The sequence below is a fragment of the Haliotis asinina genome, chromosome 9 (genome assembly GCF_037392515.1).
Source record: "Haliotis asinina isolate JCU_RB_2024 chromosome 9, JCU_Hal_asi_v2, whole genome shotgun sequence".
NCBI lineage: Eukaryota > Metazoa > Mollusca > Gastropoda > Lepetellida > Haliotidae > Haliotis > Haliotis asinina.
The window spans coordinates 61,954,025-62,242,382 of NC_090288.1; the positions used below are offsets into that span (position 1 = coordinate 61,954,025).

Consider the following 288,358-nt stretch of genomic DNA (forward strand, 5'->3'; position numbering starts at 1 on the left):
ACTAAGTTGATGATTGTGCATCTCAAAATGATTCCACATAACAGGGATAATCTACAACATATATATAGTCTCCCTGCATATAGTAATCCTAAGTAATTTTCATGTATGCTTAATGCTCACATCACATTGTTATTTTCAACGTACTTACGCACCTTTACATTGTCTGTCTTCGACAAAAAACTGTTTTGAAATAACCCCGTTGCACTGTTCCTTTGGCATTATGACATTACCACGCGCTGATAAATGGGATCTTAAGTAACAAGATGACACTAAGGCATCCTGCTGGTTCTTATTTTAGTTGCAGAAATTAAACTAATTTAGCATTCGATGGCTCTCGGTGTTATATGAGGTGGGCTATATAACTATATATATGTTGTAGATAATCCATGGTTATAGGTACTCTTGATTCGAAATGGCAGAAGGATTATATTCATATAGAAGCATTGCTTTACATTCATTGTTTATCAGGAGGAGAGTCACTTTGCTTTCAACTATCATGATTTGTGGATAGTTGTGTCGAGATTAGTCTCAACAAATGTCCGGGTCCGAAAAATGCTGCTTGATCACGTGACGCAGCGCTATTACAGCAATCCCGTCAGACAACGTGAAACATGGCGGACGCGGCAACATTTCAACCTGGTAGTGGTGCTGCACCAGCTACCCTAGTGGAATTATCAGTGTCATGTCGGTAAGTGTGTTCTGTTTCACATCCAATCTATAAAACCGAGATACTAATGCAAGACATTCACCTGCTCTTCACATGTGGCAGGCAAGTTTGAAAATTCGTCTGCTTGAGAACTTGTTTACAAAATTTTCGACACGGGACTTTGAAGGTTGATATCTTGTTTAATATCCAGATATGAGCCTTTGAAATCTCAGGATTTGTCAGCTACATCTAGTTTTAATTATTTTTCTTTGAACTCGTAGTTTCAGACGTTTCAGTCTTCGCTGTTGATGTCAGACATCCAAGAATATTTCCATTTGACATTTCCATTGAGCACGTCACCTAATTTCGCAATGCACTTCCGTGTTATTGTTTCGAAACACACTTGAAGCTGATTTTTTCGTCGTTGAGATGCAAAAGCTGATAGTGTATACCAACGAGTAACTATTACCAACCACAGAAATGAACCAACAACTATAAACTACACACAAAAAGGAACGACAATGCACCTGTTTCACTTTATTTTAGTCCAGCATATAACTAGACGACTTCGCACTATACCAAGGTGTGCTCGATGTCTAGCCGGCGAGTGAATTTTCTTTGACGCACAGTGCGCTGTACAGATATGTACAGCGGTTTAAGGCAAAAATCCAGCCTATCGACTAGAACAGGTGCACGGATTGCTAAAACAAACACTCATTTTCAAAACGGCATACTTACATCCACTAACATCCATTCACTTTATTTTATATAAGCCCTGATACAGAACCACCCCCCGTTTTTCACCACTTGACGGACATTTTGATTGGTTAAGCAAAAAGTGGAATCGCACTAAAACGGTTAGCGATAAATTGACTGTGGTTGCGGGGAAACGAACTTAAGGCAAATCCCAAATATGACATATGTTGAACTTAAGGCATTTCTTCATCGTTTGTAGACATTTCAGGATCCCACATATCATCGCACCATTCACTGAACTCTTAAAATTACATTGATTACTCTAAAACGAAATGAATCACTGTAAGTAATTATAATTCTACACCATTATCATAATGGCAGTGTGCGTGTAGTATACATAGTGGGTCTTACGAGATGACAGTTTTCACTTTCATGCACTTTGTAAAGTTGACATATTTCCAAATTAGGATTTATTCACTGATTCATTCAAATGTTTCATTTCCTCTACGTTCTACATGTCTACACCATACAATATCCTATCCTTCAGTAATAGAGTGGCGCCATTACGCAAGTTACATGACGCCGAAAGAAGACATATTCAACAAATCGGTGCATGTATTTCCAAGATAAGAAAAACTGTATGACACACGCTCTTGGGATTGTATTTCATCAAGAATAATTTGATAGTGTTTCATATGCGGGCACATTCACTTCAAATCCCTCTCCCAGAAGGTTAACAGGGGAGGCCCAACAATTGACTTAACAAAACTAACACAACGAAAAACGTTTTTAATTACGCTTCAGTAAATACAAGTCGGAGGTGGTTAAGCGGGGACATGGTACATGCAAGATGTCTCCTAAATACCACAGCTACAGTTTCACGAAACGACGTAAACATCATACGTTCACTTCCACACATATATAGCTCTATAAAACATAACATCAAGTACCGAGAATTATTTGAGCACTAATTACGCATAACATTCTTAGATTCATATCCATACATACAATTATATAAACATAATAACTAACTATACGCATCACTGTTTAATGGAGGAAGGGTCGTATATTTACACTTAACTTGGGGCTAGGTTATCGCTAGAGGGGAGGGACATTATAGACGATAGGGCAGGACGTCCACCAAATATTTAATAAAGTCAACTGAAATAATACGGCTCTTCCCCATACAGAAGTCTTCCTAAAATGTCGCATATTAGAAAGCTTGGCAGATGGTGAATAACTCTCCGAAAATATGTGTCAAACATGTGTAAATGGCACATATTCTAATACGTTACCAATAACACGCGTGTGTACCTTACGTATTCGAAGTGAGTGAGTGATGGAGGTCCGTTTCACTCCCCGGTGTTCAGCGATATTCCAGGACTATCTAGACGGCCGACACCAGAAATGGACTTCACAAATTGGAATTTGAACCCTGATTTTCACCACTGACTTATTCCCTAGGCTTCCAACGTTATAGGAACTTCAGTCTTAATCCAAGTAGTAGCATGAGACATGTGACACCATGGTAATGTCATGTCTGAAAAAAAAAACCTTTCCCATTTGGATAATAAGAACACTATGCACACCTATCCAACACAAAAACATCTAGAAATGACATTGTAGGTCTCAAGACATCTCGGAACCTGAAATGTACCATCCACAAAATGATATAAACCACTAACGGTTCGTTTCCCCTCCCGCCTACTGCAGAGCGTCATGGTCCGTTTTCATGGATTCCGTTTTTTATGCAACCTCTCATTTACATATCCACAATGGCCGGCAGTCAAGGGGGGTATATATGTTTCAAGACTTGTCAGAAATAAAATGAGTGTGTTTTGTTGGAGGCAAGTGTCCCGCTTTTACGATGAATGTTTGTTTTAACAAAACCTGCAAAAATATCAGTCGATAGGTTGGGTTTTCAGTCTTGATTTTGCCTTAAACCGTTCCGCTCAAATTTCTTGCGGAAAGGTGCGTCAAAGAAAATGCACTCGCCGTATAAACTCGATGTAGGCCTTGGCTGGAATACGAGTTTATTCATATGAACTAACTTTATTTATAATTTCAGAATTCGAGGTCAGCGTGTGGTTATATCAGACTTCAACATGTTCGTTTCTGTTGGGGAGCTAAAATCAATAGTTTTGTTTGAAGTCTGTGTATGTACTGTCCTGTACCCATCCCTAAATGGATCAGTTGTTACTTTACTTTATACAAATGTGCTTGTTTTTGGACTTCAACGGGTTTTGTGTTCAGCATTTGTGTTCAAACTGTTTTTTATAGAGGATATTATATTCGTTCCCATGTTATGCTGTGTTTACGACATGAGTGCCTAAACGTTGGTATTTCCAGAACAAGAGTGAGGGAGATACCAGTATTTAGGCACGAGTGTTGTAAACATAGTATGTCATGGACACAAATTTAATATTCTGTTTATTACCTGTCCTTAAATTCAGGAAAATAACCCCAATCTACTTTCAAACATGAGCTGGCTACCCACCTTCACTGCATGTAGAACGCAGTTTCACAGAAGAACTGTGTCATCATGGCATTGTTCATGACATCACGTCACCATGACAAAGTGACATTTTTCTAAAAAATATGAGCCCGGATATGTTCGCCCTCGTAGGTACTAAAAATAGAAATCCATCAATAGCATGCAGTTATTCCAAAGTATACGCATATATTCCTTATCATCTCTCTGTGTATAAGACTATGCCTACCATAACTGCAAAAACACATGCATTTTATTGACCTAGGAAGTTTATTACTTGTTCATTTTCCTGAAATCTCTGAAGGGATACTGTGCAGTTTATTTCTGTGCTTAATATTGAGGTTCACTGATATCTTCATGCTATAAGTCTTCTATTCATTTATCCAAAACAAAAACATTTGACAGTTTGGCTCTACCTCCTTATTGTAATCTTTTGTTTGAGACAGATCCTCATTCTTTTATCTTCTGATTGTTGTCACTTTGCAAGCAATACGAGAATAGCCCTGAACACAAAGCTCCAGATAACAGCTATGTCAGTGTATATATGACTAGGAAATATGCATGATGTGGTAGGAAATATTAGGAAGCGTTGCAGATAAGCACCACAGCAATGGTGATTTTATGGATGAATTAAACAAAATGCAGATTCATTTGAATTGATAAAATGTAATGAACAACATTATTTAGGAAATATGAGTTTGGGACATGAGAATGATAGAGGTGAGGTCTTTTTTAAATCCTCTGAAATGGTAATCTCTGAAACAACAGCCTAAAAGTTAATACTGAAATAACCTTATCATGTTTCCACTAAATAGCGTTTTTTTCACTTGCAGCTAATACTGTAGTATTGAAATCTACATACACAGAAGTATTTATCATTGGAGGTGTGTGTGTGTGTGTGCATGTGAAGAAGATTTCTTCAAACAATATTTTATCAGGAAAATCTATACCTGTGAAGGTGCAGGGTAGAGTGGGTCTATAGCAACGAAATGGTTTCCATGAAAGGCTTGTCGTAAGAGGCCACTAATGGATCAGATGGTCAGGTTCACTGACATGGTTGATACATGTCATTGGTACCCAGTTGCACAGATCGATGTTCATGCTGTTGATCACTGGATTGTCTTATCCAGACTCATTTACTTACAAACCGCCAACATATAACTGGAATACTGCTGAGTGCAGCGTAAAACCAAATTTACTCGCTCAAGAAAATCTAACTGATCTGATTGGGATCAAGCAATTAAATCTACTTTGTGATAATGGTGTTGTAAGGTCAACAACATTGCCATCCTGTCCCAAAAACTAACAGGTTTTTTCCCAGTGACCCTCAAAAGTTTTCCTGTTATACCATATTACTTCGAATGATAAGTCACAAACTGCTTGTGCTGTGTAGTGACTGTGAGCACTGAATACTGTGCACACACTGAGGTGTTCCCTAGTTGGCCAGACTGAGTGACATTGTACCATCATTGTGTACAAAAGTACAGTTTAGTTGTCTTCAAGTTCAGTGAGTGTACTGTCAACACTTTCCTTACTGAAATCAAACACTCTCATTTCACTCATTGTCTGTTTTCATTCATTCTTAAAAACAAGGTCAAGTACCCAAAAATGCAGTTAAAAAGAAGAAATATCGTCACCCATCTATTTCATAAACAGGTGATAAAACATTAGAGTATGAGAAATGTTTGGAAGAGATACATATGCAAAGAAAATAAAGGTGGTGTGAAAAGAATGAAGAAGAGGAAAAGAAGATTTATGGAAAGAAGATGTATAACAGATGAAGCCATAACAAGAAATGAAGGGAGAAATAGAGAGATTGTAAATGAATGACAGTGATACATTGATACTGATGAAAGGGTCGTGTGTTCTGTGGACAGCAATTCAGTACGGTCTATAGTAATGACCCTATGAAAGAGCATCAGATTAGTATCCCTTTGAGTTTCACAAAACTTGTATTCATGAAACTTAGGATGATCTGTTGATGCCAGGACCATTTTCTTGACAACGACATTAGTATCTATGTCGAAATGTTGCACTCACTGAATAAAAGAAGTTGTATATCCATAAATCATAGTCCACATTCAACATTTAGAACTTAAGAAATGATGATGATGATGATGATGATGATGATGATGATGGTGATGCACAATTTTCAGATGTGTCTATCAAACTGTTCCAGCTAGCTACAAGTCCCTTACCACAAACAATTCCCTGATATTCCTTCTGTTTACTCACAGCCTTTTTACTTGTTATGACATCAAACTAGACATGATCAACTTTATTATCATGAACGTGAATCTGTGAAGTTGTTACTAACACAATATAAATGACAGGGAAAATTTTTATGAGCTACAGAGCCTCATGGCTCTTTTTGCATGTCTGTGGACAATTTGAGAATGTGTATCGTGCTTATTTGAATCCATTTTTTTTCTGAACAAATATCTAATCATGCCTCATTTTCTTTTCAGGAAACTCATAGATGCTGATGTATTTTCAAAGTCAGATCCAAGTAAGTTCAACAGATAACTGACATAATTAAATTTGTAATTTTGAGTTCAGATGGAATTATTATGTCTTATACCTATTCCCTACTGTGTGACCATCTCCTTCAAATCATGTGATTGTTTGTCATTATTATTCAGAGGCAATTTGGTAGCCATTGTCAACACTCACAATTTACCCCCTTTCTGAGTTACAAGGAGATTAAGGAAGTTTGGGGGTTAGTACTGTAATCACAAATAAGCAGAACAGTGAACAGTAGGGCTGTAGGAATTGGTGAATTGAACCATATTTGTTTATGAGTTCATTTTGTGATACATAACATGAACTTGTTTATAAATTATACAGGAGGTTTTTTAACTTGATTTGGAGTGTTACTTATCAAAATGAAGTATTTAAAATGGAATATCTGCAGGCCAGGAAGGAATATACCAACACTTCTATATATAAGTTGTTTCAAAGGTATTTAGAAGTTGGTGGAATCAAACTAAATACACTTTATGGTTCAACTTCTTTATTATACAAGGTCACAACGTTTCGAGACAGTTCCTAATCTCTTCTTCAGGTGAAGTTGTTGTTGTCTTCAGGTGAAGAAGAGACTAGGAACTGTCTTGAAACTGTCTCGAACAGTGACCTTGTATAATAAAGAAGTTGAACCAATAAAGCATATTTAGTTTGACTTCTATATATAATTTGACAGTAATGTTGTCAGTGGACATCATCATGATAAATTAATGTTGTGAACATGGACAAAACATGTCAAATACATTTTCTGTAAGTATTTCAGTGAATATGATGAATAATACGTTAACTGCTGGCTTGTTAATATTTCTGTTTCTGAATATACATGCTTTTTAACAAATATTTGTGCTTTGTATCATGTCTTCCTCATATATAGTGAGACCCGTGAAGGTCCGGGTTAGAATAGGCCTTCAACAACCCATGCTTGCCACAAAAGGCGACTATGCTTGTCGTAAGAGGCGACTAACGAGATCGGGTGGTCAGGCTCGCTGACTTGGTTGACATGTCATCGGTTCCCAATTGTGCAGATCGATGCTCATGTTGTTGATCACTGGATTGTCTGGTCTAGACTCGATTATTTACAGACTGCCGCCATGTAGCTGGAATATTGCTGAGTGTAGCGTAAAACTAAACTCACTCACTCACTCATATATAGTGAATTTGTCGCAGCTGTAGTAAATCATTGCATTTGGCTACTCAATAACCAAACAGTACAGTGATCTATAACAAATAAATCACCCTTCTTGTTTTTGTGTCATCTAAAACTGACATTAACTGTCAACCCCGACCAGAACTGTTGATACACATTATGGAGATGTTGGTAGAAAAGTGTGTATTTTGTTTTGTTTGAAAAATGTCATGTCTGAACTTTGTGGCAACAACAGAAAATTACAGTGAGTAATCTACAGTCAGTAGTGTGGTTATACAGAATTATTTTCATCTAAACCATGTGGAGTTTTAGACTGTATAGTAATAATTACATTTTCTTCCTTCAAATGAAAACAACCTTGCATGATCTTGTTTGATGACCAGTGACAGCCAGGGTGTATGCAAAAAGCCAAGGCACCAGTTGATATTAGTGCTTTTATGTTGTGAGTTAGTAGTTCATTTGTAAGTGATCATGCCCCATGCTCATAGAAAAGTGCTCATGCCCTCAACCACTGATTTGCACATAGTCAGACAGAAGTATTCCAGCCATACCATGCCTGCAGACACCAGGCTTCACGTCACACACTATGACTCAAAAGCATTGAAGTCATATCATGCCTGCAGACACATTGGACCCTTGTACAAAATCGAAATACGGCTGTCACCATTAGTCTGATGGATAAAGCGTCTGTTTGAAGAAAGAATGGTGCAATGCCAAAGCACATCATACTTGAGGGTGTTAAAACATGTTGTTACCCTGCCTGGTTCTTGGAGTAAAACCTTGTTGACTGAGGATCCCAGTACTTAGTCTGGGTTGTGTATGCAAGTTGTGCTTTGTCATTGTATATCAGCAGCCAAGCACTACTAACTGACTCATACACATGCAGCAACAATTCACCCAGACCTTGATTCGATTCAGTTTTTGATATTGGACCCTCAATTTGATCATATTTGATTCAATTGTTCAAAAACTTTTCAAAGATATGACTAGGAAATCAGGAATGTAAATGATGTAACTGTGATTTTAAACACAGAAAAACACTCATTTATCAAAAGAAATAGTGATAATGGTTAGCGTAATTGAAACTTAGGTGTCAGATTTGATTTTCAATGAATCGAACTGAATTGTTACAGCCCTTGCATGCATGCACATGTTAACATGCACAGATGATTTCACATGCACGCACAGTCAGGTGCAACAATCTTGAACATGACATCAAACGCTGTCTCCTTTCAGCTCACCATGAGTGTGACAAGCAAAAGCAGGACTACTAAGATGCTCACCCACACCACTAAAATGTTTTGTTATTTGAGTCCTTGTGCCGGGTCACTATGACCCAACTCCTGTCATCTCGGCTGCAGTGCCTGTAGACTGTGTCCTTCACTTGGCAAGCCAGCCTGTATTGCTCATGTTAAATGTTCTGACCTGTTTGTGGATTATAGAGCATGTAATGACTACATTCTGTTTATCAGTAAGCTTATGCAACTGCTTTTGTGTTTGGTGGAAGGAACATTGACACATTTTGGGCCATTCTGTCTGTGACAGGAAATGAATTACTTGAATGGAGAAATGTTAACTGATCCTGTCCATTTTGAGATGGCCACACTGAAAGTCATGAGAGCATATGTTGTGACACCGAGTCCATCAGTTCATGTATTTGTTCATCTGTGGTTGATCATTGCATTTTCACATCTCTGTACATCTGTGACTGTAGCAGCCATATTGAAAATATCATTTCTGACTATGAGTCTGACTCAGCCATGATTATCATTAGAGTGTGACATACAGATTTTTAAAGTTTTTATGGCATATTGTGATATTTATACGGTTGTACTCTAACTTTGCATGACAAAGTGACCCGTGAAGGTCCGGGTTAGAATAGGCCTTCAGCAACCCATGCTTGCCATAAAAGGCGACTATGTTTGTCGTAAGAGGCGACTAATGAGATTGGGTGGTCAGGCTTGCTGACTTGGTTGACACATGTCATCGGTTCCCAATTGCACAGGTCAATGCTCATGTTGTTGATCAGTAGATTGTCTGGTCCAGACTTGATTATTCACAGACCGCCGCCATATAGTTGGAACATTGCTGAGTGCGGCGTAAAACTAAACTCACTCTCTCACGCACTATAAAGTACTCTTGAGTGTGACAGTTACACTCTTGGCAGATACAGTGGTTCAAGGCATTGTGAGTCTTCACACACTGCTGTCAACTCCACTGACAAGAGCTGTAGCCACATCAAAAACATACATAGTTTCACGTAGGGCTGCAATGATTCGCCCAGACCTCAATTCGATTTTTCAATTTTAAACCTTGATTTGGTCATTTTTGAGTTGATTCTTCATGCAAGTAAAAACATCACATTTCTTTTAATTCTCAGAGTTTAGTAAATAATACTTTTTTCAAGATTTGACTAGGAAATCAGGAATGCAAATGATGGAATCTTTTTCAAGCCAATAAAAATATGATGTTTAAACACAGAACAACACTCAAATGTTGAATCGAAATGGAAATAAAAGTCATTGAAAGTCAAAACTTAGGTGTCAGATGAATTGAACCGAAGCACTGTAGCCATAGTTCCAATAACTGTAAAATCTTTCATTGTCTGAAAATGTGTATTTCAATCCAGCACATTTTACTGATTTGAAATTATTAACTTTTCAACATACATTTTCAAATATCATTTATATCAAACTTGTCAAAAAGCAATATTATGATGTTTAAAGCAAATAAAATAAATGTTTGTGTCTAAAAATTGTCAAACTGCCTTCTATAAGAATGTTAAGGGTAAGATTTCCATCTTTTCTTGAAATGCTCTTCAGTATTTGCCACATCAGTTTTAGGCTTGGACACAATATTTAATGCTATTGTCATGGCTTGTAACTTCAGAATTACAATATGATGTTAATGAACAATGTTATGTTTTTTCAAGCAAATTAAAAAAATGTACGTTTCTAGATGAACATAGTGAAACAAATCATACCCAGAGGACAGTGTCTTTTGCTGTAATTTGATTCGCTGCCTCATATCACATGGTTGACAGAATTACTGCATTAGATTACAGTAAAAATAACTCTTAGGAGTGACACACATCACTCAAAGATGATGAGTATTAGGTTCTTTATTTATAAAACACATCTTTTTAGAGCTATTCTTACTCATTCTTCAGGTGAATGATACATTGTGGATTTGAGCATACACTCTTTAGGCAATATTCATCACAACTTAACAGTGGATAATGACTTAAAGGCCACATGCTATGTTAAACACAACTGTGCAGATACTAATACCTTTTGGTATGCACTTACCAAAACAAATCATCAAAAATGCCAATTCAACCTGTAAAGTTGAAAAAAAAAAACATGATGAAAAAAAGCCTATGAACAAATTCACTATTCACAATTCACTATTTTTCCCCCAAGCGCTGGGGGAAAAAACTGGTTTCATGCCCATAACGCATGCACAGTGAATGAGTTCGAGCTTTAAACAGTATGCCAGACCTGAGTATGAGGTCATGAGCTGTAGTATAAACCTGGTTGTGTACACAAATAAGTAAATAATCTACGTGCTACATAAAAAACCCATGTTGATTGTGATAAGCAGACTCTGTCACGGAGAAAACTCACTGTCTGGTTTATTGACACTTATATGTCAGCCAGTCTGTCTGCTGAGGACAATATGCAATGCACAACTTCAGTCATTGACCACATGCAATTAACACCTATCGGGCTTATAAGCCATAAACAAAGAGCCGGCTAAGCGTATGGGCAATGAATGAGTAGCCAATGAAAAAGCTTTATTACAGCTTCATTAGCTGGCGTTGATGATAATGATAGGGGACAATCAAGGGATGTGAGACGACATAAGAAAATAAAAACCAGTGAGTCCAAAGCATTTAACAAATGGGTCATGGTTCTTGGCTGGCTCATGTTCCTTATTTCTGTGGGTTCTTGGTGCTAGTTATAGTTGCAGGTTAGGATTATTGAGGAATCCTACATTTGTATTTGTATATATACTGCATTGTGTATATATACATGATACTGTTCTTCCTACCCATGAAGATATGGGATAGACTGGTCTACAACAACCCATGCATTTCATAAGAGGCATGTAACTGTATCAGATGGTCAGACGTGGTAGCCACATGTCATCGGATCCCAATTGTGTAGATTAATGCTCCTGATGTTGATCACTGGATTGTCTGGTCCATACTCAATTATTTGCAGACTGCTGCCATATAACTGGATTAATGCTGAGTGCAGTGCTAAGCAAGCAAGCAACCAAACAACCAAGCTACCATGAATCTACATTCTGTACATTTCACCCATTTCACATTTATCAATATGCGAAGAATAAATTTGGTAGTTCATGTTTACCTCAATATCAGCAACTAGCATTGTAGCAATAGAAGGTGGGGCAACAAATATCCCTCCTTTGCTGATGAATTATGTTGATGTGACACAAGACATTGATATGGGTAGCTTATCCGTTGACCATAAAGGCAAAGACATGCCATTGATCTGCCTGTCATTACATGACTGAGTTCTGTGTAGAAGAAACCTTTGCTCATCGTGCAAGAGGTTCTAGTTTTCACGAAGTATGTGGGTATTTACTGAGGGTTTGCGAATGATCACTTTTTAAACATTGCTGTTTGCACAGCTAAATCTGTTTGCAGCCAGTAACGAATCCTGCACACTTGCACCATGAAAGGGCTGTATTAGAACACAGTTTATGTTGGAAGATGTGACTTAAGTAACTAGGGAAGGGAATGCATTTTTCCATGAAACCTAAATTGAAATGAAAGGACACACCAACCATCTCAACACAGAAGTTGCTACAAGTGCCTGGTAACAGTCTGTATCATTGTGTTTCAGTGTGTGTATTGTTCGTGCAGGATGCAAGGAAGGCCTGGAAAGAGGTGAGTGTAATCCTTCTCCCACCTTGTCTTTGTACAGCTGCATATCTGTTTGTGGGCCAGCTGCTTAATCGTAGAGTTTCCCAGTCATACACTATGTATGCCATTACAGGATGCTATGACTGCTGTTTTTGGATGCTGTGAATGATTGCCATTTTGTATGTTTGGCAATCGTTCTCAGTGTTTTTGTTTCCATTTCAAATGATAAGGTTTCCATTACAGAGCATTTGTTTGGGTTTTAGAGGAAATTATTGCAGGTCTGGAAGTTTATTTTCCTATGTTGGTGATTTTTGCTCTGTTTTAGTGTAAATGTGAAGTTGCACATATCTCTATGTTGTGGTGTTTACAACATCTCTCTCACACTAACAGCTGATCATTAGCAAACATCACAATTGAGTCACTTCCGGGTCCATATGGAATGAACTGATACACTCCATCAATGCGTGAATTACAACTTTAGAATAACTGAGTAAGAGTGTAGTGTTAGATACTACATAATAACCAGGTGAGCTTAATACAATAAATAAATAAGTTATTATTTTGTTTATGCATAAAAAGAGCTATATTCAAAGGAACACAAGTAGTGATGAGGTCACAACACAAAATGACGCAAACGAGTAACACAGGCAATGGAGACAACAGAATGAAATGCTGATGATATAAGGTAATTGAGGGTAATGTAACTACAGTGAACACAATGCAGGAATTGAAATTATTAATGCCATTTGACCGATGACACAGCTAAACCTGAAATGGCACGGTTATGGTTATATTCTTACCAGCATGCCCTCCTGGCACACATGACTTGTTTGCCAAAGTGCATTATAGTATGTTTTCACCATTATTATCTTTCATGACTCCAAGTGGCGTTATGAACAATGACTAATGATAAAGTGTACAGGTCAGACAGCCAGCTAGTCATCAATGTCTTTTCAAAGTTTGAGGACAGTAAATAAAAAAAATATATGCCTAACATTGTTTTATTACTCATGATCTAATTTTAAATGTTACAGCATCATATCCGCTTATCATTAATAGTCGTGTAATGTTTTGAAGTTTAGGTTAGCAGACCATGAATTTATGGCACACCTGAAATTGAAATGGCACACTTGAATTATCATGACAGTGCCCATGAGGCACACTTGAAAAAATATTAACTTCAATCCCTGCAATGAAACAACTCATTCATGGTAGTCCTCTGACTCCGAAACAAAATGGTGCAATCTACCAAGAAAGAAGAGTGACTATAAACTGAATGATAGAGATTGATTGAAAATAGGACAAGAGTGTAGATGTTGGCCATAACAGTCATCAGTGTTCAGTTCTAGGGAATTGAGAATTCAGCAAAGGAAAAGTTATAGTTTGGTTCAGCGAATATGCAAGTGAATTTTAACATCCCGAATGTAAAGTGATATCAGTGGTATTGTCAGTCAATACACAATATGGTGTACATTGTATCACTCAGCTCTCTGATTCAGAGGGACAAACTAACATTAAGCCAGCGTCTGGAGTAATGCTGCTTAGGGTATTAAATGGCAAACATGTATGAAGTCTTATTTGTCATTTTAGATCTGACCAGTAAGCTCTGTGAAGGTACACTTCTTCACATGATGTGGTTAGAAGATTGGCTTAACGCTCTTGGTTAATGATTACAGAACTCACAAAGCAGGTCCATTACGAATATGCCAATAGTGTATCATCATCATCTGTTTGTCATAAGCATGATTATGTTTCAGTTTGGACGAACAGAAATTGTTTGGAATAACCTGAACCCAGACTTCGTCCACAAGTTTGTTATGCAGTATTACTTTGAGCAGGCCCAAAAACTCAAGTTTGAAATGTGAGTACCGTAACCTCTTGAAAATTTGTGTCTACCTGAGACAGGTTTACCAATGGGAAAGATGTTGTTTTTCTTACACAAAATCCATACTTAATGAAGATTTGTATTTTGAATTTTGTAAATTGAATAATGAAACAGAGAAATCAAATGTGAACCATGTAATAATAAGACTTGAAAAAATATCGCAGCAAGTTTTTCTTTAAGATGAATGGCATCTTGTCAGACTTTTTGGATGTTCACCACATTTGAACATGTTATCTATATTTATTGAAAAAAATGCTTTTCTATCTTACTAATTTTTTTGTCATGTCATTGAAATCTCATTTAACACACTGGAGCTCTAATGGTGATTAGTTACAGTGAGTGAGTGAGTTGGGTTTTGCACCGCTTTAAGCAGTATTCCAGACAACCGGAAAGGGCTTCACACAATATGCCCTTGTGGGGAATCAAACCCAGGTCTTCAACATATCGAGCAAATGCCTTAACCACTAAGCCATACCACTGCCCCATAAAGTTACTGGTCGGTTATATCATGTTTATGTTTTCTTCAGATATGATGTGGACTCCGCCAGTGCAGACCTCAAGAAGCATGTATGTAGACCTTCTATTCCTATCACAGTGTAAATTTCTTGGTTATCATATTCTCCACATCACATGTTTGATGAAGGGTGGCAGGCTCAGTCACTGGTATGCCATGCCAGGATCTGCTGTTTGGTTCTTCAGTACGCTGCCAATAAGTTGTAACAGCAGGCGGCATACAGTTTTGAGGCTTGTGTTTAACTTAATGAGAGGAAATTAAATCATTTGGCTCACTAGGTTCAGTTTAATCCATTGTTTTTGACAGGACTTTCTGGGCAGATTTGAGTGTAGTCTTGGGGAGATTGTTTCTGCAAACCGTCTGGTGAAGAATCTAATGTAAGTATCCAGAAATGACAGAAACTGATATTTGACTGGGCACAGTGTCACAAACCAAAAGTAGACCTTGTGGATAATCAGCTCATATTGACACAAATGAAAACCAAACCTTTTAGGCTACATACATTTATTATCATACAGCCTCCTTTTGGATTGTTTTTAAAGGGGAGGAACTCTTCACAAGAGAATGATAACAATCAATGTAACAATAACTAGGCAAAAGTTTCCACATAGCAAGGCTAACAATTATAATGAGTCCACACAAAGTTCCATAACCACAGGAAAAGTGTTCACAAAGTCACTGGGTTTCCATAAGCACAAGGACAGAAACTGGTCCATAAACACAGAAACAGTTCACAGGCGTGTAGATGCACAAATGACAAGTCTTGTCACCTTCCAGAATCACGGAAGCTACTACTTGAGTTATAAAATCAGATGTAGGAGCAATTCCCCTTAAGCCTGAAATAAATAACAAAATACCTACTTGCTAGTCATGTGATAACCCAACAATATGCCATATCAATACATCTAAGATAATAAACGTCTGAAAATAATGTCCATGACGCAACTCAAAACTTGTACAAGATAAAACATTACAACAAAACAGTTATTCTTATACCTTCACCATCAATTGACAAATTACTCATTTAACTTCCTTTAAAGAAACAAAAGCATACTCACAAAAAGGCCTTCTCCTAAGGATTCCCCTTGACAGTGAAATTCAACTGTGATTAACTTAAACTATTCTGACCTTAAATAGCAGTTGGAAAGCTAAATGCATGCTTTCCACAGGGATGAAAAGATGTGTTTGGGAGATATGTTCCCACCTTAAGGATGATAACTGCCCCTACCAAAATACATCCCAAATAACTTTTGTAAAAGGGCATGAAATGTGACATTAGGCCCTCAATAGAAAACATAGTATGCTGAAGTATACTATTTTACACATCTTGCTCTTTTATAGAAAGTTATGTCCGTAGATCATATGACTATGCAATCATGCAACTCTGCTTAGAAAATCTGCCCCATGGTTCTCACTTCCCTTTATACATGTGACGGTAAATCTGTATGGTTGTAAGCTCAAAGCCCACCTCATGACTCTTGCATTCTGCAACTTCACCTTTGACAAGAAAGCTAGTGGCTGATGATCCGTTTCAACAACGAATGATTGACCAAATAGGTATGTCCCAAATTTCTTAACTGACCAGACAAGAGCCAAACATTCCCGTTCTATGACCGCATAATTCCTCTCTCGCAGCACAACTTCCTACTGGCATACGCAACCGGAAACAATTGTTCTCCATGTTTCTGAAGTAGAATAGAACCAATTCCAACATCTGAAGCATCAATTCGCAGGAAAAATGTCTTTGTAAAGTCTGGTAGTTTCAGAATAGGATCAGTGGAGAGCTTGCTCTTTAACGTATCAAATGCATTCTGTTGTGCTGCTTCCCATCGCAGATGATTAGAACTACTTTTCTTAGTGAGGTCTGTCAAAGGTACAGCAACTGCAGCAAAATCAGGGATGAACTTGCGGTAGTAACTTGCTAAACCAATGAAGGAACGAAGTTCCTTCTTTGTTCTTGGTTCCGGTGCTTCTCTAATTTTCTGGATTTTTGCAGGAACAGGCTTCAGAGAACCATTTCCAATGACATGTCCAAGAAATTCTAATTCCCCAAGTCCTACCTGACATTTTGTAGGTCTAAGTGTTAGCTTGGCATCTCATACACTAGTGAGTACCTGTCGGAGGACTTTCAAGTGTTCCTCCCAGGTTTCCGTGTAGATCAAAATATCGTCTATCAAATTTACCAAGCTAGGTATTTCTGCTAACAGTATTCTCATCATTCTGGTAAATGTTGCTGCAGCATTCACCATACCGAACGGCATAACTCTGAACTGATAGTGTCCTTCAGTGGTTACAAAAGCTGTTTTCTCACATGCTTCTTCCTCCAGGGGTATCTGCCAATACCCTTTGGCTAAGTCCAGCTTACTGAAATATTTTCCAGTACTCAATCTCGTAAACAGCTCTTCAGGAATAGGTTGAGGTTCCGCATCAAAGACTGTAATGGCATTCAATTTACGGAAGTCAATACAAAATCTAAGTGAGCCATCGGATTTACGCACCAGGACAACTGGAGAAGCATAAGGAGATGTAGAAGGTTCTATAACCCCAAGCTTGATCATCTTCTGTATCTCCAAATCAATATGTTCTTTGCTAACATGAGGCACTGGATATGGTTTTGACCGCACTGGAGCATCAGAGGTAAGCTTGACTTGATGGTATACCAAGTCGGTCCTTCCTGGTATATCCGTTAAGGTTGACTGAAATTCCTCTAACAAGTCTTGTAGATCCTTCTTCTGCTCATCATTTAGCAGAGGGCCTATTTGAACGTCAGTATATTTCTCAGAACTTTGTGATGTAGGTAGTTCTAAAGTGGTGATTTCATGATCTTCATCTTCCATCTCCACCACAGCAGTGGCAACATGTTCAAGTGTTGGCATTCTAGTAATGTTATTCACATTGTCATCCAGTGCATCTGTGCATGCTGTACCCTCATTCCCCTCCACACGTTTCACATATCTTTTGAGCAAATTGGCATGAAGAATTCTTTCCTTATCTTCCATCTGTACCTGATAGTCTGCTTGACCACGAACAGCAGAGACCTTGTAGGGACCCTTCCACTGAAGCAACAGTTTATTGTGATCTGTAGGTAAGAGAACTAATACCTCATCTCCAACAGTGAATCGCCTGTCCTTTGACCGAGCATCATAGTACTTTTTGTATTTCTTTGCCGCCTTTCCTAAAGCAGCCTTGGCTAACTTACAGGTGTCCTCTAGCCTCTCTCTCAATTCCACCACATATTGATAAGTACTCTTGACATCTGGTTCAGTCTTCTCATTTGTCCAGAGTTCATAGAGAATACTCATTGGGCCACGCACCGTCCTGCCATAAAGAAGCTGAAAAGGAGAAAATCCTGTGCTCTCTTGTGGAACCTCTCTATATGCAAATAATAGTGCTGGAATATAACGATCCCAATCTTTTGGTTTTTCTGCACACATCCTTCTTAGCATAGCCTTCAATGTGCCATTGAACCTCTCCACAGCCCCATTGCACATAGGATGGTAGGGCGTTGTTGTGCTCTGTTTGATTGACAATAGCCTGCTTGCTTCTTTCATGATGTTAGAAGTGAACTGACTTCCCATGTCTGATAGCACCTCTAATGGAACTCCTACCCTCGTAAAGATTTCTAGCATGGCTTCAGCAACACGTTCAGTCTCAATACTAGGTAATGGGACAGCTTCAGGGTATCTGGTGGCAAAATCTATCATGGTAAGTATGTACCTATTGCCTTTGTTAGTTACTGGCGAGATGGGACCTACTATGTCTACAGCTACTCTTCGAAACGGTGTCTCAATCAGTGGCATAACTCCAAGTGGAACTTTTGAAATTCTACCTTTTTGAATTGTTCTTTGACATACATCACAAGAGGCTACATATCGTTGCACATCTCCCTGCATCCCTGGCCAAAAGAACTTAGAGCGAATTCGATCCAGGCTTTTCTTCACTCCTAAGTGACCAGATAGTGTTGAGTCATGTGCTAGCTTAAGCACCTTGTTTCTAAACAACTTTGGAACAACTAACTGTGTAAACAAATGACCTTTCTCCACTTTAGGTGAACTAAACTGTCTATACAAGAGCTGAGCTCGTTGCACAAATTCAATCTTGCTCCCACTACGGTCAGTGTAACAGCCTTGACCACATTTCTTCCTGATATATGACAGAGATGAGTCTAGGTTTTGTTGCTCCGCAATGGTTCCTGGAGTAATGTCATCAAGATCTAAGTCAGCAATTTTCAATGGTGAAATAGGTTTCTCTTTCTTAGTCTTTTGACCTCTTGTTTCCACTGCTGCTAGCTGTATGGAACTTTTATGTCCCGGCAAATTCCATGATTCATTTGGATCATTTGGCTGTCGTACTCCTGGAATGTTACCCAAGACTAAATCATATAGAGGACTGTCCATAACCAAGGCTTCAATTGAACCCACGTAATATGGTGTGTCTACATTTATCCTTGCAGTTGGGACTTCTCGAACTGTACCATCTAACATAATGCACTTCCTTCTGATCTGTCTAAATGATGATGGGTTGACAACAGATTTCCTTACAACTGCAGTACTGCAACCAGTATCTCTTAACACTGATACAATACAATCTTCAACTAAGCCAGTCTTAACTGGCATGTTTCCAGCTATACAGACTGAACTCACAACTGGTAGGCTATTCATCTTAGCCTCCTTCCCCTCTGCAACTGTATTCACCTTTTCTGCAGGTGGCAGATCCTTTCCTTGGATCACCTCACATTCAGATGCAACTTCATGACCTGACCTACATCTTGTCCGCATATCCATACAGGACCCAACTGAACTTGATTCAGTTACTTCCTTGATTGCTCCCAATTTCTGATTCCCTACGAAGGTTTCCTTTTTATACTGTTTTCTTACAGGACAATCACGAAATAAGTGATTAGGTTTACCACATAAGTAGCAGCTACGCCTGACAGATGCCCCTGAATGCACATTTGAACTTGAATCCTTCTGAACACCTCTACCATTATAGGTTCTATCTCTAGACTCACTGGATCCGAGACCTCCATGTGCTTCTGCATACTGATCAGCCACATTAGCCATTTCCACTGAATTCTTTAATTTCCTCTCTTTTAGGAAAACTGACAGTGGTCTACTACATGTCATAAGGAACTGTTCTCTCAACAACAAGTCGCATAGGCCATCATATGTTTTGACAGTATCACTTAATTCAACCCACCTACTCAAGTAGTTCCGTAACCTGGCTATAAACTGTATACATGATTCATCAGCTTCAATCTTTGCATTTCTAAACTTCATTCTAAAACCTTCATCATTTAGACGAAATCTTCTCAGAAGAGCTTGCTTTAAGGACTGATAATCATTTGCTGCATCAAAATCCAATCTGGAATACACTTCTAAAGCTTTTCCTGTCAACAAAGCACTAAGGATATTGGCCCACTCTTCCTCCAACCACTGATTACAGGTGGCATATCTCTCAAATCTATTCAAATAGGAGTCCATATTATCCCTTCTCTCATCAAATGGAGTTAATTTTGGTTTAGATTTATTTTCTACTGGTAATGGAATATGATCAGGCCTGCCTTGACTTATATCCAACTCTTTCATTTCTTTCTCATGAGCCCTACTCATAGCTCTCTCGTCTCGCTGTAACTTCTCCCTTTCGAGTAGCAATTGCTCTTTTTCTAATTGCAAGACTAATTCACGCTCATGCTCATGCTGGATCCTCTCTTTCCCAGCTGTTATAACCTGACGTTCCTTCTCCACAAAGGCAGACAAATCCTCCCCTGTAAAACCCATCTTTTCCCCCATTTTGACAAGTGTTTCCAAGTCTTTTGTTGACATGTCTATTGCTAAGTCGATTTTATTTTCAAATGCAACAATATGGCTGAAACTATTCCTCCTTTGGAATTTTGGTTTATGGTATTATTTAAGATGATAAAATCATCATCTCCCAGACGAGCCCCCAAATGTCACAAACCAAAAGTAGACCTTGTGGATAATCAGCTCATATTGACACAAATGAAAACCAAACCTTTTAGGCTACATACATTTATTATCATACAGCCTCCTTTTGGATTGTTTTTAAAGGGGAGGAACTCTTCACAAGAGAATGATAACAATCAATGTAACAATAACTAGGCAAAAGTTTCCACATAGCAAGGCTAACAATTATAATGAGTCCACACAAAGTTCCATAACCACAGGAAAAGTGTTCACAAAGTCACTGGGTTTCCATAAGCACAAGGACAGAAACTGGTCCATAAACACAGAAACAGTTCACAGGCGTGTAGATGCACAAATGACAAGTCTTGTCACCTTCCAGAATCACGGAAGCTACTACTTGAGTTATAAAATCAGATGTAGGAGCAATTCCCCTTAAGCCTGAAATAAATAACAAAATACCTACTTGCTAGTCATGTGATAACCCAACAATATGCCATATCAATACATCTAAGATAATAAACGTCTGAAAATAATGTCCATGACGCAACTCAAAACTTGTACAAGATAAAACATTACAACAAAACAGTTATTCTTATACCTTCACCATCAATTGACAAATTACTCATTTAACTTCCTTTAAAGAAACAAAAGCATACTCACAAAAAGGCCTTCTCCTAAGGATTCCCCTTGACAGTGAAATTCAACTGTGATTAACTTAAACTATTCTGACCTTAAATAGCAGTTGGAAAGCTAAATGCATGCTTTCCACAGGGATGAAAAGATGTGTTTGGGAGATATGTTCCCACCTTAAGGATGATAACTGCCCCTACCAAAATACATCCCAAATAACTTTTGTAAAAGGGCATGAAATGTGACATTAGGCCCTCAATAGAAAACATAGTATGCTGAAGTATACTATTTTACACATCTTGCTCTTTTATAGAAAGTTATGTCCGTAGATCATATGACTATGCAATCATGCAACTCTGCTTAGAAAATCTGCCCCATGGTTCTCACTTCCCTTTATACATGTGACGGTAAATCTGTATGGTTGTAAGCTCAAAGCCCACCTCATGACTCTTGCATTCTGCAACTTCACCTTTGACAAGAAAGCTAGTGGCTGATGATCCGTTTCAACAACGAATGATTGACCAAATAGGTATGTCCCAAATTTCTTAACTGACCAGACAAGAGCCAAACATTCCCGTTCTATGACCGCATAATTCCTCTCTCGCAGCACAACTTCCTACTGGCATACGCAACCGGAAACAATTGTTCTCCATGTTTCTGAAGTAGAATAGAACCAATTCCAACATCTGAAGCATCAATTCGCAGGAAAAATGTCTTTGTAAAGTCTGGTAGTTTCAGAATAGGATCAGTGGAGAGCTTGCTCTTTAACGTATCAAATGCATTCTGTTGTGCTGCTTCCCATCGCAGATGATTAGAACTACTTTTCTTAGTGAGGTCTGTCAAAGGTACAGCAACTGCAGCAAAATCAGGGATGAACTTGCGGTAGTAACTTGCTAAACCAATGAAGGAACGAAGTTCCTTCTTTGTTCTTGGTTCCGGTGCTTCTCTAATTTTCTGGATTTTTGCAGGAACAGGCTTCAGAGAACCATTTCCAATGACATGTCCAAGAAATTCTAATTCCCCAAGTCCTACCTGACATTTTGTAGGTCTAAGTGTTAGCTTGGCATCTCATACACTAGTGAGTACCTGTCGGAGGACTTTCAAGTGTTCCTCCCAGGTTTCCGTGTAGATCAAAATATCGTCTATCAAATTTACCAAGCTAGGTATTTCTGCTAACAGTATTCTCATCATTCTGGTAAATGTTGCTGCAGCATTCACCATACCGAACGGCATAACTCTGAACTGATAGTGTCCTTCAGTGGTTACAAAAGCTGTTTTCTCACATGCTTCTTCCTCCAGGGGTATCTGCCAATACCCTTTGGCTAAGTCCAGCTTACTGAAATATTTTCCAGTACTCAATCTCGTAAACAGCTCTTCAGGAATAGGTTGAGGTTCCGCATCAAAGACTGTAATGGCATTCAATTTACGGAAGTCAATACAAAATCTAAGTGAGCCATCGGATTTACGCACCAGGACAACTGGAGAAGCATAAGGAGATGTAGAAGGTTCTATAACCCCAAGCTTGATCATCTTCTGTATCTCCAAATCAATATGTTCTTTGCTAACATGAGGCACTGGATATGGTTTTGACCGCACTGGAGCATCAGAGGTAAGCTTGACTTGATGGTATACCAAGTCGGTCCTTCCTGGTATATCCGTTAAGGTTGACTGAAATTCCTCTAACAAGTCTTGTAGATCCTTCTTCTGCTCATCATTTAGCAGAGGGCCTATTTGAACGTCAGTATATTTCTCAGAACTTTGTGATGTAGGTAGTTCTAAAGTGGTGATTTCATGATCTTCATCTTCCATCTCCACCACAGCAGTGGCAACATGTTCAAGTGTTGGCATTCTAGTAATGTTATTCACATTGTCATCCAGTGCATCTGTGCATGCTGTACCCTCATTCCCCTCCACACGTTTCACATATCTTTTGAGCAAATTGGCATGAAGAATTCTTTCCTTATCTTCCATCTGTACCTGATAGTCTGCTTGACCACGAACAGCAGAGACCTTGTAGGGACCCTTCCACTGAAGCAACAGTTTATTGTGATCTGTAGGTAAGAGAACTAATACCTCATCTCCAACAGTGAATCGCCTGTCCTTTGACCGAGCATCATAGTACTTTTTGTATTTCTTTGCCGCCTTTCCTAAAGCAGCCTTGGCTAACTTACAGGTGTCCTCTAGCCTCTCTCTCAATTCCACCACATATTGATAAGTACTCTTGACATCTGGTTCAGTCTTCTCATTTGTCCAGAGTTCATAGAGAATACTCATTGGGCCACGCACCGTCCTGCCATAAAGAAGCTGAAAAGGAGAAAATCCTGTGCTCTCTTGTGGAACCTCTCTATATGCAAATAATAGTGCTGGAATATAACGATCCCAATCTTTTGGTTTTTCTGCACACATCCTTCTTAGCATAGCCTTCAATGTGCCATTGAACCTCTCCACAGCCCCATTGCACATAGGATGGTAGGGCGTTGTTGTGCTCTGTTTGATTGACAATAGCCTGCTTGCTTCTTTCATGATGTTAGAAGTGAACTGACTTCCCATGTCTGATAGCACCTCTAATGGAACTCCTACCCTCGTAAAGATTTCTAGCATGGCTTCAGCAACACGTTCAGTCTCAATACTAGGTAATGGGACAGCTTCAGGGTATCTGGTGGCAAAATCTATCATGGTAAGTATGTACCTATTGCCTTTGTTAGTTACTGGCGAGATGGGACCTACTATGTCTACAGCTACTCTTCGAAACGGTGTCTCAATCAGTGGCATAACTCCAAGTGGAACTTTTGAAATTCTACCTTTTTGAATTGTTCTTTGACATACATCACAAGAGGCTACATATCGTTGCACATCTCCCTGCATCCCTGGCCAAAAGAACTTAGAGCGAATTCGATCCAGGCTTTTCTTCACTCCTAAGTGACCAGATAGTGTTGAGTCATGTGCTAGCTTAAGCACCTTGTTTCTAAACAACTTTGGAACAACTAACTGTGTAAACAAATGACCTTTCTCCACTTTAGGTGAACTAAACTGTCTATACAAGAGCTGAGCTCGTTGCACAAATTCAATCTTGCTCCCACTACGGTCAGTGTAACAGCCTTGACCACATTTCTTCCTGATATATGACAGAGATGAGTCTAGGTTTTGTTGCTCCGCAATGGTTCCTGGAGTAATGTCATCAAGATCTAAGTCAGCAATTTTCAATGGTGAAATAGGTTTCTCTTTCTTAGTCTTTTGACCTCTTGTTTCCACTGCTGCTAGCTGTATGGAACTTTTATGTCCCGGCAAATTCCATGATTCATTTGGATCATTTGGCTGTCGTACTCCTGGAATGTTACCCAAGACTAAATCATATAGAGGACTGTCCATAACCAAGGCTTCAATTGAACCCACGTAATATGGTGTGTCTACATTTATCCTTGCAGTTGGGACTTCTCGAACTGTACCATCTAACATAATGCACTTCCTTCTGATCTGTCTAAATGATGATGGGTTGACAACAGATTTCCTTACAACTGCAGTACTGCAACCAGTATCTCTTAACACTGATACAATACAATCTTCAACTAAGCCAGTCTTAACTGGCATGTTTCCAGCTATACAGACTGAACTCACAACTGGTAGGCTATTCATCTTAGCCTCCTTCCCCTCTGCAACTGTATTCACCTTTTCTGCAGGTGGCAGATCCTTTCCTTGGATCACCTCACATTCAGATGCAACTTCATGACCTGACCTACATCTTGTCCGCATATCCATACAGGACCCAACTGAACTTGATTCAGTTACTTCCTTGATTGCTCCCAATTTCTGATTCCCTACGAAGGTTTCCTTTTTATACTGTTTTCTTACAGGACAATCACGAAATAAGTGATTAGGTTTACCACATAAGTAGCAGCTACGCCTGACAGATGCCCCTGAATGCACATTTGAACTTGAATCCTTCTGAACACCTCTACCATTATAGGTTCTATCTCTAGACTCACTGGATCCGAGACCTCCATGTGCTTCTGCATACTGATCAGCCACATTAGCCATTTCCACTGAATTCTTTAATTTCCTCTCTTTTAGGAAAACTGACAGTGGTCTACTACATGTCATAAGGAACTGTTCTCTCAACAACAAGTCGCATAGGCCATCATATGTTTTGACAGTATCACTTAATTCAACCCACCTACTCAAGTAGTTCCGTAACCTGGCTATAAACTGTATACATGATTCATCAGCTTCAATCTTTGCATTTCTAAACTTCATTCTAAAACCTTCATCATTTAGACGAAATCTTCTCAGAAGAGCTTGCTTTAAGGACTGATAATCATTTGCTGCATCAAAATCCAATCTGGAATACACTTCTAAAGCTTTTCCTGTCAACAAAGCACTAAGGATATTGGCCCACTCTTCCTCCAACCACTGATTACAGGTGGCATATCTCTCAAATCTATTCAAATAGGAGTCCATATTATCCCTTCTCTCATCAAATGGAGTTAATTTTGGTTTAGATTTATTTTCTACTGGTAATGGAATATGATCAGGCCTGCCTTGACTTATATCCAACTCTTTCATTTCTTTCTCATGAGCCCTACTCATAGCTCTCTCGTCTCGCTGTAACTTCTCCCTTTCGAGTAGCAATTGCTCTTTTTCTAATTGCAAGACTAATTCACGCTCATGCTCATGCTGGATCCTCTCTTTCCCAGCTGTTATAACCTGACGTTCCTTCTCCACAAAGGCAGACAAATCCTCCCCTGTAAAACCCATCTTTTCCCCCATTTTGACAAGTGTTTCCAAGTCTTTTGTTGACATGTCTATTGCTAAGTCGATTTTATTTTCAAATGCAACAATATGGCTGAAACTATTCCTCCTTTGGAATTTTGGTTTATGGTATTATTTAAGATGATAAAATCATCATCTCCCAGACGAGCCCCCAAATGTCACAAACCAAAAGTAGACCTTGTGGATAATCAGCTCATATTGACACAAATGAAAACCAAACCTTTTAGGCTACATACATTTATTATCATACAGCCTCCTTTTGGATTGTTTTTAAAGGGGAGGAACTCTTCACAAGAGAATGATAACAATCAATGTAACAATAACTAGGCAAAAGTTTCCACATAGCAAGGCTAACAATTATAATGAGTCCACACAAAGTTCCATAACCACAGGAAAAGTGTTCACAAAGTCACTGGGTTTCCATAAGCACAAGGACAGAAACTGGTCCATAAACACAGAAACAGTTCACAGGCGTGTAGATGCACAAATGACAAGTCTTGTCACCTTCCAGAATCACGGAAGCTACTACTTGAGTTATAAAATCAGATGTAGGAGCAATTCCCCTTAAGCCTGAAATAAATAACAAAATACCTACTTGCTAGTCATGTGATAACCCAACAATATGCCATATCAATACATCTAAGATAATAAACGTCTGAAAATAATGTCCATGACGCAACTCAAAACTTGTACAAGATAAAACATTACAACAAAACAGTTATTCTTATACCTTCACCATCAATTGACAAATTACTCATTTAACTTCCTTTAAAGAAACAAAAGCATACTCACAAAAAGGCCTTCTCCTAAGGATTCCCCTTGACAGTGAAATTCAACTGTGATTAACTTAAACTATTCTGACCTTAAATAGCAGTTGGAAAGCTAAATGCATGCTTTCCACAGGGATGAAAAGATGTGTTTGGGAGATATGTTCCCACCTTAAGGATGATAACTGCCCCTACCAAAATACATCCCAAATAACTTTTGTAAAAGGGCATGAAATGTGACACACAGGAACAAACATCACTTCTACAAGTCCAAGAAATATGATACTACCTTGTCTTATTCCACATTACGCATAACACAGTGGTCAGCCATTAGCTCCAAACACTAGTTTTGGTGAGGGATGGCTGTACTGCTTCATAAAGAGCTACCTGTCTGGTATGGTGAATGGAGAGTGTTCACAGAACAGAGGGACAGGGGGTTCATGGCTGGCTGCATCATAACAAAACATGTTTAAACATGGTACTGTTTGCCTGATGCTTGCATTGAAGAAGGTTGAATGAAGATGGACTTCTTGGGGTCATTTTTCTGTGTCTGGGTGAAGTGTCAGTAACTGCATCATGGTGTCTCAGTCAGCCAGCACAATAAGAGTGGGTTAAGGTCTGAGTGGTAGGAGCAGCCACACACACATGTATGTGCATGCCATTATGTGAGTGTGATAATTTACTAAACATTGAACATTGTGTCATCTCATCTCAGTAAAGATCTAGTAATATGTCAGTAGTTCTATCAAAAATAGCAATATGTCAAGTGTGTACCAATACAGAGTCTATAATGAACCGTAGTAAATTTACATTTCACCACAAAAGTAGGCCATATTTATATCATTTCCTAGTAAGAGCAGGAACAATGACTCCCTCAAATTTTTGTTAGATTCATTCACAATTGCTAAAACTAACATTTTAGGTTCCAACCTTTCTTAATACATTGCTAACTCCAGCTGAATATATTGCAGTATCATTACTGCTTACTGCTGGCACTAATCTTGCTTCATTGATTCACCTGTCACAGCCTGTAGATGTCTACATGTTCTGCCTGGTAACAAGTGGGACTGTCACTAGTGTCTTTGACTGGCATTCTGGAAGTTGAGTAGATGAAGAATAAGGGCAGTGTTTATTGATTTACAACTTCTTTATTCTGTACAGGAAACGTTTCGACATACATTCTAATGTTCTTGTCCTCTTGTCTTAAAACTACATAAGAATCTATGTAGAAACGTCACCAGTGCCTAATATAGATTTCGTGTATGTATAGCATTGTCCTCATTCTTCTTCATCTCAGTAAAGTATCATGACCAGATTTCTCGATCCTATAATAATTCATTTCTGAAATGTGAACTAAAGATTACTTTTTTGCATTTGTACTTTATAGAGCCCCCCATGCAGAAGGGTGAGTGTGCTTGTCCACCTAGCATAATGTCTTACTTTACAGAGTGGTACATGGAATAGTTAATGGATGATCTCTGCTTGGGCCTTCACCACTTTGTAACTTAGATTGACAAATCTCATGTTAAAGTCATTTTAAGATACAATAGTTTAGATATGCTAATGGTTTGTTTGTTGTTTAAAACAGACATGCTAATGCTGTACTTGTTTTTTTGTCCTCCATGTACACATGAATATTTGCCTGGTCTAGGTAATCAGAATTTTGTGTTAAAACTATATTAGTTTGATCCCGAGACACTAATGGACAGAATCTGCATTTGATACCTACAGTCGTACCATTTCTTCTCTTGTTTTTTTACCTATTAGTGTGGATATAGGATATATACTGCCTCTTGTCATTCTTGGCAGTCCTGGTTGTTGATTTCTGAGCACTGTGGGGTGTGTGTTGGAGGGAAGGTGGATGTGGAGTTGGGGGAGGGGGGTTTGTGTGGCTAGGGAATAAATAAATCTACAGTTACAATTGCCCTTATCCTTACCAGAAATAATGCTAAATAATGCTGAATGCTCAATGAGGTCTTGTTTACGTATTCTCTTGTCAATTCTTGTCTCAATTTCACATTGAGGTAGTTCCACCCCAGTCCTTTGTTTTGATGATTGTCATATACCTTTCAGATTTTGCATTCCAAGAATTAATTAGTGAATCATTATAGGATCATTGTCCATTTGACTGTACAATTTCTTTTGAAAGAAATGTAACAGTAGCTCCATTGAGGGAAGTTCTTTCTCAAATTTAAGGAGTCGTATGTGTGCCATATCAGGAAACTTTTTACCATGCTGTTTTCAATACAGTATAAATCAAGGAATATTTATCCCTTCTCTCACTCCCTCACTCACCCACCCAGCTGTTATAACACTGCACACACTATCATTTTGTGTGAACACTAACGCAGCAATGATAATGTGCAGTATAACTTCTTAATCATGTGTTGACAGCAACTACTCTAGAAAGCATCACTAGCTACAGGAATATCAGCTGACTTGATCAAGATGTTGTTGACATTCATTCATCAACTACATTGAACAAATGTCAAATAAATTCGAATAGTACTTCTTTATTAAATGTAATCTCCAAAGAAAGGGTTTTTTGTCATTAATGTTGTTGATATGTGACATTTACTAATTCTTATTCCTGTGTGGTTATATATTGATGTATATTTGTTTTATTGACTACTATTGACTGAGGTAACACCCAAAATGAATGTTTGAATTTTGCACAGGCACAAGGCTAATGAAGTGCATTTAGCGCATGAAAAACCCAATGTAGCTTCAAAACCCCACCCCCAAACGCCTTCTTACCTTCCCTTTTCCCCCTCCTCCTCCCCCAATACATTCTCTATGTCGTTATGTCCAGTATTGGGCATTAAGAAAATATTGTATTTCATATTATGCTGCTACCAGCTGTGTAGTATTTGAACTGAGCAATATTTGGTTGCCAGGCTATTGCTATCGCATGTGTTCCTTTTGGCCCAACGGCTAGTGTTCACACCAGTGTCATGTTTCCATTTTGCCCCTATCATTCACAACAGTGTAGATTTTCCATTGTGACACTATCATTCACAATGGTGTCATGTTTCCATTGTGCCCCTATCATTCACAACACTGTAGACTTTCCATTGTGCCACTGTCATTCACAACACTGTAGACTTTCCATTGTGCCACTGTCATTCACAACAGTGTAGACGTTTCATTGTGCCACTATCATTCACAACACTGTAGACTTTCCATTGTGCCACTGTCATTCACAACAGTGTAGACGTTTCATTGTGTCACTATCATTCACAACACTGTAGACTTTCCATTGTGTCACTATCATTCACAACAGTGTAGACTTTCCATTGTGACACTATCATTCACAACACTGTAGACGTTCCATTGTGCCACTGTCATTCACAACAGTGTAGACTTTCCATTGTGACACTATCATTCACAATGGTGTCATGTTTCCATTGTGCCCCTATCATTCACAACAGTGTAGACTTTCCATTGTGCCACTGTCATTCACAACACTGTAGACTTTCCATTGTGCCACTGTCATTCACAACAGTGTAGACGTTTCATTGTGCCACTATCATTCACAACACTGTAGACTTTCCATTGTGCCACTGTCATTCACAACAGTGTAGACGTTTCATTGTGTCACTATCATTCACAACACTGTAGACTTTCCATTGTGCCACTGTCATTCACAACAGTGTAGACGTTTCATTGTGCCACTATCATTCACAACAGTGTAGACTTTACATTGTGCCACTGTCATTCACAACAGTGTAGACGTTTCATTGTGTCACTATCATTCACAACACTGTAGACTTTCCATTGTGTCACTATCATTCACAACACTGTAGACTTTTCATTGTGCCACTGTCATTCACAACACTGTAGACTTTCCATTGTGCCCTTATCATTCACAACAGTGTAGACTTTCCATTTTGCCCCTATCGTTCACTACAGTGTAGACGTTTCATTGTGTCACTATCATTTACAACACTGTAGACTTTCCATTGTGTCCCTATCATTCACAACACTGTAGACTTTCCATTGTGCCACTGTCATTCACAACACTGTAGACTTTCCATTGTGCCACTATCATTCACAACAGTGTAGACGTTTCATTGTGTCATTATCATTCACAACAGTGTAGACTTTCCATTGTGCCACTATCATTCACAACACTGTAGACTTTCCATTGTGCCCCTATCATTCACAACAGTGTAGACGTTCCATTGTGCCACTGTCATTCACAACAGTGTAGACGTTTCATTGTGTCACTATCATTCACAATACTGTAGACTTTACATTGTGCCCCTATCATTCACAACAGTGTAGACGTTTCATTGTGTCACTATCATTCACAACACTGTAGACTTTCCATTGTGTCACTATCATTCACAACACTGTAGACTTTCCATTGTGACACTGTCATCCACAACAGTGTCATCTTTTCATTGTAAACCAAAAGTCTCTTTGTTCTGTAATCTGATTGGTTGAAAAATATGATCAAATGGTATTAGATTCCCGGAAACTGCAAGACTATTCACTGCGTATTGACCTCGCAAACAATTGTTTTGTTCAGTTATCAACAGTGGTGACGTCATTCAAATCATATTGTGACGTAATGTCAGAATGACGTCACAAATGAGCAACTCCAGACGCTACCATGGGAACCAGCTGAAACGGACAGCTAATCACACTTCACTGCTGTACCCGTACTCGATGTAAACGAGTGCAGACAGTAAAACCCTTTACTTTACTTTTGTGTTTACAGTGTCGATAAACATCATCTGTTGGCCAATTTCCGGGTGTTATTGAGTATTTGAAGCACGGGAATGTTTCATTTGAAACCTCCGGCTCCAAATGCATTCCTGTGCTTCAAATACTCAATAACACCCGGAAATTGGCCAACAGATGATGTTTATCTCCTAATTGCTTTCCATTGTGCCCCTGTCATTCACAACACTGTAGACTTTACATTGTGCCATTATCCTTCACAACAAAGTAGACTTTCCATTGTGCTACTATCACTCACATCAGTGTAGACTTTTCATTGTGCCACTATCATTCACAACAGTGTAGACTTTCCATTGTGACACTATCATTCACAACATTGTAGACTTTCCATTGTGCTACTATCATTCACAACACTGTAGACTTTTCATTGTGCCCCTGTCATTCACAACACTGTAGACTTTCCATTGTGCCATTATCCTTCACAACAAAGTAGACTTTCCATTGTGCTGCTATCACTCACAACAGTGTAGACTTTTCATTGTGCCCCTATCATTCACAACAGTGTAGACTTTCCATTGTGCCACTATCATTCACAACAGTGTAGACTTTTCATTGTGCCACTATCATTCACAACAGTGTAGACGTTTCATTGTGTCACTATCATTCACAACAGTGTAGACGTTTCATTGTGTCACTATCATTCACAACAGTGTAGACTTTCCATTGTGCCACTGTCATTCACAACACTGTAGACTTTCCATTTTGCCCCTATCATTCACAACAGTGTAGACTTTCCATTGTGCCCCTATCATTCACAACAGTGTAGACGTTCCATTGTGCCCCTATCATTCACAACAGTGTAGACGTTCCATTGTGCCACTATCATTCACAACACTGTAGACTTTCCATTGTGCCACTGTCATTCACAACAGTGTAGACGTTTCATTGTGCCCCTATCATTCACAACACTGTAGACTTTTCATTGTGACACTATCATTCACAACAGTGTAGACGTTTCATTGTACCACTATCATTCACAACACTGTAGACTTTTCATTGTGCCCCTATCATTCACAACAGTGTAGACGTTTCATTGTGTCACTATCATTCACAACACTGTAGACTTTCCATTGTGACACTATCATTCACAACAGTGTAGACGTTTCATTGTGCCCCTATCATTCACAACAGTGTAGACGTTTCATTGTGCCACTATCATTCACAACACTGTAGACTTTTCATTGTGCCCCTGTCATTCACAACACTGTAGACTTTTCATTGTGCCACTGTCATTCACAACACTGTAGACGTTTCATTGTGCCACTATCATTCACAACAGTGTAGACTTTTCATTGTGCCCCTATCATTCACAACACTGTAGACTTTTCATTGTGCCACTATCATTCACAACACTGTAGACGTTTCATTGTGCCACTATCATTCACAACAGTGTAGACGTTTCATTGTGCCACTATCATTCACAACACTGTAGACTTTTCATTGTGCCCCTATCATTCACAACAGTGTAGACTTTCCATTGTGTCACTGTCATTCACAACACTGTAGACTTTTCATTGTGCCACTGTCATTCACAACAGTGTAGACGTTTCATTGTGCCACTGTCATTCACAACAGTGTAGACGTTCCATTGTGCCACTGTCATTCACAACAGTGTAGACGTTTCATTGTGTCACTATCATTCACAACACTGTAGACTTTCCATTGTGTCACTATCATTCACAACAGTGTAGACTTTCCATTGTGACACTATCATTCACAACACTGTAGACGTTCCATTGTGCCACTGTCATTCACAACACTGTAGACTTTCCATTGTGTCACTATCATTCACAACAGTGTAGACTTTCCATTGTGACACTATCATTCACAACACTGTAGACGTTCCATTGTGCCACTGTCATTCACAACAGTGTAGACGTTTCATTGTGCCACTGTCATTCACAACAGTGTAGACGTTCCATTGTGCCACTGTCATTCACAACAGTGTAGACGATTCATTGTGTCACTATCATTCACAACAGTGTAGACTTTCCATTGTGTCACTATCATTCACAACAGTGTAGACTTTCCATTGTGTCACTATCATTCACAACAGTGTAGACGTTTCATTGTGCCACTGTCATTCACAACAGTGTAGACGTTCCATTGTGCCACTGTCATTCACAACAGTGTAGACGATTCATTGTGTCACTATCATTCACAACACTGTAGACTTTCCATTGTGTCACTATCATTCACAACAGTGTAGACTTTCCATTGTGACACTATCATTCACAACACTGTAGACGTTCCATTGTGCCACTGTCATTCACAACAGTATATAACAAAAGATACATTAAACAAATAGAAAAATTCAAAGACTTAGAGCTGTTGATTCTTTTCCGCCTCCAGCATTAACAGTATTTAAGTTCTTGTTGGTTTGATTGGGTAATGGTAGATTGTCACAGCATGCTGCTACTGAGTACAGTATCTAACCATTTACTACATGTGTAGCTATATTAGCAATTTAGACTCTCTGATATGGTCTGTTTTATGGGAAAGTTCAATAATATTAGAAAGTGACAACTTGAACTTGAATAGCGATGACCAGACATAAACTACATTCACACTTTCATACATAATATCATTTTCATCTCTGTCATTAAAATTTCATATATTTTTTTAATTGCATCAAGGGAACCTTGTAACTACGCCAACATATCTGGAGCTTCGAGTGTCCTTTGATTGATGCATATCAGAATCGAATCTAAACTAAACCTACAAAGGCCATTATTTGCCTGCACTGTTTTCATGCTCTTATTCTTTCCACAGTGGACCTAAGAAGAAGAGTGGCTCAATTGCTAGTGAGTACTTTAGTAATAATTGAATGGAAGAAAAGAATACATTTACTTCTGTTAGCCTAATCACACAGTGATCTGTGGCCCAACTGTGAATGTGCTGTTTGGAGTTACCTCTCCTCATAGTGTAAGGATCCTATCATAAAACAGAGCTTGATTTAGTACTTTGTTACTTGAACAGTAATTAAGGTTAAAAATTGCAACCGAGTTGTTTTGTGTAACTTGCACTAGGTGCAAGTCAGTTTTTGAGTGGGTAAACCTTTGAATAAAACATCTAAATAATTCAAAAGCATGTTTCTTTCATTACACATGTGCAATATAACATGTGGATCTGGAATTTGTCTAGTGCAACTAGATTTTTATCTTAGACTGCTCCTGCTGCTGCAAGTAGGTTAGGATCTCTTAAATTGAACCCTATAAAATTATAGATTTACACTGATGTTACATAGTCTCCAGGATGTGATTTCAGCATGCAACACTGTGCAGAATGGATGCTGAAAGTACCGAAGGATACACAATACTGCAGATTGTAGCTCAGGTGCATCAAGAGCAGATGGGGGGCCTCTGCCCATTTCACCAGTAGTCATGACCATTGTCCATACATGTAGTCAGAGAGTGTTGTCAAGGTTGATTAGACTTACAAAAATAGTACTAAGATACGTGAGGTTTGATACAACTAATGTTAAGAATAAGAAATGCTTATGTAGGCACCAAACCTTTACTTTGAGACAACCTAAATTTAGATGCTTGTGATTATGACTCAGTGGTTTTTCATTATATATTATCTCTTTTATTCCATTTGTAAGCCTGACAAGAACCTTGATGACTTATTGGGACGATGGGGGTAGCTGAGTGGTCAAGGCTTTCGCTCGTCATGCCTAACATCGTGTGAAGCCCATGTCTGGTGTCACCCCTTTGTGATATTGCTGGAGTATTGCTAAGAAGCGTCGTAAAACCATAGTCACTCACTCATAGTCACTCACCTTTCACCATATCAAGGTGCTGTGAATTAGCTGAAAAATTGTAAGCTGTGCAACACAACATTATGTCATATTCCCATATTCAATGTCACTATGCTTAAAAATGATATACTTGATTGTAGTTACTGCTGAGGAGCTAAGCAGCTGTAAGGTAGGTTTGAGACAGTTTCTTGTCTTCTAATGTCTTTGCTACAAAAGTGATCAGTTCTTGCATTCCATCATCAATCTGGTTGATTGTCTGTGGTAGAACCAGTGTAATGGTGACCTGGTGAACTTGGTTGCTGTTGTCCACTTTACATCGATGATTAACATATACTGGTCATTTCTAAATGTTAATGAGTGGTTCCATTTTAAACTTATGAATCCCTTTAAAAGAGAAGACAATACTTTCCCCAAAGTGGGGTCATCTTCCTTTTGTCGGGTGCCATGGTCACGAAATCAGACAGCCCTGCTGGATGATGTAAAGCAAGCCATACAAATATATAGTGTAGGTGTCAGATAATGTTTGAGAATGTTGACTTAAAAGGCTTGGACTGTAAACTCTGAACTCGATCTGAACTGTATGTTAACGAAGAACAGAAATTTTGTGATACAATGCTAAACATTGTATCTTGTGCACTGTACATGATGTTAGTTGGTTGACGTTAGAAGTCATTAATTGGTAGATCCCGTACACTTTGATAAGAGGTCACCTGGTAATTATGTACTGAAACATACTAGCTGTTTTTAACCAAGGGGAGGCAACTCTACTTTGGATTACACATGCCCCTCTCTCTCTTTCCAGGAGCAAGCAACCCTGCAGTTCTGTGCTCACAAACTTGACAAGAAAGACTTCTTTGGCAAATCCGATCCATTCCTGACACTAAGCAGATGCAACGAGGATGGCAGGTAAGAATGGCCAGAACCTTTAAAGTGGATAAGTCGTTGGTTGGTTTGTTGTGTAACACCACACTCATCAATATTCCAGCTGTATGGCAGTGGTCTCTAAAAAATTTAGTCTGGACTAGACAATTAAGTGGTCAACAGCATAATCATTGGTCTATGCAATTGGGATATGATATTTGTCAACTAAGTCTGCAAGCCCAACCACCCTGTCCTTTTAGTTGCCTCTTATTACTGTTACTGAGAACAGATTGTGGATCATGGAAGAGAAAAAGATTGGGTAGTCAAAATTTTGGGAAGTGAGAGGTCATAATACACTCCATGACTCATTTAGCCACTTGCTTGATTTATATGTAGGTTGATTTATTTGTCGTTACCTGTGTTGTAGTTTCACCATCGTACACCGAACAGAAGTGATCAAGAAGACACTGAACCCCACATGGAAGCCATTTGTTATCCCTGTTCGGTCTTTATGTAATGGGGACCATGACAGGTACGTTTCTCAAAGACCATCATAGAAACACCTGGTAGGTCATTGCAATAACCTCACACAGCACCCTACAGGCAGGCTCCTCAAACTCATGCATAGAAAACACTTGACAGGTAAGCTCCTCAAGGACAATCATAGAGACACCTGACATGTAGGTTCCTCAAAGACATCACAGATATACCTGGTAGGTCATCTCGGTGACCCCAGACAGCACCTGACAGGTAGGTCCTCAAAGACCATCACAGAAACACCTGGTAGGTCATCTCATTGACACGTCACCATGAAAGCTTCTATGTGATCTCTCACACAAGTTTGCCAGTGTTGTAGACCTTCGTTTCATTACCCTAGCCCCCATCAATATCAGGTTCTTTGGTGGGTTGCATCCATTCATCCGTATCTCTTTTGACTGAGAAAACTGTTAGGTTGGCCCAAACTACCAGTTCTACTGTAAAGTATACTTTAGGGTAATAAGTGATGTTACATTTATCAGGGCATGTGCAAGAAACATTGTCCCAACATAACAAATAGTGACTATCATTTATTGACTATAGTTACCTGTGTCTGTCCCCAGGTCCATCAAAATCGAGTGCTATGACTGGGATGCAGATGGAGGGTAAGTGTTGCTGGTCCAGTAATAATTATCATCAGGAGTTCCTTTCACAAAGCAACCTTTACTAAGGTTAACTTTAACTCCCATTCTTTAACATTGCTCGAAGGTTACCTTAGTGACTTTTATTTACCTTGGTGCTTTGGGAAAGGATGTTCAGGCCACTAAAACTGTACTGATCTCCATGCCACACAGGCATGCTTTAACATACAGCATTAATAAAGATTATTACACAAGGAATTGTGTCATATGACTTACATGAAACAAGTGTGAAATTAACTTAATATTGCACACGGTTCATATAAGTTTCGTATGACACGCACGCTTTGGTTATTATCCCTTTTGTTAATGTACATTTGTGCAGCAACGTGTGGTAAGCAAGTGTGACAGCCATGTTCATTGATGTCACATTCCATTGTTTAATGGCATCATAAATGATGAAATACAGGCAATGGTTACTAGTCAAAAGTGATATGTCCACATGTGCACATATGATATATATGACGCTGGTTATGTTTCACCATAATACCGTTTAACAAAAATGGTATTTCACGGAAACGAGTTTAGTATTCTGATTATTACTTGCCAACATAAATTGACAGAAGCTGCAGCGAAAGCTGAGGACTCTCAACTTTCCGTGAGTCAAGCAAGGTTCTAGTAAAATTGCCACAGCGACATTAACATTGTGACGTCACAACTTTGAACCATTTTTACGTCATATGCAAGCGGTATTACACTAGTGTAATACTGCCGTAAAAATATTACACTGCAGCATCTTGAACGGTCGAGTAATAATGGGCGTTATTACCCTGGATGACCCAATGTGTGTGGTGCTTGTTATCCCATGGGTAACCTCATGCAAGTGAATATCAGTGGCTACGATTATTGACGAGATGACATAAACATAAGCTTTATTGACAGTGGTGTCCTCACTTGTTCTTCTGTGTTGGCAGACATGATTTTATTGGGGAATTCACCACCTCACTGCGGGAGCTGTCTAGGGGCAGAATAGAACAAAATAAATATGAGGTGAGTAGAAGTTGGGTGTTTACATTACATTCTTATACCCTGTTCTGTTGGCTCATTTATCAAGTATTTTATGCTTGGGTATTTCATTCTGAACAATGCCAGTTACTAAGCGTAATGTTTTTATCATCCCGTGCCGCGCATTTAGAGTGAAGCAGGGGGTATCATATTAGACTCTCTCTGTCGTCGGTACATTTGCCCATTATAAGTTGTTCACATGGGTTGAGGTACCCTCAGTATTTGTTTATGTTCCTGAAGGACGAGGGGAACGTACTCAAATGACAAGGGTACCTCGACCCATGGTCCCTGAGGGACCAGTGAACAGCATTTTTATCTTACTGAACACCTCAGTCTTAATTATCCCCCTTTGCACATTTAGCACAAAGCGGGGGATAAAATATTAGACTCCATCCGTATATGTAAGAAATGGAATAAGGAAAGAATGGTAACCTACAATCTTCTCTTATTTGGTACCTAGGTTCATCACAGTATGAAAAAGGTGCTGGTCAGGTTTAGTGACCTTGACCTTCATTTCAAGGTCACAAGGTGAAGTTTATACCTTTGATGTTTCTCATATTTGACACCAAGCTTTATTCAGGGATGGCATAGGGTCCAGTTGATTTTGGCGACCTTTACATCATTTTCAAGGTCACAACAACACTTTGAAGGTTTCAGCATGTTGACGTACATGTTTAGCTTGTCAGCGAGATATCTCAAGAACCGGTAACTGAATTTTCTCTATATTTGACACCAAGCTTTATCCAGGGGTTCAAAAATATTAAAATAATTTGAAAAGCCACTTGCCACAGGACAAGTGACTTCAAGAAAGTAACTTGTCCTGACTAATTTTCCACTTGCCCTGATTTTATGACACAATGAGTGATGTTAATAGTTACTCGACTATTTATCGGAGAGTGATAATTTCACTCTACTAGCTCTACTTTATTACTATTGCGAACTTTAATAGCTTCATTGTGAGCAAATATGAAATGAAATCTAAGATTATTTGTTATTTGAAACCTTAAGTGGAAATTATCAAGTAGCCCACAGACAAGTAAGATACCATTATTTGATTGCCTGAAATGAAAACAGACTTGTCCCAGGCATCTGGCGATGGGACTATTAAACCCCTTTTCATGTACAGGTGGTGTGGGGTCCAATCGAATTTGGTGACCTTCTCATCATGTTCAAGTTCACTACGACAGTCTGAAGGTTTCAGCACAAAGTTTGATTTGATAATTTGAGGTGGGGGATTATGTTACCTTAGTGACAATGCTTGTTTTGAACTGTTTGAAGCATGGGTATCAGATCATACACTTCAGCCAACCTGTGTGAATCAAACGATGCGAATCTTGTATCTTGCTGTTCTTTCCCCATTGGTGCGATGTAATTCCCCTTCTTAATATTGACAGTGACTAAATTTGAATGTTCTGTCAATATTTATTTATTGGAAAGAGATTCAAATGTTTTCATAGCCATTGCTAGATTTTGCGGACAGCACAAGAAAAACAGATTTAGAGTTATCTCCCTTCCATCAATTTCCATTCGCAAGAAACATTGGTAGTTTCAGTGCATCATGTGTCATTTAATGTTACTCGAGATTAAAAAGTAACCACCATGAAGTACCGAATGAGTTGCAATTGGCAGCAGGGTATATTGCAGTGTATCACGCTTGTAAGTAGGGTATGTTGAAAATAACAGAAAATGACATTTATGAGTGAGGTAAGATATATGTCCATATGTACAAATTGAAATACCTTAAGAACTATTGACCAGGTTCTCTCCTTATTTGTTACTGCTAGACACATTTTAGATGATCCTGCGCACTAAACGCATTTGTGACAAGAGAGGCGGTACAACGAATTGGGCGAGTACACTTGGCGGCTACAGGTAGCTTGACGATTATGCATGTGCAATACATGCTAACCGTGACATGAAATCAACACCGCTAACCCTGACGAAAATCAGCCCGTACAGAGAAATAGGAACAAAATTATGGGATAAAAATATTTCCCCTTTGCTACTCTGATTTAGCAACCATCATTCAGTAACAGGTAACTTTGAACATATTAAATAGTTAAATGAAACACAATTAGCTATATGTAGTTATTATCTATTTAATATTTAGCAGACGAAAAGTCAACTTTACCCTTTAAAACAACACCGCATATTCCTTCGAATGATAAGACTGAAATTTCAGGCATAAGATACTGATATTCCATGCTAACCTTTAGTTAAGACGAAGACAAATAGATGATTGGGGCATTGACAAGCATTTTAGATATTCAACAATTTTGTTAAAAAAAACCCAGGAAAATGTCATTTGCTTCGTGAAATGAATCAGTGGTCCTAAACATATTTGCTCAATATATTGTGTTGATTCAATTCGTTGGGATTGTACCTGTTCCCAAATCAAGTGTGCTATAACAATTCATGCGTCAAACACACGGGGAAAATGAACTTCTCGATATTTATCAGACAAACTGTCTCCCTCTTGTTTCAACTCGATCGTTCTGTGGGGCGTTCCCAAGTATGCAAATTGGGGTCATTTGTCAGGTCGTGGATCATCTTATATGTGTTTACCAGTCGATGGTTTCATTAGAGGATGAGGAAGGTCAAAGTCATTTCAAGGTCACAAGGGGACTTAATCTATTTTTTAACATTGTACCCTTAATCTCAAGAATATTTCCCTGGATTTTCTGCATAGCTGACACCAAGCTTTATTTATGTAAGGCACAAGGTCCAGTTGATTTTGATGACCTTCACTTGGTTTTCAAGGGCACAGTGACCTTTTAAAGATTTCTGCATGTTAAGCTTGTCAGCAAGATACCTCAAGAACCATTTACTTGATTTTGTTCATATGCGACATCAAGCTGCACATAGGGAAGGCACAGGGTCCAGTTTGTTTCGGTGACCTTCATGTATTCTTCAAGGTCACAATGACATCAAATGTTTCAGTTTAACCTTCATGTTGACTGGAGGGTGACTAATCATGCTTTTGTAGACATTTAACTTCCTCTTAAACTACAACCTTCATTTTTATTACTTTTAAAGTTGGATTTGATAATTAGCAGCGGGGAATTATGTCACCTTAGTGACAAAGCTTGTTAACATTATGAAAGAGGAGTTTCACAATATTTCACTCTTTGATTGTAATTAATTCAGTTTTCGTGTGTCATACCTCTTTCCTTGAATGTGTCATGACTGGCATTAGCCTCTAAAGTGATAAAGTTTCTACAGTCTTCAGTTTTGGTGCACAATGCATGACAGAAAGCGTGTCACACCCAACAGTGCATGAATGACGTGTGCTCCACTATACAATACATGGTGTTGAAGTCTGCAGTGTAGGAGTTGCATTGTTCCAGTGTACTAAACATTATGACATTGTCTTTCAGTGTATTAATCCAAAGAAGAAGGCCAAGAAAGGGAACAAATATACGAACTCGGGTGTGGTAAGTGTGGTGTCATACAGACACACTATGTCATTCTTACTGTTGTGGAGGGGCTTGGGTGAGGACACTAAGATCCCCAATACCCAGTGTTAAGAAGACAGACTACATTAAAGAGTAGCAAGGTGCATGACTGTCAGAGAAACCACGTATACCCCACTTACTCTATTTCCAATTTCCACATTGTACGGAAGATGAACAGTGGTTGTTGGTGTGGCTTATGTATGGGACATACCATTTTGTTACTGATTTTTAAGGGTCAGTTTAGGATCTCAACTTATCTGCAGTAATATGCAGTAATTATTTACCAGGTCAAGGATCAGATTCTACCTGTCAGAGAATGTAACAGTATGAGAGATATGATTGGTGTCTTGGCAGTAAGAAAGCTTTGTAGAACATGTTTGAGATTTGGTAGGAGTTGCAGTGTAACATTGCTAGGACCACATTCACCCTCTGCCAATATTTCTTGCTGTTTTCAGTTCTACCTCATTGACAAGACTGATCTGAAACATTTGTCAGTGTGTATGTATACTGTCTGAGATAGAAGACCTTTAATTATGAAACCGTTATATGCTGTTGGCTTGGTTTATAAAATAGTTCGTCTTCTGCAGGTTGAGCTGATGTCCTGTCAGATAGCAAAGGTGTACACTTTCCTGGATTACATCAGGGGAGGGTAAGTTATCCCTTGACAACTACAGTGTGTAATGTCATCCTGTCATGATGGGGTTTGCTCATGTCATCATGTCTACAGCCCATCTCTGGTGTCTCCAGTCGTGATATTGCTGGACTGTTGCTATAAGTGGTGTGAAACTGAACTCAGTCAGTCACTCACTCATGTCATCAACCACTGGTTTACTAGAGGTAACAGCAGGGATGTGATCAGGTATGTACCTGAACTTCGTAAGATCTGGTTAACTGTTGTCTCATGTCATGTTGTCAGAGAAATAGTTGGGAGTGCTTCCAGAGTCAGTTATAATGTCATGTTTGACAAGGTGACCAGCAGACTTGTTTGGGTGATTACTAAATGGCAACTGGTCTGTTAGCTAGCTTCCTGAATGAGTACTGATTGAGTGTTCTGTATTTATTAAAACATTTCAGGACTCGACTTCACTGCACATTTGCTGTTGATTTTACTGCCTCTAATGGTGACCCAAAAACCCCTACCTCTCTGCACTACATGAACCCCTACAGACCTAACCCATACGCCACTGCTGTCCGTGCTGTCGGAGATATCATCCAGGATTACGATACGTGAGTGTTGCTGTGTGAACAGTGTTTTACAGAGTTATCTCCTCTGTCTTCCAGTTCCAGTAGTGTGTGGCTCTAGCAACTGTTATGTTTTTCCAAGTGACTGGTGCTTCACTTTTTCATATATTAAGGGTTCACATTTTAGCAAGAGAGAAATGCTGTTAAACATCCATTCCCTGAGAGGAGGTACCCAGCTTAGAATTGGTGTTAAGTAACCCAAGCTTGCATGCTAAGAGGCAACTGAAGTGATAAGGTGACTTGGTAATGTGTGACATTGGTAAATTGGTAAATTGACACTCATGATGTTAATCACTAAATTGTCTGACTCAGCCTGAATTATTTACAGGCTATCACATAACTGGAATATTGCTCAGGCTGGTGTAAAACAACAAGCAGTGTTAGGAATTCTTCAGTAGTATGTTGGTACTCTGAATTTCGACTCCTGAAGAGTCATGTTCAGACATTTAAATAGAAATAGCTATTGCCAGTAATGAGCATCCAGAAGGAACAGAACAAACTCAAGGAAGATTATTCATAGTCCTAGAAACAAATTAACTTGAAAGTATGGTTATATTGTTAATAGTCACTATAATCAGACCAGGATTATGTTCATGTGATGCTTCCTTCTTCAGTGACAAACTGTTTCCGGCTCTTGGATTCGGCGCCCGACTACCTCCTGATGGTATTGTGTCTCATGAGTTTGCATTGGTAAGTACCAGGAATTTGTTAGTCCTTGATGTTTTGAGATGTGGCTGAATGGGTAAAACTACACACAATGAAAAATCGTATGGCTAAAGCATTTCAAACCTTGATTGGCTCAAGCAAGCCTACCTATGTTAATGCTTAATAATTCTATGGATTCTGCTGCTCCTATTGCTGCTGCTTTCTGGAAACATTTGACTGATTTTCAGCGGGGATCATGATATGAAATGGCCATGGATTCAGTGATGTTAGTGAAGGGCTGTGATTGTTTTAATGTCAGGACTTGTGTCCTTCATGCTCATCTTACATCTTACATATATCTCTAGGGTTTAGTCGACAGAAATGTCCGTACTCTATGATGTGTACCTGTATGTTTCAGAATGGTAACCCCAACAACCCATATTGCCATGGCGTGCAGGGCGTGCTGGATGCATACCACAAGACTCTACACTCTGTCCAATTGTACGGACCCACAAACTTTGCTCCAGTTGTCAACCATGTGGCAAGGTAATCTCGTCTCCTGTAGCTTTATGTGACCACTGTGTCACTGTATGTAGTTTCAAGTTATCTGCATCATGATTTCATAAACTGTCACAAAATAAGGATAGGTCTTTTATTGATACATCATGGTATATCAAAGTAGTCATCAGTTGTTCAAGTCAGTGGGTCAGTTACATTGTTGCAGATGCCTTGATCGAGTTTGCTTTCCTTTCAGCTTTGCACAAACTTCACAACATGGGGCGGACTACTTCATCCTTCTCATCATAACTGATGGAATCATCACCGACATGCCCCAGACCACCGAGGCCATCGTTAAGGTGAGTAGTGTGAGAATCATCACAGATATGCCACAGACCACCGAGGCCATCCTTAAGGTGAGTAGTGTGTGAATCATCACCAACATGCCCCAGACAGACAAGGCCATCGTTAATGTAGCGAGTAGCGTGTGATTCATCACCAACATGCCCCAGACCACTGATACCATCATTAAGGTGAGTAGTGTGGGAATAACCACTGACATGCCCCAGACCACCAAGGCCATCGTTAATGTACTGATTAGTGTCAAAATCATCACCTTCAACTCCAGGCCCAAGTGTCCCATTCTTCTTATATTGCCTGAATGACTCATACAAACTCTTAGTACTGTCCCTTTAACATACCATGTGCTCTAGAATCATTTTCATATGCTGAGCCCGTTTTCTCTGATATTTGGATCAGGACAAAGTTGCTCATTATTCCATAACTAACAACATTTGATCACACCTCGATTGTTTAAACTGTACTTATTCCAAGATGGTGTTTTTCCAGGCTGCCAGTTTACCGATGTCAATCATCATCATTGGTGTGGGGGATGCAGACTTTGATGGTAAAGTAACATCTATCAGTAACTGTCTCAACCATGTGATTTTATAGAGGCATTTTATGGGGCATCAGAACTTGACATTTCCAGATGAAACTCCATTTTAAATGTTTTTTGGTAGTGTTCAGATGATAACTTTAGATACATCATCTTCAAAGTATGAGCAAATGAGATACACAATTATACCAGATGTTAATACCGATGAAATAACCTTGAGGATTATTTTCTGTCATATGATTGGATGGAAATTAGGGTGAAGGTCACACTGTGTAAAATGTGTAAGATACACAATCTCTAAGGCTTCTGTGATCGTCGTATAATATTGAGACCATGAACTGCCAAATTATGTAACATGAATCAATCTTTCAAGAATTATAAGTAAATTTCCATACCACAGCATCATATTTTCGTAATTTGTCATATGCGTACATTTGGTTAACAGTTCTCTAGATGATATATACTTACATTTTACTTATAGCCATGGAGGTGCTTGATGGTGATGATGTACGGCTGTCATCACGTGGACGGTATGCTGAGAGAGACATAGTACAGGTAAATGGTACAGATTTGGGGCAAGCAGAATAAATTCTGCTATCATCTTTTCCTATGTCCCTTTCAGTAATGCAATATAAAAATGAGAATGAATGGGGTTTTTTTTAAGTTAAAATATCTCAATTTCCTTTTGTTTCTTTGTATTTGTTTCAGTTTGTCCCACTGCGAGACTTCCTTGGTCGTAATGGTGAGGATCCACAGTCTGTCCAGGCAAGACTGGCTAAGGAAGTGTTGGAGGAGATACCTGACCAGTTCCTGTCATACATGCAGCGCCACAACGTTAAGCCCAAGCCCCCTCTGGAGAGACGCTTGACCATCACCTCTGTAAGCTCTCTACCTGTCTCCCAGCAGTGAGACAGACTCCCAGACAGAAGTTGGAGACCTGACGAATGTGAATTGGCACACAAGGCTGGTTAGAGCCCCTTTCTCTTGAAAACTGCTCTTATAGCACAGGATTTATATATTTGGGGAGCCTGTAAAACCAGATTCTAGCAGTCTCTTGCAGTTATAGAATGCCTGTGTAGAGTGTGCAAAGTGACTTAGCAGTTTAAGAGTTGTGTCATTCTTAGTTTTTATGGGCTCCTTCAGCAAGAAGTTTTGTTACAGGGTACAGTGGTCTTGTAGCAGGTGGAAGTGTGCTTGTTTACTGGTGTAGTGCAATATATCGGTATTCCCCCCAGTAGTTGCTTGGAATCACTGACTGAGACAGACTGAACTATGCAGATACCATTTTCTTGTGTATCACTGGAGGAAAGGAACAGTCAAAATGGACAAATGCAACTAAGCATTTACTTTTTGAAAGGTGTATCCATTTCTTCCACTATAGCAGAGATCTAGGATAAAATCATTGACTGAAATGACAGGATTGACAGGTAATTAGAAAGTAGAATTTCAACATATTTTATACTTTCAGTGATGACCCTGGTATAGTTGTGAGCACTGTTTTCATGCAAGTAGAATTGCTGGATAAGGCAATCAGAAGCACATGTAGGACCAGCTGTACTTACTGTATTGGCAGAAAATTAGAAGCTGAAACTCCTGAGTCACTGATGCTAAATGTTATCCTATCCAAGATGCCGCTACCATATATATACTGTACTGGTATCAGTTATCACTTTGCCATCAAGAAGCTGCCTTCATGACATAAACTCTGATATCTCTGACACAGTATATGCCCAGCTCACATACTTAGGGCAGGAATTTAGGTAGATCAGTATGTTCAAATATCTATCAGACTCGTCTTCCAGTAGGACTTTGAGAGCAATGTCAAAACTACTATTTTTTACATTGTACTCTGTAGTCTGTTCATGTTGCCATGGTTTTAGGAGGTGGGTTGGGGAGGTTAATGTGATCTCTTCAATAATGAGGAATTTGCCAGTAACCAATCGGAAACATCGATTTATAGGGCGGGCTAAAAAGATTGATAAGAGGAAATATTGCTGATAGGAAGAATTATTAATCATTGTCGGTATTAAATAATTGATAATATGTTGCATACACTATTGTGATGCTTCTGTTTATGGACTGCTGCTGAATGGGTTTTTTTTCTGATTTTTTTAGTAATCAATAATAAATATGTCACCACTCACCTGTGATTTCAGACTGTTTTGTCATGTAGTTGCCTCTGATATTTATTGGTAACTGATAGATATTATCTATCTGTATTGATAGCAATCCAGATCAAGTAATCAGTTTACAAATATAATTCCACACTGCCAAGGATCTTAAACCATGTATATGTCCACTGGTTGAAACCAGTTGTTTCATATTTTGGTGAGTATGTGCTTGAGCATCCTTTGTGAGCATCATTTTAGGTTTGTTTCTGTCGCAAAAGAAGGATTAAGAGGACCATATTTTACATCAACCTTTAATATCTAAATAATTTTGTGAATTTGTATTTTTGGGACTGATGATTTTATATTTGTGAATGGACTGGAACTTGGTAAATGATTTCGAGATATTTTTTCAGACTAGCTGCAAAATGTGTTTTTGTTTCATAACAAACTATGTGTTAAAGTACATTTTGTTAGGAAACAATCCATCTAGCTACAGGGATGAGAATGGGTATGAGTAAAAAAGAGGAAAATGGGCTAGGCCTCTTTGAAGTCATATTAATTGAAACAATGTAACATATATCATAAACAACACCAGTGCCATCAAATACACGGAATTCCGCAGATTTGGGGAAAATTCTTATCCCTGCTTGTGGCAGACAATTTCTCTTATTTCCAACTGTCTGAAACATTTGTTTTTCAAGCATTCACATGGACGATTTTTTGTGTGAATGAACTCTGTCTTGACTTTTCCCTCAACACCATGTGAGATTGTCAGTCATATACTAAAATGCCAGTTTTGTATGTCATTTAGGATAGAGAAACCCCTTAATGTTAGTTCATCCCCACATTCATTATGTTACTCTGTCAATACGCTTCTGTGCAGCTGCTTTTGGAAGAGTGGAGTAGAATAAGCTTGAACATGTTGCATGTGTCACAACATACAAGTCACAGTCCAGGGCTGTTATGGTTATTTACAAGACTACATTGTCAGGGGTCACAGCAATGAATGCAATGTTGTGTTTCACGCTCAGTGCTGTCAACTTCTGTGATAACCTTGACCTTGTTGTCCCAAGTTCAAACGATGTGTTTTGTGCATCAATGTTTAATGTTGCAGCTAATTTTGTACACCACTGTGTTGGCCTTGACCTCATAGATAGCTTGACCCTGTTGAACTGGGTCAGGTCATAAAGGTTTTGTTAAGTATGCGTGTCACTGTAAATTGGAATCTATTTGAATGTTTTTTTAAATCTTTGCATCACTTTACTCATTTTTATGTACTTTTGATAACAGTATATTGGCAAAGATCTGCCTCTTTGAAAAATAAATGGTCATGTTTGCTGACCAGCCATTTACTGTACACTGATTCATATTCAGGTAATTTGTATTCATAGATAGAAAAATATATGTCTCTGTCATTCTGTTATCTAATATTCCAGAGATTTTACCCATGTATGAAATCTATTTTATATTTGACATTTTTAAGATGTGTTCATTTACATATGCACTGCACTTCTAGGCGCACTGTACAGTGAGACTTATAGGGTAAGGCTACTGGGTCAGACACAGGTTGTTAGTTGCAAGAGAGATTTTCTAGTGGCCAGTATTATTTCCAGGGGAAAACTGTTTAAACTTAGGGTGAAGGGAGGTGCTGTGTTGCCTCATCCCTTTCCATGGAGCTGTGGATTGAATCAGTGTATCAAAAAAGGTCCGTCCGACTACCTGAGATGGGCTAGATTTCTGGACAGTCTACATTTACAACTGGTCCGCCCGATGGTCTGGTAATATTTGTATGTGATATGTTCCATATATCTGAGTAATTTTACTGTGATTGTCAGGTCTGGTTAAATTCGATTTGGGCTGGTAACAATTTGAGTTTACCTGGCAGGGATATTAGCTTATTTCATACACTGATTGAATGTTCCAAAAACAGTATATGCAGCATCTATCACCATGTTAGTTTTAAGCTAGTAACCGTGCCATCCTGTGCTTCCTTCATGATACAAGTTGTACTGATCTCACCAGTCATGACATTACCTCAGTTGTCTTTGTTACGTCCAGAGTGAGAGGGGGTGAACCTGGATTTATTACTGATAAGTAATGTAGCTTGTCTTGGGTAGTATGACTTGATACAGCCCCCTGTCAGACCTGCATTATTTAATACTTATTAAGCATGGTGATTGCTTGGTCATAGTGAGAATCAGCTGATGAAGTTGGTCATGGGCTCAGTCCTCATGTTTTGTTAATATCTACAGACTGCTGCAATGCAGATGAAGTATTGTGCTGTGGTATTAATAAACGACCATCACTCACTCATCCCATTGTCAATGCTGGTGTTATTGTGATGGCTAGCTCTCACTGATATTACTGGTAATACATGTAATCCAGCTCTTGTTACCATGATGATACGCTGCAACTGGGTACAAAACAGACAGCCTTCACATCCTGTTCCTACAAAAAGTACAGAAAACATCAAACTCTGATTTAATGCTAATTATGAATTTGCTTCTTTTCTATTGTTGTGAAAACTGTACATGCCTTTTAATATGTTTTGGAACTTGTCTGTTTTTGTAGTAATTTTGTACCCTAGCGTATGTAGTTTGGCCATAAGAAGTACAGTTGTTTTCAAAGGTAACCATGGATCATTTGCAACCCCATTGCTGACAATTTTTCAAACTTGAGTTTTGTGTATGTCTCTTGTGATTGGTGACCCGAGGCAGCTAACGGGATCGGGTGGTCAGGCTCACTGACTTGGGTGACACATGGCATTGGTTCCCTATTGCGCAGATTGATGCTCATGCTGTTGATCACTGGATTATCTGGTCCATACTCAATTTTTTTACAGACCGCCGTCATATATATTGCTGGAATTGGAATATTGCCGATCGTAGAACTAAATTCACTCACTCACTCACCCACTCTTGTGATTGATTAATATTTCAAAATTGGTAAATGGCAAGTCTCTGTCTAAAAATGTTTTTTTTAAGGACCTTTGGTGTCAACCCTGGGTCTTACTGTGTGCTGTACCTGTTTACCTGCCCTTGTTTTTATCCAAGTGAAGTATATATTGTAGACAGCTTTGTTGTGTATCTTTATAAAAGATTTCATTCAGTGATGTAAGTCATATTAAAGGGCTATGGCTGTGCTGCTAACATGACAACTTACTCAACTTGACACCCTTTTGATCCACCGATGTAAGCCTCCTGATGTACGTTCTGTATGCAGTATCTATATATGTGGCATGTTAATGGCAGTGTTTCTGTACATCATTATGTGTATAATACAGAATATGCTGACTACCTATATCTGTAGTCACAGGATACATGAATAACTGTGAAATTGTTATGAGATCTTGTTACTCAACCGTGATATCTTGTGGTTTTGCATGATTGTTTTATGATTATTAAAGGTATGTTTTTCACAATAAACTGTTCCAACTTTACTTTAATGAATTTTTCTGTTGCCTTAGAACTAGACTCACTCACTCACCAATGTGTCTTCAGTGTAATAAGGGCCAATATCAATGTAGACCACAAATGTGGACCACTGTGATGAAACAGGCACAGAGCTAAAGTGGCACCAACTTGGACAGTCAAACACAGGATCTAAACCATCCATTTGGTTCTCGCAGGGATGAGGGAATTTCCAGGTATAGGTAGGAGGTCTGCACATTGGTAGCAGGATGAGTGTGACATGAATCAAGTCGGCAAGCAAGACCATGCAATTGTCGCCTCTTAGGATAGGCATGGATTCCTGGAGGCCATTTCCAAACAATGTATGTATAGGGTAATCAGCCTTACAAGGTAGTTATTTAAATAAACTTCAAGCTTTTAGCCAGAACAGGTATTGGAATAACTAGAGTAGTGAGAGTGAGTAAACTGCTTACAGCACAAGGGCATACTTAATTAAAACGTGTGTGTTGTGATGTATTAGGCATGATGGAAATTAGCAAAATAAGAACAAATTCTTTTTTTCAAAAGTTGTTAAAAAGCCTTCGTCACCAAAGACATGCCGAATTGTTGTGTTGCCGTCAATTGCTCCTTGGGGTCGGGTGATGGTGTCACTATGCACAGATTTCCACCGGACCCCGTAGTTGCTGTGTGCGAAGCGAGCGTTGTGGAAGCCTGTGGTATATACTAAATGGGATGGTTCGCCCCATACCACCCTTCCAGCATAGGAAATGGGGTTCATGTTTCATCGAGTTTATAAAATCAAGAGATCTTACCGCACATTGCTGACCAAAGCGGATTTTGCATGAATATAACGCTTTCTTCCTCGGAAGCGAGGTTGTGGTCGAAGTGACAATGTTATCGTAAGTAATATTATATTGACCTCCACCTCGCTTCCAAGAGTGAAATTGTTATGTTATAAGCAATGTCATGCAAATCCTATTGTCCATCAATTAAATACATAGTTTACTACCAGTAGAAAATAATTTTGATTTTGTAAGTAACTTAAATAACATTCATCCTCAGACAGGGCGTCGCCATTTTTAAAAATCGTGAAGTCACGTGAAGTCCATTTGAATTAATGAGATTATGGGCTTTTTTCATCAAGTTAGAAAATCAAAACTACTTTCTACTAGTTAAATATGTATTTGAATTATGACCAAAAGGAGTTTGCATGACACTACCTGTAACATAATATAAGCGAGGTCGGGGTTGAAGAAATACTGCGCGATAAATTTCTTCACTTGCTAAATTTACTTGGTTTGTAAAAGTTCACTCACCAGTATGTAGACACTCGTCAATATATACGTCTTTATACTTGGTCTCATAATCCCAATTACTTTATAACCATACTTGTATGCATTTTGAAACTTAATGAAAAGAAGCGATCTGGGAATGTATAACAGGAATGTAATATCTAGACATTTTATAGTTTGCTTATATGAATCATAATTCGCATGCACGCCCTAGTGTATGTCATCTGTATCATTACACTTCACGACAAAAACAATGATTCTGTTGAAAGGTACGAAATAATTAATAGTGTAAACGATAATTTCTAAAAACGATAAATATTCCTCTGACAGTCCTGCTTATCTGTACATGTCTCTTTGAAGGATAGAATTAGTGATGTATGTACATATATGGGCTTCTCATTCAGTACATCCTTGTACTCTCCCCGTGTATAGACTGGCTTCTTTAAAGGGTAGAATTACTATACACACATGGTTCAGGATTCAGTACATCCTTGTACTCTCCCCGTGTATAGACTGGCTTCTTAAAGGGTAGAATTACTATACATACATGGTTCAGGATTCAGTACACCCTTGTACTCTCCCCGTGTATAGACTGGCTTCTTAAAGGGTAGAATTACTATACACACATGGTTCAGGATTCAGTACATCCATGTACTCTCCCCGTGTATAGACTGGCTTCTTAAAGGGTAGAATTACTATACACACATGGTTCAGGATTCAGTACATCCTTGTATTGATGTACTATACATACATGCCCATACCCTCATGTACTATACATACATGGGCTTCGCATTCAGTACATCCTTGGAGCAAGCTAGCCGAGAGGTTAAAACATAACATGAACATATTATAAAAAACAACAACTTTATTGTGCAAACGTTGAGGCGTTTCATGCATAATGTGGTTTTCCAAATGTTTTCCGTGAAAATCTTCACCTCATTTCAAGTTGTCAAGGTCCAGATACAGACTGTTTAGCTGGCATCCATGGTGTAGCAACATTGGCCTTATTAGCAGAGTAATCCCAGACTTGCTGACTGTCACATCTTCAATAGGGAATGTTTGTTTCGGGCACAGAGTCTGTAAGCTTTCACCTTCGTACATTGCCGTGAACAGTCTGGTGGGTTTTGTGGGCAGCACATGTTGGCAGAACGGAGGTTGGTGTTCCAGACACTTGCTATTTCCCTGCATAACGTCTAGCTAAACATAAAGGGGATAGAACTAGTTGGTCCCATTATCATGACACCTCCATGGGCCCAATAGCTGGATTATCGTAATCTCTTCAGAACGATGTTATCGATTACGGATTAACATAGCCGAATGATTAAATGAACACATATTCAATGACTAAATCACTGATGGATCTGATTGGAATGACGTGTCCTCAACTCCCACTGTGGACACAAAATGTTTTCAAAAAGACCACGTGCTGGTATGTGATTATATATAAGTTTGTTGTTTCCGGCATAGTATATGCATGTTTTCATCGTTGTACGTTGTCCTGCCGTGACATTCTGGAGGGTTAGTAGGTAGAGCATAGACAGCGTTTAAACTTCCCTCCTGCCCGACAGTCCGGAACGGTCTGGTGGTTGTTTACCCCTAACAACTCTGGAGGATGTTATTGTTTTCAAGCTGAACTGCAGATGGTGACGCCCTTGTTCCTGGTGCTGAGAAAAATGACAAAGGCCATTCTGACCCAGGCTATGATTTTTCTCTGATCTTGACTCTCAGGCAAAAAGTGCAACAGATTTTAAGTTTCAAAACCATAATGTGTAGCTTGCCTTGACGTTACAATACTTGTATTAAGTATGCAGAAATCTGATTTCTTTGTTGTTTATTTTTGAAACCCGGACGGGCACGTTTGTGTTCTCACTGGTAATGATTTAAGTTACCAGTCCGGCTGTCTGGTTTAAAATTAAAGGAGTTTTAAAAACTGGCATAGATCTGGCATAGAGGGCGGCATCTCCATGGGGAAGAGAACTTAACTGGCTGCCTGGATCCTAATCGGATTAACATGATCCTTTCAGAATGACGTTGGCGAGTACAGACAAATGTAGCCCAAACATTAAACAACAAATATCATAACGCTAGTGTATATGTTTTGTTATCCGACAGCCCTGAACTTTACATCACTGCTTAAATGTTTTTCATAATTACTGTAAGCAATGGAAATTGACAGTAAATATTTTAAAAACAAAAGTTATTATTTTTGGAACTGTACCAGCCAAAAAGGTCAAACATTTTTTACACTAGATGACAAGCAGCTTGATATTGTGGATGACTATGTATACTTAGGTGTTAAATTCCATAGAAACGGCAAATTTAACTCTGCTGTTGAAACATTACTTGACCAAGCTTTAAAAGCAATGTTCGCTTTATCATCAAAGTCAAGAAATCTTCATTTACCCACAGATTGAATGTTTAGATGCTTCGGTAGCATTGCTTTACCGGTTATGTTGTACAGTTGTGAAGTATGGGGTTACACAAATGCCGATATTTTGGAAAATGTACATCGATTGTTTCTAAAAATTATCCTGAAACTACGGAGAAGCACCCCATGTTACATGCTCTATGGTGAAACAGGACGATTGCCTATTTCTGCATATATTAAAAAACCGCATGGTATCATATTGATTCAAAGTTGCCACAAACACAAATAAGTTGACAGCTATTATCTACGATATCATTATCTATACGTTTTCCCACGATATGTTTTTATCGCCATGGATTTTATTTATCAAATCTATTCTAGATTATTGTGGTTTGCCTTATGTGTGGTTTAATCCCTACAAGTTTGAACATCAATGGTTAACTTCCACAGTTTTCAAAAGATTGTCTGATCCGTTTATACAGAAATGGCAGGCTGACCGGTCAACTTCGCAGGAAGGTTACCTGTACTGTTGTATAAAACCCACGTTCGGTTTGGAGGAATACTTATTTCTTTCATCAAAATTGTCCCGCCCTCTTATTAATCTCCGTACATGTAATCATCATTTGCCTGTGGAAACTGGTAGATGGTCAAACATTCCTTTTGAAAACAGATTGTGTGAACTGTGTGATACGCCACACGTCCACGATGAATTTCATGACCCTTTCCAATACTAATATTTTAAGAAAGAAAGAGAGTTGTATATGCAACGTTTCTATTATGTTAATCCCAGCTTTCAGAAGCTTGAATTGCTACTTGGGCAACTGTCACACCGCCGCCTGTCATATATCCGCAAATTAGCCAAGTTTATAAAATGTCCCTGTGGTCTTTATAGCTTTCAGGAATAGTGTGTTAGATATATTATTTAAAGTGACTTCATGTTCCTTGGTTGTTACATAAGTTATATATGTTTAGGCTAATTGCCCAAGCAGCTGGGCTGTTATCAAGGGGTGGACACAACATTCTGCTTTTTCAATGCAACAGTCCTCGGCTGCTTGTTTGATTACAAGTACAGGTGTCTTCCATAGCATGTGCAGTCACGCTGCATACAACCCCGTACTACATTGACAAGACGGTAAACCTAGTTATAACCCTTCTCAGGAACGCTATAATCCCGAACTTCGTGTGGGTTTCTGAACATACCCCGTTGTCGCCCATATGGGTGACTGACCTGTCGATACTATGGAATTAATGTCACCCCAAAACACATTTGGCATGACACGCCCCGTGCAACAACTACGTTTAGTGATAAAATCACAAATTTCCCTTCGAAAAATATCACCGTTGTACTTTCCATACTGACAAATATGGAGGCGTTTCTTCTTTATCTTAGTCTTGCGTCATTATTTCAGCGTGGTGATTCATCGCGTGTTGCACAACTTCGCGGAAATAGGAAAACTATATCAGGTAACTTATCATGGCTGCGTTTCGACGACTTGCTTTTATCCGTGAACTGTTCCACCGCAACCAAAACGAAACCCTGCGTAAAACGATTCTCGATCATTGCTACGTGCAGTAACAGTAACAACTGAATTTGATGAGGATTTATTTAGACCTACTGGCACATTCGTTGTCGTTAGTAAATAGTTTGAATGTTGACATGTTAAATAGTACCAAACACTTACAGCGTTTTAACAGAATATCAGTTAACGTATAATCTCTGAAATGAACTCATTTACAACAAAAAAGCCTTAAATTACATTAATAAACTGTAATAAAAAGGGTGTCCTCAGAGACTTATTTTCAGAAAATAGGGACTGTGCTAATTTGCATGGGTTCCTACCGTACCCCTCTCTTTTTACGTATAATATGTCCACCTTCCCCGGCGTAATATTCCAATACTGACATACATTCATTGATTGTTTATTTACACCTGTTCATGTTTATCGAATGTATATTTAGTGTCAGGTATGCATGTCAGTTTGTAATTTTGACTGTTGATTGGGATGGGGGTATGGGCGGAACTCTCACCCCCAAAATACGTTGCTTCTGCTTCCTTCAGTTTGATCACCTTGAACATAGTTACCAAGAACCTTAACGTGTCTCGCCCGAACGCATAATGAGCTGTTGCCCCTCGATACCGTTCACGTGACTTAGTTCTGCTGAATAAGCAAAAGGATGCACTGTATATAAACTGAGCGATCCCCGTCGGTGTCACAGTCACTTTGAACCAGGAAGGCGCAGAAGCTCGGAGGTGACTCAATCCTTGCTGTTGGCGAGGTGGGACGCCATTAATGAGCTGATGTTGTCGTCGTGGGGAGGGTGACAGGGAGCCGCTTACTTCGAAGTATCAACATGGCTAACACAGCCTTAACCTAACATTATGGGCCCGGGGTGCGTTCGTGTGCCCCGGGCCCAGGGGCTGAACCAAGTTCCCACCGGCCGGAGGGCGGATCAGTAACCCTGCAACCAATGCAGACATATCAAGTGACTTCAGCTCGGTCCTTGGGGTGAGGTGCCCGATAAAGCGGCGTCGCAATCACACCACAGGGTGTGCTATGACCGTCGGGTACTGATCCCTGGGGACCCCCAGGGGGACAGAGCCTGTGGGTGTTGTCAGATGGTGTTGGCACCCCAGCGCTGTGTTCCTGGGGGACAGATTTCGACTTTGGGGCGTGATGATCCGACTGCCAAGCAGCATGTTGGGTAGTGACCGTGTCTGCCCCAACACGGAGGATAGTTGAGAAGGTATACTGACTGAACACAGGTTTAGCTTATAGTTGTGTAGAGATAACATTGTTGTTATTGCATGTAGGGTTGACCTATGTGTTTGTGTAGAATGAATGTCGACTGGAATCAGAGGCAGTGATAACATGTAGTATGTGCCCAGTAGTCTACAAGGCGTGAAGTACATGTATATTGTGTACCACACGGGTAGTATTTCAGCATAAAAAACAAAACTCTCTAATATGAGAGAGTTCGTCAGCCGTAAAAAAAGCTGCCAGTTATCACGTGGTTCAGTGTTATAGTGCCCGTTGGGAATTGGAAAATTGGGGGAAAAAAGGGGGGTGGGGAGCTTTTGGGTTATATTACAGCCCACATTGCCTAAGACGCCGAACATTGCCTGTGTTTACGTGTTGGGGGCCTGTTGAGAAATATTAAAGACCACATTGCCGAAGACGCCTGATGGCGAATATTACGGTCACAGGGCTTGCATGTGCGACCGGTTGGGAAATGATATAGTCCACTTGGGTGGTGTTAAGAGTTACGGTGGAATTCTTCTTTCTTCATTTGTTCAATGACGTTCCACTGAGCATCAATTTGACGAATCGTGGTATCACAAAACAACATTTGTTGATGATTTTTCAAAATATTTTCAAGAACACGTTTCCCACTCCACACAAGCACACACTCATTCACATCCCGAAGACGGATATAACATTTCACGACAATTGCTTTCTTGTTACATTACTGATTCGGGTTAAGTAACCTCGAGGTTTAACCAAAACCTCAAGGGTACCATGACTTTTAACCTTCGTTCGCCGAGTGTGAACAACGACTGTACACTTCTGCTGAGGCAATCCCAGCATCTCGCTTGGATTCAGTGCAACAATTAATATTTGTACAACGGCATAGATTCAAGGGAAGCAAATACTGTGGAAAAGGGGATTATGTGCACAAATTAAAAACAACAACAAACATACTAAAATCCCAAAGATACAAAATTAACCACAAGTTGAATTTACCGATTTCTGAAACTGAATAGCTGACTAATTTCACACAATGTTCTAAGTACAGACCATATGTCAGTGTGTCGTCTCTAAATTCCCAAAAGGGATAACAAAAGAGATGTTTTTTTTATTCATAAATAATAAAAATGAGTATCCCTATTATCCCTATACATAGATCACTGACAGAAAAGAAAAGAATAAGAAACACAACATTACACGCGATCGAATGACTGATGCGAAGAACCTCTTACAACACTGAAAATATTGTACTTTGCTGTTTGCAAACGAACGGGTCATCAAAAATTTCTACATTTATTCTCACGACTCAGCTGTTGATTTCGGAAACACACCGTGCATTAAGTAGAAACATCTAGCAATATATTACTGATATCTAAGACCTATTCATGTTCAGTCAGTCTGTGTAATCAGTCAATAACTGGAATCTTCAGTCATTACATGTATTTCCTCACTGGCACTTCACGAAATGACTGATTGCACAGATTGACTCAGTCTGTGTAACTTATATATAGTGCGTCTTTGGCTGATGTATCTGTTGTCTGTGGTAAAACGCCATAGAGTAGATTACGACACGTACATGGGCGATATTCCGCCACTAATTCGCTGGTCTCTGCTGGAATTCATTGACAACTGCGTGTAATACAACAGTAACGTCACACGCAGTTACATTTTGATCAGTGGGACGTTCTAAGAACATGTGTCACCACTCGTATTTGCCCGTAACTTGCAGCAAAGACGTATATTCACGAATATTCACGAACATACTTGCACATGCTTGCAAGAAAAGTATTAATTCGGTATGCTCCGATTTACTGCACGTTGCTTTGAGTTAACTCCCTTAGATACTCTTGCATATCGAGAAGAGAAGAAAATTCAAGTTTCCGTTTGTTAATGTTTTCGTAGACGCACATTTTTAAAGTTTTTGCAAAGCACATAACGATGCCTCTTGGAAACAGTTGGCTGTTTCCAAGTAAACCCAATTTTACTTGGAATATGTCCAGCAGATTTACAGTCGCGATGGTTGGAACTTTCAGCAAATTTTGGTTGGGTACGACTTTATCAAGTTTCGTTACTTGCTGCAAACACGTGTGGACTTTGAACCTCTTCTGCTTGTCAAGACAACTCGGCATTTCCAGCGCATTAAACCTGGGACCATATAATAGATACAGACTTTATATGGTCTCTGAGTAAACGTGGTCCTTCACCTGTGCTACTCAACAATACTGAAGTAAACACGGCAAACAAAATAATGTACTGGCGTTTCCTATTCTCGCGCTACTTACCGATATTGGCTGAAAACATAATAAAAACAGCTCTTATCGTATGAATGCTTCTTAATTCTAAATGAAGAGACTCATCCTCTAACATCTGCATCTATCAACCGCTTGATTCATCAGGTGTATTACCACTCTTGAGCTCAGTGAAAACACAAGGTTGTAAGCCACTGAGGCATCTCCTATTCTCATTGCACAACAAGGAAGGAACATTATGAAGTGTAAGGAAGACGAATCCAGTGGGAAAGGGCAGAAAAAAGTTATGATTCGTCCAAATTGGTGAAAACTCCCCTACATTCATTACATTACAAAATTTTGATCATTTGTAGACTTGGGTGACTCCCTACTTACCTGTCAGTGATGTAAATAACTGCTAAGTATCATTGGCGACCTAGGCAGAAAACATGTTTACCACGAGAATGGGAAACCTGTGACAATAGGAGACGGACCTGTACATACAGAAAAATAAATACAGAAAAAGACAAACTATTTACGTGATATTATCGAATTTGTTCATGACATATAGTAGTTCCATTCATTCTTGTATGTTGGCATGCTTTCGCACCAATTGCATAAATGTAAATTTATTGCCAAAAAAAGACATATTTCATCACTATCATTCATTTCACAGTGCAGTGAGGTTAATGGCCAACTAAGAGTTGGTTATTGGGACTAAGCTTCTTGACAAAGAGGTTTCTAATTAGACAGTTACATTTACTTGTTGTGTTTGTTCTTACTTTTTCTCATTGTGTTATTACAGAATGGTTAAATACACTCAAAGTGCACAACAAGGCACAACTTTATGATGCGATAGAGAAGCGTCCAAAGGACCAAGGCCTAGTCACAGTTACTAACCACCACAGCTGTCTGGATGACCCTATTCTTTGGGGTGAGTTTCACAATAGGCTCCACATACAGTTATCCTTTGCCAAAATGTGGGTGAGACACGAGTTATACATAACTCAGAATAATGGCCAAATCCAAATCATATTAGCCTTGTGCATACCGTAGCTGCAATTTCATGTATTGTGCCCAGTCAAATCTTTGTTGCAACAAAAATGGAGGTGAACCGACAAACTTTGTAAATGAAAACAGAAAACTTGGAACTTGTATCAGTAGACATTACCATTCAGTTGTAGTTCCAGTCATGCAAAGCATTGTCATTTTTGTGGAGTTAAAAACTAAAGCATGCAGTTTGTATTGTCAGTTGGAAATTGCAATTAGCTGTGTTTTGCAATCTACTATTGACTTTCTGCGGTACTTATACCTCTTTAATCCCAGAAGCCCAATATTGGCACTTAATTGTCAAAAATTGAGTCAATAACACAGGTCTTGAGGTCCATGGATGACAAAAAGGTAATTGGATTGTGATTGGTGAGAATAATGTGAAACTGATGCTATCATGGCGTGAATGAAAAGCAGACCCTCATGAATGTAGTTAGCAGAAGTTTTCCATTTCATTCACATTTTGGCAAGTTTTACTGCAAACAGTTTTTAATGGATGAAAATGGTAAATGGAACTGAATTTACTCAAGATTGCTGGGAAACTTTTTCATAAGGAAGTCACAAGTAAACTGGTGGTATCAAAAAGGATGTTATTGCAAAAGTTGACTGTATCATCTGTCCCACTGTGGATACTTTCACTGAGAGCAATGTGACCACTTATCATCCATATCACAGGTGTGCATTTAAGGTCCATTATTCTGTGTCCACTTAACACCTACTGCACCATGTCCAGTTAAGAACTATTCAACTGTATCCTCTGAACAAATATTCCACTGTGTCCGCTTAACAGCTACTCCACCATGTCCACTCCACAGCTATCCCACCATGTCCACTCCACAACCATCCCACCATGTCCACTTAACAGCTATTACACCACGCCCATTGAACAGCTATTCCACCATGTCCACTCCACAACCATCCCACCATGTCCACTTAACAGCTGTGACACCATGCCCATTGAACAGCTATTCCACCATGTCCACTCCACAACCATCCCACCATGTCCACTTAACAGCTGTTACACCATGCCCATTGAACAGCTATTCCACCATGTCCACTCCAGAACCATCCCACCATGTCCTCTTAACAACTATTCCACCGTATCCTCTGAACAGCTGTTACACCATGTCCACTTAACTATTCCACCGTGTCCACTTAACAACTCTTCCACTACGTTCACTTTTAGCATACCATCCCTATGATAAGCCATATTTTCCGTTTTAGGAATGCTGAAAATTCGGTATGTGATGTGCCAAAATTCATTGCGGTGGACATTAGCAGCAGAAGATGTGTGCTTCACAAAGTACTGGCATGCATTGTTCTTCAGTCTGGGAAAGACTGTGCCAGTAGTTAGGGGTGCTGGAGTGTATCAACGCAGTGTCGACTTCATGCTGGAAAAGTTGTGTCTTGGAGAGTGGGTGCACATGTTCCCTGAAGGTGGGTGACAGTCAGTCAGTGCCTTGTCTCAGGATGTAATGGATTGTTTATTCTATGTAGATCGATGTCATCCTCATCGTGTTCAAGGACACCATCTGTATACCTGTCATAAATTTAATGCCAGTTGGGGGTTTAAAGTGTATCCCCTGGACTAACGTTTAGTGTCTGAATATGTATATTTATAAAAGGAACAAAATAATTTGTGACAAGAAAGAAATATATTTGTTATCAGTGACCAGGAAATTTAATTTTAGGGGGAGCTCCAGTGAGATGAGGGATTCAGAATCCAAGGAAATCTACACTTGCTTTATTCAGTGCTTTACAGGGAGGGCAAGGCAGTTGGCAAAATAGTGTGGTTCAGGGACTGTGATGCAGACAGTGTATAGCCTGGTTCATATGCAAGTTAATTTGATCACTGGTTGTATGGTCAAGAATGGCTTGTCTGGCTCAGACTTGATCCACTGCCATTCTGTTTTGGATGAAGTGTAGCTGTTAGGCATTACACATTGCCTTTATCATTACTGGTGATATTGCCATGAAGGTGATGACACCATACAGAAGCTCTCCCAGTTAGATAGAACTGTTCAGCAGCTCACCACACTCCATTAATATGGTCAGTTTTAATCTAACTTAATCTAACAGTGTACACCTGTATGAATTGTTCCTGAGGTGGTTTATCATCGTCATAGAGCAGATGCATGTCTCCCAAGTCATACCTATAACAAGATATGTTATTGTATATTGTATTGATACAACTTTTAAATACTTGCCTGGACTTCATTCTTTTCTTTTCTTTCTTTCTTCTTCCAGTTTTGCATTGTTGACTGTAAAAGTAGTGAGTGAGTGAATTTTAGCACTCAGCAATATTACAGCTATATGGCAACAGTCTGTAAATAACCTAGTCTGGTCCAGACAATTAAGTGATCCACAGCGTGAGCTTCGATCTGCATAATTGGGATATGATGACTACCAAGTCAGTTAGCTGGACCACATGATCCTGTTAGTCTCCTCTTATAACAAGCTTAGGTTACTGAAGATCAGTTCAAATCTGGATTTTCACGAGTGACAGTAGAAGTACCATGAATGTTGGCATATGGCAGGTACTTGTCAGTCGTAACTTTTGTTTCAGCAGAGCAGAAACTACAGTTTTCATGATGCACTTTAGTTTTTACAAAAACTGAATGCAGAAATCAGTTTCTAGTACGGGTATGCTTATTAAGTTGTATTGTTTTATTTTTGACAGGTAAAGTTAATGAAACCCACCAACATATGAGACTGAAGTGGGGTGAGTATCTTTTTCCATGACTTGAGCAAAGTGTTACATTTGGCCAGCATAAGTATTTGCCATGAAATGAACCATGAACAGTACACTGGAGCATAAAACCAAATAGTGTTTGTTCAATATATTCTATGATCCTTTTACTGCTGTTCTACAAAATTCCTTCTTTTGAAACAATTTCTATATTTTGCTGCTGTTTTCTTCATGCAGTGTAAAATTGAACTCAAATACATGATCACCGGTATTAATACTGTAATATTCATTTATATCGTAATCATCATTTTATCCTGAACATGTTTTAATCTATGGAGGTATTTGTCAGTTAAGTTGTTCCATTGTTATCTGCATGAGGACATACATTGTTTCTAATGTTGTGAAAAATGTATTGAGAAAGTCATTGAATATAGAAATGTGATGATAAAATTGAATAGCTCCATGGTAAAGTGGGAGGACATCTTGCTATCTTGTCTTGTGAAGGAAGAGTATCCTTTAGGTGTATTAGGTCACTGTGCTGTGTCTGTTTAGGTGTTGGACGTCTCATCAGCGAGAGTAACATCACACCAATAGTCCTACCCATGTTCCATTTTGGTGAGTTGCCACTGGTACAATTGTGTTTTACTCATTGTCCCTGTCCCTGCTTGGGAAGAATAGGCCTCAGCACCCTATGCTTGTAAGAATGAGCATGAAGGATCAGCTGGTTGGTTCACTGAAATTAAGCATCCTTGTCATATTCATTTTTCATGAGCAGCATCTTCTCTCTTTAAGTAACACTTCCCAGAGTTAAATCATTTAGCATTGCTCCAAAGATGAACAGTGGTGATACTGCTGAAATATTGCTGACTACCCAGAAATAGCTGGAATATTAGTGTCTTCAGTAAAAACAATTTCGAGTCATTTCATCTCCTGTGGAGACAAATCTACAGTTCAGTGTGTTTTAGGTATGGATGATGTGCTGCCCAACAAGAAGCCTTATATCCCGCTCATCAAGAAGGTAAGCATATGCCTTTAAGGGGCCTTTAAGTGGTGGTCTAGGTTACTATCTTATTCCACACTAGGTCATTCTCCAGGGCAGACCAGGGATCATTTAATGCATGATGTTTGGTTTGAATCAGGCCTGCCCTTAACATCGGTTTATTTTTTGCCCATGGGCTCTAGCAAGCAGGGTAGTCACTTAACACTTTCCTCACACATAAAGCCGACATGCCATTACATGCAGTTCAAGGCCACATTCAGCCAACATGCATTTCAAGGTCACATTCAGCCGACATGCCACGATATGCTGTTCATGGCCACTTTCAGCTGGCATGCCATGACATGATTTTAAAGGCAAGATTCAGCCAACATGACGTTAAAGGTCACATTCAGCCGACATGCCATGTCATGCTGTTCAAGACTGCATTAAACCCATCTCACTTAATCACTTAATCTTTTGATGGTTTTTGTTTCCCACAGGTAACAGCAATGATGTGATGATATACCTAGTTAGATGTTACATGGCTCGAAAGAGATAATCTCGTGGACAAACATGCATATTGCATATTGGTCAAGGGAAGATAACTCCGTTCCTCTCGACTGACAGTTGACATCTATAAGGTAGTTGATTTTCACCGTTATTCAGGATCATTTTCAGTCACCAGACTTCTTGGATTTGCTTTTCAGAAAGTCACAGTTCTTATTGGTAAACCCATTGACTTTAAAGAAGAGTTAGACAGACTCCGTGAACTAAGAAAAACACCAGTAAGTATTGCTTTGAAGGTAAAGGTTGCCTTCAGTTTTTAATGTGAGTTTCCTTTATCTTCCATACCTTGTTTATGATCATGTCTAAACTTAGTCTTAAGATAGTGTGTAAGTTGGCATCAAATGCCAGGGAAGTTTCATCAGTAACTTTACGTGAGAGTTCTAATTACCTCAACATGGTAGTTGTTCAGTGGTGAAATTTACCATGGCAAGTGTGCGTTTGTTAGGACAGAAAACATTTGGCAGTTACTAATTGAGGAAAGAGAGAGGAAACACCAAAGTTTGCAATCCTTCCAGTGCCTCGGTTGTATCAAAGGTAGCTAACCTTGATGATCAGCTGGCCCAAGGATGAGTTTGTTTCAGTATACCAAGACATATTCTTATGCCAACACTGGACTGGTTACAGGATATAAATATGATAACACCGGGTGATGTCAACCGGTGACAATGTCTCGAAAGTTATTGGTGCCAGTCCATCTTGTTCGTGGAACTAAGACGGCTAAGTGCAATGAGCGTTACTCCTCTGAAAAAGATGAGGAAGAGAAGTTCTCTTTGGTCGATACCAGAGTTGGACAGCTACAAGCCGTACATGGCCAAACAAAAAACAGAAATGTTGAGGTTAAGGTCTAATTTTTTTACTTACCTTACCATAGGTCCATAGCATATTACCTCAAGCTTAGTAGGAGATCTGACAGAGTTGAATTGCTATTCAATCTTGAATGGCTACCTCGAATTCGACGCTCTGGATCTCCCCACTGCTCATGGGCGCAGACTCCATGAGAACTTCACTTTTACTTCAAGTGTCGTCTTGTCTAGACGTGTTTGAGTTGCTACCTTTTTTCAGCTAATAAAGTTTGATTTACTACGCTTTTACATTGATTCCTTTTGTAGGTTCTTGGTGTTGGGGTAGGTAATATTTTTCAATCTTCGTGTTGGTTATAGTGTATAAATTCATTCTCATACACTTGTCAGCTACCTCGGACGAGACACAATCGTGTGTCTCCTATTTTCGATGTTGCCTCCGTAATTTTACACGGATCGGTTTTGTTTGACGGTGGATTGGTTTCTGTTGATAATTCTTCTGTGTCTAAGCTTTTGTGTTTTGTGTTTTTGTCACATGTTGCTGTATCTAGTGTAATTTTGCTGTCCTTATCGGAGGGGCAGGCATTTCTGCTTGTCATTTGCAAAGCAGCTGCTGCATGTGCGAGTCGAGCAGTCCATTACGTGGTAAGGGTGTTCTTCATTTATCCTTATTGTCACGTTTATGTTTCATTTTGTTACAGTAGTTGTGTATGACACAACACTTGTGCATGGTGTGTAAAGGGTTGGGTGGACTTGTGAGGGCCAGTCACCCTAGCGCTCCCAGAGGTACAACGGATTCTTCGATCGTTGCTAGTACCTACCCCTTTGATTGGCTTCATGAGATCGGCGCCAAGGTTGGGCGCATCGGCGTATGGAGCACCTAGAGGCACCACTACTGTCCCCAGCGCTAGAGATTAAGATGCACAGAGGCAGCTGGTTGAGGAGTTTTTCGGGCCAGATCTCTTCATTGTAGGAGAAGGAGCAGGCGGTCAGTCAGTCAGCCGGCGCATAGGAAACAGGCGCCGTAGTGCAAGTCGGGCGTATTTTGGGATGTGGTTGAGGAGCAGTGTTTTTTCCCTGATTATGAGGAAGATCCTGCTCACGTGGAGGATGAAGAAGGCTCGTTATACCTGCCACTTTCTGCAATATATGATTGGATCGCTGACAGACTCCCAGATTGCCCTTCCCCGTTGTCAGGTGTGGACAGCACCAAGGCTGTCAGAGTTGATCAGGAGTTGATGATTGCGCCACATCCTATGGTGGCCGATGCCATATCTGACTTGAACGAGGACTTTGCCAAGTTGTCGTTAAGTTCCACGATTAGGACACCCAGGTCGAAGAAACAGGACTATAAAGTTCATGGTCTTGATTTTGCGGACTCTGGGGCGACATTAGATGAGGCCATTAAGAGACTATCCTCCAACTCCACATATAAAGTACATGATTCACATGCAAGTGATTGAGACAGAGCTGCGACGTATATTGAAGACAGTCTTGGCGTTAGTGTAAGCAACATCTGCGGCATCTTTTTAGACACATGCTTCGTTGCAGGAGGAGTTCAAGCGGCGTCTCATAAGAACTTCCTTTTCCTCAGAGGTCCTCATTGGAAATGCTATCCCAGAGGTTTATAAGGAACACGCAGAGCTAACTAACACCGACATGTCGTTGTCAGCATTTGAGGCCCTATCTTCTGCCTTTTGTGACAGAGCTCGAACATGCCATGTCCCGAGGAGGGAATCTGTCAGGTCCGCCTTTGCCAGAGGTCGCAGGCCGGGGCAACGTGCCGCTGATCGTCGCAAGCCTACAGACTCAACCAGGGATGCCCCCCGGCAGAGGGAAGGGGAAACGCCCCTATTCAAGACGTTGAGGGTTTTACCTACACTGGTAGGCGGGAGACTGGGCATCTTTTTTTGGAAATGGTCCATCCTCGAAGATCCTTACATTACCAGAATCGGTCATACAACCTACACCGTTGACATCTCAGCCATTGGCTTGGGTGTATCCAGAGTCACAGCGCCAGTTGCTGGGAGACAGCATCGAGCACCACTCGCCAGGGTTGTATTCCAATGTTCCTCATTCCCAAGAAGGACTCTGACAAGTTACGCATGATCCACAACGTGACAGCATTTGACGATCTCTACTTGATGGAGTCTCCTCACTTCAAGATGGTGTCTCTGGAACAGCTGCACCTCAAGTTGGTTCTGGGAATGTGGCTGTGCATTCTCGATTTATAGGATGCATATATGCACGTCCCTGTCTACCCGGCTCACAGGAAGTTTCTGAGATTCATGTTCGATGGTCAACATTACCAGTGGCGGGTCTTCATCTCAGGCAGATAGAGTTCGACCCGTGTCGCAGACAGCTAGACTTTGCCATCCGTCTCCTGGAGCCTACTGACATCGGCGCAGGACTTAACATGCAGAGGGCGCCTGATGCTACAACCGTTACAGAGGTACCTCCTCCCATACATACAGGCAGACGATGTTACGACGCCACTGTTGCTTCTGGTACATCTACACCAATACCTGCAGTGGTGGACGATCAAGTTGAAGGTCTGCGATAGAGTTTGCTTGACTGAGTTTGTGCAGGACCATGAACTATTTGTCAATGCGTCATTCCAGGGCTGGGGTGTGCATCTCAACGATCAGACAACCTCGGGGCTCTGGTCCTACGTAGAGGCAGGGTGGCACATCAACAATCTCGAGCTGGAGGCAGTGGTTCTAACTGTAGACCACTGGGCGCCGCTACCACGCCACTCCAACCCGTTGATTGTTTCAGACAACGCGACTGTCGTATGGCTGATTTTGAGACTGGGGACAACCAGATCCAAGTCCCTGCTGGATCAGATGTTCCACTTAGCAAGTGTTCTAGACGCAAACGGCATCGAAGGTTGCAGGAGCGTCCTTTTTGATGCGCTCCCTTGACCAGGGAAGCCGTCCCCGACAGAGTGGATGCTTCACCTGGAGATATTTCAGCTCATATGTCAAGATCACGGGTGCCCTATTTGCCATGAGGTTCAACTCTCAGCTTCCAGTGTATGTGTCTCTGATACCAGACTTGGCAGCTTGGACGGTCAACACTCTGTCAATGTCATGGGAGGGACTGGACACGTATGCCTTCCCTCTGCCAGTGCTAGACCAGCGGTAGTGGCAAAACTCAAGCTCATGGTGAGGATCCGTCTGTTTTTGGTTGTGCCTTGGTGGCCAGCGAGGACGTGGTTCCCAGAACTGTGCCCCCTCGCAGGAAAAGATCCATTCCGGCTTCCAGAGTGGGACCAGCTGCTACGCCATCCCCACAGTCAGACACTGCACCCAGATCTGGCGTGGTTTCATCAATGTGCCTGGACCATCTGTAAAGGACTTTGAGGGCCAAGGGGTACTCATCTCAAGTGGCGAAGATCATTGCCTGGGTGCACAGAGCTTCCACTCAGTCACTCTATGATGAAAAGTGGGCCACATTTGAGAGGTTCTGTGCCCAGAAGTCGCAGGACCCATTGCTAGCGCCACCCCAGTTCCTGGCGGAGTTTTTACGTTATTTACCGTGCTTGAGGAAACTCAAGGGCAGTACCATTGGGACTTACCTGTCAGCATTAAACTCAGTGTTAGCTGTCAGAGGAAATAGGAAGGTCTCAAAGTTCCTGGAACTGGTTGCCATGTTGAAGGCATTCAAGCTGGAGGACCAAAAGGTTAAGTTCCAGCCGCCTGCATGGGACCTGAACGTCGTGGTACAGCACTTGAGAGGTCTCCCTTACGAGCTGCTGGACATGGCATTGTTTTATAACTTAACGAGGAAGACGGTGTTTCTGTTGGCTCTAGCTATAGCGGCAAGAGTTAGTGAAATTCACTTGCTGGATGTGACAAGGGTCTGGTTTGAACAGACCAGACATGGTGCTGTACACTTGGGCATTCTCTGTGATTTCCTGGTGAAGAACCAGCTGCCAGGTCAACCAGACCGGTTATTCACCATCATCCCTCTTACTGCCATCATTGGCATGAGATTCGAGCGCTAACATCAACGATGGCTCTGCACAGAAACAGTACAGTACTGACATCATGGCTGGATGTTTCTGGCGGTCCTCTACAGTGCTAGCCATTACTTGCGGGACTTGGCATTGGAAGATGTGGAGGGGCGGCAGTCTTTCGGACCATTGGTGGTTGCACAGCAACTCACACGTCCTTCCGTCCTATAAGGTGATATCTTACTTACCTTGGTCTGTGAGGGTCTTGTACTTATGTGAGATAATGTACAGTGCCCCTCCGGTGGTTAGTGACTTACTACTCTGATTCTGGTTCCTGTTGACCTTCCCAAGAGATTGTTGCGGCAGACTGGTGAACAGTGTTTGTGAATCAGTAGTGGTCCTGCTGCCCAGAGGCATATGTGGGTTGATAGACGTTTGATGGTCCTCTGGAGTCCTGCACCACCGTCCTGTCTGTTGCATCCATATGCTATAGACCTATGGTAAGGTAAATAAAAAATTTGTTAAAATCTAAATATTTTAGATATTTAAATACTTACCTTACCATAGGGTGGTTAGTCCCTCCCAATGGTGCATGCTCCTCCCCACTACGGACTCTTCGGACCGGGAAGTAAAAGTGAAGTTCTCGTTGTGTCTGTGCACATGCGCAGTGGGGAGATCCAGGTACTTCCATATCATTACAGTCGTCAAATTTGTGTTAGCCATTCAAGATTGAATAGCAATTCAACTCTGTCAGATCTCCTACTAAGCGAAGCTTTTAGGTAATATGCTATAGACCTATGGTAAGGTAAGTATTTAAATATCTAAAGTATTTAGATTTTAACAATTTTCTGTTGCTCCATGTCACATAGTCAGGGCCTGTGAGGATTCAGGGTTAGAAGTGATCCCTAGCAACTTATGCTGGTCATTAAAGGGGTGGCCAGGCTTGGTGACCTGGTTGACATCATACACCAAGGGTGTGGATTGTTGCTCGCAGTATCAGTCACTGGAGTGTCTGGTCAATTTATTTACTGGCTGCAGTATGATTAGTGGAAGCCAGGGTGTCTGAGTGGGTTTGACGGCTGACTATGGCGATTAGGTGCCTGACTCTGAGGATGTAGGTTTGAATCCTGAATGGGACTCAACCTAACTAAAATTACATCCCAAATCAGACCCGTGAAGGTCCCGGGATAGGAGAGGCCTTCAGCAACTCATGCTTGCCATAAAAGGTGACTATGCTTGTTGTAAAAGGCGACTAACAGGATCGGGTGGTCAGGCTCGCTGACTTGGTTGACACATGTCATCAGTTCCCAATTGCCCAGATGCTCATGTTGTTGGTCACTGTATTGTCTGGTTGATTATTTACAGACTGCCGCCATATAGCTGGAATATTGCTGAGTGCCGCGTAAAACTAGACTCACTCATTCACTATCCCAAATCATTGCTGAGTTCATTGCTGAGTGAGGCATTGATATTTGACAAACACATCTTACTGTCAGGGTCTTGTCTTGTTATACGCTGATTGAAGTCATCATCCAGAAAATGGACTCCAGGTATTAACTATCAATACAGAACCTGAACATCAGGTTTGCTTCTTTTCAGCGAGAGATACGCAAACGAGTGACAGACCTAATACAAGAGGAGCTGTCAATTTTGAAGGACAAGGCACAAGTACTTCATGACCAGCATATACAACGGGAAAGATAGATTAGTGTATGTCTATGTTTGTGTGTGTGTGTGTGTGTGTGTGTGTGTTTGAGAAATGAAAAGTCACATGATCACCTCATCTTTAACATTGTTGAACTTACCACAGGTTTGCTGAACAGAGTGTCCAGAGCTCCTTGTCTCAAGGCAATCACATTGCTCTGACTATCAGGTATGTGTATCGAGGACTTTGACAGTCACACAGGGATGGTTGTTTTGTTAACCAGGGACCTAGTTTGGGTTTATTTAGAAAGCCATTTATGTTGTTATTATTGTTTTTGTTATCAAAGTGAACAAAGTATGAAAGTGAAACTACTTTTCATCATGGTGACCATGGCAACATATAAACATTTCTCAAGTGAATTGCCTTGAATCCCACATAATTCATACTACTTTTGGTTACACTTGTGTTCATTGTTAAAATGTGATTGCCTTATTTTCAACATGGGAAAAACACATGCCAAGTAAAGTACGGGTAATGCATGTATGTTGTTGTGAAACAGAAAATGTGCCATATCTGACAGCACTTGTGGTGGGCTGTTGTGTCAATTGTAGGAAATAAGTACCACTAAAACAGTCTATGGTAAAAAAGTGCTGATTTAGTTATTTAACGAGATCTAGATTGAAAAAAATAAGAAATCACATGTAATGACAGAATAATTGTTATATTGATGTTTGATATCTAAAAAACATGATGTGCTCACAGATTAAATATCTAAACTGATCTGTTGTAAAAAACTGATTTTGTTATTTATTTGACAAGATTTACATCAAATAGTTAAAAAGAAACCATGAAGAAATCACATAGACTGCCATGTCATCAAGTGGTCATTATGTAGCTTACATCTAATACCTTATAATGTTAATTGTATGATTTTTACATCAACATGTCATTATGTCATAAGACCTTTACATTTGTTGTATATGTGATAATGACAAACTAAAACTAAAAAAACCCAATATATATATATATATATGATACATAATGATGTGCCTGCTACTTATCAAAAGCTCACTCACTCAATAAATTAAATCTCCTGTTTTCCTGTTAACTGTTGCAGTGGCAAGCTGTCACTTATATTTCAGCGAGTGTTATATTTTAGAAGGTGTGCATCAGTTTGTAATTTTGGCCCCTCCTTTTGTATCTTTTGTCTTCAGTGTCAGCATTGACTGACAACTGTCAACACATCTTCCAGGGAAGGTGATACATTGCTTGGATAATGAGGGTCTTCCATATTGTTGAGATATGTTTGTCTTGTATTTAATCATGTTTGGGTGTTCGAAGTTGTGAACTACTTTCTATGATACTTCTAAATTTGAATGTGAGGCCTATTTTCTGGTGTCCCCTGCCGTAATATCTCTGGAATATTGCTAAAAGCAGCAGTATTCCCTGACCATATGCTGACTTGTAGTGACATGCCCCTCTTGTCAGTATTCCCTGACCATGTGCTGACATGTAGTGACATGCCCCTCTTGTCAGTATTCCCTGACCATGTGCTGACATGTAGTGACATGCCCCTCTTGTCAGTATTCCCTGACCATGTGCTGATTTGTTGTGACATGTCCCTCTTGTCAGTATTCCCTGACCATGTGCTGACTTGCAGTGACATGCACCCCTGGTCAGTATTCTCTCACCACGTGCTGACTTGCAGTGACATTTGCCCATCAAGGACATCACTATTGTTGTGGGATTTGAAATATATTTTTATTCAACTACAGTTGGTAATAAACAAAGTGAAGAAAACCAAGATGCTTGTTTTGAGCTTATGTCCATTTGAAAACATGACGAAATGACTGTCCACACATAATGGACAAGAGAGAATCAACGCCAGATCATAGGCATGGTAAGCAAGTGAGTGTCATGTCTCCTCTCCAGAAAATTAATTTGACTGAACTGTTCACAAAAATGGTCACCAAATCTGTAGGAAGGGGACACAAGAACTGATTTTGCTTATCCACCTATCGGTCCTCTTGTCAATAAGTGCCGCGGATTAGCCTATTGGTTAAAGTGTTTACTTGTTACACCTAAGGCCTGTGTCCTATTCCCACATGGGTAAATGAAGTCAGTCTATTTCTTGTTCCCTGATATTGATAGAAACAGAGGAACTCTGGACTTTCTCCCAGACTCACTGTCAGTGGGAGCAAGTTTTCTGAAAACAGTGGAGAACTGAAATTGTAGAGACTGTTACCAGTCATGGTCTAGGATCAGTTGGACAGTTGGTGCTCCATGTATGAAACTGCAAGCTACTTTCTGGGTTCCAAAATTGGTCTGTCCTTTTATTTTCATTGTGGCATGTTAGTGGTAAATAACCATCCATTTATGGTGTCAGATCAACAAGATGGCCATACTAGGTTGCTATGGAGTCAACATCAGACTAGCACATTCCCCGAGTCGAGAAGTGGTAGAACTGAATGCTTGTGGAGGGTACATGCTACAGAGTAGCCACATAAAGATCCTGTTTCACCTTAATAGTTTACTTTGTGTCTTTATTAACTAATGAATTATTTTACCAAACAAATAATCCAGGCAAAACATGGATTTACTTAATGTTGGAAAGTCGGACACCCTGTACATGTCTGGTTATAAGGGTACAAGAACTAAATGTGCACACAGCAAGCACATGGTCCTCATCTTCACAACTGACACCATGTACATGTCTGGTTATAGAGGTACAAGAACTGAATGTACAGACAAATACACAGTCCTTGATCTTCACAACTGCAGATTTCCACAGTAACAAAACTATATGTACAGATATTGTCAACACATGGTCCTTGATCTTCACAATGATACCCCGCTGGTGTCTGGTTTTCACAGTAACAAGTAGATGTACAGACAATGTAAGCACATGGTTAGCAACCATCAAAAGGAAACACAACGATACAGGAAGTATTTTAGAGTTTTTATTTTGCCGGCTGGTGGGGACATAGCAGCAAATAAGACTGCTATACATACAGCACTGTGTGGACACTGAGGAGGTGGAACATTTACGATACAAACTAGTTGTAATAACAAACAACATGCAGACACAGTAGCCATAAGTAGATACACCTGGCCATGCACTGAACAGAAGCACATGGGTTAGTATAATAATATTCATATCAAAATAGTTTTGTAAATTCCATCAAAAGGGCTGTTCATATTCACCATAATATATTTTCAAAATACCCTCTGAAGTGAGGACTTAGAATATCCTTTCTGTCTAAGGCAAACTGGGTTCTGTCTGAAGTCGGTAAGGCAGATTTTGTTCTGTCTCAAATAGGTGAACTTGTTATACCCCCAGGACAACAACATGCTGAAGACAACATCCATAATAAATGTACACAGCACACAATCTGTAAAAAAAGAAGATTCCTCTCCAAAAATCCCACAAGCACAAATATTTCTAAATTTCAAGAATTAAAAGCACTTTCAGTTTTCTATGTAATCAAAAATGTACAAACAAATTAATAAATAATCTGCTGCTAAGCTGTACACATACACAACAAATGAACAGCTAATATATACACACATATCATATCAGACCCAGTTTAAAATCTGGCCCTCACTGAGGCCTCTCTATATAAGAACTAGCGACTAGTCAAGGCTAAAACAATCCGGAGGAGCCACTACGCTCCTACGAGATGCTACCATTAGTCATAAACGTCAACTCCTGACTGTCAGGTTCATTTAATGGTCTTTGAATGTTATTTTAGTTAAAGCATGATGTTTACATCAGTTAAACCACTGGTCTTATATTTTCCATTTCACTGAAACTCGAGTATGGTGCCAGTGAACCAAGAACAAAACCAAGAGAATCAAGTTTCTATCACACCTAAGGTAAGGAACTCTTCACAGCAAACTATAGTTTGCTGAGACGATTAGGCTAGATGTGCCTTTTCAGTTCTAATTTGTGTCAATACACAGTTTGCAAATGTCTGGTTACTTGATCAGCAAACTGTTGTTTGTCCAGACATTTTAGGGCAGCTTCCTGCCCCTTAATCAGCTGAATGACCAGAGAAGATCTGCATTTGAACTGGTCTTCAGCAACCCATCCTTGACATAGGTGATGTTGATCACTGGATTGTCTGGTTCAGACATGATTTGTTATCAGACTGCTATGAATATTGCTAGGCTTGGCATTAAACAAACAATAAACAAACAGCAGGTGAAGTGGCAGGAAGCAGTACTAAAGCATGGATAGGTACAACATAGAGTTACTGTCATATAATTAACAAAACTTGCATGTGCAACTTGATAAGCATAACCCACACCTTTCTTATTCCGAGGTGTATTTTAGATATGGAAGCACACAAACATATAAATCCTTTATCATGTAACATTAATCTAAAAATAAAGACTCATTACAGTTGTTTACTAGAAATGTGACTATAGAAACCGTAGAAATTCAACATGAATACATCGCCCTATTTCTGATAAAGCTTCCAGTGAATGGCTGCCATTTTTGTTTTCCTAAACACTCCCATATATGGCAAGCTGTCTCATGTTTTAGGGTCTGTATGGGCACCAACTTGATATACAGACCTTCACATGTAAGTAGTTCCTGCTCAGTTACCTCATTTGCATACTTATCACATATATACTAATATCAGGGTTATCACATTGCTAACAGTAGTCATTATATGTTATCTTCAGTTGGATGTCATGTCAAACATGAATAAATACTTAACAGATATATTATCCAACTGGTTCCTGTCTCATTTTGGACAGGAGGTTCTCAAAGCCAGACTCTGCATTAAACGTGAAGTTATATCATTTATACCAGATTTTGGGGGAAGTTCTTAAAATTCTTAAGATCTGTGTTGTATTGAGTGGCATAATTACATGGTACAACAAACCCGACTGGGTTTAATTAAGGTCTGTACAGACCACACCTCAGAAAGCCTGTGAAAATGTTAGCGTGAATAAGATAGCAATGTACTTCAAGTCATGCACAGCACGCAGAAGGGAGAAGAAACTGACGGTATATAACTTGTCAGTTTCACAAAGGTCAAGTATGCTTAGCATAAACAGATGAACTAATTTCTCACACTTTTCAGCTACAAAATCGCCTCACTATCAACGTTGCACCAGCCCATCCAGGTCAAAAATTAAGAAATAAAAAGTAATTCCAGCATCGATGTTTTGCTGCATTCAACACAGTTCTACATGACAAGAAAACCATGCAACTGAAGTTCAAATATATACGGTACACTATTACTTTTTTTCATCCTTCACAAATTTGTGACAAATATAATCATTAACATGCTATAGGTATTGGGCTTTGAGGGACACCATGATGTAAGTACAAGCATTAGACCTCATGGCTCGGGACGTATACCGACAAAACACTAGCTATCACACTAGGGATATATCCAGCACTACAAAGTTAACAAAGTTATCAACTTTATGCATGGTATACCTGTACCAACTTTTAACAGTTGTAAACTCTGTGCTTGGTGTACCTGTACCAATATGAAATACTTGTCAACCCTATGCATGGTATGCATGTACCAATATGAAACAGTTGTCAACCCTGTGCATAGTATACCTGTATCAACATGAAACAGTTGTCAACACTATGCATGGTGTAACTCGACACAAAAACATTTGTCAACCCTACGGCTGGGTCCCTGTATAGATACAAAGTAGATGGTATCCCCTCGATGATACATTGCTGTATCCATACTAAACAGATGTCCTCACAACACAAGTCAATAAATACCCGTTAAAATCACACTTATCACAGACAACATCCAGCAAACATGACTGAAAGACAATCCTCGTCAAACACTGTTTCTTACAACATTGTACACATCAAGCCTGGCCATCACCAGTCTATTATAAAAACATGTCCTTCAACCAGCAACAATAACAGTAGACTCACTTGGGCTATGGGGGTTATATGTATATCTTACCAGAACACCATTACAGGCTGATATCCCAGGTCATATGGTCATATGAAACGGTGGAATGGAGCTGAAATAGAACATTGAAGCTGTTGCTCTGAGTTGGGTTGGAGTCATTTCTGTGGTCAGCTTAATTCCTGGAAAATAGTCTACAAAAAGCTGTACGTAACTTTTCCTTCGCATGTCAACAAAACATGAAATTAATGTCACAGCTCTTGATGACAGATTCCATTTCAATAACCAATTATATACATTCAGGATGATTTTGCCCCGGAATTATACTGGTTAAAACTATAGAGGAGGTTTGAGTGAAGAATGTGATATTTGATGGTTGCAGTCTACCTTTTCAGCAAAATCAGAAATTCCTTTTGAGAAATATTCACAAATTATTGTCAAATTCAAGTGACATGTAGCATTTGCCAATGCTTTTAAGCATATATGGTTGATGTTAACAGATACACAACATACCTATTCTAAACTGTCAATCATCTTTCAACTGCACAGTTAACCAACACCTTCATGGTACCTGTCCGCAGATCAAAGGGGGACAACTCTGTTACATAACAATATCCTACATTACCTTACCACCTGACGAACATGTATATATCACGCATATTTCGAGCCATATACAGATTATTATCATTAATTTGTTTAAATGTAACATACAGTGAATTGAATATGTCTATGTTGTCAATACATAACATGCACAGTGACTAATAATTGACTATTGTTTCACGCAAGTTAGCAGAAATTGAATGCAGTGTCACCGTTTCTAGATTCTAGGAATTTAACAACGCCCTGCCAAATATATCTTTCCTTTTTTGCGAATATGTTTTGCCTAGTATACCAAACCTAGAAAGCAAAACTAGAAAGTGTTCTCTTTTTGCAAATGTCTGTGCAACCCCTTTTATGACAGCAAAACATACTTGGTCAATTATCATTAAGGAAGGGTTCTCTTAATTATGTCAAATATGTAATTCAAATTTTTTTCTTCTTACAATAACCTCTGACAACTATGCCCCTTGCATAACCTTCCCTGTGTCTGTGTCTAACATTATTTGGTGATCGGGATTGCCATTTTTACTAGCGTGACTTACAAAAACAAGCTGTATGTAAATGTACAATACACACAAATACAATTAAATAGAACACTGTGTAGGTCAGTTAGCTGCTTACAACGTATCTTTAAGTATGTTTCAAAGTGGACCAACAAACATACAATAATAATTGTAGTAATACTCTGCTATGCATTTAAAAACAAAGGCAATATTCCAAAATTTGCAAAAAATTAATTAAGGTATATAATCAAACAAGAAATGCTGCAGAAAAGTCAAACATTTTTTCTCTCAAGAGTTTGCCTATCAAAAGCAAAAGTATTCATAAGCGATGTTTAGCTGATCATCTTCTTCTCTTGCGTATTACAACTTTACACTCCGACTGGGGCTCAACTTCGTAAGCGCCAACCTCAGTGCCGCTCCCTCCTAGCCATGAACTTGGGATTTCAGCATCTTCCTCAAGGTAGGGGTTGCCCTGGGCACAACCGGTGACACCTGAGGTGGGGCTGGCAATCCCCATCCCATCACTGGACACCCCCAAGGTGGGACTAGGACCTGTATCACTGCTTGGTTTCGACAGAGCTTTAGACAACTGTGGGTACTGATCGGACTTACGATGCGGCCCCCTAGATGCTGCGGTCTCCATTGCCTTCTCCAACGAAAGTCTAAAATTGGCACGGGCTTGTTGCAGTTTCTGGCGGGAAACGCAAGGAGCACTGTTTTCTTTGGTTTTCCGGATTTGTTTTGGATTTGTACAAGACTTTGAGTCCAATCTAATACGCTTTTGTGCTGAGGGGCCACCTATGTTTGTCAGCGGAATGCCAACGTATGTGTTGCTCGGTTTATTTTCTGAAGCTGACAGAACTCCTGCCCCTAGAACATTTGTAGTCATTGTGTCCGCTGGCATGACCTTTGACATGACCTGATGCTGACCTCCATGAGGTCCTGACTGGGCCAAGGCTACCCCATCAAACTGTCTCTGTGTATGGTCAAACCCATGTCTGTTACTGTCCAGTGACACAACCCTTTTCTGTGGTACATCACTCATCTTACGAGGACTTGGAATAAAATGACACTTGTAAGGACTCCTTGAAACTGCTGTTTTGTATGGACTGGTGCTGGCGGCCAGACCTCTCTTGCCTGGACTCAGTATCCTTAGTGGACTCTTTAAGGGACTCTTGAAAAGTCCTTCAAGCAAACCGACATCAACATCAGTATCTATACTGAAAAGATTTTCCTCAAAGTTTTCGATGAAGTTCTTGTCCCAGTCATCCAGCAGTGGCAGGTCATGACTGTTGGGTCTGGGAGAAGTGAGGTCATCGATCACAGATGCCATCATTGCGATCTTTGATGGACTTGGCTGCACATGGTTGGATGTGTACATTGGTGGTTGCAGTTGTGGTTGCGTCTGTGGGTGTGGTAGTGGTTGCATTAAGTGGGCGTAACTGGAAGGTCCGGTGGCCGGGGGAGAGAAGTAACCACTGTCAAAGGATGTCTCACTCTCCAGACTCTGGCGTTTCGGCGTGTTGTCTGTGCAGTAGACATGTTGTGGTGGTGTGATGGAGGATGTGGAATCGGTCCCAAAGTCTGTGATGCTATCCACGCTGTCAGGGACATACAGCATTGTTCTACACCCGCGCTCTGTAACAAAAAAAGGTCACCATTTAACATGTCATCTGCAACAACTCCAGCACTTATCAAGGATCTTTGACTATGTGCCCTTGGCGGCATATTGGTAAAGAATTAATAATCTAGTATCTTGCTCACAATTTCATCTTTTTGAAAGTTCATATTTTCCTGGATGAATTTGCACACTGCACTTGGTACAACAATGTCAAATTTACCATTAAATCCACTTCTTCTTTCTTGGGCCTATTATCACTGACACATAAGTCACATCTAGAAAGCCTCAACAGTATAATATTTTACTGGTACACCACTTTGGGGAAATGCAGAAATTGACATATTATTTTGTCTCAGACTATCACTGCAGCATTGTTTGGACTAGGCAAGATGTTGTAATGGCAAAGTTGTGTGTCATGTAATGACTACCAGCTACTGTATGTTCTGTTAACTACCTCGGGGAGGCTATTCTGTGTGTGACTGGACACGATCTGTGTGGTTATTAAGTGAGAGAGTTTAGTTTTACGACTCACTCAGCAATATGGCGGCGGTCTGGAAATAATAGAGTCTGGACCAGGCAATCCAGTGGTCAACAACATGAGCATCGATCTGCGCAATTGAGAACCAATGACATGTGTCAACCAAGTCAGCGAGTCTGACCACCCGATCCTGCTAGTTGCCTGTTACGACAAGCATAGTCATCTTTTATGGCAAGCATGGGTTGCTGAAGGCCTATTCTACCCCGGGACCTTCACGGGTTGGTTTTCAAAAGTACTATTAGTAAAAAAGTAAACTTTTGAGGTAAGAAGTTATCAGAAAGCATCAAATAATCATAACGTTTGGTTTGATGGGGAATCATGTCAATAGGAGTTTCAAGAAATGAAATAAAAAATGTTGAAAGACTCATGAAAACTGATCCTTTACAAGGAATGGAAGGGTCCCCTAAACTTTAAACATTGTAATCACTGAATACACCATGCTTAAGTTGTCAAATGTAACACATATCACATTTAAGATTGCACTTTCTCAGTTAAGTACAGATTCCTGTATTTTTTGGGCTGTCCTGTCCAGGATTTGAACCCACGCTATCATAGCCAGACACTTAATTGCCAGTATACACAGCTTTTGGAGCAGTGCAATTCTCTCTTATCAGAGAGGGACACAAGTACGTGATCTTGACTACAAGTGGTCTAACTTCCATTTCAGTGGAAGTCGTGGAGGCTGAGTGGGGTAGATTTTGGAGTCTGCATAATCAAAGTGAATGAGTGGAACCATTTCATTTCATTTGAATGGTTGGCTGGAGAACAATGTTATCCTGGATCTTCAGCTTTTTAACGCATGCCATCAGATAAACCAATACTTCACAAACATTATCTAATGATGTTTTCAATGGGAGGCAGGGTCAAAATACCCCACGTAACATGTGCCATGGAGAGGGAAATACTGAAATGGCACAGTTGAAAATTGTCCTCAGTGCCCTTATGGCATGCCCACTTTTTTGTTTGGAATCAAGTTACCTTTGAGCATTTAATCCCCTAAACAATAATTTATTTTCAAGATTGAATAATACCATACGTATCTAAATGTTCGTAAACCCCTCTCTTTATTCAACAATAAATTCAAAATGATCATCACCATTGTCATTTATTCAAAATACCTGTTGGTACACTTGATTTCTGAAAGGCATAGGTAAGATATTTACCTCAGGCTCCCTTACAAGAAAAAACCCAATATGATTTCTATCCCTGGTGGCGGTTTTCTGAACAGATGCAGATTGACATCTAACTATCAATCATTTATTGATAAATATCACAGTAGTAATACACAATTGGTGAGTGTTAACACATTAATGCAAGGGTTACTGAAAAAACAGCTTCCAGAACATCATTGACAAAAACCTAACTTTGAATTGTGTTTGAGTAAAATTCAAAATCAATTCTATCACTAAAGTTTATGGTTTATGTATGATATTGGCAATGACACTATTTTAATATTGATAATCTTTCATGTCTTTTCCTATTGCTGATATTTTGGATCATTAACCAACCATTAAAAAACCAACAAAAGTAGTGATAGATATCCAAAAGCAGCATGTATGATGTGGCAGCTCGTTTTATGGATGAATTTAGTAATACTGTACAATATGAAAGATTTCTGACAAAACATATTTTGAACAAGTCTCAAGTCATTTTGTTTGATGACATTAGACAGGTACAATACATAGTGGTCCTGTATAAGTAACAAGGTGTAAGACGTTTTACAAGCAGAATACACATGAACTCTACTCAAGACATGGGTTGAGGGTGTGCATGAACATGAAGCTTGTAAAGCTAATCTGTCGTGCAGTGATAGGTTACGAATAGTTCCATGTGTGACAGAACAATCTTTCATGTGACTACATGTCACACCTTGAGCCAGCCCATCTGTTGGGCATGTCCTGATTCATTCAGGCAACACAGATACACACAATGATACCAGACAACATATGGATTATTACAATAATTCAGTCATTATTTACATCAACTAAATTGCAAAAAACTGATGGCTGCCTGGTCTAATGTTTCTGTGATGCATATCAGACTCAACACCCAACCAAAAAGACTTATTCCATGAAACAATATTTCTGGACTAATAAAGCAAACCAAACGTCCTCGTCCTCATTGTAATTGGTATGCTGTAGATGGTGGTAGTGAGATTGAGTAACTGGAAAAAGGAGTCATCCTGCAGGCCCAAGACTACACTAGTCGCACTCTGATGCTAAAAACAGGAAAGAATGATGCCCATCAGACACAGCCGAGCAGCGCTGTCATCCACAAGAGTTGACTTACACTGTGTTGGCTTAGGCCTTTGATATCAAACTTAACATCTGACCTAGATGAAAGGAGTTATTCCTCATGCTGAAGTCCTGGGTTTGAATCTCAATATGTATGTAATGTGTTTAGCCCATTTTTGGTATTTCCAGCTGTGATATTGCTGGAATATGAAAGATGGTTCTTCACAGGGAACTTCTTTCACAAGTTTTAGGAAGCAGAAACTTGATGCTCATTCCATGCAGCAATGGAGGATGCTGCATGGAGAGAACTCCTTCCAAGAAGGACTTCTGAAGACCAGACACAGGAAACTCACAGTTTAAGATGCCCATGCACCTGACGCACGCAACTCCTGCCAAGAAGGATACACGTGGTGGAAACATGGATCTCATTCTGTGTGGTGGTAGAAGATGCCCATACACCTGACGCAGGTAACTCAAGCCAAGAAGGATACACGAGGTGGAAACATGGATCTCATTCTGTGTGGTGGTAGAAGATGCCCATACACCTGACGCAGGTAACTCAAGCCAAGAAGGATACACGAGGTGGAAACATGGATCTCATTCTGTGTGGTGGTAGAAGATGCCCATACACCTAACGCAGGTAACTCAAGCCAAGAAGGATACACGAGGTGGAAACATGCATCTCATTCTGTGTGGTGGTAGAAGATGCCCATACACCTGACGCAGGTAACTCAAGCCAAGACGGATACACGAGGTGGAAACATGGATCTCATTCTGTATGGTGGTAGAAGATGCCCATACACCTGACGCAGGTAACTCAAGCCAAGAAGGATACACGTGGTGGAAACATGGATCTCATTCTGTGTGGTGGTAGAAGATGCCCATACACCTGACGCAGGTAACTCAAGCCAAGAAGGATACACGAGGTGGAAACATGGATCTCATTCTGTGTGGTGGTAGAAGATGCCCATACACCTGACGCAGGTAACTCAAGCCAAGAAGGATACACGAGGTGGAAACATGGATCTCATTCTGTATGGTGGTAGAAGATGCCCATACACCTGACGCAGGTAACTCAAGCCAAGAAGGATACACGAGGTGGAAACATGCATCTCATTCTGTGTGGTGGTAGAAGATGCCCATACACCTGACGCAGGTAACTCAAGCCAAGAAGGATACACGAGGTGGAAACATGGATCTCATTCTGTATGGTGGTAGAAGATGCCCATACACCTGACGCAGGTAACTCAAGCCAAGAAGGATACACGTGGTGGAAACATGGATCTCATTCTGTATGGTGGTAGAAGATGCCCATACACCTGACGCAGGTAACTCAAGCCAAGAAGGATACACGAGGTGGAAACATGGATCTCATTCTGTATGGTGGTAGAAGATGCCCATACACCTGACGCAGGTAACTCAAGCCAAGAAGGATACACGTGGTAGAAACATGATGGGAAGTAAAACAACACTTCCATGCTAGTTCTGTTAGGCGATCCCTGTCATTTTTTCATAAGCCTGTAAGACAGTATGCAGAAAACAGAAGACAGATTCTTATATGTCTCGTGATGTGATCAAAGCATTACGGTGTATGCAAAATATGCAGCTACTGTATGCATATCACTGTCTCGCACAGAGGTTTCATGCCACTTCCAGCAATATAAGGGACACCAGAAACGGGCTTCAAACATTGCACTGTGGGGAACAGAACCAAGGTCAAAACGAATCAACACTTAACAACTAAGCTAAGACCCAGGCTCTGATCTCTCACTGAAAGCACATCCTTCACGATTCTGAACACCCACTCTATTTGTGCACAAGTAGGTTTCACATTTCAAAATACAATGCCTGCCATTACTTGATTAATATAACACATGCAGGCAAGCATGGGTTGCTGAATACCTATTCTGTCAAGGATCTTCACGCTCCCAAGGATCCAAAATAGACCCAGGAGATGACATAGTGACTTGATTCAGTGTTATGCCAGTCCTGTCTACACTACGTATGAATGAACTTTTCATTATAAACAGACAACAAATTTCTCTCTCCTCCAGTCTTTGCTAACTGATTTTGCAGAAACAGTGTGAAACTGGACAGTGCAGTGTATTTTGTTCTTATTGGTTTGACTTTCTTTTCGACATTTATTAACTTAAATCTACGTTCTTGACAAGTGTGTAATTCTCTTCTGTGGACGAAATTTCAAACAGAAAGAGTGTCTCCGTGACGTAACGTGAGGTATGCCTAAGTTGGACACTGCAGAATTCATGTACATTTCTGAGGGTATATTATCTTTTTCACAGTTTGTCTGAATCTGAAAGAGTGACAACTGTTGTGAAAAATTAAACCTTTCTTTTCACAACCTACTGTCATTTATTCTTTTCACCTGCTTGGTCTAGCTTCCAAGTTACAACTTGTTTGTTTTTATTTTTGATCATCATGATCATTCTGTCAAAACTGCTTGTTGTCATAAAGGCCATAAACCCTTGTAACAAGTTGTGTCATGCACACATGGTAGCACTCTGTCTTGAATGTATACTAGTTTAAGAATAGATGCTTAGGTTTGTTTTCACCAAATTACAACATCAAACTGACATTCTACTGGTATTAAAATATGTATTTGATGATGCCCAACAGGCCTTTGCATGACAGCTTACATCATAGCAATGTTACAACACTACATACTATATTATTGTCACTTCGACTACAATGTTGTTTCCGAGGAAGGAATTGTTATGTCACATGTTATGTCAAGCACAATTCTTTTGATCATCAATCACTTACTATAAGTAAGCAGTACTGATTTTTAACTTGATGAAAACAAATGTAAATAGCATCTTCTATCTTGGAAGTGAGGTAGGGGTTGAGCCATACAATTTATTGTATACTATAGGCTTACACATCGCACACACAAACAAAAAACCTATTTAGCATGAACTGTGGTGTCCGATGGAAACCTGTATATGGTGATGCCATCACCTGACCCTGGGAGCAATTGACGGGGCAACTGTTGTGTCTTTGTTGATGTCAAGAAATGAACAAATTGATGTGTTTGTTATACATTTCACATACAACTATCTGCAAATCACATTACATCATTTCTGCTTCACTGCAGGGCTCTGGCAACAGAGTTACTTAAACTGTCTGTGTTTTGTTGTCGGGCGAAAGAGAAACAGACAGCTTTTGGGCAACTTTTAATTGCTCTGTATTAATTAACAAGATTTATAAGCATGAATTGGGTGTTTTGCTTAAGACTAACCATAAGACTTTCATGTGTCATGGCTAAAAGCAAAAAGAGGACAGAAAACAAAATTATATTCACTTTCAAACAAAATGGGTCTGCAGGTTTCATTCAGGGTCTGTACGTAGATTTTAAGGCCTACAGGTGGCAGTAGACCCTGATGGCCAGCTGACAAATCCAAGTCTTGCAAACACTGCTCTGTTTGCAGATATCTTATACCCAATGTTGAATCTAAGTGACTGGTCAATTGGTGAGTGTCATGCATAAACACCATCCCACCTAAGGACATTGGTCAGTGTCTGGGCGAGATTTTCACAGGATGAACAATCAACACAAGCAAGTCCCTGACATGCAGTCAGCAAACAGAGACAGGTCTCACAATCTTCATGAGATGGTTAATGCTGAAGATCTCTTTGTCCTTTGTCAAATTTCACATAGAAATCTATGTGGATAAGTGGCCAATAAATTTTGCTATCAAAAAGTCTTTATGAATAAAGAAATTTAGACAGCAATTGAGGAAATTTGCAAGACACCCGTCATGTGATTGACAAGAGCCTTAGGTTTCTTTAGAAATACAGATGACACAAATAACATATTATGTCAACTAACCTTCATTTGGCTAGTGTTCCAGTACAATAGTCATTTATACAGGATATTGATTCAAATATTGATACATCAATATGTGCGTGAGTTATTCCTGAAGCCATATAATAGCGCCTGCCACTGCAGATGTACCAGTGTGTGACACAACACCTGGGTGGACGAGTGCCCACACCAGGTGGAACAAGCCCAGCCAGGACTGGGGTTTGGGTTTGGGGTTTAGGATGGGGTAGGCAAACATTGGCCGGTTTTGGTTTGTTTGAGTGGCATTCTACAAGTTGCTGGTACAGAGATGACACAACTTTATGGATGATCAACGTTTTTATTTTAACAATGGTGATGTTTCATTATAGGTTCTTATACCGTTTTCAAACATACATTTTTTTGCATGCGCTGTTAGATACTTGATACATGTATGATATTCTTTTTCAGATTTTTTGAAGACTCCTTGCTGTGTTAGTGATGGAGGGTACAGGAACTATTCACATTCTGACATTGATGCTTTCAACATGGTTGTCAAGGATAAGGTTTCTGTACAAAGAGCTGCTTGGCATTTTAATGTGCGCAAATAACCACATTACCCTATGTGTAGTTCCCCCCCCACACCGGTCATCTTCTACAGAGTACAGAGGTTGGGTGTTATGGACCCTTCAAATCCGGGTGGATTTCGGCATGTCATTTACAGCTCCGTCAAAATGATGGGAAGGTTTTCACCCCGTATGACGTTTGCAAGTTTTCAAGGTTCACACGTCCACTATCACTATCTCACACATCGTATCTTCATTCCAAAAGTCAGAGACATATCCTTACACAGTCAGGTTCTTCCAGATATGTTCCATGCTCCAGTTTTCCAAGTTTTTTTCCAAATCCCCAACATACGACAGATGGCAAGCCAGTAGTTGTTACTTTTCTAGGGCAGTTGTTAAAAACGTGCATCTAGCCAGTACCAGAAATTGAGCAAATTTGTAGGAAGCAAGGCGATCACTGATGAAGATGTCATATCATGTATACATGAACCCCAGGAAAAGCAAAGGGGAAAGAAGACGTCAACAGAGACTAATCCTTGTACAGGGAGGAGTGGCATGAACTTGGATAGCAGGAAATGGAAAAGGCAGCGTGTACTAAAAGATATTGTTGTTGTTGTCGTTGACTTCTCTGACAGTGACACAGATAAAAATGATGATGAAAAGTGCTACACATGTGGAAGATATTCCCCTGCTCAACTAAAACACTACCGGGGAGTAATGTTTGTCAAATGGGCAGAGTCTTCATCCTGTGGACACTAGGTACATTTACACTTCTGACTTCTGCACCATGTGCACTGAAGTCTGTGTTGTCAGGAAACATGCATCTTTTTTTATTGACCCCAACGCACTCACATAGAAGAATACGTTTGTGAGTGAGTGTGTGAACGATTTCATCTTTAATTGAAAATGCTATCAACTTTCCCAAATTGTGACTTAAATTATGCGTTATTGTTGGAAGCTGTTATCAAACATTGTATTATCACATTCTACCAAATGTATTAAATTACTTCTATGAGAAGCTTATATGAATCATTGTGTGGAACGTGTTTTTTAACTGGGAGGCATTCCATGCCAGTGATTTTAGACTCATAACACCACCAGCAAAAAAACCATACAAAATCAATGGATGTTGCAAGCGGTAATGGTTTTGCCAATGCCATGTCATCTGCGCTAATTTGGAAGGAAAGGTGGTAAGAGTTCAGCCCACAACTCCTGACCCTATCAAAAACCATAATTACAAACGGACATGCATGCCTCACCCTAAATATACATTCATAACTAGAACAGGTATATAAATCAATCAATGAACTTATTTTATGTTGGAATATTACTACGGGAAGGCCTCCCTTTTAGTTTTACTGTGTAAAAAGAGGAGGATACGGGCGGAACTCTTTTTCGTTACTAAATAGACGAAAATATCATTTATCACTCAAGGTTAGTAAAATACAAATTTGAAATGATATCAAAGATAAAAATTATATTTTTGCCTTACATCTTCAAAAAGCCCTTACATGGGGATGTATTACAACATAATGTAAACATAGATAAGTAATGGAATTTTTCCAATGTTAATATTTTAGAATGATATTTTGTATTTCAATGGGTAAAAATACCCAAATTCCTGCCCACAGTGATCCCTGGATACGATGTAATCGGGAATGTTTAACATAGGCAGATCTAGAAGGGGGATGGGTTGTAGGGGTGTGCACCCTCCCTCCTACACTTTAGTCGTGAAAGTTTATTACATGACTATATAGAAAATGGGTGAAAATGAAAAGTGCACTGCTTCTTTCTCTTTCACTTGCCCCCTCCCTCTCAAAAAGCCGTATACCGCTCTGCTTAGTCTCTGTTGTGTCTGAACATATTGTGTATATGCATGTAAGGTACTTATCATGTGACTTACAGATACACTTAACATTGTTATTTCCTTATCATTCTGTTGTTTCTTCATTATTGACCCACTGTCACGAGTTATCATATTTATAGGTATATGTCTCTGCTATGCTGAAACTAAGCAGAAGTAAATAAAACGAGTTACTCTGAATGCATCCCATTGATCACAAAATCACCGTGGACATGTGGCTGTTAAAGAGAAATACAACACAAATCTTGGTCCCTTGTAAATGCTGGATCTTGTACAGTAACTCTTGCCTCTGATAAATTGCAATCACTTGTATCAATATATGGCGTTACACACATACGAAGAATATGACAAAACATTTGCCTTCCTGTATAAAATCATGAGACTTGCAGCTAACTAACTTGTTTCTTAAATTCAGCAGTCTATTCTTCGGAATCACGGTACAAAACAAGGTTGCCTTCTGCCACTGTTGGCAGCAGTATGTATTGTATATAATACTTACGCTTGTCTATATGCCACGACGTTAGATGTGCACATATATGTTAAATGGTTGCACAATTTAAGTGGTCGAAATATATCGCCGATCAATCACCATTCACAACTTGGCGCCATGGCTGAACCGGAAGTAACAGTGATTGGCGCGATTTTTCTGCAGTGTAGCCAATGAAATAACGTAGTCTCATTAACTGCTGTCTTGTATGCTACTAAAATTAGATACAGGGAGAAGGTATGTGTTCTATTTGTGTACTTATTTCCTGACAAATAGGCCTTTATTGTCTTTGCTATTGCTCAAACTTTAATGCATGCTAAACTTTAACAAGACTGCTAACTGCCCTGCTCAACAGTTTCCCCCAAAGCATCCCTGGTGCCACGTTATGTGTGTGCAAAATGTAGGCCTAGTCGCTCTTGAAGGCCTATTTTCCCGTCATGGTCGAAGACGAGCAAATTTGATACCATGCCGCCGCTAAAAAGGTCGTATTTTCATCGACTAAATAGATCGGCCACCATTTTAGCTGTGTGTGTATTTATCATAGTGCAGATTTAAATAAAGTTGCGGTCCGAATCGAGCGATCCGTTTCCAATTTGACAGGTTGTGAGTGTAAATAGAACGGCAACGGCGTGGCTGAGCTATGAAATTGACATTTGGTTTCCTGTCCCGATCGATTCGAAGTAAATAATCAATATTAAGCAAATGATGAAATATATAATTTTATTTAACAGACGGTGTATTTCAAATTGAATTCAGTATGTAGTTTGTGTATTTTCAACGTACGGATAATCCACTGAGAGCGCGTTCTGTCTATTGACACATTTGTAAACATAAACTAGATCACGATAACTGGGTCTCGGCAAGGTGCTGTCATTCATTGATTCACACCTGTTTGTGGGGTGAACCAGCAGATTTCCTCATAATTTCACACAACTGACATATGTATTATTCTTTACGCCATTTAACAGACACAAATTTGACATTAGACTCGTCAATCAATGATTCATAAACTGTCTGCTGACTGAAGATTTTAGGTTGTTTGTTTTCTCGCTTAGCTTATCTACATGGCCCTTTTGTCTGAGAAATGTCTGACCTCCATATCAAAAGCAGACCCAGTAACCTCTTCACATATGTATTTATCAGGTCATGATACAAAAAATCCTAAAATATAATGCTGAAGTATCAAATTTAAATTTATGTAACAGTTTACGATGTGAAATAATATATTGAAGAGGATTTTCTAATTGTGCACTTATCCAATGAATGTCAGTTATCTTCATGATAATAGAATCATTTAAAAGCTTCACATGTTCAGACTTAGGTAAATAAATATGTTATGGTCACATTGTGAAATCAGTCGTTCCATGGAAATGACTAAAAGTTTCAGTCATTTAGTGAAATGACGTAGAGGGTCAGCCATTTAGCGTCATTTTGTGCAACAACAATCAATATACTTCAATCATTTCATGAAATTTCACTTGATATCTTTATATACGAAAGTGGATCACAATTTCAACCTCAGTTATTTGAACATTAATTAGTAAAAACTATTGTGGCAGCAACTATTGCACTTTGTCTTTGAAGAATTGACACCTTTTTGTTTGCTGTGTCCAGAGTAGCCCGATCTCACAACATATAGATTTAATGAAATTTCATTAAATGACTGAAGTATATTGATTGTTGCTACACAATATGACGAGAAATGACTGACTCTCATAGTTTCACAAAATGACTGATTTCATAGTCTGACTGCAACATATACATAATTGTGCTCTAATTAGATGTTACATAATGAGGATTGCATTGTTTTGAGGATAAACATTTTCACATGGAGCCTACTCCTGTAAAGTCGCTGAAGCTGAACTGCATTCAAGCATGAAATTGGCTGGTCCCCTCACACAACAGAAAGTCAGACATAAAAGAAAGTTGGGAGTATTTCATAATTGGGTAAAAAGTGACAGTTGGAATGTGTCTTGTTCAATCTGATAAGCCAGGAGAAGGCAATATGAAGGTCTTAACAGATCCTAAATATATGCTCTGTTGAATCACAGCAAGGTGAGTGTAAAATTGGGGTTAATGTTATTTCGGTATTTACAACAAAGTAAAATTTATTTGTAGGTCAACTCTCTGTGAGGGAAGCATTAACTTCTGACAACTCATCCTTAAAACTGACATTCCAGTTGACACATGTGTATGCTATATGTGCCATTTCTGATAGTCCTGACAAAATCACAACTCAACCATCAGCAATGCATAACCTCAGATGTTTGCTGGTCTGAATAGTGAATACTCATGAAAATCGAGTACATTAGGACAAACAAAGTGAATGAACTTATCTTGCTGTACCTTTACAATTTTACAGGATGTGGTTAGAGTAATTTGATTGATAGATTCTGCCCTTGATTGTAAATATTCCTTTGAATTTCATGGTTAAAAAATATATACAGTCAAATATATAGTTTTGCTCTTATGACTTTTGGTGCTGTATTTGCTTAGAGGTAGTGTTATAGCTTTTTGAAACCATACTGTATTATGTATTCAACACCAAGTCACAAATCATCACCATCTGAACAATTGTGTCACCTCCAACAGGCATAACTCACTTTGGACCTGTACAAACCTGCAGTGCTTGCCAGGTTTATTTCTCTTAGACACCTAAAAAAACAAAACAAGTGAAGTTAAATATACCAGTGATGATTTAATCAGTATGCCAAAAGAGACATTTGATCAATTACACAAGACAATGTATTAAAATGCATTTTATCTGTTATCACTTTTGTTGTCTTCAGCATATCAACTGTCACATCTCTTAAGTCAACTATTGTTGCTGTCAGGCGTATGGACTATTAAGCTTTACATTTCGACTAGTGTATCCCGCATGGTGACTACTCTGTCAGGTATATTAACTTGTGTAGCTTGTAATCACACGTCACATGTTGAGTTCACAGCAAGAAACTAATGGTTATGGAAGGGTTAGTCGTGGTTCATTTCATTGAGAGTCAGTATGGCTATGGCTGTACTCATGTCTGTAGTTTACAAGTTATGTTGACTGCTTTACCAAGACTAATATTGTCTCAATGGCATTTAGAGGAAACAGTCTCAGACTTTAATGTGTGATGTCACCATGATTTCTGACGTGTGTATCTGGACTTATGTCTTCATTCCTTTCTTGCCCATGTGCCGTTAGATCTTAGCTCACTCATCAGTCCCTGGTGATGGCGAGTTCTGTCTAAAAGCATTTCTGGCAGCATTGAATCCTGTCGGAGCTATACTTCAAAACATCTTTCATCCTTACATTTAAATGGAAATGTATCATTCCTTGAAAAGGATGAATCCTGTCTGGTATGTTCGTATGTATTCCTTGAAATCAACAAATCCTGTCTGATGTTTCTTGGTGGCAGCAAATCCTGTCTGATATATTTTTGATGACAGAATCTTGTCTGATATATTCTTAGTGGCAGAGAATCCTGTCTGATATATTCTTGGTGGCAGAGATTCCTGTTTGTTACATTCCTGGTGACAGTGAATTGTGTATGACACATTATTGGTAGCTGTGAATCCGGTGTGATATATTTTTGGTGAGTGAATCTTGACTGATGTACTCTTGGTAGCTGCAAATTCTGTCTGTTATATTCTTGGTGGCAGAGAATCTCATTTGATACATTCCTGGTAGCAGTGAATTCTGTCCAATACCTTCTTGGTGGCATTGAATCCTGTCTGATATATTCCTGGTGGCAATGAATATTGTCAGATATTTTCCTAGTGGCAAAGAATCCGGTCTGTTACTTTTTGGTGGCAGTATATCCTGTCATACCTTTTTGTTGGCAATGAACCATGTCAGGTGCCTTCTTAGTGGCAATGAGCCCTGTCTGATACGTTCTTGGTGGTAGTGAATATTGTCAGATACTTTGTTAGTGGCAGTAAATCCCATCAGATACCTTCCTGGTGGCAGTGAATCCGTCTGATACATTCCTGGTGGCAGTGAATCCTGTGTGATACATTCCTGGTGGCAGTGAATCCTGTCTGATACATTCCTTGTGGCAGTTAAATCCTGTGTGATACATTCCTGGTGGCAGTGAATCCTGTGTGATACATTCCTGGTGGCAGTGAATCCTGTCTGATACATTCCTGGTGGCAGTGAATCCTGTGTGATACATTCCTGGTGGCAGTGAATCCTGTGTGATACATTCTTGGTGGCAGTGAATCCTGTCTGATACATTCCTGGTGGCAGTGAAATCCTGTGTGATGCATTCTTTGTGGCAGTGAATCCTGTCTCATACATTCCTTGTGGCAGTTAAATCCTGTCTGATACATTCCTGGTGGCAGTGAATCCTGTCTGATGCATTCCCTGTTGCAGTTAAATCCTGTCTGATACATTCCTGGTGGCAGTGAATCCTGTCTGATACATTCTTGGTGGCAGTGAATCCTGTCTGATACATTCCTGGTGGCAGTGAATCCTGTCTGATACATTCCTTGTGGCAGTTAAATCCTTTCTGATACATTCCTGGTGGCAGTGAATCCTGTCTGATACATTCCTGGTGGCAGTGAATCCTGTCTGATACATTCCTGGTGGCAGTGCATCCTGTCTGATGCATTCTTTGTGGCAGTGAATCCTGTCTGATACATTCCTTGTGGCAGTTAAATCCTGTCTGATACATTCCTGGTGGCAGTGAATCCTGTCTGATACATTCTTGGTGGCAGTGAATCCTGTCTGATACATTCCTGGTGGCAGTGAATCCTGTCTGATACATTCCTTGTGGCAGTTAAATCCTTTCTGATACATTCCTGGTGGCAGTGAATCCTGTCTGATACATTCTTTGTGGCAGTGAATCCTGTCTGATACATTCCTGGTGGCAGTGAATCCTGTCTGATACATTCTTTGTGGCAGTGAATCCTGTCTGATACATTCCTGGTGGCTGTGAATCCTGTCTGATGCATTCTTTGTGGCAGTGAATCCTGTCTGATACATTCCTGGTGGCAGTGAATCCTTGATATATATTTGGTATCACACTAGTAAATCACGCTGGATGATTGATGTCAGTGAATCATGTTTGATTCCTATTATATGACGAGCAAGACTAGAGCAGTACTTCCAGGAATAACGAACATAGCTGCTTTATGCTCTGGATTGTATTGGATTGTCGTACTGCTGTGACTGTGACTGGGCCACTGGTGGACTGCATGAGCATCTGTCAACATCCTGATCCTAGTAGGTTGACTTGAAAAAAGGTAGCCTAGCCAGTGTTACATGGCACCATCACATGGGGAATGTATGTATTCAGACTCTTGAGCAGTGAAATTTCTGTGGAGCATAAGTTACATGTTGAAAATAGATTAGGATTCTATGAATGATTTTTGTCTTTATCCTTCCATAGTATTGTCAATGATCCATGAGTTAAGACAGATTATTTATAGTATGTGTATATTCCCTTTGTTTCTCAGCTACTTCTTGTTGAGGAAACAGTCTCAATCCTTGTAAGAAAAAAGTTTTAGTTTTATCTTAGTTTGTTATTATGTGTAGGTAAAACAATCATTTTGTGTGCATGATACACACCAGTGACATTTCCCAAAACAGTCTATGATGAACATCTATTATCAATCATTGTGCTATAAGTATAACTGAATAGCTGGTCAGTCGTCATTTACGACCATTCACAGGGAAAACTGGCCTCAATAAACCCCAGAACCAATGGTGCACAGCCACAGCTAAAGTGTATTCCCAGTGAACACTTGCACTTGCATTTCATATTTTGTGACACCATGCCCACCTACTCTTAAAGTTACCCGTGTCAAATTAGGGTATAAGAGCTAATCAGCTGTGTTGAGCAGCAGAGCAGAGGGAGAGAGCAATCAGTATGTTACAGATGGAACAGAAACAGGAGCATGTAGCTAGGACCTTGGGATGCTGCAAATCCACCATCCAAAGGCCTATCGCACATCTTCAACAGACTGGTACTAGTAAGTGGCAGTACTGGAGACCGGCCAATGAGTGGTAGACTACCAGTATTTATGACTGTTTCACTTGACTGACCAATACGTTACTGTGACATCATCCAGCGCCAACAGCATTGTACATCCAGTCAGCAGAGAGTGACCGGATGACTCCGCATTCATGGTTTCTGCGCTGATCAACCTTCCAAGGGCATGATGTTGACATGCTAACACTGCCAGATTGAGATGAACTAGGACATTGCCTCACTGGCAGCAGAGAAACTGGCAAAGAGTGAACCTTAGTGATGAAAGCTAGTTCCAGCTCCTTAACTGTCCCCAGTTGAGCACCTTTGGGAATAGGTGGGTCACCATATTTGGAAACTCTGAAATGGGCCAGTGATGAAGAACACTTTGGCAGCTGCCCTACAAAAGGAATGGTGTCGGACAGTGTTTGAAATAACCACTGACTGGAGGTCCAGTGCCCATTGTAATCGTATCGGTGTTTCAAATATTTGCAGGCCCTTGTACTTATAGCCTTCAGTAAGTTATTTGTCTTTTTTAAAAAAAAGTGGAATATTTTCCCAAAATTATTTTCTTTTTTTTTTCTTTATTAGTGTTCTGGAATCATCCATAGTCCATCATGTTGCGGTTTCCTAAAGGTTTCACTTCATGGGTATTTTGGTGCTTTGTGCTTAGGAATGTCAACATCAGTTTTTAACAAATAGACACTTGGCTAATTGGTTTTGTGGAAACAGTGTTAAATTGTGCACAGTGTAGTAGTATTCTTTGTTTTTGTTGGTTTGACTTTAACAAAATGGGCCTGCAGATTTAATTCAGGGCCTGTAGAATGTAACGCCTGCAGGTGGCAGCAGGCCCTGATGGCCAGCCACTAATAAAAGTACTCAAGATGCCAGGAGACTCGCCTACATAGTTTGATGCAGGGTTGGTTCCTGCATCACTGCTAGGGATGGACACACATGACATTGAACAGTACTTGCTGCCAAGAAAGTTGTAAAAGCTCCCAGTCGATTCTGCATTTGTGATCGAATACTGAATAATAGAATTCAGTGTCATTCATGTGATCATAGATCACAAGCTGCATCGTTTCTCTTATTGTAATCTATTAAGTACTGTTTCTGAATGATTGTTTTTCATAATAAGACATTTAATGTTACCATATTTTGCTGAAGTTTTGTTTTAGATCAGAAAAATATTTGGTGACATTTTGTTTGGATGCTAGTTTATGTAAGTATTTTGTTGCTTCTTAAAATATGATATTTTCCCTTTTGTGACCTGCAACAAAGGCAGTAATAAAAAAAAATTACCATGTAATGTCTGTACTTCATACAAAGGTATTGCTAGGAAAATATCAGTTATCATTAAGTTCTGTCTGATTCTGAATGAGTGAGGCAGTATGGTTTAATTTCGCTTTAGTATTCTCAGTATTCTAGCAATATCATGGCAGTGGGACACCAGAAATGGGCGTCACACAAATTACCCACACAGGGATTTGAACTCCGGTCTACAGAGTGACAAGCCAATACTTTAACCTCTAGGATACCCCACCACTCCTATCTGAATCTGAAGATAATATATTGTTTAGTCAGAGATTGAACTAGTTGCAGTTTATCATCTTACTGGACTTTAAGCCATGTGCCCCAAAAATATATATGAGCAGATGTCAATAGGACTGGGAGGAATTTTGTGCTTACATTTAGTGACTAGTAAAATTACTTTGTTTCTGTGTGCAAGTTTTGTGAATGATAGGTACATGAGTAGAAATTACCAAGCTATGTCTTGAGACTGGTGACAGTCAGGAAAGCTACAGTGTTTTTCCAAAATCTATTTAGTTTCTTTATCTATTGAGAATTCAACATCTAGATTTGGTACTACACTGTCACAGTAGAATGCTGATTCTTGTGCTTTGGTAGGTTGAGTCCCATCCAGGATTTGAACCCTAAATCGCTACCCGTGTGCATACAAAGTCAGCCATTCACCCAGCTCAGCCTCTGCAGATGGAGTATGTTGGATTATGATTACACCATGCCATTCAGAAAGTGGTCAGATGTTTACTGAATGTGGTTAATCCTTAGGGTGTGATTTTGATCTTCGTGAATGAATTATGTAATATTTTGTTTGGCATGTACATGAGTGTCAGCCTATCATAATCATATTTATAAGGCGTTCCAATCAGTTGTCTTCTTTCACATGCCAGATACTGCCAGATGAATATCCTTCTTTAGTCCTACCAAACATCTGATAGAGATTTGTTATTCCTCTTTCTAAAGGGTTCCTGCATGTCACACCAAGGCCCATAGCTTTCAGCTAGCTTACTTAAATTTTCATTTCAACACGCACACTGTAGTGAATTATATGTTGAATTAGGGATGTCGTTGTGATATTGATGTTTTAGTAAATTTTTAATGTAGATCTATTGATCATGAACATGTGAATATCAATGCAAAATAATGTGTGTATGCCACAGATGTCTTTACATGTCTTACCAGACTACCTTGGATAAGGCTATTGTTGAGGATGTCATTTTTATAGATACATGTTTCTTCTTTGCACTTCATGATTATATGAATCATCATTATTTTGAGAATCTCACCTGTGTTTCTTGATATGAAATGTGCGTCCCAAGACAGTAAGAGTAAGTCAGTTTTATTATCAACAACTGCTGAGTGACTTTCAGTGTCTTAAAAATTCTCAAATTGGAATTGATTTTTTCTCAGTGCATGTTTTCAGGTAATGCTGTAAGTATGTACTTCATTGTCATGCAGTATTGTAAATTAGGTCCACAATATAGGAGTCCAGTCACAGGCCCATTGTTAAAAATTAACCATCACTGCCATGATATTCCAATACTGGAAAAAGGCACTCATTAACACTGCCATCTACTTACAAGGGCTGGTACAATTCACCGACATCTTTAGTGAATCAAACCATATCCCTTCATGAAATTCAGTGATAATTAACACTGTCAACATGGTCAAAGCATTCAAATCATTTGTTCCGTGTTATGTCACTTGGGCACCATGGAAACCTATGTTTGTGGACTTGTCAGCACCCTAGTAGCTTATCAAGGTGATAATTGTCATAGAGCTGCATCACTTAAGGTTTTCACATTCCAATTGAAACTGACTTACATGATCTGTAATGAAATATTGTTAAGAGTTGCGTGAAGCTCCTTTTCTCTTAACCTAAATGAGACCCGTGAAGCTACCAGGGTAGAATAGACCTTCAGCAACCCATGCTTGCCATAAAAGGCGACTATGCTTGTTGTAAGAGGCGACTAATGGGATCGGGTGGTCAGACTCACTGACATGGTTGACATATGTTATTGGTTCCCCGTTGGGCAGATTGATGCTCATGTTGTTGATCACTGGATTGTCTGGTCGAGACTCGATTATTTCCAGACCACCGCCATATAGCTGGAATATTGCATAAAATTAAACTCACTCATTAACCTAAATGATAAAAGGTTATATGTGAAAATTACTTAGTCAAATGACACCAAGAACACTCAAAATTCTTTTTCACTTTCAGACTCAGAGTCCAGGGAAATGGAACGTCAGCTTTGATATATATTCATATCTCTGGTACTGTGGATGTATGTCAGTTTGACCATGTGTCTGTCTGCTTCAGATCGTGCTCACCGTTGAGTGGCGGTAGCGTGTTCATGGTACAACTCACATCACCAGCTGCAACTATGTGACTGATGATTAGCAGTATTTTTCATTGCAAGTATGGTAAGTCTTCCTCAATGCCCATTGTACATTCACTGCTCGGGTGTCCCTAAACAGGTGATTCAGAAGCAAGCTGAGTATCTCAGGCTGTGTTCTTGGTAATAATGAGCAACATTTTCATGATATCATGATCAATATCAGCAACCCCCAGTTCATTGACTGCTTCCAACTGTAAATACTTAAGTGATCAATTATGTTTTTGTTGATGATGTAAATTGTTATTAGGCACTGGCATGTCAGCAGTCCAAAGGTATGGAAAACCAGGTTCTCTGGATATACCAACTTCTTTATTGCAATGGGTGCGACGTTTTGGTGTAGATACCAACTTCTTTTTTGCAATGGGTGCGACATTTTGGTCTAGATACCAACTTCTTTATTGCAATGGGTGTGACGTTTCAGTGTAGATACTAACACTGTTACTGAGCAAGTGATGGTGATAGTATCTACACCAAAACGTCTCACCCATTGCGAAAAAGAAGTTGGTATCTACACCAAAGCTTCGCACCCATTGCAATAAAGAAGTTGGTATCTACACCAAAACGTTGCACCCATTGCAATAAGGAAGTTGGTATCTACACCAAAACGTCGCACCCATTGCAATAAAGAAGTTGGTATCTACACCAAAACGTCGCACCCATTGCAATAAAGAAGTTGGTATCTGCACCAAAACGTCGCACCCATTGCAATAAAGAAGTTGACTATCCTCAGAACTTGGTTTTCCTTTATCTATATACAACTTCTGAAATGCTGTTCAAAGAAGTCCAAAGGTATGCGTACAAGGGGTATGAGTAAGGGTCCAATTTCAAGACAGAATGACACACCAGTGATTAGAGCATGAGGAGTCCTTCCCATTTAGATATAGCATGCACAATCTCTGTAAAGTTTGATATTGGCTTTTGCTATCTCTAAGAGATGTGAGGACATCCTAATAGAGGCCCTTTCAGAATGGCCTGTCTTCTAATGTACTAGCTGTGTGGATATGTGTGTGATATAGGAAAGATAATAACAAGTCATGCGATGTATAAATATCTTTAAATGATGCTAAAATAATAACCAGTCAGAGCATTACTTACCACATATGAAAAGTGACAACGTGCATTGAATGGTTAACATGGGAATTCCAAAAATCCTTTTCCAGCTGTAAATATGACTTATCCATAAAATGTATTGTCTGTTTTGCTACAATTGGCTAAAGATATGAATCTTGGCCCTCTGTTAGACATTGCAGATCGTTTTCTCTTTTAGTTTTTAAATCCTGAAGTGAGAAATTCATAGAAATGGTCAAAATGCCTTTTAAAGTGGAATTGAAGTCTCTAGTTTGAAACTGATGTTTAGTTTGCGTAAGCTACTTTCTGACTGGCCGATGTTGATATTGTTATCCCCTGGTCTATGGCTAGACATTAATTTGATTTTATTGTCTGCAAAAACTATCTGCTGCAGTGTTGTCAACTACTTGATAGGAAAAGTGGATGTCACCAGTCTCTCTGAAATCTGATTCTGTCAGGCTTACACTATGTTACAGATTTTTTAACATTTCTCTGGTTTGACTCACCAAGAAGCCAATCAAATCCTTTTATTTTGAGTCACTGGACTAAAATTGTTTCAGGACAGTAAATATGCCATTCATGGATTCTTTCCATCCATGTTCTGGAAATCATTTTTTGAAGTCCTTGATAAGCTCTGAAAAAGTTTTGTGGAATATAAGCTCCTCAGTATGACATGAGACTGATTCACACCACCTTTTCTTGTGTAGAGTTGATAAGTAAGAGGGTCTGTATTGACCAAGGAATGACTTGAGACATGACCAAGAAGAATTGATATGTATCTGATATCTTCTGTCCTAATACCGAGCTTGCTGTTTTCAATGGATGTTTTGCTTGGTCAAAGCTGAGTTATTGCCCTTTGATCACATGACCTGGGTCACAGTTACTTACAGCATGTTGAGTACTTGTGCCACATTATTGATAAGCAAATATCCTTAATTGTGAGAAACAATTTCCATTGTGGGTAGTTATCCTTTGTAAGCATCACATATATAGTCTCACAAGGTGCCATCAAAACCTAGAGGGGTGCCTTTTTCATCTACTCATCCCATTCATGAGCATACCCACCACTCATACCAAGAATAAGTAACAATGAAATAGATGTTTTCTGTTGTCTGCTCAGGTGACAGGTATATCCTTGTGTGGGATTCTACTGATTGGAGCATGTGCTTTGTGCAAATGAGAATATCATTTTACACAAAGCAATGTATGTAATGTTGCTTTTGTGTTGGCAGAGATCGTTCACATTTTAAGATTTATCTGTTGCCACTGACCACTTCATGATGATTCTATCTAACTGCTAGGCATCACAGCATAGATTATGAAGTAGACAATAGAGACAGTTAAGTAAACCTACATATCTGCCATTGAAGGCAATTGGTGGGTACTCCTGTATGTTTAGGCGATGATTTCAAATGTTTATGGAGGCAGTGGGGTTGCCTAGTGGTTGAAGCATTTTTTTTGCTTGTCACACCGAAGGTATGGGTTCGATTCCCCACATGGGTACAATGTGTGAAACCCTTTTCTTGTGTCTCCCAACGTGATATTGCTGGAATTTTGCAAAAAGCGGCATAAAACCATGTTCTTTGACTCATGCAAATGTTTATGGAGGAGCATGTGTTTTCAGGACTTGTCGATTGGGCATTCAGCTATTTGTACAAATGTTGTGAATTATTTTCTCCCACGATCAATTCCATGCATCAAGGAATATTAGCAAGAACTAGATTTTAACTTTCGTTGTTGCAATTTTACATCTGCATCTTTTTGTAAAGGTATGAAAATATCTGACCTTGTGGTATCAATTGTTAATGAAGATGCTTATGAGGTCAATCACTGACTGTATTGCTGACCGTCTGGATTATGTTTGAGGTTGAATTCATATGACTGAAATGTTACAAAGTGTAGCTTCAGACAACAGATATCATTTTCCTTGGGGTACCTTCTTTAGCATGTTGTAAATATGGTACTATGTGAGCATCATGATTAGTATCTGTGTTCGATTGTTTCAGATGGACTCTATTGGGGAAGGGTGATTGTGCTGAATGTGAAGGTCATCTGCTGGTCATGAGAAAGAGAGAAGTCCAGGAGAATGAGGACTAAAATTGATAAGGACGTGAAGAAAAAGGACATCGTTGAGCGGGACAGGGAGGATGTAGAAAAGGCTGTCCTCCCTAAAACGGTCAAGAAAGTAAAGAAGTCGAAGAAGGTTGAGACTGTAGGGGATGGTCAGAACTGCCACCCCTCTACTGCTTCTCCTGATGTGCCAGCGCAAGCAGTTGATGGAGGAGCAGTAGAGGTCGCCAACGAAGGTCCTGATGAAATAGCAGCAGCTGTGAATTCTATAACAGAATGTTTGGATTTCAACAATACTGTGCCAGAGGTGTGTGAAGATGTACCTGCTATAGAAAACCATGTGGAATGTGACAGCTGTAACCCTGAACCTGTTGTTTTAACTTCAAGTCCAGTTCCTGATCAGCCTGAACCAAAGGCGGAGGAACAGGAGTGCCAAGAAAACAAACCTTCGACTCCTGAACCCCCAGCAAAGGAACCAGTAGCAAATGTATGTTCATATGAAAGCATCATTGATGAAGTTGCTCGGGGCGATATCATCGTTAAAACACCTCCAAGGAAACCACCTAAGAAAAGACGTAATGATGATGTAAAAACAAAGGAAAAACTTAATTTTAATGATAGTGAGAAAGTGAAAAAGAATGTGGAAAAGAAAACTTCAGTAAATGGAAATGTGAAAAGTGAAAGTGTGTCTGAATTGCCTGGTGCACCGCTGAAGGATGACAGTCCCTCAGCTGTGGATCAGGCTGAACCGAAACCCTGTGAGGCAGGGGCCAAGTCTCGATCAAAGAGGACGCCAAAGAAAAGGAAGTTTCATGATGAACAAGAAGATGAGAAAACACTGCCAGTTTCAAAACCCAAAGTTACAAAGAAGCCACAGAGTTCAAAGTCAAAGGGAAACAGCTCCGCGGAAAAGACATCTGATTCTCCTGGAGAAAAGACTGTCAGTCCTAAGCCTAAGAAGTCTTCAAAAAGCAAAAATGTGAAGAGTAAAGTCAAGGAATCTAAAGAGCCTGATGTATCAAGCAAAACAGATGTTAAGGAGCCAACAAAGAAGGTGAAGGAGAAAAAGGCAGCAAAGAAAACCAAGAAAGATGTTACCAGCAAGACAACAGAGCAGTCTGTGTCAAAGGCAGCCTGTGAGCAGTTGGGAAGTCCAGACAACCATGAGAATGCACAGTGTTCGAGTGACAGTGGTATTGGTGGAACTGACTCTGAGATGAAGGTGGAGAGCTCAGTCAAACCAGCAGCATCTGATACTGCCAATGATGCACATCAAACTACTGTTGAGACTGTCACATCTGAGGAGCAGGAGAAAATGGATGTTTCTGAATTGACATTGAAATCAGAATCAGCTGACGCTGAGGACAAAAGTGCAGCAAAACCAGAGGCGAAAAAGAAACCTAAAAGTTCCAAACCCAAAAAGCCAAAAGAGAAGGGAAAAGAGAAGGTAAATGGTTTGACAAAGACTGACACTATAGATGAAAAAGAAAAGTCAGATAAAACAAAACCTCTGAAGAAGGCAAAAGCAAAGAAGAGGAAATCAGAGGAAGGTGAGAATGCAGAGAAGACGGAAGAGAATGTTTCTGATGGTGAGCCATCTGCTTCTCAGAAGCAGGTGGTCAAACCTTCACCAGAAAAGAAAAAGAAGAAAAGTGTTGGAAACAATGATGGTGAAGTAAAGAAAGTTGTGAAAAAGAAGAAAAAAGTTGTGAAGAAGCCATTAGCAGATGGTGAGGGTAAAGAAAATGTAGAGAACAATGGTGTTGGTGCTTCGTCTGAACTTTTGGCAAGTGCATCTGAGAATGGTACAATAGGTGTTGGTGTGAAAAGTGATATAGGAGATACTGTTGTGGATGGTGTTGCGGACAATGTGGAAGGAGCAGAGAACAAGAAAGATGGCGAAGTCAAAGATACCAGTGTTGCAGCTGAGGGTGACAGTCCGGCCAGTACGAGTGAAAACAAAGTAGTGAATTCAAAGCTTTACAAAGAAAAGAAGATTTTAGAGACTAGAGAGTGTTCTTTGTGTGGTCACAAAACACGGGGTTTGGCAGCATTAACCAGACATATGAAACGTGCTCATCAAATCATAAGAAAACCACCCAAATTTAAGTGTGATAGATGTGATTTTGATGCTGCCAAACGGGTTGTGTTTGCGAAACACATGCTGCTTCATGATGTCATAATGTGTTTTAAATGTCCATTTGTTTGTACGACACAGGAGGCACTGGAGGAACACGTCACAGAGGAGCATAAAAACAAGGGGGACCTTAAGTTGTGTCGTCTGTGTTCGCGATATATCCGATGTCCTGAAGGGGAGGACACTCTGGAGAAACACATGGAGGAGTGCAAGGGTAAAGTGCCGCTTGTTTGTAAGGAGTGCAACAAAGAGTTTAAGTATGAATCAGGCCTCAAGGTTCACATTAGTACACATTTCCCTGATCAACCCAAACTTTATACATGTCAACTGTGTAGCTACCAGTCCAATTACAAGGCGAACTTACACAAACATATCCAGAACATTCACCAGGAGCGGCAGAAGACAATCAAATGTCGGGAATGTGATAAGATGTTTTATAAAGAGGAGCACATGAAACGCCACTTACGTCTTCATGCTGAAAGTAGGCCGTTCCAGTGTGAGAAATGTGAGAAATCATTCAAGACAGTGAATGCGATGAGGTGTCACATGGAAAGCCACAACACTGGAAGGCCATTTAAGTGTGACATTGATGGCTGCAGTAAGACTTTCCGTACAGCCAAATTCCTCAAAAACCATGCTGAGGAGTTGCACCAGCTTGGGGAGAAGAAATATCACTGCTCGGCTGAGGGGTGCAGTTTCTCATTCTTCAAGAAAAGTCATCTGAAGCGCCACGAAATCACACATACAGGTTAGTAAAGGAGAAGTGTGTTAAACTGTTGACACTTTGTTTCTCCATAGAGAAAACTCTTCGCACTCAATTGTGTTACTACGGCCAAATGGCAGACTGGTTATGTCTGGTTTTTTATTTGGTAATTTGCAATCTGTCTTTCATTCTACAGACAGCTAAGAGCCCCAGTGGACCGATATTGGATTGAATCGAAATAAAATTGACATGTAAACAGGATTACTATGATAGTTTTGTTAACACAGCATTTCTTCTGTGCATGTTACTGAGTACGAAGTCAAGGCTCTTAACCTGCCAGTATCAGTGCATGATCAGACTCGATGGTGTAAAAACAGTTATTTTTAAATTAAAGAAATTAATTCTGTATTGTGGCTTTGGGTGAAATTGGTATTTGTGATGTCTGCTTAACAACATTTGCTGACATCTGGTTTTTAATTGGATAAATTAGGTGTTTGATTTTGAATATTGTTAGAGTTAGTGAGTGAGTTTATTTTTATGCCGCTTTTTGCAATATTGACATCTGGTTTTTAATTGGATAAATTAGGTGTTTGATTTTGAATATCGCTGATCTTTTATGTGCAGGAAATGCATCATTGACATACTAGTATTCTGACGTGGAGGAAGCACTGTCATCGACATAACAGAATCCTAAATGGTTCTGGAAATGCATAATACACATACTGGTATTGAAACGTGCAAGAAATATATCGACATGCGAGTACCCAGCGTCGGTAATAGAATAATGGACATACTGGTAACACCACGTTTGGTTTATGAATTTGTCATGTATTTTCCTAACTGTGATTGATTATTTCAAATTTAATAAAATGTTGGTAGACATGTTAATGAAGTGTCTCATGCGAAACCAGTTAAAGCTGAGTGTGGTAATATTTAATCATTCATAGATTTTATGATTGCCTGAACATCCAGCTTGAATAGTCCATATCAAGTGACATTGTACACAAAGCTGGATTATGTTACTTTGCAATAGATGACTAGATCGTTATTTGATGTAGACAGTAGGACAGAGATGCCAACCAGTCTGATTTTGGAGGAGTAACTCCAATTTTCAGTTACAAAATCAACTCTCTGACTTTTAGAAAACATTATGTCATAAATGTAGAATGTATGAAAGAATTTTATTCAATAGCCATTGAAATATGTTTTTTTTAGTTAGTATTATGTAGTTAAATATGCCCAGAAATTGCATATTTCAGGCTAAATCTACTGATTTTCTTAAGGGCCCAGACACCCACTATAAAAAAAGTGCCAAGCCCCCTCTCAGGCCCACGCACAACTTGCACCTTCAGGGCTCAGTAATTGCTTTTAGCAAGGCATGACTGCTTTCTTTCAGTTCAGGGTTGGCATCCCTGGTAGGGATGTCATGATACAGGTGTTTCATGAAACGATGCATATTTCGATTCTGCATTTCCAACATTTTGCATGCAACAAGCAGCCATTACCTGACTCATCAGTCTCAAATACCTGTTAACAGTTTATCTAAATCATGTTGTTTATTGTTAGAGTTAGTGAGTGAGTTTATTCTTATGCCGCTTTTCGCAATATTCCTGCAATATCACGTCGGAAAACACCAGAAATGACAATGTGCCCATGTGGGAAATGACGAGTAAGGGTCTTCACCACAAGACTATACCACCACACTGTTTACTGTTTGACATTAGTGTAGGAAGGACAGCTGCCATCAGCCAAGCACCCATCAACCTCACCAAGTCAAGTTGTTTTGCTTGTTTTGTAAAAGAAAATTCCAAGAGGCAAATGTGAGAAGCTCACTGTTAAGTTGTCCTGTTTCTTGACAAAACAAGAAATAACTTTCTTCTGTTTCCACTCTAGTAAATATTCAGTGAAATGTCACAACTTAAACACTCTAAAGCCACTTTTCCTTGCATAGTGCTAGCTTAATGAACTCTTTCACGAACCTTTAGCCAGTGAAATAAAAGTGTAACTTGAACTTGCTCACTTAATCTCACATGTAGCAAAGTAGGAGTAACCGTAACATATGTAAATGCAGATAACTTTACACTTATCAAAACAAGTTGAAATGGCTTCCATCAATTTTGCTCGTTTTAAATGTGTCTATTTAATATTTAGAGAATAACTCACCAAGTACAAGTGATTACGGGAAATATGTCATGAGTGAAATTAATGCTCTCTGTCAGTTTTTGTTTTGCAGCCAAAAGTTTTCAATGTCATGGTGAAAAAAAAACAGGATCAGACCTGTCAAAAGCATCGTTTTAAATTGGGAGGGGGGTTAAAAAGATCATTATGCATTAAGTCATTTATGACACACTCAGGTAAATGGGGACTTTTGTGAGATGCCGACTAGCTAGATTCCAGCTACACTCTCAGTCTATACCTTGCAACTTTTAGTTGTCCACATTCAGTGTTTATCACATACATGTGAAAGGAATTTACTGGGGGTATTATTCTTGTTACATGTCCAGTAATGTCTCTATCCACCTTGTGGACAATTTTAGACAATTTACTTATTTCAAAACATGTTAAGTAATGATGCCATATTGTTCATGTATTGAAATGAAGCATAAAAATGGCATCAAAATTGAAATCCTCAGTGTTTCGTTTTGTTCTATTTTAAAATGTCAAATCAGTGCGATTATAGTACAGTCAATTCATCAGTGAATCAATGAAATATGATGAATAAATGTAGAGGAGTGAAAGTAGTTTGCGCATCCAGTGAAATTGTACCAAAATATAATTGATCAATCAACATTGAGAATCACAAAATTACACACTGTGCATATATAAGAAAGATATAACACAGGATCTTTTCACCTATGTGGGTAATAAATCATAGTTCATACTTCACTTATGAAAGTCAGTGAACTCTCTGATACATTGTTAGCCACACTTGAACTTGCTGTCTTGTACTGCCTAGTGGGGTAGCCTAGTGGTTAAAGCGTTCATGCTAAAGCCTGTTTTCGATTCCCACATGGGAACAGTGTGTGAAGATCATCTCTGGTATTCCATCAATGACATTGCTCAAATATTGCTAAGGGCGGTGTAGAACCATGCTCACTCACTCACTCACTCACAATGTAACATGTGGTACATGCAAATGAACTATGATGATCAGATGTTTTCCTCAGATTTACATTATCGCTTGTGATAAGTTAATTCATTTTGGCATATGCCTTAAGAGAACTCTTTCCTTATACAGACCTCTTCCAGGTTTTAATGGGTTTGCTTTAGCTTGAGTGTGGCGGAGAGTGACAATGGGTAAAGAGTGCATTCAAGTCAGTGTTATTTCTTGTATATGAAATAGTGGCTTTGCATCTTCTACATGCTGCTTTTTATGGTAAACTTGGCACACCCCACCTTTGTAGTAAATTTAAATTATTTTCTAATAGATTTTTCCCAGGCGGGTTTGGTAACTTGCCATTAGCAAAATTCAAGGTACTGCTTGGCATCAGTGTTTCTGATTGACTGTGGACGCAATCACAGTTTAACCTGATCCCATTATGTTTGGTGGAATGTATTATTTTATTCATAAAAGTAGAGAAGGCAAGAATTATGTCAGGCTGGCCTTGTATTCATAACAAGTTTCATTTCTGCAAGTATGCCATCTCGTTATGCTCCATTGTGTTTTGCAGCACACTGCTCTGTGACATTGTTTTGAGCTAAGTTTTGAAATTTTACATCTCAAGAAGTTGATATTTGAGGACATCAAAAGTGTTAACGTCAAGTTGTCCAAGTCTATGTAGTACTTAGGTTAAAGAGTCACGATATGGCTGAAATGTGACTGTAAATCTTAACTCACTCACTTTATGAACTTCTGATAACTTTTTGACAAGTAGACTCAGAGGTATTGCATGGTCTGGTTCTGTTTTTGCAACAAGCTTTCCTGTTTGTGCAAGCAGTACAGGAAGGGTTTTGGCAGCAAGATTTCTCCATGCATGGGGTGTTTCAGATCTCATAGACCAGCTTGTCTGCAATATTGATTGCTTCAGGATGTTCACACCTGGCTTGTGACAGGTCTCAGATGACTGCACTTCACTGCACCTGGTGTCGGGCGTGGGATTTGCTGCTGGGAATTAAGCCAATCATACTGATGCAGGTTTTTTACCTGAATGACATTGTCTGTGCCAAAGTTGTATTGATTTTGCTCCATAGGATGATGAGAAGGATTTGTTTTTTTAAAACTGGAATCAATTGAGTTTAGAATTAGCTCCATTCACAGTTATTTCAACAAACCTGGCCAGGTAAGAAGTTAAATCAGTATTTGTGGAGCTAATGCAACAATTGCATGTTAGAGGTGAAATGAGAGAAAACACATTTAGTAAGACGGAATGGAACCAGTTGCAATTGTTTAATTAACAGTATATCTGAGGCATGGGAGCAATTACAGGCAGACCTCACCTGCAGCCACCAAAGCTGGGGATCAATACGGGAATGATTCATGTTGCAAGTAATGATGTGTTTGTTGTAGAAGATATCAGTCACAGCTTGTGGTTGCTGGCAGATGATGGGGGCTATCTCACTTCATTAACATACACATTGACATTGGGAATTCTCTAATGCAGTTAAAGTGCATTTTTTGGTATATCAGTGTTGTGGTCTTGTTTGAACTGGAATCAAAGGATAACATCAAGTATGATATGATTTAGTCAAGAAGGATGGTTATCGTGTATTGATTTATAGAGAAAGATTGTTAAATAGGGATTATGAAGTACCACCTTGTTTTGTGATGAGGGATTATTAATTTGAAAAAGGTTATTAAGGGATTATATGGTACAAGATTATTATCATGCTAGGATTGTATCATGGATCTTTGTTATGTTATAGGGATTACATAATGACATTTGTATGTGGGATTTTATGATGGAATGGTGTTTTGTATTTGGATTATGTGATGGAAAATTGTTTTCACTTATAGATCTAGAAGGACATTGATCATGACATCATCATAAGGCCTTTTTAGTGAATGTTTAGTAGTTGAGTGAAGGTTTGTTCAGTATAGTAGTATTAGTACAATGTAGGGGATTATAATTTATTGTGAAGGAAGTTTGTCATACAGGGAATATATGATGGAAGAGACCTAAGTTGTGGGGAATAAATATCTGAAGATGCTTGTCTTGTAGAGAATATGTATACTAGAAGATTGTGATGCAGGGAATATATGATAGAAGAGACCTAAGTTGTGGGGAATAAATATCTGAAGATGCTTGTCTTGTAGAGAATATGTATACTAGAAGATTGTGATGCAGGGAATATATGATAGAAGAGACCAAAGTTGTGGGGAATAAATCTCCGAAGATGCTTGTCTTGTAGAGAATATGTATACTAGAAGATTGTGATGCAGGGAATATATGATAGAAGAGACCTAAGTTGTGGGGAATAAATATCTGAAGATGCTTGTCTTGTAGAGAATATGTATACTAGAAGATTGTGATGCAGGGAATATATGATAGAAGAGACCTAAGTTGTGGGGAATAAATATCTGAAGATGCTTGTCTTGTAGAGAATATGTATACTAGAAGATTGTGATGCAGGGAATATATGATAGAAGAGACCAAAGTTGTGGGGAATAAATATCTGAAGATGCTTGTCTTGTAGAGAATATGTATACTAGAAGATTGTGATGCAGGGAATATATGATAGAAGAGACCTAAGTTGTGGGGAATAAATATCTGAAGATGCTTGTCTTGTAGAGAATATGTATACTAGAAGATTGTGATGCAGGGAATATATGATAGAAGAGACCTAAGTTGTGGGGAATAAATATCTGAAGATGCTTGTCTTGTAGAGAATATGTATACTAGAAGATTGTGATGCAGGGAATATATGATAGAAGAGACCAAAGTTGTGGGGAATAAATCTCCGAAGATGCTTGTCTTGTAGAGAATATGTATACTAGAAGATTGTGATGCAGTGAGTAAAATGTCGAAGACTGTTGTATTGTAGAGAATATGTTATGGGAGATTATAATTCATTTTGGGAATATGTAATTTATGATTTATGATATGTAATGGGATGTTGTTAAGGTTATGTTGGAAATGCATATATTGGAAGATTGTTATCTGTTGGGAAAACATAGTGCGAGGTTGTTATTTAGTGAACATGTGACAGAAGGTTGTTATCATGTCATGAATATACATATTTGAAGATTGCTGTCAGTAGGTAAAGTATGATAGGATATTGTTATCTAGAAAACATTAAACGGAAGATGGTCATCATTGAAAGGGAGTTTAGTTTACCTCGCTGTTAACAATATTCCACCAATATCATGTTGGGGAATAGCCGGACCCATGGTGGGAGTCAAACCAGGTCTTCAGCGTCACGAGTGAGTGCTTGGCTACCCCACTGCCCTGTCATCATTGAGAATGTATAATGGAAAATTCTTGTTTAGTAATGAATTTGTAATGGGAGATAGTTATGTAGGAATTTGAAAGGATAGAAGTGTATATTACAGAAAATTGTTTCTACTGAAACAAGCTACTAATATATTTCTGTTTAATTCTGGCGTCCATTACACATATGTGAACACATCGGTCCCTAGCTTCTTCAGCAAAATCCACTGTCTTTCAGGACAGACACACACACAGCTTCTTTTGTCAGCAGCTGTATTGAGACATCCCACTTTCTACCAGTTCATGTGATGGAGGACCTTGATATATTTGAATGAGTGCTGGGGCCCCTAAATATGAAATGGCATATCCCATTATGTTTGATTACTGTTAGGAGTGGGACAGCTTAATGAGGCAAACACAGCCACAGTAATTAAATTGGAGTGATAGAGACTGCTTCTGTAACGCTTGGAATAAACCGCTTAATCCTGGGGTGAGCTGACGAATCAGGAGTGGCCAAGCTGCAGACACACCAATATACTGCTGGAATCAATAAATGATTGTTGGTTGGCATCTCTCTTACAGTTGAGAATTTGCATCCGACTGCTGAGTATTGAGTCGGGGAAAGCTCAACTAGCCACAGTCAAAGGCAGCCCATGTTCCCTGGTTCTACTTGGTCCTAATTATTGGCAGAGGTGGAGAGAGGCAATTGATGCACTCACAAATAGAACAACGCTTTTTCTCGACTATCTTGCTCTATATCTTGGACTGTTTGTTATGAGTGAGTCGGGATGAAGGGATGGATTGTGGGCTTTGGTCGGTGGTCACTGGTGCATATTGGGTGGTGGTACAGTAGGATGGGATTGGGTCAGACAGGCTTGTTAGCTACTTGATCATAGAAATGCAGGGTTACAGTCAGTGCTGGGTGGTCTTTCTCACAGAAATTGTTGGGGGCTGACTAATTCTACGAAATGACATGCTCCACACACAGTTTTGGATTGGGAAGGAAGGTTCCACACAGGGTTTGGGGCTTGGATACCAATAAAAGAGAATGCTCCATGCAGGGTTTGTGGCTGGAATACCCAAGAAATGGAATACTCCACACTTGGTTTTTGGCCTGTTTAACCCTAGAAATGGAAGGCTCCACAATGGGTTTAGGATTGGGTAACCCTAGGAATTGAAGACTTCACACAGGGTTAGCTGGGTAGCCCTAAAATGGAATGCTCCACACAGGATATTTTGCTTGGTAACCCTGGAAATGAAAGGCTCCACACAGGGTATTTTGCTTGGTAACCCTGGAAATGAAAGGCTCCACACAGGGTATTTTGCTTGGTAACCCTGGAAATGGAATGCTCCACACAGGGTATTTTGCTTGGTAACCCTGGAAATGAAAGGCTCCACACAGGGTATTTTGCTTGGTAACCCTGGAAATGAAAGGCTCCACACAGGGTATTTTGCTTGGTAACCCTAGAAATGGAATGCTCCACACAGGGTATTTTGCTTGGTAACCCTGGAAATGGAATGCTCCACACAGGGTATTTTGCTTGGTAACCCTGGAAATGAAAGGCTCCACACAGGGTATTTTGCTTGGTAACCCTGGAAATGAAAGGCTCCACACAGGGTATTTTGCTTGGTAACCCTGGAAATGGAATGCTCCACACAGGGTATTTTGCTTGGTAACCCTGGAAATGAAAGGCTCCACACAGGGTATTTTGCTTGGTAACCCTGGAAATGAAAGGCTCCACACAGGGTATTTTGCTTGGTAACCCTAGAAATGGAAATCTTCACACAAAATTTGGGATTTTTGAGTACAGTGTAGGTAATACATGATGGTGGTGCATTGACCAGCTTCATCTGGCTACAGTTTTGATGTTGCAAATGAAAAAAAACCAGAAATAAAGAGAGATAAACCACACATTCTGATGAATAACCCATACATTATATAATTCTATCTAGTCCTTGGCATGTTTTTCAGCTCATGTCGGTTGTATGTGAAATATCGACATTGTCTTGTTAACTGTCCAGTCTAAAGTAAGCCGTCTGCTCTGCTTGCTCTGTATACAACACTAGAGAGACAGGTCAACTGAACATGTAACTGGAGAAAAATCAATATCAAAATTGCAAAATAAGTCATTTTTGGCTGGCGGATTAATAATTTGGTCTGCCTAATAGTGTTTTAAGCACAAAGGCTTAAAATCTGTACCATAATGTGAAATTAATTTGAGTGTATTTTCCATCTTTCTTGCTCTCCGACCTCTGAAATGCATCAAAACCTCAGATTTATTGTTCTAAGATTGATTTTCATCCTTGTACAAATTAAACTTGATTATGGTGAGATGGGAATGGTGCATCTGTTTCTGTTGCTGTTTCTCTACCAGAGTTGAGTGTCTTGGGGATACTGGTTGTATTCATGTAGTATCGGTGTAAACAGTAGAATTAACTTAGCCTTGCGGTCTTCTTATTACGTGCCATTAGGTTTGCTGTGGAAAAACAACTGGACTCTGTATCTTGAATGTACTCACAAGAGATGTATCTTGAGGAAAGTGACCTTCTCTGCAGGACATGGTCAAATACACTTGAAGTTGTCAGTTCACAATAAAAAAAAAACAAACCCAAAGCAGTTCTCAAAATGTGAAAGTTGTAATGGCTTTTAGATGCAAACCGTCAACGTGTCAGTAAACTGAAGGTTTTTTTATCATTTTAAAAATATATTTATATTGGAATTACATGATACCTATAAAGAATTGTTTAAAATATTCATTGTACAGCAGTCCACATTCTACAATCGATTGTATGTAACTTACATAATGGAAGTGTTAGAATCAATATTCTTGTGGAAAGTGCATCAAAGTCAGAGTTGTTAAAGTATTGGTTTAATTTTCTTTAAGTAAACTAAAATATGCTTTTGATATGTATTTAATTAACTTTAAATTGTCCATTTACACTGATGTGTAGAAAAGGTGAAATGATGCATAATTTGTTTGACAACAACATTTTTACATTGGCCATTGATTAGAACCAGGAAACTGTCCCTGGTACCACTTCTTCATTGAAGTTCATGTTGTGGGCTGTGTACAGTTATGAGATTCATTCAACTCTAAGCTGATGGCTCCTGATGTGAGAGATAATACTCTGGGTGTTGGACTGATCTTGGTTTTGTTTTTGTCACTGGTGGTGTAATGGTCCGGATTTTATTTGGTCCGTGTTGGTAAAGTGACTTGAGTATATGGCACATTTCACTGGTCTGAAAGAAATGTGTTGGTGTGGAAATGGCTAAGAAAATTTGTGAGTAGTTTATGATGAATAGTTTATTTTCTTGGAGACTATTATTATTATGATCATTAACAATGGTAACTTTGGTAGATCTGTGCTTGAGTTTTGTCAGACAAGTGTGCCCATGTAGCATATTCTCGTGGTTCGAAAGTGGTTCAAAACATTTTTAAAAGACCCATGCTACAGGGCAAGTGACTTTCAGGAAGTAGCTTGTCCTGACTAATTTTCCACTTGTCCTGATTTCATGACATAATTTAGAGTGATAAATATCAAGGAAAGATAACTTTCCTTTACTTTATTGTAAATTTATTAGCTACATTTTGGGCAGATATGAAATGAAATCAAAGTAAATTTGCAGTTTGAAACCACAAGTTGAAATTGTCTGTAGCACATGGACAAGTAAGATAGGATTATTTGATTGCCTGAAATGAAAAGTGACTAACCCAGGGTATCGGGCGAAGGGATTTTTGAACCCCTGTTTGTGAAGTTGGGTTGAAATTTATGTGAGTAAAGATATTCGTTAAGAATTTAGAAAGGGTAAATGGGATGTGTATACTTTTATGTTTTGTTGTACAGCTTGAATAGTGGCAAGGAGTGTTGCATACTCAGCCCTGCACTGCTGTTTTGTAAAGTTTTGCGTTATCACCTGGATCATGTAGTTCAATGTAGTTGGGGTATTTTACAGCCATGGCACTGTGATGTTGCTGCAATAATGATATTGACAACGGTTTATGGTTGCTAGTTCAATGTGTGTCGGTCCAAGAAGTATATTTGGACCATAAGTGCACTGTACAGGCCTTCATGACTCAAACAAGTTTCAGGGTGAAGTCTTTGTTATGCAGTCAGTATTGCCCATCAGAGTATCAGTGTGAGGATCCAAGTCTGAATTGGTCTTCAGATTGCTGTGCTTGTCGTTAGAGGCGACAAACAGGAAGGGGTGGTGATGCACATTATTGTGTCCCAGTTGAAGGTTGCGATATCAGTCACTTGATTGTCTGGACCACTTTTCTTCATTAAAGGACTTAGCAACCCATGCTTGCCATAAAAGGCGACTATGCTTGGCGTAAGAGGCAACTAACAAGATCGGGTGGTCAGACTCGCTGACTTGGTTGACATGTTGCACAGATCGACATTCATGCGGTTGACCACTGGATTGCCTGGTCCAGACTTGATTATATACAGACCACCGTCATATAGCTCAAATATTGCTGAGTGCGGCGTAAAACTAAATTCACTCATGCAGTAGTGGACCTTCTACATGTAACTGGAATGTTACTGACTGTGAGTGTTTGATTTGGTCTCCTGGTAGTGGGTAGTTGAATCAAGGGATTTTAAATCTTTCTGTTTGACATGAGGTTTGACAAAAACTTTCCGTCCCAGTTTAGGACACGGCCAGTTGTTATCATAATGGACTTACTGAAATTGGACTGCACATATTGCTGTTATTTCACCTGGGAAAATAGCAGCTGCATGCATGTTAAGATCCAAACAGGGTCCATGAAATGAGTCACAGAAAGACATTTATCTTGTTTCGATTCCTTACATTCATTCAAGTGTAGTAAAGAATGCTTTCGTCACTGTTAAAGTCAACTTAGGCAATGAAAAACATTTACCTTATTTGTAGATAAGCCTGATTTTGCGGACCAGAAAACTCATTCTGTAGAGAGTAGTCTGTTTTTACACAGGTTACACTTTCACAAGCAATTCTATATCTTGGACAACTTTTTCTTTTTTATGTAAAAAGACCACACGATATTGCTTCAGATGGATGAAATGAGATAACAGCTTTAGCAGTGGAAATGTGAAGTTTGCAAATGTACATTACAAGACAAACTGATTCCCAATTCAGGTACATTTATTGTATTGCTAGGCATTATTTCATATGCAGGTATTTGTCTCTTGTGTGGGAGTCAACTGGTTACACTTTCTTTTCTTTTCTCACCAGTGTAGATGAATTTCGATGCAGTTAAGAACTGTATCTGAAACTGGAGTGATTTATTGTAAGGTTGTTTTGTCAAATGACAGATTTCAGTATCATTGTAATTGGAGTCATGCAATTGCACTTTGATGTAGTTTATTTAGCTGAATTACTCTTCAGACTAAGAACGGTTTGACATGTAACATTCCCATAATTTGCCTCTAGACAACTGCCATTTGCCACTGCTACTGCATCCTCGATATCTCCAGGATATACGTTCCGATAAGTCTCCACTATAACCTGGATGCATCTACGGCTCTGCCCGATAAATTTATTACCTCCCTTGACTGTCTTTTGATCCAGTCAGGTGTCTACGCTGGGAAGTTGAGCGAACCAATCACAACTCACTTTCGTTTTTTGAATTATCTAACCGATTATACTTGGCAACAGAAACCATGCAAAGGTTCTCTGGAAGAGTTAGAAGGCGTTCTTGCATATGTTGTTTTAAAGTTTCGGACCTGTCAATTTGTTTGTATGATTTCCCTAAAATCTGGGACCTACTGCGAGCAAACCTTTGCAGTTGTGACCGCTACCTTTGTTGACACTGGCAAGATCAGTTATAACGGCGGCCTAGCTGATTGGCTACTGTGAGAAGGCGGAGCCAGCAAAGGGAGGTAATAAATTTATCGGGCAGAACCGTAGATGCGTCCAGGGTATAGTGGAGACTCATCGGAATGTATACCCTGGAGATATCGAGGATGCTGCTACTGTTAGTTAAAAAGTTACCAAAACCTTTCTTCCTAAATGGCGTTACTTGATTAAAAATGTGTTTGTATTTCTAAAACAGACTCTGACTCATGTGTTTCAGGAGAGAGGAACTATCACTGTATGTGGCCAGACTGTGGCAAGTCCTTCCGGCACTCTGACAACTTGAAAGTGCATCAAAGGCAGCATACCAATGAGAAACCCATCAAATGTACTATGTGCAGCTTCTCCTGTCGACAGAGAAACTCCTTACAGTGGCATATCAAGAGGCACCACACACACAAGCCAGGAGACGATTCTGAACAGCCACGTGAGACCTACGTTTCTGGGAGTAGTGAAAACAGCGCTGAGCCCAAAGTGAATGGTGTGTCTCCTCCTTCTACAGCTCCTGATGCTGCTGCTTCTGGTTCTGCTGCTGCTGTTGCTGATGTTGCTGCTCCTGCAGCTACAACAGCTGTAACAGCCACTACAAGTGAACAGTCTACAAGTGCAAAGCCTGAAAAGGGTATTGATCTGTATGACTTCAATGATGATGATTCTGGTGATGACCTCCCTGTTGTATTCAGGAGGGACAAGCCAAGAGTTCATACCCTCACACGAGAAGCTCTTGATCAGCTTCATGAAGCTGCCAAACTTGAGCCTAAACACAATCCTCTGCCAGATTGGGTGAAATCTAATGGAGATGTACCAAAGGAGGAAACAGAGAAAGATGAGGAAGAAAACGATAAAGATAAGGAACCTGTAAAGATACTTCCGAAAAAGAAGAAGAAAAAGGTTGTGGCTAGCAAAAAGGTTTCTCCAAAATCTGTTAAAAAGGTGAAATCACCTAAGGCAACAAAGACATTGAAATCAACCAAGTCATCCACTCCCCCCAAATCTCCGAAAGCAACAGCAGCCCCAAAGACTCCAAAGTCACCCAAGTCACCCAAGTCTCAGGGAATGAAGAAGAAAGTGTGTCCAGAAGTAACCAAGAAGAAGACACCAGTATCAAAAAAGAAAGTATCTCCACAACAAACCAAGAAGGCAGCAAAGAAGAAGACTCCTACTAAGAAGAAGGAAACAAAGCCTAAAGGTAAAACATCTGTTAAGAAAACGAAGACTAAGAAGGCAGCTGCTGTTGATGAAGATAAATCCAAGGAACAAGTGGAAGAGAAGGAAGCAAGTGATGGGAATGAGAAAGAACATGAAGCTGAACCACAACTGGAAGCTGAAGCTGAAGTAGATGTCCCAGTTGAACCCCAGGTTGTTCCAGAACCTCAGCCTCCATCTCCACAGACTCTTCATAAACCACAAAGTCCAGAGAGTGATGACAGTTCCCCAAGCCCACATAGCCCCCACAGTGACCGCAGTGTGTGTAGTCCACTCCTCAGTGACAATGAGAGTGAGGGCCAGCCTCAGCCTCTACCGGTTGAACAAGAGGAACGAGAACAGGCACAGATTGAGGAGAAGCAGGAGAATTTGGAGGACGCTTACCAGGAGCTGGAAGTTCCTCCTGTTCTTGAAGTGCCCAAAGAAGAGGCCATGTCTCCAGGGCAAGCACAGCAAGAGGCAATTGATAGATCTCTTGAGGAAAATCCTATTATTGATGATTCCACAATGAAAGATCTGAATTCTCAGCAGGATATGAGGCAGTACTCACCAGCATTGGTTGAGGAAACTGAGGAAAAGACTGAAGAACAGCAAGGAGATGATGAAGAACAGAGGGTCTCTTCAGACGATGAAGTCCCCAATGATATTCTCTTGACGCCACCTCGAGCACCTGCTCCTCCTCCACCTCAGAGCCCATCAGAGGAGGAAGAGGAGGTGGAGGAAGTGATGCAGCCTGTGCAATCTCCTCTCCCTGCACCTGTCTCTGTTCCTGTTCCTATCCAAGAACCACTCTCTCATCCAGAACCTATGTCCAACCAACCCATGTCCAATCAACCTTTGTCCCAAGTGTCCCAAGATCAGCAGCAACCGTTGCCTAGTGTGGAACCTCCTAAAGATGATGCTCAGCCACCACCACCACCTCCTCCTCCTCCTCAACCAAGTGCTCAATTCCCTCACCAGGCCCATGCACCTGAGTGTGACAAGGATTACCTGGGGCAGTATCTCCAGGACCTCAATGTACCTGGCAACACTCCAAGAGAAGCTGTTCCAGAAGAGCCTAACCGTCTCCAGAGGCTAGAAGAACTGGCGGAGAAACCTCATGAGGACAGTCGAGATATCCCAAGAGCAGCATCTGTGGCCAGTAACGTTATCACTCACACAAGTATGCAACCATTTCATGATATGTCCCATAAACGCATGGAAATCTTGGCCTGTGATCGTTCTCAGGAACAACACTTCCAGCGGGACACAGCATCTGCGCTTCCACGACTGCCAGACCCTGCCCCATTTGAAACATTTAATCCACTCAACTCAATTCATAGTGTATCTAGAGAGAATAATTTCTTGCGTCAGAATGAAAATATCTTTTCTGCACAAACCACAGGTAGCAGTTTCATGAGGCTTGGGGAGAGTGAGGCAATGAGGCAGAGAATGACCACACCTTTCTTGCCTCAAAATGACAGAACTGCTATTTCACGTCTCCCAGACACAGCGCTAAGACCAACAAACCCAGCTCTTCTTCGTCGACCAACAACCATGCCAAGTACGGACATGTTTCCCACTCCTGCCATGTCTCAGACCATGCCGCGGAACCCCTTCACAAACACATGGTCAGGGCAGGAGGTACGACCCCCTCCCTGGCCACAGGCTCCATACTTGCAGCGCACAATAGATAGACAGCCGAACACCACACCTGCAACGCTCTTTGCCAAAGACAACTACCTCGCCAGTCGCGACTTTATGTTTGACCCCTCTAGGACAATGACCGAGCGTAATATGTTTGCCAGCCTCTCATCTCCGCAGCCCCAGAGAGAACTGGCACCAGAGACTTTTCCACTTGAATTGAGTTATTTCGGAAGTCATCCGTACTCAGGAACTGCTACATTAGACTATAGTAGGCCACCATGTGGAACTGCCACTAAAACTTTTGACGAGCGTTATCGTCAGACTGCTGGTACAGCCATGAGTGACTTCCGAGGTTTGCCGCAAACTTCTTCTACTGATGTGTTCAGTGGAATTGGTGTAAATAGCAGTTTCAATTTAGACAAATATATGTATCCCAGAGACCCTGTGTATCATCCGCAACATGTTGGTGACAATACTAATAGTGCTTTCCTGACGCATAGTACTCCCACTCAACATTCTGTGTTTGATAGGGAATATCCCCATCGTAGCCTTTACCCTCATCAAAACGCCCCATATCCATTTCTAGAAGAGAGGCAGTACTCGACGGCAGCCAAACTGACTCATTCAGCGGGCCCAACGGTCAACCAAGACCGGGACTTTATGGCCCGACCCAACACTGCGGAGAGTCAGATGCCCCCGGACCCATACCGTTGTGGGGTGCTCTATAATGTCATGAATAGATATTCATTTGAATAGACAAGTGTTTGTTAAGTTTTGTTTATGTATCTCATTGCCTTTTCATATATATCAAATTCAAACTGTTTTACTGTGCATCCTTCACTGAAGATGATAGTCTGATTAACTGGGTGATAGTTTGTTGACTTGTTCAGAATACCTTTGAGAACATTTCATCTAAAATGAATTATCCAAAGTTCCAATTGTTAGGTTAGATTCAAGAAATATTTTTCTGTGGTATTTTAGGTTTTTGATGAGCTCAGAAAGGTTTATGCAAATCAGTTAAAAAAAATCCCTCATTTGGGAGATTTTCTGTATTTTGAGTGTGCTAAGAAGCACTCTTGTTGCTATCATCTTCAGTGAAGGTTGTATCATGATACTTGTTTGTATTCAAGGATCACACTTGAAAATTTCATTGTTTAAATTTTTATTACTTAAAGTGTTGCAAATCACAGGAGAAAAGTGAAGGTGGTTAATGCTTAGTATTATGTCGACTACTTCCATAGATTCTTTTTCTATGTGCGGTCATTTTAGAAGTAACCGAGCATACATGGGTGACTGGTACCTGTCTAAATTATGGAAAGTTTGTCAGTTGTGTCCGCATTTCTTTTCTTAAAATCTACAGCTGTACTTAAATGCTTGTCAGCATGTTCGACCAACATCCATATATTCATGAAAACATTTTTTTTTTGTCTGGTATCATCTGTGGCATATGTTTGTTTACTGGTCATGTCAGTTCAGTTTGTGAAGCCTACAGCAGGTGCCCCTCTGGTATTGTTCACTGACACTTGATTCAGAGAAAAATGTCATTAAACTTTGGACTGTTTTAGGGGAGACCACCCTCACCAGTGTTTATTCCAGCAATCCAAAGAGTCATTCACACATTAGTGTTAAATGAACATGTATGCTCTCTTACTTCCAACTGACCTGTACTTTACACATTACTTATTTCACAAATGTTATGGAAATGTACTTAAAAGATGCAGTAAAGATGCAGGTTCAGATCTGGTATAAAGATTATGAAATATGACATTAATTATTTCTAAAGGGATCTGTCTGCTTTGAGATCGGAGAAAATCTTTCAATGTCTCAGTATAGGTGCAATGTGAACATTTAGATACTTAATATGATTCTTTTTAGAACTGTGATGTCCTGAGAGCAAGAGCTGAGTGCTGTCATAGTAAACACCTGTATTATGTTAATACAGATTATAACAGATAGGGGGAGTCTGATGGAACACATATGTTCTCTTTTGTACATACATATTGCCGCTGGTCCTATGGCCAGCAGTGATGTGAAGTTGATAATGAATCAGTAGTTTAAAGCCTCTTTTCAAGGGTATGCCACTTTTTGCATTTATCCCTATTTTGGGTGTTTTTATGATGTGTTATGTGACATTGTGGGATTCAATCTGACAAGAGAACTAGAATCTGTTCTTTACTAAGAAAGTGTAATCCCAAATATAACATTACATTGTAGTAAAATAATGACACTGACACATCAGTTACATTTTTAAGAGATCTGTTAAACATTTTTTATATGCCTTGTTTGCCATAAAGACATTAGCACCCAGTCAAAGAGTCTCTTTAATTTTAATTGGATTTTTTAATGCAGCTCAAATTTGTCCACAGTATATAAGGTATAGGACAATCTTCTGAGACAGATGTTGGTAAACTGACTGTAAAACAGTAGAGTTTGTGCCTCTGTCCTCAACAGGTATGTCCAGACTTTTACAGGTGTTTACTGTGATGGTATACCAGGTGTTGTCAGAGTAGACTCCTAGCTTGAACTGGTACTTAGGTTCACTCACTAATGTTAGTCCTAGCACATGCTGAAACAATCAAATGGATCGTTGATGCAGATTCAGTGTTCATCCGTATCATTATTTGCACGTTATGTCAAGAACAAAATATTGATTTTCCTTCATCTGTGTGATTTTGTACAAGAAGAAATTGTTTACCTTGTTACGTAAGTGATCAGAACATTTTACCATATTCGACATATATAGTGACATTTACCATGGGCAGGGATGAAATAGATGTGTGACTATGGTAACTGATGTTATTCTTTTTTGTAGTGGTAAGTAGATGATTAACAATGATGGTTGGGGATAATCTGCTCAATCATCTGTGTGAGGAGTCTCTCCACTCTGAAAACTACTGCTTCTTTGGCTATTTAGAACTGACAGTGCAGAAAGTTTATGAAGGTGTGTGCATCAGTTGATGCACTTACATGTTAGCAATTTTATGAGTGCTTTCAGCTACTCCTGCAATTGCACTGAAGTGCCTCTGTTCATTTCAAGCACAGTGCAGAGGCCAGTTGCAGATTGTTAGGTGGAATTTCAGGGAGGATTGGTTGGGGATGTCATAGTTTGTTGGTTGCTTTGGGGGTTAGGAAGTAGCATAGTTGAAGATGGGATAGCTTGTCTGGGAAGTTATGCTGTTTTAGGGGATCAGATGGTTGGATTGTGAATGTGATAGTTAATAGGAGGAGTAGTTGTGAGATCTTAAGGGATGAAATGACTGGTTTAGGGATGGTTGGGATGGGAGTTGAATACATTGAGGATGGGATTTTTGTTATGGATAAGGTTGTACCCATTTGGACTGGACTTCTGTGTTTGGGGAGGGTTTTGAATAAAAATTTGTGGTCACATGTCAGTGTATTGCCCCAAATAATATATACATAAATGCATATTTTATGGAGATCTACTTGCAAAATTCCTGGATCCATCGTTGTAAGGAATCTTAAAGTTTTCTGTCTTTGTAACTTCCCTTTGCGTGAGGAAGATTGGAAAGTATGTTAGCTTTTAGCTATTATTAGACCAGTTCACTTAAAATGTCGAATATGGTAACAGTTTAATGTGTCAGCAGATAAAATTTCATGGATGTAAAGACTTAAATGTTCTCTTTTCTGAACTTTTGGTAAGAAATCAAGAAGTACTTAGCCAAAACCTTTGCCATCAGCTGCTTATTCAGGGATATTTTTGTATGAAGAAAAGGTTTACTGGTTTGATATATGTGTAAGTAAATGTATGTACAATAGAAATTGATAGAAATCCCATGTATTATGTAACCTTGAGAGTGAGAAGAAGTGCGGTATTAGGGATTAGATAGGATGGGGACAAGGACAAAGGGCCACGACAGGAGCTTGACACACAATCAATGAACTAGCAATCATTTTGTGGAGCATTGAGGGTCTGCTGTAGTACATTGATACGGTTGTAAACTACTACAAATAAAATGAATGAGTCTGTCCTCACATACACTTTAGGTGCAAAATAATGATACATATATATACATGTATACGTCATTGGCAACAGATCATTTATAAATGATATATCTAGTGTACACACTTGGTATTAAGGCCTCCAATATTTTCACTAAACATCATATGATGTCGAACACTTGGCGTTATAGAATTACAGGTGGATTCAAACCACATTTACAGCATTGAGTTAAAAATCAAACTGTTTTTCTGTATTAATATAGACATTTTGAGATTGAAGTTAAATAGTTTTAGCCATTACACTTTGTGACCACAATAAATCAGTGAATAGTTATGCTTAGGAACTGGTGTGTCAAGCTTCTTACATGGGATCCTGGTGTGTCAAGCCTCTCAAACAGGATCTTGGTGTGCCAAGCTTCTCACAAAGGATCCTAGTGTCTCAAGCTTCTTACACTGGATCATGGTATGTCAAGCTTCTCACAAAGGATCCTTGTGTGTCAAGCTTCTTACCTAGGATCCTGGTGTGCCAGCCTGCTTACATGGGATCCTGGTGTGTCAAGCTTCTTACTTAGGATCCTGGTGTGTCAAGCTTCTCACACAGAATCCTTGTGTGCCAAACTTCTCACACAGGATCCTGGTATGTCAAGCTTCTTGCACACGATCCAGGCGTGTCAAGCTTCTTATATGGGATCCTGGTGTGTCAAGCTTCTTACATGGGATGCAGGTGTGTCAAGCTTCTTACATGGGATGCTGGTGTGTCAAGCTTCTCACACAGAATCCAAGTGTGTCAAGCCTCTCGCACAGAATCCTAGTGCCAAACTTCTCACTCTGGATCTTGGTGTGTCAAGCTTCTTGCACAGGATAAATGTTGGCAAGCTTCTCAAAGACTGTTGAGGGGTGTCAAACAGTCAAGCCTCTTGCACAAGATCCTGTTTCGAGCTTCTTGCTCATGATCCTGGGCATATCAAGGCTCTTGCCCATGATCCTGGGCATATCAAGCTTCTTGCCCATGATCCTAGGCATATCAAGCTTCTCAGACCAGATCCTGGGCATGTCAACGGTCTTGCACAGATCCCAGGTGAGTCAAGCATTCTCCTACAGCCCACTGGATGTGCCCTATTGTGGCTGTCACAATGTGAAGGCGGAAAACATATGATGTTATTATGTGATGAGTAAGTGTTCAATATTGTTTGTGTTGTTAACTTATGACTTTATTATGAAAAAAGATGATATAAAATATGAAAAAAAGTCAAATTCATAATACAATTATAATATATAAAACAAAGCTCACAAACACCAAGTATTCATCTATGATGTTTTGAAGTTATTGTGTTCATTTTCAATCTCTACTTGTGTACATGTCCTTGAGAACTACCCATACAGAAGTCACATTTTATGTAGCTTATTAAAATGAGTTTATATATTATTATTATTATTATATATATATATTAACACATGTTGTTGGTTTGTATTTTAATAATACTATAGTTGTGTTGTAGAAACAAATTGTGTAAAGTACATACAAACCAAATGCAAATATGTTGATTTTAGACATTTGTACTGGTGGGAATGAATATATACATATATGTCCTGTATATGTTTTTGAGCAGAATAGTTTTAGATTTTTATCTTTTCTTTTCATCAACAATAAGTGTTTTTATCAGTTATACATGTTTTATCAGGTATATATTTAAACCTGTTTGCTTGAATTGACGCTATGTTAATCCACAAACTGATATGTATGTCAAGTGTAAATAAGATTTTTATTGTAGAAAAAGTCATCCTTCAGTGTCTGATTCATTGTTGTATACAGTCATCTCATGATAACCCCCTTGGCAATTTCACATGCTGAACTTACTCCAGGGGAGATAACTCCATCAACTTCATCAGTTTGTTTTTACAAGATCTATGTTGATATTTGGTCTCCATGTAAGTAGAGTTATCTACCCTTACCAGCTGCAACATTCAAAGCATAATAGATAACTGGTCTCAATTAGAGCGCCATAACTTGTACACATCAACATCATGAGTTGAGTTTGTTTGTCAAATTGGCATGGTAATAGCATGCTCTGATATTTGTGTTGATGGATGGAAGACTGCGTTTGAATGAGTGCTATCACAGCTACACCAACACCACATTCTTTAACGGGATGTCATTCATCTTTCCAAGGAGGAAGATACCAAAGATGAAAGATACCACATGTAATAGAGGACATCCATGATAATTTCCGATATACACAAACAACACTTGGCCTTAATATTGGGGTGAAAGTAATCTTGGACAAAGGGGTAAGATTTTGTTAAATGGCTTGCAGGAAATACTGGATCTTTCGTAGGAACAACTTTGTGGCAGTTTTGTTGTTGTGAAATTTTAATAAGATGTTATAAGTGTATTACTGCTTAGCTTTACCATCCATCCTTTGTAAAATTTCTGTACCATGTTGTAAACCTAGAGAGAAATGGCCGCCTTAAAAAAGGATGTATTTTCACATAGTTACTTTGCAAAGGAGTAATTTGCCTAGTTCTGATATTCTAAATGAACATTTAAACTCTTGCACATATATTTTTATATGAATTCATACTTCATCATACACCAGTTACCTTTGTATTGATTAATATTCACCATCATCTTGCACACATTGGGCACCTGCGATGCAGTAGATGGATTACCTCCCCTTTTTTCTGACCTTGGACTGCAGTAAGATGTTTGCAAAATTTTTTCTTGAACAAAACAAAGTGATGTTCAGGTTAGTGATGTCAGTGTACTTTTGTTTATGAATGGCTACCTTGGGAACATAGACAAAGAATAATTTTCTTAAATAGTTCAAAATCCTGCTACCATTTTCTTTAGTTACCATATGACCAAAGTATTGAGATAATCAAATATGACATAGTAATGGTGAAGGAAAATATTTGCAAACATGCAAAAATGTTTGAAACTGACATGATTTAGTTATTTGGGAAATACCTCCACATTGCTGACATTTAGTCTGATAGAGGTCTGAACATTATGTAATCCAGCAGTTTGAAGGTGCTGAAATCTGATTCAGAAACAGAAATCCATTTGTTTTAAGTTTTTATCTGACCATGGTGCTTCACTATTGTGTAGAAGTGAAAACTTGCTACTTTTCTTAAGGTTCTGTGGATAACAGGTATGAAAATTATGGAACTGATTAGATGGCTGAAATTATTTCATTGGTGGTGCTACATATGGATCATATACCTGATTACCCTCAGTCCATAATGGACTCTTCCAATGTATTAGTAGGGTAGTGCTGATTTTGTTGAAATTGGTATTAGAATTTTCAAAGGTTTTTGGTGGTAATGTGAGAAGCTGTGTTTATGTTTCTGCGTTTAGCACAGTCTCATGTGTCCAGGTGTCAGCATGGCTGGTACACTGTGAGTTGGTCCTGTGCAGTCAGTGTTCATACAATCTATGCTTTATACATCTTGTTATTACATTTATTAATGTAAGTGATTAGTTCTCAATTAAAAGTGTCTCTTGTAAATTATATACACACAGTAGGCTTGTTTTGTGTATTGTTTGATATACATAGAAACGTGAGGCAATAATAAATGAATTATGTGAATTTTGTCACAGTTGTTTTTTTTCTTGGACAGTGGCTGTGGGACAGTTTGCAGTGTTTTCACTGTTTATAATGTGATCTACATTACTTAGAAAAAGTCAAATATAACCATTTGAAATGTTCTAAAGGACAAGAACCAATAGTGTTCAATATACAGAGTGATCGTTGCTTTATTTCTCTACTATTCAACACTGTCTTGTACAAATAACATCAGTGAGTCTATGGGATTAACCACTTGTCTTGCCAAGAAACATCACATCAGAAATGAATTGGCAAACACAGTAATACTGCGAAGACACCAGCAGTTAATATCAAAGTTCACCTTAGAGTTCTTCAACCAAGAGCAAACATGATGCCAAGGAAGATGAATAATAATAATAACTGTCCTTTTTTCACAGCTTGTAAACGTCGCTCAATAGAATCGGTTCACCAGGAGAGCTACTTTCTCTTGGAAGGGTCATTCTCTCTTGAGATGTATTTGGACATTCTTTCCTTGATGTCCTTGACCTCCTCCTCAAACTCCCCTGGTGTATCAGGGGTGCGGTTGAACTCCATTTCGTACAGACCCCTCCTCTCCAGCTGTGTGCGGACCAGCGCATCCTCGTCGTGCTGGGTGTGAACGTATGTAGGGGGAATCAATGCGCCAGCCACATATCGACGCTCAGAGTTGAGGAAATTGAAGGTCGAACATGCTTGGTCCTAAAATGATACCGATACACAAAACTATTGTATTTACTTATACAAAGACAGCTATTGTATTTAGTTATACACACAGAAAAGTGTCAAATGACCCTTCTTTCTCGGAGTGTCTGAGTATGACATCTGATTTCGAGCGTGTTCGAGCTAAAGGATATACCTACCATTCAGACACAGTATACTGACTCAAGGTGACTAGTGACTGTTTTCTCCTCCCAGTGCTGAGCATCAGGAACTATACACGTATAAATATGAACTGTATGGGTGCTCCACTACATGTTAGGTACATGAGTACACAGAATCGGGGTAGTCACTCTGGGAGTAATCTTGTTGAAAGTATTCATAATGGGAACATCCTAGCATCATGTAGGGTAACAACTAAAACCATCTTTTTCATGACACAGCATCTTGCATACCTCTCACCTGGCAGACACTGTATGCACAAAACCATGGTAGCGATCAAGAGGGTAATTACATTCACATTTTTTCAGTATCAACAGCACAACAGCTAAAACAGAAAACACCATTGTGACTGACTGACCGTGGGTAGGACTTCCACGTTGATCTTGTTGCTGCGGAGATACTTGATGACACTGGTGTCGTACTTTGCTCCTTTGTCCCCGATACCGAGGACCAGGATGTCTGAAAGGTCAAGGGTGAGTGAGTGAGTGCATGTTCACTGTTAGTCACAGTCTACTTAGAGTGGAAACAAGTCTCCGACACTGTATGTACACTTGTGCTGTCTACAAAGTGGCATTCACTCTATCCTGACCCAGTATGTACACTTGCACTGTCTACAAAGTGGCATTCACTCTGTATTGACACTGTCTGTACAGTGACACTGTTTACAAAGTGACATTCACTCTATCCTGACACTGCCTACAAAGTGATATTCACTCTATCCTGACACTGTACACTCGCACTGTCTACAAAGTGACATTCACTTGATACTGACACCGCCTACAAAGTGACATTCCCTCTGTACTGATGCTGTCTACAAAGTGACATTCACTTTATACTGACAAAGTTTACAAAGTGACATTCACTCCATACTGACACAGCCTACAAAGTGACATTCACTCTATACTGACACTGCCTACACAATGAAATGTCATACCTATCTTTGGTTCCAAGATAGTGAAAAGTGAAAGTGAGTCCTGGCTGATGTCCTCTGGGCCGCTCACCTGGATAACAACAAAGGTGTTATTAAAGTATAGCAAGCGCCAAAGGGACAACAGTCTCAAAACAAGTAACTCAACAATAACCTGAACTTTCAACACACTAGATCTAAATACTGATACAATCAGTCACTCTCAGCAATATGGTTTGAGACTGCTTCAGGAAATGGCTCTATTCTGACCGACCATAATGGCCAACAAACACAGATTCATGATCTAAGGGACATAACTCTTATCAGTATTCACTGCCGTCTGGTCTGTAATATTTTCTTACTACTTGAGGCTTTCTCCTATCCTAAAGCTGCAAATGAAGCTAGTCCAGATTCCCACTGGGGCCTCTTTCCAATTCAAAAGGAATTGTTGGTTTCAATCAAAGTTATATATTTTCACACATTAAACGTTAGTTAGTCTAAATGAAATCCTGTCCATCCAGGAGCCAGAATTCCAAGATGAATTAATCACCACGTCAGTGACAAATGCCTTGATTATTTAGTGTAACAAAGCATCCCAGACACAGAACACTTACTATCTTTCTGTAGATTTTGTACAGTCAAATGATCAAAATATTTGTTTCATTTTCCTAAGACCCATTGGAATAAATCTATTTGCTACGTTTACATATTGTCTCCATAAACAGAACCAATTTTAATCGTATCTCTGTACATACAATGGAAGGTTTGGATCAGATGTATTGTGCAGTGATAACGCTTGCCAAACAAAACTATGATACATGGGATTACATATTGTAACAGAATGGAGACTTAAATGACTACTTCAGAGGGTGAATATATCATTGGTCTTGATGTTTCAACTTGTCTAGGAGAGTGTGGTAAACCCAACACTCAGCAATATTCCAGCTACATAAACATGGTCTATAAATTACAGTCGTGACAAGACAATCCAGTGATTGACATCATGAGCATCTATCTATCCAGCAGAGAGATGATGGCATGCATTAATCAGGTCATTAAGGCAGACAAACTGAATCTGTTAGTCAACTCTTACGACCTGGATCTTGGTAAGGAACTTTGTGTCTGCATTATCAAGTTCAAAAGTACAATCAAACTGTCTTTGGTGTGTTGAAGTTACATATATCTATTTAATATCAAACTGACATCCTAGACCTTCACTACTCCTTCAATACTTATTGTATTTGTGCACACAGAAACATACATTCCAGTGAAGAACTGATCGTGGGAACACAGCACATGGGCCAAAGATCCGGAAACCATTGTTGAGTTTGAATCCAACCGAACTGTAGGCATCTATAAATGTCACCGTGTCCTCTTCCTTGCCAAGGATGGTCACTGAGGTTGCTGTAGCTGTGACGTTTCCATCGATGTTGTGATGTCGAACAGGTGTCACACTGAAACATGTAAGATATCAGTCAATATCTTCATTAGGGAAACTGACATCAGGATTGTGCTCTGTCACAGGGAAGGGCATTAAGATCTGTCTGCTTCTAATAACAGAAAACTGACATAATTGGACATATACAGCAATACAATCTATGTCATCAAGTAATGTTGATTAAGTGAAAATCTTGTGCAGATGTAAATAAACTGTTGGTGATTACAGACATGAATGGCTATCAAAGCAATATTCTTTCTTCATTGCCGTATCAATTCCTTGACTTTGATGCTGTGCATTTTTTAAAACATTCATCACTGTGTTTGCTTGTTTCTTCCATGACACAGTATATTGCATCTCATAGAGAAGTAGACAGTTATGACGATGAAATTTAACAATTAAACAATGCCAAACTAATTGTCTAGGATAAGCTAATTAGTGCACCTGGTAATGTACCCTAGGGACACACGTATAGAACCTACTATCTACAGAACCTACCTATCTATAGAACCTGTGCCAACAAAGACCCCTTCAAACTTATTTTCCAAATAGAGAGCTTATGTTTGCAAATGTACCCTACACTAAATGAGCACTAGAAGTCAGGTTAGTTGGTAACAAAGGTAAACAACATCATTTGGCGACATAAATACATGTGTTCACGTGTCGGAACGTATAAAAAGACCGGTTTTGTACACTGTCAACATAGTGAGGTACATACATGCTTCTAGCAATGTTAAGGCAAATTTATGAATATGGAGTATCCACCGTTACTCACGAAAACGGGTGACACCCGGTAATATTAATTTACCTAAGCTGTGTGCGAAGCCTTTGATGTAAACAACGAGAAATATTCCTTAAAATCATCATGGGGCTATTTTTGTATTACACGTGAGAAAGTATGATCCAATTTTATCATAGTTCTCCTTCAACCTGACGATCCATGCCAACATGAAAGTCAAGCCACTGGAACAACGTTCGATAGAGTTACCCCCCTTTGTTGCATACGGCGCGTTCTGTCTCTAATATCAATGAAGCAGTACAATACCACTCAGTTTAACAGCAATACTGTTTGAAATTATTTACACAGCAAACTGATGCATACATTACTCATTTTTCATTTTGTAGCATATTGCACATTGGATATAGTATTTAAATGCCGCCGGCCATACATGAATGAGGAATATTCCTACCTTAATTAACCGATGTCACACTGTGATGATTGATGGTTTACCAGTCTGAGTACTTATGATCATATTTCAAAAACATTTCGACAGAACATGTACAGTATCAATTCCGAATCACCCAAAGTATTTTTGGAAGATATTAATGCAAATAATTCGATACACTGACACCAAATCCAATATATAATTGGGTAGATACAAGCCCCAAAGGACATTGGAGTTGGAGCTTGTGAAAACAATTTTCTGGACTTTCTTCGTAGATTTTCTGGAAGATATATTGGTTATGGTTGTGAGACAGACTATCGAGGCACCAGTGTAGAGAATGTATTAATATCCGGAGTTTTGTTTGTTTTGTGTATTTTTTTCTTTGTGCGTGGATGTTTCAAAATATATTGTAATCAATTTATGTCTTCAGGAAGAATATTCAGAAGATATTCTGTGTTTGTTCTCCTGGTGACACTGGACACATTCATTTGGTAATGTTGTCTATGGGTGACGATAGCTACTGTACAATATAAGAGCTTTTTAATTTCCCTCACACATACACACACATACACATATACACAAAGCAAAAACAAACAAAACAACAAAAACACAAAACAAAACAAAAAAATACACCAAACACCAATACAAAACCTAACACGAAAAATACGTACAGACGCACATGCGCACGCAAACCTGCACATGCAAACACACACGTACGCGCAATACACACAAACACGCATGCATGCACACAGACACGAACCTGAGAAACGGAATCTTTCCTATTGTGGTTAACATAAATCCTTTTAGTGAAGTGTTTTCAAGTGAAACTATTACAAATTCGTACATTTGGAAAAAAAAGAAAAAAGGGAAAAATGGACAACGCAGTTATTAGTAAACTTGCTGAAGCAAACAAATTAACCATGTGTTAACATTCTGACGATCAGTGTCATTATGTAATTAAGCCGTATAACCCTTATTGTAAGACCTAGCGACCGGTTCCCATAGCTGCGCCCCTGACAACAAACAATAGTATAAACGGGAGCGGGCAACCGTCAGTTGCACCATACCTCAGTCAACTTGTAGACGGACTGTGCCCCTCGCCAACCCATACTCCAACCAACCATGGTAAGATAAGGACCACACTTTCTGGTTTTCACATTTTTTTTTGTTTTTCTTGATTCGATCTCCGCGAAGCTTCGTAGTCCTAGCTGTAGTAACTGAAAACATGTAGGTTAGATCGAAGAGGAGATGGCGTGAACACCTACCACAGTATACCACTTTATTCCAAACCAAGAAAAAAAACACACACATGAAGACCCTTTACAGCGATGTTTTTTTTATTCATTTCAAGGGGTACATTGACAATGTTGTGCATTCATCTTAATCAACTCCATTTGCAAGTATCTGAGACACCGCCATTTCACCTAATATCAGGATGTAAAATATTCTAGATCTTGAAGGAAACCAGTTTGAAAGTTAATAACAAAATCATTATAAGTTACATTTAACTTGTCCGCGATCACCACTCATGGCTGATTAAGACTGATCATTATATTCCCTTGCGTCAGTGTGCTGCACTGTTTACATCTTGACATGACAGTGCATATAGTGCATTCCTATTGATTTCAGAGGGAATGTATCTCCATCCACGTCGGCCAGGCCGGAGTCCAGATGGGCAATGCATGCTGGGAGTTGTACTGTCTGGAGCACGGCATTCAGCCCGATGGTCAGATGCCCTCAGACAAGACCATCGGGGGTGGGGACGACTCCTTCAACACCTTCTTCAGCGAGACTGGAGCTGGGAAGCACGTGCCCAGAGCCATCTTTATTGACCTTGAGCCAACTGTTGTTGGTAAGTCTATTAAATATTTATCTGCCAATCGTTATGAATCAAAAGTAAGTCCGAAAACCGATATTTTCTAAACATCATTTTCCTTTCTAAATGTGATTGTTATGTGTTTCCAGATGAGGTCCGTACCGGAACCTACCGACAACTGTTCCACCCAGAACAGCTCATCACCGGCAAGGAGGACGCCGCCAACAACTACGCCCGTGGCCACTACACCATTGGAAAGGAGATCGTTGACCTCGTCCTTGATCGAACCAGGAAGCTGGCTGACCAGTGCACTGGACTCCAGGGCTTCCTCATCTTCCACAGCTTCGGTGGTGGCACTGGCTCCGGCTTCACCTCTCTCTTGATGGAGAGACTGTCTGTGGACTACGGCAAGAAGTCCAAACTAGAGTTTGCTGTCTATCCCGCTCCACAGATCTCCACTGCTGTCGTCGAGCCCTACAACTCCATCCTCACCACCCACACCACCCTGGAACACTCCGACTGTGCCTTCATGGTCGACAACGAGGCCATCTACGACATCTGTAGACGTAACCTTGACATCGAACGTCCCACCTACACCAACCTCAATCGTCTGATTGGACAAATTGTCAGCTCCATCACTGCCTCTCTTCGTTTCGATGGTGCCCTGAACGTGGATCTGACGGAGTTCCAGACCAATCTGGTGCCCTACCCACGTATCCACTTCCCTCTGGCTACCTACGCTCCTGTCATCTCCGCCGAGAAGGCCTATCATGAGCAATTGTCTGTGGCTGAGATCACCAACGCCTGCTTTGAACCAGCCAACCAGATGGTCAAATGTGATCCTCGTCACGGAAAATACATGGCCTGTTGCATGTTGTATCGTGGTGATGTGGTCCCCAAAGATGTCAACGCCGCCATCGCCACCATCAAGACCAAGAGAACCATTCAGTTCGTCGACTGGTGTCCCACTGGCTTCAAGGTGGGCATCAACTACCAGCCACCCACTGTTGTCCCCGGGGGTGACCTGGCCAAGGTCCAGAGAGCTGTCTGTATGTTGAGCAACACAACGGCCATCGCCGAGGCCTGGGCTCGTCTTGACCACAAGTTCGATCTGATGTACGCCAAACGTGCCTTCGTCCACTGGTACGTGGGTGAAGGTATGGAAGAGGGCGAGTTCTCCGAGGCCAGAGAGGACTTGGCAGCCTTGGAGAAGGACTACGAGGAGGTTGGAGTCGACTCTGTTGAGGGCGAGGGAGAGGAAGAGGGAGAGGAATATTAGTGACCACTCACATGTGGCCTGAATGACACGTCCGAATAAAGAATGCTTAACATATTTCCTCTTCTGTTTGATTTGCTACCACGGTGTTTTGGGGGACAGTCAAAATATAACATAGCGTGGTCTTCGGATATTCGGAAACCCTGTAATCGCTATTAAACCACATCTTATATCTGTCCAGGGCTTGATCTGAGAACATTCTATTACAGACACGCCAGGACGCCCAGATTGCGAAAGTGACACCCCCAGTGGATTTCACGCTGGAATAAGGATAAGGCGAGGCGCTCGGAAGACTGATTCCTACAAATCTGTCTTCCTTTTGCTTGAATCTGATAAGCATTTGAAACGCAGGGACATTCAGGGTCAGTTTTTAGATATTCAAGGTCTACTGTTTTTAAAGGTTTTAAGTTTTTACATTGTGAATCGAATACTTTGTCAAAGTAATTCTCAAGGCTTATTCCGGAATGGATGTTACCAGTTTTAATAGTGCCGTTGATCTCGAGTAAGCTGCTTCTTAACATAAAGTTAAGTCCTGTTAACCATTACATCAATAGAAACATTACTACCTACAATGCAATAAAATATATGTTGATTAATAACAGTTCCATGAAACATTGGCTGCAGGGGTACCCATAGAGCTGTAGGCACAGTAAATTCGTATACAGGGTAGTGTCCTTACTGAACCTATGAAAACGGGCTCGAACCCTACATGTTTTCGCAACCACCATTCCCGCACTTGCTAAGGGCAACGGCTAAAGCCTGTATCACCTCGGCTGTTGATCCTTCATCAATACTTGGTACACTGTGATACTGTCCCATACTCACTCTGAGGGTTATCAGTAAGCAACATGTGTCATAATAACTGTGTCTTGTGACGACGAATCTGCTAGTGTCTCTTCAATCTGAACAGAACTAAATCAGAATGGGAAAGGGCAAGGGGATTCGACCCTAGTCTACGTAAAGGTAGGCTCAGTATTATTCATTACACTGTTATACTGTTAACGAGTCCAAGTTTAAGTTTACTTACTCTGGATCCAATGGCCATTTTTGTCGCTCGTTTTAGTAACTGATACACTGTTTGAAATATCAATTTAAAATACTCGCATATCCACTTCTGCTAATAATGATATCATTGGTTTGATTTACCTCAGAAGTCAAACATTTCCCCCACAAAACATATATTGTTGTGAATGTTCGTGTTCCTATCGTTTGCTAGACGAATAGGTTTGGCCAAGAATTTATCAGACGTATGTTGTCATAAACCATATACGAATACATCTCTTTTTATGTCAACCTAAAACTACGACCACCAGCATCACTGGATTGTTTGGTCTAGACAGTCCAGTGATTTACAGCATCATCATCTCTGTGCGTCATTGGGAATCGATGACATGTGTCAACTAAATCAGCGAGTCTGACCACCCGATCCCGTTAGTCGCCTCTTACGACAAACCATAGGTTACAAAAGATCAACTGTAACCCTTCACAAGTTTTCAAACTGAGAAGAACTATGTAAACAGATACGTATGATACAGTGTCATGTAACATTATGCCCAACCTTACGCGAGTATCTTGATAATTCCATATAAAAGAATGTTTTATCCAGTTTGCATTATACTGCATAATTCCCAGACGAAATCTAGAAAATAGCCTCTTTATAACATGCAATATATCTTGGTTTCAAACACTCTTTGAGTATGAAACTAGCTAGTTTTTGTTCATTCAAGAAATCATTTCCATGGCAAAAGCATCATTATAGTTTGTGTAAAAACGTTAAAACATTAATGAGTAGGTATTATTAAACACTATACAACAGTTGTCAAAATACATTAACAGACAATAAATTAAACATGAAGATACATTTACATGTTATACAGGGCCAGCCGCATACCTTTTACTTTCTTTTACTTCACTTTTCCACAAAAAAATGGTAAAGAATTCTTACCTACTTTCGTTAACTTAACCACTTTGAAAAATTGAAAATGAAAAGACGAAATGGAGTTATCTCTATTTGAGATTCATTGTTGACGTCATAGCTGGGTGGGACGATGATTTTTATGGAGAAGCATGCACAATGTGAATGCGGCTTTTCAACTCAATATGAGATGACTGTTTGGATTTCTTTAGATCAATGCGTGATCCTCCGATTTCTTGCATCTTGCCTTACATGATACTCTGATGGTATAACATCTCTGAATGCATCACATCACCCCCTCTACTAATAGGTGTTTGGAACTTATAGTCCTCCAGTGTTAAATCGGTTACTTGTGTCACGTGTGTGCATTCAATAACGAGGTTGATTCAGTTCGCAAAGTTTTGTACATGACACGGGGCATAACATTTACAGGATTTTGTGACGAAGTGGTATGTTCTGTCTTCTATTAACTTAGATTTATGTAGTATGGAATTGTTTTCAGTTATTATGCAAAGCATTGTGCACAGTCCCGTGACGTATGACAAGAGATCACTTCTACGGGAAGTGACGTCATAGACGGTGGCGCATATAGTTACGGCTTCATTGTAGCTGTTGTTTCTCGCCGTTTCAGACGCTGTCCTCACTTTTTGTACTCGTCAGGTAGGTGACAAGGCTCACACGTTTATGTGTAAACAATAACCTGTGTATATAATAAATTTAATAAATTTTCAAACACGTTTAAGTACACCTGCAGCCTAGGTGAAGGCCTATGGTTGGGGATTCGAACTGTCCCAACCGTGATAGACCAAAAACGATTCTAGACAGATTCCACATTTCCAACAATTTTCCCGAATGTTTTACTCATTCTGTAGATAGAGAACACATTAATTGTTATCAAGTGATCACATTGTATAAATGTAGATCAGAGTACTGTGACAAATGATCTCAGCGGCTAGAACCATGATATCCGAACATATATCTTTTGAAACCATCCACCAATCAACATTTGTATCTCTTTGCCCCATCCCAGGGAAAGGATAGTGATACAAAAGTGTTATTTGTTAATAACGCATTGTTATGTGGACTGCCAGCACCAACATTGGTCTTGTGGCCAGAATGATGTGAACGGTTTGTTACATTGCTGAATTGAGTAATGGCACTATGATGCGATAAAGCCTACGGGCGCTTAACATGAACTCCCCTTCTCAATCACACGTCCGGTCAGTTTTGCAGGAGGGTAGTTTAAGGTTTGATTCCCGCATAAGCGCATAAGTTCAACGTGTGAGGCCGTATCAGTCTCTCGCCGGTTGTGGTATTGCTTGAAGTTTGCTAACGGCCCGTATAGGAATACGGAAGTACTCTCGGGTTATCCACCCGGTATGCAGATGCTTGAGTAATGACTGATTGAGTCACTTGCGGAAGTCAGTGTTGTTCATTGCCAGTTACAGATGGACCAGAATTAGTACATTTGAGATATTTGTTCATGGCATATGGTTGTTCAGTATCAGGAACCTAAGTGTCAGTTACATTTCCCTGCCATACACACATACAAATGATGTTATATGATGTGTCCCGTCAGTGGATTTATTGTGTAAACTGAGGAATGTATACTAGCTCTATTTCAAATTGTATTAATTTGAAAATTAAACCTCTTGCTTCATGATAAAGCAAGACAATTCAAGCAAGTAGATCAGATTATTATAACATAAAAGGGAAAATATTAGTTTCTAAATTTTTTATTCGGTCATTCCACCAAGGGAACATGTGTCATTTAAAGGCGACACTAATATTCCTCTCCCTCTTCCTCTCCCTCGCCCTCAACAGAGTCGACTCCAACCTCCTCGTAGTCCTTCTCCAAGGCTGCCAAGTCCTCTCTGGCCTCGGAGAACTCGCCCTCTTCCATACCCTCACCCACGTACCAGTGGACGAAGGCACGTTTGGCGTACATCAGATCAAACTTGTGGTCAAGACGTGCCCAGGCCTCGGCGATGGCCGTTGTGTTGCTCAACATACAGACAGCTCTCTGGACCTTGGCCAGGTCACCCCCGGGGACAACAGTGGGTGGCTGGTAGTTGATGCCCACCTTGAAGCCAGTGGGACACCAGTCGACGAACTGGATGGTTCTCTTGGTCTTGATGGTGGCGATGGCGGCGTTGACATCTTTGGGGACCACATCACCACGATACAACATGCAACAGGCCATGTATTTTCCGTGACGAGGATCACATTTGACCATCTGGTTGGCTGGTTCAAAGCAGGCGTTGGTGATCTCAGCCACAGACAATTGCTCATGATAGGCCTTCTCGGCGGAGATGACAGGAGCGTAGGTAGCCAGAGGGAAGTGGATACGTGGGTAGGGCACCAGATTGGTCTGGAACTCCGTCAGATCCACGTTCAGGGCACCATCGAAACGAAGAGAAGCAGTGATGGAGCTGACAATCTGTCCAATCAGACGATTGAGGTTGGTGTAGGTGGGACGTTCGATGTCAAGGTTACGTCTACAGATGTCGTAGATGGCCTCGTTGTCGACCATGAAGGCACAGTCGGAGTGTTCCAGGGTGGTGTGGGTGGTGAGGATGGAGTTGTAGGGCTCGACGACAGCAGTGGAGATCTGTGGAGCGGGATAGACAGCGAACTCTAGTTTGGACTTCTTGCCGTAGTCCACAGAGAGTCTCTCCATCAAGAGAGAGGTGAAGCCGGAGCCAGTGCCACCACCGAAGCTGTGGAAGATGAGGAAGCCCTGGAGTCCAGTGCACTGATCAGCCAGCTTCCTGATGCGGTCAAGGACGAGGTCAACGATCTCCTTTCCGATGGTGTAGTGGCCACGGGCGTAGTTGTTGGCGGCGTCCTCCTTGCCGGTGATGAGCTGTTCAGGGTGGAACAGTTGTCGGTAGGTTCCGGTACGGACCTCATCTGGAGCACATAATCATGATCTGCGTTATGAATAGAGAAAGTATTTTATAGAAGAACACACATGTTTTTTTCACAATCGTTGAGCATGAAATACGGGTATATGAGTACCCACCGACAACAGTTGGTTCGAGGTCAATAAAGATGGCTCTGGGCACGTGTTTCCCAGCTCCAGTCTCGCTGAAGAAGGTGTTGAAGGAGTCGTCCCCACCCCCGATGGTCTTGTCTGAGGGCATCTGACCATCGGGCTGAATGCCATGCTCCAGACAGTACAACTCCCAGCATGCATTGCCCATCTGAACACCGGCCTGGCCGACGTGGATGGAGATACATTCCCTCTGAAAAAACACAATGAAACATGATTGGGACGAATCGGAATTTGAATCAACAGTTATGGGTGCTAAATTGACGCAACTCTGATAGCTCATCTATCATATTCTTGTCCAAGTAAACTGATATGTTTTCTTGCTTACAGATGTATGTTTACACTGTTTATAAACATAGCAGCTTCGTTTTGCCCAAATGATGTAGCCATGATTAAAAGGAAATAATACCACATTGCTGGTGCCCATCTTCCTCATTCGTCTGTGGATACTATGCATGGGAGTAAATGAGTGATGTGTTCCGCCGCTTTTAGCAATATTCCCGCAATTTCCCTATTGGCTTAGTGAGTGAGGGAGTGAACGGGTGGGTGGGTGGATGGGTGAGTGAGTGTGTGAGTGAGTGTTCTCCTGAGCAATATTCCAACAACATATAACAACAGTGGACACAAGAATTGGGCTTGTCTAGCAAGTGGTGTTTTACACAGTATTTAAGCTATATAGAGACGGGGAAAAGCAGATGTAAAATTGGTAAGGCACTGTGCCGATGTGGGATAACACAAGTGAATCATTATGTTGCAGACTTGCAGAGTTGCAAATGTGAGAATCCTAAGGGCTTTGGTTCATTAATTTCGTGGACACGACAATGCCGATGTGTCGTCAGTATATTTACACACGTTCTGTTTGAATATAATAAACAATATCAGTAATATGTATGTAGATAGATGATCATATTCGGCGACTGGTGTGAAGATTCCCACCAAGTCCACAGTCAGTGCTTACCATGATTGCTGCAGGTAGATATGGATCTCACGTGGACTGCAAGTTGTCAGAGGTGAGAAAGTCTGATGTCGACAGCAGGTGCCCGAACACTAATATACCGCTTGACAGCGGGTTGTCAAGGACGCAAATCCGTCACAACAGTCGCTGGGGTAATTGCAAAGGGTTAATTGGGTTTGTAGTGAGATTGGAGACTAGCGACAAATGCCCGAGTGGGACAATCACCTGCTGAGTGGGGAGACTTTCGGCTCAATGCTCATATCATCAGGGATTATTTCCTGAATAATCCATCTGGCTAGTTCTGATTAGCTTTCTATTCATTAAACAGTAAACGTGCGATGACACCAATACGAGTCTTGCGTGCATGTACAGATTACGTCTTTGCTAAGGGTTCTCGTGTACGAAATACAAAAGAGTACGAAACCAAGCTCATGAACTGACCACCTTGGCTTAAGTGATATAAAAAGAAACTGAAATGGTCGCTTTCAACTTGGTTTCTCTCCATTTCATTCCCGCAGTTTGCGCATGGGAATATCATTAACCAGATTTAACAAATAAAACCGTCTCTCTGAGCCATAGGGTTTGCTTAATATTAATTTTGTAGAAACAGTCAGAGGCTGTATACAGTGTAGTCTGTTCTGTTTTTATTGGTTTGACAAAATGGACCTGCAGATTTCATTCAAGACCTGTAGATTTTAAAGCTTGCAGACTGCAGCAAGCCCTGATGGTCAACTTAGAGTATTCCAAACACTGCTCGGAGTATAACCATAGGTACGTGCAGCGTACAATAAGTCGTTGTGAAGAATCTTTGTTGTATGAGCCACGCTTGTGAGGTGTTCCGTTTCTTCATCAAGGTTTGGTACCTTCCGGAATACATCAGTAGGAAATGATCGATTGAGTTAGTGAGTAAGGTTTTAAGCCTCCTTTGCTTTTAGCAATATTCTGGAAATATAACAATATGTGGGATGGAACACCACAAACAGGTTTCATCCATTGTGCTTAGGTAGGAACTGAACCCGAGCCATAGACGTTCTGAACGAACACTTTAATGGCTAGACTAATCCACCGCTTCAGATCTGAAATATGTTCAACTGTGAATGTATGATGCTAGCGTATTTTATAGGAAGAGAAACCGATTTGACCTGAACGTTTCTGCCACTTTAATTCCTGATTGCAGGGCAGCGGGCTAGCCGGCTGGTTAAAGCGTCCATCCGTCAAGTCATGGACCTGGGTTCGATTCCCCCATCCAAGGTGGCTTTCTGGTGTCCTCAATGCAATATTGCTGGAATATTGCAAACAGCGCCTTAAAAAATGCCCGACCCTCTCACCAGTTTCCTACTGTCCGAATATCATTGTGTTTATACACAAGTATCACATATGATTACACAATGCCATTTAGAAAGTGGTCAGATGTAACATAAATTTAAATGTCATATTTGGGATTACACTTTCTTAGTAAAGTACAAATTCTAGTACTTTTTTGGGGGTTGAGTCCCATCCGAGATTCGAACCCGCACACACAGAGTCAAGCACCTAATCGCCAGTACACAATGTCAGCAGTCATAATCCTTAAAACGTTTTTGAAATAGCATTCATAAATATTCTGTAATGTTCTCTCAAGAGAAAATACAGAATGACGTGTTATGTTTTAAAAATAGACTACCATTTTTATATTCCCTCCAGTACATGCGTTACTATAGAATAAACAATATCTAGAACACGCAAACACCTTGTTAAAATTCTGAAATGATTTAGATAGCTGAAGAAGTAATTAGGAACATGTGTTGAAGCTAAATAGCCGATTAGTCCAGGTGCCTTTATAATAAAATCATAAGTAGAGTTTATATCGTTTAGTTTTTTAAGGATATATCATGATCCACATGACGTATATATATCAGCATAAAACATAAAATGCTGGACATGACTGACAATAGCGAGGCACATGCTTCAAGAGGATGCAGGAAATTGCAGTAATATATTACGGATGATACTCAGAGACAGTCTTTAGACACTCAATACACGTAAATGTAAGCTGTATGATGTGATATACGTGATGTGATGTGAGCCACTTGGCAGCTACAATATATTTTTTCATGTACAACTAATACCTATCAACAGTACAATACTCATTATACAAAATCCAGCTAATGTAAATCAATGAATTTGCTATGTTTCCAAGCCGCTTTGACCTTGTTAACGTAATTACGCTAAAGTGACCATTCTTAACATTATCGGACACCCTCTAATAACGCTATACTTCGTTACTTTTCCATGGCATCTATTTGCATTGTTTCATCAATATATAATGTTCATTGTTTTGTAATACTTTATGATAATAAGTGCGTGGTAAGTTACAGAGCTACCACACAATGAGGGGAGTGAGTGAGTGAGTGAGTTTAGTTTTACGTCGCACTTAGCAATATTCCAGCTATATGGCGACGGTCTGTAAATAATCGAGTCTGAACCAGACAATCCAGTGATCAACAACATGAGCATCGATCTGCGCAATGGGGAACCGATGACATGTGTCAACCAAGTCAGCTAGTCTGACCACCCGATCCCGTTAGTCGTCTCTTACGACAAGCCTAGTCACCTTTTATGGCAAGCATGGGTTGCTGAAGGTCTATTCTACCCCGGGACCTTCACGGGTCCACAATGAGGGGAACACAGATTACCAGAAATGCTATGTTTCGCGTACTTCTTCTGTTTCCTCATCTGGTGCCCTTTCCATGCAAGTATGTTGCACCGATTTCTGGCCAATAGTGTATGATATTAGGTACAAGGCAAATTTTTGTCCAAATTTGTTTCATGTTACGTTATAATGATTGAAACAAAATGGCCAGGTAGAATACATATGGTGGTAACGCAGACTGCTTGATTTCAGTTTTCTACACTACCTCTTTGAGATGTATTTTGTGCAATGTTAAAAGCTGTATCCCACCAAGTGCCATTGATTCTGATAGAGAGAGAGAGTTGTACTTAAGAGGGAATATCAACATTACTGTAATTACATTGATGTTTTCTTAATCTGTGTTATTTGATTTGTCACAGAAATAAAAAAATACAAAATAAAAAGGATGCCCGCATCATCATAAGATTGTATCAGGCCAAGGGTGTGATTTTCGCACACCATGTTCCGTGAGTTCTCACCAGTTAATACCTACTAAAATTTGGCTATTGGCTCCATTTTGCAGGGAATTGGTGGTCTATCGATATGTTGAGACCAGGGGATCGGACTACACCACTACACCAGAAATTCATGTGATCGCAAGATCGATTGTAAGCAAATAGAACAATATGTGCCTTATCCAGCATAGAATATCACTTCGATGTGTGAACACAAGTTACACGTCTCATGTCTGTACCCTACGTGGGCGTATATGTCGTGCGTTCAAGCCCCTTAGAGGTTTGACTTTTCATAAGGTGAGGCATCATCAGCACTATTGTGAGAGATCTGATGATGATGTGGCTGCGAATGAGGAATACAGAAGAACATTTTTATACAAAGATGCCTATTTTGTTTGTTTGTTAAATACCATTCAGTATCTTGTCACAATTTCTGTTAATAGTGCTTATCACAAAGAGATTACTTTTACATAATAGATTGTTCACACACAGCCATGAGGGTAAATGTGTCACTGAGATCGTCAGGAAGGGTTCGATTCCATCTTAGGTACAGAGTGTGGAGTCTATTGGTGGTGTCCCGTGCATGTATGTAAGTGAGTGAGTGAGTTTAACGATACGCCATCGCCACGGGGAACACGAGAAATGGGTTTCACACTTTGTGCCCATGCTTTTGAATTGAATCCGGATTTTGGGGGGTGACGAGGGAACGCTATAAACACTAGGTTGCGTGGCAGAAAGGTTTGTAGTTGAGCAACGTCGTATATCTTAACTGACGTCTTACAATTATTAAAAGAACAAAAGCGAAGAAACAACGTATTATATTCATTTTGTATTCGGTCGTTCCACCAATGGAACATTTGAGAATCATTTGAAGGTAGCACTAATACTCTTCTCCCTCTTCCTCTCCCTCGCCCTCAACAGAGTCGACTCCAACCTCCTCGTAGTCCTTCTCCAAGGCTGCCAAGTCCTCTCTGGCCTCGGAGAACTCGCCCTCCTCCATACCTTCACCCACGTACCAGTGGACGAAGGCACGTTTGGCGTACATCAGATCGAACTTGTGGTCAAGACGAGCCCAGGCCTCGGCGATGGCCGTTGTGTTGCTCAACATACAGACAGCTCTCTGGACCTTGGCCAGGTCACCCCCGGGGACAACAGTGGGTGGCTGGTAGTTGATGCCCACCTTGAAGCCAGTGGGACACCAGTCGACGAACTGAATGGTTCTCTTGGTCTTGATGGTGGCGATGGCGGCGTTGACATCTTTGGGGACCACATCACCACGATACAACATGCAACAGGCCATGTATTTTCCGTGACGAGGATCACATTTGACCATCTGGTTGGCGGGCTCGAAGGAGGCGTTGGTGATCTCAGCCACAGACAGTTGCTCATGATAGGCCTTCTCGGCGGAGATGACAGGAGCGTAGGTAGCCAGAGGGAAGTGGATACGTGGGTAGGGCACCAGGTTGGTCTGGAACTCCGTCAGATCCACATTCAAGGCACCATCGAATCGGAGAGAGGCAGTGATGGAGCTGACAATTTGTCCAATCAGACGATTGAGGTTGGTGTAGGTGGGACGTTCGATGTCAAGGTTACGCCTGCAGATGTCGTAGATGGCCTCGTTGTCGACCATGAAGGCACAGTCAGAGTGTTCCAGGGTGGTGTGGGTGGTGAGGATGGAGTTGTAGGGCTCGACGACAGCAGTGGAGATCTGTGGAGCGGGATAGACAGCGAACTCTAGTTTGGACTTCTTGCCGTAGTCCACGGACAGTCTCTCCATCAAGAGAGAGGTGAAGCCGGAGCCAGTACCACCACCGAAGCTGTGGAAGATGAGGAAGCCCTGGAGTCCAGTGCACTGGTCAGCCAGCTTCCTGATGCGGTCAAGGACGAGGTCAACGATCTCCTTTCCGATGGTGTAGTGGCCACGGGCGTAGTTGTTGGCGGCGTCCTCCTTGCCGGTGATGAGCTGTTCTGGGTGGAACAGTTGTCGGTAGGTTCCGGTACGGACCTCATCTGGAAACATATAATATCATATTGATATGTGTAATGAAATGTGAAGAAAAATACACCCTTTAAAGATTACGATTGTTGAATTTGAAAGAAGAGCATATGGACATGAGTACTCACCGACGACTGTTGGTTCGAGGTCAACAAAGATGGCTCTGGGCACGTGTTTCCCAGCTCCAGTCTCGCTGAAGAAGGTGTTGAAGGAGTCGTCCCCACCCCCGATGGTCTTGTCTGAGGGCATCTGACCATCGGGCTGAATGCCGTGCTCCAGACAGTATAACTCCCAGCATGCATTGCCCATCTGGACACCGGCCTGGCCGACATGGATGGAGATACATTCCCTCTGAAGACAAAGGAGTGAGTTAAGAAAAGTTTTTATGCAAAAAAAAGAATGAAGGTCTTACATATTATCCATTTTATCTAATTCACTCACAGAAGATTCACTACTGAGTGCTGTACTGGTTCGTTTCACAACTCGAATGGTTTGTTATTATACTCAGTTCCAAAAGAAACGCCGATTACCGGAAACTGTGATACGGGCGTAGTTGCAGAGATTCATGGTTGCATATGAAAACAAGCAAAGCAAACAACTTGAGTCCTCAAAGGGAACACAGACTGGATCGTTAATCATAACTAGCCGAGTTTTTCTTATGCTGTCAAAAGAACGTATATATTGAACCAATTAGTAACTTCACCCAACTGACGAGGACGACTATCTGAGCTTGGAACACACATCGCTGATTTACGTCTTATTTCCTGTGATTTCAAGCATTTGCAATACTTGGTTTCGCGAACAGTGAAAGCCATATCGACAAAGCTTTGTCTGAATCCCAAACATGACGGCAGATGTCAGTAACATATGACGAGATGACGTGGCAAATAATGTATGTTGCGTTTCTTGCAGCATACAAGACAGTATCACTTACCATGGTTGCTGTAGGTTGATGTGGATCTCACGTGGACTGCAAGTTGTCAGGGGTGAGAAAGTGTGATGTCGAGAGCAGGTGCACAGACACTTATATACAGCTTGACAGCCGGTTGTCAAGGACGCTGATTCATAGTAACCGTTGCTTAGCCCACTACCTAATCTCTAACACTGAGAACATGATCAAAGGGATTTGTGCAAGCCGAGCTTTTAATCTTGACCTTAATCACTTATTCCTGGCAAACGAGGTAAGAATGCTCACTTTGAAGATGATTATCCCGTACTTGTCACAGATGTACAAGGGGTGTTAAATTAACCTATATTAACTAAATGTTATAGAAATATTGTTAACCGTCACTACACCCACCGGGAAACTCTCATGTTGTTCTGTATTTAGTCACTCAGTATCTCCCCATTATACAGTGAAAATGTGGTTCTACATAACAGTATTTACAAGCCTGAAGTAAATTAAATTGGTAATATTTTATGTTTGTTAATATAATATTTTTATTTCTTAACATGCAAAATTGCATTTTGTCAATAACATGTCTTATTGAGAGAGACAGAGAGAGAGAGAGAGAGAGAGAGAGAGAGAGAGAGAGAGAGAGAGAGAGAGAGGCTGTGGTATATCCTGGTAGAACTATTATTCTGATATCTTTGAAACTTCATGTACATGTCTAATATTCTTTAAAACGACCCATGCACCTTTGCACATATGCATACGGTCCTACTACAGTGGCAGGTGAACCTGTCTCATCTTTTTAAGAATGAGCCCCTATTATGTGAGAAAGCAGGGTATATCGTGTCCTTGTGGTGGTCTGTAGGAGTAGTACAGTGGTGAAAGTGTTCGTTCGTTACGCAGAGGATCTGGGGTCAGTTACTAAAATACATCCAGCTTGTCAGGTCCTGGTGTCTACAGTCGTATTTGGAATACAGATTTATAACCCAGTTTCTGTCATCGTGTTCTATGACTGGGACGGGAAGGGGAGGAAAAAATAGAATCGAGTACCCGGCATGTACTTACCCGAATCGGAATCGAGTACCCGGAAATGTAAGGAATACAACATTTCTGTCAAGTCTTTGAAGGGCATTTAGAAGTGAAATGCATAAGAATGAAGATTTTATGGATATCAACTTCTTTATATGAGAACACAACGTTTCGGAGTTAATGCTTACTCCTTCATCAGCTAATTGAGAATGGGGTACAGAGCTATATTTATATGTACAGGTAAAACAATAACAAAGTAACAAGTGGAATGAATTAACGAAAGCTGGAAGCCAGTATAAACACGCGCTGATTGGAACCCGACAGTTATGATAACAATGATAGAAGCCAATGGTAATACATTACAGATGATGGGATATGTTTACATAACACAGGTAGGGGGTAAGGACGATGTACATGATTGGGGATAAGGATGGAAGCCAATGGTGGATGATGTTTACATAACACATGATTGGGGATTAAGGATGATGTACATGACTGCATGAGGGTTGATGGGCATGTTTACATGGGGGTTGATGATGTACAAACACAAGTAGATAAGGATGGACACGGGTAGATTGGCTATACATGAATTACATAGATAGAATGTACACAGATAGATGAGATTAATTTATGAATAAGTCCCAGGCACTTGGTAGGTACACTCCTTGGTCACGGTTGATTGCTGGTTTCTGTCTCCGGATCTCGATGGCTCCTTGCAGTTTCCTTTGGTGCCAGTTGTTGTTGTTGGTAGATAGTATCCTAGTGTCCTCCCATCGGATTGAATGTCCAGGGTTCTTGAGAATGTGTTCAGAGATGGCCGATTTCTGGTCGAGTTTGCTGACAGAGGTCTGGTGTTCCTTCATTCTGGTGTTGATTGGTCTCAGCGTTTCGCCAATGTATAGGTCGCCACAGTTGCAAGGGATCTGGTAGATGCATCCTCTCGGATTAGGGTGTTCACAGCTGGGTCCTTTACCGTTGGCTTTTAGGTAGGTCTTGATGGTCTTGCCACTGGAGAAGGTGACATCGATGCTGGCTTTGGTCTTGATGAGGCGTGATATTTGATGACTGATGGGGCCAAGGTAGGGTATGGTTACTCTGATGGGTGATGGAGAAGGCTTGAGGCGGGGTTCTCGGTCCTTGAGGGTCTTGTTGATGGTGGCTGGGGAGGGTAACCGTTTAGTGTGGTGAATGTCTTTCTGAGGTGGTCCAGTTCATTGTTTAGGGCATCAGGATGACAGAGGGCTTTGGCACGTCTGGTAAGGGTGGCGATGATAGCTTGCTTGATCTGAGGATGGTGGCAGGAGTTGTAGTGGATGTACTGGTCGGTGTGCGTCGGCTTGCGGTATGCTGAGGTTCTGACTCCATCGTCTGTGGTGTGGAGGGACACATCAAGGAAGGGCAGATGTTGGTTGGTCTCAGTCTCCATGGTGAACTTGATTCTTGGATGTTGGTCGTTGAGGTGGTTGAGGAGCTCGCTGGGGTCGTTGTCATTGGCGATGGTGGTGAAGGTGTCGTCGACTTTGCGGTACCAACAGAGGGGCTGGAACGGAGCTGTGGAGAGGGCTGCTTCCTCGAAGGAGGTCATGAAGATTTCTGTAATGAGAGGAGAAAGAGGTGAGCCCATGGGGAGACCGTGGATCTGCTTGTATATCTTACCATTAAATGTGAAGTAGGAGGTGTCAAAGCAGCTGCGGGCAAGGTTGGTGATGCTGTCTATGGTGAGGTGGGTGTCCAAGTCATCTATCCTGTTGGCTAACTTGCTGCGAAGGATGTCCAGGGCTTCTTCTAGTGGGATGTTGGTAAAGAGGTCCACGACGTCGTAGCTGACCATGGTGCCTGTGAGGTTGGATTCTTTCAGCTGGTTGACAAAGGATGAAGAGTCGCTGATGTGCCATCTTTGCCAAATGGAGCTGACTTGCCATCTTTGCCAAATGGAGCGAGGAGACGTGAGAGGAACTGGGCGGTGTTGTAGAAAACTGAACCTCTGGAGCAGACTAGGATCCGGGCTTTGGGCGGGTTCTTGTGGATCTTGATGGTAGCTCTTCCGTATGGGGCTTGGGAGTTGATGAAATCTTCATTCTTAACATTTCTGTCAACTGTGCAAATATTCAATCATGAGTTTACCGAGATAATTTCAGAAAACTTGAAAGGGTGCAAACAGACATTTAAACAGATCTATTCTTAGGCTACGTTCATCATTAATAATAGCTTCATCAGTGGGACAATACCAGTGATGTAAATGTGTGACATCAGTAATGACAAAAACAAGTTGTTATCTGCCCTTGTCACTACAGAATGCTCTCCCTTTCCAGGTACTCGATTCCTAGAAATAGGACTTGGTTCCAGCTGTACCCGTCCCAGCCCCATCGGGTTCCAGCAAAGTGGTAAATTATTATGCATCAGTTGGATGTGTCCCTCGTGTAGCTGACAGCTGCATTTAAATACTCTTCAAAACGATGTCAAATTTCACACACACTTCATTCATTATGGTCTAACGAAAGCAAACAGTTACACTTTCATTTGGAAATAAATATATGTTAATAAAGGAGAGCATTTGTCTTGATACAGACCATGTGAGCACATCATGGCGTAATGGACGTTTTGTTGTAATAGTGATCAGATGGAACGCGCGTTTGTAATGACCGGCTTTTGCACGAACATATTTCATGTCTTTACTTATAAACAAGAGAATTTCTGCTTTTGTACAGGGAAGACGTAAATCATATATTCATAGTTTGTTGTTTCGATGCCATCAGTACAATTTGTATGCTGTGCCTTGAAAGGTGTCAACTGATTGCTTATCTTCGACCCGTCACGATCCGGAGATCTGATCTTGAGTAAAATCCATGAAGTGTAGTGTTATTATATACCTGATTTTGAGAACACATTTCATGGCTTTGGGTTGTTTCATTTTGTTTAAATGTCCTCAATATATAGTTGTATAAAATGCTTTTATTCTTAAAACTTTCCCATTTGAAATAAAGTTCTAACTCTCTAAAAAAGGTTTTATGTTTTTCTCACTGGCAGCAAATTACGAGCTATGTTGCCAGGTTGTAAGGTTGGATTTACAGTTATCTCCCATGCCTGTTGTTCCCGTACATGACACAGAGATTCTCACACACGTCTCTGACTGACATCAGCGTTATATCAACACAAGTTGATTCAGTTTTAAATGTTACTTATATAAACGAGTGTTGCTCTAGCTGATATCAGTAGACACGCGATACGGAGAGAACGGAGCCCAGCGAAAACGGATCTCCCAAAATCGAGAAAACGGCCAACGCGCAGGAGAGAACGGCCTCCGAATTTGCAGAAAACGGCCTCTGTGCCTGAAAGGAAATCAAATGATTATATATATCCTATTAACTTCGTTGCAGATAAGCTTTTACAAATTGATTGTTTGGTGTTTTTTTTTTAAAGTTTCGATCACCATAGCGGTTTAAGCCCTGAAGATTGACTGGTTGTTTCGATAGTGACAATGAACAAACCAATCTGATTCATTGTTTATTTTACAGGTAAGATTGGTTCATGATAGAGAAAAATGTGTTTATATTGTCGAGCGGTTTAGTAGCACTACTTAAAATTCTATACCTAGAACTGCCTTTGGATTGTTGTTATCATCAACTGCTCATAATGATTGGAATTGTGGAGTTATTTACATTGTGGATATACCTCTTTGATGTTATGCGCTGTCCACAGACAATATTTATTTGAATTCGTTGTATTGACGCTTCAATTGCCACAGGTTATAATATCTTCAATTTTTATGCTATTGTACTGTCTTCTGTTGGAGGATCCACTTGCGTCGTGTTATTATATGTTGCTCGAGGTGACTGCACAACTATGAGCACACGTAGAGCAATCTTTGCTGTATCTCCTAAAGTGATTGTATTCTGGATTGCATTCTAAGTGGCACGGACTATACCGCTATCGCATATTAATGTGGTATCATTCAGAAATCATTTAATGTCCCAAAATGTCACAGGGGAGTGATAAAGCCATCACGAAGGTTTTCGTCCAGGAACAATCAAGGAATCATATCTTCTGGAATCATAAAGGAACCACTAAGGTACTTTAAATGATTGCTCAAAGAATAATTCTGGAGTCAGCGACGAATCAATGAATCGCCAAGGCATCATCAAGGAATCATAAACAAGTCATCAACCTTCTTCGAAGAATCATCATAAATCAACGAAGAATCATCAAGGGAAAATGAAATGACATCAACAGGTCATCAAATAATGAACATGAAATCACCAAACAAACATCCAGGTTTGACGTGTGATACACATAAACATGTGACATGCATTGGCCATATGCATGTGATGAGGTATTTCATCTGTCACCATGTCGTGTATTTGTGGGTGTGTGCTTATAACTGAATGTTTCAAGATACAGTCACGCTGAAATCAGATATCAGAGCTCACTACCGATTACACAAAGGCCTTAAGTATCCACGTGACTGAATGTGTCAGGTCTGAGTTACTATTTGAAGCATTTGTGTTAATGATGCATCTAAATGCAGTGACTGATAATGTAGCAAATATGGTGGGGCATGCTTGATACTAGATTCAGGATGTAATGAGTATTTGAAATTACAGGTATATTAGGATGGTGTCACTGTTTTTGTGGGATGATGCTTGTCATGCTGCATCACATCATGCAATGCTGGTACGATGTCTATCTTAACCTGAAACGGTTAAGGACACGTAGATGCTGTTTGTTGGACTGTTGGATAACAGATACACGATATAATATATGCTCTCAATTGACAACAAACAACATATTATATTCATTTTGTATTCGGTCGTTCCATCAAGGGAACATTTCAGGGACATTTAAGTGTGACACTAATACTCTTCTCCCTCTTCCTCTCCCTCGCCCTCAACAGAGTCGACTCCAACCTCCTCGTAGTCCTTCTCCAGGGCTGCCAAGTCCTCTCTGGCCTCGGAGAACTCGCCCTCCTCCATACCCTCACCCACGTACCAGTGGACGAAGGCACGTTTGGCGTACATCAGATCGAATTTGTGGTCAAGACGTGCCCAGGCCTCGGCGATGGCCGTTGTGTTGCTCAACATACAGACAGCTCTCTGGACCTTGGCCAGGTCACCCCCGGGGACAACAGTGGGTGGCTGGTAGTTGATGCCCACCTTGAAGCCAGTGGGACACCAGTCGACGAACTGAATGGTTCTCTTGGTCTTGATGGTGGCGATGGCGGCGTTGACATCTTTGGGGACCACATCACCACGATACAACATGCAACAGGCCATGTATTTTCCGTGACGAGGATCACATTTGACCATCTGGTTGGCGGGCTCGAAGGAGGCGTTGGTGATCTCAGCCACAGACAGTTGCTCATGATAGGCCTTCTCAGCGGAGATGACAGGAGCGTAGGTAGCCAGAGGGAAGTGGATACGTGGGTAGGGCACCAGATTGGTCTGAAACTCCGTCAGATCCACGTTCAGGGCACCATCGAAACGAAGAGAGGCAGTGATGGAGCTGACAATTTGTCCAATCAGACGATTGAGGTTGGTGTAGGTGGGACGTTCGATGTCAAGGTTACGTCTACAGATGTCGTAGATGGCCTCGTTGTCGACCATGAAGGCACAGTCGGAGTGTTCCAGGGTGGTGTGGGTGGTGAGGATGGAGTTGTAGGGCTCGACGACAGCAGTGGAGATCTGTGGAGCGGGATAGACAGCGAACTCTAGTTTGGACTTCTTGCCGTAGTCCACAGACAGTCTCTCCATCAAGAGAGAGGTGAAGCCGGAGCCCGTGCCACCACCGAAGCTGTGGAAGATGAGGAAGCCCTGGAGTCCAGTGCACTGGTCAGCCAGCTTCCTGATGCGGTCAAGGACGAGGTCAACGATCTCCTTTCCGATGGTGTAGTGACCACGGGCGTAGTTGTTGGCGGCGTCCTCCTTGCCGGTGATGAGCTGTTCAGGGTGGAACAGTTGTCGGTAGGTTCCGGTACGGACCTCATCTGTAAATGTGCATGTTTCACAGTGAATATGGTGTAGCTATTACATACCATATGCATGCACCATGTGATTGAACGACTGCCTAAAGATCATTAGAAGAACGTGCACCAATTACGTGCAAGAATCAGTCATAGAATGTACCCACCGACAACTGTTGGTTCGAGGTCAACAAAGATGGCCCTGGGCACGTGTTTCCCAGCTCCAGTCTCGCTGAAGAAGGTGTTGAAGGAGTCGTCCCCACCCCCGATGGTCTTGTCTGAGGGCATCTGACCATCGGGCTGAATGCCGTGCTCCAGACAGTACAACTCCCAGCATGCATTGCCCATCTGGACTCCGGCCTGGCCGACGTGGATGGAGATACATTCCCTCTGAAAAAAACCCCACAATGAAACATGTTTTCGACGAAGCGGGGTTCGAATCAACAGTTACTAGTAAACCTGAATGAACGTTTAATGTATCGATATATCTAAATGGCACGTGGATGTGTTTTATGAGCCAGTTATATCTTTAAGCCTATCAACATTTAAATTATTTGTTGATAATTCATGTCAGTGTTTTTCAAGCGAAATACCGAATCACGACCAAGTATGTACAAATGTCCGACACTTTTATTTACTGTCAGATCAACCATGCGAGAAACGGCACAATAACCTGCGTATTAAAGGCTGTTGAAGAAAGTGGCCACAACAGAGGACATGTGATATTATGGCGTCAGTTGTAATTTACACTGGCGTCACTGTTCACAAATGAGATGGTTACGAATAGGCGAAAGAGGAGTATGTCCCTTGACACGATATATTCAGTAGTCGTCCGTTTACTTAGACATCGACGTTACATTCTAAAATTAAGGTTACCTTCAGTTGCACACTCAAGATATTGAGCCTGAAATCTGGAATGACAAATATACTTTGCAACTTGATACGTGATGTGTGACATGTGATGTGCCCTACATACTAACGTTAGAAATCATCACTAACCATGATTGTTGTATGTAGATGTGGATCTCACGTGCACTACGAGTTGTCTGGTGTGAAGAAGTCTGATGTAGGGAACAGTGGCCGGGACACTTATATACACGTCGTGGACAGCCGGTTGTCAAGGACGCTAATCCACAGTATTGCCTGCTAAGCTCATTACTTTGGTAGTGGTAACAACATGGTGATAGGGATAAGCTTATGTTTGGAAATGTCTAGAGAATCAAGAGCTTTATGTGACTTTGCTATTGAGTTCAATTCAATTAATTTCAATTCAATATTTATTCCGACAAACCGCAGTTAGTGGTACAGGAACAGTACAAATAAGGTCGTAATATAAATGATAAACTGTTATGATCACTTGCTAACAGTGAATATATTGGTGTTTTTATCCTGTTATGGTGTTATTGATAATTCTTATAGATGTTGAAATATTCTTAAAGATCACATATACTTTAGGGGGTGAAAATGCATAAATCACTAATTGACATCGTTATAAATGAAACCCCGTCATTAAAACTGCTCATTTCGATCTTTAATTACGTTAAATCGACCTTTTTAACAACAGTTTTCAACCAATCAGAGCGGCGCGTCTCCATGACGTAATTGTAGGTATAGAAATGAAGGTCTATGCAGAATTCATCAACATTTCAGGGGGTAAACTATTTCGTTTACAGGTTTGTACAAACCTGAAATCGCGACAGCTGTTGTGAAAAATGAAAGTTATATGTTCTCACAACCTACTATCATTTAGTTTTGTCTCCTGCTTTGCCTGGTTTTCGAGTTACAACCCTTGTTTTCATAGACGATTCTGACAAAATCACTTGGTGTCGCTACCTTGTAATCCATGTTCGGTGGTATAAACCTACACGTTATTTGTCATCATTTACTTGATGCTCATTTAAGGAATTTATAACAGATATAATTAGTGGTAACGCCACTTAGACTACCCGACAAAGGTGCCTAGTTGGCATTTCTTGTGTCTGGATCGATCAAAGGATTAACCGATAACATGCTGATTGATTAATTACTTCTATACGGATTTAAATGGGGATTTGCCTGAAGGTAGTTTTTATGTTTGTACATTTACTAATCCACTCTGAATAAACACTGTCGTGTCTGTGGCTATGTAAAAGCAACACCCTTCTGTCAAAGGAGTAACCGCCAATACATTGATTGATTTCTCATTATTGGCTAACTAAATGACGAATGACGCACATTATGCAATTAGTTGCCAGGTGTGCTATCTTGGGTGACCAATGATACTATACAGCAATGTGAAATTTATCGCGCAGTATTTTCACTACGACACCGACCTCGCTTACGTTATGTTACAGGTTGTGTCGTGCAAACTCCTTTTGTTTATGATTCAAATACATATTTAACTACTAGTCGAAAGCAGTTTTGATTTTCTAACTTGATGAAAACAACCCATAATCTCATTAATTCCAGTGGATTTAACTTCACGATTGTCAAAAATGGGGGCGCCCTGTCTGAGGATGAATGCAATTTAAGTTTGTTTTCACCGACTTACAAAATCAAAATTGGTAGTAAAATATGTATTTTATTGATAGACAATAGGATTTTATAACGTAACAAGTTCACTCTTGGAAGGGAGGTGGAGGTTGATATAATATTGCTTGTCACTTCGACCCCTCCCTTGCTTCCTTGGAAGAAGTCCTTATGTTAAAAGTTGTGTCATGCAAAAATTCTTTGGCCATGATTCAAATGCATATTTAACTACTATTAAAATGTAGTTCTGTGCATGGTGACACCATCACCCGCCCCCATGGAGCAATTGACAGCAACACAACAATTTGGCATGTCTTTGGTGACGTCGAGAAATCAGCAAAATGAGCTTCCTACACATTTTCTTTCCAACTAACTGAAAATCGTTCCTTCTATTACGTCACTGTAGGGCTCACAGAGTTACGTAACCAGTCTACGGTTTCGTTTGCGGGCGAGAGAGAAGCAGACGGCTTTTTAGCAACTTATGAGCGCTTGGCATTAATTAACCACAAGTTTTCTTTTGTAAAAAATGATGTTCCGTTTATGACTAACCAGAAGTCTTTCATATGCAGTGGTAAAAAGAGTGCCAAAATGAGTTGAGTTGTTTTTTAACAAGTGAATAATCATATAAGGTAAACGGTAGTTTAAGTTTTGCGAGATTCGGTCATTTAGTGTAATAAGTAACATCTTGTGTTGCCAAAAAACCCTGAACATTTAAATAGGTAGTGAAATTCGTCGGCTACCGACGGTGAGTTGCAAAGATGACAATTTCTGTTTATTCTTGGTATATTTTTCCAGCGGCCAGTCTACTGGTAAGTGATGGTTCAATGTCCGAAATGACATAACGGGCCGGGAGATGTATACAGCTAACAGAAGGTATTTTTCAAACGACGGCAGATCTTTGGAGTTTATAATAATTAAACTTTGAACCTACATGGATGCCTTCCCTCCATTTCTGTATAAAATGATTTTCAAGAGTTGTTTCGACCATTGAGGCTTGCCACTGTTTACAAACACAACTAGGGTTATCAAATACATAAGATAAGCCACAACTGTTTAAAATATTTTTACGTGAGATATCCATACGTTACTATTACGGAGATTAAGATAGTTGAAATACACGCGATGACAGTCTATACGGGGAAGATTAGGTTTCTGCATTATGGCAAAATGTGATCATGCTTTTAGCGATTGTAATGTTCACAGGGAAACAATCCAGTTCGTTATACACCATAAAGTTAGGGGTTCATAATCGTAGGCCATTAGCAAACTGAAGAAATTTTAAATGAAACTTTTCAATATTTACAGCATTTCATACCTCCATATTTCGCTCCCATATAGGCAATTGGTACTATTAAAGTATCGCTTAGATTAATTATAGTGTCGAGTGCCAGACTGGAATTTCTTGGTTTCTGCAGTAATGCAAACATGGCTTACTTAGAGCACAGGCAAACTGTAGCGCAAATGGGGTTGCGCAGCATAGAGAATATAACAAGTCTTCTTATATGCGAGCGAAGCGAGCAAAGGTTGGCAATGTGCTTCCCTCGCTTCGGTTCGAAAAAATATGTTAAAATAAAATATCGCCACCATCAAAGGTACACTCCCATTTCCTCACTTGGGTGTGCTCTCACATTTCTTACCACTTGTTTAGTAATTGCTCAAGTGAAATATGCTTTATTCAACATTTTAAGCGCCACTCATGGTATTGAGATCGTTCTTCGCCTCCATTACCCCTGCCAGCTTCCAGTTGAACGGAGTGACGGAACACGAATAAGCAGAAATTAAAAAAGAAATACCATATTGCTTAATTTTATCGTGAACTTGTTGGAGTTTATATGTCTAATCTGTCGTCGCTATTGTTAGAATTTTCGTAACATTTGTTCTACATTAATAACTTCTGGGGTAATGGGCGAATGATGAAGTGGTGGTAACTGTAAGTATTTTATATGGAATGATACCCTCCTGTTCCTTCACTCCGTTAACACGGAAGCTGGAAGGTGTAATGGAGGCGAAGAACGGTCTGATATTACCACAAGTTGTGCTCAAATGTTGAATAAAAAGTATTTCACGTGAGTAATTGTTCAACTTGTGGTTGGAAATGTGAGAGCACAACCTGGTGAAGAAATGGGTGTATAGTTTTGATGGTGTTTTTTTTTTTAACCGAGGCGAGGAAAGTACGTTGCCAACCTTTGCTCGCTTCCCTCGCATGTAAGACGACTGGTCATTTTGTCTAGGCTGCGCAACCCCATTTGCGCTACAGTTTGCCTGTGCTTAGAGCTACACAAATATGTCGTTGAATGAAAAATTAAATCTCCTATTGCGGTGAAAGTTGATGCCAAGGTACGTATGTGTATTTACAATTTCAGTTGGTTTAGATTCACACTGAGAAGATACTTTAGATTTATTACCGACACCCCGTCCAATATGTTGTTACACCCCTTTCTGTAACGACCGGAGACCAATTACTGACAAGAGTTTGATGCGTGGTGAAGTAAATACCACTTCCTGCTGTACCCGCTGCTAAAGCGATGATATATTCTATTATTTTCAATGTACCCCGCTTACAGCCGATGTATCATTTTCAGTGTACACCGCTGGGAATTCCGAACACTTCTGGTGCTTCATGGTAGTACTCTTTTATCTCGAATAACATGGAATTACGCATCACGCACGGAAATTACCGATGTTTTGCGATTGAAAATCAATGGAAGGGAGATAACTCTAAATCTGTCTACCCTGTGTCGCCTGCAAAACGGTGATTCGCCTCGCATTCAACAGAAGTGCTTCAAACAGTTCAAAATTAAAATTCAGGTGTTCGGTAACATAAATACGTTGTAACATAAATACGTTGTTCACTAGTCCCTTTGTTCACTGGCATATATGGAGTAAGTCTGTGAAGAAATATAAAGGAAGTAGCAGCAAATTAAGGAATCATCCAGACATTATCAAGCATCATGGAATCATCGAGGAGCTATGCGATAATCGTCAATTATCACCAAGGGAATTTCATTTGCAACTGCTGGAGGTGATTTTCAATTCAAAGTTGGCATGTGCAATTTAACGTATCAACGTGTCAACTGAACTGTGAGGATGTTTGCATCAGCGCAACGACGGATTGAAATATGATGAAAATTATGTACTTATAGATATTACATGTTGAACAATCATGATGTATTGTTTCTCATTAAGACTTAGAAAGTAAACTTTTCTCTGGATTTTTAGATAGATTTTTATGTTCCCCAGAACAGTTCTGTCTATTTACTTCATCTAAATAAGTACAATTTTCGTAAGACTGAAATCCCAGAGATGTAGATTCAAATAGTCATCAGTACACAAGGACATGTAGAAGGTGTTCAAATGAGTGTCTGCTAAAATGTCATGGAATCTCTACTTTAATAAGAAAGCATTGTCGAATATGTACTTTTCTGGGATTGTGCAATCCCAAATCCCAAATATAACATACAGTAAAACAGACTTTATTCGTTATGTATGGGCATATACCGTTGACTGTAATTAAAGATTGGGCAAAGTTTGACATGCACAAAAAGTCTCGTATAAGCGAAGATGTTTCAAAATGTAATCACTAACCATGTGAGTCTGTGTTTCGAGATGTCAGTGATTGCGAGTAACTGTTTCAAGGTTTTCACAGTGACAGGCCAGGGAATTGGTAGGATGTCGGTCCTGGAATCGAGAGTGTCGTTCTACGAATACTACAACTTATTCAATTACTAAATATTTTCTTTGTCTGACGATCGGATGTAAATGCTAAAAATGCAACAGACAATGTATTACATACAATCATTTATTCAGTTGTTCCATCAAGGGAACATTTCAGGGACATTTAAGAGTAACACTAATACTCTTCTCCCTCTTCCTCTCCCTCGCCCTCAACAGAGTCGACTCCAACCTCCTCGTAGTCCTTCTCCAGGGCTGCCAAGTCCTCTCTGGCCTCGGAGAACTCGCCCTCCTCCATACCCTCACCCACGTACCAGTGGACGAAGGCACGTTTGGCGTACATCAGATCGAACTTGTGGTCAAGACGAGCCCAGGCCTCGGCGATGGCCGTTGTGTTGCTCAACATACAGACAGCTCTCTGGACCTTGGCCAGGTCACCCCCGGGGACAACAGTGGGTGGCTGGTAGTTGATGCCCACCTTGAAGCCAGTGGGACACCAGTCGACGAACTGAATGGTTCTCTTGGTCTTGATGGTGGCGATGGCGGCGTTGACATCTTTGGGAACGACATCACCACGATACAACATGCAACAGGCCATGTATTTTCCGTGACGAGGATCACATTTGACCATCTGGTTGGCGGGCTCGAAGGAGGCGTTGGTGATCTCAGCCACAGACAGTTGCTCGTGGTAGGCCTTCTCAGCGGAGATGACAGGAGCGTAGGTAGCCAGAGGGAAGTGGATACGTGGGTAGGGCACCAGGTTGGTCTGGAACTCCGTCAGATCCACATTCAGGGCACCATCGAAACGGAGAGAGGCAGTGATGGAGCTGACAATTTGTCCAATCAGACGATTGAGGTTGGTGTAGGTGGGACGTTCGATGTCAAGGTTACGTCTACAGATATCGTAGATGGCTTCGTTGTCGACCATGAAGGCACAGTCAGAGTGTTCCAGGGTTGTGTGGGTGGTGAGGATGGAGTTGTAGGGCTCGACGACAGCAGTGGAGATCTGTGGAGCGGGATAGACAGCGAACTCTAGTTTGGACTTCTTGCCGTAGTCCACAGACAGTCTCTCCATCAAGAGAGAGGTGAAGCCGGAGCCAGTACCACCACCGAAGCTGTGGAAGATGAGGAAGCCCTGGAGTCCAGTGCACTGATCAGCCAACTTCCTGATGCGGTCAAGGACAAGGTCAACGATCTCCTTTCCAATGGTATAGTGGCCACGGGCGTAGTTGTTAGCGGCGTCCTCCTTGCCTGTGATGAGCTGTTCTGGGTGGAACAATTGTCGGTAGGTTCCGGTACGGACCTCATCTGTAAATATGTGTGTTTTAGAATCAATGGGATGTAGCCGTTAAATATGTTATGTTAAGCATAATTTTCACATATGATTTTGTTCTAGCATTTACCTAAACTTCGTAACAATAACACATGCTGTAGTATGGAGATGTTCAATAGCAGTTACATTGTTCAACACGTGCGCAAAATATACATACTGTATGATAAATACATACAAGAATTACCACCAGTCACAGAATGTACTCACCGACAACAGTTGGTTCAAGGTCAACAAAGATGGCTCTGGGCACGTGTTTCCCAGCTCCAGTCTCGCTGAAGAAGGTGTTGAAGGAGTCGTCCCCACCCCCGATGGTCTTGTCTGAGGGCATCTGACCATCGGGCTGAATGCCGTGCTCCAGACAGTACAACTCCCAGCATGCATTGCCCATCTGGACTCCGGCCTGGCCGACGTGGATGGAGATACATTCCCTCTGAAGACGAGAAATGAAATTTGGAATGTAGTGTTCGAGTTACTTTCAAACTTACAACTATTTGTTTTCTGCTATACCCTTATAAATGCCTAGTCATGCAAATGCATCGAACTATATATTTGCTAATAATGTACAATAGGTAAAATAAGACTTCCTTGTGACAGTGACTTCCTTGTTTCCATTTTCCAGCTCAAAACGAGTTGACGACTGAAAACAAGACTGGGCTTTGAGAAAACCACAACTTGAGGTCTTGAACCCAAACCTTAAGCCTGTCCTTAATGGAAGCTAGGCCGTAATGACAGCTAGTTTTTGGTGTGAATGTGAGCAGTTCCGAATCACAGCATTACAAATCCAACATGTTGTTATTGATATGTTGTTAAACATACATATTAGCGTGCTACATCGTATGTCATATATCCTACACGTTGACCTTAGAAATCACCACTCACCATGGTTGTTGTCGCTAGATGTGGATCTCACGAGGACTGTAGGTTGTCTTAGGTGAAGAAGTCTGACGTTGAGAGGAAGTCCCCGGACCTTTATAGTCGAAAGCCGGTTGTCAAGGACGCTAATCCTCAAATTGGCTGCTAAGCGCTTTTCTTTGGTAAATGCGTGATCAACATGAAGTGTTTAATCGTCTTTCAAATCACTAATTCCTTCAACATAATTATGAACCTCGAGTGACTCCACTCTGGTGTCTTCAGCCATGCTCCTGTTATCCTGTAATCCTATTACAGTAAGTACTACGCCAATTAGTTCATCAAAGAGGTATTGTCCAATATGCACCCAGCAAACGAGACAAGCTACAGTTTGATAAGCAAATGACAGAGAACATGTTTGATGGCGCATATGTTTGCTTCATGGTTGTAACTGGAAACTGATTACTGTACCAGTTTCTTGCAATTTGTTTGGATTCAGTTTGAGCAAACAATCTCGGTGTTTATAATAGTATATTGATACAGTTATGATATGCATTTCTATAGCGCATCTATTCATAGAATAGTATGCTCTGTGTGCTGCTCACACAAGTTATTTGTTGTGGAGAGGTCTTTTGAAAGAGATACGTATTTATTCTATTTTTAAGGCAGGCACAGTTCAGACATTTTGATGGATGCAGGCGGCTCATTCTATAAGGTAGAGGCAGCATAAGCAAACATTCTTATACTTAGGAACAGTACAGATATGCTTGTGCTGAGATCGAAGAGGTCTAGATGGAGAATATGTGTGCAGCAGTTCTTGCGGATAAGATGGAGCCAGATCATGGAAGCTCTTGTAGGCAGTAAGAAGAATTTTAAAGTCTATGCGACGAGCTACAGGGAGCCAGTGGAGCCAGTGGAGGTCTTTCACTAATGGTGTTATATGATCGAACATTTGAAGATTTGAAGATGATTCTTGCAGCAGAGTTTTGAATGCCTTGACGTTTCTTTATTTTATCTTAGTTAATATTAACAAAGAGGCGGTTGCAGTAGCCACCTGGTATTCTGGACAGAATCACGACAAGTTTGACAGTTGAATCTTTGCTGAGATATGGCCTGAATTTTCCGATGTCACGTAGATGGTACTAGTTAGCTGTCTGACATACTCGTTTTATGTGATGATTCATCGTCAGCTACTGGTCCAACCAAACTCGAAGATTCGTACTGTTTTTGAGGGTTGAACGACTGCACCTTCAATCTTCAGATGTCCTATATCACCACAGGCTTTAATTAGTTTTTAAGGGCCAAATAGAGTGACTTCTGTCTTTCCGAAACATGTGCTAAAGATTGTACGTTAGGCGTTGTGAATGAGACAATGAGTCGATTATCGTCAGTGTACTGATGTTGATTTACATTGGGGTTGTTAGTCATAGTACTTACTGACCTCGTGTCGAGTGAGAACAAAATATGTCCTAGAACTAAGTCTTGTGGAACCACTGCAATCGAGACTGAGTGCGGAGGATGTAGAATCCGGTAGAGATACAACTTCAGACCTGTCGGTTATGTATGACGTCAGCCAAGCATGTGCCGCGTCAGTCATACCTCGGTCATGCCGAAGTTTGCTCAGTAGTATTCCGTGGTCCACTGTGGCGAATGCCGCAGAGAGGTCAAGTAGGACCAATAGGGTCATCCTGTGGCTGTCCATTACGGTGAGAATGTCGTTTGTGTGTCTGAGTAAGGCTGTCTCCGCACTATGTCCGGTTCTATAGGCAGACTGAAACTTCTCGTCATGTTGTTTCTGATAAGATGATCTTGTTTACGGGCAGCAGCAACTTTCTCCAAAACTTTGATGTTGTGTCAGTGAACGACGGAGTCTAAAGAGTCGCCTCTGTTAACACGTTGTGACTAAATCACGCGCGTAAAAAGGGAAAGGATTCACTAATGTTATTATCGTGTTCAGTGTAGAATGTTTATTAATTTTGACAAACCTGAATAACAAAATGTTGATGTCCATGAAACCTGCATTCATTATTAAACTGTCAACACATGCTCTCTGTAAACGTCAGTTTAGATTGAAAGTCGCGGAGGGCTTGTGGAATGTCATTCTATAACTGGAGTGAGGCGTCATCAAAGAATTATCAAGGAATTCTATGGCAATAACTTAGGAATCAGCTGACCGTTTCTGAAGGAATCATCAAGGGACTATCAAGAATCTGTAAAGGAATCATCAATGAATCACCAAGCAATCTTCAAGGAATCATCAATGAATTATCAATGCGCGGTCAAGGAATCGCCAAGGAATCATCAAGGAACCATCAAAGAATCATAAATGCATCACGAAATCACCAATGAATTATCAAAGGGCCAGCAAGGAATCACTACGGAACCATCAAGGAATCATCACTGAATTATCAATGGGTCATTAAGGAATCATCAAGGAACTACCAATGGGACATCGAGGGATCGTCAAGGAATCATCAAAGGGCCACAGAGATCATCCCATTAAGGAACCATCAAAAATCAAACTGGTACCATCAGGAACTCATCAAGGAATCGTCAAGGAATCATCAATGAATTATCAATTGGCTATCAATGAATCAACAAGGAGCCATCAAGGGGTCGTCAAGTAATCATCAAATTTCTGTCAAAGAATCATCAAGGAACCATCAGGGAAACATCAATGAATTGTCAATAGGCCACCTTGGAATCATTAAGGACCACCAAGGAATCATCAAAGGATCATTATGTAATCATCAGTGGACCATCAAGGAATCATCATCAGTTATATGACGGCGGTCTGTAAATAATCGTGTGTGGTCGAGGCAGTCCAAGTCATCAACATCACGAACATCGTTCTACTCATTTGGGATAAGATGGCATGTCTAGCGAGTCAGCGAAGTCTGACAACTCGACTCCGTTAGTCGCCTCTTACGACAAGCATGGCTTGCTGAGGACCAATTCTAACTCGGATGAACCATCAGGAAATCACCCATTAGACAATCAAGGATTTTAAAGAGTAATCTAGTAGCTATCAAAGAAATGTGAAGGAATCACCAAGGAATCAGGAATCGACCATCAAGGAATTACGAATAATCATAAAGGGACAATCAAGTAATTGCCTCGGAATCATTAGAGAAACACCAAGTTATTACCTCTATACAATGAAGGATTTATTAAGGAATAAAACCATGGAAGCAGCAAAGAAATATCAAAGGGCCTGGAAGGAATCATTAACGGACAACAGAGAATTAATGAAGGAACTATGGAACCTACACTCTCAAAGTCAAAAGGACAGCGATCCAACCCACTCTGCCATCGCGGCTTCCACCAAACTCTGACAACTAGTAGTTTAGATTAAGTACCCAGAAATGGAAGGCAGCTTGAAGTTAGAAACGGATTCGGCTTTGTTGATTCGAATCCCGAATTTGAGTATTTTATTCAGATTCGAGATTCGAATCCCGAATAAGAATATTTTTTTTGCAGATTCGGGATTCAAATATTTTTCAGGTTCGGAATTATGACGGACAGTGTCAATGTACATTATCTCACCCCTTCGAATGTACTATGGGCTCCTTATAAGCCTGGGTATCTTAAAAACATAAACAACCAATGTACAGTTTTCCATATTTGAACCTCAAGTTTGAGTTTTCTTCACATTCGGCATTCAGTATTTGAATCCCTAATCAGAATATTTTCTTCAGATTCGGGATTCGAATCCCTAATAAGAATATTTTTTTTTCATAATCGGAATTATTCAAATTTCGAATCTGAATATTTTTTTCAGATTCGGAATTACTCAAATCCCAAATCTAATTATTTTTTTTCAGATTCGGAATTATGTAGGACAGAGTAAATAAAAACAACTAAACTGCAGTTTTCCATATTTGATCTTCATGTTTGAATTTTCTTCACATTCGGGTTTCAGCGTTTGAAATTATTCAGCTTCGGGATTCGAGTCCCCAATCCCAAATCCCAAATCCGTTTCTAACTTAATGTTGCTGAAATGGAATGTGTATTTTACTGGGAAAGTGTCATCCAAAATAAAATACATATTCATACAGACTTCGTTTGCAAGTTTTGGAAATATAATGTGCACAGTCAAACGTTAAAGTTTGACATGCATAAGAATCTCTTGCACAGACAAATATCAGCTGTGAATCGTTTCAGCTGCGCTGTTGTCGTGTGTGTAGGTGTATCTGTGTGTTTAATGTGAAGCAGTTTCGTGAAATTAACGCATTAGAGTGAGTAGATATATTTCAGCCAGAACCTAGTACAAAGATAAACCAATACACAAAGATCTAGTGGTACTACAACTATCCATGTGACAAAAGGATGACGTCATTGAAGTGTTACCAGTGAAGGTCCGGGTTAGAGTTGATCTGCTGATCTGCTCACACTAGTCGTGACGAAGCTTGCTGATTGATGGATGTCATTGTATGACAAAACTGTCTGGCCGATATAACTAGAATTTGCTGATTGCAACATTAAAGAAAGAAATAAAAAGTAAGGAAGACACCAGCAAAGTTTCAAGGGGCTAGTGACTGGCGTGACTGGCGTGACTGGCGTGACTGGAGTGTAAAGAAAGAATCACAGTGACTGATGTAATGATCATTTCACATGTCTATGCAACTGATCAACGTTTTGTGACGCTTTGAAATATCTATAAAACTAGATGCTTCGAAATGTAATGACTATCCGGCTATGTGAATATATGTTTCAGGACGTCACTGCTGTGAGTATCTGAGGGATAGTATATTCCAAGATATGTCACCAAGACGAGGAGGATGTGAACCTAGGCTCATTTCCACATCAAACCGTTAAACGTGCCTTCTGTTTTGCAATTATCTCACGAAAACAACTAGGAATCGAGAATGTTATTCTGTGAATTCTACAGGTGGTTCAACATCAAGTACCATACATTTTGTGAATGTAGCGATCGGCAGTAAATCCTAAAGAAAGAAAAACAAACAATGCGTTATATACATTTTTTATTCGGTCGTTCCACCGATGGAACATTTGAGAGTCATTTGAAGGTAGCACTAATATTCCTCTCCCTCTTCCTCTCCCTCGCCCTCAACAGAGTCGACTCCAACCTCCTCGTAGTCCTTCTCCAACGCTGCCAAGTCCTCTCTGGCCTCGGAGAACTCGCCCTCCTCCATACCCTCACCCACGTACCAGTGGACGAAGGCACGTTTGGCGTACATCAGATCGAACTTGTGGTCAAGACGAGCCCAAGCCTCGGCGATGGCCGTTGTGTTGCTCAACATACAGACAGCTCTCTGGACCTTGGCCAGGTCACCCCCGGGGACAACAGTGGGTGGCTGGTAGTTGATGCCCACCTTGAAGCCAGTGGGACACCAGTCGACGAACTGAATGGTTCTCTTGGTCTTGATGGTGGCGATGGCGGCGTTGACATCTTTGGGAACGACATCACCACGATACAACATGCAACAGGCCATGTATTTTCCGTGACGGGGATCACATTTGACCATCTGGTTGGCGGGCTCGAAGGAGGCGTTGGTGATCTCAGCCACAGACAGTTGCTCATGATAGGCCTTCTCGGCGGAGATGACTGGAGCGTAGGTAGCCAGAGGGAAGTGGATACGTGGGTAGGGCACCAGATTGGTCTGGAACTCCGTCAGATCCACATTCAGGGCACCATCGAAACGGAGAGAGGCAGTGATGGAGCTGACAATCTGTCCAATCAGACGATTGAGGTTGGTGTAGGTGGGACGTTCGATGTCGAGGTTACGTCTACAGATGTCGTAGATGGCCTCGTTGTCGACCATGAAGGCACAGTCGGAGTGTTCCAGGGTGGTGTGGGTGGTGAGGATGGAGTTGTAGGGCTCGACGACAGCAGTGGAGATCTGTGGAGCGGGATAGACAGCGAACTCTAGTTTGGACTTCTTGCCGTAGTCCACAGACAGTCTCTCCATCAAGAGAGAGGTGAAGCCGGAGCCAGTGCCACCACCGAAGCTGTGGAAGATGAGGAAGCCCTGGAGTCCAGTGCACTGATCAGCCAGTTTCCTGATGCGGTCAAGGACAAGGTCAACGATCTCCTTTCCAATGGTGTAGTGGCCACGGGCGTAGTTGTTGGCGGCGTCCTCCTTGCCGGTGATGAGCTGTTCTGGGTGGAACAGTTGTCGGTAGGTTCCGGTGCGGACCTCATCTGTAAATGTGCATGTTTTACAGTGAATGGGATGTAGCCGTTAAATATAATTTTTCCACATGATGTTTTTAAGCATTTAGCTGAGAATCGTTACGATAATACCGTCATAAGTAAAAGATGAACAACCACACACAGTGTAATAAAACGATTTGTCACTGGCTCATGTAATGTACTCACCGACAACAGTTGGTTCGAGGTCAACAAAGATGGCTCTGGGTACGTGTTTCCCAGCTCCAGTCTCGCTGAAGAAGGTGTTGAAGGAGTCGTCCCCACCCCCGATGGTCTTGTCTGAGGGCATCTGACCATCGGGCTGAATGCCGTGCTCCAGACAGTATAACTCCCAGCATGCATTGCCCATCTGGACTCCGGCCTGGCCGACGTGGATGGAGATACATTCCCTCTGAAGACGAGAAAAGAAACGAGGATATTATATACGAAAATATATGTGGCGTTTTCCCCCTGCAAAAAGCTGTCTGGTGACTGAATGAGCACAGATATAAAACACTCACATTAGCTGGAATATTATATACGAAGAATATTTTATAATTAGTTGCTGAAAAACTGGCATTTGCATACCTGAGTGAATGTTTGGCATTGTAAATCTATCCAAATGTCCACCCAAACGTATGCCAACTGGGCCACAAGGTCAGCTATTTCTCATTTAGTGTCATTTGTTATGTGTAAGTGAGTCCCATGTTACGCCATTGCACACCAAACATGGTGTTGTTGAAATAAATTGTTGCATATCACATGCTGCATGATATATGATACATCCTACGTGTTGACATTAGATATCATCACTCACCATGATTGTTGCTGTAGATATGGACCTCACGTGGACTACAAGTTGCCTGAGATGAGAAAGTCTGGTGTAGAGAGCAGGTGCCCGGACACTTATATACGCGTAGTTGACAACCGGTTGTCAAGGACGCTAATCCACAATATAGGTTTTTAGGCTCATTACTTTAAGCCGCTTGGCAATATCAAGAAAATATGACTGATTGTTCATGAACCGTAGAAAGAACTGAGCAAAATTTACATTTGTTGGTGGAAACGCTTATGCATCCAGAAAGCGAGACAGGTTGGTAACAGAAACAGCGGCCACGTATTATGACAAGTAGTTTCTCTTCCGGTTTGAAAATGTGAACTGATTTGTAGTCTAATTTCAGTATTTTTATGACTTGCTTGAGTTCAGTCTGAACAACAATATTCGTCGGTGTCGTGTCAGTAGCCGATGCACTTTATTATCAACCGACACATTGTCAGTGGATACACTTTCAATTGGGATAGGAGGCACAAGCGCTAATAAACGTTTCAAAGACATCTTAATTTATCTCATGTCTCTTTATCACCACCATTATACAGGACACGTCGGACGCACGGGCACAACTCAGTACCCTCATATACCTGCACAGGATATCATTATTGATTGGTTGTTCAAGAAGTTCGATAAATCAATGTAGATCGTAAAATTTTGACAATCATCTTGCATCACACAGTTGTTAGTGTTTGTTTTTAGTCGGTCTTTGTCCGAAAATGATAATCGTTACCATCCAAATTTCACGGCCTACACGAATCATTTGTAAATATCGATTACTGTCCGAACAACTATGGTCACAACAAAGTGCAAGTGGTGATGCCCTCTCAAAACATTCATATCAACATTGACTGACTCCGATATATCTCCCAAATGCTTGATTGGTAAATTAGTACATCCCATCTTGTAGAATAATATGATTTTTCGTTCTCCGTCATACGTAGTAAACAAACACCGGGCTTTTGACCTGGATAGTGAGGTATATCTCTGTGGTGATCAAACATGCATGTGATTGTTTATTGCACCATTTCTGTAAGACTGAAATCCCGGAAAGTCAGTTTCAGATAGACATCAGTCAGTGTGCGAAACAGTTTTCAAGTTTTGATATTGGCCCACAAATTAATCAACTAGCTCGATGTAGATATGGATTTCATCATTAAGCTGCCAATAAGAGGAATACTTGTATCAGGCAATAATTTTGCATGACTGAAAAGTGCGCTATAACTTTACACGTCGGAGAGAGTGATATCCCAATGAAAAGATCTCATGAAAAATCACTATCCAAGTCGAACCACTGACTGTGGAGATTTCCTGTCCCGACTGGAGTTTTACTAGACACGGGATAGCGGGCCTGTGGGTATTTAGCACACTGACATCAATGGCATTTAGTAAAAGGTCAGATGTTACATGTGGTACATTTGGGATTACACTTTACCAGACAAATACAGAATTCAACGTAATTTTTGGGTTGAGTTCCGTCCACAGCGATAACCTTCACTCTCAATCACCTACTTACGGTGGGCGAGCAGGTAAAAGCGCCAGGTTAGTGATCCAGCGAGATTGACGTGACGGGATCGAGCCCACCTGTGACCTGGAGTCATCAATGTGTGCAGACTCTTTCAGTGTTCTCACAACCCCTAGTGTAGAGTACACAACCCTGTGAATAAATATGTGCATGCACCTAGTTGCGGGCGCAGCAACGTGTAACTTGGACAAAGTGTTGTGACAACGTGTCCCAGTCCACCCAGCTGTGAATTGGCTACCTCGTTAGGATGAGAGAGTCTAGTGGCAGCAAGTGTCGTATACTCTCCAGGGAGCTGAGATTGATAATACGATGAGACGCTGAGGCGGACATTGAATGATCGAGGGAACCATATACCAGCACCTTGAACAAGCACTAGGTGCATGGATATATAAATATCCTGTAAAAATAATCACCATCAACAAGATCCAGCATCCAACTCGCTCTGCAATGGCAGCTTCTGCTCTGACAAGTGTAGTCTTCATTATGTGCCGAAGGTAACTCTAGAATCTGTACTACACAGGGTAACACTAAATATGCCGTATATTAAGATAGACTTCATTTGTTGTTTATGGGAATGTACGTTGCAGAGGAAACCTATTTTGTGGCAAAGTTTGACATGCATGAAAAGTCCGAGCACTGACAAATATCTGCAACGAAACTGTTTCAAATATAATATTGTCGTGTATGTGAAGGTCTGTGTAAGTTGAAGACAATTTGTGAGTTACTATATTAGTGGCCTCACGGGCCTACATGTTTGTACGAGTGAGTGCGTGAGTGAGTGAGTGAGTGAGTGAGTGAGTGCGTCTAGCAATATTCCAGCAGTATAACGCCAGGGAACACCGACAATGGGCTTCACACATTATACTCATGTGGGGAATAGAACCCGGGTCTTCGGTGTGACGAGCCAAAGCTTTGACCACCAGGCCACCCCACCGCTCTTGTCGGTATGAAATCAGGTCTTCATACAACCGAAGCACAATGATCTGATGGCATATCCCGTTACGTGTATTCTTGTGACGAAAGTATAAGATGTGGTTATGACATGAAGTCATTGTAACATTATCCGTAAATATCCGGGTTAGATTTGGGATTCAGCAACCCAAAAATGTCTTGAGAGGTGACTCATGTGTCGGGTGGCTCGTCGCGCTGACATGGTTGATGGGTGATTTCGAATCCCATTTCTGTAGATAGATACTCACGATGTCAACCCCATGACCTTCTGGTCCACATTCAGTTATTTACAGACCACCGCTATACAGTTAAGGAGTGAGTGAATGAGTGAGTTTAGTTTTACGCCGCGCCGCACTCAGCAATATTACAGCTATATGGCGGCGGTCTGGAAATAATCGAGTCTGGTCTAGACGATCCAGTGATCAACAACATGAGCATCGATCTGTGCTTTTGGGAACCGATGACATGTGTTAGCCAAATCAGCGAGCCCGACGACCCGATCCCGTTAGTCGCCTCTTACGACAAGCATAATCGCCTTTTATGGCAAGCTTGGGTTGCTGAAGGCCTATACTACCCCGGTACCTTCACGGGTTCTATACAGTTAAGGATTACTGAGTGTGGCGTTAAAGAAAGACAGAAAGAAAAGAAACAGAACATATGTTTCCAGGTGAAGTCGTGATGTAGAATATTGATGTAACTGGAGTATCAGGACAGAATCATCCAAGTGACCGCTGATATTATCAATGTATAGAACTAGAGGTATGCGTGTGCCTAAATGTATCAAGATTTTGTGACGCTTTGAAGTCAAATTAATTGCACTTATTATCCGGGTTAACCATGAGATCATATATATAAGGAAATTAACTAATGACGGATAGGGATGGATTTCCTTTGGTTTGCAAGATGATCTCATTACCGTTCGTGGTTACCTTAAGTATCACAGGAGATCCTTCAGACGGCTGTTGTCCCACATTTTGACAGCCATCCCCAAGTCATCCATGTACATGTGTGACAATGCAAGATCGCACAGAGCTCGTGCTGTCACCCAGTTCTCGAAACAGAATAACGTTGAAGCAATCCCATGGTCAGCCATAAGCCCAGATCTCCAACCCACTGGGACATTTTCGGAGACCCGCCTGTCAATACTGCGAATGAATTGACTACTGCCGATGGAGGCGTGTTGATGCAGTGGTTAATATACATAGGCTACTTGTGGAAAGTCAGATATCGGACATTATTCTTTAAATCAGTGAACACGATATCTCAATGGAACGGACAATTAACCCTGAGCAAAAAAAGTAAAATTCGACGTCATTTCCAAATCGTACCATCCGCACATTTCCCAGATTATGCCATGGAAATCCTAGCTATGTTTCTCCTTAATCTTTTCTTTTTACTACAAAATTTCATATGGTTTTGGACATCCTTGACACATTCTATGCATCAATTCAAGTTGCTCAGTCTGAGAAAGTGCGTGTGTTGATCAGTGTGGGTATCCTGGGACAGTATGTTTCGTGGTGATTATCTGAGGAAGTGCGCGTGTTGATCACTGTGGGTATCTGAGGAAGTGATGCGATGTGAGCAGTTATTCCACGGAAACAAGAGTGATTCAACCTTACCTACAATGCGGACACTGAACGGATATATATTGTCTTAATGTGTTTGTCTTCTGTTTTGCATTTTCTTTTCTAAACAACATCGGTTATCGAGGGTGTCATTCTGAGAGTACTACAGGTGGTCTAACAACACCTACCATACACAAACAAAATAGCGTGTTAAATGTCGGATGTATATGCTATAAAGTAAAACAGACATTTTTTTAACATTCAGTTTTTTATTCGGTCGTTCCACCAATGGAACATTTGAGAGTCATTTGGAGGTAGCACTAATACTCTTCTCCCTCTTCCTCTCCCTCGCCCTCAACAGAGTCGACTCCAACCTCCTCGTAGTCCTTCTCCAACGCTGCCAAGTCCTCTCTGGCCTCGGAGAACTCGCCCTCCTCCATACCCTCACCCACGTACCAGTGGACGAAGGCACGTTTGGCGTACATCAGATCGAACTTGTGGTCAAGACGAGCCCAAGCCTCGGCGATGGCCGTTGTGTTGCTCAACATACAGACAGCTCTCTGGACCTTGGCCAGGTCACCCCCGGGGACAACAGTGGGTGGCTGGTAGTTGATGCCCACCTTGAAGCCAGTGGGACACCAGTCGACGAACTGAATGGTTCTCTTGGTCTTGATGGTGGCGATGGCGGCGTTGACATCTTTGGGAACGACATCACCACGATACAACATGCAACAGGCCATGTATTTTCCGTGACGGGGATCACATTTGACCATCTGGTTGGCGGGCTCGAAGGAGGCGTTGGTGATCTCAGCCACAGACAGTTGCTCGTGATAGGCCTTCTCGGCGGAGATGACAGGAGCGTAGGTAGCTAGAGGGAAGTGGATACGTGGGTAGGGCACCAGATTGGTCTGGAACTCCGTCAGATCCACGTTCAGGGCACCATCGAAACGGAGAGAGGCAGTGATGGAGCTGACAATCTGTCCAATCAGACGATTGAGGTTGGTGTAGGTGGGACGTTCGATGTCAAGGTTACGTCTACAGATGTCGTAGATGGCCTCGTTGTCGACCATGAAGGCACAGTCGGAGTGTTCCAGGGTTGTGTGGGTGGTGAGGATGGAGTTGTAGGGCTCGACGACAGCAGTGGAGATCTGTGGAGCGGGATAGACAGCGAACTCTAGTTTGGACTTCTTGCCGTAGTCCACAGAGAGTCTTTCCATCAGGAGAGAGGTGAAGCCGGAGCCAGTGCCACCACCGAAGCTGTGGAAGATGAGGAAGCCCTGGAGTCCAGTGCACTGATCAGCCAGCTTTCTGATGCGGTCAAGGACAAGGTCAACGATCTCCTTTCCAATGGTGTAGTGGCCACGGGCGTAGTTGTTGGCGGCGTCCTCCTTGCCGGTGATGAGCTGTTCTGGGTGGAACAGCTGTCGGTAGGTTCCGGTGCGGACCTCATCTGTAATACAGTATGTTTAGGATGTAGTTATGAAATGTCACACCATTTGATCACTCGTTTGCCCCAAACCGTTAAAGTAACAATTAGGAATAAATCCACAGAGGTTATAAACATATTGTGTGATAAAATAATATACATACCGACAACGGTTGGCTCGAGGTCAACAAAGATGGCTCTAGGCACGTGTTTCCCAGCTCCAGTCTCGCTGAAGAAGGTGTTGAAGGAGTCGTCCCCACCCCCGATGGTCTTGTCTGAGGGCATCTGACCATCGGGCTGAATGCCGTGCTCCAGACAGTACAACTCCCAGCATGCATTGCCCATCTGGACTCCGGCCTGGCCGACGTGGATGGAGATACATTCCCTCTGAAGACGAGAAAAGAAACGAGGATATTATATAGGAAGATATATGTGGCGTTTTCCCCCTGCAAAAAGCTGTCTGGTGACTGAATGAGCACAGATATAAAACACTCACATAAGCATCGTGATATATGTATAATTCAATTATTATCTACCAGGACTGGAATGGCACATTGTGACGTAATGCAAAATGTGCACATTATCATCTGATAAAATATTGTCGGCACCTTTGATCTTTCACCGAAGCATCTTAGAATTTACCTTGACACTGACGAAACAAAACCGCTGGGCTTTAAGAGCATTGGCCCATCGGAGGATGTAGTGTCTGTTGTTATGTTTGTACCGTGCCTATACACAAATTAGGAGAAAGTTTCTAACGGGCGAAAGACGAATGTGTTTCTTGCCATAATACTTTCAGTTTTCTGATCGTCTGTTTACTGATGCATCGACGTCATTTCATCCAAAAGACGCGAGCTAAATGTTCCTATTCATATGTTCTCACTGCTTATGTGATATGCGATGTATGCTACATGTTGACATCAGAAATCATCACTCACCATGATTGTTGTCAGTAGATGTGGACCTCACGTGGACTGCAAGTTGTCTGAAATGAGAAAGTGTGATGTCGAAAGCAGGTGCCCGGACACTTATATACAGCCTGACATCTGGTTGTCAAGGACGCTAATCGGTAGTATAGGCTGCTAAGCTCATTACTGTGGCCGGCGCAACAACTGGGTGATCGGGATCAACTTCAGCAGTTTAATCGTTTTACAGTCTGCAGTCCCTGTTATAGATTATAGATATAGATTATAGATATTGAGTGACGTCAGGCTCTTTTTAATAGCCATACTCAATGCTGTTACAGCAAGTATTTATTAGTTGTTTATATATATGTAAAAAAGAAACATCTATATATCCATATAAAGTGAGTGAGTGAGTTCAGTTTTAGGCCACACTTAGCAAGTTTTCCAGCTATATGGAGGCGGTCAGGAAATAATCGGATCTTGATCAGACAATTATCCAGAAAGAGAGCCAAGTTGGTCATGCAGTTTGATGATAGAAACGAATGACAGTGGGCATCTATGGCACGGAATTTTCGCTTCAGCTTTCTAAGCTTGAACCTATTTCTGGACCAGTTATGATTGATTTCAGTTTTAAGAAAAACACATGTCGGCATAGTGTCATTGTCTCTAAAGCGAAATATCTAAAATTCTATCGACACAAGAGTTGTATTAGGAGATGTTTCTTTCACATTGTAAGGTCTTGATACATGCTTAAATAAAACCTGCCATTTTACCACAGAGGGAAAGGGGCGACAATTCATTCATTCTTGTGTTTTGCGCTTACGGGAATAACGTCATAATTGATTTGTATGTAATAATACATGGTTTGTATGTAATAATAAATGCTGTTCTGCACCAAAGCGGTTTGAAACGGTTGAAACGGTTTGAATATTTACACTTAGATATAAAAGAAAGTAAAGAAAGAAAGAAAGTATATTATTGTATTAGATATAATATATAAAGTGAGTATGTTGAAAGGTATTTGATTTGTCATTGGAAAACTAAGATCACCAAGGTATGTTTCGTCAGAGGAACCAGGTGGTCACATGAATAAGTACCCGCTTGCCACCTTTCCATCCAGAACTAAGGGATCGCGTGCTGGCCTGTCGACCAGTTCGGAGCGTGTCATGGACCGAATCGTCTACTTTGATTGAGGAACGTAAGTCGCCAGCTAGGGTGTATTTGCGAGTGATTTACATACATGTGTTTTGTCAGATCGCACACAATACTGGACTTACACATTATTCATAACACTCTTCATATAGTTACGACCATGTTGTTCTTTACCCCTCAAAATAATTCCAAAGTGCACTTTGGTGTGAACTTTCTGTTGTTTATAAGAGCTCATTCATCTTCGTAATTTTACTCCGGGAAAGAAATATTTCAATAATATATGTGTACGTTATTTTCTAAAAAATGTTCAATCACTGTTCCAATAAAGGTGGAACCACCCTTTGCAATAAAAGAAAGCAATTACTTTTCGAGTATTGAATCATTTTGGTATTGAACATGTCAACAGAAAAAATCTTACTCCCAACACGAAAAGTACAAACACTTACAACAGGAAAGACAGACCTATTGGGGGAATGTATATAAACTAGACAATGGCAACCTTAAAACAATCGACGGGTAAAAAATGTACCTTTGAGGTTATGTGTTAAAGAGTAATTTCCTTCTCTTTTTTACAAATACGTGATTATAAGAGCCGGAGACATCAGAAATTGTTGAATCGCATTACAATTTAGAGTACACGGTATTGGTGACCATCTTTTAAGTTTACCAGCAAAGGCAGGTTTAACCCTTCTTTGCTATAAATCAGCGAGCTTCATACAGCAGTACCGCCGTAGATTATTTCGTTATTACGATTCCTTAAGAAATCATAAAATATTCCCAAACCAAGAAGTTAGCAATGAAACACCTAGGAATAGCATTGAATCTTCAAGGTATCAGTGTTGTGACTATTCAGTGAGTGAGTGAGTTTAGTTTTACGTCGCACTTAGCAATATTCCAGCTATATGGCGACGGTCTGTAAATAATCGAGTCTCGACCAGACAATCCAGTGATCAACAACATGAGCATCGATCTGCGCAATGGGGAACCGATGACATGTGTCAACCAAGTCAGCTAGCCTGACCACCCGATCCCGTTAGTCGCCTCTTACGACAAGCATAGTCACCTTTTATGGCAAGCATGGGTTGCTGAAGGCCTATTCTACCCCGGGACCTTCACGGGTCTGTGACTATTCAGAATTACAAAGAAGTTACAATGGATAATCACTATTACAGGCCATTACAAGGGATCATCAAAGTATATCCTAGATCATCAAAGTAAACCATCAAAGTATATCCTAGATCATCAAATTATATCCTAGATCATCAAAGTATATCCTAGATCATCAAAGTATATCCTAGATCATCAAAGTATATCCTAGATCATCAAAGTATATCCTAGATCATCAAATTATATCCTAGATCATCAAAGTATATCCTAGATCATCAAATTATATCCTAGATCATCAAAGTATATCCTAGATCATCAAAGTATATCCTAGATCATCAAAGTATATCCTAGATCATCAAAGTATATCCTAGATCATCAAATTATATCCTAGATCATCAAATTATATCCTAGATCATCAAAGTATATCCTAGATCATCAAAGTATATCCTAGATCATCAAAGTATATCCTAGATCATCAAAGTATTTCCAATTATTTATTAGGAGTGTGTAGTAGGAATAAAGTTGCCCCTCCTTGACACGACTACATCGACGTCGACGAGTGAGATGGTGTAACACGGTGCTACCACTAGAACCTGGCAAACTGGAGGCGCATATGGTTTAGCGATGAATCCTGTTATCTCCTCAGGCGACGTGATGGTAGAGACCGTGTCTACAGACGACGTCATGAACGTTTTGCTCCTAACTGCTTCAGACAGGTGGACAGATTCTGTGAAGGGAATTTTCAACAGTTGTTCCACATACACAGGAGGAATGGAGAAGGATTCCACAACAACACATCCAACGACTGATACGATCTGTATCCAGGAGGTGTCGGGCAGTGGTAGCAGCTGGAGGTGGTCATACGAGGTACTGACTTCAACACCACCTGGTAGACAGTAATGACTGTAATGACATGTTTATTCTCATGAAATATGGACAAGATAGCTCCACAAAATTCATTCATGTATCTTTGTTTTCCTCTGATCTACACGTCCTTGAATAACAGCATTTTTTTCATTGATATTTGGGTTTTGCGTTTCTATTTTTTAAGAGTGTGTTTGTATGTGTGTGTGTAATGTATGCATGTGTGTGTGTGTGTGTGTGTGTGTGTGTGTGTGTGTGTGTGTGTGTGTGTGTGTGATCGCAATGACATCGTCTAAGAATATATGAAAGAAATAATTATTTTCTTCAGTTAAAGTGCCAGTTACGTTAAGCCACACGTTTCTGTTGACTGTCAGGCCATGTATATCTTCAAATATATATCGATAGAAATATGTTATATCTATAGAGATGTGTTATGTACAACACCCCGATATTGTATCCCGATATTGTGTCATAATCTGTACCTCGGTGTTGTGGTATAATCTGTATCGCGGTATTAGGATTTATCTTATAGCAGTGGTATGGTATAATCTGTGTGGCTAAGTGGTCTCGGTATGATGCTTGTTTAGTGGTAATTTCTATAGTAATTGTTGTGCTGAGTCCATTTTCTGAAAGAAGCAGACTTAAACATCAACTAAAATATATCACGACGCAGAGTACTCTCCGACCAATAGTATTTTTGCATTTTGTTTTACATTTCAAACAGTGGGGTTAAACTGAAATCAAGGTAAGGGCTTCAATAATTAAACCCCAGCTTTCGCAAACAAACTGAACAGGGCGGCAAACTAAGACATGTATATATGATATACCTGGTAGATATGTGTGGCAGACCCCAGAGTGGTGCCTTTTGCTATGTACAGGTTTGGGTGATTTATCATTTCCTCAGTTTCCATGGAAACGTATTTGACTTACTCTCAAACGTGAGAGGTATGTTTCGTTTCCAGAGCAGAACTCAAAAACTTCTTAATATCTGTCAGTAAAACCTGGCAGATATGTGTTGCAGACCCCAGAGTGGTGCCTTTTGCTATGTACAGGTTTGGGTGATTTATCATTTCCTCAGTTTCCATGGAAACATATTTGACTTACTCTCAAACGTGAGAGGTGTGTTTCGTTTCCAGAGCAGAACTCAAAAACTTCTTATTATCTGTCAGTAAAACTTAGATCTGTGAGTCAGACCCCAAAGTGGTGTTTTTTGTTTTTCAAAGGTTTTTGTGATGTATTATTTTCTTGGTTTCCATGGAAACGAAATGGAGGGATGGGCTTCGTTCCCAGAGCACCACTCGAAAACCATTTCATATCTTTCAATAGATCTTGGCAGATATATGAGGCAGATCTTGACATTGTGACTTTGCTGATTACAGATATATGGCATTTATAATTTTCATGAATTCCATGGAAACAATTCAAACTTAGTCTAAAAACAACAATGAGTAACTGTGAGATGATTTGTCCTTTCAAACATGTGGTTGCCGGGGTGAGGGTGTGTGTGTGGGGAGGGGGTGGGCTGGGGGTGTTGTGGGGGTGGGGGGATATGTCATCTTATGACTCTTGTTAATGTTGCTAATACATGTATATGCTAATGCTATGTAGTAAAACAGACAATGAATTATATCAACTTTTTTATTCGGTCGTTCCACCAATGGAACATTTGAGAATCATTTGAAGAGTAGCACTAATATTCCTCTCCCTCTTCCTCTCCCTCGCCCTCAACAGAGTCGACTCCAACCTCCTCGTAGTCCTTCTCCAGGGCTGCCAAGTCCTCACGGGCCTCGGAGAACTCGCCCTCCTCCATACCCTCACCCACGTACCAGTGGACAAAGGCACGTTTGGCGTACATCAGATCGAACTTGTGGTCAAGACGAGCCCAGGCCTCGGCGATGGCCGTTGTGTTGCTCAACATACAGACAGCTCTCTGGACCTTGGCCAGGTCACCTCCGGGGACAACAGTGGGTGGCTGGTAGTTGATGCCCACCTTGAAGCCAGTGGGACACCAGTCGACGAACTGGATGGTTCTCTTGGTCTTGATGGTGGCGATGGCGGCGTTGACATCTTTGGGAACGACATCACCACGATACAACATGCAACAGGCCATGTATTTTCCGTGACGAGGATCACATTTGACCATCTGGTTGGCGGGCTCAAAACATGCGTTGGTGACCTCAGCCACAGACAGTTGCTCGTGGTAGGCCTTCTCGGCGGAGATGACTGGAGCGTAGGTAGCCAGAGGGAAGTGGATACGTGGGTAGGGCACCAGATTGGTCTGGAACTCCGTCAGATCCACGTTCAGGGCACCATCGAAACGGAGAGAGGCAGTGATGGAGCTGACAATCTGTCCAATCAGACGATTGAGGTTGGTGTAGGTGGGACGTTCGATGTCAAGGTTACGTCTACAGATGTCGTAGATGGCCTCGTTGTCGACCATGAAGGCACAGTCGGAGTGTTCCAAGGTGGTATGGGTGGTGAGGATGGAGTTGTAGGGCTCGACGACAGCAGTGGAGATCTGTGGAGCGGGATAGACAGCGAACTCTAGTTTGGACTTCTTGCCGTAGTCCACAGACAGTCTTTCCATCAAGAGAGAGGTGAAGCCGGAGCCAGTGCCACCACCGAAGCTGTGGAAGATGAGGAAGCCCTGGAGTCCAGTGCACTGATCAGCCAGTTTTCTGATGCGGTCAAGGACAAGGTCAACGATCTCCTTTCCGACAGTGTAGTGGCCACGGGCGTAGTTGTTGGCGGCGTCCTCCTTGCCGGTGATGAGCTGTTCAGGGTGGAACAGTTGTCGGTAGGTTCCGGTACGGACCTCATCTGTAACACAGCATGTTGGCGTGATAAATAATTTTGGATAATTTAGTTGTGCGTAAGGGCTATTTCCTCCAAGGAAAGGAATTCAAAATTTACACACCTCTACATTTAATTAATAATCTTGTTTAAATAAATATCACAAAAGCACAGATCTATGGCACATGGTACTTTCGGAGAGTTCTACTCCTCTTGTGCAAGCATAGGAATCTGAATCATATTTTACTCACCAACAACTGTTGGCTCGAGGTCAACGAAGATGGCCCTGGGCACGTGCTTCCCAGCTCCAGTCTCGCTGAAGAAGGTGTTGAAGGAGTCGTCCCCACCTCCGATGGTCTTGTCTGAGGGCATCTGACCATCGGGCTGAATGCCATGCTCCAGACAGTACAACTCCCAACATGCATTGCCCATCTGGACTCCGGCCTGGCCGACGTGGACTGAGATACATTCCCTCTGGAAGGCAACAAGTCAACGTCTGATTAAAGTGACACTGATACAGTTGATGTGTACAGAACACAACATGATGGTATGTGACGAGGTTACTGTGAATGTCTCTGACGAGCTTGGCCTACTGAATGTCACCATGGTATACATGGTCGACCCTTCCTTATCCACCCGTTGCCATCACTTGTCTCTTTGTAGTTTTAAGCAACTATTAGTTTCGGAAATGGCCTTATGTTTTGCAAAGTAAATCCGTGTTTTCTGATCGTCAAACGACGAAGAAATATTAGGATGTATAGGAAGTAACGGGAAAATAACAAACTCACCATGGTTGTTGTAGGTAGATATGGACCTCACGTGGACTGCAAGTTGTCAGGGGTGAGAATGTCTGGTGTAGACAGCAGGTGCACGGACACTTAAATACACGTAGTCGACAGCTGGTTGTCAAGGACGCACACCCATAGTAACTGTTGCTTGGTTCATTACAAAGACGTAATTAAATGGGCCTGTTCAGTGGCGCTTGACAGTAGGTACTGGACTTTCGATATTGCAACGTGATTAACGTCTTAAAAAAAGGTGTTAGCGAATATCATGCTTGACTAAACACTGGATCAGAAATTAACTGGTGCAATAATCACTTAATTATGGTTTACCTGTCATGGAAAACAAAAAGACCCAAATTAAACGAATGGGCACGAAGGGATAAGTATGAAAGAAAGTTCTTGTTGTAGTAGCCTTTTTCAACCAAGTATCTACATTACCATACAAACAATTATTTTGAATTGTGGCTGGTAAACGATTGAGAAAAGCCTATTGAAGTAATATGGCTTGATGTACATAGGAACCTATTAAAAAATACCCAGAATCAGATAGCCCCCGTACATTGTCACAATGTTATACATGGTTTGGCTCAACACTCACAAAATGCTTATTTTTCTTTCAATTGTATTATGTGTTATGAGCTGAAAGTTAAGAATCACATAAGTACAAATAATGTAATGACTCAAAATCAGCAATTCACGTTTGGCATAATAAAGACTACACTGAATATCCCAAATTTAAAACATTACAATAACCGGGCACTGTCCTAGATAGGGGTCACGTGTTGATACAAGGACGCATTATGTAATATGTTTTCATTTTACAAGTGATGCAGACGTTTCAGTTTCCGTGAGAATTGTATAGTTTCCTCTTAAACAAAAGAAGTGTTCTTTTTCTTTATTGAGTATGTATGTGTGTTTATGCAAGATGCATTACTGAGCCTGCGTCTATCGTGTTGTATGAGGAATGTGTGCACATCTTTGTATGTGAGACACGTACTAGGTTCTCTTGAAACAACATGGGGGCTGATGGTTAGCCTGTTGGTTAAGCGTTCGCTCGTCACACCGAACGCCCGGGGTCGATTCCCCACACGGTACAATGTGTTAAGCTCATTTGTGATGGAATATTGCTAACCAGCGGCGTAAATCTAAAGTCACTCAGTCACTAAGTATTTCTTGCAAAGTTTTGAGTGTATGCATTTCCTCTCATGTATCTCATGTAAGAGACGAATTCATTTCCTTTCATGAAAGAGACGTGTGTGTGTTCTTCGTCCAACAGACGTGTGGGGTTTGTCTCGCAGATGAAGATGCAGTAAAATCTCTTTCATAGTTGTAGCAAAAACACACATGTCGAGGCCATTCTGTACGTAATTTTTGGAGTGATCACATTCAATCTTAGCACCAATACTCCAGGACTTCTTTTCACAAAGCACCAAGGGGATCGTAAGTCGCTAAGGTAACCTTAGTGTATTGTGAAAGAATGGGAGTTAAGGTTAAGCTTAGAAAAGGTTGCTTCGTGAAAGTAGCCCCAGCACGTTAACACACAGGTAGACTGTTGTAGTGCTTATGTCGCTACTGGACCGCGGCTGTTCTGTTGTGAGGAGACGCTCGACAGTTTCATGCAAGGTGTTACTTTTGAGTACGTTGGGGTTTCGTTTAAACATACTTGTGTAAGTAAAAGCAACAAAAGCCTTGTCCGTGAGCAAGGAAAACGCATATGTGAATTGTTCCATAGTAGTAGTGATCTGTATGACGAGCGTGTGCTTATGAATCACTATCAAATAGTCATGATACGAGGTGTTTGCGGGAAAGATGAGCGGATCCTGACCTACGCACACACAGACATACACAGAGTTTGGACATAGGACATCGCTATTTTAGTTAGATTTTCTATCTCAGTTAACACTGTGCTAACATGGGGTCCTACTTGCCTTAATGACGTATGCTCAAATGTCACATCGATGTTATCAAGGGAAAAGTCCAGCAGTAAATTATTATATTTTCACAGTAAATTTAGATAACAATACCTTCCAGCTTTGGTGTAACAAAACCCCATGCAATTTCTTTTAAATTGTCTTGAGTTGAAATGACACCTGTTTTGAAAGAACTTGATGCTTATCTGAAATTACAAACTTCGAAGCATATCCTTTGAAGTTTCGACTCATAATTAGCTCCTCTTGTCTAGTAAAGGCGACTAGTGAGGGTCCGGGGTAGACTCACTCACTCACTCACTCACTCACTCACTCACTCACTCACTCACTCACAAGCCCTTCCTTGATAGTGTTTAAAGTTTCTGAGGTTATTTTTGAGACTGTGGTTTGGTAATGCATTTACCCGATCCACCAATACCTCGCACCACGAGGCTGTGGAATCCAGCGGAATAGACAAGTGTAATGTCTTCCGGCTCAAGGTGACAATACTGTAGGCTGGTGAGAGGTTTTCGCACATTTCGTCTTCAGTTGACATCCTGGTCATCTACGCTGAACTTCATAGGTCACTGTCTTTGAGATAAATATTATTCAGGCGATGCTTGTATGAAATGGACATTGTCTTGTAAGTGGTTAACAAACCCACCAGGCAGGACAGACACGCTTTAGTAGGCAGCTGGATTCATTTCTAATCTGTTTTCGCTTCTTCAGTTTCTTCCAGTGACAACACAGGCACTAGCTTAACCAACCTGCTCTGACATTCAAGACATTCAACAGTTTCTCTCGTGCTCCCATTTTGGTGTATGCTTTGACATCTTCAAAGAATCGCGTCTCTATATGAAGATAAACTGACAGACAGAAGAAAACATACTCTAGAATATTGAATATGACAAAAAATGCTACCATTAATGTGAAAAACTTCACATTGCAAATGTAAAAACAAGACATCAAACACGTCGACATCGAATGATCAGTTCTTGTTTTTCCCCATTTTTTTAGCCATCATCAAACGTGGGCGTATTCTTTAGAGGGCAATTTAAATTTAATCCAACTTTGACGTTCTAAATATTCTGTTCTGATGTTGCCATAAATAATACCACGTGGAGCACGACCCTGTACCCGGACGTGAGAAGTGTGTCTGTACATGAGTGACCTACATATGATTCCATTAGAGAGATTGCATTACCCATACCATCACTCGGCTATTTTCTAATTACTTGATATCAAAGTGTTACTCGGCTGTTTACTAATTACTTGATATCAAAGTGACCAGCTCCGTATTTGGGCACATTGACATATTAACCAACTCTGTTTATGACAGGCGTTACCACTCATGAAGAAATACGTTGTTGTCATGGTGCTAAATGGAATTTCTCGATACGATTAACACGCAAGTGGCGATAATGACTTACGTTCAGGGAAGACTCTGCTCTGACTTTAATAATGCTACCTCTTTGCCCGATAAGGATGTGTTACTTGAAAACATTCTGGGTGTGGTATGTCATGTTTGTTGATCACAACATCTCAAAACAATAGAGTTGTTACTCATTCTCACGTAAATTAATTAAATGATAATACTGCTTCATTTCTGTAATGCAAGGTGTCGTCAAACTGGCGACGTCGAAGCACGTACGTTTCATATTGCATACTTCGTAAAATTTAATTTATTGTTTGAAATTATGAGAAACAATGGATATCTCGTTAGATACACTGCTTATAGGCTCTGTAATACATTGTAACACAGCTTTGATTGGTTTGGAAGCTTGACCTTATTAAGGTATCATCTTTATACGATCTATACCGCCACCGTACCTGTACAGTCATTGCATTCTCATAGGACACTCTAATGTGTACTGCCTTTGATAGTGCCTGATAGCATTGAGTTGTTGCACTAGTTGATTCTAATTAGAATGTAGTGATATTTGTATTACATTTCTTTGCTGTTAGGCGATTTTGCACCCAATTCTTTTACCTATATATTCCTGGTTAAGTGTTGTTTCAACTTGACTAGATAGGTAACAACCAAATACTACATGTTATCACCCATATGGTGAAGCATAACCAACATTATAAAAATCACGTGTGCACATATCACTTTTGCCAAGCAACCATTGTTTCTGCATTTCGTCGTCTGTGAAGTCATTAATCAGTTGCACGTGACATCATTAAAGAGGACCGTCGCACTTCCATACCGAGATTTACTGAACAAATGTAAATGAAGAAAATGGATGATTTAGAAATTATTACTCAAACAAGTGACTTATACGAAACGAGTGTAAAATTTTGTATTGCCAAGCGAGAGCGAGTTTAGTAATAGCCCGAGTGTCATGATATCTACATAACAATATATAACCTAAATACCATCAACCCTCAACAATAACACCTCATGGGTGGCAGTATAAGCTTATTTGGATGCTATGAAAAGAGACTCAGGCATATATTAACAGTCCTATGAAATGTGTGCCTGGGATACTGCTCACGTTCAAAACATACGAGGGGATACAAAATTCTAATCATCGCCCTGAATTTATTGAGAAAATTGTTGAAAAATATACGGTAACACCGGTGATTCTTATCTAGTTAATGGACCCGAAACTACTTACTTCAGTTTACTCAATTTTCTGGTATTTGATCCTAAACACGAGTACCCCCATACTCACAGATGACTGGGTCATGCATTGTTATCAGGTTTATGTAACTGAAGGATTGGGCTGCCCGTCAGAATCAAGAGGAGATGAGATCTGTTCATGGTGAAGCTAGCCTATGTTATAATACCGTTGTGAGAAGAAAAGGGAATTTTCAAACCGAATCTGACGATACCAGTGAGGCCACTGAAGAGGCGGAATGTTGGTTTTCCATGAAACTAGGGGTCTGTTTAAGCGGTGTGCACAAGGTTCGGAGAAATGTGTCACTCTGGATGGTGACTATGTAGAGAAGTCTTAAGGACATGAAATCAAATGTAAAGTTCCTACCCTGAAAACGTCTTGGTGATAATCAGATTTGTTTCTATCCCCTCGTAAATGCGTCATTCCTAAATAACCTGCCTCAACACATTTTCACGTATTCCTTGCACACCAGATAGGTCGGCTACTACCTGCTTGGTGGGATATCTGGAGTTAAGTTAATCTGAGAGGTTAAAAAGACGCAGTCCTTACCCGTACAATCTATGTCGATTGGCTGGCTTGGGAGCCTCTTGGGATGTGCTGATTCATGTAATTTGCAAGGTTGCAAGGGGTCCAAAAGGAAATGGGTCATGCTTATTGTAGAGCCCCCCGCTATGCATATTGTAATATATTTTATTTATTTACGATCTATGTCCTGTATTATATACAATACTACTTTTACACCAAATATAAAATACAACAAATTCAAGTTTTTCACACACCAAAGGCTAATAGTCTTTTTATTAAAAAAACCGAGAAAATGCTTGTCGAAATTCTGTAATTGTGTAATTTACACGAAGTGAATACTACATATGAATGGGTGGTGGCGTATCAGGGAGATGCAGCTTTATACTCAAACCAAATGTGTTTCAAAAGGACTCGAAAAGCACAAAGCAGTGTTGTTTCTGCAGCATGTGAACACCTTCAGATTTGAGGCTGTTATTTCCATCATGTTCGATCGCCGAGGTGAAACATTAAGAACCTAAAACTCGTTTTCAATATTTTGTATTACAAATCTGAAGTATACCCAGCGGTCCTACCAGCCCGACCAGGGACAGTTCAGGTACTTGGTACCAGCCAATCAATATAGAAAGTTGAAAGTGTCCCGTCGTTCTACAATACAAATAAGTCCTCTTGAGATGAAGAGCCAGTGTAGTCACGCGACAGTTGCGTGAAGTCAGGAGCCCAGGGACAGACAATATACTTCGCGATCTACTAACGTACACAGTACATGTAGCCGGGGTGAGTGAGTGAGTGACCTACATTTGTACACTGCACAGGTACCCAGGATGAGTGAATAAATGCGTGTACATGAAGGTTTGGATATGCGCATGGTAATTTAGTCTGCTGGAGTGAGAGTGATTGAGTGTAGATAGTGACCTACATACATTGCTGGGTAGTTAGCAAGAGTTAGTGAGTGAGTGAATGAGTGCCACACAGCTTTGAGCAACATTTCAGTGTCAACCCGATAAGAATGGAAAGCCAGGGTGCGCATGTCTTAGAGTTTACCACGGAACCCAATAAGTGCTATTATACTGTTGACAGAAAGGGAATCTGGACGAATTTGGAATTGGAATCATCACGTACAAACATGTACACGTCTATAAAACAATTTAGTTCACCCTTGCGCTTTCCTTATCCAGACTGGGGCGCCCATCCGTATAGAAAACGGTTTGTTAGGACAATGTGGTACCGATCGGGTAGCTGTTCTTGTTTGTAGTGGTTCACAAAGACGACGTCTACCACAGCAGGTGAGACGAAGTTTCATCTCTGAAAGACAAAACATGACACATTTCCACAGTGTAACACAGATTCCATCCGTATTTAACTCTTCCAACAATATATGCTGTGACGATACAATGATAAGGCCAGCTTTCAGTGAGCGCACCTCAGTCACGAGTTCAAGGCTAGTTGAAAACAAGGGCAAGGGTGAAGACTTTGATATAGGCTAGTGGATACCTTTGTCCCGGCGGAACGACCTCAAAGACGACAGAAGAGGTTCAGCTACCGGAAAGATGCACCAGTTGCCCAGAAACAGCGTATGTCGTATAGATGCCCAAAATAGTTTGTCTTACAGCACATGAAAGGCACCTGCTGTACAGTGAAAATGAGAGACGTTGACGCTCAGAAAATAAAGGTCTTTAGAAGAGGTATCTTGTGACAAAAGAGGTATTGGTTATCGTGACATAGAAAATGTACCAGCTGCTTAGTAATTTAGTACCGGTTAGTACCGGTTACTAAGTACCCGGACAGGTAATGGTTTCCAGTGATTGACAGTGTAGCATTTAATGAGTGACAGAAAGGTACCAGATGCACCCAGAGACAACAGGTGTGCTTTCCAAGTGCCAGAAGAGGTATTTCCCAATGGTGTGCCATTGACGATATATAAACTGGTGTCTCAACAATAAAAAGATCCCTGTGCAGTGAGAGAGAATGTAGTCATGGACACAGAACATGCTAAAAGGACCTGGCCACTCTGTAATCACTGCTATAGAACGACGTGTGATATATTCGGGGTTACATTTGTCCGTAAAATATATATTCCAATAACGTTTGTTGGTATCGCATCCAGGATTCAATCCCACACAATCAAAGTAAGACACCCAATCGCCAGAACACGAAATAAGCGATCACACGCATTCAACTTTCTGTTCATTTCAGGTGTAAACTGGTATTGGACTCTGATACTACAAAACATTGATGGACAGAAGAAGTAAATGAATTCCCAATCGAGATTTTGAACTCTAGATTTTGGTTTATCAAGTCCATGTGGTCAACTCTGGGCGTATCATGCAAACAGTCGAAAGTCCAGTCAAAGTTTATTTGCGCCCCGTGTCTGGTCTACACTCACATTGCTGGTCCCTATCAACCTTCCCGTAACTGGATAACCTAAATACTTAGCAACATCTTCCTGGTTCTACATAGGACAGTGTGGAATGTAGTTAGGTCTGTGAAATGACTGATATCGACATCATGACCTCTTGAAAAAGCAACGACTGAAGAAGCACTTTTCATAAAAATGTACGTTTGAATATACCAGCAAACGTCTTTTTAGACATACTATCGAATAAAGGTTGTATTATACGTTGTACAATTCCTACAGTTCAAATGCACCTTTCATGTACTGTTCTCAGTATTGTTCATCATATTGACAATGGCTGCGAATGCTTAGTATCAGGGTATGCGGCACATATATACCAATCCTAGAGAAACAGTAAAATTTGGATACAATTTGGAAACCCCATGATAATGTATTCAGCAGACTGCAGTGTAATGGGGACGGTACAGAGAGTTTACTGGATACCCAGTTGCCTCTCAACAGTAAGGTCCGTGAGTATGTTGTGTGATACGCATTTCCACACCGGCCGCTGCGAAACTGTCACATCACACAACCATATTCATTCATACAATGTAAATTAGGATGTAACATGGAGAGTACTGTTGTTTAAAATACATTCTTAGAATCTGTTTTTCAAAATACATTCTTCGAGGGTTCCGAGATAAGACAGGAGCTTGACATATACTTGAGAGGCTTGTTATGGCAGTTTACGTTTATGTGTTTAGACAAAGGAGGATATCCAACAACCCGTATGTCGGTCAGTCAGGTTATGCAAGCACCCAGTATGTCGGTCAATCAGGTCACGCTAAAAACAGTATGTTGGTCAGCCAGGCCACACTAGCAACCAGTATGTCGGTCAACTAGGTCACGCAAACTACCTGTATGTCGTTCTGCCATTTCATTCTAACAACCAGTATGTCGGCCAACCAGGCCATGCTAACAACCAGTATGTCGGTCAACCAGGACTTGATAACAACCAGTACGTTGGTCAACCAGACCACGCTAACAACCAGTATGTCGGTCAACCAGGACACGCTAACAACCAGTATGTCGGTCAACCAGGACACGCTAACAACCAGTATGTTTGTCAACCAGGTCACACTAACAACCAGTATGTTGGTCAACCAGGTCACACTAACAACCAGTATGTTGGTCAACCAGGTCACACTAACAACCAGTATGTTGGTCAACCAGGTCACACTAACAACCAGTATGTCGGTCAACCAGGTCACACTAACAACCAGTATGTTGGTCAACCAGGTCACACTAACAACCAGTATGTCGGTCAACCAGGTCACACTAACAACCAGTATGTTGGTCAACCAGGTCACACTAACAACCAGTATGTTGGTCAACCAGGTCACACTAACAACCAGTATGTCGGTCAACCAGGTCACACTAACAACCAGTATGTTGGTCAACCAGGTCACACTAACAACCAGTATGTTGGTCAACCAGGTCACAATAACAACCAGTATGTTGGTCAACCAGGTCACACTAACAACCAGTACGTTGGTCAACCAGACCACGCTAACAATCAGTATGTCGGTCAACCAGGTCACACTAACAACCAGTATGTCGGTCAACCAGGTCACACTAACAACCAGTATGACTGTCAGTCAGACCACGCTAACAACCAGTATGTCGGTCAACCAGGTCACACTAACAACCAGTATGTTGGTCAACCAGGTCACACTAACAACCAGTATGTTGGTCAACCAGGTCACACTAACAACCAGTATGTTGGTCAACCAGGTCACACTAACAACCAGTATGTTGGTCAACCAGGTCACACTAACAACCAGTATGTTGGTCAATCAGGTCACAATAACAACCAGTATGTCGGTGAACCAGGTCACACTAACAACCAGTATGGCTGTCAGTCAGACCACACTAACAACCAGTATGTTGGTCAACCAGGTCACACTAACAACCAGTATGACTGTCAGTCAGACCACGCTAACAACCAGTATGTCGGTCAACCAGGTCACACTAACAACCAGTATGTTGGTCAACCAGGTCACACTAACAACCAGTATGACTGTCAGTCAGACCACGCTAACAACCAGTATGTCGGTCAACCAGGTCACACTAACAACCAGTATGTTGGTCAACCAGGTCACACTAACAACCAGTATGTTGGTCAACCAGGTCACACTAACAACCAGTATGTCGGTCAACCAGGTCACACTAACAACCAGTATGTTGGTCAACCAGGTCACACTAACAACCAGTATGTTGGTCAACCAGGTCACAATAACAACCAGTATGTTGGTCAACCAGGTCACACTAACAACCAGTACGTTGGTCAACCAGACCACGCTAACAATCAGTATGTCGGTCAACCAGGTCACACTAACAACCAGTATGTTGGTCAACCAGGTCACACTAACAACCAGTATGTTGGTCAACCAGGTCACACTAACAACCAGTATGTTGGTCAACCAGGTCACACTAACAACCAGTATGTTGGTCAATCAGGTCACAATAACAACCAGCATGTTGGTCAACCAGGCCACACTAACAACCAGTATGTTGGTCAACCAGGTCACACTAACAACCAGTATGTTGTTCTGCCATTCCATTCTAACAACCAGTATGTTGGTCAACCAGGTCACACTAACAACCAGTATGTTGGTCAACCAGGTCACACTAGCAACCAGTATGTTGGTCAACCAGGTCACACTAACAACCAGTATGTTGGTCAACCAGGCCATTGTAACAAGACGTACTCGGTGTAAAAAACATTGATGTATTTGGTTTAAAAGAACATTCATTTACTTGGTGTAAAACAACATTCATCTTCTCTGTGACTGTGAAAAGTCCAGTTGTATTTATCCACACGTTTTGCAAGATGAGTAAGCGATAAGAGGCAGAACGATTGGCCTTCACATTCCTTCCCTGGTGGTTGAGTACTGCGGCTGTATTAACCTGACTGCCAGACTGCAGACCTCTGGGTGGGGTCTGAAACACTGCTGTACTAACACCGCTAGATAGCCGACATGACATGATTGTCCATAGTAACAGTGCAATCTGTCACAGTGAAGGTTGCACCAGGAGACACTGACAGTGTCAAACGGAAGACTGGGAGCAGAACCAGGTGTAAATTACACCTTACAATGGGTTTCCATTATCAAACCTCGAAAACACACATGAATACATGACACATTTTATGGATTACAACATCGTTTTTATTCTTTTTACGACGTTTCAGAACAAATTATTGCTCCTTCATCAAATGAATACTGAGACAGCGCAAAGAGTGAATAGACAGACAGACAGACAAACAGACAGACAAATACTAATCCAAGTTTAACCCAACTAACACACTCACTCAAGATGGGGATTCGTGGCAGAAGAGGTTGCGACTGTTCTCGCAGTGTGTACCAAGGCTTTTATGGAGTGCCATCATGGCGCCACGGGGTCTGCTCATACTATCAACCACTGGGTTAAATGGTTGATATTATCTCCATGACGTCATGTTGTCAAATTACTTCCATCGGCTTTAAACTATTACTTAGTCCCGCTCTCAGCTTCTCATGAAGTTGCCCTTTGTACATTCGTCCAACCCATTTGACACACACCGTCTTCAGATGGAACACATATACAGGGATATAGTAGATAGATTTTCTGATGGGACATAATGATGAGCTACAGTTCACATAATCATTTCAAATGTAGGCCAAGATTGAACTGTAGGCCAAGCTTCGACTGTGAGCCAGGATCCAACTATAGGCCTCTCCTTGTAGCAACGGTATGAAAAACAAAACGATGTTGGAAAAAAAAGAAAACAAAACCTTATCGTATTTGTCTTGGTTTTCCAAAATCGATCTTGATTGTGTTTTGCGGTGTGTTGAAATAAATGTCAAGGAACCTGTGCGAGTTGGCGTTAGTATGACATGATATGAACAGTTATCATTGTGCAAACATTTGAGTAGACCCGAAATAACCGGTGTGTGTGATTCACTCTGGCTCAGTGATGAAGCTGTCGACCGAGATGTTATGATTGTGTTAGTTTTGGACGAGTTCATAAATGTTTGTGTAAATATTAAACAGCTGAAATAATCCTTATGGTGATGGTGAGACAATAATTGCGGAATATCGGTTATAAGTAACGCCATTATAAACCCTGGTTTGCATAAAGTCATGACGATCCTTACTAGCACGGCTCTATCACGTCTTCACCTTATTAAGAACTTTGAAAGGGCAGGTACAAATCAACAGGACAAAACTCAGTTCAGTTTGTGAAGAAACTCGGTGGAATGAGAACATGCAGTATCTTCCAGAACATGACAATCTGACCTGCAAGGTGAGCGATCTCACCACTATTTATTTGAGCTTCAAATACATGCGTATGATGTTATTATTTAACACATGCAAATAAACTGAGGAGCAAAAGTAAGTACACAGGTAATATTTCTTCCATTAAGATAAAAAGTAACACAATCTTCTGATGAAATGGAAACTCTGTGTTGAAGCATATTGCAGTACACGTGTTTTATCAGCCAAATGACATTGTAACAATAAACAGCGATGTAGTGACGACCAGACGGTTCCTACGATGCTGAAAGGTCAAGGCCATTCCACACAGCGGCCGGTAGGTCCGTGAGCCAGCAGCGCGAAGTCGTCTTGTCACTGTGAATCGGCTCACGCTGATAACGTCACCGTCAACATCCAGTTGCGTAGATAAAAAACCCACAGACACCGATACTCTTGGGGTGTTGCGACTCTGGGTGGTCTACTTCTTGGTCGATCATATACTGCCACCGTGGAACGGTGAAATAGTCGAATAATGCTTTGTGGCGTGCAACCCATTGTCCTTGCAATATGGCTCTTGGAAGCACCCATTGGTGGCAAACCTGTGGCCCGTGACAGTCTTGTCAAGTGATTGTTCAGTCTTCACGACAAACAGGTTTTGTATCCTCTATACGGGTGATCGTACATGGGACAATGATCACAATTTCGTACGTACGATCGTACAACACACGTACAAATGATGTTTGTTGCATTTTGGCAAATGAAACATGATGGCTGCGTTGTATACAATCAGTGATCTCCAATAATTTTACTAGTTAGAACGCAAATTTGGGATTGCAGCAACAATTACACCTGTGTACTTTTTTTTACTCTACAGTTTAGATGAATACATCAAAGAGGGTTTTACTGACCCTGACACAGGTTCGCAATCCTACTTCCTCAACTCCTATTGCTTTAGCAAAAAATATCACCCTGATGTGATAATCCGCTTTAATCCCACATTTTGTCCCTGTGAAATAATATCCGGAACCAAACGTGCTAATATATTTACTACTCTTGACTCTATGCTTATCTTTTTTATATTAATCATACACGTTATCCAGTTATAAAAGTTACATCAATACTTTGAAATGCATGTAATGGCATCGTATTAAACATATTACATGAATAAAACGCCAATATTTCGCAGCAATACGCTTGATATCCAGATAAATGTGATACACAGTGCATGCTTGACATTAGAGTCCAGGCACCTGTCTCTTGTACCTATCACATCTTCTCTTCCTCAGTGGAGTTCTGTAACCGTTTCGTCAGTGAAGAACACATACCTCCTCCGTCTGTTCCATCAACGGCTACGGATCTTTCAGCAAACACATCAGTCACTTTACGATGTCACCCTTCTAGATGATTCGTGGGCCTTGGAATTACGGTTCTGATATGGTTTAACATTTAACGGGCACGATCTCCCTCCAACCGGAGCATCTTGTGAACCGCACTTCACTGACATCTTGTGAACTACACTTCACTGACATCTTATGTAAATAAGCAAATAACCAGTAACTGGTAATCTCTTTAATCTCTGTAGGATGAACAATAATGTAAGGTCTTAGCATAACTACCAACTAACAAATCGTGGAAACTAATGGACAGGTAACAAATGTCTTTTCTAATTTGTGGCCATACGCTAAGAATTATTTAAAGCACAGTCCACCCAAGCCTACATTCTCACTCCTTCTAGTAGTTCCTAAGTAGTATTCTAATACATACGTTTATCTACGTTGCATCAAAATAATTGTAAACATGAAAAAATGAATAATTTAGAATTTTTTACGGGAGATGATTTCATTCCGCTGTGTCAGTAATATTGGTTTCGCCATGAAGTGTTACCATACTTATATCACTTTTATAAAGTGCATATGTAATAGCAGCTGTCCTTGGTTCTATTATGTCAGTCATGTCATTTTTCGTTATGAAATGTTATGTTAGGTGTATCAGGTTAGTTATATCACCAAAGTCGCTGTGAAACATTCAGTCATTTTTGTCACTTTTCAGTATAAAATGTTAGGTTACGTATGTCACGTTGGTTATATCTTAGTGTCCTTAGTAAATATTTTATCATGCCATTTTCGTTATGAAATGTTATGTTAGCTATGCCAAGTTAATTATATACAGAACATTCCACAGAAACAGAAGGCCAAACGTAATTTTTCTTGGATAGGTTATATCACTTTTCGTTATGAAATGTTATGTCAGTTACACTGCATTTCGCTCCATTGATATCACTTCAATGTAAGACTAGGTATTTGTTGTGGAATGACAGTTTGACATTTAGTCAATGACAGACATAAAGAGGTATGTAACAGATTTCATGTAGGTACCTTGAGTCGTATGAGGCGTAATATGAACATGGAAATAGTGTAGCCAAAATACCCTAGCTCATGCTTCTTCACATGATTCACCTCATCTATCTGTGCCATTAGTCCACACAGTATAAATGTCACTATGGCAAGAGAGACAGAATTATCGATTAAACAAACCTCCTACGTACAGACAAAAAAACCGATGAGACTTATCCTTGGAATAATTTGTGTTTTTCATTCCTAGTAATTTCCGTTTTATTCCTGCGTACCATCCGGTTTGACCGACACTTATAATGTACATCCACACATGACAGCATTAATGCAAAACATACAGCATTAATATACAGTCTTGCCCTCAGGTGTCAAGAAGTCACATCTTATATGAAGCTGCCTAGCCCGCCTCACGGTCGTTAAACCCTACGTTATATTTTCCTATCGTTAAAAGAATGTATATTTTAACTCTGTTATCACCTATAGTGATCTGTAATCGGCTATGCTATATTTAAATATTCCTTCAAAAGCTGCTGCTGATGCAGAACATAAACCTATGAAAAAGACACAGGACTATATTGTGTCAAACGCTACTCACAAATACAGGTTTGATCTGCTTCTGTTGATTTGCTGAGACATTTGGAAATACTTACTCTGGGGCAAAAGTAAACAAACAGAACGCACACACGTGTCTGAATAGTTCTAAACCTACTTCATTTATTTACAACCTCTACACCCGTAATAAGTGAATTTTTAGAAGTTCTCGATGATAGGCCAAACCCTTTCTTGCGAGATAGTTTAGTATCGCTCCAATTAGACTTGTTCCGTGATACTTACAAATACACTTTCATTTATTGCAACCTCCAAAACAATAATCCTGAGCAAAATTTCTCGCAAATGGTTTAAATTTTGTATTTTCGAGAACATTTCCTTCCATTTTTTTCATCTACAGCATATATTCATGACAACTTCTCAAAAAGTGGCCACTCTTGCGGATACTTTCTGGACATTAAGGTTCCCAGACTTAAACTGTAACGAGTCGTGGAAACAATGCAAACTGTAGCAATGGTACTAGACCATGCTTGACTCGCTGAAAGCAGAGAGTCATCACACTGTAGGCAATTTGGCCGCAGTCAGTATCATTTTATGTTGGTGAGTAATAAACAGAATACTAAACTCGCTTCCGTGAAATACCATTTTATTAAACTCGTGAAAGTTTTTTTTATCAAACTTGCATTCGCTCGTTTCATAACAAATCATTAACTCGCTTAATAAAAATGGTATTACACGAAAAGTCGTTTAGTATCCTCCTAGGAGATAAACATCATGTGCTGGCCAATTTCCGGGAATGCATTTGGAACCGACGGCGTTAGCTGTCGGGTACAGCAGTGAAGTGTCATCAGCAGGCCGTTTCAGCTGGTTCCCTTGGCAGCATCTGGAGTTGCTATTTTGTGACGTCATTCTGACTTTACGTCACAATATGATTTGAATGGCGTCACCACTGTTGATGACTCAACAAAACAATTGTTTGCGTGGTTTCTACGTGTCAATACGCAGTGAATAGTCTTGCAGTTTCAGGGAATCTAATACCATTTGATCATGTTTTTCAAGCAATCAGATTACAGAACACAGTGACTTTTGGTTTACAATGTGCAATATTTTTACGGCAGTATTGCGCTAGTCTAATACCTCTAGAGGTATGACGTCATAATGGTTTACAATTATGACGTCGCAACGCTAATACCTCTGACAGAGTGGTATTAGACTTTGCATGACCCGTGGAAAGCTCAGAGAATCACACTGTAGGCAGTTTGTATCAAATTATGCTGGAGAGTAATAAACAGAATGCTAAACTCCCTTCCGTTCGCCCGCAACCAAATCATTAACTCGTTTAATAAAACGTTTCCACTTTCTAAATGCTTTCTCCTAGATTTTGCCTGTCATCTTTCCTGCAATAATGACAGTGAAAATGGACGTTCAGTAGGTCAATATTGGACAGAATGACGGACCACACACACGGAAGTAAATTCACCGTTTTGATTGGTCGCTGACACTGAATAGCTGACACATGAACCAGTGAGAGAACACATGTCACACCTTACAAACTCACTCATTCAGTGGCTGAGACGTAGCCAATCACTGCCTGAAGATACTCAGTTCATGACGTTAAGAGACATAACTTTGATCGATACATCGTGACGGCTCGAAGGTGAAAATACTCTCTGTCTACACGAGAAACCATCCAGGTGATTTTGTAATCATTCTCACAACGACACTGCAACAAACAGCTCCCGGAGACCACTGATATCTTGGCTACATGTCCCCAATTTGGACCAAGGCCGCATGGAAATACTGCCACTTAATGTGCGACTAGCGGTTGTCATATATGGAAAACGTTAATATGCATGAATAACGTCTTTAGACAGGTTTTGAAACTTTCCGATCCAAATTCTTGCATCGTTGCCAAGCGGAGATTAACTACCCTGAATTAAGAATTTGTGTATCCATAAAGTTTGTGCTTATCTGACTCTCCAACTTTATTCTGTATAAAGAAAGTCAACAAGACTTGGCAATTGGGGGGCGGGGCGCCTCATTTATTTGGGAATAGGGGTTTGTAAACAAATATGGTATGCAACCCAAATGATTTCGGCAAAAAGGCCAATTCCATTAACCACCAGCCTATTTAAAGATGGCGCTGAATGTCAGCTTGGTCAGTGTGTTTCAAGCACTTGGGATACACACCCCAGCTCCAGTCATTCATTGCTTACTCTGTGTCGACAAGAAAGTCTAGAGAAGTCTAATAAACGATAATGGTGTCTTACTATGAGCTGTGAGAGCAGCAGGGTTAACTGTACTTAGTATGAGCGTACTGTGTGACGTTGTCCATCAGCGTTAACACCAGGCATTGTAGATGGACTATGCGACGTTGTTCAGCAAGGTTAAGCGAGTTCTAAGATGCTTCGGTGAAAGATCAAAGGCGTCGACAGTACTTTATCAGACGAAAATGTGCGGAAACGTCAAAAGAACAGTGCGTCACTTAGCCCTGTGCGTGGATTCTTAATATAGGTCATATAACGTTAAATCACTCGGAGTCCTCGTGCTTTAACTATAATAGTTCAGGGAGAAAGTGTGCTTTATTACATTATGCATTGTGGTAGAGCGGACAGAGAACTGTATTTCTTAATTATTGGCAGCGTACTATGTGACATTGTCCAGCAGGGTTACGCGTTTCATTCTGAGGGTACTGTGTGACGTTGTACAGCAGAGTTACGCAAGGCATTGTGACGTACCATGGGACACTGTCCAGCAGGGTTACGCGTTTCATTGTGACGTACTGTGACGATGTCCGGCATTGTGAGGGTACTGTGACGATGTCCGGCATTGTGAGGGTACTGTGACGATGTCCGGCATTGTGAGGGAACAACGTTTATGTGTTAAATGTAGCGAGGAACATTTGAGCGATTTACTTAATATTTTCTTGTGAAAAAAATCCATTCCATCAATGGCATGATATTGCACAGATTCGCTCCAAGTTTACTTGAATAGTAGTGATTGCGATTCCATACACAAACAGGCCGGAAAGTTCGTATTTTACTGTTGTGCCAGAAACAAATCTTTCTGTAGCCTACTTCTGAGCGGCTGCATTTCTCACTTGTCAGCAAGACTAACTGACATTTACGCGGGGTAAACACGAACCTGTGACTGTTGGATCTGTTAAACCTCTACAGTATTGATTATTAGAATATGTGTAGGGCCAGATTGGGTCAATGTTGTTCTGCAGTCTTATCTGATAAGGCTATGTATTAATAAACCTGCGTTGTTGTAGTTAACATTCCTAGAAACTGCCTGTACCGTCTCAACAAGTATAACGCGAGAGACCTCGGATATATGTATGTCTGACTTCAGACCCATTATTAAAGTTGTTCTTTGAGGGCTCAGTTTAAAAAGAAACACCATGCACCTCTCTGAAGGTTGCATACTTTTAGCATATTTAATGTCATATCCTCTGAAGTAATATTTTTCTATTTTGTAACCGTATTCGTTACCTAAAACGGACTTGTCTATCGAAACAGATATGCTATCAAGAATAGGCGCATCTATCAAGTTCCAGAGATTCAGATTTGGGTTCTGTTGCACAATCAGATGGGCTGACTGTTGATGTGAGAGATATCTCTTATACAGTAATCAAACCTGAGAATCGACTAGTTGATATTATATATCAATGTTTCAGCACTGATGTACATGGCAGGTATGATAAATTTACCTTGTGCATGAAAGGGTTTATTCTCTTTCGTACACTTGACTAACTATCTAACGATTAGATATATACAAAAAATAGCAACTGTATAAATGCTGAAACCAAAGTTGCTAAACACTTTCTGACGAGACCAAATAACTCGCGTGTTACCAGTTGGTTAACGTTTCGTTACAGTAAGACACATCGGGAAATGGGCACTGAAATTCTAGTAATGTCCACGACCCGTATCAGTCTAGTAGTGTTGAGTAACTGTATGACTCGTGTCTGTTTAGTAATGCTCACTAACTGTACGACCCATGGATCTGTTTAGTATTGCCCATGAAATGAACTACCCGTAGATCTATCCAATAATGTCCACTAACTGTACGACACGTATCTTTCAAGTAATGGTCACTAACTACTACGAGCCATTGTGTCAGTTGTATCAAGATGTGTCAAGTGCGCATCAAGTTGTTTCAGTTGTACATCAAGTTGTTTCAGTTATGCATCAAGGTGTTACAGCTGTGTATCAAGTTCTTTCAGTTGTGCATCAAGTTGTTTCAGCTATGCTTCAAGCTGTTTTAGATGCGTATCAAGATGTGTCAGATGTGCATCAAGTTTATTAAGTTGTGCATCAAGTTCTTTCAGTTGTGCATTAAGTTGTTTCAGCTATGCAGCAAGCTGTTTTAGATGCATATCAAGATGTGTCAGGTGTGCGTCAAGTTGTTTCAGTTTTGCTAAAGTTGTTTCAGTTGTGTATGAAGTTGTTTCAGTTGTGCATCAAGTTGTTTCAGTTTTGCATCAAGTTTCAGCTGTGCGTCAAGTGTCAAGTTGTTTGAGGTGTGCATCTGGTTGTTTCAGCTGTGTATCAAGTTGTGCAACTTGACTTGTTGTGCATACAGTTGCTTCAATTGTGCATCAAGTTTCAGTTGTGTATCAAGTTGTGTTAGCTGTGTATCAAGTTGTGTTAGCTGTGTATCAAGTTGTTTTAGCTGTGTATGAAGTTGTATCAGTTTTGCATCAAGTTGTTTCAGCTGTGTATTAAGTTGTTTCAGTTGTGCATCAAGTTGTGTTAGCTGTGTATGAAGTTGTATCAGTTATGCATCAAGTTGTTTCAGTTGTGCATCAAGTTGTTTCAGCTGTGTATCAAGTTGTTGCAACTTAACTTGCTCTGCATACAGTTGTTTCAATTGTACATCACGTTTCAGTTGTGCATCAAGTTGTTTCAGCTGTGTATCAAGTTGTGGTAGCTGTGTATCAAGTTGTTTTAGCTGTGCATGAAGTTGTATCAGTTTTGCATCAAGTCGCTTCCGTTGTGCATCAAGTTGTTTCAGCTGTGTATCAAGTTGTGTTAGCTGTGCATCAAGTTGTTTCAGTTGTGCATCAAGCTCCAGCTGTGCGTCAAGTTGTTTCAGATGTGTATCAAGTTGTTGCAACTTGACTTGCTCTGCATACAGTTGTTTCAATTGTGCATCAAGTTTCAGTTGTGTATCAAGTTGTTTCAGCTGTGTATCAAGTTGTGTTAGCTGTGTATCAAGTTGTGTTAGCTGTGTATGAAGTTGTATCAGTTTTGCATCAAGTCGTTTCAGTTGTGCATCAAGTTTTTTCAGCTGTGCATCAAGTTGTTTGAGTTGTGCATCAAGCTCTAGCTGTGCGTCAAATTGTTTCAGATGTGCATCAAGTTGATTAAGTTGTGCATCAAGTTGTATCAGTTGTGCATCAAGTTGTTTCAGCTGTGTATCAAGTTGTGTTAGCTGTGTATGAAGTTGTATCAGTTGTGCATCAAGTTGTTTGAGTTGTGCATCAAGTTCCAGCTGTGCGTCAAGTTGTTTCAGATGTGCATCAAGTTTATTAAGTTGTGCATCAAGTTGTTTCAGCTGTGTATCAAGTTGTTTCAGTTGTGTATCAAGTTGTTTCAGCTGTGTTTCAGTTGTGTATCAAGTTGTTTCAGCTGTGTATCAAGTTGTTTCAGCTGTGTTGTTTTGGGAAGGGAATAATAACTAAAAGTTATTATCAGAACCTCAAAATCAAACGCTATGTAACTACAGTTGCGTGGTCTAGTGCCCTTGGTCCGGTCGTATGTTCTCGACCTATTTCCCCACCCGGACCTGACCTACAAACACCCAGACCACCTCCACGTCAGACGGCTCCCATTGGTGATGAACTTATCATCCGACATTCCTGTCTACCGCTAAGCCTCTACCCCGACATTGGCGGCGTTTTCTTGGTCATAATCTTCCCTGTGTTATCTGTGACATAAAGGTGGACATCATCTGAAGATTCGTCTCACCTGTGGCATTATGTCCAGCATCGCGTGTACATGTAAACACAACGACATTGCCGATCACTTCAAATGCATATGCTGGCACGTTCAACGTTACGCCAACATTGAACCTGACGCTGACCTTGACCTTTTATCTCCCTGCGTGTGTAAAGAGTGGACCGTGTAACGAAACACACAGCGTTTATTAAGATCCGTGGAACATTTGGACTTTTTTGTGATATTTTTATTGTTCCCAAGCGTACATCAGTGAGAGACATTTATTTTACAGTTTGGTAGGTAGAGTTGTAGAGTACACACAAATTAACATTTTCACATAAAAATTGACTGAATATAGCGACAAATTTCGTTGTTAAGTTGGGAATATAGATCTCCACGTAAGGCCATCTAACGGGGCCAGCCTGTAAGGCTTGCTGACGCACTGTATCCTATTTCGATAGATCGATGCGCAGGCTGTGATACATATCCGTCTTGGCCAAGTTGTACCTGGGATCGAACATTTATCAATAATTATGGAATCATGTACCGTAGACGTTCAACTTGTTCGGATGCGAAATATACCCTGCCCGAGTTTATTGAATTCTGCGTAGAATAACTGATAAAATTAGAAATGATATATCACTATGGAAGCAAATTAGTGCCTCAGTTGAAAAATAATGTCATCTACGTAGATTATGCTCTACTTCTTCAAAGAGATTGACGTTAAACAAACTTTAAATACATGTATGATGTGACATCTGGTTACGAGAAGGTAACATCTACGTAGATTATGCTCTACTTCTTCAAAGAGATTGACGTTAAACAAACTTTAAATACATGTATGGTGTGACATCTGGTTACGAGAAGGTAACATCTACGTAGATTATGCTCTACTTCTTCAAAGAGATTGACGTTAAACAAACTTTAAATACATGTATGATGTGACATCTGGTTACGAGAAGGTAACATCTACGTAGATTATGCTCTACTTCTTCAAAGAGATTGACGTTAAACAAACTTTAAATACATGTATGATGTGACATCTGGTTACGAGAAGGTAACATCTACGTAGATTATGCTCTACTTCTTCAAAGAGATTGACGTTAAACAAACTTTAAATACATGTATGATGTGACATCTGGTTACGAGAAGGTAACATCTACGTAGATTATGCTCTACTTCTTCAAAGAGATTGACGTTAAACAAACTTTAAATACATGTATGATGTGACATCTGGTTACGAGAAGGTAACATCTACGTAGATTATGCTCTACTTCTTCAAAGAGATTGACGTTAAACAAACTTTAAATACATGTATGATGTGACATCTGGTTACGAGAAGGTAACATCTACGTAGATTATGCTCTACTTCTTCAAAGTGATTGACGTTAAACAAACTTTAAATACATGTATGATGTGACATCTGGTTACGAGAAGGTAACATCTACGTAGATTATGCTCTACTTCTTCAAAGAGATTGACGTTAAACAAACTTTAAATACATGTATGATGTGACATCTGGTTACGAGAAGGTAACATCTACGTAGATTATGCTCTACTTCTTCAAAGAGATTGACGTTAAACAAACTTTAAATACATGTATGATGTGACATCTGGTTACGAGAAGGTAACATCTACGTAGATTATGCTCTACTTCTTCAAAGAGATTGACGTTAAACAAACTTTAAATACATGTATGATGTGACATCTGGTTACGAGAAGGTAACATCTACAATCGAATCATCGGCTATGTTAACAAAGTTTTCACGATTTATTGACAATAGTACCGGGTCTGGGTTTTGAAACTTATGTCTTAATAAAGAATGAAAAAATGCATTTTTACTTTTACCCTCTATATGTTCTTCTTTGAGAGACATTTAGAAGTTGGGCAGTAATGAAGGATGGCAATATGTGGATGAACAACTTCCTTCATTCAGATGAATCGAAGTTGTGTTGAATGAATTGTTTTCGTACATTTTAACGTTAATGGTTCGATTATTTTTGAATGATTTCAGCAAGCTGCACAGTTGACATGCCTAAGAATCTAGAAATGAGACAAGAGTATTGACAGAAATGTATCCTTGTTTGTTGGTTAGTGCTTGCTTGTTGGAACACCGAACAGAATTCAAAATTCATAGGTGGAATTTTCAGTTGGTAAGGCGAATGATTAATTATTACAATACTTTAGAACTGTTCTAATGATGTACTAAAGTATATAATATTCTGTAAGCAATCATTAAAATGATACGCTGGTTGTACAGTGACTCCATAAATTTCCATATCTACTAACTAAATAATGTTGTGGGATCAATATTTACACTATATAATATACGCTAACATTTTGTCACATACCTAACGGTACACTTTGAAGTCTGGTTGTCTTAAAGGCACAACATCACACATAATCGACAATATTGTGGTCTATATCTTACATACTGGGAGCACAAACACGCACTTTAGCTTGTTGCTGATGCAATAAACGAATTATTATCCTGTACGACTTGACTGAAATCGTTAATTGAAACTTCGAGGCGAACACCTTCCAAACAGAGAACACTTGCCATATGTGCAGTTTAAACAATTGCTCCGTACATCGAAAATTGTTGCATTCGGTGTTGTGGGTATTTGCCGAAATGGCCTCAATCACAAGTTGCGTTGTAGGATATATAACTGTTACATAAGTTTATAGGCCTCGCTTGAAATAATATACGACCAGTAGAATCTATCTAAAGCAAACGGTGCATTAATTCTTTCAAACTCTTTAAGTTAAAACTGTGGTCTAAATACTTATTTTTGGAATAATTAATATGGTATAGCTTCCCAGGGAGCTGATAGTTGAGAACTGTATAGTTTTACTGTATTTTCTAAGAAATGTGGTGTGACGTACTTACTTTATCACATTCCGCACAATGTGTGTGATTAGTTTAGTATTCATGAATGAATAGTTCATGAAGTAGTTAGTTGGTTTGGGCTCTGAAAGATCATGCAAAAGACGAGCTAAACATCTTCATGTTAAACTAATCCGAAGTGGAACCAATTCGCTTGGCATGGAATATTTATTGTTTTGTACTCTCACATCAATAGCATTCTGTAGAACTACACCATCACAGCCAGTGTGAACCCGTACGCTACTACTCGTAGATAAAACCAGATTAGATAATGTTGTGTAATCTGTGGTCCTGTATCACCCTTCACATTCATGGAGAGCACCTGTTGTTTGGATGTACTACTCTGGCCGGCAGCTGGGTACGGAAGAGACAACACATCCTCTCAGATTAGAAACTGTTGGCGCTTCAGAAAAGTCTGTGCATCGACGTTCAGACAGCCCAAAACAGGTAAGCCACTGTTCGAATGTTCATAAAATCAACAATAACAGCGTTCAGATAATAAACTGTATTATGTAATTTACTGTACCAATGTTTTGGTAATCTACTGTATCAATGTTCAGGTACCACTTTACAGGTGTTCAGATCAGCCACCGTACCACTGTTCTCCTATGCAGTATACCACTATTCAGGAAAGCCACTGTACCTATGGCTACTGGACTATTGTTCAGATAGCCACTCTACCACTGTTCAAATAGTCACTGTACCATTGTTCAAATAGCCGTTATACCATTGTTCAGATGCCATTGTTCAGATACCATTGTTCAAGTACCTACTGCACCATTCTTCAGTGTTCAGATAAGCATTCAAGTGTTCACGATAATTCAAAAGTCCGGTGCTATGACATTCTCATCACGGTAACAGCGTAAGACATTTTTTTTCTAAAGGGATGCTGCTAGCTACATTTCTTCCTGTTCGTTTGGTTACGGTCAGAGAACACATAAAACATTGTCCTGCAAAAATAAGAATAAATGGCTTTGTATAACATCTGAAAAGGGGGCCAAGCAAGCTGATTTGATTCAAATGATTTTGATATTTCAGTTGTTGTTGCGTTCAAACTATATATTCTACTGAAGCTAAGTCAAAACCCTTAGACACAAACGTGTAATAGATAATACTGTGATGTGGCAGCATAGAGGAGTTCGTCCCGGAAGTGAATCAACTCCTCCCAAGGGAGGTATGGGACTGAATTTGGGAGCGCTGCGGTGGAGTTTTTAACTCCTCTGTAGTCACTCTCTTTCACTAGGTGGTCTAGACAAACCTCGATCACAACAGTTGAAGTCATTTTGGAGTTTCGGATATGCTGCCATTTGAAATTATGAGCAATATATTACTGTTACGCCAGATACAACACATGGCCACCATTTAAGGGACCCTGGTACTGCAATGAGTGGCTAGTGAATTCACGGCAACCAGTCCGCTCTGAATTAATACATGGACGCTAACATATACTTATCATATAATTTTAATTAGAGTATAGGTAATATTTTGTTGAAATAACAAATCCTTGACACGAATTATCCCCAGTGTGACTCATCGTTAATGATTCATCCTCAGATGGGTTCATGTATAAAGTAACAAATCAGAAAACATATACAAGTGTTGTTTGTGTTGTAAAAGGGCATACGATTGGCTGAAAATGCGTTTACTGCACTCTGAATATGATGACGTTCTATCGGCTTAGTGCGGCTCAGACTCGACATGTGAAGCAGCTGGTCTAAAACTGGCACTGCTGACACGACGCGCCAAACTCTGCGCTGGCCGACTTGACGCACCTAGTCGAGACTAATCGCAGAGCATTAAAAGGCGTTTATCAGGGGAAATAAAACAACTATTCATCAGCACTTTTTGTTGTTGTAACCTTGCAATTAGGGGTACCGTACACCCATGTCGTGATGACCTTGTTCTTGTCGAGTGATAGATGACAGGTATAGACGAGGCATGCACGGGCGAGTTGTAGGGGAGAATATCGACGGATAGCTGTTAAGGTACTGCCACAGCAATATTCACGTAAGTACCCCTCTAGAGATTTGAAGTACCTATATTACCAATGAATTTGGTTAGCCATCAAGTACCGGGTTTAGCTATCTTAAAGCCATGCTGGAATCTGTGTTGCCTCAAAAGGCAATACACGCGTATACCTGGCGCCGTGAAGAGGAGGTGAAGTACGCGCATGTACGTGAGTGTGTGGCTTCGTGTACACGGTTCCGTCTGCCAGTACTATCGTGTTGCTCTCAGAAATACCCGGCCACAGTTTACATCCTGCTCAGGCACAGTGCCCAGCATGACGACCACCAAGCAGTGTAACAACAAGTAACATATTGTATTGACACGGGTGGGGTCCGGCCTGACGTTTGAACCTCTTGACCACGGCGGCAGTCATGTGTACGTGAGGTAGCCACTGACGGTAGAGATCACCAGGGTCTGAAGTTTCGAAGCTCTCTCAGCGCTAAGATAGTCGAAAGTAAATGTTAATGGCACTTACGACTATCTTAGCGCTACGAGAGCTTCAAAAATTTAGGCCCTTGTCTAGTATTCTTAATACTATACGCAGTCTAATTGTGTGAGGACAGAAAGGAAATGGCGTTGTTTGTAGACTCATAGATATTTGTTTCGCAATAATGCTGCCCCATCTTATCTAGTTCAAGTAAGTAAGGTTGGATCCAGATACTGTTTTTACACATCTGAATACCTGATGTTGAGGGATATATCTGCTACATTGCTTGGTCGCAGTGTCGGTTTGCTTTCGGGGTAAGTACGCGTAGGGGTTTTATAAAGTTTTATGTAGTTGAAGAGATGGTCAAATGCTTGTCCGATACTCAGAGCAGTGTCATGTGTTTGCCAGAACAGTCAAGCACATTATATTGGCTGACAGATTTTCGGAGTTAGTCTGTAAGCTTAGGCTTGCAAACATACTTCATTTCAGTGCAAATACCGGAATGTTGCTAGGCGTATCTGAATTATTCTTTAACCAAATGTTGGGTGTCCCCAAAGATGGTCCAGTCAGTATAGATATATCTACGTAGGTACACACGCACCTCCCTCGCAACCTCGGCATTCCGTCTACCCCATTCCCGTTATCTGTCGCTGTCAAGATCGACCCGCAGAGTATAAGAAACAGCCATTCGGGTGGGAACACAGCCAGAGCCGTCCGCAGATGTAAAACCTCATATCTAAAGAAAACACTTTTTGCCATTTGTTATTAGATTTTATTATCATAATAACGTTATTATCTTTAGGATATAAAGCAGAGCACAGCGATACTGTCTTACAAGCCCTCCGCTGAAGACGTTACTCTCTATCCTCATCGATTGATTTCCCGATCAGCTGTTGGCACCGCGGGTAATCCACGATGAGCAACTCAAAAGCCGGTTCTTTGACCAACGTCTCCGACAGCCGCGTAGACTCCGTGGCAGAGATGGTGCAAGCCGGTGCTGCAAAGGAGGGTCAGGGAGGGAGGTTTTATGTGTACTTCTTGTCGTGTTTCGCCACCGTCGGAGGCTTCCTGTTCGGGTATGATACAGGGATAGTATCTGGGTCTATGCTGTTGATTAACCCCTACTTTAGTCTAGAAGACCAAACGGTATGGAAGGAAGCTATTGTCAGTGCAACAATCGCAGCCGCGGCCGTCTTCTCCATTGTGGCCGGTGTGTCCACAGACTTTCTCGGCCGAAAGAAGACTATTATGCTGGCGAGTTTCGTGTTCACCGTCGGAGCCATTGTGATGGGCGTTGCACCTAACAAGGAAGTGTTGTTGGTGGGGAGAATCATCGTTGGGATTGGAATAGGTAAGTATTTTCATCTGTTACGTAACGTGTGGAAGAAAATGAGAAATCTAATAAACCTAAGTGATCCATAAAATAAGAAGTGACCACAAATGAAAAAAAGATATATCCAACTCCTTATTCATTCATCATTTTTTAAACATCTTTCTTGCTTTTTTTACATGGCACGTGAAATATTGTCTGTGAAGCTGCCAACATTCTCTTTCAAGATAAAATGTCATTATTTCGTCACGCCACGTGCTTCGAGGATTCACATGAAGTAGGTGAATTCCTAATTCGCATTCTCTTTTTTGTTTTACCGCAAATATACCAGTATCGTACAATTAGGAGATAAACGTACTGTGTTGGGAAATCAGCGGTATATAATGAAATTATAATAGCTCTAAATTTGATTTAAAACCGAACGCGTAGCGTGAGGTTTTAAATACAAAATTTAGAGCTATTATAATTTTGTTATATACCGCTGATTTTCCAACACAACACGTTTATCTCCATTCTACCATTACCGTGTTATTCAGATTTTAAACAAATACTTAACGTGTTGGAAAATCAGAGGTATATAACGTGATTATATACCTCTGGATGGCTTTGATTAACCAATCACAACCCAGTATTGGTAGAATATGACACCATAACGCAGATACAGTTCGTATGGCATAAATATAACACAGACAATTGACGTATGATATTACAACACACAGCGGAGAACACGAATGAAGTATTATATGACACATATCGTATAACATGACAATTCAACACAGATCAATGTCGAATAATTAATACAACGCAGGCAAATGTCGTATAACGTAAAATACAACACATACAAATGCTGTATAACATGACAAAACGACACAGACAAATGTTACAGTAAATACATACAAATGCCGTATAACATGACAAAACGACACAGACAAATGTTACAGTAAATACATACAAATGCTGTTACAGTATAACATGACAAAACGACACAGAAATGTTACAGTAAATACATACAAATGCTGTATAACATGACAAAACGACACAGACAAATGTTGAAGTAAATACATACAAATGCCGTATAACATGACAAAACGACACAGACAAAGGTTACAGTAAATACATACAAATGCCGTATAACATGACAAAACGACATAGACAAATGTTACAGTAAAAAATATACCAATGCCGTATAACATGACAAAACGACACAGACAAATGTTACAGTAAAATACATACAAATGCCGTATAAAATGACAAAACGACACAGACAAAGGTTACAGTAAATACATACAAATGCTGTATAACATGACAAAACGACACAGACAAATGTTACAGTAAATACATACAAATGCCGTATAACATGACAAAACGACATAGACAAATGTTACAGTAAATACATACAAATGCTGTATAACATGACAAAACGACACAGACAAATGTTACAGTAAATACATACAAATGCTGTATAACATGACAAAACGACATAGACAAATGTTACAGTAAAATATATGCCAATGCCGTATAACATGACAAAACGACATAGACAAATGTTACAGTAAAATACATACAAATGCCGTATAACATGACAAAACGACACAGACAAAGGTTACAGTAAATACATACAAATGCTGTATAACATGACAAAACGACACAGACAAATGTTACAGTAAATACATACAAATGCCGTATAACATGACAAAACGACACAGACAAATGTTACAGTAAATACATACAAATGCCGTATAACATGACAAAACGACATAGACAAATGTTACAGTAAATACATACAAATGCCGTATAACATGACAAAACGACACAGACAAATGTTACAGTAAATACATACAAATGCCGTATAACATGACAAAACGACATAGACAAATGTTACAGTAAATACATACAAATGCCGCATAACATGACAAAACGACATAGACAAATGTTACAGTAAAATATATACCAATGCCGTATAACATGACAAAACGACATAGACAAATGTTACAGTAAAATACATACAAATGCCGTATAACATGACAAAACGACACAGACAAATGTTACAGTAAATGCATACAAATGCCGTATAACATGACAAAACGACATAGACAAATGTTACAGTAAATACATACAAATGCCGTATAGCATGACAAAACGACATAGACAAATGTTACAGTAAATACATACAAATGCCGCATAACATGACAAAACGACACAGACAAATGTTACAGTAAATGCATACAAATGCCGTATAACATGACAAAACGACATAGACAAATGTTACAGTAAATACATACAAATGCCGTATAGCATGACAAAACGACACAGACAAATGTTACAGTAAATACATACAAATGCCGTATAACATGACAAAACGACACAGACAAATGTTACAGTAAATACATACAAATGCCGCATAACATGACAAAACGACACAGACAAATGTTACAGTAAATACATACAAATGCCGTATAACATGACAAAACGACATAGACAAATGTTACAGTAAATACATACAAATGCCGCATAACATGACAAAACGACACAGACAAATGTTACAGTAAAATATATACCAATGCCGTATAACATGACAAAACGTCAGACAAATGTCGTATAAGGTTACAATGCAACACGGGCAAATGTCGTAACTACACATACAACACGAATACTGTGAGGGTATCACGCACACAGTAGTGCAAACGCGAACCCCACCATCCCCACCCCACCCCCAGCAGATGTAATAATATACGCGGTCATTACCATAAAGTACATCATGACGGAGCGAAATATAGAACGTTTATGTCGTGTCTTCTAAATGGTCTCTATATAATAACTAGACGTGTTTTGATGGTTATTCTGTGTATCTCGCTTAAAAGCTGTCTGATGAATACTGTCCACATTGTAAGTGGTGCCGTTACATTTGCAAATCTTGTATTGAGTCAAACGACGGCTTTAGCGTAAATGCGATAACCAAGAGGTTTGATAGTACAATACTCAAAAGAGAGGGCACATCTATCGGGGCCAAGAGAGAAACAAAGCGATTTTTGGCATTTACAAAGTATCTACATGTAGCAAAACCATTTCTCTGAGAGAAACAGATGTTCTTGATAATACATTTCGGTCAATACAAAACCCAATTTGATGATATATAGTTGCACATAAATAAAGGATCTGGATTGTGGGTGAATACTGATTGGTGTACGCAGTGAAAACGTGGAGTTGGAAACTGTCACCGTGTAACACATAGGTCATGACTGAATACACAATACAGTGGTCATGACTGAATACACAATACAGTGGTCATGACTGAATACACAATACAGTGGTCATGACTGAATACACAATACAGTGGTCATGACTGAATACATAACACAGAGGTCATGGCTGAATACATAACACAGAGGTCATGAGTGAATACATAACACAGTGGTCATGACTGGATACATAACACAGTGGTCATGACTGAATACATAACACAGCGGTCATGACTGAATACATAATACAGTGGTCATGACTAAATACATAACACAGTGGTCATGACTGAATACATAATACATGACTGACGTTTCTATACTGCTTTCTACGCATGCCCTGTGCTACTCTCTGCACAGAGAGGAGAGAGTCGGTTACAACTGTGGATTGTCAAGTCAGTGGTAATGCTCACTAGATAAAATCAAAGAAAATCAGTCTGATAAAAAATGTTCAAATCGAACGAAGCACTGAAGACGTTTCGCGGGATTACAACCCAGAAAGTAGTCCGTCATAATTTGATCTTAGGTCATGTTCGTGATGTAAGTAATCACAGATCTGGAATTCGATCTCACACGTTTGCTCTCAGGTACAGCTCTTGGTTTTCACACCAGCTGGCTTCACCATGTCCTTCGTGGTCATAATGCCACCCTGCTGTCATTATGGTGATTGAATCATCATAATATGGTGATGCTACCAGTAATATTGTATGGTGATTGTGAATCAGCATTGTCATCTGACTTTCATTCAGGCGGTAGGGTCTTACGTTGCCAGTCTCATCATGTTGTGTAGGTGGCGCCACAATCGATCACTACTTCTTGAATAAACCTTGACCACTGCTTTCCCTAGATGATGTCGACCTGTGAGTTATCTGAGCAGTGAAACGCCGACTGTTATTATTGTTAGCAACCTATTCAGATCCAGAATCAGAGGGGAACGCTGCCCCTCGATGTCACAGGGATATGCATGTCCCCATTTCTTAAACCTCAACTTTGAAAACAAACAACATTCAACATATTTCAGGCACACGCATAATTTCACAGTATTGTATTTTGCGTGCAATGTTAGATCCACGTTGGAATCCAAGACTATTTCAGACAGTGACAAAGTGTTCCATGTATACCTATTTCACGCATGTTTGCTGGATCACAGCTGACTCGGGTTATTTCGTATGTTTTGAAATATGAATGTTAGTTACTATTCAGACAACTTAATGACATGTTATATGGGTATTTGTTTGATGCTATCAAATTTCCCATTGATGATTCTCAAACATTGGCAACAGTCCTAGCATTTTTGAATTCAGAAAATGCTATTATCAGTATTTGGTTTTGAAACCTGTTTAATATCGAAGTGAATATTTCACCGTGCGATGTAAATATGCTATTTTGTAAATTCCCGTGTAAGTTTTACGACTGTGACAAATTCCATTCACACCTCCAGCCAAGTTAGCTAAACCTCGGCTCTATATCCATAATAAACATGTGTGCTATTTTCTGATTGGCTGATGGTGGAATGGTTGGATATGTGTTATTGTCATAAATAGAATCTCTCCGACTTCGTATTGTGTAATATAGAATACGTATTCCTAATCTAATCTTTTTACAAAATGGGTATTGTAAATGGGATCATAATAATGAATGCCTATTATAAGCAATCGCAATACAGATTGCGTATTACTCTTTCACACTAATAATATTTCTTTGCTGAAAAAATATGCACATTCTGTACCCTCTTAGGTTTGTTTCGTAAGTAATGACTGTACTATTTCTTTGTGTATCTGCAGGTATAACTATAAGCCTACTGGAGTGCACACTATTCGTATATCCGCTACATGGAATTACAATGCATACATCGGATTTGTATGTCTATTCTACGATAAACGCACGATAAATTCCTAAACCATGTATGGGGAATGGATACACGCAGGAAACATTGGTGCCCTCATTCCAACAGAGGTTACTCAAGCCATATCTTCATATGCAGGAACATATAACACATATAACCAACGTAGGAAGAAATATCTTGAGTGACCTCTGTGTCCAGCAGACCAGTCCTTCTTACATATGACGTCACACAGATGTGACGCATTAATACGCCAACGCGATAGCGAGTATACAGGCAATGCATGTAGATTCGATGCTGACTATCCGATTGTAGGGTGTGTCACTGTTACTGCACTTGTGTCCCTCACATTTCATTTATCTCACAACTGAGATAAGTTTTGAACAACTCTTTGTAAGATAAATGGTATGTGACATGCACTCGGGTAGCTATCTCTATGTCATCATTGATAACCCTGATACCACAGTTAAATAACATTGCTAACTCCGCGTCCACTAAAGCTAGGTATGTGTACTTTGTTGACACACGGCACTGTCGAAGACTGATTGCAAACAGAAATAGTCTGAGAAATTATTATTCGATGATGAACAGTAATAAATTTGGACAAGTGTATGTTTGAAATACGCCTCGGGGCCAGCTCTGTGTCCGTAAATTTCAATATCACAAAAGCCACATGACTGAAAATCTCTATTTTAACATAGCTATCGTATGGTCAATTTTACACTGATCGTGGTATATGCAAAAATTGATACAAAATACATTTAACATGGGATCACTGAAGTAGAATATATTTCGTTTATTGTCATATTTGCACTAAGCTGACAAACGTATTCATTAGTTGACGAAATTGTGTTTATTGCCATGACAACCAGGTATGGTAATGGTACATGAGCATGATCAGAAGCGGTATTCCTAGACACCGAAAGTGTGAATCAGGTGCCAAATATTATTCAGTTGGTCGTTTTATGATAGATATACTATATATCTACACAGTGAACTGTTTGATGTGGCGACAACGTGATTATTGCGTATCTGTTGTCCGTTTGGAGGTCCTCCTGATCCGATTTGTCAAACTCCCTTATGATCCGAGGACAGTTATGAAAAATGTTGTTAAGAAGAGTTATCTCCTCCTACCCGCTCACTTGCAGGGCTGCGTTGTGTCATTGTCTGACGTGTGACAGGAAGTAGTGTTTGTGGGAAGTAATTACTAACGGGCTACGCGGTGATATCAGACGCGAGCGTTATGTGTCCACCTGCATAAAGCCTCTATCGGCTCAGCTTGATTAAATACTTCAAAACATCAAAACTAGCGGATGTTTAGCAAGAACCTAATCAGCCTCCTGTGCCCTGAAATGATCAATGTAGTTGTTTGAACGTCGTAAATTGTCGAATGATGGCCACCGCTTTCTGTATTCTACGGTGCAGCCAAGCCCACGCGACACCATCAGTCGCGGCAACAAATTGATTTCATTTGCTTGCACAAGTATCGAGGGCAAGATATGTTAAATACTACGGCCACTCTTGATTTGTTTCTTATCAGTGAATATACTGTATTGCAGAGTAACATAACACAAAATTATAAACAAGTTATCCGTCATCACAGGAACTGATAAACTGTCATGGAGCGTATATCAATACATATCAAATATTACCAGCTATCTGGCAAGACTGTATACCTTGCAGCAATACCCAGTAAACCTTCAAGTAATACACACTATTGATATATCTTGACATGATCACATATATCAGGCAATATCTACAACATTATCAAGAAGGGAACGGTCTAGTATCAAGGAATAAAGCAGCATTTTGTTCGCTATCAAACAGTGTCTGGTTTACTATCAATTAGTACACAGTCTAACATCAAGTAGTACCTGGTTTACTTTCAAGAAGTACATAGTCTAATATCACAAAGTAACTTGTTTACTATCAAGTAGTACATGGCCTTCTGTCAAGTAGTACATGATCTACTATCAAGTAAGGTCTGGTTTACTATCAAGAGTGCACGGTCTACTGTCAAGTAGTACCTGCTTTAGTATCAAGGGGTACATGGTCTAATATCAAGTAGTACCTGGTTTACTATCAAGCAGCACATGGTCTACCATCAAGCAGTACATGGTCTACCATCAAGCAGTACATAGTCTACCATCAGGCAGGACATGGTCTACCATCAAGCAGTACATAGTCTACCATCAGACAGGACATAGTCTACCATCAAGCAGTACATGGTCTACCATCAGGCAGTGCATGGTCTACCATCAAGCAGTACATGGTCTACCATCAAGCAGTACATGGTCTACCATCAAGCAGTACATGGTCTACCATCAAGCAGTACATGGTCTACCATCAAGCAGTACATGGTCTACCATCAGGCAGGACATGGTCTACCATCAAGCAGTACATGGTCTACCATCAGACAGGACATGGTCTACCATCAAGCAGTACATGGTCTACCATCAGGCAGTGCATGGTCTACCATCAAGCAGTACATGGTCTACCATCAGGCAGGACATGGTTTATTATCATCCAGTACATGGTCTACCATCAAGCAGTACATGGTCTACCATCAGGCAGTGCATGGTCTACCATCAAGCAGTACATGGTCTACCATCAAGCAGTACATGGTCTACCATCAGGCAGTGCATGGTCTACCATCAAGCAGTACATGGTCTACCATCAAGCAGTACATGGTCTACCATCAAGCAGTACATGGTCTACCATCATGCAGTACATGGTCTACCATTAGGCAACACATGGGTTACTATCAAGGGTGGCATGGTCTCCTACCAAGTGGTACTCGGTCTACTGTCTAGCAGTATGTGATATGCCAACAGTATATCGACGTGTTATTGAACAATGTACGATGTACTATCAAGTAAAACTAAATATTGTCACCCAGTGTTCGCCTGATTATCAGTAAGTGAGGAACAGGTTACGCGGTGCTCTCAGACTGTAACGTAAACAGTTTCTTCACAAACAAACACACTATTTTTATCTCCCATTAGTCATTATACTGTATGTATCAGATATATAATTTGATCTGTAGCAGTTGATAGCTGGACATTTCATTTGCTGATACCAACAGGGACATGAGTTATTTGTTATGACAATAACTGCAGCTCAAAATGCTTTATCATGGTTCAAAATGTAGTTTAACTGTTGTGACGAGAAGACATTATCTATAAACTGAAACAATTGTAAATCTGTATGGCCATGTAATTCATAAATACTTGTAGGAAACAGTTGTAAATCTGTATGGCCACGTAACTCTTAAATACTTGTAGGAAACAATTGTAAATCTGTATGGCCATGTAACTCTTAAATACTTGTAGGAAACAATTTGAGACATAAAACAGTATATCTATTCCCATTATGCAACAGTCACGTGATCGTTAGAGGCGTGGTCTTTTGATTTGGTCACCTGAGTAAATCAATAAATATTCACTGGAAAATGACATGCGCAAAGGAAACTCTTGCCACCCAAGTCGCTGCATATGTTGGCATGTCCGGCCATGGCTGATCCAAACAACGTATGTAAACAAACAAATCCTTCATACAAAAGTATTAATGAAGCAAAACAGAACAGAAATAAATCGAAACTTTACAGAAAGAATCCAGATAAAAAAAGCGGCGTAACGCTAATGGTGTGTTACTATAATTACGTATTATCGATACCAGCTGGCCCCGGTACCTCTACTATATCAAATCCTCTTTTCCTGTTGAGAGTGAGAACGGAGGTCTGAGATGTTGATTATACTGCACTTCAATGTGTCATCATTTATCAGTGTCCACCTGTACCTCCTGAACAACATCTTGGTAGGACCTGGTAGTAGTACATTTGCTTTATTGCTGCTACTAAGACATGTCTGAACCGAGGAACCAACAACTGCTAAACCAAACGGTATCGGAATTAAAAGGAAATACACAGCAATGATGAAACATGTTATGTTAGGTTGTTAAGCAGCTCTACCAGATAATTCAAAATTGAAACACCGGGGACTAAATCATGTGGAGTTAATGATGAAAACAGTAAATGACAATGGTATAGAATAGGAAATCAATACGCTTTATTTAAACTCTGTATGTCTACCACATATCCAGAGTTGTAATAATGCTGCAGGAATTCTGTGAACCTGTGTTTCCAAACAGGCCTTGAATCACTCTTTTGTCTCTCGTATTTGGTTACTGGCTGCCTTTATGTAATTACCTCAGCCTAGAACCTCTTGAACGACCAAGTTATGGCAATCAATGACAGATAACCTAATCCTAGTCCAAACCCTTCGTGTGTGTGTGATCATTGTGATGAGAATACTCTCGAGGCGGTGAAACTGTCATTGAATAACCAGCCCACAGCCATATATGATTAGATTTAAAAAGTGTAGCATTTGAGAAAGAACGTCGCTTTCTCTAATTACACTTTTGGGCCCAAACATATTTTGTCGTTCATTTCAGCGGTCATTTCAGTCTCCGTGTGTACATCGATAAACATGATGACTATATGACCATTAACCCATTTTAACGGGGGATCTTCATTTTCTGATCTTTTGTATGGAACGTTTCATGTGTGAAATTTGTATTACTTGCGCTTTCATACATTACGTCATGTCATGAAGCATAATTTTTTAAAAGTAAGCTTTCGTGTTTATCTCTTCTATTTAAAATCTTGACAAACAAGAACGACAGTTGCGTTTTTTGCTGTTCACTACACCTTAAAACATCCAGCTCGCCATAAAACCCAATCGTCATACCAATAAAGCCTTCTGGAAACTTTCCATTTAGTGTTGTTCAAATCTGTCCGTGACATCACGGGATAGTTAAAGTGGACACGCGGATTTCAAAGGAACCGTTGTTCCATTGATAGGTAGCTTCGTGGAGATAAGAAATGATATCCTGAATAGAGATATCTGTTGAACAGCCAGGCTGACGAAGAGCATAGAGAAATCGTAGCGCTGTTTAACAATGGAAATGACAGGCAACATGGGAACAATACTGTGACTTTTGTTAGGAAGACAATGGCGTTAGTTTGTAAACGAAGTGATGTGCTATGGTTCAGGGAAGAGAGAAACAAACAGTGTAACTTTGTTCTGGATGGACTGTAGTATGTTGACTAGCATACTAGGAGGGGGTTGGTACCGTCGATCCCAGGGAGGACTAGAGTAGGAAGAAATATTGTAGCGGCGTCTTTTATTCAACAGGGTCTGATTTAGTAGGTGTTTTTGCAGCTGTCAACTGTCATGTCTAGGTAGAGGTCGGAATCTGTAATGACACTAAGGTCCTTTAAGTGAAGGACAAGGATATATCAGTTTCTGGCTTGCCTTTTACCGGACCGACCTTTCTCGTCATGCAGCCTTAGCTTGTTGCGAAACACCCATACCTCAACATCCTGAGAACTATTCCATTTGTTTCTCATCAGTGTGTGTAGGCTGTAGACAAGACTCCACTCAGTACAGTGCAGGCCCTACTTCAAATCTACAATACATGACACTCCTGAAGAATGATGCCAAAGGAGGCTGTAGGATGGACAGGCCTTTCTTCAACTGGTCTGGGTTAGAATTGGTCTTCGGCATCCAAGAGGCAACTTACGGGATCGGGTAGCCGCTGGATTGTCTGATCCAAACTCTGTTCCTTATTGATATGGAATTGCTAGGTGCGGCAAAAACACAGCACAGGGCAGAGAAGTTCGAAAGGATGATAAGCATGTTCATCACTGGCTAGCACCTGGTGTTATTTTCCACGCCATTAGCTAAGGTATTTAATCAGGAAACAAACACCTGGCATTGTCCTGTGAGAGGTGTCCTAACGCTCAAGTCTTGTGTTTAAATTCCCCATTATGTTCTTTTCCAATGACCATGATGTGTTAGTTCTACTGCCGGACGCGAATAACCCGTCACCCTAACGACTGTTTCCAGACATCAAGTTCCTGGTCTTCGCGTGTATTCTGAAGGTTCTCTCCTTATTCACTGACTCATGTTACAGCTTGAATACTTCTTTTGCTGGAAACGTGGCAGCAACTGCTTGCATTTAGTCCACTCATGTCTTTCTTTAGGGTCTCTCGTTACAGCGAGGTATTAGAATCAAATTTCAATGACGCTGATACTAAGCCGTGGCATCCGACAACCACATAAAGGACGAACGACGATGTCATTGTATCATACAAGGCGTGTGTAGACAAGGCCGCGTTGTAAATATTGATAGTCAAACATGGTAGAGCTATCTTCCCGAATACTGTAGAAGCAATATCAGACATAATATGCCCATTCTCTGCACAAATGTGCTTTATATATGACCAACGTATTCCGTAGCTTCTGCTATTTCGGGCCAGCTGTCTGTCACAACAGATATCCCCAGCAGCGAAAGAAAACACTACAGGCATGATTAATGATTGTTGCATTGCGGGGGCAGCCGCATAAATGGGGCCTATGTTATCAGTTTTCATTGCTTTGCTTCTTCGTATTTCGCTTCAATTACCTTCATATGTTTCTAATTGTAACCATCAAAGTAACTGTAGTGTCAGATGTGATCACCCTAGACTCACCATAGAGTAAGATGTGACCACAGTTGACTGATCGTGGAGTCTGAAATGACCGCCCCGGACTGATTGCAGAGTCAGATGTAACCACCATGCACTGATTATTAAGCCATATGTGACCACCCTTAACTGATTGGTATCTGATGTGACAAATTGTACTGATTGTAGAGTCAGATGTGACAAAAATATACTTATTGTAGCGACAGATGTGACCAAATTGTACGGATTGTAGCATCTGATATGACCACTTAGTACTGATTGCAGCGTATCTGATGTGACCAAACTGTACTGATTGTACCATCTGATGTGACCACCATCAACTGATTGTGGCATTTCATGTGACCAAATTACTGATAGTAGAGTCAGGTGTACCCAAACTGTTCTTGTTGTAGATTCAGATGTGACCACCATGCACTGACTGTAGATTCAGATGTGACCACCAAGCACTGATTGTAGAGTCAGATGTGACCACCAAGCACTGATTGTAGAGTCAGATGTGGCCACCAAGCACTGATTGTAGAGTCAGATGTGACCAAACTGTACTGATTATAGTAAATAGGTAAAATGTAGGAAATATGTAAAGGAGCACTTGTACTTTCATGCATTCCCTTATGCGTTTCCATGAGTATATATACTGGGCCTTTCTCAGGAATATCTTCAATCCGTCCATTTGATGACATCATCCACACAGTGTAGCAGCTGCTAGTGGTTACATTAACAGAGTTTGTTTTCAGGGTTTGCGTCCATGACTGTGCCTGTGTATGTCGCCGAGGCTGCCCCTTCAGACATCCGTGGACGTCTTGTCACCCTGAACCAGCTCTTCATCACCATAGGCATCGTCGTCTCCGCCCTCATTGCGGGCGCCTTCAGTCTCGTCAAACCAGAAGGATGGCGGTACGTCCGGCATGCGTCATAGATGTTGATCCTGGGGACTCAGGACTCCGAAATGACAACCTCTGTTGGTCTTACGAGTAGGGACCCTTGAAGATCCGGGATAGAATGGGCCTTCAGCAACCCATGCTTGACATAGGAGGCGACTATACTGGCCCTAAGTGGCGACTAACGGTTGTCAGGCTCGCTCACTTGGTTGACGCATGTCATCGGTTCCCAATTGCGCAGATCGATGGTCATGCTGTTGATCACTGGATTGTCTGGTCCAGACTAGGTTATTTACAGACCGCAGTCATTTAGCTGGAATATTGCCGAGGTCGGAGTCACACAAATATTACATACTGAAATTTAGATAAACAAATATCGGAAATATTTAAAACGTAATGCTCCCTATCCAAAACTAACTGGATAGAAGATCGCATTCTAATTTTATCGTTAATAACTGTAAGTACTGTTGTCTACCAGGTATTATCCCTGTGATGATAATGAAAAAAACAACAAGTGCTTATGATGTAGTCGGAATCTTCTGATTGTGTAACTAGTTTGATTTCATTCATTACACACTGGTCCACAGATATATGCTTGGCCTGGCAGGACTGCCGGGGGTCATCCAGTTCGTGGGGTTCTTCTTTCTCCCCGAATCCCCCCGCTGGCTGGTGGACAAGGGCAGGTTGGACGAAGCGAGGGCCGTGTTACAGAAGATCCGAGGCACAGATAACGTTCACACAGAGCTGAACGAGATTCAAGAAAACATCGAGACTGATAGGAGGAACTCTTCTGGAGGTACGGGCGGAAACTAGAGGCTAGGGTAGAGAACAGGCAGAAGTCGTATGTAGATGAGTAGAGAGTATTGGATGATTTGACAGCGCGTTTTCTACAGATGTTAGGGAGAGAGAATAGGACTGATTCACTGGAGACGTGGTCTGACAATGTTAATAGAGGGTAGGACTGATTCACTGGAGACGTGGTCTGACAATGTTAATAGAAGGTAGGACTGAAGTACAAACGATATGTACGTAAAAATAGGAAGGGAAAAATTCTTTCCAATGAACTAGTGGAGAATTGAGCGGATAGTGTTGATGAACAGTTGGACTCTCAAGATAGAAATGGCGGAATAAATAGAACAGATTTCGGTAAGAGCATAGGTAACCGAGCAGCACCTACTCCTAGAGCTCAGGGCAGGGAAATGAACAGTTACGTTTTCCATCGCAGGCAACGCTTTGCGTCGGATCTTCAGTACCCCTCATGTGCGGAAGGCGTTGTTCATTGGCAGCGGACTCCAGCTTTTCCAGCAACTCTGTGGTATCAACACAGTCATGTGAGTAGAGAAACAGCTCTGTAGAAGGAAGTAAATAGGTTTAAAAAGAGGTCGTTCTCAATGTCATTTTTCCATTACCCTCATCAACCATACGGAAAGACGTCGGTGTTGTGTCCAGTGAATATATTTAGAATATTTCGATATTACTGAGAATGTAATGTCAGTTATGTAAAGGCAGAGAGAAAACGATTGACACATGTATACTCTTCTCCGTATCTACACCAGTTTGCCTGCCAAAAGGTTGTTGTGAGTGGGGGAATATTCCAGCAATACCGCAGCAGAGTGTCACCAGAAATTGTCTTCACACATTGTACCCACGTGGGGAATCGAAACCGGGTCTGTAGCGTGACGAGCAAACTCTTAAACCACTAAGCTACCCAACCGATCACAGAGAGGTGTGACATATACATTGGCACATAACCTGTTTACCATAATGCAGTATTTAAATTAACGCAGCTGCTAGAGACGTAACTACCGTATTCCATGTGGTTGCAGCTACTACAGCGGCTCCATCATCAAGATGGCAGGGTTCCCAACCAAGTACGCCATCTGGCTGGTGATGGTGCCCAACTCAGTCAACTTCCTTGCCACGTTCCTCGGCATCTGGCTGGTGGAGCGGCTCGGGAGGAAGATTCTCACAGTGGCCAGTTTCGTGGGTGAGACCTCTTTGATGGGAATTTTAGAATTTGAGTTGATGAAGAATTATGACAAATTTTTATGGATATACAACTTCTTTATTCTCTGAAGGCGACGTTTCGACATAGATTCTAATGTTATTTGTTTGATAACGACATTTGACGTGGCCTTCACCATAACCTTGCATAACCATAAAACCATAACAAATGTCATAATTCTTAATAGGTGAGATACTATGCTCAATCTTCAGGACTCTGTTCCATCCCCCAAGGCGAAGCAGATTCCTGACCCTAAGAAAGATGCCCGGTAAAATCCTGAAATGGCCCACGTATTATTCGTCACATATGCCGAATGTCACGTGACATATGCTGAACATATTAGACATAGTAATCCATATACACACACATCAAACACACACACACACACACACACACACACACACAGAGAGAGAGAGAGAGAGAGAGAGAGAGAGAGCACACGGAAGCAGGCACACATACATATATACACATAAATAAAATTATCAAAATGTAAACGGATGAAGAACAACTGAAATTTGTTACACAAGCAGACTTATCAGATCAGAAAAACACTCAACTTAACTTCTATGCCTCTAAAACGCATGCAGTCCTGTTCAAGGGTTAGTGGGGTAGCCTAATGGTTAAAACGTCCGCACGTCACGCTGAACACCCGGGTTCGAAGCTCATTTTTGTGTGCCCCACCGTGACATAGCTTGAATATTGCTGAAAACGGTATCAAACCACACTCACTCACTGTTGAGATAGTTAACGTGAAACACGCGTCATTTATGTCAGAGTTGTGTTCGTGCTTCAGCTGTGACGATCGCTCTCGTCGTCCTGGCAGTAGGCTTCCAGCTGTCCGCGGTATACACCCCACACATCAGCAAAAACACTACAGAACTGATGGACAATGGAACCGCTATACACGACAAGTGTGCCACATACAGGTCAGTGAGCTGTTTCCTCACTTTCTTCCTCATTCATCTGCTTCTCGCTCCTACATTCATGTACACCTCTTTTCTCTTGCATGTTGTCCATGACACCGTGTATTAATCCCCTCTGTTATCTCTTTACACAGTCTCCATCACGTATTAATCCCCTCTGTTATCTCTTTACACAGCATCCATCACGTATTAATCCCCTCTGTTCTCTCTTTACACAGCCTCCATCACGTGTCAATCCCCTCTATTCTCTCTTTACACAGTCTCCATCACGTATCAATCCCCTCTGTTATCTCTTTACACAGCCTGCATCACGTATCAATCCCCTCTGTTCTCTCTTTACACAGCCTCCATCACGCATTAATCCCCTCTGTTCTCTCTTTACACAGTCTCCATCACGTATTAATCCCCTCTATTCTCTCTTTACACAGTCTCCATCACGTATCAGTCCCCTCTGTTCTCTCTTTACACAGACTCCATCACGTATTAATCCCCTCTATTCTCTCTTTACACAGTCTCCACCATGTATTAATCCCCTCTATTCTCTCTTTACACAGTCTCCATCACGTATCAATCCCCTCTGTTCTCTCTTTACACAGCCTCCATCACGTATCAATCCCCTCTGTTCTCTCTTTACACAGTCTCCATCACGTATCAATCCCCTCTGTTCTCTCTTTACACAGCCTCCATCACGTATTAATCCCCTCCGTTCTCTCTTTACACAGTCTCCATCACGTATTAATCCCCTCTGTTCTCTCTTTGCACAGTCTCCATCACGTATTAATCCCCTCTGTTCTTTCTTTACACAGCCTCCATCACGTATTAATCCCCTCTATTCTCTCTTTACACAGTCTCCATCACGTATTAATCCGCTCTGTTCTCTCTTTACACAGTCTCCATCACGTATCAATCCCCTCTGTTCTCTCTTTACACAGTCTCCATCACGTATCAATCCCCTCTGTTCTCTCTTTACACAGCCTCCATCACGTACGGTATTAATCCCCTCTGTTCTCTCTTTACACAGACTCCATCACGTATTAATCTCCTCTGTTCTCTCTTTACACAGCCTCCATCACGTATTAATCCCCTCTGTTCTCTCTTTACACAGTCTGCATCACGTATCAATCCCCTCTGTTCTCTCTTTACACAGTCTCCATCACGTATCAATGCCCCCTGTTCTCTCTTTACACAGTCTCTATCACGTATTAATCCTCTCTGTTCTCTCTTTACACAGTCTCCACCATGTATTAATCGCTTCTGTTCTCCCTTTACACAGTCTCCATCACGTATTAAACCCCTATGTTCTCTCTTTACACAGTCTATGCGAGGACTGTATCAACGACAACAAGTGTGGTTATTGTTTTGAAACAAACTCAGGAGGGCCAGACGGCACTTGTCTTGTGCCGTCTCAGATTGACACACAGAAGGAGACAGATTCCGAGTTTGGTCGATGTAATGACACCGCCAACAGCAACTTCACCTACACCGTCGGGTACTGCCCCACAGACTATGCCTGGATGGCAATTCTTGGTTTGACACTCTTTTTACTGGGATTTGCACCAGGTGAGTGCCTTTTGTCAGGGCTTTTTTTCGTGGCATTCTTTTTTTCATCAGAGTGCTCAGAACAGTGGGTTGTGTTTGGTATTGGGAGAATGCATTTCGATTGATGTAAACATTATTTCAAGAGGGACCTAACCTGTGACTAAAACTGATTAACCGACATATTGTTGCAAGCGGGCATTGTGTCGGCATAAATTGTCACTTTGCATGTCGGTATTGATGCTTTCAAACGCTTCTTCTTCAGGTTTAGGACCAATGCCTTGGACGATAAATTCAGAAATATTCCCCCTCTGGGCACGTGGAACCTGCATTGCAATGACAACAGCTGTAAACTGGATATGTAATCTCATAGTGTCTTTCACCTTCCTCACACTCACTGAAACCATAACAAAATACGGTAAGACAACAGCAGTTATTGCCACACGTAATAGCCGCCAGTAGCATCAACCGAAATCCTCATCAGTGATAACTGTAACGTCCACTGACTCATAGTGAACACCTGATGGACGCATCAGACCATAAACACGATTAAACATGGTACTGCTTCACGCTCGTACCTACGTACATATGTATGAGCGAAGTATTCTTAATTGCAACGTGAGTGAGTAAACATTTTAGGTGGCATCGGCATTATTTCAGCCATGTATACTGACAGCAAAAGAAACGCAACTCATTTGTTAAGTTTTAAATAGAATACATTAATATGAACACATAAAGTTTTACAAGATTTCATTTTAAAAAAATTGCGTTTCTTTTACTGTTCAGTATATATAATTGCTACTCACTACTCACATGCATATTCATCCGATGATGAGTTTCCGATAATCTCTCCTCAGTAGGCTATAAGGAAGGAAAGGGGACCGCATATTCTAATTCATTATATCTAATGTATCTATCTATCTATCGTTTGCTATTTCGGCTGAAGAAAGACTAAGACTTAAAATCATATGGACATTTAGTCCATGGACGGCCTCTTACACCTAACGTTATGCTATATTCCTAGTACATATATCTGGAGAATGTGGACAAGGCGTCCGACTTTGGATCAGAACATCCTTGATTCGAATCCCAGTGGCATTTATCGTTGCTACACATGCATACCAGACACTCATATATTTCCACCGTGACCACTGAGTGCTTTAAGTACTCCGAGGTAAGATGGATTGTTATCTACCACTGATATGGGATGTATTTCAGGCACGTTCTGGCTGTTCGGCGGAATCTGCTTCCTGGGAATGTTGTTCACGCTGGTGTTTGTGCCGGAAACGAAAGGGAAGACGCTAGAGGAGGTGGAAATGTTGTTCATGACGCCGTCGAAAAGAGACGAATACCGGGCACAGAGTCAACAGTCCGCGGAGAAATATGCATACACTAACACCCAGATGTAGTGGGTAGCAGGGGCAAGGGTAGAATGAGGGTACAAGGAAGGTACATACAGGGTACATGTGGATTACTACAGGTGTTGAGAGACTATTGGAATGGGAAAGAGTAAGTGTGGGTGCTTACACATGTTTTCCATACCAGCAAATTCATCAAAATCAAAACATCGTTCAGATCTCGCTCAGATTTCATTGCTGTTTATAGGCATCTCGTCTAGCTTATAGTTTCAGTTTTCACCATTGAAAATACAATATGTTTTATCTCATACTTAAATCATTCATGAACGAAGATAAATTTCATTTCACACGATCGTCTCAGATAAGAGAGTGACGTCACAGGCTCCATGACGTCACATAGAAAGGCATATGGTCAGGAATGCATTGTTACTTAGTTTGCTCGTAATTGTGTTACGTAAAATCAGGAAACATCCTGAAAATATGCATGCTTCTGTTTTAGTACTTTATATCTGTTTCTGCTCTTTTTTAATTTACTGTTCTAATTTAGACGAGACTATGGTGTACGTGTGTACCGAATCAATATCATTTTCTAGATTGTATGAAGGTTGAAGCATTCATAGACAGATACTTGACAGTCCATAGAACCTAAACGGTTCAGTAACACATAAGCGCCTTGCTGTCATCCCTGTCTAGTATATGTAGTATGCACGTGCTGAAACTGTGCAGAGCACACGTACACATCAGTGCCTCACACGGGCGGTATCTGCACACCACCTCATACCGCATTTTTGTTGTGATGTTAAATGTTTTTATTTTCGCCTGTGCTCCTTACACTGCAAATTTCACCCAGTAAACTTCATACAGAATGGCATCTTTTAGCTGATTATTGGCAAATCATATCAGTAGGTGGCTCATTTGTGTCTATCGCCCTCTGGGACAATATTCCCGTTATATCACAGCGTGTCTGTTTGATGAGGGAGGAATTTCCGAAGTTATGTATTGCGTTTGAGATGTCTTTCGAGACTGGGCCATATGAGCTCGAAATAAGTCACACTCAAAATAGAATAAAAAAGTAATAATTTGAAAAAAACCCATCTGTGTTATCCTGTGTGTATCATTCTTCAAAAGGACACATGAAGTTCACTTTCAATGGACTGATTTTGATCAATGTCAGTTCCTGGACTTGACTTAATCTAGACACATTCCATTATTATCAAAAGGGTTTGTTTTATAAAGTTGTAATACACAGATTCATTAACGCCACCATTTTATTCATACACAATAAATCTATTTATAATGACGAATATTTTGTGTTGTTGTGCTGTACTGCTGATGAGTGAGTGGGTTTAATTTTACGCCGCTTTTATCAATATTGAGCCAATATCACGGCGGGGGAAAACCAGAATGGGCCTATATCCATGTGGGGAATCAAACCTGGGTCTTTGGCGTGAGGAATGAACGCTGACACCACTAGGCTACCCCCACAGAACCTGTATCGCTGAGAAGTCTTTAAGATCGCAAACAGTTTTAACTGGTGATCATATCTCCAAATAGTCATCGGGACAATAGCATCTGGTTCATGTGCTTGTTTGAAGGGAGGTAACTGTGCAGGGAATGGCAAGGATATTTTATACAGTGATACCATCAGCTTTCTAAAAGGATAAGAGCGGATTTATGTGTGTGAATATAGGGATATTATGTCTGCTTCATGGAATATGATGTGGATACGGAACGATAGCCGTTTTCTATGACATCCATTTTCTAAAATTACTTCTTGACCTTGACCTTCATTCACAATGGTTTTCAGTGACGAGAGGTTTTGGTTGATCTTGTATTGCCATTCGAGAATAAAAGTTGTGAATCGTTGCTTGAATTTGTTAGGATTTCGTTTTGTGAGGTGCTTGTCGCTGAAGTAAATACTTTGTATATTTTTATATAATACATTATCCATAAAATTCCAATCAGAAGTTCCAAATGCCTTTTAAGGCCGACCATTACCACAATGCCGGGTATTGTATTTCATTCACAATAGTCTAGCAGATCATGGAGGAGTCTCATGTATTCTCCAATGAATCTACCCATCAGAAGGCCTGTTTGGGTGTAACCTTTTATTTTTGTTCGTTCTTTTTTCATTCTGTATACAACAGCGCTCACGGCAAACTTGTATTCTTCATTCAGTTTTAAACATAATGTCGATCACATCCGTCTTTAGGAAAGCATGTTATTATACCCTGCCGTTGAAATTCCGATAGACTACTGAGTTAGTGAGTTTGGCTTTACCCTGTTTGTAGAATTATTCCAGCAATATAACGGCGGGGGACACCAGATGTGGGTTTCCGATAGTGTTACGGTAAATAATGTGCCGTGACAAAAGGTATAAGAAATCCCCTCAGAACCAGCAACATATAACACACTATAAGAATAAAATAGACACAAAGATTCACAATCGAGGTTTCTGGTACAAAGTCACTGAGTCAAACCTAAAGTAATGGGTCACAAATACAACATCAACTCACAAAAGTCTTGGTAAAAGTTGCCTGTCATGTTATGTCACTCCAGTGGGCCAACATCAATCATTGAAAAGAGTGGACTGAAGAATCGAAGATGGAAGGACTTACATGTACAGTATCAAACAGTTTTATACAAGAGTTATACAAGGCTCTTTTGAAGTCGTCGAAAAGGTACATGCTTGTTTGTACTTTAAATGTCGTGAAATATTAATTAACACGAAATGCTAGTGAAATAACGGGCGATAAATTGTTAACTAGAATTTAGAAGTCACACCAATCATCATGATTGTTTTGCCTATATTTTGTAACTGAATCCTCGTTTCCATATCACCAAGTTTAATTCCGACTGACATTTGTGTTAATACAGTTAATGCACAGATTTTTTGCTTTTTTATGGCAATACTTTCGCCTAAAATTATTTATAAAATATTATCAAATTGAGCATTTGCAACATGGCGGGAGTGACAAAAAACTGAGACGGTCTTGAACAGCTTGTGACACATCGCTGTGTACATCGTTCAAATTTAGTTTTGCCGTTATGGGTCGTGTCTTTAGTAGAAATCCAATACACTGCCATTTGGAAAGCACTTGGCTACCAAGTCATTTCTTCACTATTACATGATAACAAGTAATGAACATGCCCCAAGCGATACTAACTCAGCTTTTAAACCGACTCAACGAGAACATTTGTGTAGTGTATACAGATCCACTTAATGATTCAATACTTTCAGTGATTAGTTTCTACCCAATCTATGACGTGAGTTCTGTGTGATAGGTCATATTCAAAACAGTGTACACAAGTCTATGTTCTTCCTGGTGGTCGATCGTTGTTTCAACGACAAAGCATTCAAGGTATGAACCTTTCAACAAAAATATTCACCACTGACAGTTATATACGGTAGAGGCTGGACAGTGGACTGGTCAGCTGCATCATGGGGAGAATGTTCAACTTACTGACTCTGTTGTTTCTTTGGATGAAAGGTGGGCATGCAAAACGACTTGAAATGAGTGAAAGACTGTATTATTTAACCATGCCATAACACTTCGAACTGTCTGGGGGGCGAATCGGTGCATGGAATGTATCGGGAACCCGTTCAGTGCCTTCAGCATGTACTAGTTGCGTGGATATTTGCGATGTATAAATATTGTGAAAACAATGCATTGAAGTAATTTTAAAATTGTTCTTGATATATGTCGTTCAATATTATCAGAGCTTTAATTTGATAACCAACACTTTTTATGACCTCCTGTCAGAGGCGAATTGTCTTGGCCTCTGGAGTTAACATGAAGTATTTACTACACGTTTCCCACGTGTTACTTCCAGAGTCTGAAGGTAGCCAGAGTTGTAAACAGTACCTGTCCTACGGCAGTAGCTCTTACATCACTTACTATTGCTCCCATTACTGCTGCGGGTCATTATATGACGACGACTGCTGCTTCTACGACCCAGGTAGTTCCTGGAGTTCTTGGACCACTTCGAGTTCTTGGACCACTTCGAGTTCTTGGCACCCGAGGGGGTAAGGCACATACATGCACGTGCACGTTTGCCATAGAATAACAGTTAAGCCTCTTCTTGTGTAGTGTCTAGTTGTGTTATTATATCACATTGTCTTGTGCACTTCTCTGGAGCGATGGAGTAGCCTAGTGGTTAAGGTGTTGGCTCGTCACGCCAATGGTCCGTGTTCGATTCCCCTCATGAAGCTCGTGTCCGGTGTCTTCTGCCGTGATGTTGCTGGAATATTACTAAAACGAAACTCACTCACCTACTCCAAACTGCTCGGTTAAATTACATCTTCACGTGTTATCTCCATACCATCATACCTCATTATGTAGTTCCACTATCGTATACTACTATATCGCATCTTCTTGTGCAGCCGATCCGTGAAGGTCCGGGTAGAGTAGGTCTTCAGCAACCCATGCCTGACATAAAAGGCGACTATGCTTGTCCTAAGAGGCGACTAACGGGATCAGATGGTCAGGCTCGCTGACTTGGTTGACACATGTCATAGGTTCTCAATTGTGCAGATCGATGCTCATGCCGTTGATCACTGGATCGTCTGGTCCAGACTCGATTATTTACAGACCGCCGCCATATAACCGCAATAATACTGAGTGCGGCGTAAAACTCACTCACTCACTCACTCACTCACTCACTTTTTATATCCCTATATAACCCCACCTTGTGTTGCTCTGTGTGATGTTACATGTTCACATACTGCTCTTATGCGTCATCCTGTTCTTGCGTTGCCCTCGTTGCGTTCATATTACATTTTGGCAAATAATATGTTAAGGGTATATGTAATACGTTGAATTAAACACCACGGAAAAGCATGTTCAAATCACTACAATCAGATTTTATTACTCCGGATTATCCAAGCTGCCTGTTATCTGCTAGAGGATTAATAGCCACATGACTTATCCTAGTAATTTTCTGATGGGTGAACAGAGGCAATATTGAACAAACTAATTTGCCTAAGGTGAGACAACGTGCCTCATGCGCTTCTTTCTGGGGCAGGGCTGAAGTCCTAGAAACTCTCATATACTGCAATTCATGTGCGTACACATATTCTTGTGTATCTCAGAGTAATGGGATAATTTTGTCATATATTCTGTGCATCTATGCGTAATAACATCATGACATCGTGTGCATACCTTTCATAACGTTATCATATTTTCATAATTCGTTTTGTTTCAGATCTCTATAAGATCATCATTGTGTTTCATTCTTCCATATAGTTATGAACAATATCCTCAGCAAGGGATTACATTCATTTCTGTATATCAACAAACGTTTCTAGATAGCAATAGGAAAAAAGAAATATATTCAGTTTTAACCCTTTCAGTTCCTCATCCGAATCTAGTCCCAGCAATGTTTTGAAGATTGTGGGGAGTTCGATCGGTGGCATTGCAGCATTTCTTACACTAGTTTGTGCCTGCTTGTCAATAAAGAAGAAGAAAACCAGGATACAATCACACCCAGGAAATCTGGATACCAACCCAACAGGTACCATACCAATACCGACATACCACTCTAAGACTTGTTCAGAAGCTGTTTGATCAAGGCTAAAACATTCAAGACCTCTGTGAAGCTCTCAAGAAGCTTTGTGCTGGACATTTCGAAACTTGATGCATCTGTGACAATGGTGTCCATTGTGAATGATGTCCAGTGGTGCATTTTCGCGAACACCTGGTGTTATCACCATTTCATAGTGATTCATAAACACATCCTCTGTCATCGTATCGCATGGCAGCAAATCACTGGATGGTCTTGTCCATTGTTTGGAGACAATATTATACAGCAGTAATATTGATGAAACAGACAATGTGCTCATGATATAGTCACAACTGTACAATCAGCTCTGCTTAGATTGCGTATGCACATCCAAAGGGTTTTGTCAGATTTTAAGGTAATTTTCCAATATATTTCATCAATAAAATAGATAATGATTCGTGTTGTTACAGTCCAGCTACAAGGTCAAATACGAAGCCGCATATCAACCTATAGCACTGATCAGTACATCTAAGCTCAACTTTCAGTTTCAGGAATGACCTCCTCTCAACAACATTCGATGACTACTGGCCCAACATCAGCTGCAGGGACATCGACACAGTCAACACTGCCAGGGATGATCCATGTCTAGATTAGACAAGATAAATGATCATCCGATCTTCTCCTTTAGACACGAGGAATGACTCGATCAGCGATTCTTTTTTTTTTGTCAGTACAGGACAGGATATGTCAAGTACACCTTTCACGAAGGTCTGAACATTCAGTGATCCATTTTTGATTTTCACCGCCTTTTCCCGTTTTATGCTCGATGGAATCTGGTTCGTCTGATAAGCCCTTTTGTTACTATGAAAATAACGAATACATTTGAAATAAAACGTGTGTATTTTCTATTTTCGTAGTTATGCTTTCTCTTGATCAGTATTTATTCGAGCAACAATGTAAATTGTTCACTGGTCACGAGAGGGTCCATGGACTCATGTACCCTCGAGGTTTGTCTATGTGTAAATGAGCCCATGGACCCGGAGGGACCAGTGAGCAACGTATTTATCTTACCGAACACCTGAATTTTAATTTTGAACTATTTGAAGCACTGGTACAGCCTCGCAGTAGTAGTATGGTGAATCGTTTCGTCGCCATTGTGCAGACGACACAAGGAAAACAAATATAGAGTTATCTCCCTTCCATTCACTTTCAATCACAAAACATCGGTAATTTCTGTGCATCATGCGTGATTCAATGTTATTCGAGATAAAGAAGTACTACCATGAAGAACCAAACGAGTTCGGCATTCCCAGCGATGTACATTGAAAAACATACATCGTCTGTAAGCGTGGTACATTGAAAAAAAATACAAGGGGGCTTAGCCAATCTAAAGCGGCATTCATGTGTGAGGTAAGATTAATATATTTGTCCTTTTTCCATAGTCTTAAAATGGTAGCTCGAAGCAGAACGATTTGAAAACAACACGAAGCCATAACGTCATTGCGATGAGGAATTGGTTATTTGAGTATTTCCAGTGCGGCCATAGTCAATCGGCTCTTACTAACGGAAATCTTTAAATTTTTGAAATCTCAAAACGAGGCTCACTCGCTAGAAAGGTTTGGCGATCTCTTACGCCTCGGTATTATATCCCTCCCACTGCACGTTACAAAAATAGCTTAAAAAGCGCAAGAAGTGTAACCAGTGAGCCAGATGAATTGGGGATCATTGTACATCCTCTTGTAACAAGGACATTCTGTGACTTCTTAGAAATACGACTTTATTAAATTTTAAAAATAAACTTAGTTTGTTAATACCAGTTTCTTATGCTGCAAGGAATTCGAATTCATGGTCACCACGGTTGTGTATAGAGCCCTTTTTACACGTGAAAATTAGCATCAGGCGAAACGTATGTCATTGCCCGAATTGATTAATTAGACTACATGACATTGTCATGTGGCTGGCAACATAAAATCAAAACATATATTCTACTACTTCCCTTTGTTTAGCGCATGATTGGGCAATACAAAATGTCACACTCGTTTTATACTAGTCATGTGAAACAATGTTCGTGTAAGAATGTTCGTGTGAGAATGTCTATGTATGAGTATTTGCAACATGGTGAGAGGGACGAAACACTGAGATGGTCCTTAACAGCTTGTAACACATGCCTGTGTGCAACATTCACATTTAGCTTTTCCGTAATGAGCAGTGGAAATGCGATAAAGTGCGAGTGGAAAGATTTGGGCTGCCAAGTCATTTCTTCACTTTTACATGACATGTAACGAGCGTGCCCCAAACAATACTAACTCAGCCTTTAACCCTATAATGTGAGAGCGTCTCTGTGACTTGTGAAGATGCACATGTTATAAATATCTCCAGATAAAGCAGCCCATCTGTTTTCACCCTGTCCAGTACGGGTATCCCCGTGAAGTTGAATTTTGTTATTGCTTTATAAAACTCCTTGATGTTATGTCAGTGTTGGTACAAGGGATTAAGTGACTGGGTGCTGTAAAATTCTGAACTATGATGTGGAATATGATTTGAATTTAGGGAGTTTAGCTCACTGAGATTTTAATGATACTGTGTTCGCTCAATCAGTGCTATACACCATGCTCCAATTTATGTGTCAACTCAGTGACGTAAAATACACTTACTGTCTTACCATCATTGTCATTGTCAGCCATTATTGTCATTGTCTGCCATCATTGTCAATGTCAACCATTATTGTCACTGTCAACCATTATTGTCATTGTCTGCCATCATTGTCAATGTCAACCATTATTGTCACTGTCAGCCATCATTGTCATTGTCAACCATCATTGTCATTGTCAACCATCAATGATGTTGTATCAAATGACCCAACAACACACAACCATGAACGAGTACAGAATGATATAAAGATCTGTCATAAACAGTTTTTAAGAAATAATGCTGGCTATCGAATATGCATCTAGAATTGTGTAATATGAATATAATAGTGTCATTCAGTAATTTAGTAACGTTTCACGAAATAGTATTGCATAATTTTACTATTCTCGACCCACCGAAGAGAAAACAAAAGACCTGTAGGACGAGCGAAAAAAACAAACCATGCTGCAATATAGTGTCGGGCAGAGACCATGTGTTCTTGTGCCAAAGTGTGGTGGAGGTGGCTGGCGCTGCTGTGATCATTTGAAAGCTGTCAGTGCACTCTCATGAACTGATTTTCCAGTTCCGATAGTGGACAATAGCTAAATACACCAGTAAGCTTGACTTAGTTAAAGGCTTTTGGCAAATTAAACTCCAGACGGACTGTATCAATACAAAATGATGACGTTTGGTTTGAAAACGCACCCTCAACGTTCCAGAGACTCGTCAAGAATATCACATCTGGTCTTGACAGTGTCGAAGCTTACATGGATGATGTCTCATTTATAACATGGAGTGGGAAGGCCATCTGAAAGAAACTCATGCTTTCTTCTGTAGCCAGTTCATGCTATGGTTGAAGGAATTGTACATTTTCCAGTACCTCAGTCTAAGAGACAACTCATGGGATTCTTGGGTATGGCAGGTTATTATAAGAACGTTTTGTGTAAGTATCTCAGATGGAGCTCCCTACTTTTGGTGGAAAAGGTAAAATTTCAGTGGGATAGCAGTTGTCAGACTGCATTTGAAAAGTCAAAGCCATACCCATGATTGCAGGCACCACATTTGGAGAAAGCATCACTTTCCACCTCTAAACACTTAAACACCCTGTTTGGTAATTATTTTGCAAGAAGTTTGACAAGCATCAAAGAAATGATTCTACCATTGAGAAAGAGACATTAGGTCTTTTGCTAGCTTCACAGCATTTTTAGGTGTACCTAGGCACCACTACTTTGCCATGTGAAGTGTTTACTGATTACAATCCCTTTACTTTTCTTCATAAAATGAAGAACGAGAATCAAAGATTTATGAGGTGCACGTGGAGTTTGATTTTGCACGGGTTCAGTCTTGTGATTAGACACATTAAGGGCAAAGACAATGTTTGTGCTGATGTTGTAAGTGTATAATGACTTAATGATGCTGTATGTTTGTATCTGTATTATATCATTGTAATTCTGCCAGATGATTCTCATGTTATTCATAGTATTACATGTCATCTTGTTAATGTTAGTTATCTTGCTATGACTATAACAGAAAGTTTCTGTGAAACTTTCTTTCCCTCAAGGGAGTGTGTTACGAGAGTGTGTTTTTCTGTAATTTGTATTATCATTGATTAAATGGTAAATACGTTTCATGACCTTAGTGATAATGTTGCACCAAAGTTAAGGCATTCTGAGGTGTTAGCTAACCTTGATGAGAAACATTTATCCCCAGAGCAGAAAATTCAAATGTCAAATTTGATTCATTAGTTCTCTCACTTATTTCCTGGTGCGCCTGGCTGAGCTGATGTTGCTAGGGATGATATAGATGTAGGCGATGCCGTGCCTGTAAAGCAACCCCCACCAAACATCCAAATCGAATGAATTATTTATTTATTTCATTTCTTTGCCACTTAAAACTTTCATATGAACCTTGTGTCTGCAAACAGCATAGAATGGCCTTTGTTTGAGATCATTAGGTCGCGAAGGTAATCCCATCAAGCTCACTATTCTGTCTTTAGATTTCTAATTCACGGGAACTAACCTTTAATACGTGGGATCGAAGTGAGTAAGTGAGTGAGTTAATGTTTAACGTCACATCGGCAATATTGAAGCCATATCGTGACGAGAACGATTGATTATAAAACTACAAATGAATTAATAGACATTGTAAAAACCTGTCAGCGAAGGACGGTAAAACTACCTGGAATATCACATAGTAGAATGTAAAACTAGTGATTAGACCTAAAGCAATGTATCTATAGAGGACAGTACAATATACAGATGAGCTATAGGTTGCCAACAACTGAAGGTAGATCACCATACTAATGGGGACGTACAGTACATTTGCTTCTTGCATGGACCCTAGCTGGATTTACATCATCCCTTCAGCTGTTAGCAATTTAGACAAATCTAGCCATACAGTAAAAGAACACTTATCCAACGATTAAAAACCTGGAAAACGTAAATTTTCTTCAAATATTTTGGGTGTTAAGTACCCTCTCAGGAGGACAATTATTTTACAGCACTTCAACCCCCTTTGAGGGTACAGCCCCTAACGATTTGAGTTACTAATTTAATCTTCCAATTATAAAATACTTATCTATTACAATTCAATTAACAAATCTAATTCCTTTAAAATGAAATAATTAAACGAGGCCTAATATTGCTAAAGATCCTTCATCGTTGTTGACTTAAAATACTGATCCGTTGTGATGGAATACTCAACACAGTCAAGCAGGATATGCTTGACTGTGATTCTTTCATCACAAGGGATACAAAACGGAGGATCCTCACCTTTAAGCAAATATTTATGTGTATATCTTGTGTGGCCAATACGACATCGTCATAAGATAATCCCTTCAAATCTGGACGGAAAACCCAAGTAGGTGTAACCAATATACGGTTTTATTTCATGTAATTTATTTACACCTACATGGGTGTCCCACTTTTTCTGCATAAGATCACGGATGTAGGTTCTAATGCTAGTTTTGTAATCAGAGTATGGAATAAGACGTGGTGTCACAGATTTGTTGAGTGCTGCCTTGGCAGCAAGATCGTCCACCACGTTACCAGAAATGCCTACGTATCTTGGTAACCAACAAGAGACGATGTCGTACTGGTTAGTAGCAAGATTAGTATACAGTTCAATAATTTCTATTAAAAGTGGATGTTTACATGACAAATTGTTAATCAACTGAAGGCAAGAAAGAGAGTCTGAATAGACTATGTATTGTTTATGTTTAGGGTGTTTTTGAATATATTTAAGAGCCGTTAATATGGTGTTAGCTTCTGCTGTGAAAATAGAGCTGCTGTCCGGTAGTCTAGAAGATATTGTTCTGGATCCAATGACCGTGGCACAAGCTACTGCGCCACCGTCCTTGGACCCGTCTGTGAATAAGGATTTGTAATTGTTATATTTGTTTTTTGATTGATGATATTCTTGTTTATATTGTAAGTCATTTGTCTCTGATTTTTTAAACGATGTTAATGTTAGGTCAACTTGTGACCTAACCAGTTGCCAAGGAGGAGAAGAAAGAAGACAGGAAGGCGATATATGTTCCAGCCCAATGCCGACAGAGGGAATAAATGGTTTAATTCTGTGCCCTAGAAGCGGAACAAGAGAAGGCTTTTTGGTATACAAATCCTCATAAAACGGATGGAACACACAATTATAGGCAGGGTTAGATTCATTAGAATATAATTTAGTTATGTATTGTAAATTGTAATTTTATACGACGTTGTGTAAGAGATGGTTCATCGGCCTTAACATAAAGACTGTCAATGGGAGATGTTCTGAAAGACCCAAGACAAAGTCTCAGGGATTGGTGGTGGACAGAAACTAATAGTTTTAGGTTGCTTTTGCATGCTCCATCATATACGATGGAGCAATAATCAAGTTTTGACCGGATGAGTGATCTGTATAAATGAAGGAGGGTAGTCTGATCCCCTCCCCACTTTGAACTGGACACGACTTTTAATAGATCTAATCCCTTCAGATACTTAATATATGGTAACAAGGTCAAATGTCCCAGACACTTGGCTTACTTTACAACGTTAATTGGAAGGCCATCCAAAAACAGTTCGGGATCTTTATGTGGCTTATATTTCCGACAGAAATGTAAACATTTGGTCTTTATCTGTGCACATTCAAAGCCATTCTCGAGTGACCATTTATGAATTTTATTTAAACATATCTGTAATTGTTTCTCAACGGTATGCATAATTTTACCACGACATGAAACGTTAAAATCATCCACATACAATGACCCATTTATTGCGTCGTTTAAAACTTTTGAGAGACTATTTATACTGAATAAATTAACAGACAAAATACTGCCTTGAGGAACCCCGCTATCCTGAATATAATAATCAGACTAGGTTGATCCAACACGAACTTGAAATTGTCTGTCTGTTAAAAACTGGGGTATAAACGGCCTCTCAAACCAAACTCTAAAAATACCATGTTTCAATGTGTATCATAGGCTTTCTCCAAGTCAAAAAATATTGAAACAGCATGTTGGTTATTGACAATGGAATTGTTAACAAATGATTCTAGTCGACCAAATGATCAATAGTGCTTCTATTGTTGCGAAAACTACATTGGATGTTAGTAATAAGGTTATTGGATTCAAGAAACCATACTAATTTATTTTTGACCATGCGCTCCATGGTCTTGCAAACGCAGCTAGGTCTATAGTTGGATGGATCTGTATGATCACGATCAGGCTTAGGTATTGGTACAACAATGGCATGACGCCACGAAGGAGGAAAGTGCCCTGTTGTCCAAATATGATAAAAAATGTTCAGACGTGTTTCAAGACATACATTGGGTAAATGTTTCTGTAGCTGGTGGTGGATATTATCAGTGCCTGTTGCGGTATCATGAGGCTGCGCTAAGGCAGTATTCAGCTCGTGTAGTGAAAATACTACATTATAGTCTTTGACATTATCGGAATGAAAGTTCAGTTTTTGCTTTTCTTGATGATTTTTATATTTCTGAAACGTTGGATTATAATTGGATGAAGGCGAATGTGCAGCTAAAGTTTAACCCAACTTGTTTGCAATGGCAATTTTATCAGTTAATATATTTGGTCCATCATTAAGATGATGAAAATTAATATTTCTACCTTTACCCTTGATTCTCTGTATCATGTTCCACACCTTTGTCATTGGAGTACGTGAATTAATCTTTGATACAAATGTCCTCCAAGACTGACGTTTACTTTGTTTAAAAGTATGTCGAGCCTTAGCATTATTTATTTTGAAATTATTTAAATTGTGAACAATAGGATGGCGGGGAAAGTATTTCTCTGCCTTCTTCCTACACTTCCTAGCTTGTTTACAATCGTTAGTAAACCATGGTTTACGAATATGTGGTTTTGCAGAAGCCTTAGGAATTGTTTCATCGACGATATTCTTCAGTGTTTCGAAGAACAACTGAATCGGATCTGGGGTATTGATAAAAGAGTCAGACTGCAAGTTGTCAGCACACAGTGTCTGGGCTAATGGCCAGTTAGCCTTATCAAAATTTCACCTTGTTGCAGGGGGATCATCATTCGGATTAATATCCTGAAAGTATTATGGGAAAGTGGTCACTTCCACAAGATTGTCTTGCCATAAAAGGCGACTCAGCTTGTCGTAAGAGGCGACTAACGGGATCAGGTGGTCAGGCTCGCTGACTTGGTTGACACATGTCATCGGTTCCCAATTGCGCAGATCGATGCTCATGTTGTTGATCACTGGATTGTCTGGTCCAGACTCGATTATTTACAGACCGCCGCCATATAGCTGTAATATTGCTGAGTGCGGCGTAAAACTAAACTCACTCACTCACTCACAAGATTGTCGTGGACTGACTATTCGAATTCGCTATATATGTTTGGATCTGTGAGCGACAGAATAGGTTTCAAAACCAGGGTGTATTCCCCACAAAGGGTTATGGCCGTTAAGATTACCCATGGTTTAGGGAGCTGGTTGAATAGATCCTGAAGACTGGACTGATGAAGAGTCAAAGAAGGAGAGACGTACAAAGAACAAAGCGTAAAGGCTATCTGTAAAGTAAGCCGGACCGCAACAGCCTGAAAGTTACTTTTAAGAGGAACTGAGTTATGGATTACACCGTGCCTCACAAGAATAGAAGCACCGCCAATGGTTTTATCACCTTCAGGAGAGAATGAATGAAATGAATTATACCGGTGCAATTGAAATTTATCAGCACTTTTCAGATATGTCTCTTGTAGACTAAACGCCGATAGTGTATAATCTTGTGATAATAATTGTAGGTCGTTAAAATTGTTCCTAAGACCTCTGCAATTCCATTGTATTAATGCCATAAAAATGTCTAGGGAGGTTCAACTGGAGGTCGCGGGTGCTTGGTTGCGCCACTCCTACACCCTATTTGTGAAGGAGTGATCTCCATGTCCAGCGATTCAAACTGATTTTGAACTGTCACTGATGGTGGCAAAGGTGAAGACTCTTCTAAATGTTGAAGAGCCCTGGTCTTTTTCCTCATTTTTTTTCTTGTTCCTGCTAGAAAGATGATCACCACCTTTTGTTGCCAGTGTTGAATTCAAGGCTTCTGGCTGAGATTCGGTCTGGGACGATGGGGAGCGTTGACGCTCTTGTGTTATTGGAGGATTTTCATCCAAGGTTATCTGAGTTGCATTCACCCAAGATAGTACAGTTTGACAGGATGTTGAAACTGATTTTCCACCAGATGTTGGAACAGACGAAGAAACTGTGGATGAATGTGTTTGAGCAGTAGAAGATTTAGATAGAGTATTGACTAATTTCTTTGCCTCAAAGTAAGAGATGTTATTTGTGTATTTGATTTTAAGAACTTGGCTTTCATATTCAAACTTTGGGTAAGACATAGACGAAGCCAGATGTTCACCTCTGCAGTTGGCGCACTTGATGTTATCAGTGCAATCAGTACTCTCATGAGGTCCACTGCGCCGTGAACATACAGCCTGGCCTGTGCAAGATCTTGCACCATGGCCAAACTTTCTGCATTTGTAACACCGGAGTGGATTCGGTACATAAACCTCCACTCAGATATTACACTATCCTGCTTTAATAGATTTAGGGAGTACTGTCATACAAAAAGTTAAAAGCTAGGTGTTAGTTTGGATCACATTTGAATCCTGTTTCCTGATGAAACGCTTCACAGAAGTAACACCTTGGTCTTCTAAATCGGCCACAATTTCGTCTTCTGTCATGTCTGACAAACAATGAGACCTGTCTCTAACAATACCGCTACAAGTATTCAGTGTCTTATGAACGGAGGCAACAACCTGTTAACAAAACCTGCAAGCCCAGCAGACTGACAGATTGCTGTCTTCGTGTACATTCTACCTAAAGGGAACCATTTCTTAGGCGAGTGACATTCTTTGCCTCTCCGCAGACACCTTGGATGCCCTGGGAAACGACAAAGGGTTTATATTCAATGGACTTCCTTCATCAGTTGAAATAACCAAAAACCCTGGCGAAGAATCATTTACTAAAGTGGATATCTCCTCATCAGATGACGAAGAAAGATGTCTCCGCTTTTACGTCTTTGATGAACCAGAATACATATTTTGAGCCATAGTGTTAGAATATTATTCGACAACCCTGCTCCCCACCCGCTATCGCGTGTCCGCATGGACGATGCTGCAGCGGAAACCAGACTGCAACACCAGGACTACAGGGATGTTATACTCCAGAAATAAGGATATAAATAACTAAGATCAAATGCCAGGATGGTTCGGCCCATGACGTAAGTCCTAAGAAAGTCAAAATATAGAGGTCCATACCGCCAGAGTGGCCCATGAGCGACCGCCCTATGGCATTAGACTCTAGCATTTGAATGTAACAAGATTTGTATATTGAAATTGATAATCAGAATAACCAATACCCAATATGTTGAATATATATATATATGTGTGTTTCGTCAGATAACAGAGGCGGGCTACTCTCCATATATACTCTACGTCCTGTCTAAACTTCAGATGAAATCAGTGTATTTTATCATTTTCCTTTCCTGTGACATTTCCATATGATTATTTGAGGTATATATTATTTTGATCAGTAGCGTACCTATTTTCCTTTGATCAGTAATGATCGGTCTTGTGACCATAATCAGTCTCTCAAAATGGCGTCCCGTCGTGCTAACGACGTGACAAACAAGTGAAGTCAGCACAACCAGATGACGCTATGAGCCATAATTGATCAACAACCTGTTGTACATGTATCTGCAATACAGCAACTGGTATAAATGATTCTTTGATTCTTTCGCGTGTATTGATAAAGTCAAATGCCTGTCAACAAGGTTGTACATTTAGCGTTACTGGCATGTGTAGTGTATTGTTAAATAAATATTAGGTAGTGTTTGCCGACGATTCTCACTGTTCCATTGCTTGTAATGAGTGTTAAATGTCCCGAATCGCCTTCACGTCTTCGTCTTGACTCCTTTAATCAATGAAAATTCCTATGTGGTGAGTAAACATTATTATAATTAATCAAATTCGATTTGCTGATAAACTAGCTGTAACACATGTGCGAAGTGATAGGTCATATAGAACTAGCTCCATGTACACAAATCTATCTACCTCCTGGTAATTTTAGCGAATCTACAAATAAGGTATATGTTTTAGGGAATAAGACAGTCACGTACTTAAGGGAGACTAGTTATATAATTAGCTGCACCTTTCTGTGGCTGATACTTCTTTTGAAAAGGTGAGAATCCACAATTATACATCTGAGTAATTTTGAAATATGCACCATGGGAAGAAAGCTCACCTTTCTGTGGCTGATACTTCTTTTGATGGAAGGTGAGAATCCACAATTATACATTTGAGTAATCTTGAAATATGTAAAGATGATGATGATGATGATGATGATGATGATGATGATGATGATGACATACCCTGAAATGGTGGCACAACTCGACAACACATCGTAGAAGTGATTGCCCCAGGACAGAATCTGTCTTGTCGCATTATAGTCAGTACTGTCGACGTTAGCATGATCTTGTGGATATAACCAGGCTAGGTTTCATTCCCATATCAATCAAATGAAACAATGTATGCCCATGCATGCCCATTATGGTGTAAGCTTTGCAGCTAAGAGGTCCACTTGTCACATTAACTACACGTCATGATTGGGAGCAGTGTAAGACTACGTTCAGCACTTACCTTCTGCATTGTCAAACTGCCATGGAACTGTACATACAAAAACGGACTTCAATGTACCAACCCCAGTATAGAAACTGTCTGTTTTGTATCACACTTTTCCCTTCACCCGAGCTGCTACTCTCTGCCAGAAGAGTTCCCTAGCGTCCACATCTTGATCGTCTGCCGGCCACACTATGTACGTCTGCGGATCCAGCAGGACCCGGATGCTACTAGACACAAACCTACTTGGGATCTCCTCTTTAAGTATCACAATCAGATTTTCTGTGAGCATAGGAGGTGGAAAACTGGCACCATTCACTTTGGATCGAGTTTAGAGACAGGACAAACAGAACCTCCCTGCTGTCGTCCACACTTTCCACAATGTTGTCAACAATCGCACCTCCAACATCGAAATCTCTCTCGTGCACACAGAGCAAGGTCATGTGTTTCCTCAAGGTTTGGAAGCATATGTTGAATGATCCATGTTGTGCCATCAGGAGAGCACACCACATAGCCGTCGTAGGTGTGACGTTGTTCGTCCAGTATTCGTTGATCATGACGTCGAAACAAGTACATGTAGTACCGTAAGTGCCAACGCCATCTGTACAACAGCGCGCACACCATGAACACGATATGATCAATGGTACGGTTCCCCCAAGAACAGCAATGTAAACTGTTCTCTCCAACAAACAGAATTGTTCCGAGAAGGAAACTTCTTTCAACGATTTATGCAAGTAGTCCCCAGGAGAACTGCATTTGTAGAAATATGGGAATTGCTGAAACTTTCCCGATTAACCCACGAGAGGAGCCAACGAATGGAACAAGTGCAAGAAAATGGGTTGTTGGCCAGATTTACACTTGTTAATGTTGTCCTGTAGTTCCTTGGGAATTGTTTTCTTTTTGTTACCATCAACATAGAAATGTGTAAATTTCGTTAAGTTTTGAAAGAGGCCTTTGTGTAAGAAGATAAGTCGGTTGTTAAAAAGTCTCAGGTAAACTAGATTGTGGAGCTTTACCGGAATAGCATCTGAAACTGACACGAGAGCCACCAAAAGACAAACTTTCTAGTCCTCGAAGATCCTTGAATAACTGCATGAAGAAGCTTCCACTGACACCGTACATGTCACCGAATTATAAGTCCAAGCTTTTCATCCAGATGAACGCTATTCAGGCGGTATACAAACCTAGTTCCTGTCATACTGATGCGTTGGATATTGCTATTATTGAAGGCATAATGCTTGATGAAAAATGTCGATGCTTTAAGATTTAGTAGGAAGATAGTTTTGAGTCTGGATAATTCGGAAAAGGTATTAGTTTCAATCCCTGTTACATGGTTATAACTGAGCCCTAAAAAGTTGATGTATGGTAAACATCTGAACATATGTGGCCTTATTTCCGTCAAAAGGTTGTGGTCTAAGTACAATCTCTTTAACATAGGATAAAAGCTCGAGTTGAAACCACAAAAGGACGGAACCTCTGTGATTCTGTTGCCAGGATGCGATAGACTACTGAGATGCGGCGAATGGCCCCACTTCAAAGACATTATGTTGTTAACCCCTAATTCTATAGCACGTATATTCCTGAGTACTGAAAACGATTCTTGGTTAAATGATTTTTCTCTAGGACCAGATACTTGAGGACGTTACTTCCCATTCTATGAAACATTTCTGCTAAAGTTTGCTTCAACATCATGCCACGTAATGTTAGACTTTGGAGAGGTATGTTATCGAGACCAAGAACCGACGTCGCTAGATCTGTCGAAGTAAGAAGATAATGATCCTGTGAGATCCAAGTGTTTCAGCTCACGCAGCACAGATAAAGCGTCCTCAGAAATGTTCCTTGTTCTGTTCCAAGCAAGAGACAGGATATCCTGTACCAACAGTACCAACAGTGATGTTGGTGAATGCAGCCCTTGATATTTCACGTGAGCTGTTGTCTGTGAAGTTCAACTTAGTAATGTTGTCATATAAAGTTGGAATAAACGTCAGATGACCAAACCCGCAGTTAGCCAACTACCCCAAACACTCACAGATGTGCAGGAAGCAGAATGCGCCATGCTTCCCACTAGTCCATGCGTCTGACCTGCTACATCAGACACGCATCGTGTCGGAGTTGGTAAATACACCGAAACATACCATCACACGGAATGACCGCAACAACCGCAACAGTATGTGGAATATCCCATACTGGAACCTGTGGATGACAGAAGGCATGGTTGTAACAAGTTCCAGGTCCCTTATTCTCGAAACGTTCGTAACCCTAAGTATCCTTAACTTTGACCGTAGCCAGTGTGTTAAGAAAGGGCCTAAGAAGTTCGTAGGGCTACGAATGTTTCGACAATAGGTAGTCAGGTTATGATTAGTCAGGTTATGATTAGCCAGGTTATGATTAGTCAGGTTATGATTAGTGAGGCTATGATTAGTCAGGTTATGATTAGTCAGGTTATGATTAGTCAGGCTATGATTAGTCAGGTTATGATTAGTCAGGTTATGATTAGTCAGGCTATGATTAGTCAGGTTATGATTAGTCAGGTTATGATTAGTCAGGCTATGATTAGTCAGGTTATGATTAGTCAGGCTATGATTAGTCAGGTTATGATTAGCCAGGTTATGATTAGTCAGGCTATGATTAGTCAGGTTATGATTAGCCAGGTTATGATTAGCCAGGTTATGATTAGTCAGGTTATGATTAGTCAGGTTATGATTAGTCAGGTTATGATTAGTCAGGCTATGATTAGTCAGGTTATGATTAGCCAGGTTATGATTAGTCAGGTTATGATTACTCAGGTTATGATTAGTCAGGTTATGATTAGCCAGGTTATGATTAGTCAGGCTATGATTAGTCAGGTTATGATTAGTCAGGTTATGATTAGCCAGGTTATGATTAGTCAGGTTATGATTAGCCAGGTTATGATTAGTCAGGTTATGATTAGTCAGGCTATGATTAGTCAGGTTATGATTAGCCAGGTTATGATTAGTCAGGCTATGATTAGTCAGGTTATGATTAGTCAGGTTATGATTAGCCAGGTTATGATTAGTCAGGTTATGATTAGCCAGGTTATGATTAGTCAGGTTATGATTAGTCAGGTTATGATTAGTCAGGTTATGATTAGTCAGGCTATGATTAGTCAGGTTATGATTAGCCAGGTTATGATTAGTCAGGTTATGATTAGTCAGGTTATGATTAGCCAGGTTATGATTAGCCAGCTATACCACACACATGAAACGTATAATTTTCTGTCAGTGTTCGGTAGTCACCATTGTTGACTGCCTCTGATAAACATGAATGAAATGAAATGCAAAAATCAGTCTTTCAGAAAAGTATTTAATGGATAACAAGAAAAACGGCGCAGCTAGTGATTTAAGATCACATGAATGACACTGGGGTTCACTACCCAGTATTCGATAACCAATGCAGAATCGACTGTGAGCTTTTAGGACAGCACATATTATCCACTGTCGGATGTGGCCACCTCTAGCACTGATGCAAGCCCGAACCCTAACTGGCATTTCTTTTGTCCGCTAGTTTACATACGGTGCAGTAGATACATACGATTTCACAGCTTACAGCAGTTCTATTTTAATCAATGTCGGTTCCCGGGTCATTAGAATGTGTAACTTTAACAGGAAAACTCCTAGGATACGATAGTTGGTAACGCATCTCCTCGAGAGAATCCAGAGCGTGGCTCGTTGTTTATCATACAGGTTTGTGTGAACGTGATAGATATGTGGTAACGACGTCGACGGGTTTCTTACTATTGTGAGCAGTGTGTAACAACATTTCTTGGATGTAGCATTTGGAAAGTTTCGTTTCGCAATTTCTTCCTTATCATTAGTATCCTCCTTATCATTATATATCCTCCGCATAAGATCAGCATCAATACAGAGGTGAACACTGAAGAGATGACTGTGTGTGAGTTGGGAGCTCAAGCAGTAAGCGGTGCACGATCCAACCCGAGTGAGTGAGTTTAGTTTTATGCCGCACTCAGCAATATTCCAGCTATATGGCGGCGGTCTGTAAATAATCGAATCTGGACCGGACAATCCAGTGATCAACAACATCTGCTCATTTGGGAACCGATGACATGTGTCAACCAAGTCAGCGAGCGTGACCATCCGATCCCGTTAGTCGCCTCTTATGACACGCATGGTCGCCTTTTACGGCCAGCATGGGTTGCTGAAGGCCTATTCTACCTCTTCACGGGTCTCGATCTAACCCGAAGCGGGTTGATGTGGCGCTGTAACCTGTAACCCGAACCTGCACGTGGCAGCCACCTACATGTACAAAGTATCGGACTGTCCCCTTGGTGCCCACATATCACTTCTCTGCTAATCGTCTTTGTATTTGTTCGGTTTACATTTGTCGTCTGTTAACGGTACAACTGTCAGTCAAACGCTGAAGGGCCAGAAAATATGAAACTGGATTGCGACACAACCAAACGTGGTCAGTAGAGAAGCAATAAGCAGGGACCAAATCTGTACATCGAGAAAACCGTACGCTCGACACATCAACGTTCACAACATCGTGCTTGCCTTTGTACTTTCACTTTAGGAAGAGTTCCACCCGTATCCCCCATCCCTATCAAAAGCCAATATTACAAACTGACATGCATACCTCACCCTAAATAAACATTAAGTAAACTAGAACGGGCATAAAAAAATCCAAAACAATCACTGAAGTTATTTCACTATTGGAATATTACACCAGGGAAGGTGGAAATATTCTATGTAAAAAGAAGGGGTACGGACGGAGCTCTTTCCAGATGTGGAACCCTGATTTTGACATATGTACCATGCAGATTGTCACCAAGTGAACAAATTAAATTGGAACACTTCCCATGACCTTATTAAATCTCTTCTGTGAGTGACATTTAGAAGCTGGAATGAAGAGCAACAACTATTTATGGATAGACAGCTTCTTAATTGCAATATTATTGTCCATGTTTTCCCAAATTGTATACTCTCGGACAAAGAAACTAAACATAATGTCTTGGAGTATATTTATTGCTTAGTTACAGTAAATTCACCACTTTACAAAGTCCCAATACAAGATATCCAGAAATTGTTTGGTAAAAGCAGAGAGGGTTATTAAAGCCACTTGATCAGAGAAGGACGTGACGTTGCAAGATCTCTTCTCTATAGTGAACTTTTCTTCAATGCACTTGCCGTGTGCACAAAAGCTGCCATTGTGATGGATGCTTGCCCACACCAAGACACTTCCACAGCCAAATCTGTCCACCGACACAGTTACAGGCGCAACATTCATCCCGACGTTTGTATGAACATGAGCGTCCTTCAGCAAGACCGAGAAGAAACGGAGACTCTCACCCGGCTTCCCGTAGCCGATTGTACATTGTCTGGTCGGCGTTTCGGTGCAGTTCAGGGATTTGAGTTGTCGTGGATGTTGCGGTCATGGTGTGTGAAAGAAGATGTCTGAGTTGGATGTAGTGATTGTGGGCGATAGTGGTAGTTAGAGAGACTGTTAAAGGATTCAGTACGGTTGGTGGTTCATGACAGGTCACGATCAACTGCTTCATCACGGCTCTTTAATAGCAGAGAGCTGTGTGAGAGCTGATTTTGTTAATGGGTATAAACATAGAAGGAGGGAAATGTATAAATGGAATTTTATACCTGAAAGCAATCAAATCAATGACAAATTTTCATTTGCCAACGGCTGTAGTCACACATCGCTAGAAGAACACAATTTCTCACTCAATCACACTTCACACCGTTGGAAATGTCATTTCTTTGCGAGTCCAGGTGTAGTATATATACATTATATAGCCTTACATTCCTTCATTTACGAGAACTATCTTATTTCTCTAGTTGCTGAGCTCTGAGGATTTTTGTTCGTCACAGACAGTCAAGAATATGTAATTCAAAGTGGATATTTCAGTGTTTCCTGCTTAGATTATTGAATAGTCCTTTCAACTATCATTTCCTGAGGAAAATGCAGAAATAGTGTGCTTGTCCCATTCGTGTAATTTTGGAGTGTCGGAGACGCTTTTAAGGTTTGGTACCATTGAGAAGAATTCAGATTATGTTTTCAGATCAGTCCCCATACGTTTTGTCCCTCTTTCATAGGTCGTGGTGTTAAAGCGAACCTCAAGCCAACCACAAATCTTGATAGATCTGGCAACAGATCGGTTATGGCTATACTGGCATCCTTGGTTGTGTGCTCGGCCTTTTTCTTTCAAGACGAAAAGTATCGTGGTCGCCGTGCACAAATCATCACATCCGATTTCCAAGTACCCCTTGGTTCGTATTTAATAAGAGTACATATGCCATACACGAACACGCTCCCACAATCTCACACGCAGAAATAAGTATCCACAGATTGCATATCTGCTGTACGTCTTCATTGTAAAAGGTCTGTATTTCAAGAATAGTAAAGGTGAAAAGAGATAGGCTCTCTAAGGGTGGCTTATGCCATTCAAAGAGGTATGAGACTGATGGGAGCCAAACAACAGTCATAATGCAAGGGTACTGAACTGTACACGTGGTACCATCATCAGGCTGTTCCAGCATTGCTGGCAGTTTGGTAGCACACAAGTCAGACCATGGTTAGACAGACCAGGTGAGACGACCCCGCAAGAAGACAGCCATCTACGTACTCTTCATCTGTGGGATCGACTCATCACGGCAACGGAAACGACGGCAACGGCTCTAGGACATGTGATCAGTCGACGCACCTTGCTATGACGTCTACATGCAGCAGGCATCAGAGCTCGACGTTCTCTGGGTGGATAGGCACTGACACAGGAACAACGTCGTCCTAGGTTACGGATGGCAAGGACTGTAAGTGACTGACTGGCACCAGTTGGTAGCGAGTCGTTCACCATGTTCCATAATGATGATCGGGTGCGAGTATACCGTCGTCATGGGGAGGAATTTAAGGGATCAACGTACACGATTGCTTGTTATACGTGGAAACTTGGACGGTCAGGGATACAGTGGTGACATTCTTCAACCCGTGGCAGTACCATTTCTTCATAGGGAACAGGAAACACTTCTACAGCATGAACAACGCCAGCGCGAATTGTCAAGAACTTCTTGAACACCCAGAATACCCAAGTGCTTCCACGGTCACCCGAATCGCCAGGTGAGAAGACTACCACGGCGCCCTAGCGAACCGACAAGAACTTGCAGAGGCACTCAGACACGAGTGGAATCCGAATGACGTCATTCGTCGGCTGACGACATTGAAAAGACGGCGAGTATTGCTACTAGCAGTGGTTACACTCGTTACTAAGGAAGTGTATGCGTGAAGAGAGACTTGTAATGATGTGACCACCATCAACTGATTGAGGCATTTCATGTGACCAAATTGTACTGATTGTAGCATCTGATATGACCAATTAGTACTGGTTGCAGCATATCTGATGTGACCAAACTGTACTGATTGTACCATCTGATGTGACCACCATCAACTGATTGTGGCATTTCATGTTACCAAAATGCACTGATAGTAGAGTCAGGTGTGCCCAAACTGTTCGTATTGTAGATTCAGACCACCAAGCACTGATTGTAGATTCAGATGTAACCACCAAGCACTGATTGTAGTCAGATGTAACCACCAAGCACTGAGTGTAGAGTCAGATGCGACCACCAAGCACTGATTGTAGAGTCAGATGTGACCACCAAGCACTGATTGTAGAGTCAGATGTGATCATCCCGGACAGTTTGTAGCATCTGATGTGAACAAATTGTACAGTAACTGATTATAGTTAGTAAGTAAAATGTAAGAAATAAGTAAAGGATCACATGTACTTTCATGCATTCCCTTATGCGTTTCCATGAGTATGTATACTGGGCCTTTCTCAGGAACACCCTCAGTCCGTCGATTTGATGACATCAGCCACACAGTGTAGCAGTTGCTAGTGGTTACATTTACAGAGTTTGCGTCCGTGACGGTGCCTGTGTACGTCGCCGAGGCTGCCCCTTCAGACATCCGTGGACGTCTTGTCACCCTGAACCAGCTCTTCATCACCATAGGCATCGTCGTCTCCGCCCTCATTGCGGGCGCTTTCAGTCTCGTCAAACCAGAAGGATGGCGGTACGTCCGGCATGCGTCATTGATGTTGATCCTGGGGACTCAGGACTTCGAAATGACAAACCTCTGTTGGTCTTACGAGTAGGGACCCTTGAAGATCCGGGATAGAATAGGCCTTCAGCAACCCATGCTTGACATAAGAGGCGACTATGGTGGCCCTAAGAGGCGACTAACCGTTGTCAGGCTCGCTCACTTGGTTGACGCATGTCATCGGGTCCCAATTGCGCAGATCGATGGTCATGCTGTTGATCACTGGATTGTCTGGTCCAGACTAGATTATTTACAGACCGCAGTCATTTGGCTGGAATATTGCTGATTACGGCGTAAAACTAAACTCACTCACTCACTTTAGATAGGGTCTTCATGCGCGTTATAGGACACCAACACCCTGAATAATTGTTCATCGTACAAAGCACTGGGTTGTTTCTTCAGACTGCCGTCACAGCTGGAATATTGCTGAGGTTGGAGTCACACAAATACACAAATATTACATACTGAAATTTAGATCAACAAATATCGGAAATATTTAAAACGTAATGCTCCGTATCAGATACTAACTGGATAGAAGATCGCATTCTAATTTTATCGTTAATAACTGTAACTAAAGCTGATGATAATGATGAAGAAACAAGTGTTCGTGATGTAGTCGGAATTTTCTGATTGTGGAACTAGTTTTTCCATTTGATTTCATTCATTACACACAGTCCACAGACATATGCTTGGCCTGGCAGGACTGCCGGGGGTCATCCAGTTCGTGGCGTTCTTCTTTCTCCCCGAATCTCCCCGCTGGCTGGTGGACAAGGGCAGGTTGGACGAAGCGAGGGCCTTGTTACAGAAGATCCGAGGCACAGATAACGTTCACACAGAGCTGCACGAGATTCAACAAAACATCGAGACTGATAGGAGGAACTCCTCTGGAGGTAAGGGCAGAAACTAGAGGCTAGGGTAGGGAACAGGCAGAAGTCGTATGTAGATGAGTAGAGAGTATCAGCTGATTTGACAGAGAGTTTTCTACAGATGTTAGGGAGAGAGGATAGGCCTGATTCACTGGAGACGGGGTCTGACAATGTTAACAGAGGGTAGGAATGAAGTACAAACGATAAGTACATAAAAATAGGAAAGGAAAAAGATTTTCCAGTGAGCTAGTGGAGAATTGAGTGGATAGTGTTGATGAACAGTTGGACTCTCAAGATAGAAATGGCAGGATAAATAGAACAGACTTCGGTAAGAGGATAGGTAATCGAGCAGTACCAGCAACTCTGTGGTATCAACACAGTCATGTGAGTAGAGAAACAGTTCTGTAGAAGGAAGTAAATAGGTTTATAAAGAGGTCACACACATACACACACACAGAGCAGGCACCCGTGGCGAACCACCTCCACGTGGTGGGTGCTGGGTAACGCCAAGAGCTCGCCGACACCCCCGTTGTGGACCCGGGGGGATATTTGGTTCACCAACCCGTTTGCCGTGGGTTGCGGCCCTGTGTCGGTGGAGGACGGGAGTCTGGGGGTTGAGGGCATTGGGAGCCTGTAATCGTGTTCCCTTTGCTCAACACACTCCTTTGACCCTTACTTCACCTAGACGGGTGGTCGAATGGGCCCGGTTCGACCAATCGGCTGGTCATGTCGAGCCCTGTGCATTATCTGTATTTGCACGACTTATATTTTTAAACCGTATTGTTAAATTTAGGCCTTGGCTCTTTTGATTTCTCAAACACTCCACTCGATTTGACATATATCTTCTTTAATAGGCCTAGAGCCTAAATGCCCAGAAGGCGATGGCTCATGGGCCAATCTGGTAGGATTGATCTTTTCAAGATTTTTCCTACTTGAGTATACCCTCCTGGTATCCCTGGTGTCGTCTGTTGGAGATCCACAGACATGTGACATCGTCCTTGTTGACACTCCGTGGTGGGTGGGGAGCTAGGAGGGTGAATTATATCCATTATGATCATGGCACCCCCACTTAAAAAACGATCGCATGAGTCTGATGATTCACTCTCTTCGGACGATGAGGCTCCAACAGTTTTAATCAACCCTGACAATTGGTCTCGTTTCCTTATCATGTCTTCAGTGGATAATGGCCCTCTGAAACTTAATCCCTTTGCCATTGCGAAGGGCATTGAAGGTTTAGCAGGCGAAGTACAAGGAGTTACAAAACTACGTTCCGGTTCTTTACTTATCGAATGCAAAAAACAGATACAATCCAAAATTCTGCTCTCGACGAAGTCACTTGCAAATGTCCCTGTGACGGTCTCTCCACACAGGACATTAAACACCAGTAAAGGCATTGTCCGTGATGCTGGACATTGCCTTTCGGACATGACAGAAACTGACATAGTGACAGAGTTACATGCCCAAGGGGTGACAGATGTTAAACGTTTCACTGTCAGAAAGAATAATGAAATAATTAAAACAAACACTTATCTGTTGACATTTTGCGTTCCAAACCATCCCAAATCACTGAAGGCTGGTTACTTTCATCTCAGGGTTGAGACGTTCATTCCTAACCCCTTGAGGTGTTACAAATGCCAAAAGTATTGTCATGGCTCCAAGTCATGCCATAATCCACCAGCGTGTCATCGTTGTGCCGGAAATTGCGAAGATGGTAATCTGTGTAACAAAAGCCCTGTTTGTGTCAATTGTTCTGGTAACCATCCATCATCTTCTAAGGACTGTCCAACTTGGAAGCTGCAGTCTAAAATTTCCAGAGTAAAACATGAACAGAAGATTACATTTGCTGAAGCAAAGAAGATTGTGCTTGCACAAGAACAGCCTGGTCAGACATATTCCACCGCGGTTTCCGCTTCTCTTCAGGGATACCAATCTAAACATTTTTCATGTAACTCTGTCAGTTGTCAAACTGACTACACTTGGACAAGGACATCAGCACCTACTTTATTACCTGCCGAAGTCCAGGTGAGGCCTCAAAAACAGAATTCAAGTTCACAAACGATGTCTTCTTTACAAACGGACACGGTATCTTGTAATATGGACCCAACTACATCACAGAGACTATCATCAAAGTCAGATCAACGAGCCAAATCAGACAAAAATGTCAAACAAACTGCACAAAACAAACACAACCCGTCCACTGAAACTGTCAAAAAGTGTCACAGTGGCAGAGCTCCGAAGGGAGCGGATAATCCTGTTAAACTCTTTAACAAGTTTGGATCCCTTGAGGACATGGACGTGTCCGACCATAGCCATGGTAGGACACATAGCTTGTCTCCCTCAAGGAAGTTGAGGGGTAGATCACCCGTCCATCCTCCGAAGAAATGATATCCTCGCCTATCATACAATGGAACTGTAGAGGACTTAAAACCAATTTGACTGATTTACAATTATTAGTCCAAGATTTTAAACCGTCAGCGTTGTGCTTACAGGAAACCCATCTGAAACAGACAGATAATTTTGATCTCCGTCAATTTAATACATACCACTGTTTTTCTCCTCGAGGGGATAAGGCTTCTGGTGGAGCATCTATCCTGGTGAGAAACAATGTTATTCATAGCACAGTACCCCTTAAAACAAATCTCCAAGTCATTGCAGTACGACTTACATTACAGGTTGCTTTTACTCTATGCTCTTTGTACATACCGCCAACATCACCTTGTCAACTGTCTGATCTTCAAGCTCTTTATGATCAATTACCTAAACCTTGTTTAATCATGGGGGATTTAAATGGCCACAACCCACTCTGGGGTAGTACTAATACTAACACCAAAGGTAAATTGCTGGAAGATTTCATCTCGAATAACGATTTATGCATTTATAATGATGGTTCACATACATATTTACATCCTGGCACAGGAACATATTCAGCTCTTGACTTGTCTATTACTGACTCTAACCTACTGAATGAATTTGAATGGTCTGTCCACGACGACCTCTGTGGAAGTGACCACTTCCCAACAATCTTAAATCCTGTAAATCCATCTGATGTTCCTCCTTCGTCAAGATGGAATTTTAAAAAGGCTAACTGGTCTTTATATGAAGCTATTTGTGCTGCTAAACTCAAACCTCAACTTTTTCATGATATTCCTGATGCCATAAAATGCTTTTCAGATGAACTAAAGAGCATAGCTGACGAATGTATTCCTAAGTCCTCTGCAGTTCCTCACATCCGAAAACCATGGTTCAACAATGATTGCAAACAAGCTAGGAAGGCACGGAAGAAAGCTGAACATTATTTCCGTCGCCATCCTATGGTCCACAATTTAGACAAATTTAAAATTTTAAATGCTAAAGCAAGACGTACTTTCAAGCAAAGCAAACGCCAGTCTTGGCGAAATTATGTATCCAAACTTAATTCACGTACTCCGATATCAAAGGTGTGGAATATGATCCAGAAAATTAAGGGTAAGGGATCCAAATGTAGCATCCACCATCTTAAAGACGGAAACCAGTTATTGACTAATAAATCTGATATTGCAAATAAACTTGGTGAGACGTTGGCCAAACATTCTTCTTCTTCTAATTATGTACCTGAATTCCAACAATACCAAAACCAGCAAGAAAAGAAGGCTATAAATTTCAGTTCAGATAATGGGGAAGATTACAACGAAACTTTTTCCATACATGAGCTTCATACTGCACTTGACCAGGCTCATGATACTGCTACAGGAGCTGATAACATACATTATCAACTTCTGAAGCACTTACCAGAATCCTGTTTAGAGACCCTTTTAAATATTTTTGATAATATTTGGACTTCTGGGAAGTTTCCGTCCTCATGGCGTGATGCTATAATTGTTCCAATTCCTAAACCTGGGCGTGATCATACGGATCCTTCCAATTATAGGCCCATTTCACTAACTAGCTGTGTTTGCAAAACCATGGAACGCATGATAAATAATCGACTTGTCTGGTACTTGGAAACAAATAACCTTATAACAGATATACAATGTGGTTTCCGTAAAAACAGAAGTACTGTCGATCACCTCGTGCGTTTGGAATCATTTGTTAAAAACGCACTAATTAATAAACAACACGCTGTGTCTATCTTTTTTGATCTTGAGAAGGCATATGACACTACGTGGAAATATGGCATTTTAAGAGATTTACATGACTTCGGTTTACGAGGTCGTTTACCTCAATTCATTTCCAACTTTTTAAATGACAGACAGTTTCAAGTCCGAGTGGGTTCTACCCTGTCTGATCATTACAATCAGGATCAGGGTGTTCCACAAGGCAGTATTTTATCCGTCACTTTATTTAGCATTAAAATCAACAGTTTATCTAAGGTTTTAAATGATTCAATTGATGGATCACTCTTTGTGGATGATTTTAATATTTCTTGTCGTGGTAAAAATATGCATACAATTGAACGACAACTGCAGTTATGTTTAAATAGAATAAATAAGTGGTGTCTTGAAAACGGATTTAAATTTTCTAAATCCAAAACTAACTGTATACACTTCTGTAGAAAATATATACCTCATAAGGACCCAGAGCTAACCTTAAATGGCACTCTCATCAAAGTTGTAAAGGAGGCCAAGTTCTTGGGCCTAATCTTTGACTCCCATTTAACTTTTCTGCCGCACATTAAATCTCTTAAAGCCAAATGCCTGAAGGCACTCGATTTGTTGAAAGTTGTTTCCAACTCAAAGTGGGGAGGGGATCAGGCGACCCTCTTACACCTATATCGATCATTAGTCCGTTCTAAACTTGACTATGGTTCCATCGTATATGGTGGAGCATGCAAAAGCAACCTGAAACTTCTTGATTCTGTCCATCACCAAGGTTTAAGACTTTGTCTTGGTTCCTTTAGTACTTCACCTGTTGACAGTCTCTACGTCGAGGCTGATGAGCCATCTCTTGACCAACGCCGTATAAAACTAACTTTACAGTACATCACAAAACTGTATTCCAATCAGTCAAACCCTGCATATAACTGTGTCTTCAATCCTCTTCATGAGGATGCTTACAACAAGAAATCTTCTCTTGTTCCGCCACTTGGACTCAGAATTAAGCCGTTTATTACTGCTGCCGGCATTGCGCTGGAAAATATAGCACCTTTTCGTTTTCTTTCTTCACCCCATTGGCAACTGGTTAGACCACAGATCGATCTAACATTAACATCATTTAAAAAATCAGAAACTAATGTCTTACAATATAAGCAAGAATATCACCAATTAAAAAGTAAATATAACAATTACAAATCCTTATTTACAGATGGGTCCAAGGACGGTGGCGCAGTAGCTTGTGCCACTGTCATTGGATCCAGAACAATCTCTTCTAGATTACCTGATAACAGCTCTATTTTTACTGCAGAAGCAAACGCCATATTAACTGCTCTTAAATATGTTCAAAGACACCCTAAACATAAACAGTATATGATCTATTCAGACTCTCTCTCTTGCCTTCAGGCTATTAAAAATATTTCTTGTAAACATCCACTTTTAATTGAAATTATTGAATTGTACAATAATCTTGCTACTGGCCAGTGCGACATTGTTCTTTGTTGGTTACCTAGTCACGTTGGCATTTCTGGTAACACAGTGGCCGATCTTGCTGCTAAAGCAGCACTCAACAAATCTGTGACACTACTTCTTATTCCATACTCAGATTATAAAGTTGCAATAAGATCTTAAATCCGTGATCTGATGCAGAAGAAGTGGGACAGCCAAGTGGGTATAAATAAATTACATGAAATAAAACCTTATATCGGTTATACTTACTTGGGTTGTCAGTCCAGATTTGAGGAGGTCATTATGCGACGATGTCGCATTGGCCATACGAGGTATACTCACGAGTATCTATTAAAAGGTGAAGATCCTCCGTTTTGTATCCCTTGTGGTGAAAGAATCACAGTCAAGCATGTCCTGCTTGACTGTGTTGAATATTCCATCACAAGGGATAAATATTTTATTTCACGAACTTTGAAGGATCTTTTTATTTCTGTTAGCTCTCATTTAATTATTGCATTTTAAAAAGAATTAGATTTGCTAAATGAATTGTAAATAGATAAATATTTTATGCTTGGCAGTTTGAATTAGTAACTTAGAGTGTTAGTGGCTGTATCCTCGAGGGGGGTTAAAGCACTGTAAAATTATTGTCCTCCTGAGAGGGTACGTAAGTCCCAAAACATTTGAAGTGAAATTTGATCTTCCATTTTGTCTTAGCCGTAGAATATGTGTCATTTTAATTTGTGGCTAATCTTGCTTACAATCACCAGCAGCTGAGGGGATGATGTAAATCCAGCTAGGGACCATGCAGGTAGCAGAAGTACTGTAAGTCCCCATGGCCCCTAGTATGGTGATCTACCTTCAGTTGTTGGTGATCTATATAGCCTGTTTTTATATTGTATTGTCTGAATAGGAATATTTGTTTTAACTTTTCACGCTAGTTTTATTTCTTATTGTGATTTTTTCTAGTTGTTTTACTGTCCGTCGTCGACAGGTTTTTATCATATACATTCCTTTTTTAAGAATGCTCTCGTCACGATATGGCTGCAATAGTGCCGATGTGACGTTAAATGTTAACTCACTCACTCACTCACTCCTACATTCATGCACACCTCTCTTCTCTTACATGTTGTCCATCTGTACACCTGTATTAATCCCCTCTGTTCTCTCTTTACACAGTCTCCATCACGTATTAATCCCCTCTGTTCTCTCTTTACACAGTCTCCACCATGTATTAATCGCCTCTGTTCTCTCTTTACACAGTCACCACCATGTATTTATCGCCTCTGTTCCCTCTTTACACAGTCTCCACCATTTATTAATCCCCTCTGTTCTCTCTTTAGACAGTCTCCACCATGTATTAATCCCCTCTGTTCTCTCTTTACACAGTCTATGCGAGGATTTTATCAACAACAACAAGTGTGGTTATTGTTTTGAAACAAACTCAGGAGGGCCAGGCGGCACTTGTCTTGCGCCGTCTCACTTTGATACACAGAAGGAGACAGATTCCGACTTTGGTCGACGAAATGACACCGCCAACAGCAACTTCACCTACACCGTCGGGTACTGTCCCACAGACTATGCCTGGATGGCAGTTCTCGGTTTGACACTCTTTTTACTGGGATTTGCCCCAGGTGAGTGCGTTTTTGTGAGGGCTCTTTTTCGTGGCATTCTTTTTTTCATCAGAGTGCTCTGAACAGTGGGTTGTGTTTGGTACTGGGAGAATGCATTTCGATTGATGTAAACATTATTTCAACTTTCCGCAAGAGGGACCTAACCTGTGACTAAAACTGATTAACCGACATATTGTTGCAAGCGGGCATTGTGTCGGCATAAATTGTCACTTTACATGTCGGTATTGATGCTTTCAAACGCTTCTTCTCCAGGTTTAGGACCAATGCCTTGGACGATAAATTCAGAAATATTGCCCCTCTGGGCACGTGGAACCTGCATTGCCAGGACAACAGCTGTAAACTGGATATGTAATCTCATAGTGTCTTTCACCTTCCTCACACTCACTGAAACCATAACAAAATACGGTAAGACAACAGCAGTTATTGCCACACGTAATAGCCGCCAGTAGCATCAACCGAAATCCTCATCAGTGATAACTGTAACGTCCACTGACTCATAGTGAACACCTGATGGACGCATCACGCTGGTGTTTGTGCCGGAAACGAAAGGGAAGACGCTAGAGGAGGTGGAAATGTTGTTCATGACGCCGTCGAAAAGAGACGAATACCGGCCACAGAGTCAACAGTCCGCGGAGAAATATGCATACACTAACACCCAGATGTAGTGGGTAGCAGGGGCAAGGGTAGAATGAGGGTACCAGGAAGGTACATACAGGGTACATGTGGATTACTACAGGTGTTGAGAGACTATTGGAATGGGAAAGAGTAAGTGTGGGTGCTTACACACGTTTTCCATACCAGCAAATTCATCAAAATCAAAACATCGTTCAGATCTCGCTCAGATTTCATTGCTGTTTATAGGCATCTCGTCTAGCTTATAGTTTCAGTTTTCACCATTGAAAATACAATATGTTTTATCTCATACTTAAATCATTCATGAACGAAGATAAATTTCATTTCACACAATCGTCTCAGATAAGAGAGTGACGTCACAGGCTCCATGACGTCACATAGAAAGGCATATGGTCAGGAATGCATTGTTACTTAGTTTGCTCGTAATCGTGTTACGTAAAATCAGGAAACATCCTGAAAATATGCATGCTTCTGTTTTAGTACTTTATATCTGTTTCTGCTCTTTTTTAATTTACTGTTCTAATTTAGACGAGACTATGGTGTACGTGTGTACCGAATCAATATCATTTTCTAGATTGTATGAAGGTTGAAGCATTCATAGACAGATACTTGACAGTCCATAGAACCTAAACGGTTCAGTAACACATAAGCGCCTTGCTGTCATCCCTGTCTAGTATATGTAGTATGCACGTGCTGAAACTGTGCAGAGCACACGTACACATCAGTGCCTCACACGGGCGGTATCTGCACACCACCTCATGTGTTGTGATGTTAAATTTTTTATTTCCGCCTGTGCTCCTTACACTGTAAATTTCACCCAGTAAACTTCATACAGCATGGCATCTTTTAACTGCTTATTGGCAGATCATATCAGTAGGTGGCTCATTTGTGTCTATCGCCGTCTGGGACAATATTCCATTATATCACAGCGTGTCTGTTTGATGAGGGAGGAATTTCCGAAGTTATGTATTGCGTTTGAGATGTCTTTCGAGACTGGGCCATATGAGCTCGAAATAAGTCACACTCAAAATAGAATAAAAAAGTAATAATTTGAAAAAAACCCATCTGTGTTATCCTGTGTGTATCATTCTTCAAAAGGACACATGAAGTTCACTTTCAATGGACTGATTTTGATCAATGTCAGTTCCTGGACTTGACTTAATCTAGACACATTCCATTATTATCAAAAGGGTTTGTTTTATAAAGTTGTAATACACAGATTCATTAACGCCACCATTTTATTCATACACAATAAATCTATTACAATGACGAATAATTTCTGTTGTTGTGCTGTACTGCTGATGAGTGAGTGAGTTTAATTTTACGCCGCTTTTATCAATATTCAACCAATATCACGGCGGGGGACAACCAGAATGGGCTTATATCTATGTGGGGATAATACAAGACACTATTATGGATGACAACTTCTTTAATTCTTTTAACACAACGTTTCAAGGCTAATTCTTGCCCCTTCGTCAGGTGGATAATGAACATAGGTGACATTGCAGAATATATACAGGTATACATGAAGCCAGAGAGGTAAGATGTATATACAAGCACATAAATGTAATTAGGTATGTACAATCACAGAGGAGAGATGAAAGGAGGAAAGTTTTAACAGTACATAGTTGTTTACACAGCTGATAGATTGAGCGTCAATGAGTCCTTGTTGACACACCAGGCAGAGGGTAGGTACACGCCTTGATCTCTATTGATCTGAGGTTCTAATCTTCTGATGTTGATTGCTTCCCAAAGCTTCCTTCTCCGCCAATCACTGATGTTGGAAACCAGGATCTCGGTGTTTTTCCAGTTGATGGAGTGGTTTGGATAGTTGACGATGTGTTCAGAGAGGGCCGATTTCAGATCTAATTTTCTTACTGAAGTTTTGTGCTCTTTGAGTCTGATGCTGAATGGTCTGCAGGTTTCACCTATGTAGCTGCTGCCGCAATCACAGTTTATCTTGTAGATGCAGTCGCTGGGGTTACCTATTACCGGTGCCTTTTGATAGTTTTGAATTCATGAATAAAACAGTTTTTGCTTTTCGATGGCAATAAATTTGCCTAAAATTATTTTGGCTCAAATTGAGCATTTGAACATGGCGCGAGTGACAAAAAACTGAGACAGTCTTGAACAGCTAGTGACACATGGCTGTGTACATCGTTCACCGTTATGGGTCGTGTTTTAAGTAGAAATCCATTACACTGCCATTTGGAAAGCACTAAGCTGCCAAGTCATTTCTTCACTATTACATGAAAACAAGTAATGAACATGCCCCAAGCGATACTAACTTAGCTTTTAAACCGAGACAACATAAACGCTTATGTAGTGTATACAGATCCACTTAATGATTCAATACTGTCAGTGATTAGTTTCTACCCAATCTATGATGTGAGTTCTATGTGATAGGTCATATTCAAAACAGTGTACACAAGTCTATGTTCTTCCTGGTGGTCGATCGTTGTTTCAACGACAAAGCATTCAAGGTATGAACTTTTCAACAAATATACTCACCACTGACAGTTATAGGTAGAGGCTGGACGGTGGACTGGTTAGCTTTGAACTGTCTTGGGGGTGAATCGGTGCATGGATTGTATCGGGAACCAGTTCAGTGCCTTCAGCCTGTACTAGTTGCGTGGATATTTGTGATGTATAAATATCCTATAATATTATGAAAACAGTGCATTTAAGTAATTTTAAAATTGTTCTTGATATATGCCGTTCAATATTATCAGAGCTTTAATTGCACTTGCCGTGTGCACAAAAGCTGCCATTGTGATGGATGCTTGCCCACACCAAGACACTTCCACAGCCAAATCTGTCCACCGACACAGTTACAGGCGCAACATTCATCCCGACGTTTGTATGAACATGAGCGTCCTTCAGCAAGACCGAGAAGAAACGGAGACTCTCACCCGGCTTCCCGTAGCCGATTGTACATTGTCTGGTCGGCGTTTCGGTGCAGTTCAGGGATTTGAGTTGTCGTGGATGTTGCGGTCATGGTGTGTGAAAGAAGATGTCTGAGTTGGATGTAGTGATTGTGGGCGATAGTGGTAGTTAGAGAGACTGTTAAAGGATTCAGTACGGTTGGTGGTTCATGACAGGTCACGATCAACTGCTTCATCACGGCTCTTTAATAGCAGAGAGCTGTGTGAGAGCTGATTTTGTTAATGGGTATAAACATAGAAGGAGGGAAATGTATAAATGGAATTTTATACCTGAAAGCAATCAAATCAATGACAAATTTTCATTTGCCAACGGCTGTAGTCACACATCGCTAGAAGAACACAATTTCTCACTCAATCACACTTCACACCGTTGGAAATGTCATTTCTTTGCGAGTCCAGGTGTAGTATATATACATTATATAGCCTTACATTCCTTCATTTACGAGAACTATCTTATTTCTCTAGTTGCTGAGCTCTGAGGATTTTTGTTCGTCACAGACAGTCAAGAATATGTAATTCAAAGTGGATATTTCAGTGTTTCCTGCTTAGATTATTGAATAGTCCTTTCAACTATCATTTCCTGAGGAAAATGCAGAAATAGTGTGCTTGTCCCATTCGTGTAATTTTGGAGTGTCGGAGACGCTTTTAAGGTTTGGTACCATTGAGAAGAATTCAGATTATGTTTTCAGATCAGTCCCCATACGTTTTGTCCCTCTTTCATAGGTCGTGGTGTTAAAGCGAACCTCAAGCCAACCACAAATCTTGATAGATCTGGCAACAGATCGGTTATGGCTATACTGGCATCCTTGGTTGTGTGCTCGGCCTTTTTCTTTCAAGACGAAAAGTATCGTGGTCGCCGTGCACAAATCATCACATCCGATTTCCAAGTACCCCTTGGTTCGTATTTAATAAGAGTACATATGCCATACACGAACACGCTCCCACAATCTCACACGCAGAAATAAGTATCCACAGATTGCATATCTGCTGTACGTCTTCATTGTAAAAGGTCTGTATTTCAAGAATAGTAAAGGTGAAAAGAGATAGGCTCTCTAAGGGTGGCTTATGCCATTCAAAGAGGTATGAGACTGATGGGAGCCAAACAACAGTCATAATGCAAGGGTACTGAACTGTACACGTGGTACCATCATCAGGCTGTTCCAGCATTGCTGGCAGTTTGGTAGCACACAAGTCAGACCATGGTTAGACAGACCAGGTGAGACGACCCCGCAAGAAGACAGCCATCTACGTACTCTTCATCTGTGGGATCGACTCATCACGGCAACGGAAACGACGGCAACGGCTCTAGGACATGTGATCAGTCGACGCACCTTGCTATGACGTCTACATGCAGCAGGCATCAGAGCTCGACGTTCTCTGGGTGGATAGGCACTGACACAGGAACAACGTCGTCCTAGGTTACGGATGGCAAGGACTGTAAGTGACTGACTGGCACCAGTTGGTAGCGAGTCGTTCACCATGTTCCATAATGATGATCGGGTGCGAGTATACCGTCGTCATGGGGAGGAATTTAAGGGATCAACGTACACGATTGCTTGTTATACGTGGAAACTTGGACGGTCAGGGATACAGTGGTGACATTCTTCAACCCGTGGCAGTACCATTTCTTCATAGGGAACAGGAAACACTTCTACAGCATGAACAACGCCAGCGCGAATTGTCAAGAACTTCTTGAACACCCAGAATACCCAAGTGCTTCCACGGTCACCCGAATCGCCAGGTGAGAAGACTACCACGGCGCCCTAGCGAACCGACAAGAACTTGCAGAGGCACTCAGACACGAGTGGAATCCGAATGACGTCATTCGTCGGCTGACGACATTGAAAAGACGGCGAGTATTGCTACTAGCAGTGGTTACACTCGTTACTAAGGAAGTGTATGCGTGAAGAGAGACTTGTAATGATGTGACCACCATCAACTGATTGAGGCATTTCATGTGACCAAATTGTACTGATTGTAGCATCTGATATGACCAATTAGTACTGGTTGCAGCATATCTGATGTGACCAAACTGTACTGATTGTACCATCTGATGTGACCACCATCAACTGATTGTGGCATTTCATGTTACCAAAATGCACTGATAGTAGAGTCAGGTGTGCCCAAACTGTTCGTATTGTAGATTCAGACCACCAAGCACTGATTGTAGATTCAGATGTAACCACCAAGCACTGATTGTAGTCAGATGTAACCACCAAGCACTGAGTGTAGAGTCAGATGCGACCACCAAGCACTGATTGTAGAGTCAGATGTGACCACCAAGCACTGATTGTAGAGTCAGATGTGATCATCCCGGACAGTTTGTAGCATCTGATGTGAACAAATTGTACAGTAACTGATTATAGTTAGTAAGTAAAATGTAAGAAATAAGTAAAGGATCACATGTACTTTCATGCATTCCCTTATGCGTTTCCATGAGTATGTATACTGGGCCTTTCTCAGGAACACCCTCAGTCCGTCGATTTGATGACATCAGCCACACAGTGTAGCAGTTGCTAGTGGTTACATTTACAGAGTTTGCGTCCGTGACGGTGCCTGTGTACGTCGCCGAGGCTGCCCCTTCAGACATCCGTGGACGTCTTGTCACCCTGAACCAGCTCTTCATCACCATAGGCATCGTCGTCTCCGCCCTCATTGCGGGCGCTTTCAGTCTCGTCAAACCAGAAGGATGGCGGTACGTCCGGCATGCGTCATTGATGTTGATCCTGGGGACTCAGGACTTCGAAATGACAAACCTCTGTTGGTCTTACGAGTAGGGACCCTTGAAGATCCGGGATAGAATAGGCCTTCAGCAACCCATGCTTGACATAAGAGGCGACTATGGTGGCCCTAAGAGGCGACTAACCGTTGTCAGGCTCGCTCACTTGGTTGACGCATGTCATCGGGTCCCAATTGCGCAGATCGATGGTCATGCTGTTGATCACTGGATTGTCTGGTCCAGACTAGATTATTTACAGACCGCAGTCATTTGGCTGGAATATTGCTGATTACGGCGTAAAACTAAACTCACTCACTCACTTTAGATAGGGTCTTCATGCGCGTTATAGGACACCAACACCCTGAATAATTGTTCATCGTACAAAGCACTGGGTTGTTTCTTCAGACTGCCGTCACAGCTGGAATATTGCTGAGGTTGGAGTCACACAAATACACAAATATTACATACTGAAATTTAGATCAACAAATATCGGAAATATTTAAAACGTAATGCTCCGTATCAGATACTAACTGGATAGAAGATCGCATTCTAATTTTATCGTTAATAACTGTAACTAAAGCTGATGATAATGATGAAGAAACAAGTGTTCGTGATGTAGTCGGAATTTTCTGATTGTGGAACTAGTTTTTCCATTTGATTTCATTCATTACACACAGTCCACAGACATATGCTTGGCCTGGCAGGACTGCCGGGGGTCATCCAGTTCGTGGCGTTCTTCTTTCTCCCCGAATCTCCCCGCTGGCTGGTGGACAAGGGCAGGTTGGACGAAGCGAGGGCCTTGTTACAGAAGATCCGAGGCACAGATAACGTTCACACAGAGCTGCACGAGATTCAACAAAACATCGAGACTGATAGGAGGAACTCCTCTGGAGGTAAGGGCAGAAACTAGAGGCTAGGGTAGGGAACAGGCAGAAGTCGTATGTAGATGAGTAGAGAGTATCAGCTGATTTGACAGAGAGTTTTCTACAGATGTTAGGGAGAGAGGATAGGCCTGATTCACTGGAGACGGGGTCTGACAATGTTAACAGAGGGTAGGAATGAAGTACAAACGATAAGTACATAAAAATAGGAAAGGAAAAAGATTTTCCAGTGAGCTAGTGGAGAATTGAGTGGATAGTGTTGATGAACAGTTGGACTCTCAAGATAGAAATGGCAGGATAAATAGAACAGACTTCGGTAAGAGGATAGGTAATCGAGCAGTACCAGCAACTCTGTGGTATCAACACAGTCATGTGAGTAGAGAAACAGTTCTGTAGAAGGAAGTAAATAGGTTTATAAAGAGGTCACACACATACACACACACAGAGCAGGCACCCGTGGCGAACCACCTCCACGTGGTGGGTGCTGGGTAACGCCAAGAGCTCGCCGACACCCCCGTTGTGGACCCGGGGGGATATTTGGTTCACCAACCCGTTTGCCGTGGGTTGCGGCCCTGTGTCGGTGGAGGACGGGAGTCTGGGGGTTGAGGGCATTGGGAGCCTGTAATCGTGTTCCCTTTGCTCAACACACTCCTTTGACCCTTACTTCACCTAGACGGGTGGTCGAATGGGCCCGGTTCGACCAATCGGCTGGTCATGTCGAGCCCTGTGCATTATCTGTATTTGCACGACTTATATTTTTAAACCGTATTGTTAAATTTAGGCCTTGGCTCTTTTGATTTCTCAAACACTCCACTCGATTTGACATATATCTTCTTTAATAGGCCTAGAGCCTAAATGCCCAGAAGGCGATGGCTCATGGGCCAATCTGGTAGGATTGATCTTTTCAAGATTTTTCCTACTTGAGTATACCCTCCTGGTATCCCTGGTGTCGTCTGTTGGAGATCCACAGACATGTGACATCGTCCTTGTTGACACTCCGTGGTGGGTGGGGAGCTAGGAGGGTGAATTATATCCATTATGATCATGGCACCCCCACTTAAAAAACGATCGCATGAGTCTGATGATTCACTCTCTTCGGACGATGAGGCTCCAACAGTTTTAATCAACCCTGACAATTGGTCTCGTTTCCTTATCATGTCTTCAGTGGATAATGGCCCTCTGAAACTTAATCCCTTTGCCATTGCGAAGGGCATTGAAGGTTTAGCAGGCGAAGTACAAGGAGTTACAAAACTACGTTCCGGTTCTTTACTTATCGAATGCAAAAAACAGATACAATCCAAAATTCTGCTCTCGACGAAGTCACTTGCAAATGTCCCTGTGACGGTCTCTCCACACAGGACATTAAACACCAGTAAAGGCATTGTCCGTGATGCTGGACATTGCCTTTCGGACATGACAGAAACTGACATAGTGACAGAGTTACATGCCCAAGGGGTGACAGATGTTAAACGTTTCACTGTCAGAAAGAATAATGAAATAATTAAAACAAACACTTATCTGTTGACATTTTGCGTTCCAAACCATCCCAAATCACTGAAGGCTGGTTACTTTCATCTCAGGGTTGAGACGTTCATTCCTAACCCCTTGAGGTGTTACAAATGCCAAAAGTATTGTCATGGCTCCAAGTCATGCCATAATCCACCAGCGTGTCATCGTTGTGCCGGAAATTGCGAAGATGGTAATCTGTGTAACAAAAGCCCTGTTTGTGTCAATTGTTCTGGTAACCATCCATCATCTTCTAAGGACTGTCCAACTTGGAAGCTGCAGTCTAAAATTTCCAGAGTAAAACATGAACAGAAGATTACATTTGCTGAAGCAAAGAAGATTGTGCTTGCACAAGAACAGCCTGGTCAGACATATTCCACCGCGGTTTCCGCTTCTCTTCAGGGATACCAATCTAAACATTTTTCATGTAACTCTGTCAGTTGTCAAACTGACTACACTTGGACAAGGACATCAGCACCTACTTTATTACCTGCCGAAGTCCAGGTGAGGCCTCAAAAACAGAATTCAAGTTCACAAACGATGTCTTCTTTACAAACGGACACGGTATCTTGTAATATGGACCCAACTACATCACAGAGACTATCATCAAAGTCAGATCAACGAGCCAAATCAGACAAAAATGTCAAACAAACTGCACAAAACAAACACAACCCGTCCACTGAAACTGTCAAAAAGTGTCACAGTGGCAGAGCTCCGAAGGGAGCGGATAATCCTGTTAAACTCTTTAACAAGTTTGGATCCCTTGAGGACATGGACGTGTCCGACCATAGCCATGGTAGGACACATAGCTTGTCTCCCTCAAGGAAGTTGAGGGGTAGATCACCCGTCCATCCTCCGAAGAAATGATATCCTCGCCTATCATACAATGGAACTGTAGAGGACTTAAAACCAATTTGACTGATTTACAATTATTAGTCCAAGATTTTAAACCGTCAGCGTTGTGCTTACAGGAAACCCATCTGAAACAGACAGATAATTTTGATCTCCGTCAATTTAATACATACCACTGTTTTTCTCCTCGAGGGGATAAGGCTTCTGGTGGAGCATCTATCCTGGTGAGAAACAATGTTATTCATAGCACAGTACCCCTTAAAACAAATCTCCAAGTCATTGCAGTACGACTTACATTACAGGTTGCTTTTACTCTATGCTCTTTGTACATACCGCCAACATCACCTTGTCAACTGTCTGATCTTCAAGCTCTTTATGATCAATTACCTAAACCTTGTTTAATCATGGGGGATTTAAATGGCCACAACCCACTCTGGGGTAGTACTAATACTAACACCAAAGGTAAATTGCTGGAAGATTTCATCTCGAATAACGATTTATGCATTTATAATGATGGTTCACATACATATTTACATCCTGGCACAGGAACATATTCAGCTCTTGACTTGTCTATTACTGACTCTAACCTACTGAATGAATTTGAATGGTCTGTCCACGACGACCTCTGTGGAAGTGACCACTTCCCAACAATCTTAAATCCTGTAAATCCATCTGATGTTCCTCCTTCGTCAAGATGGAATTTTAAAAAGGCTAACTGGTCTTTATATGAAGCTATTTGTGCTGCTAAACTCAAACCTCAACTTTTTCATGATATTCCTGATGCCATAAAATGCTTTTCAGATGAACTAAAGAGCATAGCTGACGAATGTATTCCTAAGTCCTCTGCAGTTCCTCACATCCGAAAACCATGGTTCAACAATGATTGCAAACAAGCTAGGAAGGCACGGAAGAAAGCTGAACATTATTTCCGTCGCCATCCTATGGTCCACAATTTAGACAAATTTAAAATTTTAAATGCTAAAGCAAGACGTACTTTCAAGCAAAGCAAACGCCAGTCTTGGCGAAATTATGTATCCAAACTTAATTCACGTACTCCGATATCAAAGGTGTGGAATATGATCCAGAAAATTAAGGGTAAGGGATCCAAATGTAGCATCCACCATCTTAAAGACGGAAACCAGTTATTGACTAATAAATCTGATATTGCAAATAAACTTGGTGAGACGTTGGCCAAACATTCTTCTTCTTCTAATTATGTACCTGAATTCCAACAATACCAAAACCAGCAAGAAAAGAAGGCTATAAATTTCAGTTCAGATAATGGGGAAGATTACAACGAAACTTTTTCCATACATGAGCTTCATACTGCACTTGACCAGGCTCATGATACTGCTACAGGAGCTGATAACATACATTATCAACTTCTGAAGCACTTACCAGAATCCTGTTTAGAGACCCTTTTAAATATTTTTGATAATATTTGGACTTCTGGGAAGTTTCCGTCCTCATGGCGTGATGCTATAATTGTTCCAATTCCTAAACCTGGGCGTGATCATACGGATCCTTCCAATTATAGGCCCATTTCACTAACTAGCTGTGTTTGCAAAACCATGGAACGCATGATAAATAATCGACTTGTCTGGTACTTGGAAACAAATAACCTTATAACAGATATACAATGTGGTTTCCGTAAAAACAGAAGTACTGTCGATCACCTCGTGCGTTTGGAATCATTTGTTAAAAACGCACTAATTAATAAACAACACGCTGTGTCTATCTTTTTTGATCTTGAGAAGGCATATGACACTACGTGGAAATATGGCATTTTAAGAGATTTACATGACTTCGGTTTACGAGGTCGTTTACCTCAATTCATTTCCAACTTTTTAAATGACAGACAGTTTCAAGTCCGAGTGGGTTCTACCCTGTCTGATCATTACAATCAGGATCAGGGTGTTCCACAAGGCAGTATTTTATCCGTCACTTTATTTAGCATTAAAATCAACAGTTTATCTAAGGTTTTAAATGATTCAATTGATGGATCACTCTTTGTGGATGATTTTAATATTTCTTGTCGTGGTAAAAATATGCATACAATTGAACGACAACTGCAGTTATGTTTAAATAGAATAAATAAGTGGTGTCTTGAAAACGGATTTAAATTTTCTAAATCCAAAACTAACTGTATACACTTCTGTAGAAAATATATACCTCATAAGGACCCAGAGCTAACCTTAAATGGCACTCTCATCAAAGTTGTAAAGGAGGCCAAGTTCTTGGGCCTAATCTTTGACTCCCATTTAACTTTTCTGCCGCACATTAAATCTCTTAAAGCCAAATGCCTGAAGGCACTCGATTTGTTGAAAGTTGTTTCCAACTCAAAGTGGGGAGGGGATCAGGCGACCCTCTTACACCTATATCGATCATTAGTCCGTTCTAAACTTGACTATGGTTCCATCGTATATGGTGGAGCATGCAAAAGCAACCTGAAACTTCTTGATTCTGTCCATCACCAAGGTTTAAGACTTTGTCTTGGTTCCTTTAGTACTTCACCTGTTGACAGTCTCTACGTCGAGGCTGATGAGCCATCTCTTGACCAACGCCGTATAAAACTAACTTTACAGTACATCACAAAACTGTATTCCAATCAGTCAAACCCTGCATATAACTGTGTCTTCAATCCTCTTCATGAGGATGCTTACAACAAGAAATCTTCTCTTGTTCCGCCACTTGGACTCAGAATTAAGCCGTTTATTACTGCTGCCGGCATTGCGCTGGAAAATATAGCACCTTTTCGTTTTCTTTCTTCACCCCATTGGCAACTGGTTAGACCACAGATCGATCTAACATTAACATCATTTAAAAAATCAGAAACTAATGTCTTACAATATAAGCAAGAATATCACCAATTAAAAAGTAAATATAACAATTACAAATCCTTATTTACAGATGGGTCCAAGGACGGTGGCGCAGTAGCTTGTGCCACTGTCATTGGATCCAGAACAATCTCTTCTAGATTACCTGATAACAGCTCTATTTTTACTGCAGAAGCAAACGCCATATTAACTGCTCTTAAATATGTTCAAAGACACCCTAAACATAAACAGTATATGATCTATTCAGACTCTCTCTCTTGCCTTCAGGCTATTAAAAATATTTCTTGTAAACATCCACTTTTAATTGAAATTATTGAATTGTACAATAATCTTGCTACTGGCCAGTGCGACATTGTTCTTTGTTGGTTACCTAGTCACGTTGGCATTTCTGGTAACACAGTGGCCGATCTTGCTGCTAAAGCAGCACTCAACAAATCTGTGACACTACTTCTTATTCCATACTCAGATTATAAAGTTGCAATAAGATCTTAAATCCGTGATCTGATGCAGAAGAAGTGGGACAGCCAAGTGGGTATAAATAAATTACATGAAATAAAACCTTATATCGGTTATACTTACTTGGGTTGTCAGTCCAGATTTGAGGAGGTCATTATGCGACGATGTCGCATTGGCCATACGAGGTATACTCACGAGTATCTATTAAAAGGTGAAGATCCTCCGTTTTGTATCCCTTGTGGTGAAAGAATCACAGTCAAGCATGTCCTGCTTGACTGTGTTGAATATTCCATCACAAGGGATAAATATTTTATTTCACGAACTTTGAAGGATCTTTTTATTTCTGTTAGCTCTCATTTAATTATTGCATTTTAAAAAGAATTAGATTTGCTAAATGAATTGTAAATAGATAAATATTTTATGCTTGGCAGTTTGAATTAGTAACTTAGAGTGTTAGTGGCTGTATCCTCGAGGGGGGTTAAAGCACTGTAAAATTATTGTCCTCCTGAGAGGGTACGTAAGTCCCAAAACATTTGAAGTGAAATTTGATCTTCCATTTTGTCTTAGCCGTAGAATATGTGTCATTTTAATTTGTGGCTAATCTTGCTTACAATCACCAGCAGCTGAGGGGATGATGTAAATCCAGCTAGGGACCATGCAGGTAGCAGAAGTACTGTAAGTCCCCATGGCCCCTAGTATGGTGATCTACCTTCAGTTGTTGGTGATCTATATAGCCTGTTTTTATATTGTATTGTCTGAATAGGAATATTTGTTTTAACTTTTCACGCTAGTTTTATTTCTTATTGTGATTTTTTCTAGTTGTTTTACTGTCCGTCGTCGACAGGTTTTTATCATATACATTCCTTTTTTAAGAATGCTCTCGTCACGATATGGCTGCAATAGTGCCGATGTGACGTTAAATGTTAACTCACTCACTCACTCACTCCTACATTCATGCACACCTCTCTTCTCTTACATGTTGTCCATCTGTACACCTGTATTAATCCCCTCTGTTCTCTCTTTACACAGTCTCCATCACGTATTAATCCCCTCTGTTCTCTCTTTACACAGTCTCCACCATGTATTAATCGCCTCTGTTCTCTCTTTACACAGTCACCACCATGTATTTATCGCCTCTGTTCCCTCTTTACACAGTCTCCACCATTTATTAATCCCCTCTGTTCTCTCTTTAGACAGTCTCCACCATGTATTAATCCCCTCTGTTCTCTCTTTACACAGTCTATGCGAGGATTTTATCAACAACAACAAGTGTGGTTATTGTTTTGAAACAAACTCAGGAGGGCCAGGCGGCACTTGTCTTGCGCCGTCTCACTTTGATACACAGAAGGAGACAGATTCCGACTTTGGTCGACGAAATGACACCGCCAACAGCAACTTCACCTACACCGTCGGGTACTGTCCCACAGACTATGCCTGGATGGCAGTTCTCGGTTTGACACTCTTTTTACTGGGATTTGCCCCAGGTGAGTGCGTTTTTGTGAGGGCTCTTTTTCGTGGCATTCTTTTTTTCATCAGAGTGCTCTGAACAGTGGGTTGTGTTTGGTACTGGGAGAATGCATTTCGATTGATGTAAACATTATTTCAACTTTCCGCAAGAGGGACCTAACCTGTGACTAAAACTGATTAACCGACATATTGTTGCAAGCGGGCATTGTGTCGGCATAAATTGTCACTTTACATGTCGGTATTGATGCTTTCAAACGCTTCTTCTCCAGGTTTAGGACCAATGCCTTGGACGATAAATTCAGAAATATTGCCCCTCTGGGCACGTGGAACCTGCATTGCCAGGACAACAGCTGTAAACTGGATATGTAATCTCATAGTGTCTTTCACCTTCCTCACACTCACTGAAACCATAACAAAATACGGTAAGACAACAGCAGTTATTGCCACACGTAATAGCCGCCAGTAGCATCAACCGAAATCCTCATCAGTGATAACTGTAACGTCCACTGACTCATAGTGAACACCTGATGGACGCATCACGCTGGTGTTTGTGCCGGAAACGAAAGGGAAGACGCTAGAGGAGGTGGAAATGTTGTTCATGACGCCGTCGAAAAGAGACGAATACCGGCCACAGAGTCAACAGTCCGCGGAGAAATATGCATACACTAACACCCAGATGTAGTGGGTAGCAGGGGCAAGGGTAGAATGAGGGTACCAGGAAGGTACATACAGGGTACATGTGGATTACTACAGGTGTTGAGAGACTATTGGAATGGGAAAGAGTAAGTGTGGGTGCTTACACACGTTTTCCATACCAGCAAATTCATCAAAATCAAAACATCGTTCAGATCTCGCTCAGATTTCATTGCTGTTTATAGGCATCTCGTCTAGCTTATAGTTTCAGTTTTCACCATTGAAAATACAATATGTTTTATCTCATACTTAAATCATTCATGAACGAAGATAAATTTCATTTCACACAATCGTCTCAGATAAGAGAGTGACGTCACAGGCTCCATGACGTCACATAGAAAGGCATATGGTCAGGAATGCATTGTTACTTAGTTTGCTCGTAATCGTGTTACGTAAAATCAGGAAACATCCTGAAAATATGCATGCTTCTGTTTTAGTACTTTATATCTGTTTCTGCTCTTTTTTAATTTACTGTTCTAATTTAGACGAGACTATGGTGTACGTGTGTACCGAATCAATATCATTTTCTAGATTGTATGAAGGTTGAAGCATTCATAGACAGATACTTGACAGTCCATAGAACCTAAACGGTTCAGTAACACATAAGCGCCTTGCTGTCATCCCTGTCTAGTATATGTAGTATGCACGTGCTGAAACTGTGCAGAGCACACGTACACATCAGTGCCTCACACGGGCGGTATCTGCACACCACCTCATGTGTTGTGATGTTAAATTTTTTATTTCCGCCTGTGCTCCTTACACTGTAAATTTCACCCAGTAAACTTCATACAGCATGGCATCTTTTAACTGCTTATTGGCAGATCATATCAGTAGGTGGCTCATTTGTGTCTATCGCCGTCTGGGACAATATTCCATTATATCACAGCGTGTCTGTTTGATGAGGGAGGAATTTCCGAAGTTATGTATTGCGTTTGAGATGTCTTTCGAGACTGGGCCATATGAGCTCGAAATAAGTCACACTCAAAATAGAATAAAAAAGTAATAATTTGAAAAAAACCCATCTGTGTTATCCTGTGTGTATCATTCTTCAAAAGGACACATGAAGTTCACTTTCAATGGACTGATTTTGATCAATGTCAGTTCCTGGACTTGACTTAATCTAGACACATTCCATTATTATCAAAAGGGTTTGTTTTATAAAGTTGTAATACACAGATTCATTAACGCCACCATTTTATTCATACACAATAAATCTATTACAATGACGAATAATTTCTGTTGTTGTGCTGTACTGCTGATGAGTGAGTGAGTTTAATTTTACGCCGCTTTTATCAATATTCAACCAATATCACGGCGGGGGACAACCAGAATGGGCTTATATCTATGTGGGGATAATACAAGACACTATTATGGATGACAACTTCTTTAATTCTTTTAACACAACGTTTCAAGGCTAATTCTTGCCCCTTCGTCAGGTGGATAATGAACATAGGTGACATTGCAGAATATATACAGGTATACATGAAGCCAGAGAGGTAAGATGTATATACAAGCACATAAATGTAATTAGGTATGTACAATCACAGAGGAGAGATGAAAGGAGGAAAGTTTTAACAGTACATAGTTGTTTACACAGCTGATAGATTGAGCGTCAATGAGTCCTTGTTGACACACCAGGCAGAGGGTAGGTACACGCCTTGATCTCTATTGATCTGAGGTTCTAATCTTCTGATGTTGATTGCTTCCCAAAGCTTCCTTCTCCGCCAATCACTGATGTTGGAAACCAGGATCTCGGTGTTTTTCCAGTTGATGGAGTGGTTTGGATAGTTGACGATGTGTTCAGAGAGGGCCGATTTCAGATCTAATTTTCTTACTGAAGTTTTGTGCTCTTTGAGTCTGATGCTGAATGGTCTGCAGGTTTCACCTATGTAGCTGCTGCCGCAATCACAGTTTATCTTGTAGATGCAGTCGCTGGGGTTACCTATTACCGGTGCCTTTTGATAGTTTTGAATTCATGAATAAAACAGTTTTTGCTTTTCGATGGCAATAAATTTGCCTAAAATTATTTTGGCTCAAATTGAGCATTTGAACATGGCGCGAGTGACAAAAAACTGAGACAGTCTTGAACAGCTAGTGACACATGGCTGTGTACATCGTTCACCGTTATGGGTCGTGTTTTAAGTAGAAATCCATTACACTGCCATTTGGAAAGCACTAAGCTGCCAAGTCATTTCTTCACTATTACATGAAAACAAGTAATGAACATGCCCCAAGCGATACTAACTTAGCTTTTAAACCGAGACAACATAAACGCTTATGTAGTGTATACAGATCCACTTAATGATTCAATACTGTCAGTGATTAGTTTCTACCCAATCTATGATGTGAGTTCTATGTGATAGGTCATATTCAAAACAGTGTACACAAGTCTATGTTCTTCCTGGTGGTCGATCGTTGTTTCAACGACAAAGCATTCAAGGTATGAACTTTTCAACAAATATACTCACCACTGACAGTTATAGGTAGAGGCTGGACGGTGGACTGGTTAGCTTTGAACTGTCTTGGGGGTGAATCGGTGCATGGATTGTATCGGGAACCAGTTCAGTGCCTTCAGCCTGTACTAGTTGCGTGGATATTTGTGATGTATAAATATCCTATAATATTATGAAAACAGTGCATTTAAGTAATTTTAAAATTGTTCTTGATATATGCCGTTCAATATTATCAGAGCTTTAATTTGATAACCAACACTTTTTATGACCTCCCGTCAGAGGCGATTTGTTTTGGCCCCTGGAGTTAACATGAAGTATTTACTACACGCTCCCCAGCGTCTGAAGGTAGCCAAAGTTGTAAACAGTACCTGTCCTACGGCTCTTACACCATTTACTATTGCCTTTACTACTGCTGCGGGTCATTATATGACGACGACCGCTGCTTCTACGACCCAGGTAGTTCTTGGACCACTTCGAGCCCTTGGCATTCGAAGGGGTAAGGCACATACATGCACATGCACATGCGTTTGCCGTAGAATAACAGTTAAGCCTCTTCTTGTGTAGTGTCTAGTTGTGTTATTATATCACATTGTCTTGTGCACGTCCAAGTCATCCTCTTGTCATATTATACCTTCCTGTTCAGTTTCTTATGATCTCTTCCCAGCATTGGAAACTCCAAGCTTCTCTGGAGCGATGGAGTAGCCTAGTGATAGGTTCAGAATTGTGCAGATCGATCACTGGATTGTCTGGTCCAGACTCGATTATTTACAGACCGTCGCCATATAACCGCAATATTACTGAGTGCGGTGTAAAACTAAACTCACTCACTCACTCTAATATATCCCTATATAACCCCACCTTGTCTTGCCCCGTGTGATGTCTACGTGACAGCGTCTCTTTATTATTTCCTAATAGTCGCTGTGTGAAAGAGTCACTGATCCATTTATAATTTTCACCGCCTTTTCCCGTTTTATGCTCGATGGAATCTGGTTCGTCTGATAAGCGACACTGTTTAATGTCCTTTTGTTACTGTGAAAATTACGAACACATTTGAAATAAAACGTGTGTATTTTCTGTTTTCGTAGTTACGCTTTCTCTTGATCAGTATTTATTAGTGCAACAATGTAAGTTGTTCACTGGTCACGAGAGGGGCCATGGACTCATGTACCCTCGAGGTTTGTTTATGTGTAAATGAGCCCATGCATCCAGAGGTCTATTTATCTTACCGAACATCTGAATTTTAATTTGTTTGAAGCACTGGTACAGCCTCGTAGTATAGCGAATCGTTTCGTCGCCATTGTGCAGACGACACAAGGAAAACAAATATAGAGTTATCTCCCTTCCATTCACTTTCAATCGCAAAACATCGGTAATTTCCGTGCATCATGCGTGATTCAATGTTTCACGAAATATTATTGTATACGTTTACTGTTCTAGACTGTCGACCCACCCAAGAGAAAACAAAAGTCGTGTAGGACGAGCACAAAAAACCAGCCAACTGAAAATGCTGCAATATAGTGTCGGGCAGAAACCATGTGATCTTGTGCCAAAGTGTGGTGGACGTGGCTGGCGTTGCTGTGATCATTTGAAAGCTGTCAATGCACTCTCACGAACTGATTATCCTATTCTGATAGTGGACAATTGCTTTGATCGCCTTGGCCTAGCTAAATACATAAGCGAGTTTGACTTACTGAAATGCTTCTGGCAAATTAAACTCCAGACGGACTGTATCAATACAAAGTGATGACGTTCGGTCTGAAATCGATCCCGCGACGTTCCAGAGACTCGTCAACAATATCACATCCGGTCTTGGCAGAGTCGAAGCTTACACGGATGATATCATCATTTACAACATGGAGTGGGAAGACCATCTGAAAGAAACTCATGCTTTCTTCTGAAGACCGCCTGAAGCAAAATTGAATGTGAATCTACATGTAGCCAAGTGTGAATCTGAGAAGGCACAAGTCGACTTTTAGGGCATGTTGTAGGGACGGTCAGGTACAGCCAGTTTATGCTATGGTTGAAGTAATTGTAAATTTTCCAGTACCTCAGACATATCGTCTTATTAATGTTGGTTATCTTCCTATGATTATAACAGAAAGGTTCTGTAAAACTTTCTTTTCCTCAAGGTAGTGAGTGTTACGAGAGTGTGTTTTTTCTGTAATTTGTATTATCATTGATTAGTAGTGAAGTTTGATGACATTAGTGATAATGTTTCACCAAAGTTAAGACATTCTGATGTGATGGCTCGCCTTGATGAGAAACAGTTATCCCCTGAGAAGAAAATTCAAATGTCAGATTTAATTCAAGAGTTCTCTCATCTGATGTGCCTGTTTGAGCTGATGTTGTTAGCCATGATATAGATGTAGGTGATGCCGTGCCTGTAAAGAACCACCACCCCCCACCCCCCCACCCCCCACCCCACCCCCCCAGACACCAAAATCAAATGAATTATTTAGTTATTTCATTTCTTTACCGCTTCTACTTTTCATATGAACCGTGTGTTTGCAAACAATATAGAATGGCCTTTGTTTGAGATAATTAGGTCTTGAAGGTAATCCCCTCAAGCCCACTACTCTGTTTTTTAGAAATCTAATTCATGGGAACTAACACTTAATACATGGGTACGAAGTGATAAATCATACCCAAAACCATGTTATGTACACAAATCTGTCTACTTCCTGGTAGACGTAGTCGACCGTTCCCCAACCTGCGTTTAAGGTGTGAGCTGTACAAGGGCTCACCATTGACAGTCACACACGGTAGAGGGGCAGTGGAGTGGTCGGCGACATCATGCAGACAACGTTCACCTTATTCATTCTCCTATTTCTTTGGATGAGAGGTGGGTTTACAAAATGACACATTTAAGTGAACTTGAAATAAGTGAAAGACTGTACATCATGCCATCATACCTCCAACTGTCAGGAGGTGTTTCGTTGTATAGATTGTATCGAGGATCAGGTCAGTGCCTTGAATGTGCACAAGTTGCGTGGATATCTGTGCTATTTAAATATCATAAAATAATGTTAAAATAATTGTTTAAAGTAACTGTAAAATTGTTTTTGAGATGTGTCGTTAATGTGGTAACCAACACTTTTATGACCTCCGTCAGAGGCGAATTGTTTTGGCCTCTGGAGTTAACATGAAATATTTACGTTCTACACGTTCCCCACGTGTTACTTCCAGCGTCTGAAGGTAGCCAGAGTTGTAAACAGTACCTGTCCTACGGCAGTAGCTCTTACATCACTTACTATTGCTCCCATTACTGCTGCGGGTCATTATATGACGACGACTGCTGCTTCTACGACCCAGGTAGTTCCTGGAGTTCTTGGACCACTTCGAGTTCTTGGACCACTTCGAGACCTTGGCACTCGAGGGGGTAAGGCACACACACACACACACACACACACACACACACACACTCTCTCTCTCTCTCTCTCTCTCTCTCTCTCACACACACACACATCGATACATAATTTGCCATGAGGCCATAGAATAGCAGGATGAAACCACTTGAGTAGTTATGCTGTCATGTGACACTGTCTTGTCTGCTGTCATGTGACACTGTCTTGTCTGCTGTCATGTGACACTGTCTTGTCTGCCGTCATGTGACACTGTCTTGTCCACGTGCGAGCCATTTTATTGTTATATCACATCTTCTTGTTCAGGTTGTTATGATGACTTCATCTCATTATGGGTAGCTCCGAGCTGCTCTGGGGCGGTGAGCACGTCTTAGTGGCTGAGGTGGACACTCGTCACGTCGAAAACCCGCCTTCGCTTCACCACAAGGGCACAATGTGTGAAGCCCATTTCTGGTGTCCCTCACAGTGATATTGTTGCAAGTTATCTATAAGTGGCATAAAACTAAACTCACTTACATACTCTGTGCTGCCATGTGTAGTTCGTAGTTCTGTTGTCATAACACCATTCCATATTATGGAGCCGCCAATTTTGTCGTTATTGTATAGCATCCACTTGTGTAGCTTTTTGCCATCTACATGGGGCACGTTTTCTTCAGTAGCTCTAGATCACATAAATATATAACCTCAACCTGTTTGGGTCCGTGTGATGTGTGTATACTAACTCCTATTTTCTCTCCGACTAGTTCTTTGATATTAAGTGGTCACGTACTGCTGTTGCACGTGTTCTATTCTTGTGTAGCAATGGTTGCCCCCATATTACATTTTGTTAAATGTGTTTAGCTGCTATTCATGTTATCATGAAGACACAAATTCTTGTGTAGTTCCAAATCATGTTATCATGGTATTTTTCATACTTATTAATGTTGTGCATTATGATATTGTTGCAATTATGTGTTTTATATCTCCGTAAGATCTGTAGACCTCTCGTTGTCTTATCCTTTTGTGTAGTTTTGAATAATCTCGTTAGCAATTGATTAAATTGTATATGTCAAGAAACGTTTCCAGATAGCAATATCGAAAAAGGATAATTGTGATACACGTGGTCATGATTGCCATTTCTCGAACTTTCAGTTGTTATTGAAATTTTACCACGAGTTTTGCCATTTTCTGTCCACCTGAATATATTTCTAGACCTATCAATCCAGAGAGGAAACGTTATATATTTACTTTGGACACTTTCAGCTCCTCGTCCAACTCTAGCCCCAGGAATATTGGAAAGATTGTGGGTTATTCGATCGGCGGCATAGTATCATTTCTGACATTAGTTTGTGCCTGTTTGTCAATCAACAAGAAGAAACCCAGGGTACAATCATACCCAAGGAGGCTGGATACCCACCCAACAGGTACGTCGTCATACCGATCCCTTCATTCCACTACCAATATCGTGAGAACTCCGCTAATACCTTCATACCATCACCACCAATACCTTCGAGCCATCACCACCAATACCTTCATACTATCACCACTAATACCTTCGTACCACCACCACCACCAAAACCTTCATACCACCACCACCACCACCACCAGTACCTTCATACCACCACTAACATCTTCATACCACCACTAATATCTTCATACTACCACCGCCAAAACCTTCATACCACCACTAACATCTTCATACCACCACTAATACCTCCATATCATCACCACCAATATCTTCATACCATCACCACCAATACCTTCATACCACACATGCCCAGAGGCTGTTTGATCAAAGTTACAAAATTCAGTAAAGTTTACAAAAAGCTTACTGGTGTTATAGTGAACATATGAAGGACATTTTGAAATTTGATGCACCTGTCACAAAAATGATGTCCGGTGGAACAGGATACGCTCATCTTTCGACGACACCAGGTGTCATCATTATTTCATAGTGATTCATTAACACATGCATCTTCATTGCATTGCAGGGTGACAGTCACTGTATTGCCTGATCATTTGTTTGTTTACACATAACATCGTTACACCTGTAGTGCTGCTGAAACAAATACCTGCCCATGAAGTAGACACAAATGTGCAATCAACAATGCTTTTAGCAGATATTTCTTATGAAAACGGAAATGGTCACTTCTAATTACATTTGCTCTCTTACAAGTTCTTCTGTAGCTATATTGATAAGATTTGAGCTTTTTATGCTCAAGTGCAAAATAAATAGTATATAATAAATAGTAATTATTCGATACTGATTTACTTGATTAAATACATTCAGATCCGTGAAATTTAGATGATACTGATTTTGCTCATGCTACGGAAATGTACTGTAAATGTGTATACAGAAGAGAACATTTTCCAGTAAATAATATTTCATCAATAAAATCAAGTATAGTGCCCCTTACTGTTACAGTCAGAAACTACAAGATCCATTATGAAGCCACAAGCAGCTTTCAGCACTGATCAGTATACAGATGTCAGCAACGTCCTCAACTTTCAGTTTCAGGAATGGCCTCCTCTCAACAAAATCCGATGACTACTGGCCCAACATCAGCTGCAGGGACACCGACACAGTCAACACTGCCAGGGATGATCCATGTCTAGATAACACAAGATAAATGATCATCCGATCTTCTCATTTAGACATGAGTAATGACTTGATCAGCGATCCTTTTGTTTTGTCAGTAGTACCGATAGGACAGGCTATGCCAAGTACACCTTTCACGAAGATCTAAACATTCAGTGATCCATTTATAATTTCCCCGTTTTATGCTCGATGGAATCTGGTTCGTCTGATTAGCGACACTGTTTAATGTCTGTTTTTGACTATAAGTATTCCGAATACATTTGAAATAAATGTATTTTCTCTTTTCGTTTACAACAAGCATAAATACACCGCGGCTAAAGCCCAAAGCTCATGGGTGTCTGTCAGTAAGGCAGACAACACTGCTAAAGCCGCAAAAGGCATCTGGGCCACCGACTGCAAAGAAGCTTGCAAATGACTCATCTGATAGTCTCATCTGTTTGTGTGCCGATAGTGCTGTTGTCGCTCTCACGGCTCTAAACAGGTTGGAGCTGGTGAAATATGACTGAACATAGGAGAGTTGCCAAATGTTAAAGTCATTCCTATTGTCTCACATGTTTTTGTATATTTGTTATGGCTCTGACTCTTTACTCTAAGTATAACGTAAGTGGACTGCTGGTGGGAAATTGCGTTTTTAGGATGATTAGCATGGGCGTACTTCGGCACCGACATGTCATTCCCAGAAGACAGCCACACAGAGCACTGTCTCAACACTGCCAGATCTCAGTTTGTCGCCTCTTACGGCAAGCATGGGTTACTTATGACCAGTTCTAATCCGGACCTTCACGGGTTTTGTCCTGTCCATTACTTTCATCCGGTATCACGCGGATAGGGGATACCTAGTGTGCCAAACAGGAGACGGTGTTCGGCAGTATAAAGTGCAGCAGATAAATATCATAGGAAGGTGTATCATTGGAGAAGAAGGGCCGCTAACCCAAAGATATCTTAAGAGGCCTTGTGGCCAGTGTTGCGTGGTCGTGCCAGTAAGTCACACCGAGCTGCTGTGGGAGCGTTCAGATGCATTGTTGTCAGATTTACCTCAGTGAAAAGTCACAGTTACGATCTCAAATGTGTGTGACCGTAAATGCTGAATTCATCCCAAGCGCGTTTGCAGCCCAAATGACTTCAGCTGTGTACTGCTGTGCCATACTAAATAATGGATGCTGAGGCAGAATATGGTCACCTTTTTCGCTGACAATTAGTGTTATCATCACTGATCTTATCTAACCATTGATATGATTTTAACTGTAATATGCCTTAAATCGGACATATATCTGTTTCGTCAGGTAACAGAGACGGGCTGCCCACCACATATACTCTATATTCTCTCTAAAGTACAAATGAAATCAGTGTATTTTATCATTTTCCTTTCCTGTGACATGCAGTTGGAGGTATATACCATTTTGTTCAATAGCGTACCTATATTCTTTTGATCAGTAATGATCGGTCTTGTGGCCATAATCAGTCTCTCAAAATGGTGTCCCGGTGTGCTAACGACGTGACAAACAAGTGAAGTCACCGCAACAACCTGACGCTCTGACACCATAACAGATCAACAACCTGTGGTATGTGTATTTGCAATACAGCGACTGGTGTAAATGATTCTTTGATTCTTTGGCGTCTATTGATAAAGTCAAACATCTGTCTACATCGTTGTACAGTTAGTTTTACTATCGTGTGTAGTGTATTTTTAAGGAAAATTCGATAGTGTTTGCCGACGATTCTCACTATTCCATTGCTTGTAATGAGTGTTAAATGTCCCGGACCGCCTTCACGTCTTCGTCTTGACTCCTTTAAACAATGAGAATTCCTATGTGGTTAGTAAACATTATTATCAATAACTTAGACACAAAATCGATTTGCTGATAACCTATCTGTAACACGTCCGCGAAGTGACAGGTCATATCAAAAACAACTCCATGTACACAAATCTATCTAGTTGCTGGTACCTTTAGCGACTCTACACATCAGGCATGTGTTTTAGGAAATATGACTAACAGTCACGTACGTTAAAGGAGAGTGGTTAGCTGCATCATGGAAAGACAGCTAACCTTTCTGTGGCTCATACTTCATTTGCTGAAAGTTCTACAATTATACATTTGAGTAATCTTGACATATCTAAAAATAATCTAACTGTAGATATTATTCAAACATGTGATAATGCATTTACTGCAATGTACATTTATGTTCGGGACGGCTATAGCCATAATTCATGTTACCATTTCGTCACTGCAGTCAGTATTGTGGACGTTTGCATGATCGTGTGGGTATAACCAGGCTAAGTTTCATTCCCGTATCAATCAAATGAAATAAAATATGCTCATGCGAGTGAACACATGTTCACCGTAGCGTAGTGAGTGTAACATGGTAACTGGCTGTACATCTGTACATAATCGAATCTGGTCACATCACTCTCAAAATGACCTTTAATGTTTAGAAGACAATAGGGTTTATGATGTTGTTTTGTGGCTAAGAGGTCCAGTTTTCACGTTAACTACCTGTCTCGTTTGGGAGCAGTGTAAGACTAAGTTCCGTCTGCCGGCTCGGATGCTACTAGACACAAATCTACTTGGGATCTCCTCTTTAAGTATCACAATCAGATATTCTGGGGCTTTTACCAAGGATTTTCTGTGAGCATAGGAGATGGAAAACTGGCACCATTCACTTTGGATCGAGTTTAGAGACAGGACAATGAAACCTTCCTGTCGTCCACACTTTCCACAATGTTGTCAACAATCGCCCCTCCAACATCGAAATCTCTCTCGTGGACACAAAGGACAAATCATGTTTTTCCTCAAGGTTTGGAAGCATATATTGAATGATCCATGTTGTGTCATCAGGAGAGTACATCACATATCCGTCGTAGGTGTGACGTTGTTCGTCTAGTATTCGTTGATCATGACATCGGAACAAGTACATGTGGTACCGTAGGTTCCAGCGCCATCTGTACAACAACGCGCACACCACGAACACGATGATCAATGGTACGGTTCCCCCAAGAACAGCAATGTAAACTGTTCTCTCCAACAAACAGAATTGTTCGGAGAAGGAAACTTCTTTCAACGATTCATGCAAGTAGTCCCCAGGAGAACTGCATTTGTAGAAATATGGGAATTGCCGAAACTTTCTTTGGTGTAAGTTGCGTTAGGTTTTGAAAGAGACTTTTGTGTAAGAAGGTAAGTCTGTTGTTAAAAAAGTCTCAGGTAAACTAGATTGTGGAGCATTGCCGGAATAGCATCCACCTTGGGTACATCAACCCCTGGGCCCCAATGGAGCAGTGACCGACGTGTAAATCACATTAATATTCATATTGAATTGTTTGAGGCACAGGTACAAAACTTCCTCTAGTCATTGCTTGATTTTGCAAACAAGAAAACGGATTTAGAATTATCGCTCTTCCGTCGAATTTGCACTCGTAAAACGTTGATAATTTGGTTACACCATACGCGATTCAATGTTATTGGAGATACAGAATCACTATGATGAAGTACCAGATGTGTCCGGCATTCCCCGCTCGTAAGCGGGCTACATTGGATGGATGATTATTTTCAATCAGAAAACACATTTATGTATGAGATAAGATGAAATTATATAGAAAGAAACTACTACAACCACTGTAGACTGAACATCATGAACATGGTGTCACCATGCAATGCTGGTGTTAAAGCTGAGACATTGCTGGGACATGGCTCTACAACAAATGAACGTAACTACATTATAGTGTGGTATTTAATGGAATTGTAGAAAGAAGAATGTTACCAAATAACGCTCATTTTTCTTGTGAACTTTCGCCTGTCCTCAACCTATAGCCTGCATGCCAGCATAGAAAGATTCGCTTAGATGAACAGTTAGTAGATTCCAAGTTCGAGTCAGCGGAAACAGAAAGAGGTTTAATATTTTTTTTCGGGTCGGTGGCCAAATCACAGTCGGTCGGTGCCCTCCTATTTGTGAGAACTCC

General features: G+C 40.6%; 18 protein-coding genes and 3 pseudogenes across 20 annotated transcripts; 9 read left to right on the top strand and 12 right to left on the bottom strand.

Annotated features, from left to right (window-relative positions):
• Positions 1-580: 580 nt before the first annotated feature.
• On the top strand, positions 581-50,725 carry LOC137295828 (copine-8-like). Its single transcript, XM_067827382.1, has 21 exons — positions 581-688; positions 6,302-6,342; positions 12,378-12,421; positions 14,155-14,258; positions 14,810-14,849; positions 15,103-15,173; positions 34,409-34,440; positions 35,537-35,565; positions 36,199-36,302; positions 36,685-36,789; positions 37,358-37,399; positions 38,347-38,422; positions 41,815-41,871; positions 42,480-42,541; positions 42,967-43,119; positions 43,749-43,824; positions 44,198-44,325; positions 44,534-44,636; positions 45,127-45,184; positions 45,657-45,730; positions 45,884-50,725. Exons 1-21 carry the CDS (start codon positions 612-614, stop codon positions 46,082-46,084), a joined length of 1,677 nt encoding a protein of 558 aa, XP_067683483.1. The 5' UTR covers positions 581-611; the 3' UTR covers positions 46,085-50,725.
• Positions 16,404-20,588, bottom strand: LOC137296472 (uncharacterized). Its single transcript, XM_067828261.1, has 3 exons — positions 19,440-20,588; positions 16,911-18,128; positions 16,404-16,778 (listed from the first exon to the last, which is right to left on the bottom strand). Exons 1-3 carry the CDS (start codon positions 20,586-20,588, stop codon positions 16,404-16,406), a joined length of 2,742 nt encoding a protein of 913 aa, XP_067684362.1.
• LOC137296473 (uncharacterized) lies at positions 21,933-26,117 on the bottom strand. Its single transcript, XM_067828262.1, has 3 exons — positions 24,969-26,117; positions 22,440-23,657; positions 21,933-22,307 (listed from the first exon to the last, which is right to left on the bottom strand). Exons 1-3 carry the CDS (start codon positions 26,115-26,117, stop codon positions 21,933-21,935), a joined length of 2,742 nt encoding a protein of 913 aa, XP_067684363.1.
• An 8,205-nt stretch (positions 50,726-58,930) lies between the features above and the next one.
• Positions 58,931-72,823, top strand: LOC137296895 (tafazzin-like). The gene is made up of 8 exons (XM_067828780.1): positions 58,931-59,150; positions 60,137-60,265; positions 61,606-61,818; positions 63,062-63,103; positions 63,623-63,685; positions 64,036-64,088; positions 64,757-64,834; positions 70,974-72,823. The coding sequence occupies exons 1-8, from the start codon at positions 59,042-59,044 to the stop codon at positions 71,076-71,078; spliced, it is 792 nt and encodes a 263-aa protein (XP_067684881.1). The 5' UTR covers positions 58,931-59,041; the 3' UTR covers positions 71,079-72,823.
• Positions 72,824-77,781: 4,958 nt separating this feature from the next.
• LOC137296036 (uncharacterized) lies at positions 77,782-89,268 on the bottom strand. The gene is made up of 2 exons (XM_067827676.1): positions 89,144-89,268; positions 77,782-79,660 (listed from the first exon to the last, which is right to left on the bottom strand). Exon 2 carries the CDS (start codon positions 79,641-79,643, stop codon positions 78,363-78,365), a length of 1,281 nt encoding a protein of 426 aa, XP_067683777.1. The 5' UTR covers positions 79,644-79,660; positions 89,144-89,268; the 3' UTR covers positions 77,782-78,362.
• A 46-nt stretch (positions 89,269-89,314) lies between these two features.
• LOC137296892 (uncharacterized) lies at positions 89,315-120,654 on the top strand. Its single transcript, XM_067828778.1, has 4 exons — positions 89,315-89,368; positions 98,711-98,814; positions 101,864-104,812; positions 117,192-120,654. Exons 3-4 carry the CDS (start codon positions 101,944-101,946, stop codon positions 120,557-120,559), a joined length of 6,237 nt encoding a protein of 2,078 aa, XP_067684879.1. The 5' UTR covers positions 89,315-89,368; positions 98,711-98,814; positions 101,864-101,943; the 3' UTR covers positions 120,560-120,654.
• A 6,836-nt stretch (positions 120,655-127,490) lies between these two features.
• Positions 127,491-131,570, bottom strand: LOC137295836 (NADH dehydrogenase [ubiquinone] 1 alpha subcomplex assembly factor 3-like). Its single transcript, XM_067827393.1, has 5 exons — positions 131,383-131,570; positions 130,398-130,590; positions 129,164-129,230; positions 128,588-128,688; positions 127,491-128,049 (listed from the first exon to the last, which is right to left on the bottom strand). The coding sequence occupies exons 1-5, from the start codon at positions 131,439-131,441 to the stop codon at positions 127,789-127,791; spliced, it is 681 nt and encodes a 226-aa protein (XP_067683494.1). The 5' UTR covers positions 131,442-131,570; the 3' UTR covers positions 127,491-127,788.
• A 1,804-nt stretch (positions 131,571-133,374) lies between these two features.
• Positions 133,375-134,835, top strand: LOC137296285 (tubulin alpha-1A chain-like). The gene is made up of 2 exons (XM_067828045.1): positions 133,375-133,592; positions 133,706-134,835. Exons 1-2 carry the CDS (start codon positions 133,412-133,414, stop codon positions 134,833-134,835), a joined length of 1,311 nt encoding a protein of 436 aa, XP_067684146.1. The 5' UTR covers positions 133,375-133,411.
• A 3,656-nt stretch (positions 134,836-138,491) lies between these two features.
• Positions 138,492-140,808, bottom strand: LOC137296280 (tubulin alpha-1A chain). The gene is made up of 3 exons (XM_067828035.1): positions 140,761-140,808; positions 139,773-139,995; positions 138,492-139,660 (listed from the first exon to the last, which is right to left on the bottom strand). The coding sequence occupies exons 1-3, from the start codon at positions 140,761-140,763 to the stop codon at positions 138,531-138,533; spliced, it is 1,356 nt and encodes a 451-aa protein (XP_067684136.1). The 5' UTR covers positions 140,764-140,808; the 3' UTR covers positions 138,492-138,530.
• A 3,890-nt stretch (positions 140,809-144,698) lies between these two features.
• LOC137296315 (tubulin alpha-1A chain-like) lies at positions 144,699-146,225 on the bottom strand. Its single transcript, XM_067828084.1, has 2 exons — positions 146,008-146,225; positions 144,699-145,893 (listed from the first exon to the last, which is right to left on the bottom strand). Exons 1-2 carry the CDS (start codon positions 146,186-146,188, stop codon positions 144,764-144,766), a joined length of 1,311 nt encoding a protein of 436 aa, XP_067684185.1. The 5' UTR covers positions 146,189-146,225; the 3' UTR covers positions 144,699-144,763.
• A 6,360-nt stretch (positions 146,226-152,585) lies between these two features.
• On the bottom strand, positions 152,586-154,811 carry LOC137296263 (tubulin alpha-1A chain-like). Its single transcript, XM_067828015.1, has 3 exons — positions 154,756-154,811; positions 153,924-154,146; positions 152,586-153,780 (listed from the first exon to the last, which is right to left on the bottom strand). The coding sequence occupies exons 1-3, from the start codon at positions 154,756-154,758 to the stop codon at positions 152,651-152,653; spliced, it is 1,356 nt and encodes a 451-aa protein (XP_067684116.1). The 5' UTR covers positions 154,759-154,811; the 3' UTR covers positions 152,586-152,650.
• A 5,251-nt stretch (positions 154,812-160,062) lies between these two features.
• LOC137295646 (tubulin alpha-1A chain-like) lies at positions 160,063-161,694 on the bottom strand. Its single transcript, XM_067827109.1, has 2 exons — positions 161,477-161,694; positions 160,063-161,244 (listed from the first exon to the last, which is right to left on the bottom strand). Exons 1-2 carry the CDS (start codon positions 161,655-161,657, stop codon positions 160,115-160,117), a joined length of 1,311 nt encoding a protein of 436 aa, XP_067683210.1. The 5' UTR covers positions 161,658-161,694; the 3' UTR covers positions 160,063-160,114.
• A 5,396-nt stretch (positions 161,695-167,090) lies between these two features.
• Positions 167,091-168,678, bottom strand: LOC137295647 (tubulin alpha-1A chain-like). The gene is made up of 2 exons (XM_067827110.1): positions 168,462-168,678; positions 167,091-168,284 (listed from the first exon to the last, which is right to left on the bottom strand). Exons 1-2 carry the CDS (start codon positions 168,640-168,642, stop codon positions 167,155-167,157), a joined length of 1,311 nt encoding a protein of 436 aa, XP_067683211.1. The 5' UTR covers positions 168,643-168,678; the 3' UTR covers positions 167,091-167,154.
• A 4,724-nt stretch (positions 168,679-173,402) lies between these two features.
• LOC137296245 (tubulin alpha-1A chain-like) lies at positions 173,403-175,557 on the bottom strand. Its single transcript, XM_067827991.1, has 3 exons — positions 175,507-175,557; positions 174,733-174,955; positions 173,403-174,592 (listed from the first exon to the last, which is right to left on the bottom strand). The coding sequence occupies exons 1-3, from the start codon at positions 175,507-175,509 to the stop codon at positions 173,463-173,465; spliced, it is 1,356 nt and encodes a 451-aa protein (XP_067684092.1). The 5' UTR covers positions 175,510-175,557; the 3' UTR covers positions 173,403-173,462.
• Positions 175,558-180,220: 4,663 nt separating this feature from the next.
• LOC137296046 (tubulin alpha-1A chain-like) lies at positions 180,221-181,836 on the bottom strand. Its single transcript, XM_067827690.1, has 2 exons — positions 181,641-181,836; positions 180,221-181,416 (listed from the first exon to the last, which is right to left on the bottom strand). Exons 1-2 carry the CDS (start codon positions 181,819-181,821, stop codon positions 180,287-180,289), a joined length of 1,311 nt encoding a protein of 436 aa, XP_067683791.1. The 5' UTR covers positions 181,822-181,836; the 3' UTR covers positions 180,221-180,286.
• Positions 181,837-190,352: 8,516 nt separating this feature from the next.
• Positions 190,353-192,342, top strand: LOC137297370 (probable serine/threonine-protein kinase clkA). The gene is made up of 2 exons (XM_067829378.1): positions 190,353-190,358; positions 190,516-192,342. The coding sequence occupies exons 1-2, from the start codon at positions 190,353-190,355 to the stop codon at positions 192,340-192,342; spliced, it is 1,833 nt and encodes a 610-aa protein (XP_067685479.1).
• Positions 192,343-205,899: 13,557 nt separating this feature from the next.
• On the top strand, positions 205,900-228,970 carry LOC137295546 (proton myo-inositol cotransporter-like). Of its 3 annotated transcripts, none has more exons than XM_067826931.1 (10): positions 205,900-206,041; positions 208,831-209,379; positions 221,701-221,860; positions 222,432-222,640; positions 223,070-223,175; positions 223,671-223,831; positions 224,643-224,775; positions 226,088-226,332; positions 226,574-226,726; positions 227,527-228,970. In XM_067826931.1, exons 2-10 carry the CDS (start codon positions 208,944-208,946, stop codon positions 227,715-227,717), a joined length of 1,794 nt encoding a protein of 597 aa, XP_067683032.1. In that variant the 5' UTR covers positions 205,900-206,041; positions 208,831-208,943; the 3' UTR covers positions 227,718-228,970. The 3 variants fall into 3 exon arrangements, with proteins under 3 accessions (XP_067683032.1, XP_067683033.1, XP_067683034.1); XM_067826932.1 differs by lacking the exon at positions 205,900-206,041 and adding an exon at positions 207,495-207,601; XM_067826933.1 differs by lacking the exon at positions 205,900-206,041 and adding an exon at positions 208,264-208,342.
• Positions 228,971-230,968: 1,998 nt separating this feature from the next.
• Positions 230,969-242,537, top strand: LOC137297371 (uncharacterized). The gene is made up of 4 exons (XM_067829379.1): positions 230,969-231,157; positions 231,501-231,693; positions 233,020-233,180; positions 242,335-242,537. Exons 1-4 carry the CDS (start codon positions 231,109-231,111, stop codon positions 242,535-242,537), a joined length of 606 nt encoding a protein of 201 aa, XP_067685480.1. The 5' UTR covers positions 230,969-231,108.
• Positions 242,538-245,186: 2,649 nt separating this feature from the next.
• Positions 245,187-247,139, bottom strand: LOC137297372 (carboxypeptidase N subunit 2-like; annotated as a pseudogene).
• Positions 247,140-251,775: 4,636 nt separating this feature from the next.
• Positions 251,776-261,693, top strand: LOC137297373 (proton myo-inositol cotransporter-like; annotated as a pseudogene).
• Positions 261,694-266,088: 4,395 nt separating this feature from the next.
• LOC137297376 (proton myo-inositol cotransporter-like) lies at positions 266,089-276,006 on the top strand (annotated as a pseudogene).
• The last annotated feature ends 12,352 nt before the right edge of the window (positions 276,007-288,358 follow it).

What these genes read in the sequence shown, in the direction of transcription:
- LOC137296315 (XM_067828084.1), bottom strand. Translation starts at nt 146,188, where the DNA reads ATGGGCAATGCATGCTGGGAGTTATACTGTCTGGAGCACGGCATTCAG. An exon ending in CCTCGAACCAACAGTCGTCG is followed by an intron (nt 145,894 to 146,007) that starts GTGAGTACTCAT and finishes ATATGTTTCCAG; the next exon opens with ATGAGGTCCGTACCGGAACC.
- LOC137295828 (XM_067827382.1), top strand. Translation starts at nt 612, where the DNA reads ATGGCGGACGCGGCAACATTTCAACCTGGTAGTGGTGCTGCACCAGCT. An exon ending in GAATTATCAGTGTCATGTCG is followed by an intron (nt 689 to 6,301) that starts GTAAGTGTGTTC and finishes TTTTCTTTTCAG; the next exon opens with GAAACTCATAGATGCTGATG. An exon ending in CCACCGAGGCCATCGTTAAG is followed by an intron (nt 44,637 to 45,126) that starts GTGAGTAGTGTG and finishes GTGTTTTTCCAG; the next exon opens with GCTGCCAGTTTACCGATGTC.
- LOC137295646 (XM_067827109.1), bottom strand. Translation starts at nt 161,657, where the DNA reads ATGGGCAATGCATGCTGGGAGTTGTACTGTCTGGAGCACGGCATTCAG. An exon ending in CCTTGAACCAACTGTTGTCG is followed by an intron (nt 161,245 to 161,476) that starts GTGAGTACATTC and finishes ACATATTTACAG; the next exon opens with ATGAGGTCCGTACCGGAACC.
- LOC137296285 (XM_067828045.1), top strand. Translation starts at nt 133,412, where the DNA reads ATGGGCAATGCATGCTGGGAGTTGTACTGTCTGGAGCACGGCATTCAG. An exon ending in CCTTGAGCCAACTGTTGTTG is followed by an intron (nt 133,593 to 133,705) that starts GTAAGTCTATTA and finishes ATGTGTTTCCAG; the next exon opens with ATGAGGTCCGTACCGGAACC.
- LOC137296892 (XM_067828778.1), top strand. Translation starts at nt 101,944, where the DNA reads ATGAGGACTAAAATTGATAAGGACGTGAAGAAAAAGGACATCGTTGAG. An exon ending in CCACGAAATCACACATACAG is followed by an intron (nt 104,813 to 117,191) that starts GTTAGTAAAGGA and finishes CATGTGTTTCAG; the next exon opens with GAGAGAGGAACTATCACTGT.
- LOC137296036 (XM_067827676.1), bottom strand. Translation starts at nt 79,643, where the DNA reads ATGCTGTATGTCCCTGACAGCGTGGATAGCATCACAGACTTTGGGACC.
- LOC137295546 (XM_067826931.1), top strand. Translation starts at nt 208,944, where the DNA reads ATGAGCAACTCAAAAGCCGGTTCTTTGACCAACGTCTCCGACAGCCGC. An exon ending in TAGGAGGAACTCTTCTGGAG is followed by an intron (nt 222,641 to 223,069) that starts GTACGGGCGGAA and finishes TTTCCATCGCAG; the next exon opens with GCAACGCTTTGCGTCGGATC. An exon ending in TGAAACCATAACAAAATACG is followed by an intron (nt 226,727 to 227,526) that starts GTAAGACAACAG and finishes GATGTATTTCAG; the next exon opens with GCACGTTCTGGCTGTTCGGC.
- LOC137296245 (XM_067827991.1), bottom strand. An exon ending in CCTCGAGCCAACCGTTGTCG is followed by an intron (nt 174,593 to 174,732) that starts GTATGTATATTA and finishes ACTGTATTACAG; the next exon opens with ATGAGGTCCGCACCGGAACC.
- LOC137296263 (XM_067828015.1), bottom strand. An exon ending in CCTCGAACCAACAGTTGTCG is followed by an intron (nt 153,781 to 153,923) that starts GTGGGTACATTC and finishes GCACATTTACAG; the next exon opens with ATGAGGTCCGTACCGGAACC.
- LOC137297371 (XM_067829379.1), top strand. Translation starts at nt 231,109, where the DNA reads ATGGGGAGAATGTTCAACTTACTGACTCTGTTGTTTCTTTGGATGAAA. An exon ending in AGTTCTTGGCACCCGAGGGG is followed by an intron (nt 231,694 to 233,019) that starts GTAAGGCACATA and finishes TAACCCTTTCAG; the next exon opens with TTCCTCATCCGAATCTAGTC. An exon ending in TCTGGATACCAACCCAACAG is followed by an intron (nt 233,181 to 242,334) that starts GTACCATACCAA and finishes TTTTGTTGCCAG; the next exon opens with TGTTGAATTCAAGGCTTCTG.
- LOC137296280 (XM_067828035.1), bottom strand. An exon ending in CCTCGAACCAACTGTTGTCG is followed by an intron (nt 139,661 to 139,772) that starts GTGGGTACTCAT and finishes TATGTGCTCCAG; the next exon opens with ATGAGGTCCGTACCGGAACC.
- LOC137295647 (XM_067827110.1), bottom strand. Translation starts at nt 168,642, where the DNA reads ATGGGCAATGCATGCTGGGAGTTATACTGTCTGGAGCACGGCATTCAG. An exon ending in CCTCGAACCAACTGTTGTCG is followed by an intron (nt 168,285 to 168,461) that starts GTGAGTACATTA and finishes GCACATTTACAG; the next exon opens with ATGAGGTCCGCACCGGAACC.
- LOC137296046 (XM_067827690.1), bottom strand. Translation starts at nt 181,821, where the DNA reads ATGGGCAATGCATGTTGGGAGTTGTACTGTCTGGAGCATGGCATTCAG. An exon ending in CCTCGAGCCAACAGTTGTTG is followed by an intron (nt 181,417 to 181,640) that starts GTGAGTAAAATA and finishes GCTGTGTTACAG; the next exon opens with ATGAGGTCCGTACCGGAACC.
- LOC137295836 (XM_067827393.1), bottom strand. Translation starts at nt 131,441, where the DNA reads ATGATGATTTTAAGGAATATTTCTCGTTGTTTACATCAAAGGCTTCGC. An exon ending in TATCTTGGAACCAAAGATAG is followed by an intron (nt 128,689 to 129,163) that starts GTATGACATTTC and finishes TTGACCTTTCAG; the next exon opens with ACATCCTGGTCCTCGGTATC. An exon ending in ACGTGGAAGTCCTACCCACG is followed by an intron (nt 128,050 to 128,587) that starts GTCAGTCAGTCA and finishes GTATCATTTTAG; the next exon opens with GACCAAGCATGTTCGACCTT.
- LOC137296473 (XM_067828262.1), bottom strand. Translation starts at nt 26,117, where the DNA reads ATGGGGGAAAAGATGGGTTTTACAGGGGAGGATTTGTCTGCCTTTGTG. An exon ending in AGATGAATAGCCTACCAGTT is followed by an intron (nt 23,658 to 24,968) that starts GTGAGTTCAGTC and finishes TCTCCTTTTCAG; the next exon opens with CTTCTTTATGGCAGGACGGT. An exon ending in ACTTGAAAGTCCTCCGACAG is followed by an intron (nt 22,308 to 22,439) that starts GTACTCACTAGT and finishes GCAAAAATCCAG; the next exon opens with AAAATTAGAGAAGCACCGGA.
- LOC137296895 (XM_067828780.1), top strand. Translation starts at nt 59,042, where the DNA reads ATGCCTCTTGGAAACAGTTGGCTGTTTCCAAGTAAACCCAATTTTACT. An exon ending in GGTGCACATGTTCCCTGAAG is followed by an intron (nt 61,819 to 63,061) that starts GTGGGTGACAGT and finishes TATTTTTGACAG; the next exon opens with GTAAAGTTAATGAAACCCAC. An exon ending in ATATCCCGCTCATCAAGAAG is followed by an intron (nt 64,089 to 64,756) that starts GTAAGCATATGC and finishes TTTGCTTTTCAG; the next exon opens with AAAGTCACAGTTCTTATTGG.
- LOC137296472 (XM_067828261.1), bottom strand. Translation starts at nt 20,588, where the DNA reads ATGGGGGAAAAGATGGGTTTTACAGGGGAGGATTTGTCTGCCTTTGTG. An exon ending in AGATGAATAGCCTACCAGTT is followed by an intron (nt 18,129 to 19,439) that starts GTGAGTTCAGTC and finishes TCTCCTTTTCAG; the next exon opens with CTTCTTTATGGCAGGACGGT. An exon ending in ACTTGAAAGTCCTCCGACAG is followed by an intron (nt 16,779 to 16,910) that starts GTACTCACTAGT and finishes GCAAAAATCCAG; the next exon opens with AAAATTAGAGAAGCACCGGA.